Below are 243,793 nucleotides of genomic sequence, written 5' to 3' on the forward strand. Positions count from 1 at the left end.
CATTCATTATTTTTGTAATATGTAATAGTTCCTCAGCTTACGGATGTTTTCTAGTTTGCTGTTTGCCTTTTAATTTTACATGTACTTTCTGACATTTAAGTTGTACATTTGAATGTTGTCAAAGCTATTTATTATGCTAGAAAACACTTAATCCACCCCAAATTAAATGTTCATGTCATTTATATTCTAATTTATGATTTTGTTTTTTAAATTTCAATTCTTGTGGAAGTTATTTAAGTTTAAAAATGTGTCTTTATGATTTAACAACTTTTTCCCATATAATTAATTTTTCCAGCACCAATCTATTGGTTCATCTATTCACACCTCATTTGACTTTCTTCCTTGAATATATACATATTTACAACATCTTTTTTATCAAATTAACTTAATATTTCTGCCTTTCACATAACCTCCAATTACTTTCACTGGGTAGTACATTTGAATAATCAGTAAGGCAGCTTCCCTTTTGTATTCATTTTTCTTTTTTTTTCTAATCTTGGTTTCCTGATAAATTCTTGATAAAGCATAGACTTCATTTATTCACATTCCAAAAAAATTCAGGTGAGATATTGGTTGGGATTGCATTGTTTATAAACTAGTTTAATAAGAATTGGCCTCTTCCAGCTCAGTCTTTCCAACCCATTTATGTGAATCTTCACTTATAGTTAAGTCCTACAAGTTTTCTTTCAGGAATTAGAAGAAGAATCTCATCCAGTGTCTGACCACATTGCTCTAAAGCCAGATCCCTATCTTGTTACAAAAGACACCAACATGCAGAGATGGTGCATAAGGCCCAATAGTATTTATTTCCTCAAAATCAGCTCCTCTCTTCCCTTCCTCCAGAGTATATACTCTCCTCTTTTTTTGTGTTTTGTTTTGTTTTGTTTACATCAAGTTGAGTTTTTGTCACTGGCAACCATAGTCCTGATTCAAATTATTAATAGAGAAAGGTATACTCATGATTAAAATAAGCAACCAGAGGCTCAGGTAGAAGGATGACAAGTTCAAAGCCAACCTCAGCAGTTTAGTGAGACTTTCAACAACTTTATCTCAAAATAAGAAAAGATGGGATGTAGCTCAGTGGTAAAAAGTGCCCCAGGGTTCAATCCCCTGTACCAAAAGCAAGGGAAAAAAATTTGCAACGTGTGTCAAATTCATCCCTTTTCCCTCACCATTTGGACTGCCCTACTTCTGGAAGGCTGATCAGTACTTATTAGGCTATTTCCTTGCTCTCTGGATTCCTGTTGTGCCAAGTAAACAAGAGGAAGGTAAGAGGAAGCTAGAAAGAAAGGTCAAGGTATTTATTCCTCTGGTTCCCTTCCTGTAAATTTGGGCTGATGCTGAAGATTCCTCTCAATAAATCCTCCCCCATACAATCTCCTTTTGGAATGCTGAAGATTCCTCTCAATATATCCTCCCCCATACAGTCTCCTTTTGGAATGCTGAAGATTCCTCTCAATACATCCTCTCTCATACAGTCTTTTTGGAGACTGGTAGCTACAGTTCTGTATCTGACAGTGTTTTTGTTACTAACTACACTTACTGCATGAGTCCTTGTTCCCCTATTCTGCCCACCTCTTTATAAATATCTTTGATTTACCTTAGTTTGAGTGTGCCATCTATTCCAGTCAATCCATGACTGGTATTTGTCACAGGTATCAGTAGAAAATAGAAAACTCAATTTTTATAAAAGTGGCAATTTAAACAAAACAGCAAATTTTTCAGTACAATAGCAAAAAAGTATTTTTCAATTACATTTATGTATTTTTTAATCTGATAAAACTCCATTAGAGTATTTGATTAGCTGTACCACTCCAATTAAAGAATGAATGAATTATTCAATTCATGGATGAAAACAATAGGAATAGGAAGTAGAGGTGATAAGAAAAAGAAATGGTATAAAAAGAAAAATATATATCTTGGTGTGTAAAAATTATTTGCAAGAATGGGCCCCTTAAAATTGGTCAAAAAAGGGGCCCCAGATCTCTTAGAAAGAGATGCTGAATATTCAATTTTAAGGTGCATGCTGGGTCTTTCTTACTCCTTCCTTCAAATGGGGTACACAAGTTATGGGTCAGAAACGGAATTACTAAGTACAAGAAAGGGTAGATTTCATGCCGTAGTTTAAAAGCAGTGAAGAAATAAACAATTCAGCAAAAAGAAAAGCTGATTGAGTATGAGAAAAAGAAATTCATTAAGTACTTTTCAGAGATCCTTGATGGAACACTGGATAACACTCATACATGGAAGAGCTTCACTTAAACCTTAAAGGTCAAGTTAATTTGAGGAAGCTGGAGGACTTAGAAAATGCAAAGGAAAAAAGTGCCTCTAGACAATTTTTAATAATATGAATGGCAGAAATAAGAGGTAAAAGTTGGCAGCCAAAATGATTGACAGTTATCCTAATAAAAATTAATATTTAAAGTGATGTGTTCCTTAAAGATTATCAAATTCCATTTACTAATAATTGTACTATTTTCAAGGAAGCTTTAGTCTCCTAAAACTAGGGAATATACTATGGAACTGATGGCAAGTGAATATATGCCTTGCTGTGACAAAATACCTAAGAAAAACAATTTTAAGGAAAGATGTATTTTTGCACATGGTTTCAGAGATTCAGTCCACAGTTGTTGGCCCCATCTCTGTGGGCTTACAGTGAAGCAGAACATCATGGTAAAGAGAGAATGCTGGAGCAAAGCTGCTCACCTCAATGACAGGAAGCAGAGGGAGGAAGGGACTGGGGCAAAGATGTAGAACACAAGGGCACACTCCCAAGGATCCATTCTGTTCAACTATGTCCCACTCCTACAAGTTCCACCACCTCCCAGTAGTCCATTCAGCTATGGATTAATCTATTAATGAGATTAGAGCTCTTGTGATCCAATCACTTCTGAAAAGTTCCACCACTGTAGTGGAGTGGGAACCAAACTTTCAACACATGAGCCTTTGGAGGACATTTCATATCTGAACTGTAATAATTGGTTATTTCTGTAGTCCTTAACTTGCTAGAAATTAGAAAAGGGTAGAACCAGCCTGGTAGAAATTTTAAGAAACTCTTAGAGCCTAAAGAAACCTAGTCCAGAGAAAATAAAAGCCAGGTGCAGTGATGCTTGCCTGGAATGGCTTGCCAGGAGGCTGAGGCAGGAAAGATCACAAAGCCAGCCTCAGCAACTTAGTTACACACTGTCTCAAAAAGGGCTGAGGATGTGCCTTAGTGGTAAAGTAACCCTGGGTTCAATCCCCAGAACCAAAAAAAAAAAAAAAAGGTATTAAGAAAATACAAGAGGAAATTCTTCAAGTACAATTCCAGAGATTTCAAACTTAGAATCAGCAAATTCAAAGAGGTTGAGGGATCCTTAAGAGAACTTTAAATTTTTTTTTATAATTTATATATGATAAAATTCACCATTTTTATAACTTTTATTTATTTGTTTTTATGTGGTGCTGAGGATTGAACCCAGGACCTTGCATGTGGGAGGCGAGCGCTCTACTGCTGAGCCATAACCCCAGCTCCAAACTTATCATTTTAAGTGCACATTTAGATAAGTTGACAAATATTTCAGTCACAAAACCACTACCATTCAATTGTGATATAAAACATTTCTGTCATACCAGAAAATTCCATCATGTCACTTTAGAGTCTTCTCCATTCACTTCTTAACCCTGGCAACCACTGAGTACTTTGTCACTATGGATAAATGGAATAATATGTAATCACTATGTCTGATGTCTTTCACTTAGCATAATACGTTTGAGGTTCATCCATATGCTCGGTGAATGTTTCACCAGTTTAAGGCTATCATGAATAAAGCTGCTATGGATATTCAAGTGTAAGTTTTTACTGTAAATGTAGGCTTTAAATTCTCTTGAATACTTTGGAGTAAGATTACCAAGTTGTATGGTGCAATTAACTTTAACTTTTCTAAGAAACTGCCAACCTGTGTTCTGAAGAGTCTGCCATTTTGTACTCCTATCAGCAATGTATGAGAGCCCATGCTTGTCAATACCTGCTTTTGCTAGCCATTTTAATTGTTACCATTCTGGTAGATATAGTATTGTTATGGTGGTTTTAGTGTTAATTTCCCTAATGATTAACATATTAAGAGTCTTAAGCATATTTTGAATTCATGTATCTTTTTAAAAAATATTTCTATTAGTTGTTCGATGGACCTTTATTTTATTTATTCATTTACATGCAGTGCTGAGGACTGAACCCAGTGCCTCACAGGTTCTAGGCAAGTGCTCTACCACTGAGCCACAACCCCAGCCCAAATTCATGTATCTTTTGTGATGAGGTGTCTCTAAAACATTTTACCCATTTTTTGGTAGTGAGTTGTCATTTCAGCATTCTGGGTACAAGTCCTTCGTCACATTATGTTTTACAAATCTTTTTATCCCAATCCGCAGCTTGATTTTACCCTGACTTTTACACAAGAAAACAATTTTGATGAAGTCTAATTTATCATATTTTTCCTGTTATGCTTTTTGTATCATAAGAAAATATGGCTTGGGGCTGGGGTTATGGCTCAGCGGTAGAGTGCTCACCTTGCACTACAAAAAAATATTAAAAAGAAAAAAAAAGAAAAAAAAGAAAATGTGGCTTAATGGGGTGCTGTGGTGCATCCTGTAATCCCAGCCACTCAGGAGGCTGATGCAGAAGGATCAAGAGTTCAAAGCCAGTCTCAGCAAAAGTGAGGTGCTAAGCAACTCACTGAGACCCTGTCTCTAAATAAAATACAAAATAGGGTTGGGGATGTGGCTCAGTGGTTGAGTGCACCTGGGATCAATCCCCGGTACCAAAAAAAAAAAAAAAAAAAACATGGATTACAAAAATTCACAGATTTTCTCTTATGCTTTCTCTACAAGTCTTATCATTTTAACTCTTAGATTTAGTTTGTATTCCATTTTTAGAAATTTTTTCATGTAAGTCTTGAAATCAAATAGCTTAAGTTCTTCAGCTTTGTTCCTCTTGAAAACTGGCTATTTAAATTTCCACACATATTTTTGTCCATATACATTTTAGAATTAACTAAAATGTCAACCTTTGTTTAAAACCCCTCCTGAGTAGGGGATGAGGATATAGATCAGTGGTAGAGGGCCTGCCCAGCATGCCTGAGCCCCAGAGTTCAATCCCCAGTACCACCAAAACAAACAAAAATCCTTCTGGAGATTCAATTACATTGCATCATATCATCAAATATATACTGAATTTCCCAATAATATGAAATTTCTCCACATGTTTAGGTCTTCTTTTTGCTCAGCAAAAAAAGTTTTCAGTATACAGATCTTTTTTTTTAAAAGGAAGAAAGTAGAGAAGAAAGGAAGGAACACTTTTTTTTTTGAGAGAGAGAGAGAGAGAGAGAGAGAGAGAGAGAGAGAGAGAGAGAATTTTAATATTTATTTTTCATTTTTTGGCGGACACAACATCGTTGTTTGTATGTGGTGCTGAGGATTGAACCCGGGCCGCATGCATGCCAGGCGAGCATGCTACTGCTTGAGCCACATCCCCAGCCCAGTATACAGATCTTGCATATTTTTTTGTTAAATTTGTCCCAAGTATTTCATACTTTTTATGCACTTGTAAGAGGCATTGGTTTTTGTCTGTTTTGATTTTGTTTTTAAGACAGGGTCTCAATACGTTGCCCAGGCTAGCCTTGAACTCCTTGAACTCAAGTGATCTTTCTATCTCTGACCCTCAAATAGCTAGAACAGCAGACACACCCCACCACACCTGACTTGATGTATTAAGTTCTTATTTCAATTTCCAATTCTTGATAACTAGTGTATCAAATATAAATTGGAAAAGCCCTAAGTTCAATCCCTCACCCTAAATAAATAGACCCTGTATCTTGTGAACTTGTTAAACCTAATATTAGTTCCAGTAGCTTTTTTGTAACCTTTGTTTTCGTATCAGGGTAATATACTAACTTCTTTTTACCAAAATCATAACAGAAACCACTCAGATGGTGTCCTCTTCCTGTTATTCCCCAAAGGGAGAACAATGGTCAGCAGTGGCAAATAGCAGCTGGAATAAAGCAAGGGCCAGCTTCACACTCAGGAAAGGACACTTCATCTCTTTCTTGTCATTTCCCATACTCTACACATTCAAATTTCTCTAGAAACAAACTGTAGAAATGATCCCTGAAAGTATTGTCTTCTAACCACATTTTTAAAATGAGATGTCTCTCCTCTTGTATTTTCCACAGTTTACGTTAGGATTCAGTTTTAGTGTTGTACTTTCTGTGGATTTGTAACCATATATGACATTAAAATGTAAAATCTCTGTTCTGCAAAAAACACTGCCAAGAGAACAAAAAGACAAGCCACTGACTTGGAGAAAATATTTGCAAAAGACACATCTAATAAAAGGCTTGTTATTCAAAATATACAAAGAACTCTTAAAATTCAACAATAAGAAAACAACCAACCATATTAAGAAATGGCAAAAGACCTTAATAGATAGCTCACTAAAGAAGATATAAAGATGATAGGTAAGCATAGCAAAAAATGCTTCACTACATATCTGATCAGAGAAATATAAAACAAGTTACCACTACATATCTTTTGGAATGGCCAAAACCCCCAAACACTGATACAACCAAATGATGGTGAAGATGTAAAACAACAGGAATTTTCATTCATTGCTTATGGGATATAAAATGGTAGAATCAAGTTGACAGTTTGGTGGTTTCTTGCAAATGAACATACTTTTTCCATGTACTCTAAAAATCCTGCTTCTTGGTGAATACTGAGAAGCCCAAATGAGTTGAAAATGTATATTCATCCACACAAACACAGACACATGAATGTTTACAGCAGTTGTACTAGTCCATTTGTGGGGCTATAACAAAATACCACACACTGGGTAATTTATAAAGAACAAAAATGTACTTCCTCACAATTTTAAAAGCCGAGAGTCCAAGACCAAAGCATTGATGAGGGCTGCTCGATGCTTCCCTGATGGTGCTTTGTTGCTGCATGCTCCAGAGGGGAGGAGGGCTGTGTCCCCACATGGTGAAAGGCAGAAAGGTATGACAGCCAAATGCTGCATGAAACCTCTTTGTTAAGAGCCTTAATTGCATTCATGAGAGAGGAGCCCTCATTACCTTCATCACCTCTTAGAGGCTCCACCTCTTGAGGGTCATCACATTGGCCATTAAGTTTCAACATCTGAATTTTGGAAGGTACATGTTCAGATTAAAGTAGTATCATTATTCATAATTACCAAATCTTGGAAGCAACCACAATGTCCTTCAGTAGGTGAATGGATAAACCATTGTATATCCAGATAATTATTAATCAGTGTTAAAAAAATGAGTTGACCAGGAATATAGCTCAGTGGCAGAATGCACATTTAGCCTGCATAAGGGCCTTTGTTGAATGCCAACCACCAAAAAAATTAAAAATCAAAGAAGAGAAATATTAAGCCAGGAAAAACTACAGAGTGAATGCAGATGTATATTACTAAGGAAAGAAGCCAATCTGAAAGAGACTAGGTACTGGATGTTCGACCATATGACCTGGAAAAGACATAACAAAAGACAAAGTTCAGTGGTTGCCAGGGGTTAGCAGAGAGGGAGGGATAAATAGGCAGAATACAGAGGATTTTAAGGGAAATTATAACATTCCATATTTCAATTTTCAGGTGCTAATGTAAATTGTATTGTATTTAATTTCACATTCCATTTGTTCATTGGGACAAGTGTATAAGAAAGTGACTTTTATATGTGAACTTTATATGAAAAAACTGTTATAATCATTTATTAGTTCCAGTAGTTTTTTGACTCAAATTTTTCTATAGATAATCATCATCAGTGGAACAAAGATAGTTCTATTTCTTTCTTCCCAACACATATACCTGCTATTTCCTTTTTATGTCTTATTAGATTATCTAGGTCTTCCAGTACTATGCTGGAAAGCAGCAATGAGAGGGGACATTTTTGCCTTGCTCCTTCCTGATCTTGGTGGTAAAACTTCTCAACACTAAATATGATTTTAGCTATAGGAGCTTTTGTAGATATTCCGTATCAACTTATGGAAGTTCACCTCTAATCCTAGTTTACTGAGTTTTTGTTATGAATGAGTGTCAAATTAGATTTGTCAAATGCTTACTCTACATTTATTATCACATGATTTTTTTTCTTTAGCCTGTTAAATGATGGATTGATTTCCAGTATTGAACTAGCCTTGCACACCTGGAATAAAGCCTACTTGGTTGGGGTCTGTAATTCTTTTTATTCATTGTTGGAGTGTTTAATTTTATTTTTAGAGATTAGGGATTAAATCCAGGACCATTTTACCACTGTGCTATATCACCATCCCTTTTTATTATTTTGAGACAGGGTGTCCCTAAATTGCAGAGGCTGGCCTCAAGCTTTATCCTTGACTATCTTTCTTTGCTTTGAAGTCTACTCCAAGTGAAATTAATATAGCCTTACTTGCTTTCTTTTGATTAGAGTTAATATGGTGTAACTTTTTTAATTTTTTAATTTTTTTTAACTTTTTGATAGACCTTTATTTATTTATTTATATGTGGTGCTGAGAATCGAACCCAGTGCCTCACACATGCCAGGCAAGTGGTGCTACCACTGAGCCACAGCCCCAGCCCAATATGTTTTTTTTTTCTACCTGTCTCAGTCTGTTTATGTTGCTATTACAAAATATCATACATTGGATAATTTACAAAGAACACAATTTATCTCCTCACAGTTCTGGGAGCTAGGAAATCCAAGACAAAAGCACTAGTCAGTTTGGTATCTGGAGAGGACAATGGTTTCTATTTCCAAGATAGCTTCTTTTTTCATTTATTTTTTTTAAAGAGAGAGTGAGAGAGTAGAGAGAGTTTTAATATTTATTTTTTTGTTATCGGCGGATACAACGTCTTTGTATTACATGTGGTGCTGAGGATCCAACCCGGGCTGCATGCATGCCAGGTGAGCGCGCTACCGCTTGATCCACATCCCCAGCCCCAAGAGAGCTTCTTGAACACTGTCCTCACAAGGAAGAAGCGGTGAATGCTATTCCTTCCCATCCTTTTACAAGTTTACTAATTCTACTCATGAAGGCAGAGTCCTCATGATTTTAACAACCTCCTAATCCCATGTCTTAATACTATCATATCAGTAAATTTCAACATGGTGGGGGGACCATTTACTTGTAATCTATATTTGTTTTAACATAGCCATTTCTGTCTTTTAATTGGTGCATGTAGACCACTTATATTCAGTTTTTATTAATATCTATTACATGTGTCACTATTTTTATTTGTTTCTTTGTTCTTTGTTCCTATTTTTGCTTTCCATTCTTTTCCCGACCTTTGTGAACTGAGGATTTTACATGATTGTATTCTCTCTCTTAACATACCAGTTATACTTTTCTTTCCCACTTTTTTAAGTAGCTGCCCTGGAGTTGGCAATATATATTTACAACCAATACCAGGTGCCTTTCTTTCACTAGCTGTAAATGGAGTAGGTAATCCCTACTAATTTCTAATTTGTCCGGTGGCAAAAAGACTGAGGGCGTTTAACGAGATCTAGGGGGACTGGGGTTATATGGCTCAGCGGTAGAGCACCCATTCAAGGCCCTGGGTTCGATCCTCAGCACCACATATAAATAAATAGTATTTTCTAGTCCACTACCCTCCTGGGGACGTGCTGTCTGGAGCGGGACCAAGCCACTGGCCCACACCTGCTTCCAGGTTGAACTTGGTTTCTCCCTCTCGGGCGCGGCTCCTGGCAAGTCCCTTCCCTTCCAGTCCAGGCGGGGCAGGTTTCCGCCGGGCTGCCCGTGGGACACGCACCTCCTTCTCCCCCAGGCGCCATCTAGACTGGGAGGGAACCCTCGCATAGGCCGCGCGGGCCAGCCTGAACCGCAAACTCCGAGAAAAGCGGGCGAATCCGGGGGAGCTGAACTTGCAGCGCCCGCGAGGCCAAGTCCAAGTGCGCGGCCGCGCCCCCCCCCCACGGGCGACCAATCAGCGCTCGCCTCTCCGCGAGGCTGCCCCGCCCCGCCGCTCTTCTGCGACTCTCGGCGGGGCGACCGCAGCTGAAGGCTCCCTGGCACCGGCAACATGGCGCTCGGCAGGATCTCCCGCCTCTCGGTCCGGGACGTGCGCTTCCCCACGTCGCTCGGGGGCCACGGCTCAGACGCCATGGTAAGCGTGACCGACCGCCCTCAGGCGCCGCCAGGACAACACCCAGGCCCGCGACTTGCGGGCTTTACCTGGCTTCAGTACAGTGAGAACTGGAAGCGCAGGGAAGGTGGACGCTTTTTCTATCTCTGAGGAAGCAGCCAGAAACTCTCCACCTTTCCGGTTTATTTTTCCCCACTTATTTATCGTATTTTATTTGCCTGCGTTGAAATGTCTTGGTTTTACTTTTTTGATTCACGTTTTCTTGGAAAGGGGAGAGTGCTTATTATGCAATAAGTGCAGAAGAGTTTTGTAGGGTCCCCACCAAGGAAACCCGAGAAAAAAAGTGCTGACACCTTCCCTGAGGAGAACTTGATAGGATTTGAAGTGACAGAGACCAGGAAGTCTGGTGCTGGGAGTCTGGAGTGGTGATCCTGCCCCTGCCACAACTTTGCTGTGTGCCTTGGAGAAGACCCAAACTTCTCTGTGCCTTTTGGGACTATGAAACGAAGGGGTCACCATTGGAATGAGAAACTAAGCACCGAAAAAAACTCGAGTCACATAGGAGAACACTCGTGAAATTACTGTACTTAGAAACTTGGTTAGGAAGGTTTTGTCACTGTAAGGAGTTATGCAAAATATTGAAGGGCTTTTTCCCCTTAATGAGAATGTCAGAGGGACCCCTCTCCCTATCCCAGCGCCCCCACCTCCCAGCTGTCTCTAGTGGTGTTCCTAAATATAAAAGTTCTGAGCAGGATTTTGTTTTGGGGATTTTTCCTCCTTCTGCAGTGCTGGGGAATCCATCTCTGGGACTTGTGGCATACTAGGCAAGCACTCTACCTCTGAGTACATCCTCAGCCTCTGAGAACATCCTCAGCCTCTGAGAAGGGTCTTCACGGGAACTGTGCCCCACTTTGCTCCTCTGGTGAGATGGCCATACTAGAAAAAGTTGACTCCATATGTAGGGAATGTAAAGAAACTTGCCCCAAAGTGAGAAATAACCAAAATTAGGAAAATGTTTCCTTGTAGGGATGAAGAGAAAATGGGGTGAGGAAAGGTACCCAAGTACTCTTTATTCACACTGTGATGTTTTACTTTCCAAGATGGGTAGATGGCAGATTGGTGTTCTTTACATTTTTCTCTGCTCTTTACGAACCTGAAATTCTTTGTAAAAGAATTTTCTAATAGTCCTCTCAAAACATGCTAAATAATGTTATTAAAAAAAAGTATTCCTTATTCTGGCATTAGCATCTTACTGCTTTTCAAAATTCCTACAAATCCTTTCACAAATTATATTATGATAAATGACTTTTTGTAAATCCAGTTGATGATCCTCTGTGGACCTCCAAATAAATATTTGAAATTTTACTGATTTGTAAAAGTGCAAACACTTAATTGAGTGCTACTGCATTTGCCCCACTGAAGCTTGACAGCTCTGGGTAAACCACACATTCTAAGCCTAGGCTTTCTCATCTATAAAATGAGTACAGTGGTGTCTACTTCATGCATGTAAAACGAGATACCTGAAAAGAGCTGACAGAGAGAAGGTCCTCAATAAGAATTGGCTATAATTACTATTTACATAAGAAGAAACTGAAAGCAGAAAGAACTCTGACCTAGCCCTGAGCTTTGAATTTGTGAAGTGTTATGATAAACTATTTTATTATAGGAGGGTTTAAGAAATAGCATTTGTTTCTGGGACTGAGTGGTGTATGACCCCTAGGTGAGGAAAAATTATCTGATACCTGTATTGCAATTTCATAAACACATAAGCATTTCTCCTCAGGAGATAGAGTGTATGTTATGTGCTGAGTCTCAAGTGTTTAGCAGAACACGCTGCTTTGCAGTTCTCCATCGTGATTGTGATTGCTTCATTTGCCCTCTGGCCAGCTGAACTCAGCACTTCAGCTTCTTTTCAGCATTTAGCAGAGCAAAACTTCCTGATGAGAAGTCTGATATTTTTATAAAGAAGTCCTGAAACTCTCTTCAAAATCTGTTAAAGCAGAAGTTCCTGATCATTTCTTTCTGCCCTTATTGGAGCACTCAGCCTGCATGTATTTACTAATTTCTTGCTTCCCAACACTCATCAAGCACCCAGAAAGCCCCACAGCTGTGAGCTCGCATCTCAGCTCAGCTGCCCACTGGCCACCTCCTTGCAGTATTTTCCCTCTTATTTGCTCCTTATCTGTGAGCTCCCTTAATCCCTAGTCCTGTCCTCCCAGCAGTTAGAAGATGTTGCCTACTGCATCACTGAGAAGACTGAAGACAGTCATATGCTTGGCCCCATCTCTGCAAACCTGTCTCCAAACCAACCTCTTCTCCTCTTTCCCTTTATTCTTTATCATGTCCTGCTCCAAAGCTAATCCATTCTCCCTCCCTTATTTATTCTCAAGGCTCCCACTTATATACCTTTCTCCTTCAGTACTTCCTTATTTCCTTTGGTTCTCTTCCATCCCACATGGACAGAGCTTTCCCTTTAGAAGAGTCTGAATTTGATCCTCACACCTTTCTAGCTCCCTTTGGTTTCTTCCTCTCATCCTCAAACTTCCTGCTCTAGGTCTGTTGCCTTATCCTTTACATCTCCTTCCTTCTTAATCTGAAATTGACTACTCTTTCCTTCCTTCTCTTGGAATTGCCTTCAGTTTTTTTCTCCTTCCAGTGACCTTTATGCTCCATGCATTTCATACCATCTGCTGTCTCTTCCTTGTGAGTCTGTCTAGCTCCCAGCCTCAGCCTTTCTGACTACTCCTTCTTCCTGCACTGGCCCTCTTCTTCCCTCTCCAAGGCTTTCTCATCTCACTGCACACTCCCATTAAGACTCTTCTCTAGCCAGGCTTGATGGCACCCAATTGTAATCCCAGTGACTTGGGAGGCCGACGCAGGAGGATCAATTGCAAATTCAAGACCAGCTTTGGTGACTTAGTGAGACTTTGTCTCAAAATAAAAGAATAAAAGGGCTGGGTATGTAGTTCAGAGATAAAACACCCCTGGTTCAATCCCCAGTACCATAAAAAAATAAAAACAATAGAAAACAACAACAACAAAATGGGTTAATTTGTCTTGAAGCTTTACTTCTTTTTCTGCCAGTGGTCTCTGAACTTGCACTGTTATATTTATCATCCCTGCTATAAACTATTGCAGTGAAGATCAGTCCAATTTTATGTAAGAGCTTTCTGAAACCTTGGCTTGTTTAATTTTAAGCTACTTGCCAACATAACTCTGTTCAGTGAGCTGTGATTGGAAATTCTTGGGTTTAAAATTGAACTGAGACCTGGAGACATTGCACAGTGGTAGAGCATTTTGGTAGCATGTATGAAGCCCTGGGTTTGATCACCAGCACCATAAATGACAATAACGGTAATGCCAATGATAATAATATAAAATTGAGCAGATGACCTTTTTTTTTTTTTCCTTGTACCCGGCGTTGAACCCAAGGGCACACAACCAATGAGCCATGTCTCCAGCCCTTTATTTAACCTTTTTTTTTAAATTTTGAGACAGGGTCTCATTAAGTTACTCAGAGCCTTGCCAAGTTGCTGAGGCTGACCTACGATCTTTCTGCCTCAGCCTCCAGAGCCACTGGGATTATAGGCATGCATCACCACACCCAGCTGAACACCAATTTTTTTATATTGCAAATTGGCATTAAAAAAATGTGTACATCTGGGGCTAGAGGTGTAGCTCAGTGGTACAGGGTATGCTTTAGTATGCTCCAGGACCTGTATTCTATCCCCAGCACCAAAGGAAAAAAATATACATTGTATTTGTTGAACGGATGCGAACCATTCAGGACTTTCCTTTGGTCCATTCAGATCTCCTGCATTTTCTTTGGGGTTCGTCAACTCTTCCATCAGATTGGATCTCTTCTTGACATGTCCCTTATTGCATTTTCTGTTTCAGGTGTCATTGTCATGGTTATTTCTGGGTTTCTTACATTTGCATTTGGGGAGTATGGGTCACCTTTCCTGCAGCATACAGACCCTGACTACTCGTCTGCCTATGTTGTCCTGGAGACTGATGTGGGAGATGGACTCAAGGGATATGGAATTACCTTCACTCTGGAAAAGGGCACTGAAGTTGGTGAGTTGATGATTCTCTTGAGATTCTAGAATGCTTCGTTTTTCACTTAGACTCCAGTTCTGACCTATTTTTTTTTTCTGTATTTATACTTCTCAAAGAGATTAAAAACAATACTTTTATTTTGCTGGGAGAAATTAAAAGGTGCAGGGGCTGGGGATGTGGCTCAAGCGGTAGCACGCTTGCCTGGCATGCGTGCGGCCTGGGTTCAATCCTCAGCACCACATACCAACAAAGATGTTGTGTCCGCCGAGAACTAAAAAATAAATATTAAAAATTCTCTCTCTCTCTCTCTCTCTCTCTCTCTCTCTCTCTCTCTCTTCTCTCTCACTCTCTCTTTAAAAAAAAAAAGGTGCAGCATTTGGCCTCTCCTCTTACAGCCATCTATAGACTGTGGGAAAACCCTTGACTCTGGATCTGTTTCTCTGTATTGAATGGTGACTACCAGAATGCTATTCATCTGCTCTTAATTCTTGGCTTCTGTAGATCTTTGAGGACCTATACTAGGAAAATGACCAAGGGTGGTGGAGGGAGCAGATGTAAGTTCACACAGCTAGGTTTATTGTGGTGTGCACTGTGAGTCTACCTAGTTTCCAAAATATTTTACACAAAGTTGCTTTGAGGGGCCAGTTCTTTGTGGGGGCATATTGAGCCATGTTTAAGTGATTCTTCTCCCCTCCCCCATTTTCCTAAACTGAAGGCACTGAACATAATGTAACTTTTCTCAGCTGGCCAAGAACTTAGAGACAATGTTGAGCCCCCTCATTTTTTTTAGAGATGAGGAAACCGAGGCCTAGAGAGCTACTCAGCTGCTTCCTAAAGCACTTGTTCTCTAGAACATTTAAATGCAACTTTTTTGTATGCATACATGCACATGCTATAAAATTCAAGAAGTACAGAAAGGTGACCTTTGCCAGATAATTTTCAGTGGATCATTAGAGGCTGAAGCCAAATCATGATAGGGTGAAGAGTAACTATCAGGGAAAGGGGTAAAACAGGTTATCTAACTTTTGTGGCAATATGACACTTCCCTCATGATTATTTACACCATCAGCATTCTAGGTAGCTGAAGGATAAAAGTCTTGCACTACGGAAAGATTTTAATATTGTCAAGCAGATGAAGGAAGTGTGTGTGCGTGTGTGTGAATGACAAGAAGTGTACAGATTTATTGAGGAAACAGTCACAAAAGACAAAATCCAGCTGGGTGCAGTGGTACAGACCTGTGATCCCAGCTACTCAGGAGACTGAGACAAAAGATCATAAATTCAAGGGCAGCTCAGGCAACTTAGTGAGATCCTGTCTCAAAATAAAAAGAGCTGGGGATGTAGCTTACTGGTAAGAGTGCTCCGGTTTTATTCCCCAGTACTACAAAAAAAAAAAATAGAATCATAGTACAGAGTGAGGATTGTTGCAAAGTGAAGGGGTTACTTTGGGCAAGCTTCAGAGCAGAGGTGATGCTTTGAGGAAAGGCTCTGAGAATAAATAGGCACTTACTAGGCAGATGGAAGAGACCAGGCAATGATCTGCCTCCCTCCACACACACCATTAACAATTTAGTGTAAAAGTTTTCCCCAAGACAGTGACCACTGACCAGGGTGGTTTTTTGATTGTTTGGTTGGTTTTTCGTAACAGGGATTGAACCCAAGAGTGCTTAACGGAGCCATATCCCAAGCCCCTTTTATATTTTATTTTGAGACAGGTCTCACTAAGTTGCTTAGGGCCTCACTAAGTTGCTGAGGCTGGCTTTGAACTTACAATCCTCCTGCCTCAGCCTCCTGAGTTGTTAGAATTACAGGTGTGTGCCACCAAACCCAGTTCCAGGGTAGATTTATAAGCTGTATTTTAACTCCTCTGAAACTTTAATCATCGTTATCTGTACATTGAGCGCTTTATGAAGCTACTGTCATTCTTCATACTACAAACTACACAGCATGGCCCCTGAAGGTTTTGTAAAATGCACAGTAAACTTACAAAATAGGGACAGGCCCCTGGAACCATTCTCTGTTAACAGCTAAGACTTTGAGTTTTGCTACTGTGGATAGGTGTACAATGGAAGCACCGTGAGCACAGAGATAATAAGAAGCTCTTTTCGGGTGTTGCTGAGCTCAGTGTTTGTTCGCTGACATCCCCCCATACTCTCAGCCCCACCCGCTGTCCTGAGGGACATCTTGGGCAGCGGCGAGTCAACTCTCCTGTCTTTATGGCATGGCTCTTATGTGCTAATGTTGTTGGCTTCCTCCTTTTTCAGACCACAGCCGGACAGAACCCATTTTAACTTTGACCTTGCTATATATTTCACATGACTGACTGCCGTCTCATTCAAAAAGCTACATGGCCCTTGCACTAAAGATGAAAAATTCCATTAGCTCATCTCCGTTCCCCACAGCCTCTGTCAGTCAGCCTAATCATTCTTTTAGAATGGAGCAAAAAGGAAAAAGAAAAGTATTTTTCTTATTCCCATAAAGAGTGTTCATGTGTGTGAGAGGTAGGGAGGAAAGGTTGTATTATAATGTATAGAATAGATCAGTGTTGTTTTTCTTGGGTGGTTTTTAACTCATATTTTTATCAAATTTACTTAATTATTATTAATGTCTCCTGCTTTCTTTATATATATATATTTTCTTTTTAAATGACAATTTTTTTAGAGTGGTTTTAGGTTCACAGCAAAATCAAGCTGTGTGTACCCGCCCCACACACCCACAGCCTCCCTCTTATCATTGTGTGCTGCTGGAGTGATTGGTACCTTTGTTATGATTAGTGAACCCACATTGACACATGATGATCCCCAAAAGAATATAGTTTACATTGGGGTTCACACTGGGTATTGCACATTCTGTGGGTTTAGATAAGTGTGTAATGATGTGTATAATGTAATACCAAGCTATTAAAAAAATAGAAAAGGAAAGAGAGGTTAAAAAGGAGAAAATTTTTTTTAATATGTATTTTTTAGTTGTATGTGGACACAATACTTTTATTTTTTTTTTATGTGGTGCTGAGGATTGAATTAGTACCTCACGCGTGCCCTGTGAGTGCTCTACCACCGAGCCCCAGCCCAAAGCAGGAAAGTGTAAATAAACAAAAATACAGTCATGCTACCACTTGGGCTCAGACATCCATGGTCATCCACAAGCTTTGCTGAATGAACTTCCAGTGCTGGAGGTTGCCACAGAATCAAGGTCTAGGAGAAAACCATTGGGTTTAGTCAGCAAGAAGCTGCCTTTCAAAGGCCAATTTTTCCAGATGGATTTCCACCCATCCCAATAGACACACAAACTTGAATTTCTCCATGCTGAAGTCCACTACAATCCAAGTTTCTTTTTTTCCTCCTCTTGCCTTTTATTAGTGTTTTTGCCTGAGTACATCAGTATCAGTCACTACTGATGCTTCATAAAACTATAGTTTTTTTAATCCTACAAATTTTAATTTCTTTTTTGTTCATTTTCTTTTTTCTGTTATTAGATACATACACTTTTTTAAAAATTTAGTTGTTGATGGACCTCTATTTTATTTGTTTATTTTTTAATATTTATTTTTTAGTTGTAGTTGAACATAACACCTTTATTTTATTTATTTATTTTTATGTGGTGCTGAGGATCTAACCCAGGGCCTCACACGTACTAGGAAAGTGCTCTACCACTGAGCTACAACCCCAGCCCACAGATTTTAATTTCTAAGCAAGTAAATATCCATCTTCATAACCCACTGACACAAAAAGCTTCCAGACTCTTTTCTTATACTTCTTATGAAAGTCAAAAATATCCTGGAGGTCAAAAAATGAGATGCCTACTGGCAGTTATGTTCAATTGTGACTGCACCATTTCTTGTCCTGACTACCCAAGGAGCCATTTTAAGGGAATTTCAAGCATCAGTTATATAAGAGGCTGACTGTGGTGGGTTTTTGTCCACAAGTACAGAAAGTTTTTGGTGGTAATCTGTTGGACTCCCAGATAGTACCTTTGATGGTTTGTGATGGGTGGTTGTGGTCTTTTGAGATATATATATATATATATATATATATATATATATAGAGAGAGAGAGAGAGAGAGAGAGAGAGAGAGAGAGAGATTTTTTGTTTTGTTTTGGTAGTTTTTTGTTTATTTTTTGGCTTGGTTTTGTTTTGTTTCAGCTAGTATCATTAGTTGGTGTTCCTGTTTGGGATGTGTAGTGAGAGCAGTCAGAGTAGTGTAGTACTTACCGGGGTCCAGCTCCTGCTATAAGACCACCTTCATGGACTATTATCAGGTCCTGATGGACATCGAGCAGGGTGGCTTTGCCCAAATGAAACTAGTCCACCACTTCCTCACCAGGACAGAGGTGACGGTGAAAGTTCTGCCAAAGTTAGAGCAAAACATCCCATCCAAACTATATATGCTGATGGCCATGGAACGCCGAAGTGTGATCCACCTCTTTCAGATCATTGAGACCATTGAAAATATCCAGCTATGGCATACAGCTATGGCATACACCTCGTCCTGGATGTTGATGGCATGCAGGAGGAGGCCAAGAGACCATTCAGGCAGATTGTGAGTGAGATTGAGAAGGGCATTGAGCACCTAGATCTGAATGCAGAGAACATACTGGTGGGTGCCAGAGGCAACAGCAAACTCTTGAACTTCAGCCTGAGCACCAGCTTCATGACGGGGCAGAAGCTGAACAAGTTCTGGGTCACTCTCTAATACCTTGCTGCTGAAGTCATCTAGAGGAAAAAAATATGAGGGCCCCCTGGTGGACATCTGGAGCCTGGGTGTCTTTTGTACTTGATGGTGCCAGCAATGTGCCCATTTATGTATGGAGCTACTGCTAAGCAGCTGAAGGAGGTAATCATGCATGTAAGGTGCACTATTCTCCAGCATATTTCCACAGGAGCATGGAGCCTTGTCAACAAATACTGACAGTGGACTCCATGCAGAGGCCCACCGTAGAGCAAATAATGGGGCACCCATGACTGAGCCAGGGTGAAGAATATTCACCCAGTTGTTCTAGTGAGCCAATCCCCTAACACCCAGACTCTGCAATTGTAATCATCAGTTTTGACATGGATTATGACCCATAAAATACCTGAGTGTTCCTGGCAAATTGAAAATATGATGAGGTGATAGCTTCCTACCTGATACTCCAGCACCAGATAACCCAGGGCACAGGCTGCATGTTCCTGGTGAAACCTGTGCATCAACAGGATTGGGCCTTGCCTGGACCCCAGGGAACTTTTCTTCCAGTGTCTTTCCAAAGAAGAATGCCAGTCAGCCTGCCCTTCCACCTTCACCTTACCTGTGAGCAGTAGCTGCCTACGCAGGCCAAGAAGGCAGGGCAGAAGGGCAATGGGAAAGCCAGCATGCCTGCTTCCTATTTGCAAAGACCTCCACTCCCAGCACAGTCTCCCTGGGCGACCCTGTGCGCCACATGCCTAACCCCTGGATGATGCTTAGTAGGTGGGTCACAGGGAAATCCTATAACAACAAGAACTGCACCTGCACTCAGCAACTGCCTTGTGGGCCAGCATTCAGAAAAAAAAGTGGTTCTAATGTAAGAAGGGCAGAAATGGGCTAGATTCAGGAACAGAGTGGGCTCCAGTGAAAATGGAGAGCTGAGATAGACAAAGCCAACAGACAGCCAGAAGACCCTGTGCTCTGTGATCCTGACATCATGGCATGGGCATCTGTGTGGACTAAACAGTTGCAGGAGTATGGTGTGCAAACTGGCTCAGGCTTCTCTGCACAGGTTCTAGACAGGAGCACATCTGGATCCACTAGAATTCTCTTCTGCCCCAACCTAGGAGAGGCATCAGAGACTTTTTTTAGTTGTAGATGGACACAGTATCTTTATTTATTTATATGTGGTGCTGAAGATTGAACCTAGTGCCTCTCACATGTAGCTCAGTGCTCTGCCACTGAGCTACAGCCCTAGCCCCATCAGAGACTTTCCCTAGGACACTTCTTCCTGCCCTGCTCTTCTCTGTCCTTTCTCCCATACTTCTAGAACAGCAAAGATGCTTCTTGATAAATTTATGTTTCTTACAAATTATATAGTAAAATTGGCATTTCAGAGATTTTTTAAGGCAGATTAAAGAGAGGAAAAAAGGAGAGAAGCTTCAGGGCAAAGGCAGGAGCCCAGCAGGTGTCTTATGCAAGGCCTGGACCACTGTGCCTCCCCTCTCTTATTCAGTTGAGATACTTGCCTCAAGCCAGTATAGATGGGGACTGGCTCCTCTTGACCTAGTGTAGACAGAGATTCTTCCCTTGAGCTAGTATAGACTTGATACACTTTGAGCTGGTTGCTTTGGCCAGAAGGAATCCCTCTCCTGGTGTTTAGGCCCTTTCTTGAGGTGTGTGGAGAGGGCAGGTGGCAACTAGGCTGCTGTTGGCTCTTGCAGGCTGCTTCTAGCAGCACTCCTCTCCAAAGTTTGCCGTCTCCTGCGATATTGCACTGTCAGGGAGCCAGCAGTAACATCACAACCCAAATTTCTACTGAATGCAGCAAGTTTGAGTTAACTTCTTACAGTGCCTTTATGTCAAACAAGAAAAATCCACATAGATAGCTGAATATTTCAGTGTGGCCTCATCTTTTAGAACCATAAAGGATGAGCTCATCCTTAGCGTTTGTTATATGCATCTTCTGTTTTGATGCAAACCACAGGCTCCTTTAGTCAGTGAATTATAGCAACAACAAAAAACATGAGGCCAAGGTTTGAGGTAGATAATAATATACCTCACTATGAGTCACTGTCTTACTCTTCAGATTTTTTTTAAAATCCGAGAACCTCATCCATCAAGGAATGAGGAAGATTCTGTCTTCTTACAATTCTAGGGAAGGAATATCTGAACTGGAATGATTGTGGATCCCATTAACAAAAGCCCTAGAGAACCCAGAACGGCTAGTTCAGCCCTAAATGCTACATCCATTAGCAATGTGCAGTCATCTGAGAGCTGTCTCACACAGGCCAGGCACATCCTAAGAGCATGTGGTACTACTTTCAGAATGTCTTTCTCATAAGATCTGATTGATAGTAAACCCACATCCCTTCAACTATCCTATTAAATGACCTAATTTTTTTTCCATTGGAAGCAGAGCAATACCAAACTAACTGGTCAAAATGTTCTGTAATAAATTAATAGCTTTGGGGCTAAGTTAATGACTTGAGTTGATTATCTTGGTGATGTACATATAAACTACGTTTTATAGAATGAGTAGAGGATAAGAAAGGCCTTTCTTATACAATTTGTTATTTATTCATCTTTTCTTTTTTTGGTGATGCTAGTAATCAAATACAGGGCGTCACACATGCTAGGCAGGCCCTATACCACTGATCTACTTTGTATGCAACCCCTCTTCAGCTTAAATAACATAACAAAGCTATTTTCAATATTTATTTTTTAGTTTTTTAAAAGTAGACACAATATGTCTAATTTTTTTTAAGGAGAGAGAGAGAGAGAGAGAGAGAGAGAGAGAGAGAGAGAGAGAGAGAGAAAGAGAGAGAATTTTAATATTTCATTTTTAGTTTTCAGCGGACACAACATCTTTGTTTGTATGTGGTGCTGAGGATCGAACCCAGGCTGCACGCATGCCAGGCAAGCGTGCTACCGCTTGAGCCACATCCCCAGCCCTCTATTTTTATTTTTATGTGGTGCTGAGGATCAAACCCAGTGCCTCCCGTGCTAGGCGAACACTGTACCATTGAGCCACAACCCCAGCCCCACAACAAAGCTTTTTAAAGCACCAAGAGTAAATAATTGATGATACTATTGACCCAAATTAAGTTTAACCTTCAAACTGTGTATGAAAAATATAGTATATCCTAAATAAGCCAATATAAGAAATTCAGTGTTTATGTATGTATAAATATTATACTAGTTGAAAATTCATTTAATTTTTAAAAAATATTTTTAGTTGTATATGGACACAATACCTTTATTTTGTTTATTTAGTTTTTTTATGTTGTGCTGGGGATCGAACCCAGTGCCTCACACATGCCAGGCAAGTACTCTACCACTGAGCCACAACCCCAGCCCTCATTTAATTTTTAGTAGTGTATTATGCTTTTATAAATTGAAGATATTTTCAAAACTTGTCAATAATGAAGAGGCATTTTCTTTTTTTTTCTCTCTTTTATTTCTTTAAATTAGGGTGTTCTTATTCCTTAGGAACAATAAAGTACTAGGGTTTGGCTTTGAATCTGATTGAACACCTTACAAAGTGAATATGAAAATAATTTTTAGAACATCATTTAATATTACAGATCTGTGGTTTTGTTTTGCCCATGTCAATCAATCAAACATATTTACTGTATTCAGGAAATTTAACTCAATATGTAGATTCAGCTATTTTGCTTTGGGGGAATATTAGTTATGACAAGAACAGAATAAGACATGCACATTTTTGGAGCAATTTTACAAAACATTTACCTTTGGTACTTTAAATTTTTTTCATAAAATGTCTACATTAGTTTGTGGTATTTTTCTCTCAATTTATTGGATACACTAATATGGTTTAATAAACATCAATAAAAATGGAATTCTTTCAAAATAGTTGTCTTTGCCGTAAATGCCCTTGCCCACCATGTGCTTCACAAGGACCTCAAGTACATTGTCAGTGACTTCAGAGGCTTCTACTGGCAGCTCACCAGTGACGGGCACCTCAGATGGGTAAGAGACCTATTTTGTAAAAAGCTTTTATAAATAAGTTACTGTGGTCTAAGATGTCCTTTGATTGCAGCAAATGTGAAAATAGTAATGGCTGTACAATTTCTAAGTAAAGCATTTCATTCAAATAAATTAGGGCTTCAGTCATTTAGATAATCAGTATTTTGAGGCAATCAGTTCCTTTCTGTAAGGCTTAAAGCTTTTTGGCTCTTATCTACCTCATTTTCCACTCCCTAGATTGGAAACAGTGGTCTAGAGGATAAAGAGCTGAATGGGCAACCTTTCTTTGGAAGAGAGAATGTGAACAATTCTGGTATTGTGGTAGAGATTATTAAGAAGTAAAATAAGAGCAAAGTTAAAAAAAATAGGGTGTGGTGGTGCATGCCTGTAATCTAAGCCTTAGCAATTTAGTAAGGCACTAAGCAATTTAATGAAACCCTATCTCAAAAAATAAAAATGGGCTGGGCCTCAGCCCATTTTTATTTACAGACCCTGTCTGTAAATAAAATACAAAATAGGGCCAGGGATGTGGCTCAGTGGCTGAGTGCTTCTGAGTTCAATCCCCAGTACCAAAAAAAAAAAAAAAAAAGAGAGAGAGAGAGAGGAGAGAGAAAGAAATAAAGAAGACCATAGTACCTAGCCTGCTTAATACTGTTGAAGCATGAAAAAAAAAACTAAGTTTCTAGGCGAAGGTTTTTTTTTTCTATACTCTTTCGACACTTCTTATTGGTACATTATAGTTGTGATGGAATTTGTTGTTTCATATTCATTCAGGCATACGATATAACTATAATTTGGCCAATAATCATTCCCCAGCAATTCCCACCTCTTTCCCTTTCTCCCACTCCCTGGTCCCTTTCCTCTAATCCTCTCCCTTCGATTTTTATGAGATCCCACCTCTCCCCCATACCTTTTTCTTCCTTTTTCCTCTCTAACTTCCACATAGCAGAGAAAACATACAACTCTTTGCCTTCTGAGTCTGGCTTTAGAGTAAGGATTTTTAACACAGTAAGATAAAGCCAGTAATCTAGACTTTGCCCTTGTCTCCTGATGACTGGTTTGTCTTGTCCAAACTCTGCTAGTCTCCCATCCATGCACCGAGAAGGGCACAAGAGAATGCACTTTCCATATTGCCTTGGGTTTTATGTTTTACTTTCTGCAAAGCAAGTGTATCTTGCCTTGAAAGGTGTCATCTTGAAGAAGCTCCCACTGGCCAAATGTGGGACAACTGTAACATTAGAATAAATACGATAGCAATGACATTTAAACTCACTGAGTGAAATAAGAATCTATGAATCTATTCAGATAATAAGCAAAGGAAAACTTATCATTAGAGTATAAACTAACGAGTGTGAGATGAATGATAACATTAGAAACTCACCATATTTCAACCATCATAGCCACAGTTAATTGAAGCAAGAGTCACAAGTGTATGCTTAAATTTGGGGTCAATAGTAATCTTCTTATTTAGAAAAGGAAACTGGTATCTTCAGAGTAGAGAAACCAAATGAACACTATCTTACTCAAGTGGTGAAAGTTAATAACCCTAATAATAAAACAAAATGACATAATTACTTATGCAGCATTTACGCCAAAAAAAAAAAAAAGAATAAACTGAATCTAATCATGAAGTTACTACAGACTGACGCATATAGCGGGGTACTTGATAATATCAAATGGCCTCTACTCTAAAATGTCAATATCATAAAAAGAAAAAAAATTATTCCAGACAAAAAGACATTAAAGAGCCATGACAACTGAATACAATACGTGGTCCAGGATTGGATATGGATCAAGGTAAAATAAGGTACTATTGGGAAAATTGATGATATTTGATTATGGATTATGAATTATGATTATGGACTATCTTTTAAATACCAATATCCCATCAATATTTTATTTCCTGAATATGACCCTTATGCTGTGGTTATGAAGAAGAATGTCCTTGTTTTTTTGGAACTATACACCAAAGTATTTAGGAGTAAAAGAACAAGCTGTCTGAATCTTTACTCTCAAATGGTTTAGTAAAGAGAGAGATGAAAAGACAAGTTTTTATACTTTCACGAATTTTCTGTTGATTAAAAATTGTTTTCTGGGGCTGGGGATTTGGTTCAGCAGTAGAGCACTCTCCTTGCGCATGTGAGGCCCTGGGTTTGATCCTCAGCACCACAAAAAAATAAATAATAAAGGTATTATGTCCAACTACAACTAAAAAATCAATACTAAAAAAATTGTTTTCTATAAAGCATAACCTTTAAATGAATTTCCATTGCTGTCTTTTCATTCTTGAAATGTGTCCCTGGCCAAAGGACCTAAGTGTCTTTTTCATGTCTAGGAAATGCTGCTATGTTTTCCTTCCCAGATTGGTCCAGAGAAAGGGGTGGTGCACCTGGCAACAGCAGCCATTCTGAACGCGGTGTGGGACCTGTGGGCGAATCAGGAAGGAAAGGTAAGTCATCTCCGAAGCACATGTGTAGCTCTGTGGCACAAGAGGACATATGACTTTCTCTATAAGCAGCCTCAGAAGACCAAAGTCAAGTGTAACACAGGTGTCCAAAAGGAAATACTGAAATACTTGATTATTTTCTTCCCTGAGTGATATTGACAATAGTTAGGAAATTATAGGATTAGATTATAAAGGGCCAAGAAAGATGGAAAGAGACAGCAAAGGGAACAGGTTAAGAGGCAGCAGGAGATAAGGGTAGCATTAGAGGTGAGTGGGTGGTTGGGGGAAGCAAAGCTCTGATAGTGGGAGTTTGCCACAAGCACATGGGACAAAAATGGGTACTTTATGAATGTGCTTTACATATCTTTTCTTTTTTTTCTTCAAGCCTCTGTGGAAGTTACTTGTGGATATGGTAAGTAGTTTCTTTAATGTTGTAATCATTTCTTTTTTTTTCATATCACATTTTTTTATTGGTTGTTCAAAACCTTACAAAGCTCTTGACATATCATATTTCAAACATTAGTTTCAAGTGAGTTATGAACTCCCATTTTTACCCCAAATACAGATTGCAGAATCACATCAGTTACACATTCACATTGTTACATAATGCCATACTAGTAACTGTTGTATTCTGCTACCTTTCCTATCCTCTACTATCCCCCTTCCCCTCCTCTTCTCTTTCTATCCCATCTACTGTAATTCATTTCTCTCCTTGTTTTTTCTTCCAATTCCCCTCACAACCTCTTTTATGTAGTTTTTTATAACAATGAGGGTCTCCTTCCATTTCCATGCAATTCCCCTTTTCTCTCTCTTTCCCTCCCATCTCGTGTCTCTGTTTAATGTCAATTGTTGTAATCATTTCTAAATGAAATAGATTTTGTGGATTATTTGCCTTTTGATAATCAGTAAGTATGTTCAAAACTATGGATCTATAGTCTATAGGTTACTGATGATAAAGCAAAAACCAGTAAAATATAATATTCCCTTTCTGATATGTGAAGTAGCAGTTCTGCTTATGTAGGTGGGGTGGTACGTCAGGAGGCAGGGAGTTAAGGTATTCCCCTGCTGGGGACATATAACACGGGATGCAAATCCTCTCCACCTCCACTGCCTGTGAGGACTATGAGAAGAAGATCATAGAGCCTCTGCAAAGTCCCTGAGTTAAAGACCAAATGAGAAGAGCACCTCCTAAACTCCTGAAAGCCAGGTACTACTGTTAAGACATCATCTGGTCACTTTGACCCCAAAAGCAAGATCATGGCAACCTGTGCTGTGCATTTCCAGCAGGGAAGGACCTTCACACTGATTCTGAAGTTACACACTTGATGTTTTCTTTCTCCTTGACCTATTTAAAGCAGGGTGAACACCTGGCTGCTGAGAAGGAAAACTCCATGCAGGTTAAAGGGGAGTGAACCTCTGACCCAGGCAGACCTAGCTCTGTGTGTGTTTTTCACTACTAACTAGCTGAGTGACCCTGAGTGTATTAATTAGCCACTGTGAGCTGCAGCTGACTTAGTGTGATGTCTGGTGGTCCACAAATTATTATTTAGCAGGAAAATTAATGAAAAGCAAAGAACACAATGGCCTTGAAGACATTTGGGCCAGGAGACTTTGTTCCCCTCTGAAGGCAGGTGAAGAGAGGCGGCTGTCACATCCATCTGATATGGCCAAGGGTGGCATGGGTCAGCCTTTCATCCAGGGTATATTTAGTGACCACCACAACAGAAGGATCTGAGGAGTAACAGAAAGGTGCCTGAGATCCCACCTGAGAACTTTCCATTTTTTGGAACCTGTTCTCCTTTTCAATGCTACTTTTCTGTTCATAAGAGAATCTCAGGGTTGAAAGAGCTTTAGATTTTTAGCAGCTCTGGAGGATTATTATGATTACTGTATGACATTAGTGGGAACAGAGCTGCTAGTTCCTTTTCCCCTGACTGTTCGGTGGGGTAGGGAGAAGACCCAGTGTGAGGCCTAAGTTGACCTGCGGCCAGAACGCTAAGCGGGCAGAGGAAGAAAAGCTGATCTGGAGCACAGTTGGCCATTGTCCAGGAAGGTCAACGCATTCCCATTCCACACTCTCTTGCTGTCAGGGAAGGAAATTATCTCCACTTGGTAGGAGAAGAGATTGCCAAGGCTGCAGGAGCAGTGGGCCTTGGATGACCTTGGGTGACCCAGCTCTCAGAGCAGCTTTCTTTCCTCCATACCAACCTGCTCCAGGACCACCTTTATCCCCTCAGCAGAGTCAGCCTAGGGGTTGAACAGGTATATAGAGGGATGTCAGGTACCGTCTGTTTGTTTTTGTTGTGCCAAGTGTTTGTTTTGTGCCAGGGCCTCTTGCTGGGAAGCCATGTTTTTTGGAAAGAACAAGGCAGAAGCAGGGAAGGTAGGATCAGGGCATGAAGGATTGAGGGCTTTCCAGGGCAATCAGTGAGCCTTTGAAGGACTCCACATAAGGAGTGACAGGACCAACTTTACACAAATCCCAAAGGTCCCTTCCTGGAAAGGATGAGCCCGATAGATCAGAATAAGCAGCATCTTAGAAACATAATCTGCCTGTGAATTGATTGAGGCCTTCCTCTTCCTGTCCCACTGCCAGGATCCCAGGGCGTTGTTATCCTGCATTGATTTAAGGTATATCCCTGATGTCCTGACTGAGGAGGATGTCTATGGTGAGTCATGTGCGAGGAGTGGGCCTGGAAGCTTCCTGGTTTACTGAAATGTGTACGCAGCAGCCATAGGCCCTGTTGGATGGATGAAGAAGTGAGTGATGATTTTTATTTTTTGCAGAAATAGCAGAAATACTGAAGAAAGGTCAAACTGGTAAAAAAGAAAGAGGTAGGTTATAAGAAAATATTCTTCCTTGCTTGTTCTATCATTGTTCACTTTTGAATGTCCCTGTCTTCCATGGGTACACATTATCCTCAGATGCACTGTGCCAACCTGGGTGACTCGGGGGATTAAGGCATGAGGATCACAAACTCTAGGCCAGCCAGATGCACTGTGCCTAGCAACTAAGGCCCAAATCAGAATTGTGGGTCTAGGTGAAGAAGCCACATAGGTATGACCTCTGGCTGCAGGGTTCACTTCAGCCACTGCTCACAGAAAGTTTGACTTTAGGGTTCCACTGTAGGTTAGGGGGACCCTTGGGGAGTAGGGCATTCGGAGAGGGTATCTTGATCACCTGGAATTGATACCCCAATTGGCTGAACTTGTGGCAGGGTGCATGTGAAGGGCACTCAGAAGAGCTGGATTCTCTGGGCAACAGTTTAGCTGCAGACAATTTGAACCCAAAGTTCCCTGAAGGTGCAAGATGTTGACAAGTGTTGTGTTTTCTAGAAGAGCAAATGCTGATGCATGGCTTCCCTGCCTACACCCCATCATGCGCCTGGCTGGGGTACTCAGATGACACACTAAAGCAGGTGGGCTTTTTAACCTGGTTTTGCAGGCAAGCTGAAGGGGGAAAAGTAAACTGGCTTTCCATCTCCACTCACACCTCTGCAGTCATACATCACCTCTGACACCAGATGTGGACAGTTCTCTCCTTTACCAAGCAATTCTCTAATCTCGTGGGCACCATGGATGGCCTACAACTAAATTCTAACTCTGGAGTTGGCATCAGACTCCACAGGTTATTGGCTCAGGCTCACAGGACTTCCCTACTTCAGATGCCAGTCATGCAAGTCTAGGTTGTCACTTGAGTTTTTGACCAACCATCTAGAAAATGGAGGTTTCTATAGAACCCAACCAACCCACCTCCTACTCCCACTGCCTTTGAATTTTATTATTTGCTAGAATGGCTCACAGAACTTAGGGAAACATTTGCATACATTTACTGGTTTATTATAAAAGATATAATGCAGGATCAGCCAGGCAGAGGAGATATATAGAGCAGAATATGTGTCAGGGGCATCCAGACCAACCCTGAAGCTCTCTGGACCCGTTTCTTTTGGGTTCTTCTAGAGGCTTCACCTAGTAGGCATGTTGATTACATAGTTGGCTATTGGCAGTAAACTCAACCTTCATCCCTTCCCCTCTCTAGAGGTCTAGGGTGGGGGTTGGAAGTTCTAACACCTTATTAGGGCCTGGTCTTTCTGGTGATCTGCTCTGATGTTCATGTCATTAGCATACAAAAGACACTACTCAAGAGATCCCTAGTTTGGGGGAGCTGTATGCTCGAAAAATGGGGCAGGGAAGTGGAAGAGGCAGATACCAAATCACACAGGCTTCCCTGGGAGAGATTTACAATTTTATTATTAGGTTTTCCAAATCCTCAATCCAAGGCTTCCTTCAGAAAGTACTTATATATGAATGAAAGTCAAGCCATTTGCTTGCGAACCCTGGGACTCTGACATAATCATCCCAGCTCAAATTCTAGAAGGTGAGAGACTAATATTGATAATAAAGACTAATAGAACCATGTACCATTTTGCAGGTGACTTACCCATTGCTGAGCCCCAGTTTTCTCACTGTGAAACAGGGAAATAACAGCCTGTATCTCAGTGGGACAGTTTTGAAGAAAGCTGTAGGTTAACATCCGATGGCTGACGTGTGGTATACAGATAGCACATTATTTATTTATTACTCTTTTGTTTTTTAAAAGATGGACCTAATATATTTTATTTATTTATTTATTACGTAGTGCTGAGGATGGAACCAGTACCTCACAAGTGCGAGTCAAACGCTCCACTGCTGAGCTACAACCAAGCCCCTACTCTTTCTTATTACATTGTACTCACCTAGAGTCGAGAGAGAGAGAAAGAGACAGAGCCTGCTTTTGTTTGTTGCTCTTTTTATCCATTAGTTCGATGGCCATCACAGAAAATCCTGGCTAAAAAGAGGGTCATTCATACTATATTCCCCTTCCAGGATTGCTGTGACAGTTTGAAAAATAGTTCCCGTAGAGACAAGGATCACTACCACTAGAAAGAATAATGCTATGTTGGCCAAACTGCATCTCCTTTTAATTTTAACAATACATAATTGTTTTTCTGATTTATGCTATGACTGTTATGTTTATGAAACTCAGATCAGAAATGACTGAGGTACCTAATGTCAGGCAAGGGGAGCTCAGTACCTTATTCCATCCCAACTAACTTTCTGCCACTGGTCTTGGTTCTTTTTTTTAATATTTATTTTTTTAGTTGTAGTTGGACACAACACCTTTATTTCACTTGTTTATTATTGTATGTTGTGCTGGGGATCGAACCCAGGGTCTTGCACGTGCCAGGTGAGCGCTCTACTGCTGAGCCACAACCCAGCCCAGGTCCTGGTTCTTCATGGCATTTCTAGGAGCCAGTACCAACAGGTACTCCTCTTTCCCCATAGCTCTGTGCAGCAGCGCTGAAGGACGGCTAGACCAGGTAAGTTATTTGTGTGGTAGTGGACTTGACCTTCTCATCAGCAGGAAGAGACTCATTGGAGAAGAGCCAGGGACTAAACAGCACCAACAAGGCCAAAAGCAATATGGCACATAGGCACACCAAAGCTCCAATGTAGACCAGGCTCATTCTCCAAAGATAAGTCCCAGTTAGAATGTTAGAACATCACATGAATAAAATAGAACTTGGAGACTGTCCACTTTAAGCAGCTATTGAGAATAGAAATCCATTCTATTAGATGAATCACAAGACTTGATTCAGCATTTCTGGACAGCTCCCAAGGCAGTCAGCTTAACTTTACAAAGCACTTTTCCATTGCTTGAGGCCATTAAGTATTGGAAAGGTCTTGAATATTGGCAACCCTTCACTTCCAACTAACTTTCTGCCACTGTTCCTGGTTCTTCATGGAGTTTCCAGGAGCCAGGCTTCTCCTCTTCCACTGGAGTGACAACCCTCCCTTCCCCAGACTGCCTCCTGATCAGATGGAACACCTGCACTTCTCCCTCCTTCATATATGACTATGGACCCCTGAGACTCCTACGATCTCTGAATGAATTGTGGTTGTCAACAACTCCAAATCCTTACATAGAGTAGGAAGCAGAGACTGTCTTCCCTCTTGATCCAGCCACTATAAGCCCATGAGTGTAGATCAAGGTGGCACCTTTTACCTGGCTTGTGATTGATCTGGCTACCAACTCTGCAGATTCTCAAAGTGTGGTTCATGGAGCATCAGCACCTGGGAGCTTGGGAGCTTGTCAGAAATGCAGAGTCCCAGCCTCTCCCCAGTCCTGCTACATTGAAAATGCATTATAACAAGATCCCTAAGTGATTGATGTGCACACTAATGTGGATTCTTTTTAACTTCTCAGCTAAAGATAAAAAGGAGTCAGCATAAAGCAATAGAAAGAGACTTTGGCATATGATAGAACTGGAATCAAATCTTGCCTTTCCCTCCTCATTCCCTACAAACCTGTGTGATTCTGAGCAAATTGCTTACTCTTGCTCCACTGCATTTTCTCTCTGTATAAAATGGAAATAATATTAATTGATGGTTCTCAAAGTTGCCATATGTGACAAGGACCAGCATAAGGTAGACTCAGAGCAGGTGCTCAATGCAGGCTTCCTGCCCTCCTCCAGACTCAGGAGTCCAGAGCAGTGAATCTGGTGAGTCGGCCAGGCTCCAGGAAAATTTCATGGGCCACCCAACACAAGAAGCCTGACATGCAGAGGCTGTGGCCAGCAGCCCTCTCTCAAGCACCACAGATCATGTAGTCAAGCTCCAATGTGTGTAGAAATGTCTTTAGAGAGTATAGTACTGCGCTCAGGAAGAAAAGGGCAATAAGTGCCTGGGTGCATGTGAGCTGGGGATTTTTGTAGGCACTTAGGGAAGCAGAGGAAGGAGCTTGGGCAGTCCAGGCTTGGTCTGGAGCAACATCCAGCAGCCATTGCTGGCCCTGAGTGCAGCCTTGATGCCAGGATTGCACAGGAAGCAGAGGCTGATAAGCAAGAGAGCTTGCCAGTGGCCTGGCAATGTGTCCCCTCCTCCACATGACAGTGCCCACATTCCGGTCAATGACACTCTCCTGACAGCAAAGTCATAGGGAACAAATGTAGAGGCTTTTATTTCAAGAGCATAATTGAACCTCAAGACAGATTAGGGAGCTCCCTGCAAATGTCAGATGTGGTGTGAAGGAGATCTCTGCAGGGTGCCTGAGGCCACACTCTGCTGTTCCTCAGTGCTGTGGCCTAGTCCTTTTTCCCCTCTGGGGCTTAGGCCCCTGCACCAGAGGGAAGAGACTAGTCCCAAGGCCTTCCTCTCTTAAGATAAGACCCTCTGTGGGAAGGATAAGCAAATGTAGGTGCTTTATAAATCAGACTCTTGATTTGTGATTTCTCAGGGTGGTTGTCTTAGCAAACCATATCAGCCCCACTGTCCTCTTCAATTCTGACTGTGACATTTTGTAGTTCTAGGGGAAGGGTTGAGAGTGAAAGTGAGGCTGGGTAGGTCAGGAGGTGTGGTGTTGGATCAACAAGGTAGCAGGGAGGAGGGAGGTAGTAGTGGCGGTAAAGTTAGGGAGTGGAATGAGAGAGTGGGGCTGGGGCCCGGCCTTTAGCACATACACACACCCAGTTTTGTTCCTTTTTGATCTTAATTTCTTTTCATGACACAGTAAAAACTCAGTTAATTATATTAGAGATTTAACTTCTCTCTCCAGTTCCTTAACTGCAGGTAACTGAAAAACATTGCCCTGATCCTGGGTACTGAGAGATGCAGTTTACAGTTTTATTTTCAAGCTGCATGTCTAAAGTTTGACTAGAAAATACCAAGAGGTTACTGGAAAATGTGGTCTGTGGATTATTGACATAGAGAGTTATTTCTGTAGAAAATCCAGGAGATTTTGCCAAGTCAGAAGACAGATCCAAACTACCCAACCAAATGTATTTATAGGTTTAAAGTAAAGGTTGGGGCTGATCTCCAGGATGACATGCGTCGATGCCACCTCATCAGAGACATGATTGGACCAGAGAAGACTTTGGTAAATATCTTCTTACACCACTAAGAAGTGGCCACCTTGCCACTTTGTTCAGGGCCAAAACACATTTCAAGCAAGAACTCGTTTCAAGCAAGAATTAAAAACAGTGGGAATTTTAAAACTTACTGTCAGAGGAATTATGATTCTGTGGCCTTGTAGTAGGTGAACTCTTTTTTAAAAAATGGAGGCTGATACTTTTTAGTTTTTGAATTCTGCAGAACAAGCTAAATAATACCAGGGTGATAGATTGGTCATCTTGCTAATATGAATAAACTCAAGCAAATGGGTCTTCCATTGGCGCCCTGATGTGTCAGTCATTAATTCCCTACATAGCTCATCAGCTAGGCGGCTCTCAGGGAACTAGTGTGAAGAAGTATTGAAACTCTGGCAGAAATAAATGTGAGGATTGGTCATTCCTGACTGCTTATTGTTATGAAACAGTTATCATGTGTAAAATATTTTTATGAAAGGAGGTCACCATTGAATCTCTTTTTAAATTTTTTTTTTAGTTATACATGGACACAGTATCTTTATTTTGTTTATTTACTTTATATGGTGCTGAGGATCAAACCCAGTGCCTCACACATGGGAGGCAAGCGCTCTTCCGCTGAGCCACTCCCCAGCCACCTCGAATCTTTTTTTTATAAAGTTAAAAGGTTTCTTTCATACATTAAAATTGAAGTTTGGATTCCTTGAAGTGGCAGCAGAATCAGAAGTCCCATTATTTATACATGAGTTAATTTAGCTGCTTTTGTTTCATGAGGTCATCCTTGTCCAAATAATTTATGATGAAAATTGATCCTGAGTGTACTGTCTTCTGCTTCTCACCGTCTTGTGAGGGAGCTCACACACTTAGCACGTTCTATAGATAGATCTCCTTTTCTGTCTTCTCCAAGCATGGGAAGGCTGGTGGTAGTTGGGGTGGAAGGGTCTTGCTCAAGTGCTGCACACCCAGCCCCTGGCTTCCAGGCAGGGTGGCAGCACACACTACAGAGATCCAGGGCTGGGAAAGTGAGGCCTGGATCTGAATTCACCCTTGACTTACCTTACTGTTCTTGAGTAAGTTACTTCTCTGCATTTCAGTTCTCTATTTATAATAGGTTAATATGAACTGCCTTGTAGGGTTTTTATAAGGATTAAATGAAACAAAATCCATGAAGTTCCCAGGGAAGCAGGTATTTCATTAAGTAGATATTTATTAATGTGCCAGACACATGGTCGGTAGTAGTCAATAAATAACTCTTGAGCAAACTCAATATTGACTGTGCATATGATTCAGAATGATAAAATGGTTCCAACAATCTAACCAACACTGCAAAACACACCTATTTGTGGGGGTGTGGGGGCATCTCAATGTAAACTGGGCCTGAGCTTCAGGGTCTAGCAAGTACTTCTTGTGACCCAGCCCAGGGCACTTTCAGACATTCCAGGGTCTTCATGAACAATTTGCATCTCCTCAAATAAGACAGTATCTAGAGCCAGAGTTCTAATTTCAGTGGCTACTCTTTGGTTCTTTTTGTTTGGGCTGCATGTGCTTGTCCTCAAAAAAGGAAATGTCAGGTGAATCTTCCTTAGCAGTTGGTGGTACTGAGTGACAATGTCTCCTTGTTGGGAGTCACTCCTGCAGCAGAGTGAATGCCCTTTCCTTACAGAAGATGGATGCCAACCAGCGCTGGGATGTGCCTGAGGCAGTGGAGTGGATGTCGAAGCTGGCTGAGTTCAGGCCATTGTGGATTGAAGAGCCAACGTCCCCTGATGGCATCCTGGGGCACACAGCCATTTCCAGGGTGGGTAATCTGATGCTTCTGCTGCATTGGCCATTTATTTTTTTGTTTGGTTTTCCAGAAGGGTCATGGAAGATGCCAAAATTTCTTTGCATTTTCCCTTTTACATTTCCTCATGTAATATTTGAAATAATTGTAACATGTGACAAGTAAGTATGGGAGCTGCAGACTGTACTTCCATTTGTTTGAGAAACAAAGTTGCTGAAAGTTGAAAGGCTACCTGCCATCTGAAGATTAATAGATATGGTTCTCATACTTTATAAATATAGAAATATGACTGATATTTAGATATAGATGGTCATTGATTTAAAATGGCTCAACATATGATTTCCTTACTTTATGATGGTGCAAAAGTGATAGGCATTTAGTAGAAACTAGACTTCAAGTTTTGAATTTGCATCCTTTCCCAGGGTTCCAATATGCAGTACAACACTCCTGTGATGCTGAGCAGGAGCAAGCAGAATCAAGTAGCAGCTCCCACTCATCCACACGATCACTAGGGGAAATAACCAGTGCTCTGCAGTGTGCCGAGCTGCCAAGCTAGTATGTTCCATGGGTGGTGTTTGATGAGTTTTCTACTTAGTATCCTCTCCACTTACAATGGGGTTTATCATTATCCTTATTGTAAGTGAGGAGCATCCTCACTCATTCACCCAGAATGAAACAAAAAGTGTAGACTTCTCTGGATGTCTCAGAAGGAAAGGTGTGCTTTGTTAATGTCAATGTCAAGCCTCCCTGAGAAGGTTTCCTGTGTTTTCCAAGAGCCCCTGAGAGAAATCCACTCTAATTGGGAGCCAGCCCCACTCCCTTTCAGGTTCTGAAAGAACTTCATATATTAAAAGAAAAGAAAGAAACAACAACTCATACGTAAGGATATCCGAGAAGTTTTGTCTGTTTTGGAGGGCTTGCTCAGATTTATAGCATTGACCTTGGCAAGAATGCCAGTTGGTTAATTCATAAAGAGAACTAGAACTCTTAGGTTTTTCATCTTCAAACCAGCACAAACTCTGTCAGAAGCTGTATTAAGCCAGAGCTGCAGGATGAGTATGGAATACTGGCTAGGACTGGCTGTGGAATTTGTAGATGTGCTGGCTTCAGACCACAATGGCCCAGCATGGCTATCACCAAGCTGATATATTTGCTACTGGCAGCAGAGACATTGAGACTCAAGCCTTGTCTCTTCCCCTGGGAACATTTGCCTCTGACTTGTGTTTTCATCGAATAACCCTTTTCCCCTGCACCCTGTGCTATTGAGTTATTACATTCATTTGGTTTCCAGCCAAGTCTTGTCCCCTTAGGAATCATTTTCTCCCTGAGGTGACTTTGCATAACTCTGCTCTCCCCTATTAGGATTTGATCATTAAAAGTTAATTCTGAGCCAGGTGCAGTGGCGCACACATGTAATCTCAGTGGTTCGGGAGGCTGAGGCAGGAGGATCACAATTCAAAGCCATCCTCAGAAAAAGTGAGGTGCTAAGCAACTTAGTGAGACCCTCTCTCTAAATAAAATACAAAAATAGGGCTGGAGGTGTGGCTCAGTAGTCGAGTGCCCCCTGTGTTCAATCCCCAGTAACCTCTGCCCCCTGCAAAAAGCTAACTGTGATGGAGTAGTCTTAGTTCCAGGTTCTGGGAGGAACACTTCTACCTAAACTCACAGGTCTTACAAGTGTATGAAGTCAGAGGCTCAGAGACCTGTTCTTCCAGTTTTCTCACTAAATCAGCATATGATCTACTTTAGGTGGGACACTCATCAGAAACCTGTTTCAGGAATTCTCTCCTTTCCTTACTTACAGCCTCATGAAAGAGAAAAACCTGAGACATGAAGTAAAGTTGAATGGGATCCTGGGCCGAGTGCAGTAGAAAGAAGTGGGAGAAGGATGATGAGTGTGGTCTTATGTGAAAGAGGAAAAAAGAAAATCAACTCACCAGCTGGGGTGGATAGCAGAAGTGATAATGTAGGGAACACCACACTACAGGGGAGGGAATGAGAGCAAGAGTCATGGAGCAACTGGGGCCTCTTTGTTTAAAGAAAACCCAACTTTCCAAGGAATAGTTCTGAAATGGGCAGCTCTGGATGAGAGGTAATGGGACAGCAAGACTTTTCACCCGAGTCCCACTTGCCTTTGCTTCTTAGAGTTCTTTAAGGGTTGCTGCTCCCTAATGTATGCTGTACGCCTCAGCCCTCCAGCCCCCACCTCTGCCCACCTGGAGGGTCTCCTTAGAAACTCTTCTGGAATTTGATCCTCCCAGGTTTTGCCTACACAGGTGTGGGGATGTCATTTCCTCAGTAGGCATCAGAGGAAGGGGGCAAATGAGCCAGCTACAAGGGAGGGGTGGTATGGAGATACCTAAGGGAATGCAGGATGCATGCTGGGGAGGTGCTGGGAAGGCAGTAGCTGGGGCCAGAAAATGGGGTCCATTGCTCAGAGAATGCAGCCAGAGGGAGCCACTGGAGGATCACGGTGATGGCTGGAGGAAAGGGCGAGTGGACTGGTATGGCAACAGAAGTGAATTGGGGGTGGATTTGTGGAAGGCGAAGGATGGGCAGAAGGAAATAGGATGGGAACTGGGAGGCTCTTGCTACATCCAGGGGAGATGTAGAGTAGAGCAGGTTGAAGAGAGCAGACTCAGGAATTAGTGACAAGGAGGTACAAAAACTTGGTACATAGTCAGTGCCACACATAGACCATCTTAGAGTGGTAGAATGAGTAACTCAAATGGATTTCTCTCCTTACCTTTCCTTTTCTCCCTCTCTTCTAAGATAAAAGAACCAAGCAATCTTAAATTAGAAACTTCAGGAAGCATTAAATATTGTGTGAAAAGGCTCTTGAGAAACCATCTGTTGAAACTGAGACCTGCTACAATTAGGAAGCCAAGGCTTCAGGTGACTTGTGCATAACTTGGCCAAGTTCACACATCCTGCTTAAGGCAGGACAAGTGCTAGAGTAAGGGACACTGCCTTCTAAAATAAGGGCTATTTCTTCTGAGAAGTTGGCTTAATCTAGTGATTCACACATAAAGTAAAGTTGGGTGAGATCTCAGGCCAAATGCAGTAGAAAGAGCCTCCTCTGACTCTGGAATTGGCCTAAAGTTCAAACCAGCTGTATCATTCTAGTTTTGTGATTGGGGCACAGTTCTTACCTTGCACCTCTTTTTCTTCACCTGTAAAATGGGGCTACTGATGGCTCCTCTCCCGCTGGGTTGTGACTAGGAGTGATTGACATCAGTATTTTACATGGTGCCTGACAGGCAGTAAGAGCTCAGAAAGTGTGGGCTCTGGGTGTCAGTGATCAAGAGATGGGACCGGACAGGAGCCAAAGATGTCTGAGGTGGGCAACTGTAGAATCTTAGTTCAGTGCAGAGGAGCAGCTTAGGGCCTGGTGGCTGGTGAGTGAGGTAGCTTTCCAGGGCCAGGCAAGAGGATAGAGTAGCAGCATCATGTCTTGGAAGATTCCAGCAACTCACCAAGTGAAGAGTTCGCAGGTGAGCAATGGTCTCAGCCTTATCTGTGAAGTAGGATCTCAGTCATCTACATACCTGGAAAGGAGAGGATTTTGGAATTGACAGCGGCACAAGAGGGTTCTAGAATAACCACTGAAAAAAGGAGAAAGGAAGAGGTAACCTGCAGAAAGCAGAGGTTGGACCCTGTGTGTCCATGAAGAGCCACTGCTGAGTGACCAGGTCTTCTCCCAGTTCCACACCACAGCACAGGCCTTGGAGCAGGAGAGCCAGGAAGGGAACCGATAGCAACTGTGAGCAGTGCTTGCCTTTGCTCTCTGGACATGCGTTGGTCCCTCCACACACACATTCCCCTGGATATCTTCCTGCCAGTCTTTAACCTTCCCATGGTCCAACCCCAAGGATGTCTCCTTCTTCAGCTATAAATATTTTAAACACAAGGAGTTGTTTCAAATCTTATGAAAATGACACAAGACTGGCTTCTCTTGTAGGCACTGGTTCCATTAGGAATTGGCGTCGCCACTGGAGAGCAGGTGAGTGACATGTCCTTGACCACGGACTGAGGACCCCATTGTACATTAGGCTTCCATACCTGTTGCTTTGTGAGCTGGGAATTTTTGTTATTTTAAAAATCAACAGTTCCTTAGTGTCTGCAGTCAGATGTAGTCAAAAGGTTGCAGCTTTTTCTATAATTCATGGGACTCAGGACATTGATTTTTTTCCACATCAGAATGGACAAGGCAGCAATTTAAAGTTATGATCACAAGGGCAAACAATGGCTTCAAGAAAGCCAGCTTCCAAATTGAAGAAACATGATGGTATTTGCTTTCTGTGCTTATAAACTAAGCTCAAGTGCCTCCCAACACCTGCTGCAGCCAGCCCACGAGCCAAGCAGTGTGAGGAACAGATTCTCAGTTTTCCCATCAAAGGAGCAATACTGCTCTGCCATGGTTCCGTTTTGTCATTGTGCCACCTGCTCATCACTATTTCTGTACTTCATCCTGATGCTCCACTTCACTCCTACTTGCCAATCGACACAGCAGTTATTCCTTAATAAATGGCGGGCTGATGTGATCTGTACCTGACTCACACTGTCACATTCACAGATTTGTAAAGAAGTGAGCCCAAAGTCCCTGCCTGCACTGTCAGGGCCACCACATGCCAAGTGAGAATAATACAGCCCAGGCTTGCTGAAGACCTCTGATGAGTCACAGCTGGCATGGAATCACCATGTTGCCAGGCTTAGGGATCCTGAGGGCTAAGGCTGACTCTTTGTGTTATTTTTAATTATATTTCCAGTGCCACAATAGAGTGATATTTAAGCAACTCCTACAAGTGAATGCCCTGCAGTTTCTCCAGATTGATAGCTGCAGACTGGGAAGTGTCAATGAAAACCTCTCAGTATTACTGATGGCCAAAAAGTTTGGAAGTAAGGGCCCTGCAGAGGCTGCAGGCCAGACCTGTTTCTCCTGCCATCAGACCCCATGGTTCCCTTGGGGATCTTTGCAATTCACATAAGCCTGTAGTTTGCTGTGTTGGTTTCTTTCTAACTCTTCATTTAGCCCTAATCAAGGAATCTTTGATGATTTTCATCCTGGAATTTCATTCAGTATTAATGAATGGTTTAATCACCTTTGGGTATTAATAAAAACCACAGGGTTCTCTTTCATTCCTTCCTTTCTTTGTGCTACCTTTGGCATTAAATAGAAATTTCTTCTAGTTCCTGTTTGCCCCCATGCGGGTGGAGTTGGCCTCTGTGAACTGGTGCAGCACTTGATTATATTTGACTACATGTCAGTCTCTGCAAGCCTTAAAAACAAGTCAGTAATGTGCCATTAACTCACTTTGCCCCTGAGTAGTGCCCCTTGGTTCAAGCCACATTTTCTATGATTCTGCTCTCAAGACCAGAAATACTCAGAACCCGGTGCAGTGTTACAAGGGCCTAAAATGGCTTTAAGAAAGCCAGCTTCCAAAGTGAACAAACATAGTAGCATTTACTTTTTGTGTTCATAAACTGAACACAAACTATAACACAAAGGCTTTTAGTCTTGCTTGACTGTCCACATGGGGCAATAACAATGGAGACCCACCGGAGCAGAGTCATTGTTCCTTCTTGAAAGGTAAGCTCTTGGTAGCTGACTCACTTTGGTAAGTGTGTTGGGAGTGGAGTTTGAATCCAGACCTCCTCTCTCAAAACCAGCTCCATTTTCTGAAGCCAGCTTTCAGCACACATGCACTCTCCACTTCCATCCAGTCTCCTCTTCTGACCCTGGAGTCCTGTACCACCTGGCTGCAGCTTTGTGTAGTTAGTTCATCTTCTCGGCATGCCCAGGGGAACTTTATCATCTTGCCATGGTGAGTATCAAACCCCAAGCTTTGCACCTGCCAGACAAGTGCTCCACTGTAACCTCAGCCCCCAGGTGAAACTGAGATGGGATCCTTCCAGTCACTGCATCCATAAAGCTTTGCTTACTGTGCTTTTTGGTCTCCTAGAATTAAAGGTGTCTTAAAAAAGCTCAATTAACATGATGCACAGAGAGGGCATGAAAACAGGCATTGGAAAGGTAAACACCAAAATGGAGCCAGCACAGTAGTGCACACCTGTAATCCCAGCAGCTCCGGAGGCTGAGGCAGGAGGTTCAGAGTTTCAAAGCCACCCTCAGCAATGGCAAGGCACTAAGCAACTCAGTGAGACCCCGACTCATTTAAATAAAATACAAAATAGGGCTGGGGATGTGGCTCAGTGGCACCCAATCCTCAGTAACCCTCCCAGCCAAATAAAGGGATCTATCTGGGCACATAGCAGGGGTCCTTTATAATTGTAATGGTTTCTTTCTTTAATATTTAGAGTGAGTTCCAAAGGTTTTGTCACTTATATTGTTAGGCCAAATACTCAGGTGAAAATTGTTTTTTTCTTAAGAAAAAGGAACTAGGTCAAAAAAATCAGTTACTATTTATTAGCTTTTAAGTAAGTTTCCATTGGCAGATGTAACTGTGCTGTTTGTTTTAGTGGTCACATTTTGTTGACTGAGGGAGCACAAAATGCTGAGCAAAAAAAGTGGGAATTTATATACTTATATACTCATCCCCGCCCACCTGCCCAGAACCCTTCCCTAAACACTGGAGCATGTCCTCTCCACTCCAACATGGCATCACACAGAGGGCCTGTCTGTCATATAGGAATGCTCCATACATCAACCTTTATCAAGAGAGTACCAAGCTTAAAAAGGGATACTAGATATCATTCTTACCTGAATTTTCAGTGGCTCAGTGTGACTCAGGTAAGCTCTTGGTAGCTGACTTGGGACACCTCAGTATCCCTCAGTGCATTTCCCAAAGAAATAAGTAATAAAGTAATGAGTACACAGGTACTTCCTATTAATATGCCTAAACAATTTTATACTAAACCTATCTGTTCATCTGGAAGATGGAGGTTGACACCAGGTCATCCCCACTCCAATGAATAGGCTGATTCTAGCATGCAGAAAAACCACCTTCATAGGTTATGTTGCTTTTTCTGCTCTCATTTCAGTTCCTGCCCGTGGGAACAAGGGTGGTCCAGACCAACCTTGAGAAGTCCCAGGGGTCTTGAGGGATAGAAATAGTGCCACCAGTGCCTCAGTGCAGGAAGTTCCTGGTGCAATACTGGCAGTGCTGGAGGAAATGCCCGTACACCACCACACCGACAGCGCATGCCAACCCCACATGCTTTGTCCTTCTTTGCAGGGAACAACTATTCCCTGCTTATCTTTCAAGGCCCAACTGTGCTGTCTCATGTGGCTGTCTTCCTCCACAACCTGTTCTTAACACATGACACAGCACAGTCAGTGGCTTAGTGCCTGTGTCCACCAAAACCATGAGACTCATTTGCTAATTTCTTCATGCAGTCCCAGCACCAGGCTGCGCACTGCCTGCCTGCCACAGCTATTAATGATCAGGAGACTAAAGCAGCTTAGGTTACCTGTCCCCCTCCACCCCAAACATAAACACATCCCACCCTCCCACCACAAAACTAGAAAGTGGCTGACAGACTGACCCAAACCTATACTCTTCTAAACTAGTTACATAGCTGGAAAGAGACTCACTTGGTGATTTAATCTATTCATCTAACTTTGGGATATAGGCACCCAGGTGATTCCAGATACTTCATGGAATCTAAACTGATGCTTTTAGGGCATCACAGAACTTTTAGTTACCAGGAGCTTTGTGATTCACCTCAGCCCCCACATTTTACATATAAAAAGCATCCAGGGCACAGAAGGGCTTTGCATAGAAGCCTTTGAAATCAGCTAAGCCATGATGGAGTCCATTTTTTAAGGGAAGTCCCCCCTCTGCCTTAAGAAAAGCATTATATGGGGCTGGGGATTGGCTCAAGCAGTAGCGCACTTGCCTGGCATGTATGCAGCCCGGGTTCGATCCTCAGCACCACATACCAACAAAGATATTGTGTCTGCCAAGAACTAAAAACTAAATATTAAAAAATTCTCCTCTCTCACTCTCTCTTTAAAAAAAAAAAAAAAAAGAAAAGCATTATCTGATTTCGGGCATTATTGTCCCAATTTGATTCCCTCTTCTAGGATGTGTGAATATGTGGACCATCTGCATGAACATTTCAAGTATCCTGTGGTAATCAAGCAGGCTTTCTACATGCCTCCTAAGGTAAGCTGGGACTTGGGACACCTTAGATGCTGCTAGCCACTAATGTGCCCACGAACATAGGGCACAAAGCTCTAACTCCCCAGAGTTTATTTTCATATCTAGAAACAAATGGCTTTTTAAGAGATCAGAATCAAATTCCTAAGACCGGAAGGTTAGCATGGAGGTTAAATAGCTTGACAAGAATTCTTTTTTTTTTTTTTTTTTTTTTTTTTTTTTTTAATATTTGTGCATTTTTTTATTCCTTCACACATTGGGTGATGATCAATTCAGGGAAATGATCATATCTGGCACCATCAATTTACATTATTTCTTTATCTGAGTACATGCAAATTCCTCTCTTGCATTTTGAGATATACAATGTATTATTGTTAACTATATTCACACCATAGAACATCAGAATTTATTCCTACTATGAGAGGAAAAAAGGATGTGTACATATATATACACACACACACACATAGTTTATACTATATATACTATACTTTATACTATATATATTGTACACACACACACACACACACACACACACACACACACAAGGATTGAATCCAGGGGTACTTAATCACTGAGCCACATCCCCAGCCTTTTTTTTTTGTATTTTATTTAGAACAGGGCCTTTCTGAGTTGCTGAGGCTGGCTTTGAACTTGTAATCCTCCTGCCTCAGCCTCCTGAGCTGCTGGCATTGCAGATGTGCAGATGTGCACCATTGCACCTAGTTTGAGAACATTTTACTGCTTGCCCAACCTGCCCCTTTTTCCACTCCCAGCACCGTTTCCACTATTCTCCACAATCTCTGGCAATTACTATTCTACTCTGAATTTCTATGAGATCAAAAGACAAAGAATAAAACTACCAGAAGATAAAGCAATCTGCCTACTAGGTATAAACCAAATATTTATTTTTAATACATGGAAACACAATTTCATCTCACTTATTTCATAGAACAGAAAATTAATCTGCTTTAAATTATTTTTTTAAAATGATATACTCTCAGGCTTAAATTAGGTCATCCTCACGTCTTCTGATCTTTCACATTTGAGCCAGCAAATAGTTTCCATTTCTCAATGTCCACCTCAAATGCTATATTTTGTAAAGTTTACTATAACCTTTGAGTCAATCATTTTTTACACCAGAATTACAAGCAACTTATACCTCAAGCTAGTACTTTAGCCCTTTATTATGTAGTCAGATTTTTATCATAAAACATATGATTGTGTACTGCCAGCACATATATGACCTTGGGCTATTATTTATTCATTATCTGTGCTCTCAGTGCTTAACTCAGGATGGTTCTTATAATATTTGGTTATAAATGACATTCTGGATTGAATTATATTGGAATACTAGTTAGTATCATTCTGATAAGCAAAAAGCAAAATTCTGTCTTATAAACGTCCTTAGTTTGTATTACTCAGGTGTATAATCATCATTTAATTCAATAATTTCTTTACCATATGCTTGTCAGATGGCTTGTAGGTCATTGGTTAGTTCCCAAGGGGTTACAAAGCTTTGCTTTGACAATTTCCCCTGCTGCTCTCATTTTTCTCATGGAGGAGTGGACTTTTGCAGGGTTTTATTTTGCCAACCTGGAAGTGGTCTCTGTATTTCTTTCAAAAAACCTTGAAACTTTCTGCATTTCAAGGAATTTGTACATTTTGTAAAATTTGGCATAATTATATTCTTTTTTTTTTTTTTTTTTTTTCTTAATTTTTTTATTGTTGGTCTTTCAAAACATTACATCTTTCTTAATATATCATGTTTCACAATTTGATTCAGAATGGTTATGAACTTCCATGATTACCCCGTATACAGATTGCTGAATCACATCGGTTACATCCGTTACATTTCCATTGATTTACACATTGCCATTCTAGTGTCTGATGAGTTCTGCTCTCTAACCTATCATCTACTATCCCCCCACCCCTCCCCTCCCCTCCCCTCTTCTCTCTCGACCACCTCTACTGTAAAACATTTATTCCACTTGTGTACTTCTTCCTTACCCCTTACTTCCTCTTGTATGTAATTTTATAAAACCCTGAGGATCACCTTCCCTTTCCCTGCAGATTCCCTTCTCTCTCCATTTCCCTCCCCCCTCTCTTCCCTATTTAATGTTAATCTTCTTCTCCTGCTCTTCGTCCCTACTCTGTCCTTAGTTACTCCCCTTATATCAAAGAAGTCATTAGGCATTTATTTTTTAAGGATTGGCTAGCTTCACTTAGCATAATCTGCTCTAATGCCATCCATTTCCCTCCAAATTCTATGATTTTGTCGTTTCTTAATGCAGAGTAATACTCCATTGTGTATAAATGCCACATTTTTTTTATCCATTCATCTATTGAAGGGCATCTAGGTTGGTTCCACAATCTTGCTATCGTGAATTGTGCTGCTATGAACATCGATGCAGCAGTGTCCCTGTAGCATGCTCTTTTTAAGTCTTTAGGGAATAGACCGAGAAGGGGAATAGCTGGGTCAAATGGTGGTTCCATTCCCAACTTTCCAAGAAATCTCCATACTGCTTTCCAAATTGGCTGCACCATTTTGCAGTCCCACCAACAATGAACAAGTGTACCCTTTTCCCCACATCCTCTCCAGCACTTGTTGTTGTTGGACTTCATGATGGCTGCCAATCTTACTGGAGTGAGATGGTATCTTAGGGTAGTTTTGATTTGCATTTCTCTGACCGCTAGCGATGGTGAGCATTTTTTCATGTACTTGTTGATTGATTGTATGTCCTCCTCTGAGAAGTGTCTCTTCAGGTCCTTGGCCCATTTGTTGATTGGGTTATTTGTTGTCTTATTGTCTAATTTTTTGAGTTCTTTGTATACTCTGGATATTAGGGCTCTATCTGAAGTGTTTGGAGTAAAGATTTGTTCCCAGGATGTAGGCTCCCTGTTTACCTCTCTTATTGTTTCTTTTGCTGAGAAAAAACTTTTTAGTTTGAGTAAGTCCCATTTGTTGATTCTAGCTGTTAACTCTTGTGCTATGGGTGTCCTATTGAGGAATTTGGAGCCCGAACCCACAGTATGTAGATCATAGCCAACTTTTTCTTCTATCAGATGCCGTGTCTCTGATTTAATATCAAGCTCCTTGATCCATTTTGAGTTAACTTTTGTGCATGGTGATAGAAAGGGATTCAGTTTCATTTTGATGCAAATGGATTTCCAATTTTCCCAGCACCATTTGTTGAAGATGCTATCCTTCCTCCATTGCATGCTTTTAGCCCCTTTATCAAATATAAGATAGTTGTAGTTTTGTGGATTGGTTACTGTGTCCTCTATTCTGTACCATTGGTCCACCCGTCTGTTCTGGTACCAGTACCACGCTGATTTTATTACTATTGCTCTGTAGTATAATTTGAGGTCTGGTATCGCTATACCACCTGATCATGGCGGCCGGCGAGGAAGCAGCAATTCCAATGTCTCCACTTTAACGGGACCAGAACGACCCACTGCAACAGCCCCAACCTACCTACGGAGGAACTTCTAACAAAATTCCCTTAAGAGGAGAGCAGCTGAGATCTGGTAGGTTTATTGGAAGTGACAGTTTGTCCCAGAGAAGTGGATCTTGGCTGGCCACGCGGGCACAGAGGTACAGTACTGCAGCCATCAGCCGCTCCTGCAAGCGGCTCTCACAGGAAGCCTATCTCTGGCTCAGCGAGCGGCTGCCCCACCCACCTGCCTGGCTCTAGACCACACAGCCTCCACAGGCAGCTCCACGGCGGGTGCAGGTGTTTAGTCCCCAAGCCAGCACCCCCTAACGCAAGCGGCCAGCACCCGGCAGCCGGCCCGCCCCGCCGAACCGGCAGGCGCCCTTCACCATCCAGGCTCGCACCGGAGGCCCATCTCGCTCAGCGAGAGGCTGCCCCACCCACCTGCCTGGCTCTTGACCAGGCGGCCGCAGCGTCCTGGCTCCACAGGCGGCTTCACGGCGGGTGTAGGTGTTTAGACCCGCAGCCAGCACCCAGCTACTGCAAGCGGCTAGCACTCGGCGGCTGGTCGCTCTGCCCGAACCGGCAGGCTTTCTTCACCATCCGGGCTCGCAAGGGAGGCCCATCTCTCGCTCAGCGAGAGGCTGCTCCACCCACCTGCCTGGCTCTTGACCACAGGGCCGCAGCTTCCTGGCTCGCCAGGCGGCTCCACTGCGGGTGCAGGAGTTTAGTTCTGCAGCCAGCACCCGGTTCTGCAAGGGGCTGGCACCTGGAGCTGCACGGCCCAAACCGGCAGGTGCCCTTCACCATCTGGGCTATCACAGGAGGCCCATCTCTCCCTCAGCGAGCTGCTGTTCCATATGCCTGGCTCTTAACCATGCGGCCACAGTTACCCGGCTCCACAGGCGGCTCCACGGCGGGTGCAGGTGTTTAGACCCGTACCCAGCACCCGCTACAGCAAGCGGCCAGCACCCGGCGGCTGGTCGCTCTGCCCGACCCGGCAGGCATTCTTCACCATCCGGGCTCGCACCGGAGGCCCATCTCTGGCTCAGCGAGAGGCTGCCCCACTCACCTGCTTGGCTCTTGACCACGCGGCCGCAGCTTCCTGGCTCCACAGGCAGCTTCACGGCGGGTGTAGGTGTTTAGACCCGCAGCCAGCACCCAGCTACTGCAAGCGGCTAGCACTCGGCGGCTGGTCGCTCTGCCCGAACCGGCAGGCATTCTTCACCATCCGGGCTCGCACGGGGGGCCCATCTCTTGCTCAGCGAGAGGCTGCTCCACCCACCTGCCTGGCTCTTGACCACGCGGCCGCAGCTTCCTGGCTCGCCAGGCGGCTCCACTGCGGGTGCAGGAGTTTAGTTCTGCAACCAGCACCCGCTTCTGCAAGGGTCTGGCACCTGGAGCTGCACCGCCCAAACCGGCAGGTGCCCTTCACCATCTGGGCTATCACAGGAGGCCCATCTCTCCCTCAGCGAGCTGCTGTTCCATATGCCTGGCTCTTAACCACGCGGCCGCAGTTACCCGGCTCCACAGGCGGATCCACGGCGGGTGCAGGTGTTTAGACCCGTAGCCAGCACCCGCTACAGCAAGCGGCCAGCACCCGGCGACTGGTCGCTCTGCCCGACCTGGCAGGCATTCTTCACCATCCGGGCTCGCAAGGGAGGCCCATCTCTCGCTCAGCGAGAGGCTGATCCACCCACCTGCCTGGCTCTTGACCACGTGGCCGCAGCTTCCTGGCTCCTCAGGTGGCTCCACGGCGGGGGCAGGAGTTTAGTTCTGCAGCCAGCACCCGCTTCTGCAAGGGGCTGGCACCTGGAGCTGCGCGGCCCAAACCGGCAGGTGCCCTTCACCATCTGGGCTACCACAGGAGGCCCATCTCTCCCTCAGTGAGCTGCTGCTCCACACGCCTGGCTATTAACCACTCGGCCACAGTTACCCGGCTCCACAGGCGGCTCCACGGCGGGTGCAAGAGTTTAGTCCCGCAGCCAGCACCCACTTTGGCTATCGGCTGGCACCTGGAGCTGCGCGGCCCGCCCCGCCCAACGGGCAGGTGCCCTCCACCATCCGGGCTCTCACGGGAGGTCCATCTCTCGCTCTGCGAACGGCTGCCCCACCCACCCGGCTCTTAACCACGCGGCAGTATGAAAAGACAAGGAAAGAAAGGACCACAAGCAATGCAGGTCAACTCAACTTTAGAAGAGGCAATAGCTGCAACAGAGGGAATATCAGAGAAAGAGTTCAGGATATATATGCTTCAGATGATCTGGAGTCTCAAGGAAGACATGAGACAGCAAAATCAGACAATGAAAGATCACATTGACAAACAAATCCAGGAAGTAAAAGATCAATTTCACAGGGAGATAGAGGTAATAAAAAACAAACAAATTGAAATCCTAGAAATGCAGGAAGCAATAAACCAACTTAAAAACTCAATTGAGAATACTACCAGCAGAGTAGATCACTTAGAAGATAGAACATCAGACAATGAAGACAAAGTTTTTCAACTGGAAAAGAACATAGACAGCTCAGCAAGACTGCTAAGAAACCATGAGCAGAACATCCAAGAATTATGGGACAATATCAAAAGACCAAATTTAAGGGTCATTGGGATACAGGAAGGCACAGAGCTCCAAACCAAAGGAATAGATAATCTATTCAATGAAATAATACGAGAAAACTTCCCAGACTTGAGGAATGAGACAGAATCCCAAATCCTAGAAGCCTACAGGACGCCGAATGTGCAAAACCATAAGAGATCCACACCTAGACATATTATAATGAAGATGTCCAATATACAGAATAAGGAAAGAATTTTAAAAGCTACAAGAGAAAGGAAGCAGATTACATTTAGGGGTAAACCAATTAGGATAACAGCAGATCTCTCAACACAGACGCTGAAAGCTAGAAGATCCTGGAATAACATATTTCAAACACTGAAAGAAAATGGGTTCCAACCAAGAATCGTGTACCCGGCGAAATTAAGCTTCAGGATGGAAGATGAAATTAAAACCTTCCACGATAAACAAAAGTTAAAAGAATTCGCAGCTAGAAAACCTTCTCTTCAAAAAATCCTTGGCAAAACATTACAGGAAGAGGAAGTGGAAAATAATGTTGAAAACCAACATTGGGAAGTAGGACAGTAAATGGGGGAAAGTAATCAAAGAGGAAAACAAACCAGGTTTAGTATCATCAATAAACAAATATGGCTGGAAGAACAAACCATATCTCAATAATAACCCTAAATGTTAATGGCTTAAACTCACCAATTAAGAGACACAGGCTAGTTGAATGGATCACAAAACAAAACCCAACAATATGCTGCCTGCAGGAGACGCATTTGATAGGAAAAGATATACATAGACTGAAGGTGAAAGGTTGGGAAAAATCATACCACTCATATGGACTGCGGAAACAGGCAGGAGTATCCATACTCATATCTAATAAAATAGATTTCAAGCCAAAGTTAATCAAAAGGGATAAAGAGGGACACTACATACTGCTCAAGGGAACCATACACCAACAAGACATAACAATCATAAATATATATGCCCCAAATAATGGTGCAGCTATGTTCATCAAGCAAACCCTTCTCAAGTTCAAGAGTCTAATAGACCACCATACAATAATCATGGGAGACTTTAACACACCTCTCTCACCACTGGACAGATCTTCCAAACAAAAGTTAAACAAGGAAACTATAGAACTCAACAACACAATTAACAACCTAGACTTAATTGACATATATAGAATATACCATCCAACATCAAGTAGTTACACTTTTTTCTCAGCAGCACATGGATCCTTCACAAAAATAGATCATATATTATGTCACAGGGCAACTCTTAGACAATATAAAGGAGTAGAGATAATACCATGCATCTTGTCTGATCATAATGGAATGAAACTGAAAATCAATGATAAAAGAAGGAAGGAAAAATCAGGCATCACTTGGAGAATGAACAATAGGCTACTGAATGATCAATGGGTTTTAGAAGACATTAAGGAGGAAATTAAAAACTTCTTAGAGTTAAACGAAAACAAAGACACAACATATCGGAATCTATGGGACACATTGAAAGCAGTTCTAAGAGGAAAATTTATTGCTTGGAGTTCATTCCTTAAAAAAAGAAAAAACCAACAAATAAATGATCTCATACTTCATCTCAAAATCCTAGAAAAAGAAGAGCAAAACAACAGCAATAGGAGTAGAAGGCAAGAAATAATTAAAATCAGAGCTGAAATTAATGAAATCGAAACAAAAGAAACAATTGAAAAAATAGACAGAACTAAAAGTTGGTTCTTTGAAAAAATAAATAAGATCGACAGACCCTTAGCCATGCTAACGAAGAGAAGAAGAGAGAGAACCCAAATTACTAACATACGGGATGAAAAAGGCAATATCACAACAGACACTTCAGAAATACAGAAGATAATCAGAAATTATTTTGAATCCTTATACTCTAATAAAATAGAAGATAGTGAAGGTACAGATAAATTTCTTAAGTCATATCATATGCCCAGATTGAGTCAGGAGGATATAGACAACCTAAACAGACCAATAACAATAGAGGAAATAGAAGAAACCATCAAAAGACTACCAACTAAGAAAAGCCCAGGACCGGATGGGTATACAGCAGAGTTTTACAAAACCTTTAAAGAGGAACTAACACCAATACTTTTCAAGCTATTTCAGGAAATAGAAAAAGAGGGAGAACTTCCAAATACATTCTACGAGGCCAACATCACACTAATCCCTAAACCAGACAAAGACACCTCCAAGAAAGAAAACTACAGACCAATATCTCTAATGAACCTAGATGCAAAAATCCTCAATAAAATTCTGGCGAACCGGATTCAAAAACATATCAAAAAAATTATACACCATGATCAAGTAGGATTCATCCCTGGGATGCAAGGCTGGTTCAATATAAGGAAATCAATAAATGTTATTCACCACATCAATAGACTTAAAAATAAGAACCACATGATCATCTCAATAGATGCAGAAAAAGCATTCGACAAAGTACAGCATCCCTTTATGATCAAAACTCTAGAAAAATTAGGGATAACAGGATCATACCTCAACATTGTAAAAGCAATCTATGATAAGCCACAGGCCAGCATCATTCTGAATGGAGAGAAATTGAAGGCATTCCCTCTAAGATCTGGAACAAGACAGGGATGCCCTCTCTCACCACTTCTGTTCAACATAGTTCTCGAAACACTGGCCAGAGCAATTAGACAGACGAAAGAAATTAAAGGCATAAAAATAGGAAAAGAAGAACTTAAATTATCACTATTTGCTGATGACATGATTATATACCTAACAGACCCAAAAGAGTCTACAAAGAAACTATTAGAGCTAATAAATGAATTCAGCAAAGTGTCAGGGTATAAAATCAACACGCATAAATCAAACGCATTCCTGTATATCAGCGACAAATCCTCTGATACGGAAATGAGGACAACTACTCCATTCACAATATCCCCCCAAAAAATAAAATACTTGGGAATCAACCTAACAAAAGAGGTGAAAGATTTATACAATGAAAACTACAGAACCCTAAAGAAAGATATAGAAGAAGACCTTAGAAGATGGAAAAATATACCCTGTTCATGGATAGGCAGAACCAACATCATCAAAATGGCGATACTACCAAAAGTTCTCTATATGTTCAATGCAATGCCAATCAAAATCCCAACTGCATTTCTTGTAGAAATAGATAAAAGAATCATGAAATTCATATGGAATAATAAAAGACCCAGAATAGCAAAAACAATGCTAAGCAGGAAGTGTGAATCAGGTGGTATAGCGATACCAGACCTCAAATTATACTACAGAGCAATAGTAATAAAATCAGCGTGGTACTGGTACCAGAACAGACGGGTGGACCAATGGTAAAGAATTCTTTAAAAAAACAAAAATTGGTACCATCTACAAGTTTGTGACCTAAAAGTTTCTGACTACGACGGTATTACCTGGGCCATTTGTCCTGGTCAGGTTCAGATTGTGGCTTATTTTCACCAATAGGTGTTGTGCTATCAAAGGAAATTTGATTAGTTTCTGTAACTAATCCTACTGAGTACCCAATGAAGTATGCCCCCCAACCCCCAGTCTGAAAACTTTTTAAAATATTGAATTGCTTCTGACTTACTGGCACTATTAGGAACAGTAGGCATAAGTAACATACATATTTTTGTTCCTGGTGGTTATCCACACAAGTGACTCTGTCGTCTTTGCTAGGACACTGGCTACTCAACAGAAATGAAGAAGGACTCTGTAAGGAAACACCAATATCCAGATGGCGATGTCTGGAAGAAGCTCCTCGCTGCTCAAGAAAACTAAGTGTTCATTTAGCCCTAACACCGTTTTTTCTTAAGTGAAAAGACTTAAAATTTCCTGGGTAGTTTTATAAAAATAGAGAAGAAAAAAATATTATCCTACTAATCAAGACAAGTTTCACTCAAGAATTAGCCCAGTCATCATTTCAATTTGATTATTTTAACAAGCCAATATATATTCTATTTAATCCTTAAGTAGATTTAGATTTACCTAACCCAAAGCCCAGGAAGATATTCTTACCAAAATTTCCATCAAGCGCCAGTCTGCAGACATTAAATCATACTTTGAAAATAAGCAACACATTGCATAATTTGTTGGAACAATCCCTTATTTGTTCTAACACTTGTAATAAACTAGCAGAATAAAAATAGTTCTCCAGGACTCCAGGGGATCTGTTATTGCATCAAAGGAAAAACTATTAGCCCTGATGTGATCTAGCCTTTTCCTGATCAGTAAACATATTAGAGAATCCATACCACACTAACATAAATGGGGGCAAAATGGTATTTCATGAATTATTTTTGTAATACTTAAAAAAAAAAAAACCTCTGTCCTAAGTGGTGTTTATCTTTTTATTTATTTATTTTGGACAGCATGCCTTTATTTGTTATGTGATGTCAAACACTCTGCCACTGAGTTACAGCCCCAGCCCCCTAAGTGGTAATTATCTTTTAATGTAAAATGCGTCTAGGATGAGATGAATCATGAAAAAAAAGGTCAAAATATAGTTTAGTCAGAATTTCTAATATATATTCTCACCCTCTAAGCAGCATCTAAACCAGAATCCAGCACACGCTTGCTTGGCTTAGGTGCGTTTGTTTGGGTGAATCTCTTTTAGGCAGGCACTGAGCAGATAAATGACAATACAGAATGAAAAAAAAATGGACAAATGCAAACAGTTCTTTATTATAAAAACATAAAACAAATAAGCATTCATAATGCACATATATTATGATGGATAGGTTACTTCAAAATTGAAGGGAATAAATAGCTTGTACGAACAATGAAATTCACAAGTCTTAATGAAGCCAAGAGACTGAAATGCTATGTATTTTTGCTAAAAGTATATGAACTCCCACTTTCTTTGCTCAGCATTTTGTGCTCCCTCAGTCAACAAAATGTGACTGCTAAAACATTCAGCACAGTTATATCTGCCAATGGAAACATACTTGAAAGCTAATGAATAGTAACTGATTTTTTTGACCTAGTTTCTTTTTCTTTAGAAAAAAACCAATTTTCACCTGAGCATTCAGCCTACCCCTACAAGTGACAAAACCTTTCCAACTCCTTTGAAAGCACTCTAAACAGCCATTTCTATTTTAATAGTTGGATGTGGATTGTACCCCTCAATTTGAAAGTCTTCAACTTTGAAGTCATCGATTTTCTCAACCTTTCGAAGGATTTTGAGCTTTGGGAAAGGTCTTGGTTCTCGCTGAAGCTAAAAAAAAATCAGATCATTATTTTGCCATATTTGTGCAACCTGCTTTTAATTCTGCTTCCCATGGAACAAGAACACAGTATTTGGGCTGGGATTGTGGCTCAGCGGTACAGCGCTTTTCTAGCATGTGCGAGGCCCTGGGTTTGATCCTCAGCACCACATAAAATAAATAAATAAAATAAAGATATTGTGTCCAACTACAACTTAAAAAATAAATAAATACTTTAAATACTGTGTTCTTTTTTTTATCAACAAAATATTATTTTACAAGTGTCTAGTACTGTGGGTGCCCTAACCCTGGTTATACACTACTACTGCAACATGCCCAATTGTTTCTGTTGCACAGATCAAGTGTAAAGTGTATCTTGTACCAATACAAAGCACCAGGTGCCTGGTAGCCCATCAGGTGTGAGTTATGGTAATTCATGGTAATTATTAACACTATGACACAGTCTTTTATTTTACTTTTCCATCTATACCTCATAGTAACATGCAGTATAGTTTCTTGAGTTTCACTGTCCCTAACCCAAATGTCCCTGGCAGAAAGGGGAACAAAAGATGGCATCTCTTGACAAGTTACAGAAAAAGGCAAGCACAGACTCCAGTATGAGTACTTGTGGCAGTGAGGATGTGGAGGTCATGACCTTTTGTATCTGTGTCCAACACAAGTGCAGACAGCAGAGAGAAGCAGCTGAATAAACCTGTGGTCACCCTCTATTTAGGCCAAGATCCGAAAAAGCAGTAACTTACAATCTAATCTAGAATAGGATAAGAGTAAAAGTTTTGGGTTCTAAAATTATTTTTTTCTTGGGGCTCATGAAGGCACAGTCACATTTTTATTCCATTTCAAGTCATCTGTTGGTCAGTAATTGGGATTTGAACAGACTAGGCTTTTGAGAGTTCAGATCTAAGCATTATATTTAGCATAAAATAAAGAGAAAACATGCACTTCAATTCCCCTTCAAGTAAAAATGAATTGGGGAGGTTGGGATTGTGGCTCAGTGTACAACACTTGCCTAGCATGTGTGAAGCACTGGGTTCGAGTCTCAGCATTGCATATAAATAAATAAAATAAAGGTTCATCGACAACTAAAAAAATGAGTTAAGAAGGCCCCAAATTCCCTGCCAAGAGTGTGGCTCTTCCTTTCTGTTACAGGTGCTTAGTGCCTCACAGCTCCTATCAAATCAAGTATCACATCATCCCTGCCCACATAAACACTGGAGCATGTCCTCTTTACTTCAGCATGACATCACACAGAGGGCCTGTCATATAGGAATGCTCCACAAATCAACCTTTGAGTACCAAGTTTTGAAAAGTATACTAGATATAATTCTTACCTGAATTTTCAGTGGCTCAATGTGATTCAGGTAAATATGTGCATCTCCCAAAGTATGTACAAAGTCACCTGGCTAAATAAATCCCTCAGAACAATCAATGTTTTTATTTCAATTCCTTTAAACACATCACTTAAAAACACATTATAGAATATGTAGCTATCCCAAGGCTTTTGAAAAAAATAAAGAATTTAACCAGTACAGCTTTTGAGAAAAGTTAATTTAGGAAAGTTACAATATAGACAACCTGCGTGAACTTAAGTTTACATAGACAACAAAGGCAGGAAAGCCCGATGAAGGCTCACGAGGCAAGCCAGTTTATATCTGTCTTACGTATATCAGATTTTAATACTAATCAGAGACTGAATTCTCCTGCTAGTTTTTCCAAATTAAAGAATCAAAGAGCTCAGTGCAATAGGCTGGCTATAAGAGCGCTTTCCTAGGGCAGCTCACCTGCAGGCCCGTGATGTGTGCAATCATGTAGGTAAGCAGGGAATAGCTGGCGATGTAGAAGGGCATGCCCAGGCCCATGTCACCTGATCTCTGGTACAGCTGGCAGGACAGCTCCCCATTCAGCACGTAGAACTGGCAGAGGGCATGGCATGGAGGCAGTGCATCAGAGGAAGATCTGAGGAACCAGCGCAGAGGAGAACAAGGAGGGGTATATGGTTTTAAAGAGCACAGCTAAAAGCATGGTAAACCATTGGAGATCATGAAAAAAGCCATCAGTCCCCAGGGAAGTCTGCAACCCAGACCTTTTCATCATACAAAAATCAGACCATTGTCCTACCCCTTGCAGCAGTGGCCTGAAGCTGAAGATTTGTGCAGATTTATCTATGCTGAAGCAATGTTCTCCTATTCAAGCTGAAATTAAGGATCTATGCTATTTTTATGGCACCAGACTGCAAATACAGGAGGAATGAATTACTTCATTTGCAGGGACCACAGGATATTGGTGCCTTCAGCAGACCCTACTGTCTTCATTATAGATCCAAAATCCCATTCTGGGTAGACTTTATTTTTAACAATTGTGTTGTAAAATTATTAGTGAGAGTGGAGTAGTGGTGACTGGAAATGTCATCTGCTCCAAATAAAACGTTAAGATTTTATGTGTATTTTCATAGGCAATTTAAAACTCTTTTTTTGAAAAAAGTACAAGTATAAATGCACAAATTAAGATGCTCTGCTTTCAATCTGATGATCCGAGAATGAAAATGAATTGTGATTTGCTGAGGTTAACAACAAACCCCATGGTTGGGACGAGCTCCCAGGGTCCCACCTCTCCGGGTCCCACCTCCCCGTGGTGCCTCAGCAGTGTCACATGTCTTTGTTTTGTGCTGACCATACACTTAACAGAAAAGAGGATGACCAGGATGGTTTCACCTTTTGGGTTCCAGGCACACATGATGATCCTTCTGTCATCAGGGTTGGTTTTGATGGTGTCAAGCACTTTTTGCAGTTGGTCTACTCCTTGACCAGAATAATCTTTAGAATTGTTAAAGACACATACACAAATTAGTCAGAGCCTCTCATGGGATGGCCCTGCCATCATCTATTACACCCTTCACTCAATGTCCCTTCTTGACCCATGGTCACAGAACTCTGTGCAAATTTCTCATCTCTCTCTGGGTTGAGTTTGAGGTCTTAAGCTTCTAGTCCTCTGGAGTCATAGTAAAGTCTGTTTTCTATACATGAATTCCTTAAATATTTGTCCTATCACAGTGTCACCTCCTCCTCCTCCTCCCTTCCTCCACTGCTAAGTGCTATGGTTTAAACATGGTTTGAGTGTGTCACTCAAAGGTTCATGTGTTGGGCTGGGGATGTGGCTCAAGCAGTGGCGAGCTTGCTGGGCATTCACGGAGCGCTGGGTTTGATCCTCAGTACCACATAAAAAATGAAGATGTGTCCACCGAAAACTAAAATGTCACAGGGCACAGTCCCCACGATTAAATCTTGGTGGCTTATTTTATAATAGGGAGAGAAACCAAAAGGGACACGTATGTGCTCTTCTCATCTCTTGCCATGCAATTCCCAGCTACCTCAGAACTCAGACTGTATGAAGGCCATCACCAGATGTGGGTCCTTGAGCCTCCAGGACCAGGAGCTAAATAAACCTTTATAATATTATCCATTTTCGGGTGTGTTGTTCATAGTTAAAACAAAAACAAACAAACAAAACCCTCACAGACATATACACTTATCTCAGTAATCTTAGATTTTTCCAATGTTTCCCATGGACTCAGCTTCTAACCCACCAACCCTTCTTGTCACACTTTAACTGACACAACCTGGTTTATCCTTGTCCCACAGAACATATTGAGTCTGAAGTAGAATATAGCATTGCATACACATTCCAACTAAAAAGGGACTATGGATTCCTTTCCACTACCTTGACACTAACTTAGCCACATTTCTACCCCAAACTATACTCGAGACTGAGCAGCTAAACAGGTATTTCCTATAAATATAGGAAAACTCTATAATGATTACATCATCTTTCTTTTCTCTCAATCCTGTTTTCTGGAGTTTGATTCCCTGCTTTCTTTCTGAGATGGAACTGGAAGCTGAGAAGTGATTTGTTAATGGAGACAGAGAGCTTCGGACTGTCCTCTAGTTAAAATTCCAACAGATGAGAAATGTTCCAGACCAACAGTTCTGACATCTTGTGGGATAAAGGCCTCTAACTGATCAACTCTGGATTGTACTAATGTTAATTTAAGTAAGAGTATTAACAGCAGCTATCACTATGGGCGGGGACAGGGTGAAGGGTAGAGAGGAATTCTCTCTACCTTTTTTTTCCCCAATTTTCTGTGAATCTAATTATTTCAAAATGAAAACTCAGAATCAAAGATGACAAACTCCTCTGCTGACATCTAGCAGCCTGTACTCATCCAACTAAGTCAATACTTTTATTATTTGGCCCCTTAAGCAACAAGAAACACCAGGCAGGATGTAAAACCCCTAGCCAGGGGAGAAGCCTGACATCTTCAGGAAGGAGCCCTAGGTCAGCAATCACATACCAAGAAGCCACTGATCATTCACCTGCAGAAAGTCTGGCCTTGCGCATGCTAGACAAGCCCTTGTTGTAACCATTTTTAAGTATGCAATTCATCAGCATTAAGTAATTCCTATTGTTGTACAACCACACAGTATCCACTTCTAGAACATTTTCATCTTTCCAAACTAAAATTGCGTACCCAAACACTAACTTCCCATTTTCCCCACAACCCAAGCCACCATTCTACCTTCTCCCTCTTCAAATTCACCCATTCCTAGTCCTCCAGCATTTTTTTTTAATTCTTGAAACTGCCAACATCAAAAAAGGCCTTATGACTGCACATAAATGCAGACTTAGTCTTTCACTGAGGAATTAACACCAGGCCCAAATCCTTCCAGCCAGGAAATTGTTACTCCTGCATGTGTGCACACACACACACAAATACACCCTCAGGTGGTGTTTGCTTTGGCCACCCCTATCCTAAGAACAGGTGAGCTAGAAAGAAAGAGCCAAAGGCAGGAGTAGGAGGGGGGTTGGGCTCTGTGACTCAAGCAAATGGTGCCACTAACAGGACAGGAAATCCTGGAGTGAAATGTTTCATCCTTCCTCTATTCCAGCAGAGTGTGGGGGAGGGGGACCCCAATGCTATGCTGGATCACACCAACACCACCTACTGCACGCTAGAGGTTTAGTCTCTAGCTGAAGAAATAAGCTCCCACAGATGAACTTTCTTCCTACCCTATTCCCCAACATGGACAACAATCCTGCAGCTATCTGCCAACAAACGACACAGGATGGCACAGATAAGGAAAATTCCAAGAATTCATAAGAACCCCATAAATGCAAATCACCAAGAGTGTGATCTGACCTTCATGGGGCACTGTCTCTCAAAATGTCAAAGTTCTATATCAGCTCCTGGGACAGAACCCAGGACCTCACACATGCTAAGCAAGCACTCTACCACAGAGCTACACCCCGGCCCTGATGCTGACGCTGATTCATTATGCCCTAGACTTTATCCAAAACAATGGAGCAAACTCACGCTAGGAAGAACATTTGAGAAATCTGAGGAATTGCTCTGTCTCCTCACCTGAATCCATATCTTTGTATTCTGCCCCAAAATGTCTCCACTGGAAGCCATAGACTGGGCCCAGGTCCCCTTCTTGTCTGGTGGATAATCCCAGGCCATCCAAAAAGCCTCGAGATCCATTGGCATCCCAGATTTTCACTCCCTTGGAAGATAGTTCTTTCGCATTTGTGGATCCCTAAAGAGATGAGAGTATAACAGGCACACAAGTGAATTCTGAGCCATCTGGGTTAAGGCCCCCAAAGTCACCCACTGCTCAGCCTCTAGCCCATGCTGACACGCTGGAGGGCGGGCACTTGATCCTGTCCATGTGAAGCCTGAACTATCTGTAAGCAGACTGGACCCAGTCCTAACTTTTGGAGGGTGGTGATAGGGTGGTCTGACCCCTTCTTTGGATCCATCTCTCCAATCTTTTCCTATAGGGCTGGGGGTGTTGTTCAGTAGTAGACTGCCCCTGAGTTCAATTCTCGGTACTGTTTAAAAAAAAAAAAAAAGACCTGAGATTTCTGAAGATGCATTTTAGAAGTTCACTGACATTTAAAAACCAACACAGAACCCACCCCAAGAACACAGAACTGAGAAAGACTGAACTGAAGCCAAATGTCAACCCTTTCTAGGTCTGCCTGGATGGCCCAAGATCATATAAGCCACATCAAGAGCTTTATAGATGGGATCCAAATGTCTAGCTTGTCCTAGAACCAAGCCCATCTCTTCAGAGGGTTCTGGTCAGTACTAGACAGAATATCACTGGTTCTGGACCAGGACACTATACAAGGAGGAGCCTGGTGTCACTGCCACCCATCTCATGGCTCTCGAGCTCTTTTCCAAACTACCTACTACCTTTTGCTCTCTTCAGCATTCAAAACATGTTGAGTGACTAGCACATGGCAGTCTATGCTCCAGGTCCTGGGGGAACAACAGCAAAAAAGTGACTAATTCTTTGCTCTTGTGGAGCTTATTTATTTGTCTGTTATCCCCCTACCCACAATGGGGGCAGGGTGGAGAGGAAAGACTGTGGCATTACACATCAGATGTTCCCTCTCGAGAAAAATACAGGAGTCAGGGGAGAATTATAGTCTTTGACTGGGAGGCTGAGACTCACTGAGCAAAGACTTAAGGAGGTGAAGGAGTCACACTCCACGGGGGTGGAGGAGAAGGTTGTAGAGAGTGGGAAGCAAGTCCCAGAGGCCTCTGTGGGAATTTCCTAGTGTGCTCAAAGATAAGCAAGAGGGTTAGGATGGATGGTACAGAGATGCAGATTTCCCAGAGCTGGAAGGCGCTCTGATAAGGACTCTGCTTTTTACTGAGTAAAATGAGAACTACTAGGGATAATGTCTAAGGGCTGTGGGCCGAAGAGTTACATGATCGGACTCTTAAAAACCCTCTCTATGTTGAAAACAGACCGTCAACTTTCAACAGAAGCAGCTTCTTTACCTTGATAAACCACGGCAACTCCTCCAAAACACCCTTCCAGAACACACGTTTGGTTGTCAGCAGAGGAAATTCATCTGAAAAACAGTTGGCCGTACAGTTTGAACATGGGAACAGAGAACACATCTTCCAACCTTTCCTGTGGAGGAAAACTGTCCTGGGACGTAAATTCCTAGAGTGACCTTAGGAACATCCAGAAAACTGCAACTCCTGGGATCAGGGAGGAGCTCCAGGCTGCAAGGCAAGTCAGTGACACAAGTCACACAGGCACAGCCCCTCCTGAGCCCTGGCGACTACCCGACACAGCAGTTCCACACAAAGACATGGAGGATGCCCCTGTAGAAAAGGGAAAGAGCTATCACCCACTACCCAGTCCTTGTGAATCCTGTCACACAGGTGTGAAGGCAACACTCAAAATGTTTCCCAGGAAACAAGCAATTCCACCACTGTCAAGAATAAACTTAACTCAGTGCAGGGGAACAGATGTCACACGGGTGAAAACTTCAGAATAGTTTTTCAATATTTGTAAAGCAAATAAACATCAATTATTTTAGTGTACCAAAGCCAGCAACTGTTCTCAGAATGGGTGTCATGAGCAGCTTCCCGCAGCAATAATAACCTAGAACTCCAGTGAGACTCAGGTGGACGAGGAATAGAGAGATGCTTGGCCTCATCTGCTTTTCTCCACCAAAGTTGACCCCATTTAAAGCTGTCCTGGAGGAGCAGGCCAGTCCTGGACAGAGGTGGCTGCCAGGCATCCCCAGAAGGCCAGCTGCCCTAAATCAAAAAGTGAGGCTAGGCCAGGTGTGCTGGTGCAGGCCTGGAATCCCAGCTACTCAGGAGGCTGAGGCAGGAGGATCACAAGTTTGAGGCCAGCCTGGGCAATTTAGAAAGCCCCTTACTGAAATGTTATTAAAAATCGCATTTTAGGGCTGTGGTTGGGGCTCAGTGGTAGACTGCTTGCTTAGCACACATGAGGCACTGGGTTCATTCCCAGAACCTGATAAAAAATACTAAATACTAAATATTGTCCTTCTACAACTAAGAAAAAGTTTTTAAAAATAGCATTTTTAAAAAGGGGGTGTGGATGTAACTTAGTGTAACATGTGTAGGGCTCTGGGTTCCACCCCCAGTATAAAAAATAATAATAATAACTGAGGTTGGGGTTTATCTAGGGCTTTGGGGTCCAACTCCTGGGTATGCACCTTGGTTGTGCATCACTGGAAGAGTGACTTAACTTCTCTATGCTTCAACTCACCACCTATAAATTAGGGATAGAGAAAGTTCCTACATCAAGGATTGTGGGTGGGATTTAATAAGGAATGGTTAACACACTTGGGTTAGCATTAGCCACCAGCAGGACGACTCTCACGCTGTCACATGCAGGGCTAGGCTCAGGGATGAGAGTGGCTCATGAGTCCCCAGGGAGCTGACAGCCGAGTGCTCTTAACCCAGCCTCTGGCTCCTCTCTGCTTCCCTCCTCCTCAGTTCCCAGAGAAACCCACACCCTTCACATGAGTTATATCCCTGGTTCCAGGTTGGGAGTGTTTGAAGCTCCCATGTAAGACGGCTTTCCATCGGCTTGACCTGGGGAACCACCCAAGTGCCGCCACCTCATGCCACGGCCCCCTTACCTCTGAATGCTGATGATGACCCTTAGGAGCCAGAGGATGCTCGGTATCAAGACAATATCCAGGATCTGCTGACTGTTGTATTTTCTTGCTGGTAAGAGACACAACCCTTTAATAATGCACTTCCTCAGTCTCTGCCCTGGGGGGACTGGGACTGTGGGTCCCTGGGCAGTGATGCAAATTCCTGTCAAGATGGGAAAGGGGGCTGGGAGTGGGGCTTAGTGGTGAGCGCTTGCCTAGCATGTGGGTGGCCCTGGGTTCTAGGCCCAGCACTGAAAAGAGAAGAGAGCAATGGTCTGAGCACCAACGAAGAAGTGCTGCCTTGAATCCAGAACCATCCCTACAAGTCAGAGCCAAGGTGAGTGTGGAGGCCAGGCTTCCCTGTCCCCATCCCCCAGCCCCCAGCCCCAGAGCTGTGTGAGCAAATATGGACTGTCCTCAGGAAGTGGCTCCAATTCTACAGAGCACATTGTAAGCGAGCCTTCCTCCCCCAGAATTCTTTTCATCAAGTTCCCTTAAGAAGTCTTAAATAATCCCATGCAGGGTGGAGGTAGGTGTGGTAGGAAGAGGCAGGGGCAGGGTGGGTGCAGGCTCCTGCTGTGGGGAGGACTTGGGTGGGAGGCCAAGGCAGGCAGGAGATGGAAGGGTAGAGGGCAGCCCCGAGACACGGCCCAGTGTTGGAGAGATGACCAGGTAAGAATCTGGTGTGATGGACTTCTACAAGCGAAATCCCTAAAATACTGCATGGCTAGACACACACAAAGGCACCATCCCTCTCAAGAGCATTGGATATAAGTGTGTGTGTGTATGTGTGTGTGTGTGTGTGTGTGTGTGTGTGTGTGTGTGTGTACACATAGAGGCATATATTTCCTCCCAGTGTTGGGGATTGAACCCAGGGCTCCACACACCGGATTAGTGCTCTATCACTGAACCACACCTCCAACCTGAATACGGAACACTTTTAATAATTTTCTGGTGTCCCCCTTTCTGGCCCCCAAATCTCCACAGTGCAGGGTGGATTTTCAACAGAGAACTGAGTAAGCACCTGGTCTTCTGTGAAGCCTAAAGCTGGAGGCACTGACCTGACTGAATGGTGGCATCAGCCACCGTGGCCATCAGGCTGTGATGATGATCAGCGTGTCAAACATAATGGCAAAAGCAAAGTCCATTAAGAATCAAGTGAGAGGCATGTCAATCTCAGGCTCTGATGGGTCCCCAGAAAACTGAACCAACAGCTTATGTGAGATAACTAGCCAGTGCTGAAATTCATTTCAGGAACTTTTAGGTCACTGCATGGGAAGCAAGAAACACTAGGCTTGAACCATCCCATGATCATCCATTGGCTGCTCTGAGTCACCTGCAGAGATGCAGGAATCACTAACCCATATTACTTTGCCTTCCACAAAAGTCTATACTGGTGAAGAACATTTTTATTTTTCTATTTTTTGGGCACCAGAAATTGAACCAGGGGGTGCTTTACCACTGAGCCACATCCTCAGCCTTTTTTTTTCCTCCATATTTTATTTAGAGACAGGGTCTTGCTGAGTTTCTCAGGGCCTTGCTAAGTTGCTGAAGTTGGCTTTGAACTCACCATCCTCCTGCCTCGGCTTCCCAAGACACTGGGAACACAGGCGTGCACCACTGTGCCCATCCGGTGAAGAATACTTGCAGAATGCACAGTAGGTCTTTCCTGGTATTAATTTTACTATGTGCATTACGCTTAATGGAAGTAGAATTCATCGTGCCATGACTTTCCTGACAGTGGTGCTAAAGAAGAAGAAAACACCGATCAGGTCCCCCCAGCCACGTGCACTTCGGGAGAAGTTTCCTGGCACTAAGAGCAGTGGTCACAGGGGTCAGACCCCGCCTAGCTGTGCACCACCAAAGTCAGTCTGCGGCTTGCATCTCTGTGCCCTGCAGAGCTCGACACACAGCAGCTCAAGACGCACCAGCTGGTGCACAGCACCAGGGCCGAGGGTGGAGACCAGCGGCCTGGAGAAGGGAAGGCTCGTGGGAGACATGTCCACCGCCCAGGGGAGGGCTGGCCAACAGCCCGTTGGCCAGCCACACAGGCTGAGTTTCTGACAGTGAGGTTAGGGAACGGGCCAAAGAAGCTGCCAAAGGAATTGCCTCCTTGGCCATGATGTTCTAGGATGCCTGGCCTTCATCCCTAGTCTCATGACCTGAACGCCTAAGAGCCCTGTCCCTCCAGTGATAAGTGACAGAGGTGGAAGGAGCATCCTTCGCTATTCATCACAAGCCCTTTTTCAACCCCACCTGAGCTTAATGAGGTCGCCCTGGGAAAGCCACTCAGGATGGGGATGTGAATCGACAGGGGAACCTACCAAGGGATCAGAGAGCTAGAACTTCCAGCCCCACCCCCATTCGTGCCCCCTACCTCTGGGGAGGGCAGAGGGGCTGAAGATTGGGTTGATGACCAATGGCCAATGTGTAATCCGTCATGCACACATAACGAAGCCTCCACAAAAAAAACAATAGTGTTGAGGGAGCTTCTGGGTTACTGAGGGGCAGGGAAGGGCGCACCTGGAGAGGATATGGGAGCTGTGCACCCCATTTCCTGCACCCTGCACCTCTCAGTCTGGCTGACCTGAGCTGTACCCTTGTACAAAAACCAGAAATCTAGTAACCGAAGTGTTTTTCTGGTCACCTCTGATTTATAGGCGATCAGTCAGCAGCACAGGTGTTAATCTGGACATTCAGTTGGTGTCTGAAGAGAGGACAGTCTTGGGGACTGTCCTCAGTCTTGGCTCAGCCCTCAACCTGTGGTATTTGATGCTAACTGTGAACAAATTGTGTCCAAATTTAATTGAATTGCAGGACACAAAATTGACGACCATAGAGTTGGACAGTTGGTAGGTGTGAGAAAAAATAACCCACACTTGGTGTCAGAAGTATTGTGAGTGACCATAGGTAGGATAGGGGTAGATCACCAGGTTGGACAGCACAGAGTGGGGGGAAGGGAGGGGCTGGGAATGGTAAAGGTAGTAGAAGGAATCGGACGTAACTTTCCTAAGTTCATATATGAATACACGACCAGTGAAACTCCATACCACCAAGTTCAACCACAAGAATGGGCGATTATGCTCCATGTATGTATAGGTCCAAATACACTGTACTGTCATTTATAACTAAAAAGAACAAAAATATTTTTTTAAAAAAGAAGTATTGTGAGAAATTAGAGAAAAACATTGGGCTTCCTTCTTTTAAAGATCTTTCCCAACTCCAGGATGTCAAGGTCTGTGGTTCTTATTTTAATTAGACAGTTCAAACTGACTTTGGGAAATTCGGCCTTTACCCACACAGAGGGTTCCCCTCCAAGAGCTCATTATAAGATGCCTCTACACAGGTGGAGCTTGGAGACCGGCATCCATGTCTCTGAACTGTGACAGGAAGTCCCCTGTCCCCTCCCTAGGTCACACACTCACCAGTTCCAGAACTGCTTTCTTTCAAAATAAAATCTGGGCTCATGCGTGTAGAACTTCAGGAGGATCTCAAGAACTACAGAGAAAGGGAAAGCCACTCGGCTAGGAGATGAAGGGGTTCTTCTCATCCAGGGCAATTAACATGGCGTTGATTAGAATGACGACATCATAAACCCAGACAAAGATCATGCCTTGGGGGGAGAGAGAGACCCTGTCACCCCGCATTTCAGCGAAACTAGTGCGATCCTCTTTAGGGCCCTACCTGTGAGACTTTATTTCTCAGCATCCCCAACACACACCACTCCTCACCCAGGAAGGTTCTAGCAGAGCTGGAATTCATCTGCCTCTGCTACCCTGGTGCAGCCTTCCTTTCCCAAGAGGAACCAAGGAGGGAGAGAGGTGCAGCTTCCCCAGGCTCCCCTAGGGGGCAGCACCTGGGTCAGATGAAAGCTGAGGCAGAATCAGGGGGCAGGAAGGTGGTTAGGGTTCGGTCCAGGATGTCCCCAGGAAAAATCGCAGCCTTAAATAAGAGAGCTTCAGAAAACCTACTCCCCATGCACACCTTCCAGGTCTAGCTTCCTAAGTTTGGAGACAAAGTGGGTGAACAAGCCAGCCTGCCAGCCCCGCTTCAGCTCCCCCTCCCAGCTCCTGCACAGCTGCCCCAGGTGTTCAGGTGCCCCAGGGAGCCTGCCATACGCACAGGTAGGGGACAGCATGGAGAGGCCACCCTAGTGTCCTCCCCTGTGAGGAGCACTTCTGTGATTCAAGATTGGAATTGACAGAAAAGAGTCTCCGTGTAAAGATCTTTGATAAATTCCAAATGCAGGCAGCTAACAGGGACATTCACCTGTCTCAAGGGCTTTGGAGCCATTTGCTTTTATGAAACATTAAATGTAAAGAAAACAAGAGGCCACTATGGCTGAGAATAGGCCGCACACGTTAAAAGGAAGGCCTTAAACCAGGATAAATGGCTCTTTCCAGAGGCCATCGGCTAGAAAATTAAGGGATACACAGTCCTCCTTTAGCAGTTATCCCAACAAAGCTGACTCATCAGTCCTGACCATAATTCACAGAATCAAAGTGCCAGGTTTGTGTCAACTTCGTGTTTATGCTGGTGGGGCCAGGACCTCCTGAATTCAGAGAGGGGTCAGCTTCCCTGGCTCAGGGGAAGGTTGTGGTTGCATGTTGCCTAATGCAAGTTATTGAGTTGAAGTTGCATTTGTTAATTCTAAAATATGGAAGGAAGTATGGTGTTTGGTCCACTTGAGGATTCACTCAATAGAGTATCAGACTTTGTTTCTTTTTTGTGGCACTGTGGAAATGTGAATGAGAACAAGTTGGTGACATCTTTCAGGTGGAAGCATTGTCCGAGGACGCACTCATCTAGTTGGCCAAGAAGCCATTTTGTGAAGCCCCTGTTGTCTCAAGGCTTTTGACGATGAATTCATGTGTGGAGACGGTAATTCTTCATGGACCTTTGCATTTGGTGAGTCACGGAACGTATCTGAGTAGATCATCATTTACCAACATGTCCACAATAATCTCACATATTATGCATAACAGGTCATGGCTGGGTAAATATTACCATTTCCTTATTTGCTTTTAAGAAAAGTAATAATGACATTATATTTTCTCCTTTTTTTGCCTTGAAGTATGTCAGTGTCTTAACCAAGCATGATTGTTGGTAGGTAGGCTAGCAAGAACTTGAACTCAGGGATTTTACTGTCATGTAAATCTATTGTTTTTCATTGATTTCTATTAATATATCCAGGTTGGCATCCATTACCTTTTAAGCATTTCACTTTCCCAATTGTGGGCACCCTGACAGCCCTCAACCTTCTGTAAGCACAGACAACTCTATAAGGAACCTGAGGATAAATTTCCCTGTGCATGTCCCCTTGTGAAACTGCTTAAGCACCACCTGGTTTACACACAGGTGGCATTTCTAGATCAAAGTGTGCATGTTTACTTCTTTGACTAAGCACTGCCAGGTGGCTCTTCTGAATAGCTCTACCTGTGGCCAGGATTGTATTATCTAGCTTTCTAACTTTTGCATGTGGAGTAGATACATAGTGGGAGCACACTATTTTTGTTGGTATTTTTCTTGGTATCTATTCTGATGCTTTTCACTGGGGGATTTTCTCCTGTGAAAATGGGCTTCCTCTGGATGCCTCTGCCTGTTCCTCTACTTGACCTTATTTTCTTCTTCTTTTTAAAAATTTTTCAATGTGACTTTTTAATTTTAGTTTTATTAAAGACATTGTCCTTTGCTTGCATAGTCTATACCTAAACACTAATCCTTGCTCCAAGGCCCAGCTTGCTCTCAGCTGCCCCGGGAGGGGAACGGTCTTTGGTGATAGCCAAGAGACACCCCTGTAGGGGGCACAAGTGCTCTGGCCCTCTGGTGTCTTGTCAGCAGTGCTTCCCATGCTCACAGAGGGTTTCAGACATTATAAAATTGAATGAGTTCATTCAGAAATTAGAAGTTCTATTGAAAGATATTTGCATGAGCCAAATAAAACCTATTTCTAGGCATCCTGATGAAGACAAGGTTTTATCTTTATGTCTATGTTTTTTTCTATGTTTTGTTGTTGTTGTTAGAATGAAATTCATATGTTGCCAGACCATTCTAGCAGATGTGTAACTAGATGCCATTTAAATTACCCACTTTTAAATGGTAGACATTTTTTTAATGAACACTGCCCGTCTGCACCTTTTTTAAAAACAGGACTGGGCTGAGAAGCCCAAATACCAATGGTTAGCTGGAACATATTTTTCATTTGGCCTGTCAGTATTCCCTGAGGTCATCTGTGCAATCAGCTTCGTTACTCCTGCTCCCTCACTGGATTTCATAGAAACCATATGCTATGTATGAATCAGAGACACCAATCCCTGATTAGATGCTACCCTACTTTCTAGAAAAGACTGGGCACACCATGAGTTGCACAATGATGGGACCAGGGTCCAAAGGCTGCTGAGAGGGAAGGACTGGTTGTGAATGCATTTTTGAAGGCTCCAAGCTGGAACTCTAGAGGCACCAAGCAGGGCAGATGCTGGTGGGGGTATTTGGGTACTTGTTGGTGAACACATGCACACCTGAGATGGGTAGGCATGGAGGAGAAATCAGCAGCCCATAGGGCTTTTGAAAGTGATCTTATGTGAAAAGAGGCTCAGGTATGGGCACAGGAAATGACATCATTGCCTTGACAATGGATCAAACAGAACATGGAACCCTGGTATCCAGGCACCCACTTAACTGACCGAGCTCATTTGGTTGGAGAAACTGGAGTGAGAAGGATGTTCCCCTGTCCTTGCAAACAATGCCGAGCCTCAGGCTCCCAGGAATCTCAGGGGGGCCAACTAGCCCTTTTGTGGATGCACTGGATGAGGCTTCAACTTAGACGCCAGATCCTCTGGCAATTGTCGCAGAGGAGCTCAAGAGTAATAGTGAGTAGCACAGGGCAGGTGAGCCCAGCAGGCCCTCTAGTCTGATCCCTGATGAATGGCCCAGGACTCCTATTCTGACTGTGTGTGTGTGTGTGTGTGTGTGTGTGTGTGTGGTGTGTGTGTGTGTTTGTACTGATGGGAACTGTCCCATTGTGCTTTGACTCTAGTGTATTGGCACAAGTCATTTTTCTGTTTGTCACCATTTCCATTTTGAACCCACCATTCTTGGTCCCAACCCAGGGTGAAAATGATGAGAACACGGAGGAGCCCTTCAGGGTACAGAGCCTTGAACCTTACAGGCAGGACCAGCTTAGGAATGAGCTCCTGCCTGTCATTTGTGGGAGGAACCTACATTTCAGCAGCAACATGGGGTTAATCTCCTGGGATTCCATCCCCACCCAGCAGGTGCTGGATCTCTTGTTCCCAAGGTAAGCACCAGACCACCAAGCCCAAGTGTGTAGCCCCCTCATGCCTGGGTCTTGGGGCTGCCATGTACCTCTCAGGGACCCAAAGTTTTGTGATACCTAATGAGATAGAGGACCACACTCATAGTGGAATTTCAGCCCCGAATGTGACGAGTCCTGGAGGTGCCTGCCACAGCCTTGCAAGGGGAGTGAACTTTCCCTCTTAGGCAGAGAAACCATCCTGACTCCAGCTGATCCACAGAGGTCTGTGGAGCAGTCCCCACACACCTGGCACCACAGCTCAATGGTGTGCACTGAGCTCATTCCCAGGTGGACTCAGCGAGGCCAGGTGGTCTTTCTGGTGTGATATTGGCTTCTTGAAGAACGTAGATCTGTGCCAGAAGCGTCTCAAAACTCGGGCCTTGGGAAAAGCACTTTTGGGTTAATAAAGACATGTTAGTATACATAGTGGGACAGAGCGTTCTAGCTGGGACATAGCTGGACAGGGGCTTTGGACATGGCAGCTCCCATACCCAGAGAGATGTGGGAATCAGCAGTTTGGGCTCATTCACTGATGAACATGGAGAAAGCACCCACTGTGTGAAAACACGTTTCCAGTCACATTTCATAATTCAGTGAAAAATGGAGTGCAAATGACCGCCATTGTGTCCCTTTTCATGGGGGTCAGCCTAAAACCGCAGGTGCCATGAGTACATATCCTACATGTGACTGCATCCCTGACTCCATGAGGCATAACTGCACGTTGTCCTCTTCAGTGACTATGGTGGACCCCTGGACCAACTTCAACATAGAATGGGCTTGGGGTCAAGAGGGTGGGCTCCTGTTTCCAGAATAGGGACCTGCAAGGTGATTTGACTTGGGAAGGCTGAGGAAAGACTGCTCTCCCCAATTCTGTGTTCTGCCTGCAGTGTAAGGTGTGGGGCTTCAACAGTAGGAGGGGTAAGGCGGGGAGTTGTAGGTAGTCATGGTCCACTGGGGAAGCCCCTGGGACAATGGATCCCCCCACACCACACCTCCCTGTTCTCCCCCAGGGCCACAGAGATGTGGTCTGCACTCATGGGAAAAGAGAGGTCCACCGCTACTCAGGGGGACTCAGTGAGAGCTCACAGAGAATGAGGTAGCATTGCAGCCCACGCCAGGGGAGGAGGTGTCTCTTGAGCCCTGAGAAGAGTGGGCAGGAGGACAGACACTCCTGGAAGGTGCATTCCAGGTTGGAGAGCACGTAGCCAAGAGGAAGAAGAGTGTCAGGCCTGCCCAGAGGAGGGGAGAGCTGGTCATATCATGGATCTAACGCTCCTTCGTTGAAGGTTCTTTGCCTGTGGCAACCTGTCCTGTCCCTGCCTGTACAGCCACTGTGTCTGGTCTGAGGTGGACTGGTGTGTTCAGAACCAGGGACAGTTCAGAAGTGTAGGGTCAGAGGTTTTCTCTGGAGGCCATGGCGAAGGCAAGGCCAGGGTTTTGCTGACTCCACACCTGCCTCCCCACAGTGCCTCACCTTCCTTCCTGGGGACCTGGATTAACTTCTACACCGAGGCTTCCCATCAGCCTCCAGGCTCTCTGAGTCTGCAGCAGCTGCTGCCATATATGGGGCTCTTGCTGGTTGGTTTGTACCTGGAGCATCAAACATACCACCTCCTGGCCACAACTGAAGATGGCATATCAAGCCAGGCAGCGCCTGAGAGCCAGGCGGACCGGGGTGAGTACTTAAGGGTATATGAGGAGAGGTCTGACTCTTGTCCCACTGCAGGGAGTCTGTATGCCTGGTGTTGGGCTGGAAATTAGGATAAGCCTGTGTCCATTCAGGAAGTGACCCCAGTCTGCAAAGAGGTCCTGTGTGGGCTAAGGGCCTGAGTTCTTCCTGGCAGCAGGGGTATTGTCTGTCTGTGGGAAGGTCAGGGCAAGGCAGTCATGTTGGCATCTTTTCTCCTCTAGCTACAAGCTCAGTTTCTGTCACGGCTCCTCAGCCAACCCCAGAGCCAGAGCCTACTTCCAGGGAAGGGGCAGAGCCAGAGTCCAGGACATCAGGGGTCTCCACTCGGTACTCCCCACGGCCCCAGTACAACAGGCGGGTGAGAGGCAGGTGCCTCATTCACGTCTACCTGGAAAATGAAATGACAACACAGTATAGGAGCATCCTGGTGAGTCTTCGAGCAGGGGAGTCTCCTGGGAGCCCACAGTGGGGAAGACCGAGTCCACAGCAAACACCTTGGACTAGGCCTGTCTTCTTGAACTAGAGCTTCTGGAAGGTCAGGAAGGAGAGCATAAAATGAGGAAGAGGGAGGCGGGAGAGCAGCAGCATGCCAGGTCTGGGTGCGAGTGGGCCTGAGTGTTTTGGGGTGTGCAGGTCAGAAGTGCAGGAGTGAGTGCTGGGTTCAGAGGAGGTCAGAGAAATATCGAGGGTACAGGCCATCCTCTACTGATCTTGGTATTGAGGAGGAGTATATTGAACCCTGGAGGTTGAAGCAGAGGAGTTGGCAGTCATTTTCTTGTGTGTGGGAGGGGATATGTTGCTGGTTGAAGGGAAGGGAGCCATTGTAGAATGATTAGGGTGGGTAGGTGTGGGTCACAGACAACTGGGGGCCTTGGAGGGGCCCATTAGTGTCCTAGTTTGCATGTATGTGAATAGAGATTTAGCGGCTCTCTCTGCAGAATTTTCCTGGGTGTGGAGTATCCATCATGAGACTCTGGTGTCCACCTCCAGGGGAACCATGTTGAACCACGGCACCTGCTGAGTCCAAACCTCCTGACACCCCAGCAAGCACTGACACTCTCGAGCCCAGCAGCTTCCATGCCTATCATTAAAGAGTCCTAGTGTGTGTTGTGCCCTGGCTGTCAGGACCAAAACACCTAGGGTTTGTGCCTGGTCCACACAAAAATGCAACTGCATCCCAGACCAGAGCAGGGATATGGAAGTCCACTGGACCATTTCTCCCATCTTGATGGGAGTAGAGTGTGTCTGTACAAAGCCTTTTGGTCCTTATTCCCTTGTCCCTGTAGGGCATAGCAGGTTGAAGCAAACTCTTGTACCAAGATTGGACTAGAGGCTCATAGGAAGACCCCACATGATCACATGAAGGCCTCAGGTAGCAGGGTAACAAGATGGTGCCCTTGTGTTGAGAGCTCTCTTGTCTCTGATTGTCCTTGAGCACTGTCCTCTGGGTAGCTACTCCCAAATTCCCTCTCTGATGAGCTTTCTCCAACCCTGCTCAGGTGACCTGCCAGGACAGCACTCAAGTCATCATCCGCAGGGCCTTAGATGCACACTTGCTCCAGCAGGAGGATCCAGAAAACTACGAACTTCTGCAAATTGTCTCGAACCATCAGAGTAAGTGGAACCATCAGAGGGTAGGGAGCAGTGAGTCACAGTGGGCTCAGGATAACTGGGAGCCAAAACACAGTGTGCATTGACCCAATGCCCAGGAAGAGTATGGTGGGACTTGTGCACAAAACAAAGTGTAATGATGGGGCATAAATCTGCAGGTTCTTCATGTTCTCCAGGGGCTGTGGACCTGCCTATCATGTGTTCTTTCCTTGGCCTGAGGAGGCATTGCAAAGCTATTATCCACAAGGGGCCAAGAACACAGGCTTCTTTGTCTTGTGTTAAAGAAGACAGACAACCACAGGATACCTACTTTGGCAGCCTTTCCTGACCTAGACGAGTACATGAGAAAAGCAGTTCAATGAACAATCATTTCTGGCTTCCAATCTTTCTATTCCTTGCAAACTGAGTCCACTTAGGACCAGAGGCCATTTCTAGAGAGAAGTGTGTGGTAGAATAGAACCCTTCACAGCTTGTAAACCCTTCTTGGAGAGAGAGGGGGGGGAGGGAGGGAGGAAAGAAGAAGGAGGAGGAGGAGGATGAGGAGGGGAAGGAAGAGGAGGACGAGAAGGAGGACGAGGAGGAGGACGAGGAGGAGGAGAAGGAGGAATAGAAAAATGAAAATAAGTTGAAGGAAGAGACCATGAATAAGAAGGTCAAGATGACTATTAGAAGAAGCATGAGGAGAAGATGAAGAAGAACAAGAACAAGAAGGAGAAACACAAGCCAAACAAGAAGTATAACAATAAATTGATTAAAAATATGAATGAGAATTATACTCATGAGGAGGAAATGCAGAAGTGGGGAACTCAAGAGAAATATATTGCTCTGGATGGCACAGCCCTGCTGTGGACATCCTCCACCCACGCTCAACACACCTGCAAACCACACCCTCAAATTAGTGTAGCTTTGTATGAGTGGATGAATCCACTGGCAAGGTGGAGGCACCCACCATCAAGTGCTTTTCCCCAAACCCACCTGTGATCATTGCTGCAGTGGGGAGAAAACCTTGAACACATGAGTCTTTGGGGACCAATCCAGATACAAAGTCTAGCTATTTGTCTTTGGTGGGTCCAACATGAACTAAGAGGGTCTGGGGTACAAGGGGCTATTTCCTTGAAAGGTGTTCCTGTAGGGGACCTCCTGTGCATAGAGGGTCCTCAGGGAGGAATCAGTGGGGAGTCTTTGGTGGAACAGTAGCTGGATTCGGGGGCTCTCAGGTCTGTGTGTGAGACCTGAGCTGGCAGAGGTTCTCAGTTGTGGGGGATGTTGGGTAGTATATTCCTTGATTGTCACCTACCATGCCTCTGCCCCTGCCTCTCCAGAGCTGAGAATCCCTGCTGGTGGGAAAGTATATTACGACCTGGATGGAGGAGTGGATTATAACTTTATTCTTCGGGAAACAGCTGCCAGCAAGTCGTTGACGGTCAAGCCAAATGAGGTAAACAGCCACCTTCTTCAGTCTTTACTCCTGGTGCCACTCCACATCCTCCAAGGGGTCAAGAACCTCAGGTTCTGAATGGATGTTGTAGAATGCCCACAGAACCAACTGCCAGGCTGGGTGGGGTGCAGTTGCTGGGCTTTGCTGATGTTGTCATCCCCCACAGTTCTTGGAGCCTTCTGTGGCAGTGGCATCCAGGACCCCAGCAGCTGTGAGCAGCAGCTCTACAGTGGCTGCAGGATCATTGCCCCAGGCCACCCAAAGCAATGAGTGCTGCATGAGAAAAGTCACCAGTAGCAGCTCCTCACTGCTTCACTCCAGCGAGCAGGTGGAAGACAGCCACTTTGTTCACGTCCTCCTAGAGGGACAGAGCCTGAGGGAGACAAAGTGCATCCTGGTAAGCCCGACAGCAGGGCTGCCTCTGGGTGTCCACACAGCGGAAGGCAGGAGACACAGCCAACCCTGGGGCTATGGTGGGAAATAAAGAAGAGAGAGGTCTGTCTTAAGGGCTTGACCTGAGGAGGGAGAGCATCAGCATGCCCAGCTCCAGTGGTGAGTGGGCCTGTGTATTGTGGGTTTTGCATTTGCAGGCCAGAAGTGCAGACGGAAGTGCTGTGGACAGATGAAGGCAGAGATATGTCTAGGGTGTAGGCTGCAGTGCCTAGAACTTGGTATTCTAAATGAGTGAGGTTGGAGCAGAGGAGGTGGCAGTGATTTGTCACATGTGTAGGAGGAAATGTGTTCCTGGTGGCAGGGAAAAGAACCTTCTTAGCATGACTAGGTGTAGGAATTTGGGGTCGGGATCACCTGGGGGGTCATGCCAAAGCTTCGGAATGTTAGCCTTTGCATGTATGTAAATATGGAGCTAAAGGGGTTCTGGGCAGAATTTCTATGGATGTGCAGTAGACACTCTAATGCTGCAGGTGTCCAGCTGCAGAGGAGACATGTTCAGTGACTTCCAGTGCTGAGTCCAGTACATCATTACAACCAGACCCGCACCGAGCTTCCAGAGGCCAGGGCCTTTCAAAGCTCTCATGAAGCACTCAAGTGCACACTCTTGTATCTGAGTCTGTTTTGTGTAGTGGCAGTCAGGACCAAAATTTTCAGTGCATCTGCCTCTTTTTCTCCTGAATGTTTGACCACAGTCTTCTGGGTAGCTCCTCTAAAAGCCATTCTCTGATGACATTTGTCCCACCCTGATCCAGGTGACCTGTCAGGAGACGGTGACAAGCCTCATCCGCAGGGCCTTGGACCAAAATTTGTTGCAGCATGAGGATGTGGACAACTTTGAGCTGCTGAGTATGATGTCTGAGGATGAGAGTAAATAGGACAATCAGACAGTGGGGAGACATGATCCACAGTGGGCTCAGGATAACTCACAGCCAAGAGAAAGTGGGCCTTGGCCCCAAAATACCAAAGTGTGGTGGGCCTGGCAGAGACTCTCAGGGGTTGTGGGTGTTTTGTGGTATAATCCTTGAGTGCCACCTAACAATTCTCTCCACTTTGCTCTGCGGAAATCAAGGTCTCTGACCACTCACTGGTGTGTCTGTCCATGAATCCGGGAATAAAATATTTCATCGTGAGGAAACGCCCCCAGGTCAAGGGAAAGGAGGTAAACACCTACCTTATTCAAGCTGTACTTGTGCTGCCATTCCACTCCCACCTGGAAAATAAGAAGCCTGAGCACCTGGACATATGTGCTAGAAGCCCATAGAGCCAACTGACAGGCTGGGGTGTCTTTCTGTTTCTGGGTTTGCTGATGTTCCATCCCCCACAGTTCTCAGAATCAACCTGCAAGTCCTCCAGGCCGCTTTCCCACAAGCAGGTGGGAGACACCTGCTTAATTCGTGTCCACTTAGAAACACAAAGTCCAAAGATGGCCAAGACTGTTTTGGTAAGCCTGGGAGCAGGGGTGTCCCCTGGTGCTTACACCTGGGTGGGGAACAGACACTGGTCCAATACCATAGACTACTCATGCCCTCTTAAATTTGGAGCTTCTGGATGATCAGGAGGATAGAGGGGAATCAAGAAGGGAGAGGTCAGTGTGAAGGGCTGGAGCTGAGATGAGGGAGAGCAGCAGCTTGTCCACTGCCATGTCTGAGGGAGTCTGTGTGTCAGGTTGCAGCATGCAGTCCAGAAGGGCAGGGGCAGGTATGGGTGACAGATGAGAATAGGATAGGACCTAGGTTGCAGGTTCCCTTGTATGGGATGCTGACATCTATTGAGGAGGACAGCAGTGTGAGGTTCTGCATGTTCCTTGAACAAGGAGCTGAGAGAGTCTCTCTGCAGAGTCGATATGGATGTGGAGCAAGCACATTAAATGTCCAGGTAACCCAATGACCACCCTTGCCGGATGAGGTGCCCTCCTACATCCCAGCCAGCACTGAGCCTCTGGAGGCCAGGAGCTCTTTTGGCTATGTTTCAGCACTCCTGTGTGTGGTCATGTTCCTGGGTCTGTTTTTGGCCCTGGCAATCCAGACCAAAGCCTCTAGGTTTTGTGCCTAGGCCATTCCCAATGCCGCCTGCATCCTCGGGCAGACCTGGGATCTTGGAGGCTATTGTCCCATTCCTCCCAACTTGTGGGATGAGATTGCATCTGTATGCAAGTAGTTGAGTCCTTTCACTTCGAGAGGAGTGCAGCTCCACAAAGAGCAATGGCAAGCCCAGGAAGTCCTATGTACAAGGATTGGGCTAGTAGCCTATGGGAAGAGCCTACACGATGCGCAGGAGGTCACCCTCAGGTAGTAGGGTCATGGATGTTGCCCTTGTATTTAGAGTGGAGGTGCCTCCAGAATGACCCTGCCCACTGCCCTTGAGTAGTCACTTCAAGGCCCATTTCCTGAAGGCCTGTCTCCCATGCTGCTCCAGGTGACCTGCCAGGATAGGGCTCCTGTCGTCATCCGCAGCGCCCTCGACCTACACTTGCTTACTCAGGAGAAACCGGAGGATTATGAGCTGGGCCCAATCATCTCTCACCGTCAGAGTAAGTGAGACAATCAGATGGCAGAGAGTAAGGGTCAGGATGTGGACTCAGGTCAACTCTTAGCACCAAAGAGTAGTCTCTTACCCCCAAGAATACTCCAACAGGGTGTGTTGGGTTCTTGCACAAAGACAACTGCACTTCTGCTGGTGGAAGTTCTTGAGGTCTAATAGTGTACCCCAGTGGATATTGCGGCTCCCCACCAGGTGACCTGCCCAGGACATAAACAAGCATACAAAGCTGACATCATTGAGGAGTGAGGAGGAAAGCCTCTTTCCAGGAGCAGTATACTTTCATGGTCTGGGATAGGAGTGGTTTCAAAGAAACGTGGGAATGCATGGGCTAACGATGGAACTGGCATTTTGTGGACTGAAGCAGTACTATTGAAAGCCTTCTGTGTGACCAGAAATCCACTGCCTGGGCAGAGCATTGCCAGGATTCTAGCAAGCAGTAACAGGATGAAATTGGGAAGAAAACACAGCCTGGGAGACAGCCTGAATCATTTGTTTTTGCATAAATTCCATGGTCTTCCGCACCTGAGTCCACTTGCCAAGGAGTGATCACAATAGCCGGGTTGTGATCCCTAACTAAAGTCAGATGAGGGCTTCCTGAGCACGTAGCCACAGAGCTCATCTGATAATAATGCCAGTGCTTTTTTGTTGGTTGGTTGGTTGGTTTTTGTGAGCCAAACACCACAGCATCCATTATCCCAGCCTATGTACACTGAAGACCACCATCCCAATGAGTTCTAGGATCACTTGTCTCCTATCTTAACCTTCTGTTAGGTTAGTAGAGTCTATGGAAGAGGAAGTCTGTGTGGGGCCTTGGTAGCCTAAGAAATTCATAGCAGAGATCCCCACATCCAACCCAGAAGGGATGGATAACAGGCTCTAGGTTAGAGGAGGGTGACAGGAAAGAGGTGTTCAGAGGAAGGAGAAGCGGGCTGTTGTATTCCCCCACTCGGGGTCATGGCACCACTGGGCCATACACCATGTTGGAGGGAAGCAGTCCCTTTGCTGGTCTTTGGAACCATTGTTCTCAGTAGGGCAGCATTTGGAATGTGGCCTCCATTCTCAGAAGCCTGGTTCACATGGAGGCAGGCTCCACCAACACAGAAGCATGGCTCTAATGTGGTATCCGTGCTGGACAGCCTGTCCTCACTGTGGCCATACTTGAGGAAAATAACTCAGAGGAGGAATCCTAGGCCTTTTTTCTGGGTTTCATAGCTTTCTCTTTGGTTGTGCACTGAGGCTGTCCATAAAGCTCTAGTGTGTGGCAGTGGAGAGCTCCTCAGCCCTTGCCACAAAGGCATAGACTGGGAGAGAGAGAACGAGGGTGGCAGAGAGGGAGAGAGAGAAAGATGGAGAGGAGGAGGAGGGCCTCTACTTGGAGAATGAGGATTCAGTGGAGCCTACAGGAACAAGGTACTGTTGCCCAGGGCGCAACCCTGTTTAGGTCTTCCTCCAACCATGCTCAACCTTTCTTCCAGTCCCTCCCACCTCCCAGTAGTGTATTCATCTTGAATGAGAATTTCATGTTGACATCAGAGCACTCACCATCCAATGCTTCCCTCCAAACCCACCTATGAAGATGGCTCATGTGGGGACTGAATCTTCGGCACAGGAGCCTTTTGTGGGAGATTTCAGATGTAAATCTAGTGGTGTGCTTTGGCAGATGCAAGAGGACCTGAGATGTTCTGGATTCCAAAGCCTTTGGTAGGACAGACATTAGGTGTGTTGAAGTGCTCTGCCTAGTTATTCCTCAGGGAGGACTGTGGAGGCTGTCTTGTTGGTATTGGTGCTGAATTGGAGAGCTCTCAGGTGTGTGGCTCTGGCCTTTTCTGGCACAGGCTCTCAGATGTTGGGGTGTCCTAGGGAGCACCTCCTGAGTGCCACCTTCTTTTTGTACACCCCTCTCTCCCCAGAGCTGAGGATTCCAGCACAGGCCAACGTATTTTATGCCAAGAATCCTCACAAAAAATCCAACTTCGTGCTGAGGAAAAGGAGCCTCTCCCAAAAGAATGATGAATGGATCCAGCCTCAACCTCCCTCTCGTCCTGCAAAGAAGGCTCCAGCCCTCCTGAGGATGCTTGCAAAAATCTGCTGCTGTGTGCCTGGGCGGCACTGAGGCAGCCCAGGAATATTTACATTGATTACTATTTGCTTCAAAGTTTGAATCTATAGTTTGCCATTGTCTTTGACCTTGTTAGTAACACAGTTGTTACTCTATCCTGTATTTTTTGTTTCCATTAATATATTATTATTTTAAAATATATATGTTTTTGTTACCTAATCTACTCTGATGATTTGAGTATACTAAATGTAGCAGTGTTTCCTAACGGACACATCCAAACCAACAGGAAGGAATGTTTCATTCTATCAGCAAGAACTTCGGTATTTAGGAGTTTGGCAGAGGGCATTATCTGAGTCAGTTTTCCAATGGGGGCAATGAAGTATCAGCTATCATGGTACAAACACAAACAAAAACACACAAACACACACAAGAGCGCACACACTCACTGAGAGATAGATAGACAGATGGAGTTGGTCCCTGCTGAAATACTTTGGAGACGTGGTTCTGATTTCTCCTATTTTGGGGTATTTTCAATTGCCCAAGGTATCTTGCAAATGAACCCATGTCTGAGGAAGACATGCATGTGTACTTAACATGCCACTTTTCACATAGCAGGGAGGTCATGTCATGTAATATTTTTCATGCAGCTGTGTTTTGACTGTGAACCATCCCATGAGGTCAGCTGTGGAATTTTCCACTGGTAGCATCACAATGGGGATCCACTCTTTGGATTTGAGGATATTTCCGATTTTCTTGATTCAGATTGGAATGATATATATATATATATATCATATATATATATATAGTTTTTGATGAAAATTCTGCATTTGATGGTAATGAATGCCATGCATCTAGGAATCTGTAGACTGCAGACAATGAATGGATGCCTACTATTGCCTGGACTGGTCTGAAAAGTCCTGTAGCATCTGAGCATGTGTGAGGGCTGTACAGGTTTTGCAAAAAGTCCAGGTCAGATGATCCTGCACAAAGCTGAACTCCTAGTGGTCTCCACAACAGTGTAAGGGCCAAGGAAAAACACACTTCCACACAGAAGTTGGGAAGCTACCTTATGAAGGTGATCATAGGTACGGGATCCTCTTGGTAGGACCCATTTTCCATGGGGCCAGAACTGTGCTCTGAATGTGGTTGCTGAGAACTTGGAATTTTCTAACTGAAGCAGTTCGTGCAAGCTGCTTCCACTTGCAGGAACAAAGTGTGTTCTCGTTGAGCACTTTAGGCTGTCCCTGGTTGAACTAGAGTGTCAGAAGCACTTGTAATGATTGGCATTCACAGTTTTACATTGAAGCCTCTGTGCCATCTGTCAACCACTGATGGCTGCAAGTGGGGAATGGAAGCCATTTGCTGCAAGCAGTTTCAACTTGCAGGACTAACTTTGTTGTAAGTGGGCACATGGTGTTTTTCCTGTGTGAGCTAGAAGAAAGCAAAACTGCTTCTTACAGGTGACAGGCATGCTTTCACATTGAAGCTTTTGTGCCATTGATCTAAAACAGTTCACTCATATGGGCACCTGCACTTCAACTGTATGTGGTAAACAAGTGTGACAAATGGATGTCAGTGAGACTTTGGAGAACGGACCTTCTCAGCTGGTCCTCTTTCCTCCTGCAAGTTGGTGATCTCTTTCTGTCACACTTTGTGTTTCATGCCTGAACTGTGCTCTGAATGTGCTTGATGAGAACAGTTTAGAAGTGCAGAAGTGAAGCTGTTTGCAGAAGCAGCTTCAAGTAGCACAAGCTAACTTGTTCTCAGTGAGCACATGGAGATTTTTCCCTGGTTGAAGCAGTGTGAATAAGAATGGCTTCTCAGAGCTGGTAGGCATGTTTGCATTTGGCAAACATTGCCATCTATCACCAAGAGTTCCTTGCATGCAGAAACCTTCTTTTTAAGTGTTCTCAGAAAGGTCTGATGAGTGGATTTCCATGGAATTCCGTGGAATTGATCTTTTCAACAGTCCTCATTGGCTTCTCAAAATTGGTGATCCTGGGCGCAAGGACTCTCTTGCTAGCCAACATTGTATTTTGGGCCTGACCTCGGCTCTGAATGTGCTTGCTGAGAGTAGTTTGGGAGTGCAAAAGTAAAGCAGTCTCTCAGCAGCTTCAACATTCAGGAGCTCATTTTGTTCTCAGTGAGCACATTGGGGTTTGTCACTACTTAAACTAGCGTGAAGAACCACCGCTTCTCAGAAGTGGCAGTTTCCCTCTGAACTATCTGTACAGTTGGTCAATGCGAGTTCAATGCAGGCAGGCACTTGGATTTCAAGTGAATTCTGTGACAAACAATTGAGCAATGGATTTCAATCAACCTTGGGCAATTGCTCTTCCCAGTGGGCCCACAGTTCTCCTCCAGTTGCTGAACCTAGGTCCAAGGGCTCTCGTGCTAGCACTCTTTGCATATGGGCTGAAACTGTGCTCTGAGTGTGCTTCCTGAAAATATTTTGGAAGTGCAAAACAGAAGAATTTTGGCAAGCAGCTTTCATATTAGGAAATGACTTTTTTCTCTTCATGCCCATTGAGCTTTGTACCTGGCTGGAGTAGCCTTAAATCCAATGGCTTCTGAGAGCTGGCAGGCCCAGTTTCCATTGGAAGCAACTGTGCTCTTGGTCAATGGCAAGTTGGTTACTGTCAGGTACCTGCAGTTTCAATGAGTTTTTAAAAGAAGGAGACCAAGGGGATAAGATGAAACTTGTGCAATTCATTTCCTAATCAATGTTGGTGATGCTAGACCAGAGTGGACTTTTGCAATGATACTTTCTCATGTTTTTTGCAGGAAATGTGTTCTGAATGTGCATCCTGAGATGCATTTGTAGGGGGCAAACAGAAAAAGTTTGTGCACAAAGTAGATTTGTTCTCAGTGAACACGTGGCGGGTTTTCCTTGGTTGAACATGCAGGAAGCAGAACCTCTTGTCAGAGCTGATGGCACCATTTCACTTGGAACCATCTATGCACTCAATATTAAGCAGAGGTCATTGCAGACAGGCTCATGCAACTTCAAGATAGTTTTCAGAATCCGTTTGAGGAATGGATTCCAAAGAATCTTTGAGGTATTGACCCACCCATCAGTCCTATCACTTCCTCTCTGAGCAAGTGCTCCAAGGTACAAGGGCTCTCCTGCTAGCACACTTTGGATATTGAGCCTGAACTGTTCTCTGAATGTGCTCAATGAGAAGAGTGGGAAGTGCAGAAGAGAAGCAGGGTATACAAACAGCTTCAATTGCAGGATGTAAATGTGTTTCTAGAGAGCATATTGGGATTTGGGCTTGGTTGAACTAGTAGGAATTGGAATCCTTCTTAGAGCCAGCAGTTACGGGCTTTACTTAGAAGTTTCTGTGTCTTGTATAAAGCAGAGTTTGTTGCTCATGGGTACCTTCATTTCCAGTGAGTTTTCAAAAAATTTGAGAAAAATATTTCAATGAAACTCTGGGCCATTAATCTTGTCAACCGTCCAATGTTCCACGTGAATATTGGTGATGTCCCAAGGGATCTCTGGGTAGCACAATTTGCACTTTCACGTCGTCTGAACGTGCTGGCTGAGAAAAGCTTGGAAGTGCAGAACAGAAGCATTTTGGGCAGGCAGCTTCCAATTGAAGGAACGGTCTTGTTCCCTGTAAGCACATTGAGGTTTGTTTCTGGTTGAAGCTGCATGAAGTGGAACCGTTTTCAGAGCCGGCACTCTCAGTTTCTCTCTGAAGCATCTGTTCCATTGGAAATGTAGATTCCCTTCAATAGGGCCTCATCTAGAGAGCCTTCCCATGTGTCTCCCACTTGATTCAAACTTCTCCAGTGCACTTGTTGTCAAAGCAGGGACTCTAGGAGAGAGGGGCTCTACATTCTCCACACTGAAATCTCTCAGCAGGGAGGACTCCTCCATGCTTGGATGGCAGGGCTGTGATCACCTGGGAAGGTGGAAATAGGAGGCTTCCAGGGGGCTGGTGGTGTTCCTAGTCAGGATGCTGGTCACTGCAGTGCATTTAATCTATGGATCTCAAGGAGACTTATGCTGCAGATTTGTGTAATTCTGCATCTGTATGCACACAGTTCTTCATGTGGGGAAAAAGCAATGTTCTCAAAGTTTTCTTTACATTATACTCAACTGGTAATTTACAAACCCCAGTGTCCCATGTTAGCCCAGAGCCATTCCATCAGCCCAGGGCCAGTGGGTAGTCCAGTGGTCAGTACTATGCACAGCTCCCAGGTGGCTCCAGTGTGTAGCTGAATTTGACAGCCAGTGTACTGTAGGATTTGCCCTTGAGGTTAGAATTTATTGACTTCCTCTTATGTCATTTGACTAGTCAGGATGTCTCATTAACTATCTGTGAAATCTTCAAGTTAGCAATCTCTGGTCATTTCTACCCTCTGAGGCACTGGTTCAACAGTTGGTCATGGTCATGGGTAGTCCTGGGTCACAATGAGGGAGAAGAAGACAATAATGTAGAATGGTGGTGTAGAGAGTCAGGGTGGGGCCAGAGCCCACACTGTGGTTAGGGTAGGGAAGGGATCTGAAGAGACTACCTTGAAAGTGAGCTCTGGCTGCAGTTAACCAGGAATCAGGGCCTGGAACTGAAAGCCATGACAGGGCTTCTGACTAGAAAGGACACATCCTTCTGGGCTGAGTTGGAGGTCCATCCAGGCAGAGGCAAACATTGATGATGCAGGAGAGGGGGATGGTCTAGATCACAGAGCAGCTCCATCATCATATAACACAGAGTGAATTTTTTTCTTCCAGTTGTTGGTAAATGCTGATTTATTCACGTGATACATTCACATCTAACTTGTCCATTGGAAAGGCCACTCAACCACCACAGGCGATGATATCTTGCTGGATGTGTGCATTCTAAAAGGAGGTGAGGTTGGCGCCAATAGAGTGTGTGGGCACTCAGGCATTGGCAAGCTTGCTTTGGAGAGTGAATCCTCTAAATGTTATTGGGCTGGCTTTTGAGAGCTCCTGTGGTTTGGCTAGATGTAGAATTCTTTCACACAATTTAGCATGGTGTATATTTTAGAGAGCATGATCACTGAGGGGCAGCTTGCCGGTTTGAAGCCGTGAGCATTAACATCTATCAAGTTTCTCACCTGGAGTTGGCTACCTACAACTGGTGACAGTGTTTTGCTACTGCTGAGCAATACTGAACAAGTCTCTGGGCCAGTAATCCATTGCTGAACTACATCACCAACAAAAAGACACTGAGTGAAGGTGAGGACCAGAAGAGCCCGGGAACCACCAGACAGCAGCCTTGAAGTCCTGAGCTCTGGCACATCATATGCCAACTCAACTGGGTATCAACCTCTTCCTGGGCTCATTAGAACTGTGTGCTTCAACTTTCAGAAGCAAATGCAGAATGATAGAATCTTCTCTGAGGACACTTTTCTAAGTCTTGTTTGCAGCACATCTTCTAAGTCTTATTTGCAGCATGTCTTCACTGGAATGAGTAGGCATTCGGCATTCTGTTGTACTTAAAATTCATTCTACCCCTACTTGGTAGGTTGTCTGAAAGTGACTTGGCCTGAATGCATTTTACATGCCACAATATGGCTTGTCTTTTCTCCTAAACTTATCAGGGCAGTCAGAGCAGCCAAGGAGTACTATAAATTCAGGCATAAAATGGCCAGATAGACTTGGATCACTGTACATCTTTCTAGAACCTTCTTTCATGCTCTGGCTTCCCTGAGTGTGGGGACTTTGTGATCCAGATTTTTTAGCAAGTAGTTTCTTGGAAGGCGATGCTAGAAAACTCCAGGTGGGAACAGGAAGTGATTAGGAACTGGAAGACAGGGTGTACCAGCCAGTTGTTGTCACTAAGTGAGTAAACACAGTTCTGATAAGGAGTGCTGGAGGTTCATGTAAATCATGTTATTAATAGAACCCTTTATACAGGTGAGGGAGCTAGGGGTTCTCCAACCACTCCTGCCAACCATGGCAGGATTCTGCTGCTGGCCTTCACTGTAGGCAAATGGGCCATGGTGCTGGGAGCTCTAGGTCAGCTGGGGTGTGAAAAAATGGCATAGTGATGGACAATGTCATCCAGCTTTGAATCCCCAGACTGGGATCTTTAGCAGGGCAAGGTCAGAGACTGTACTCAATGCAGCATCTACTTCTCAGCATAGTGGCAGGCACACAGCAGAACTTCATCAATACCCGTGGAATGCACTGGCTCGCCCCAGCCCTGCTCCAGGCCTCTCTCAGCTGAGCTCTTCCTGCTGGTCCTGTCTGTTCTAGTATATTAAGCTCTTGCTTCTTTGTATTTCACTTTCCTGAATTATGTCCTCTTTTTCCACACTCCTGTGGTCACTCTTTCTCCACACTCCTCTGGTTCCAAATGGCTGTCTGGCGGGGCTGTGGCAGAGAGATCTCATTACTACCAGAGATGGAGTTTTTAAACCAAATAAGACACGTGCTCTGCTGCTTAGGATTGTCTTCAGCATAACGTGAGGTAGAAGGTTTGAAATTAGGATTGTCCTCCCAATCTTAAGGCATGTCATCCCTGCGTGCACACCAGGAAGTACCCTGGGAAGAAAGGCAGGTGTGGGTTTGGAATCAGAGACCAGCATGAGAAGAACACTTTCACTGCTTACTAGACAATGAGCTTGGGCTTGTTCTGTAACCTCTTGGGACCTCAGTGTTTGCATATCTGAAATGGGGATAGTTGTATGCCTGACTTTAGGAGGTGGGTAGAGAGAATCCTAGAAGTAGAGGAAGAAAACACACAGCATCTGTGAAGCACCCCGCCCCCATCTTTAGTCTTTCCATGATTTTCTAAACGTATGTTGATTGACTGTTGTTTACAACAGCCTTTAGATCTACCTGAGGTCCCATCTAATCCACACAGATGTAGAAGCTCACCTTTGCTCAGTTGCCACATTTGCAAGGACACCTTCTAATAGAATCGGATCTAGGAAGCTGGGGTCCCTTTGCAGAACATACAGGATCCACAGCAAAGTTCAAGCCCCTGAGACAGAGGGCTTCTGCTGGTGTCCTCATGTCCTCATGGGCACTGCAATGCTTTTCTCCACAGATGTTTATTGAGAGCCTGGTCCAAGCCAGGCAGGGCTTCCTGCTGAGGATGTGGCAGAGAATGAAGCACATGCCTGGCTGGCTTGTAGGGGAACATTCGGGGGCAAGACAGGCCAGTGATGGTGAAGACAAGACCAGTTAGTTGACTTGTCCGAAGGTCTTGGAGCCAAGCACTCTTCTAAGCACCTTATCATAAAAGCTTCCTCATCCCTCAATAGTTGCAAGAGGAACAGTGCTTTGGTTGTCCCCATTTTCCATAGGTGACAACTGAGGCACTGAAAGATCAGGTCACTTGGCCAAGGTCATGGAGATAGCACAGGGGGAAGTGTTGGCTGCAAACCCTCCCAGGTGGCTACTGCTTTGGGCTCTTTATCACCTGCAGCCTGCAACCTCTTGGTCATGCTGTGGCCCCTGTGACTGGTCTGTCACCAAATAGTGATTCACTGCAGGGCCTTTCCCGAGTCCTCTTCCATCTCAGAGTGCCTGTGTCTCACAGAGAGTTAACCAATTTCCTGGGCCCCACTGGAGTTCCTGGTTTTGCCAATCTGGTGCAGAGTCTGAGAATGTGTGTTTGTAACAAGGTCTCAGGTGACCCTGAAGATGATGGGTCTCAACACAGGTGACTTTCCCCCTCCCCTTGGGTCATTCGATAATGCCTGGAGACCTTTTATGTTATCACAAGTCAGGGGTGCTGGTGCAAAACTCAGGTAGAGGCCATGGGTGCTGCTGAATGTCTACACTGCACGAGGAAGACCTCTACAGACTAAGAAGGATATGGCCTGATGGGCCAAGGGCGCCAAGGTGAGAAACCCAGTGTGGAGTACAAGCACATGAACTTGGGTGTGTGAAGGTATGGCCTTGGGGCTTGTTTCAAAGGTGGCTTCTATCAGTGCAAAACTCCAGCATCTCTGAGTGGCAGCGTTTCTGACAAGCTCTGAGCGGGGATGCTGGTGCTGCTGACCAAGCCACCCCACTTTGAGTAGCCAAAGTGAAGTGGAGTTCTTAGGACACCATGAACTTCTCAGAAATGCAAAGTGGACATCTCCTGTGTTAGATCAGAAGAAAAGAAACTCTGAGTTGGAATAAACCCTTTCAACTCACCTAGTTGCAAGTTTGCCCTTAAAGCAGTGCTGAGACAGCGGGGCCAGGTGGGGGACAGAGCTCCACTTCTCTCCTAGCCGCAGGCAGAGGCCTGCTAAAAATGAGGAGGGTGCAGAGGTGGGTGAGAACTGCCTTGCTTCGGTCCCCAAGCATCCAGTCAAGTCTATTGTCACCTGGAGTGGTGGCTTCTTCTCCAGGGCCCACGCTAGCATTGGGGTTTGCATCTGCCTGACTTTCAGTTCTGTGAATGGAAGGTGGGAACTGGCTGCTTGAGACATGGTTGCTATTTTTGGAGAGGGTATGGGAGAAATGACAGGACGCCCAGCCCTCCAGAGCCCGCACCCCTGCCCCTGTGATAAATGGCAGCATTAACAAGGTTTGGTTGAGAGGGTCTCCCAGATTTGTGACTTCCCATGTCCGCCAGCAGATGTCACTATGGCTGGCAGAACAGAGGCCTTTCAAGAGTGAGCTGGGGGGAGCAGAGAGGGGAAAATATCATCAAATAGAAGGCAGAAGCCAAAAGTACCCTTGGCCTAGCGGGATATGGTCCATACTATCATTTTAGGAATGGGGGACATTCTGCAATAAACCCACTATCAGATCGTGTCATTGAGGTTTAGCTTCTGAGATTTAGGCAGAAACTCTCCAATGAAACACACAGTTCCTGGCTTCTCTTAACTGAGAAAGTCTCCAGGTTTTGGCTCCGGGCCTATATGTATCAGGAAACATTTTCTTGAAGGAAACAAACACGTTGCACTGAATAAACATATATTTGTTGTAGCTTACCCTGATACATCATATTGACGGGATTTAAAAATTGATTCATTTTACAAATTCAGCAGCTTATTCTGAAGTTCCATTGCCCTCAAAATCCCTTATGATTGGCACATTAGCCAACAAGCAGAATTCTCTGAAGCCCCAGCAAGAAAAAAATAAAGTCAAATTCCTATTTGTTGACATTTGAGGAAAACAAGGGAGAAGCAAGGGGCCCCACTCACTGGTGACAAGGTCTGGTTGAACATCTTTTATCTAATGCTTACCAAGAATGGTAGCAGAAACAGCACCGGTTCCTCAAACAGGGCAAGAGAGAGGTTGACACAGATGAAGAAGTACATGGCCATCCACATGGCCCAGTGATTATGAAAATGGTAAAGTCTGGAGAGGAAAAACAGTAAAGGTGGTTTTAACCACTGAGCAGGAGTTATATAACACTCAAACTTCTGTGCTAAGATGAACAGGGGCTGGGGCTGGGATGGCAGCTCAGTGGTATAGCAGTACCCAGCACTCACCAGGTTGTGGGTTCCATCCCCAGCACTGCCAAATAAACGGGTAAATAAACAAATAAATAAATAAGACTCATGATGGGTCACATGCCCTTTAGGTTCTCAGGAGCAGAGTGATATTACTTGAGCTCAAACTTTAAAACACTAACAGAAAACATCAAGACGATGATCATATCTCAAAGCACACTTGGTGGACAGTCTCGAGCCAGCTTAAGCACCTTCTTCACGAAGTTGTTGTGACAGTAATAAGAGAACACTCTGAACCAGAGACTGACAAGGTGAACCCTCAGTGACCTAATGCCATGTGGGCGTAGCTGAGTCCAATGTGAAAATGTGCACAGCCCGTCTCAACGTGGTATACTCAGGACAGATGTGGCTGCCATACGCCAGATCTCTGCAGGGTGGGACAGTCCCCCACTCCTGCTTGGCAGTCTGGGCATATGAGGTGTTTGTTGCTTTTGGAGACCCTGACACCGAGCGCTGATGTAAGAGAGGGTTTTTCCTTACTCTAGCCAAGGGCTTGGTCTTAGTTGAAACTTTAGGGGGAGATAGAAAAGGCTGGATTCCCAGGAAAGGAGTGAATGTGTGGGTAGCATTATGAGGTGACAGAAGGGAAAAGAGAAGCCCTCCCTTGCACTCCAGGTAACGCTGGCTAGGAAGAAAGGTGGCCATGTGCATCAAGCTTGGGCACTCCATCTCCTGGCCCTGGTGGTGTCCATTACCCCCGATCTGCTCTTAACTGACTGGTTGCTCCCTGCACGTGGGACACTGTGCTCTTAGAACTTAACCCAAACCACCAGGCTCAGGGGCTGGGCTGCAGCTCCGTGGTGGAGCGCTTGCCTAGCACAGGCCCGTCTCTGGGTCAACTCCCAGCACCGCAGAACAAAACACTCTTGGGTTTTACCCAAATTATGTGCCGTACCTAGACCCCTCTGAAAAGTTTCTGTAGAAAGAATGCCTCCAGGTTTGTCTCAACCTCTAGAACTTAAGGTGGACAAGTGGACAGCTAGATGATAAATTACCTGATAGCCTGAGGGGAAGTTTGGAATGAAACGTTTCTGTTGTACTGGGCATCAGAAACATAGGCAGCTCCAAGAGAAGGTTCTGGAAGGGAGAAAACGTCAGCACAGGAACTAAACTGCTTTTTCCTTGTGGGAATGCATCAGGCACGGAGGGGAGCCCTGCCCCTCCACCTCCAGCCCGGCTCCCTAGAGGTTGCCACCATCAGCAGGGCCATAGGTGCCTTTTCTGGTAGGTCCCCTGGGACCAAGGATCCTGCAGCAGAGCTGGCCACGTGCACACTGCATTTTCTAGAACTCAAATACAGGTTCTCATTTGAGGAAGGAAAATAAGAAAGCACTGAACAGAATATGTACATGGCTTACGTGGCATATTTACACATAAATAAAGGTTGTGTCTGTCCAAATATACATATGAGAATATGCACACAAACCCAAGTATAGAAACCCCAAATTATATTTAAGCCACTTGGTGGGTGATTGAAGGGATTTCTGAGGCGAAATCTGACAAGTGAATTATCCATGTCTTCCAAATCTACTTAAGGTAGATCTCTATACATACATGGAACTGAAAACCAGTCACAAGGCTTTCATGTAACTCATGGTGGACACATTTCAGCCAATATATTCTGGACTTTATCCTCTTGTCAGGACACAGAGTTGCATTCTTCTTAACAAGCAACTTATCATTCAGATAGTACTCATTTTTTTTTCTATTCAAACATAGTTGCATTACATATTTTTATGGGGGTGAGTACGACAGAACTCAGGGAGCTTAACCACTCAACAACATCCCCAGTCCCCCCCCCTCCCCACCTTGAGACAGGGGCTTGCTAAGTTGCTGAGGCTGGCTTTGAACTTGCAATCCTCCTACCCCAGCCTCCAGGTGCTGGGATTACAGGCGTGTGCCAATGTGCTCAGCTCAACATTCTTTTGTATATTATACACACACACACACACACACACACACACAAGAATATCACACGTGCACACATAAATTTCTTGGGGCCCTATGAGTGTTTTTGTAGGATTAAAAAAGTGCATTACTTCTTGATGAAAGAAGACATAGATATCCCACAGGCTGCCAAATGGTATGGGAAAGAAGACTTGTGCAGGTAAGCATGCGCGCGCGCCCAAACACATACACACTTGCGTGCACTTCTCCTGCTTGTCACTAAGGGTGATGTGATTTTAAACAGTGTCTAATACCGACCAGCCAAAGGGGCTTCTAGAGACTTTGTTTGTCTTTCCTTAGGACCAGGACTGCTGCCTCCCTGTGTGATGATTCACATTCTGATTCTGCATCGATGAGATAAAAACATACACACACTGACCAGCTATTTAGCCCTTTCCATAGACTTCAGAAAGAAAAATATAAGCTAATTGACTGCCTGAGCTATCCACTGTAAACAGAAGCCATCTTCCTGCCTGTTTTGAATGGGTGTGTCTTACTGGTCAGGCAAGTTAATCTTAAAAATGCATCACGTATTCATAGGGTCAAAAGATTCCCAACTGTATGCAGATGGTCAATCATAGTTCTATAAAGCTGTTAAGAATTATCCAAACAGAAAAGAAATGCTTGAATTAAAAGTTGATGCAGAACGATATTCTTAGAGATGGCTTCACTGCTGTAAGAATGGATTGCTTTTGGAGTCTCACACATTCCAGGGCAGGAGAACACTTCACCAGGGCACATTACCAAAACCTCAGATGCACTATATATGTTTTTGACACATTATACATTTTTCTTTAACATATCTAATAAAAATAATAATAGAAAAACTATTAATATCAATTATTTTTCCATCAAGCACCTTTAATATTGAGCAATAAATAGTTTCCCAGTATACTCTTAGAATTGTTTTAGGTAAAAACATCTTGTATCAATAAGAGTTGATTTGTTTCTAGCTTTTTCAGTGCATGCACATCAACTTTAAGAAAATTCTTTACCTTATATAAATGTTAAAATAGATTCTACTGTCTTTTATGCCTAAAGAAGAAAAAGAAAAAAATAAATATATATTTAAAAAAATAAAGTCCTATTAAACCTCAGAAAGATCATACTGGGGCAGCAAAAAATTCTGAATTTTTAAAAAAGTATTCACAGCAATATCTTTTTAAAGTTGCTGCTGTTCCTGGTTTGAGAAGATGGCGCAGGGTTTGGTGTAGAGTGTGTGCTCAGCGTGTACAAAGCCTGGATTTTATTGACACCCAGGAAAAGAAATTTAAATAATGAAGCTGTTAACATCCTAATTACTGGACCCTGAGACAAGAGCCCTTTGACATTCACAAGCTTGAGGTAGACCATTCACAGGCCCTCCAGAGGGAGGATGGGGAAAACCACTCCCACCAACCCTGGGAGCCAGGCCAGGGGGTTATCTCCCTGAGACATCACCCAGACACAGACCTTAATGAGACCAGCACAGGTTTCCCTCCAGTGCCCCTGGCCATGCGGACACCCCTGGTTGTCAAGATCTGCTCAGGCTCTGTAACACCAAGCCTGCTCCAGGACAGCCCACAGAAGTGCTCTCGAGGTTTTCTCTGCCTTAAGAGAAGGCACATTTTTGACATCTGTCTCCACTTGCAATCTCCTCTACTCTGCCTTCTGGGCCTACTTCCCTCCTTCCCGTTACTGTGCAACTTCTTTCTCCTGCCCATTTCACTTGGGAAATGTTGTTCTCAGCAGATGAACTGTAGTAAGCACGCTTACTTGTACTAAAGCCATTTGTGTCTTCCCAGAAAACCAATTCTTTTCATCCAACCCAAGAATGTGACCTATCTTAGACACCCCATTCCAACACTTTATACTTTTCAAGTTCATATGATGTATTAGTTGGCTTTCTGCCACTCTAAGACCTGAGGTTGCTCATTTATAAAGAGAAAAAAGTTTATTTGGCTCACAGTTTACGTATTCAGTTCACATTTGATTGACCCTGTTGCTTTAGACCTGTAGTGAGGCAGCACAGTATGGCAGGCAATGCATGGCAGAGCTACCCACTCACCTCACGGCAGCTGGGAAGTAGAAAGAGAAAGCCAGGAAGGGACCAGGGTCCCAACATGCCCTTCAGAGGCACACCCTTAATGACCTAAGATCCCCCACTGGACCCCACCTCTTAAACATTCCACTACCTCCCAAGAGAGTCACAGGCTGAGGATGGAGCCTTTAATATATGGCACTTTGGGGAACATTCTAGATCCAAATGATAGCCTTTGGGAACCACTGTCAGTATCCACCATGAAAATGGCAACCACCAAATACAGATGCTCCCCTGGAGGCACCTCCTACAGGCTGCACCAGCCCACAGAGGGCCCTGGTGGACACAGGGGTTCTCAGTCCCCATGGCAGGGGTCCACTCCCTGGGGAACTTTCAAAGACCCTGGTGCCAAGAACACCCCACACCAGCCATGTCATAACCCACAGGAGGCGGGACCTGGGATCCGGTTTTCATAGTTCAAATGTGACTTGACGGTCCAGTGACAGTGGGAAGCAGGGTCTACACTGGCCTTTCCCTGCAGCTTCCCTCCTGAGGTTGGTTCTCACTGCACCGTGAGGGATGCACCTCCCCGACTCCCTTGTCTCCTCTTCTCATAGCTGTGACGTTTCCTCTTCTCCTCGAGATTGAAAACTGGATTTTGAACAGTTGTGTTTCCTCCCTCCCCTCCTGTCCCAACTTTGAAAGCCTTAGAAGGGAGGGGAGAGCACAGAAAGGAGGCACAGATGATTCTAGACGTTCTCAGGGGAGAGCAAGGACGTTCCTTCCAAATGCCCAGCAGACACCCTCTTCAGTCTCCCCTGCCCTAGGAGTGACCACCGCCAGCCCCAGATTCCGTCAGGCAGGCAGGCGACAGGAGCCGGGAATCTGAAGCTGCTGATGGAAGTGCTTTGAAAACACACTAACATGTCTTGATGATATAGATAAGAAAATCAGCAAAACTAGCCGAATCTCAAGGTCAAGAGAAGTCCCCACACGTCTTAACTTACATTCTTCCACTCGGGTTTTTCCTCCCAATGCCAACACTCCGTCTGTCACTACAAACAGTCTTGCCCCCATCTTGCCTGACTCCACTCCTGCCATAAACTCATCCTGCACGTAGATAAACAGAGCAGGCCCCTGTTTCCCAGGGCCCCCTGTGCAAAGCTGCCAGTGACTTCTCTTCCCTTAGAGCTACTCTCCTTTGCCCAGATAACCAAGTGGGAAATCCTTGGCTTGGCCTTTAGGGGCCCCACAATCCCTTCTCTCCAACGTTCTCTCCCTGGCTTTCCCTCCAGGAACAACATTCTCTGGAAAAAACAGATGGGATTCCTTGTCCACTGCCCTCCACGGGCTCCCCCTCCACGCCTGATCTCATGCTCACGCGCTACCCTCGCACTGTCCTTCCTTGGACTCCATCTCACACTGCAGTCTCTCCAGGAGGACGAGCGATCCCACATTTCCACATGGAAAGACCACCCGGAGAAGCTGGGGCAGTGCCTGTACAGTGCGCATCCCGTACAGACAGCAGCCACAGTTGGAGGGCACCAGCCACTCTGGCAAGAAGGGTGAGTGAGTGAGTGACGCAAACAGGCATTAGGACAAACACCTGGTGTCCTTCAGTATAGCCACTTGCAAACCAACAACCCACAGGCCAAGTGCAGTCTAAAGGTATGTTTTGTTTGGCCTGTAGAATGTGTTTACAATGTTGGCTACTAATTCAATTTTTTTCAAAACTGGAACTTACACAAAAATTTGAAATTATGATTTCTATTTAAAAGATGGATAACATCTGGCAAAGTGGGGCTGTGTTATGGTTAGTTATTGCTGTTCGCCCCAATACTTCATCACCTGAACTTCATATTTTCCCGGGTTCTGCGGGTCAGCTGGGCAGTCCTTTTGGAGTCCACTTAGCTGATCCTGAAGGTCATGAGCACTGGGTGTTCTAGGAGGATCTTGCTCACATCTCTTGGCCATGTGCGTCCAGAGCATCCAGAGAGCAAGCACCAACACTCATGGGCTTCCCACACCTCTGCTTGTGGACATCTGCTAATGTCCCATTGGCTAAAGCAAGTCCCATGGCCAACTGCAGGTTCAAGGGCTGCAGAAATGGACCCTAAATGTATGGAAAGGAATGGCAAAGACACCTTGCAAAGGGGCCTGCATTCAAGGATCAAAAGACTTGGTGAGCATTTTTGCAATCTATGATCAACCCCATGACACAGCTGGAGGTAGGTGACTGTGCTTTTTTTAGGGCAAGGGACATGCCCTCCAGATCATCACAAGCCCTGTCCCCTCTGTCACTGAATCATTCCCACCTAGCTGGCTGGTTTTATGTTGCTCTTGAGGGCACTGCAGATTAAACCCACACTGCTCTCTGGTGAGCCCAGGGAGCCCTGGCCAGCCCTCTGCAGGCTTCTGGTAACTTCCATCTTCCCCTGACAAGAACTTCTCTGCAAATGGCTATAAGGTAACACCAGGGACCCAAGAGCTTGAAGCCAGAGTAATCACAGACCTGCATGAAAAAGTTGAAGAGTGAGAACATTCAAATAGAAGCACACAAAATATCAAGAGGTGACCACAGAGGACAGTTGACAAGAAATAGCATGGGGCACAGGCTCTCAGCCCTGGCTGCACCTCTGAATCCCCCAGTAGCCTTGAAGTTACTGGTGGCATGAGCCACATCCTGACCAGTAAAATCAGAATCTCAGGGGCAAAGGTGAACAAAGTACCTTCCGAAAAACTTCCCAATGAGTCTGACCAACAGTGAGGTTGGGAATCCCTAGCATTGGGATATTTCTATTTCAACTCTGAAAGTGATGGATGCTGATGCATTTTTCAGGGACTATGCAGTTTCCTGTTCTGTGACCCAAAGCTAACTTACAAAAGATTAACCCAGTAAACTAGCCACCCACCTCCCCAGATCTAGATGTTCTGCCACCTCAGAAAATATGGGGCTCTACTGAGGACTGTCTGTTGGTACCAGTTGCATTACCCTTAGTACCTGCTGCCTGGAGGAGGTCTCTTAAAGACCTGTAGTCGCAAAATCTCTGGCTTCTGTAGACATGTATTAAACAAAACGGCTCACACTGGAATCAGCCAGGACTCTGACTTATTTTCTGTTCTTCTTCTATTTGCTAAGTTGCTGAGGCTGGCTTTGAACTTGAGATCCTCCTGCCTCAGCCTCCCCAGCTACTATGATTTCAGGCCAGTGCCACCATGCCCAGCTGTATTTCTTGATCTCTCAAAGTATTAGTCATTTGCATGCGTCTCTTATTTAGACAAAGAAATATGAAACACACAGAGGGAGGGCATCAAGCATCTCTAGCTAAAATGATTTTCTCTCCACTGAAGGCTCTCATGATCACAAGGAAGCCTGGCATTTTGTAGATGCTGGGACCAAGGGCAATACTGGGAACCAAGAAACCATCTCCTCCTCCTGTCCTTTGCCTGATCACTCATTCATTCACCCACTTACTCACAGAGAGGACTTAGTAGAATCCACCTGTTGGAAGGGGCCTGACTTCTGTGGGAGAACAGCAGGCCAGATGGGAAGCCCAATGTTCCACCCCACACATAAGGGCCCTGTGGACTCTCTCCAGCAGGCTACTAGCCCACTGGGAAGCAAGGGAGCAGGAGATGCCATTCAGCCCAGAGCTGAATGGCAGGGCCAGCCCAGGAAAGATGGGAAGCGGGACTAAAACACTCTGACCTCCTACACACTTGCATGGCCTGAAGGAAATGACCAGTGTCACTGTGTGCCAGACACTGGGCTGGACCCAACCTGCGTGGTCATCCCCCAAGGTGACTGAGATTTACCAATCCCACCTTACCGAGGCTCAAGGAGGAGACCAGCCCATGATCTGGAAACTGCTCCATCAGAACAGGGGTTCTTGCCTCTCTCTCCACCCTCTGTTTCTTATCCCTCCAAAGGACTCAGCCTAAGAGCAGCTGCTTTGAAGCTCCAAGTCATCCAGAGGAGCCTGTCTGTCACAGGAAACACATAGAGCTCACTGTGGAGCTGGGTCCCACAGGCTCAGGAAAAGCCAGGGCTGCAAACCCCATCCTGCGCTGGGACCCTTGGTTGTTTTCCTTCTGGTACAGAGCGCAGTGTGCGGCTCTGGAGCCAGGCCAGCAAGACCTGGAATCAGGTCTCCAGGCAATCCAGCTCAGTCCCCGCGGATGGGAGGCCTCTCCTGTGGCACAGGCTTGACAGCTCCAAGTGACCCCCAACTCGCAGGGCTGCCCTCCAGCCCACTGTGTGCTTCTTGGCTTCGCAGCTCTCCAGAGCAGCCGGGGCTCTCAGGGCCTCAGGGCGCAGAGGACAGAGAAAGCGCCCCAAGCAGAGGGGCTCCCTGCCCCATGTCCCCACAGTGGCCTTCGTTCGCAGCAGCCGGTGCTGGCTTTTAGCCGGTTCGTTTTCTCCCGGGGGCTTTTCTCTGGGGAGGCATCTGGCGAGGGGAGGGCGACCAGACGCGCTGCGATCCAGGCCCCTCGGGCACCGGGGACTGCGTCCCTTACCTTTTGGGCGAGAGGCTAATCGCGGAGCTCCAGATGTAAGCGACTCACCCCGGTGGCTGGGCCGGTCCGGGCCATCGCGGCTGTGGCTCACCAGAAAGGGATGCTCCAGTGTCTGGGCCACGCCAGCGGACTCTGCCCCCAGCAGGCTGGCGGAAGGCCCCGGTTGCACTGGGCTGTCCAGGTGACACAGTGGATCGGCCCGGGGGCGAAGGACCTGCTCTGGCCAGAGGAGGGAGCTCCGGAGGCCCCTTCCAGGACGCGCTGGCGGGGCGGAGCGGGGTGGACCTCGTGCGGGGCTGCGGGACCGCGCGGGTGGCCTGGTCAGCAGCCCTTGGCCCAGCGCGCAGACTGTGCACCCCAGCGTGACACTGTGTGTGCCCTGCTTTGGGATCAGCGGAATAGGAAGGGAACCTTCCTCCAGAGCTTCTTTGGAGAATTAAATGATTTAATATATGCGCAGGGGCGGCGGCTGCTGGGCGCTGGTAAATATTGGTTCCCTCTTGCCCTGGTGGAGTCCCCCAGAGATGGGGTGTGGACTTTAACTCGGCCTCCTGTGGAGGATGCCCCCAGGGAAAGATATGTGGGTCCTCCTTTCTTCTCCTGGGGCTTCCCAGTACCAGCCTGACCTGGAACTCTGGGTTGCCAGAAATGCTAAATTTTCAAGAGAAAATGGAAATGTGAATTTATTTATTTATTTATTTAGTGTACTAGGGATTGACCTCAGGGGCACTCAACTGAGCCACATCCCCAGCCCTGTTTTGTATTTTATTTAGAGACAGGGTCTCACTGAGTTGCTTTGAAATTGTGATTCTCCTACCTCAACCTTTGGAGCTGCTGGGATTATAGGCATGTGCCACCAAGACCAGCGGGAATCTGAATTTTCATGATCCTGTTCCTGAGATTTTTTCTTCTAATGTTGGCTATCAATTTAAAATAATGATAAATCCTTCCATGCAACCAAGGGCCAGCAAGGGCAAGTGTTGCTGGACACCCGTACCAACCAAATCCCTGGTCAACTCCAACAGAAGGGCGAGGCCTGGAGAGGCTGTGACTGGCTCTGTCACCTGTAGGCACCTACTGTCCTTCTGGATGGTTCAGCAGGAATCTGCTAGGTCCTGATGGCTGGCAAGGTCAAGGCCAGAGAGAGAAAGATGGGCAGAATTACAGCCCCAAGAATTCTATCCCTTATCCCTGGAAGTGTATAATCTATTTCTTTTCAGACAAATGAGAAGTTTACAGATGTAATTCAGGTTCCTAATCAAGTGACTTTAAAAATAGGGAGGTCACCCTAGATGACCTGGGTTGGCCCCATGGAATCCCAAGGGCTCTTAATGTCAGCAGAGGAGGGAAGGGGAGGTGAATCTTTCCAAGCCCATCAAGGACCCTGGGCAGGTTGGAAAGCTGTTACCTCCACCTGCAGGGGCAGCCCCAGGCCTCCAGGAAGGAGCAAGGCTCAGCCTGTGCATTTATGGGCACCTGTGAGACCCCACTCAGAGGATTTGGCCTTGCCTCATGGACCTCTGGCAATACAGGCTGTGTGAGAAAGCACTTCAGACTCCTCAGTGTGTTAAGGTGGAAACCTGACAGAACGCTGGCCTGGGCCTCAGAGCTCAAATCATGCTCCAGTCACAAGGCTGGCCCGCAGAGCTAACTGTGTGGCCTCAGCTCCTTGGGGGCGGCCAAATCCCACATCTGCAGCCCCACCTTTGATTGTTCCCACCCAGGCCCCACCTCACATCCCCTCTGAGCCCTTCCTCAACTTCTCAAGGCCAGCGGATCACATCCTCTCTGGTCCTGACTCTTCATGAAGACAGCCAGGTGGCACTTTGCAGATGTAATCCCCCCCATCCCTCAGGCCACAGCATCTGTCAGAGGAAGGAGATAGGCAGGCTCTTGACTGAGAATCTGTCTGATCCTATTCCTTTCTTGGTTGGTAGGCTTCTATTTTATTGCTTGAAATTGATCTGTTTAAATTTTCTTTGTCTTCTTGATTCAATTTGGGTAGTTCATATGTCTGTAGAAAAATGTTGATGTCTTCAAGATATTCTGTTTTATTGGAGTATAAATTTTCAAAATAGGTTCTTTTTTTAAAAAAATATTTTTTAGTTGTAGTTGGACACAATACCTTTATTTACTTATTTTTATGTGGTGCTGAGGATCGAACCCAGGGCCTTACGTGCTAGGTGAGTGGTCTACCGCTGAGCCACAACCCCAGTCCCAAAATAGGTTCTTATTATATGTATTTCAGTAGTGTTTTTCATGATATTTTCTTTTCCTTCACAAATTTTAGTGATTTGAGCTCTCTCTCCCCTTTTCTTCGTTATTGTGGCTGAGGGTTAACAATTTTATTTATTTTTTCAAAGAACCAACATTTTGTTTTGTCAATTTTTTCATTTGTTTCTTTTGTTTTAATTTCATTAATTTCAGCTCTGATTTTAATTATTATTTCCTGTCTTTGACTACTTTTGGTGTTGATTTTGTTCTTTTTCTGGGGCTTTGAGATGTAATGTAAGGTCATTTATTTATTGACTTTTTATTCTTTTAATGAGTGAGCTTAATGCAATGAACTCTCCCTTTAGCACTGCCTTCATAGTGTCCCAGAGATTTTGAAAAGATTGTTCATTTCTTTGGTTTGTATCTCTGTGCCTTCGTCTATTCCAATAAATCTTAAATGTGGTCTTTTATGTTATCCCATTTTTCTTGGAAGTTCTGTTCATGGTTTCTTACCATCTTCTTTGTGCGGTTGACTTAATTTCCAGAGTATATATTTTGTCTTCATTCTTGAAGTTCTGTCTTCTAAGTGGTCTAGTCTGTGGTTGATGATACTTTCCATTGAAATTTTAATTTTGTTCATTGTTTCCTTAATTTCAGGGATTTTGGTTGTTGTTTTTTTCCACAATCTAACTCTATTGAAATGATCTTTCACTTCCTGTATTTTCTCTTTGATTTTACTCCTTGTACTACCTTTAATTCAGATCAGCTTAACTATGTACATTTTAAATTCCTTCTACTGTGTTATCTATGGATTCTATTGTTGGAACATCTTGGTTTGTTTGAGGTGCTTTGTTCCCTTGTTTTTTCATGTTGTTGTTGTGTCTTCCGATCTTGTGGTATGGATCTGAGGCAGTAGTTTCTACCCTGTAATCTTATAGTGTCCGTGAAGGCTTCTAGTACATTACCTTTAAGGGAGAGACTAATAGTAACAGCACCCAGTGCAAACAATATACACTTTTAAACAAAATAGTTCCTATTAAGGCTTCTACAGTTTTGTTGCAATAAACAGAAATAATATGTTAAATTATTGTTTACAATATAAAGAGTAAGTCTACTGAAAGGGTTTACAGTTTCTAATGATGGACAGTGAAGGAACAGAAGTAGTGTGAGATGTGATATTTATGAGGGAGAAAGAAAGAAGATAAAGGTAAAAATTTATAGTAAGAACAAGGGGGGAATTAATAGAGGTTGGCTGTTCATATGAGAGAAGTAAGAGAATCCAGGGAGACAGGTAGGTGAGAGAAAAAAATATATACAGATTTTAAAGAATAATATAAATAATCAAAAAGTAAATATATAAGAATACACAGAAAATCTGTATTATACTATTCAGCCATTCCATTTCTCAATAAATTGATGCATGAAAAATATTTAAATTCTAAGATTATAGAGATGTGAGAGAGGGGGCAAAAGAAAAAATAAAAGGAAAAGTCTCAATGGAAAATTGAATGATAGCTTCCTTTGGCTTTCAAAAAATTTCTCAGATTCCCTTCTTTGATGATAGGTGGAGTTGTCTGAAGTTTGATGGTAGGTCCGGTCCAGTTTCCTGGGACCTGTTGGGTGGTGAGCCGATAGCAAGATGCCCTCACGCCCTTTTCCAGTCTTCCCCACCATTGTAGCTGGCCTTCTTTGTCCCTGTGCACTTCAGGACTCACTAAGCTATAGACAGCCCAGTTCTCTCCAGCTGAGTTCCCCGCAGCAAACTGCCCCAAGTCTCTGGTGTTCCATGGGTTTGCTAGACCCAGACTGACCCACATAAGCCCAGCTACAATCTGATGGACTTGGGCTTCAGAGTTCCCCAGGCTCTGCCTTGCTACAGACCCTCAATCTCAATTCCTCTGTTTTAACTTGCAAGGAGAACACCAGGAATGTGCTCACACAAAGGAACAACACTACAAATAGGCAGCCAGAAGGCGGCCACTAGCACACCCAGCAGAAAGACCTCAGATGCAACCAGATTTGCAGTTCCCTGACAATATATCTCCAGGCCCTGGCTGGTGTCTCCAAACTGAAGCCCCACCGCAGTGGCAAACTTGGAGGCCCTAGATGGTGTCCCAAAATGGTGGTGGCCACGTGTAATCAAACCTGTGGGTACTTTGTCATTAGACTTCTGGGTAGTGGGCAGTGGGTGATCCACTGGCAGTCTGCGGGCAGTCTGCAGACAGGAGATCTGCAGGTGGACATCGGGCTGTGGGCAATGTGGAGGCAAGAGGTGGGCAGATAGGCAAATGGCTGATGATAGGTAAAAGTCATCTAATAATCTGTGCTCAAAAGGTGAGGGATTTGCTGGTAGATGGCAGGTGATCACAGAGGGCAAATGAGGGGTAGCCAGGGATCAGTGGGCAGTAAGGCTGCCTTTCAGAGGAACAGTATTTCCTCTGGTTGAATCCAGAGTCATGGAGTGACAAGGAATGTAGCCTCTCTCTAAGTCCACCATCTTGGATCTCCCTGATGGTGACACTTTTGAAGTATTTTTGAATACAGCTAGTAGTGTCTGCCTACCATCAGCATATCAAAAAATAACTCCTCACTAAACTCAGGCAATAATCATATTTTTTTTTACTTTGGAGTGGCAGACCTAGTACTAAGCTAGTAGCATTAATAATCAAGTAAATTCAAATAAGCAATCTACTGGAGTCTGATATAGAAACTGTGGTTTGATTTGGCAGTGACTTGTAAATGTTAAGAGAAGTAGAACTTAAATTATTCCTAAGGACAATTATCCATTTACAATAAGTGGGTTATGTTTATTTTTTAAGTTTCTTATTCTGTAAATATATGTCTAGAATTATGCTTCTTAAGCACTCAGTACCTCTTATAATGACAGTATGTGAGCAATTTATATGGCTATCTGTTCATAAGGAGAGCTAGTCCCTGGCAGGACAATCTAGCTCCCCAAAACAACTTCACACCCAAGAAGGGAGAGAATGGATTTTTGGTGGACAGTTAGCTGTGTCTGCCACAGGTTGGGACAGGAAATAACCTATCAGTTACAGTTAGCCATCTGTATGAAAATACACTAATTTTATAAACAGAGTATTTTTTTTTAAAAGTTGGCCATAAGTGAACTTCCTTATTTCAGGCTTCAGTATTTCTAAAGAAGTAAACTATGTATGATAGAAGACTTCATAGCTCAGACCTTCTTGAAGTTTGTTTTCTAAAGCAGAGTGTCTGATAAATTTAATTTTGTATTTTTAGGTGGGAAAAGGATCTAGAAAGATATTAGTTGTTCTTATTTTAACTTAATTAGAACCAATAGAAAAAATAAGCTAGTGATATCTAAATTCTAGAAAGAATCTTTGGAGATAAGGGGCAATGTCATCATTATTTTTATTAAAAGTATCAGGGAAGAGAATTCTCTATATACTATGTGTGCCTTAGATTTCAGGAATCATGAAAAAAGCAGTAAGAATATGATGTAAGATTCTAATAATGTACCACCCAAAGAAATGAAAAGTCTAAAAATGCTCCAAACATTTTATAGGTAAAGTACAAGCACTCTGGTGGGAGAGGGAGTTCAGAGTTAGACTAGGACTGTTTCTGTATTTACTCAGCACTTCTGGTAATTGAGGAAAGACATTGAGTAGTCATATCAAAGAATTTGATGGGGGTGATAGCAGGTAGAAATTAATAGTGAAGCTGACATTCCCTCTCCCCCACCATGTTACTTCACCACCTTTCCTTTCACTACTCCATTAGCTACTCCTACTGGGGCTTGCTCTGTTGTGTTTTTGATGAATGTAAATAGGAGGAGAAACTCATAATAAAGTCAAGTAGAAGAGAGGGTCATAAACATGTTAGTATATATTTTTAGATATATTTGTAGTTGTAGTTGGACACACCACCTTTATTTTATTTATTTATTTTTATGTGGTGCTGAGGATTTAACACAGCGCCTAACTCATGCTAGGCGAGCACTCTACCATTGAGCCACAACCCAGCCCCCTGTTAGTATATTCTTACAGTACAAATAGGATTTTTAGAATGACTGCTGTATAGGAGAAGGAAAAACTAATAATAAGAGAAACATCATAGATCCACAGCGTAGGATAATAGAAATAATAGACGACAGAGAATACCTTGTACTGTAATGATTAAAATCATTTAACATTTGTATCAAGAGGTTGCTCTTTAAATAAGAAAAGTTAAAACAAAGATAAGAAAATAGTTAATAAGAGAGCATTTAGCTTTAAGTTATTTCAAGTCTCTCGGTTCGAAAGAATTATCTTAAGTTTCTGAAAGACTTTTTTATATTCCCAGAGCCACACCAGTAGTAGAGACATCATGGAGATAGGTAGACATTTCAGAAAAAAGTAAAATGATTAAAGGGTAAATTTTAATAAGTGCAGACACTGAAGTTGCCTTTAATTTTTGATAAAATTCTAGAACTGTTTATTAAACAGATGTTTGTGATAGTTTTTAAGCAATTAGGAGATTATAGACGTATTTTTAAGAATTTTTTATTAGTTGTTGTTGAACCTTTATTTATTTATTCATATGTGGTGCTGAGAATTGAACCCAGGGCCTCCCACACACTTGGCAAGTGCTCTTCCATTGAGCCACAATCCCAGCCCCTATAGAATTACATTTTTTAAATAGTTACTTGTCCAGCAATGCTTTATTGACTCACTGAACCTCTATCTCTATAGAGTTGAGTAAATGCTGCCTACAAGATCATCTGTCAGTAGTACTTTCCTGTGCCATTCAGTGGTCAAACCTGAGAGATTCCCTTCTGACAATAAGATCTAGTGATTCCTTTTTTTATCTTTTGGGGAGGGTGTGCTGGCTCTCTTTTTATTTTTCCCACATCCATAATTATTCTAATGACATGATAAATTGATTTATCTTTTTTGGTGATATTAGAGCCTGGAATATTAAGAGCTTTAAGGCTCATTTTATATCTTTCCAGGTGTTTTGTTTTGCTCTTTTAGGAAGATTGAATTGGAATAATATATAAGCCTGCTTATGTATTAATAATATCTGTAAAATTGTTTTACTTTTGCTAGTATGTGAATAAAGATACCTTACTTTTCTTTCGAGGTAGGGTCAGACAGGTCTCAAACTTATGGGTTTAAGCCATCCTCTCTCTGCCTTAGCCTCTCAAAGAACTAGAACTCCAGTGTGCACCACTGTACCCAGCCCCTTAAAGTTACTTTAATTTGACTTTTCAATTGAAGCCTACTCTACATTTTTCCAAATGGTGAATTTCTTTGTCAGTAACCTTTGCCAATTTTTTTGATTGATTTTTAGAAGCTCTTAATTTATTGTGGATATTGATTCTTTCTATGTCTTTAGGTTGCACTTTCTCCATATCTGTGCTTGTCATTTCTTCATCTAATTCTTATATCTTTTTTTTATTTTTTGGCACCAGGGATTGAACTCAGGGGCACTCAACCACTAAGCCACATCCCCAGCCCTATTTTGTATTTATTTAGAGACAGGGTCTCACTGAGTTGCTTGGCGCCTCACCATTGCTGAGTCTGGCCTTGAACTCAAGATCCTCCTGTCTTAGCCTTTAGAACTACTGGGATTACAGGCATAGCTACCGTGCCGGGCTTTCCTTATATCTTTTTTTTTAAAGTATGTTAAAATAATTTTCCTCTATGATTATGGATTTTCTGTTTCAAGAATACTTTCTCTCAAAATTTTTATCTGTCTTTTTATCTATCAGATAAGATAAAAATATCTTATACATAAGAATCATTAAAAAAATTCTATTATAGGTTTGTATTTTGTTTCACAATGTTAATTATTTAGCTCTTTACTCTGGAATTTATGTATGTTATGAAGTAAGGATCCGTTTTTTTTCCCTTCAGATGATAAAGCTTTCCAGTGCTAGTTATTAAAAGCTTTTTCACACCCGTGGCATTTACATTTTTGTTTTTTAAATACCCTTGGGTCTGGTTCTAGACTTACCCCCCACACCTCGCCCTTTTCTTTTCCAGGAACTTCAATGTTTATTCCTATGCCAGTACCACATGGCTTGATGCTGAGAACTCTGACCATGATAACAGTAGCAGCAGGGAATAAAATGTATTGAGCGTTGACATGTGTCAGTCCCAGTGATAAATGCTTTGATGTAGTTTAGCTGATTATTTCTTACAAAGCTCTTATGAGTTATGTGCTTTTAATATCTTTATTTCTTCAGGTAAAAAAAGCTTCAAGAGATTTAATTTACTCAAGTTACCAGATTATTCTATAACCCATGTCGGTTGGTCTGTGTGTGTGTGTGTGTGTGTGTGTGTGTGTGTGTGCGTGCGTGTCTCTCTCTCTCTCTTTCTCGTCAGTTTTTAACAAAAGCAACTTTAAGAATACACTTTTCACTAGTGTTTGCATTCATAGTTTCCTAAGTACATATTATTATTTTCTTTCTTTTTAGATATACCTGACAGTATAATATTTTTTGACATACATACATGAAGTATAACTTATTCTAATTAGAGTTCCATTTTTGTGGTTGAACATGATGTGGAGTTATACTGATTATGTACTCATATATGAACATATGAAAGTTATGACTGATTCTTTCTACCTTCTTTCCTCTTCCCATTCCTTTCCCTTCCCTTCATTTCCCTTTGTCTAATCCAATGAACTTCTGCCCCTCACCCCCTTGTGTGTTAGTGTGTTAGTATTCATATATCAGAGAGAACATTTGGCCTTTGGATTTTTTGGAGATTGGTTCATTTCACTTAACATTGATTGTTTCCAGTTCTGTCTGTTTACTGGCAAGTACCATACTTTTATTCTTCTTTATGTCTGAGTAATATTCCATTGTGTATATATACCACATTTTTGAGCATTTTTTGGTTACACTTATTTATAGATATTTGTATGTGTACTTAAAAAAATGTTAGTTTAGAAATAATTTCAAAGTTGCAAAAGAGTTTCAAAGAACTGGATACCTTCACCCATATCTACCAGATGTTAACTTTTTGTCTATGTATTCTGTGATCCCCTACTTAGATACAGGTGTATGTATATGTGTATCCCCCTACACCATTTGAGAGTTAGTTGCAATCATACTGTCTTAATACCCTTGAATATTCAAGGTGTATTTCCTAAAAATAAGGACATTTTTCTTATATAACCACAATATACAATTATCAAATTCAGTTAAGTTTTTAGTATCGCTATAATATCATTACCTAATTTCTAGTTGTGGTTATTAAATTCTATTCTATTTTTTGTATCATGAAGTTAAGTTGAAATCATCCTGAATTATGGTGGGCCCTTGATTCACTATGACTGGCATTCTTACAAAAGGAATACACCATGTGAAGACAAAGACATCAAGGGAGAATGCCATATGACAACAGGCAGAGATTAATGTGATGCAGCTATAAACCAGGGAACACCAAGGATTTCCAGCCACAGTCAGAAGGTAGAAGGAAGCACAAAACGATTTTACCCAGAGTTTTAGAGAGAGCATGGCCCTGCTCACACCTTGAGTTTGGAGTTCTTACCTCCAGAACTATGAGAGAACACATTTCTGTTTTAAGCTTTTTTTTTAAATAGCAGCCTTAGGAAATATTATAACAGACCATAGTCACAAATTTCCAATTGTCATAATTCCTTTTATAACAAAAATTTAGAATCCAATCTAGGAGCACATGTATTTAGTTATATTTCTTTAGTCTTCTTTAACCTGAACAGTTCTTCAAATCTTTCTTTATTTCTCCAAACATTGATGTTTTTTTAAATCAGACTACTTGTTTTGTACAGTGTGTATCAAGATTTGTCTGATGTTTTCTCATGAGTAGATTAAGTTTACAAATTTGGGGCAGGAATACAGCATAAGGGGTATTGTATCCTTCCTCATATAACACATTAAGAGGCACACTATGTTAACCTGTCCAATTATTGGCAATATTAACTTGATTGCTTAGTTACAGTGATATTTGTCAGGTTTCTTCAGTGTAAATTTAGCATTTTTCTCTTTAATTAGTCAATATGTGGGTAAAGTTTTAGCCTCCTCTGATGATTCTTGCCTTAATTCACCTGAGTTAATTATTGCAATGATGGTTACAGAATAATATTTTTCTAACTCTGTATTCTTTTTCTTTGGGGCGACAGGTACCTGAGGTTGAACTCAGAGCACTCAATCACTGAGCCACATCTGTAGCCCTGTTTTGTACTTTATACAGAGACAGGGTCTTACTGAGTTCTTAGTGCCTTGAGGCTGGCTTTGAACTCTGGATCCTGAGCCACTGGGATTACAGGCATGTGCTACTGCTGCTGGCCTGTGTTCTTTTACATTTATTAGTTGGGATTCTGTAAGAGAATATTTATTTATTATCAGAAGAATTTATGGAGTTATTTTTAGTTAGCATGTTATAATTTATGTATAGTATGACTATGCATTTTGGTTCTCAAATTTATTCTAGTTTTGGATAGCAAGAGCCTCTTTAAGCTGTCTCCGGTGTACATTTGATAGACACCCAATATTTTTTGAGTAGTACTTTATTTATTTTTGGTATATGATGTCCCAGGTGCATCTCATCTTTGCCTTGCTGTAACTTTGAAATCTGCCACTTATTCAAGGAGTATTGGTTCTTTTTAGCAGGTGTGAATGGTTTTCAAATGGTTCATTTTTAAATTAATATATTATATTATGGTACACACCTATAATCCCAGTGATTTGGGAGGCTGATGGAGGAAGATCACAAGTTCAAGGCCAGCTGCAGCAATTTAGAGAGAGCCTTAGTGACTTAGTGAGACTCTATATCTCAAGTTTTTTAAAAAAGGACTAGGGATATAGCTTAGTGGTAAAGTACCCCTGGGTTCAATCGCCAGTTCTACCAATCAGTCAGTAAAACTTTAAATAATCATATTATGCAGAAATAATGATTATAATCCTATTTTATTGCCAGTATTTACCCATCTTATTTAAAAATGTTTTCAAAATAAAAAAATTGTTACACATTTTAATTAGACTATTTCTAGTATTTACTGTTCCAACTATGATGCCAGAGTTTGAGCTTTAAATATAGATATATAATATACAGAAGATTCTTCTATTTCATGAGTTTTTATTTTATTAAATGTAGCAGTAGATGTTGACTTAAATAATTTTTCTTGGCTTTTATTGAAAGAAATGCCTTTTCTTGTTTTTTAACGTGTTGATGAGCAGACTAATGATTAGTAAACCATTCTTACATTCTGAGAATAATTTTTTTCTTCTCCCAGTGGAGAAGGATAGAACAGGGATTATGAGCATTTTCCAGTGTAGTATCTACCAGCTAGGAGAAACAGTTGAGCACTTAAAGTGTAGCCAGACCAAACTAAGATGTGCTATAAGTGTAAAATACACGTGAGATTTTAAAGACTTAATATAGTAAAAAATAACGTAAAACAACTTGGTTTTAAAATGTTGATTACATTTTGTGTATATTAGGTTAAATTAGATATTTTGTTAATCTTAACCTGTTTTAACTTTTACCCTAAATGTTTCTACTAGTTTTTTGTTTTGTTTTTTTGAGGGGGTGCGGGGGAGCAGTAGTGAAGATTGAACCTTGGTCCCTTGCACATGATATTTGAGTTCTGTACCCCTGAGTTACATCCCAGCCCAGACACCAGAAAATTTAAAATTACATGTGTAACTTATGTGGCTCTCATTGTATTTCTGTTGGACAATCCTGCTCTAGAGCCATACCGCAGACACAACATCTTTGTTTGTATATGGTGCTGAGGATTGAACCTGGGCCGCACGCTTGCCAGGCGAGCACACTACCACTTGAGCCACATTCCTAGCCCTATTGAACTGATTTTTATTTGCAAATTATATAGGAATTTTTATTATAACAATAAAATTAAAAGAAAAGGTAATAAATTAGAAATATAAGTGGGAAATTCCAGTATGTTTACAAATAAAACCCCCTTTTTTGTTGTTGTTATTTTTCTCTAAATTCTAAATATTTAATTCGTTTGCTTATATTATTTTGTCTTTAGTAAAGTTACATGGCTTTGAATTTTTTATGACTACAGCTTTTGCTATAGCTCATTGATGTATAAAGTTGTTATTTTATAATTGTAGTTTTTGTTTCTTGTTTGACATAAGAGCATTGGATCATGAAAATTTTTCATCTCACTTAGGAAAGTTTGAAAAAACAGATGTACAATTTTTTTAGGACTTCTGGTCTATATTCTGTTTTTATTACTCAAAAAAAATGCTAATCAACACTATGAGGAAATTGTTTCCAGTCAGAATTAATTTCAGCATGTAGACATGAAATTTTAAACACCCATTCCTAAAACAAACAATATAAAATATGGACAATTGTATGACAAATGTTCCTACAATTCAGTTCAACAAACTTTTATATACTTGCTCTGAGCAATCAAAAACTGCTAGTAGTATTATAACAGTCTGGTAAGGGTATAAAATAGTATCAAGATTTCAAATGTTGTTAACATGTTGAATTCTAATATAGTTTTTCATAGAACTTTGTGTATTTCTAAATTGGAAACTTTCACACCTTTATGTGATAATTTGGAAAATCAAAATGTTTTTCATTTTTAATAAGACTTTTAAAATGTTGACATTCATACACATACTTATTATGTACATGTTTTTAAAAATTATTTCAGGCTTGAAATAGTACAGCACAGAAGTAAAGAATATTTCAGAAATATTAAACCAAGATTGTTTCTGGCTTTCTTTGGTCATCTTTAAGAAACTAGATACTGAGTATAAATGATCAATTATACAGCGTATGGTAAAATGCTCCCTATAAAGCATCAGCTTTTATGTGATGAAAAACTTGTTTATCTCCTTTTAATGTGACAATTTCATCAGACTAGAATAAAACCATCCATGCTGTTTCCACATTCATTTCTTGACTCTTGTATTTTGCTTCAAAAAGCAAAACAGACAAATTGATATTTTTTTGGAGATTCAAAATGTAAATGCATTTGAAATTCAAAATATAAATTGATTGAAGTCCTTCAGAGCATATATTATATATCTGTTTTTGCCTTTGTAATATAGCCCTTAGAGCTCAGCTATATATAATTTGATAAATACCAGATCCTATTTTCTAATAATTTTTTACTTTCATTTATTCAGGTGCCTTTAAGATTTCTACCTATTTCTACAATGAAATAGCAGCAATTTCTAAATAATCCGTAATGCAAAAAATAGATTTTTATCGATTGTCATTGTCAGAATGAACTGATAAACTTTGTTGTAAATTGATGCTACCATGAATTGGCATCTGTGATTTTTTTATATCCTGTTGAGGTGAGGGATATTGGATATTAGAACCAATCCCCCATAGATACCAAAGGATGACTGTATGCTGATTCCAAGTATGGGTCCTGTGAGAGACAAAATCATGGTTCCCTACGATGTCCATGGCCTGTGAATATATCAAGTTATATGAGATGGCTTGGTCTGTTTTCTGTTGCTATAACTGAATAACAGACTGTATAATTTTTAAAGAATAAAGGTTTATTCAGCTCAATCTTGAGGCTGGGAAATTCGAGGCTAAGGAGATGTCTTTTATGTGGGCCTTGCTGGTGGGACCTGAGGTCCACAGGGTGAGAGGGGTCCATACAAGAGACAGTCAGACTGGCTTTGATTACAAACCCATTCTCAAGACAACCCATTAAGCCATGAATAGATTAATTCTTTCATGAGAGAAAACCCTTCATGACCTGCTCCCCTTTTAAAGGTCCCACCTGCTCCATCTCACCTCTTTATGCCTCACAATGACAATTAAACAGCAACATGAATTTGGGGAGCAGACATTCAAACCATAGTACTTGATAAAGGGGAAATTACAGTTGCAAATGGAGTTAAGGTTACTATTAAACTGATTTTTAAAAAGGGAGCACATACTGGAGTATCCGGGTGGGCCCAATCCAGTAACAAAGGTTTTTGTTTGTTTTATGGTGCTGGGGCTTGAATCCAGGGTGTCATTCATGCAAGGAAAGTTGTTCCATCACTAAGCTACATCCCCAGCTTTAGTAACAAAGGTTTTTAAGAATGGAAGAAGGTAGAAGAGTAAAAAAATAAATAAATAAAAGTGTTGCTGCCTTAAAAGATTGAGGAAGAAATCTGTAAGTTAAGGAATGCAAGCATCACCTAGAAGCTGGAAAAGTCAAGAAAACCCATTTTGTCTTGAGAATGCGTTGAGTCTCTTTGAAATACAGCCATGCTGACACCTTTGAGTTTTAGCCCAATGAGACTGCTATCTGACTTCCAAAGTATTAAGTTTGCATTGTTTTAAGCCACCAAATTTGTGGTAATTTATTATAGCAGAAATAGAAATGGCACTGAATCTTCAATCAACTTTTAATTCTGTCACTACTTTAGTGACATACAGCTTCACTGCCCAGGCCTCAGTTTCTCCATCTGTAAAAGAGATAATAATAGCACATATATTGCAGGATGTGGTGATGCTTGCCTGTAATCTTGGTAACCTGGGAAGATTGCAAGTTTGAGGCCTGCCTCAGCACCTTAGTGAGGCCTGAAGAAATTTTAGTAAGACCCTGTCTCAAAATTTAAAATAAAAAGAGTTGGGGATGTAGCTCAGTGGTAAGGTGCCCTGGTTTCAGTCCCCTGGTGCTTCCATTGCATACACTTACATATATCTGTTGTTTAAATGGTAATATTGTGAGTGTATTCAGAAATATGAAATTAAAAGAAAAATGCTCAATACAAAAGAAATTAGACACTTAGCAAATATCTTCTGGACATTAATAATTACAAAGAATGTTTCTTAAAATGCGCATTTTTTGCCAATATAAAATTTGGAAAGATTCCATCAATATCATTTCTGTTGTTTAAGGTATGAAAATGGATCTTCTTATACTTAAAAAAGAAAACTAAGTAACTCTTATTAAGTTACTAAGTTTTATTTATACAGTGTTAATTGTATGTTATAAATATTAATGCCAGGTGAAAAAGTACTCAGACTGTGATACAATAGAAGCTTAGAAAAATCTGTTGTGTCGGCATGTGGGAGGCAGATATGTTATGAGTTCACTCACAGAGCACCATTTTATCCTGGTTTTTCCAATTCAACTAAGTCAAGCTTTCAGGTTCAATTTTGGTACAATATTGCAACCATTTTTTGCTAGAATGCCATAAAAGGTTATGTGATGGTTTTTCCCACATGGTTTTTCTACTTTAGGAAGTGTTTTCATGCCAGGCATGGTGTAATCATGCCTGTAATCCCAGTGGCTCAGAAGGCTAAGGCAGGAGGATCGAGAGATCAAAGAGAGCCTCAGCAAAATTGAGGTGCTAACCCGTCCAAAAAAAAAAAAAAAAGAAGTGTTTTTATTTCAGTTTAGAACAAGACTATGCTAGTTTAAATTGTTTTTTAATATCTTTTTTTTGGGGGGAGGGTAGATGGACACAACACAATGCCTTTATTTTTATGTGGTGCTGAGAATTGAACCTGGGTCCCGCCCATGCTAGGCGAGTGCTCTACTGCTGAGCCACAATCCCAGCCCTGCTAGGTTAAATTTTAAAATGTACTTTTGAGGTCTTTTCCAAACCTTCTCTTTTCATCTTTAAAATATGCTGTACATTTATTTGTTCGTTTGCTATCTAATTTAATAAAAGTTTTAAAAGAATATCCTTAATCCTTATCCTTTATAAAGAAATGTTTACCTTTGCAGTCTATTTTGCAACATTTAGCTATTGAGATCAGAAATTTAGTAAAAGAATTTAAAACAGGAAAAAACTAATCCTTTAACATGTTTTATATTGATATACATTTTCCACTCATAGGTCATAGAAATGTAACTTTAAACTTGTGACTGATAACTACTACATTTTTATTGTAGTTGGTTAACTTAAGTTTTTAGTTCTCCTGAAATGCTGCTGCCTTTTACTTATTACGTGCAATAATATTTTGATTGCCCAGACTTCTTAAGACCCATTTCACCATCTCAAAGTTAAAATGGGACCTGCTGTGTTCCAGCAGCAATCCAACCTTTGTCTAGAAAAGACTCACCCAGAGGGAAGTTCAGAGTGCTTTAGAAATTCAAAGTTGATTCTTAAAATCTCTGTCTTAACTGTAAAATTAAGACTATAACATGTTTTACCCTGTGAAGCAAAGGGCTGAAAAGGCCATTCTGCCACAGGAGAGCAGAATGAAGCAGATATATAGAGGGCCAGAGTGCAAGATGGATAGAGACTGAGACAAACTTGTAAGAGGGGAGCTGAGATGAGGAAAAAATGGGTATGATAGAGGGACCAGGAGAAAGAGAAGGTAACAAACTAAATTTCTAGGACTTAGATTCCTTTTTCTAGTTTTCTTTTATAATTTCAAGTTCCTTGTAACCTTTCAGTAACCTTTATAAAAATCTCCTTTTTGCTTAAGCCAGAAGTCTTAATCAAAGCAAACACTTGCTTTTCTTAGGGTATGTACTGGTTGCTTTACATATGATATCAGTTAATTCTTAGAACCTTGAAAGATAGGTATTTTTCTTCTGAATAAAAATTAGGAAACTCGGGCTTGGGAGAGATTAAGTATTTTAACCAGGGATCACAATAATATGTAATGAAATCATAATTGAAATGTAGGTCTAACTCCAAAGTCACTCTAAAAATATTTATTGGGTATTAGCTATAGAACAAACACTGGAAAGATTTTTTTAAAAAATTATTTAAAAATTGTTGCCCCAAAGCTTACAGTTCAGAGGAACATAGTGAAAAACAGGCAGTAGCAATTCAGTAAAGTGACTTGCCTTATTTAGGAATAAAATATTAGCATATTTATGAATAAAATGTGCTTTGAGAAATCAGGGAAGATTCCTTGAACATATAAGGTAAGACTTGAGAATGCTGAGTAGTCATAAGCCAAGCGTAAAGAAAGAGGTAGGTGGATGTATCAAACATTTATGAAAGCAGTATTTCTAAAATAAATTCAGTATGCCAAGAAGAGGGATGGGAAGATCCAGGAGAGGTAAATAAAGCAAATTATACAGGGCCTTCTGTTGCATGTTAAGGAGTGCAGACTTTATACTGGGAGAAAGGAAGTGGAAGTCAGGCTAATCAAGGCTCATAATCAGATTTATTTATTTATTCATTAATTCATTTATTTATAGATACATACATACATACATAAATACATACCAGGGATTGAACCCAGAGATGTTTAACCACTGAGCCACATTTCCAACCAGCATACTATTTTTATTGATTGATTGATTGATTGATTGATTGGAGATAGGGTCTCACTAAGTTACTCAGAGCCTCACTGAATTGCTAAGCTTGCTTTCAACTTGTGATCCTCCTGCCTTGGTCTCCTGAGCCACTGGGATTACAGGTGTGCACCATCACTGCATATGGTTTTTTGTTTGTTTTGTTTTGTTTTGTTTTTTGGGAACATGCAAACATACTGTATAATCAGAGAGATAAGAGAACTAACACAGAGACAGGCTAGTCAAGGAAGCTTTTGCAATAATCTAGGTAATAAATAATAGGTAATTAAGGGAAGTAGTAATTAGCTGAAGAAGTGAAAAAATTTTTATAGATTATGGGCTATTATGATCAGGTATTGGTTACTAATCATATGGAACATGGGAGAAGTAGAAGTTAAACATGACTCTCAGGCTTCTAGTGAAGTGTGGATGGGAGCACTGTGCTTACCGTTCACAGAGACATGAGTGACAAGAGGAAGGAGTAATAGATTGTGATGGGAAAGATGACAGGTCCCATTTTGGATAAGGTAAATTTGAGATTCCTGGAAGATATTCTAATAGGTGCCTATAATACAAAGCTATATCCACTAAATGAGCTTTCTGTGGAGAGTATTTTGACAAAATGAGACCTAATCTTTTATTTTATTCTATAAGTTTCAGGAAAAGAATGACTTTAGGTATCTAATACATTTTGCTATTTTAGATGATCTGAGAGATGTTTTCTATTCATTTAAAAAGTAAGGTCATGTTCTTTCCCCACACCCTCCGCCCAAAAAATTGCTACGAAAATCATTGCTTGTCTTTACTATTCTTCTGTGTAATTGTCATTATTTCTTAGACATATTTTTGGGAAAATTCCTGTTTAAAAAGTAAAACAGAGGCCACTGCAGTGGTGCACTCCTGTAATACCAGTGGCCTGGGAGATTGAGGCAGGAAGATTGAAAGTTCAAAGTTAGCCTCAGCAATTTAGCAAGCCCTAAGCAACTTAACTAGACCCTGTCTCAAAATAAAATATCTAAAGGGCCAGGGATGTGGCTTAGTGCTTAAGTACCCCTAGGTTCTATCCATGGTACCAAAAAAAAAAAAAAGGCAAAATTGATATTTTATAGATCTTTTTACCTAGAGGGTATCCATGGAATTATATTAGCTTGATTTTGAATGAGACAAAAGCTAAGAAAACTGAGTAATAAGCACTTATTAAATACCTATTATATGCCCAAACCGTAGTTTTTTGTTTAATATATTAATTACAAGACAGAACTTTCTTAATGGAATTTAAAAATTAAAAATTTTTTAATGTGTTTGGAGATTTAAAAATTTGAAGCAAATGTCAAAATTTTACTGATTTCTAACAAAACCAAAATAAACTGTTTACTTCATGAAGTAATATATCATGGTTGAGAAGGAAAGGTTTATTAATCACCTCTAAAGGACAGTGATTTTATTTATTAATTTTTTGTGGTACTGAGGATTAAAGCCAGGGGTATGCTACCCCTGAGCTACATCTTAAGCCCTTTATATTTTATTTTGATATAGAGTATCACAAAATTGCTCATGCTATGATCCTCCAACCTTGGCCTCCCAAGTAGAAAGTCACAGGCATGCACCATCATGCCTAATTTAAGAGAAACCAATTACAAATATGTAAAATTATTTCAGAGTTTTTTGTTTTTAACAATGGAAAAAATGCAATGGTTTTAAATGTAGTTTATATGTACAAGTTAAAATGAAATTCTGGTATACCAGTCTCAATTTATTTTTCACAACTTATTTTTTAATTACTTCCATTACCAGATATATTACCTTGAGTTTGATAGGCACTGTTATGGCTTCTGCTAATTTCTAAGAGAAGATTAGTGGTTTAACAAAAATACAACATCTGTAACAAAAGCTCCATGGTCTTAAAACTTATTGATTGTGGTTTCTTGCTTTGCCTCTTCAACTCATCTCCACCCATGCTTGTCATCATGTGATTCATTTTGTTTTCTTAAATCACTTGGCTATTCCTTGCTTTTGTTGCTTCATTGCTGAAAACTCCCTTTCCTTGGGTCTGCTGTATTATTGTCATACTTATAGTTGTGTACATTTGACTTATATATCAAACTTTTGGTTTTAAATCTGTTGATTAAAACATACATTGAAATTCAAGATAGTAATAAGTAAATATCCCAAGAATTTGGGGAAAAGTAAAGAGTTCCAGTCAATAACTAAATCCAATTTCTTTAGTTTAGTCTTACTTAAAGAAAAAAAACCAGAAGGGAGATACAATGTTGTTACACAAATAATTGTTTAAAGAAGAGTCCATGTAGCATCTGAGGAGCATTTAACTGACCAACAAAGGTTAAAGCAGTATCTGATACAGCAATTTGCTCCTAAAAAATCTTAACAAAAGTCACACATGGTGGCACACACCTGTAATCCCAGCTACTTGGGACGTTAAAACAGGAGGATCACAAATTGAAGGCCAGCTGCAGCAGATTAGGGAGACCCTGCCTCAAAAAAAAAAAAAGGGCTTGGAATATCCTGGGGCGGGGTGGTGGTGGTGGTGTTGGTGGAGGATATTGACAAAAGATGTGAAAATCTGAGAGGATAAAAATTCTTAAGGGATAAAATCAGCTTACTTTTTCAAGAGTTGGCAGAATTTGAGAAGGGAATGATGCCTAATAGTTCTTTATAGGTGCTTTTCTACCAACAAATTGTTTTTAACAATTGTTGAAAGTAGCTAAAAGTAATTCATTCTTACACTTGGATCTGATCTATGTTGAATTTAATTCACTTTTTAAATCTGTGGTTTAACATTGATTTGTAAGTTATTTTTATTACTATAATCCATAGCAAAAAAAAAAAAGAAAAAGAAACAATGAAGGATTCATTTTTTGACTTCAGACCCTTGTCAGACTTAAACCATGAGGTTCCAGGGATTTGGAATGAGTTGCTTATTTTTTAAGGTCAATTGTTAAAAGTGTAAAAAAAAAAAGAAAGAAAAAAGATTGCAGTGGTAGAAAATTGCCACCATTAGTGAACTCTACAAGCCTCAGTTTTTCATTGCTTACATTTTCTATTTCTTTCACTCTTGGAAAATTAAGTTATTTATTTGCTTTTACAAGACAGGAGTTCACGCCCTTTAAGCAATCTGCTGCTTCCTTCTCTTTGATTATGTTTTCTGTTTTTTTTTTTTTTTTACGATCCTGCTGTCCTTTGTGCTTTATATTAAAGGGGAAGATTTAAAAATGAAAGATAAAAGTCACTTACTTATGTTTATGACCTGTAAGGCTTCTTGATTTCACAGTCAAATGAAATAGTTCATTTCATACCTTATGAAATTAAATTTATAATTTATCTAGGATTTCTTAAAACTCTGTGGTAAATTGGAACCATCTGGGCAAAATGCCAAACTAGGACTCTGGCCCTTCCCCCAAACTGGATATAGCATATAATGAATGCCACAGTTGGTTAGATTGCTAAAGTTAGTACATTTAAGTCTTTCTTAAAGTTCAAAAATGTGTTAAATTAGCCAGCTAGGTGATGTGTGCCTGTAATCCTAGCTACTTTAGGAGGTGGACATAAGAGTATTCTAAATTCAAGGCCAGCCTAGTCCACATAGTGAGATACTGTCTAAAAAAAAATGAAAATGTAAAATGTGTTATATTACATGAGAATTTTTATTCACTGTTACTACCAGTAATGCAACATGGTTAGAGTGAAAGATGGAAGACTGTTTTCAAAGTTAATAGATTGGTGTTAGTTGTGCAGTGAAGCTGGCTCCCAATAATGTTGTTATGTTTGTAATGTTTTCTAAAGAATTAGTATTTAGTGACATCAATGAACAGAAAATGTCATACACAATTTTCTTAGAGGTTATGTTGAGTAGTGAAAAGAATGCAACTTGGAAGTTAGAAAATATAGTTCCCTGGTTGTGTTTCCTTTTAGCCTCAACTCCTGAACAAGACAGCTTCCCTGGGCTTGAGGTTCTATAATATGTAGAAATTATGCCTACTTCTCCTGGTAGTACATTAGGATTATTATGGGGTCAAATTAAATAATAAATATTTCAGAGACAGAAAACATTGTCAAAGTGGAAAATATTATTTAAAAGATACTTAACACTATACAGTGTAATAATGTTATCTGCTAATGATTAAGCCAATTGCATTAAAAACATTTCAAATTTGTCCCCAATTCACTGAATACAGTGTTATAGATTCTTATATAGTGTAGGTAATTCTGACATATACCCACCTAAGATAAAGCTGAAAAACTTTAATCTGCCTTAGGGAATTGATGTGTTAAAAACTTGCTGGAAAACTTAAGTATTTCTAGACCTTTTGGTATGCTTGGCTCTTTGCAGGGGATATAAATATTAGGTAGTTGTATAGAATTCATCAGCATCAAATTTTAATTCAGTAATTTATTTCAGTGAAAATTAAATGAATGCCAGTGTATAAAATGCAGCTTGTGTCAAGTAGAAAGAACAAAATATCTCTGAGATAGACTGTTTCCTATTACTATCTCTTCTGTTCTCATCTTTCCCTTTTTATTTGTATGTTGTACTTCAGCATTGAACTACTTAACATTCTTAAAACTCACTTCATTCTTGGGTTTGTAGTAGGCTTTTTTTTTTAGTTTAATAGGGATCTTTATTTTTGTTTGTTTTATTTATTCTAAATTTATTACATATGATAGCAGAATGTAATTTAATTCATATTATACAAATAGAGTACAATTTTTCATGTCTCTGATTTGCACAGCATGCTCGCTCTGCTTAAAAGGCTGTCTTTGCCTCCTGGTAGACTGTCTCTGCCTCCTGGTTTTCTTAATTAATATTGATTATCCTTTTTTGTCTTCCCTAACTCTGAGGCTGAGTTTTAGATTAGTAGGTGATAGGGAAAGCAGAATGGGAAAAGGAATTAGGGAAATTAGCCTGAAGTACTGGGGCTAAGGGAGTTCAGATTTTATTTTGTTGGTAGTAGAAAACCTGTGTCAAATGTGGCTGATGGCTAATGGTCAAGTAAGATGAGAGGACTGAAAGTTGGTCATTGGATTTAGCAGTGTGGAGTTATTTGGGGACCTGTTGGGAAGTTTTAATATAGTGAAAGCAGCAAACACAGTCAGAAAGAAAATTCAGATTATATTTTAAGCAAGTGTGAGAAACAGGAATGTTGGAATAAAGTTTGCTGAAAGAATGGGATATGTGGAAAGAAAAGCGGAAAACTATAGTGGGCAGGATTAAAAAATCAGAGATTCGAAAAAAAGAATACCTGACCATCTTAAATAACTAATAACAATTTTTGGTGCTGTCACTATCTTATCTTTTATTTCCTACCGAATTTTGAAACAAAAGACAAAGGTGATAGGGCAGATATTTTAGTTCAGTGATTTATTTTCTTTTGAAGGGTGACAAGATGGCTATATAAGAAATGGGAAAGGAACTGTTTTACTTCTCTGCTCCTGAGAATTTGCCCTATCAGCAAAGCCCTTTTAGTTTTACTCTTCCTTTTCTTACTCATTATCAAAGATGAAAAAGTAGTTCAGGTGTGATGAGAGAACAAGGTAAATCCTGATCTTCTGTCCAGTAAAAATAAAGTGACTTTGTGGTGGAACTGGATCAGCATTCAAACATTAATCTTCCAGATCTCTGAAGTCATCTCCATTAAAGAAAAATAATGTAATGTGGTGATTTGCTTCAGTCTGAGAAGTTTTTACTTTTTAGTGCATTTTGCTAAAACATGTGTCAACACTTGCTATTAAAGCAAGAACAATCCAGGAGACTTTATTAAAGAGTTTACACTGAATACTGATCAGTCATCCTGGTTCCTTCCAGGCTCACGAAGAAACCATGGGATGAACCAACAGCCAATTCATAACTGGTTACAAGGTTAAGGCAATTGGGTAGTACTTCATATTCTTTTAATTTTGCTCATTCAAATGCAAAGTCCCAAAATAGGCAAATCATATAATTGTGGAATATTGAGAGACCCTTGAGTCAGTCACAAATGAATAAAGTATGTAGAAATTGTGAGATAGATAGGAAATGGCTGTGTCAGTAGAAAGTGAAGTAGTTGGTTTTAAAACATCAGAAGAACAAGGACCAGAGGTGTAGTCTGGTGGCAGAGTACTTGTGTAGCTTGTAAGAGGTGCTAGCTTCGATCTCCAGCACTGCAAAAAAGAAAAGTACAAAAATAGAGATGCTATGTCCACATAATAGAAGGGAAGCAATAAACTCCTGACAATAAAACAGTGATTATAGTAGTAAGACTGCAATCATTATAATCAGATTATTCTATAGCTTCTGATTTTTATATATTCTTTCTTTGATTATGCTTATCTTTATAAGAACCCCTCTTCCCATCTAAAAGAGCCTATCTGAAGCTGAGTATAAAATTTAAACTAATCATATACATAAATGAGTACTTAAAAATGTTTCCTTTCTTCAACTTGTACAAAAGAAAAATGCCACAGAGTACTTTTAACAGATTATAGTGAAACACCTAAAATTTATTTGAAGGTGATTTATTATTAAGGGATAAATTCTGTTATACAAACTGAAGTACAGATTTATTAATATTTTTAGTTACACATGGACACAATCTATTTATTTTTATGTGGTGCTGAGGATCAAACCGAGTGCCTCACATGTACAAGGCAAATGCTCTGACACTGAGCCAACACCCCAGCCCTGAAGTACAGATTTATTTAGAAAGTAATACCCTCTGCACTTTGATGATATTAAAATCAAGGAATGAAATATTTTTCTGGATTTAAACTTTTAAGAACAAATTAAGTGGTCATGATGAATTTAATCCATCCCCAGCCTCGTTCCCCAAAAGCGTGAAACCTGGACAAAATAAATTGAAGCAGTGATTTTTTTTTTAGACAGTGGATAACAGCACTACACACAGTGGTCCCTGAAAGACTAAAAATCAGGTGCAGTTTTCAGTTACCTAACCCCCTCAGCAAAGGTAGAGAATGATGGCCTTAACAAGTTGAAGAGACAGACTTCAGAATTTATGGAAACGGAGGTAGCTGGAGTTTGCAGAGGAAAAGAAAAGTTTCAGCCGACACAATGTAGACAAATAATGTTAAAAGTGTGTGTGTGTGCATAGAAGTCTTTTTACTTTTTCTTAATGTAGGCATAGAGTGAGACTATAAAACCGCACAAAGAGTGGCCAAATTAATGTGACCTGACGTACATCGGGGGTCATAGATGAGTGGTAGGTATTTGAGCTTTTACTAACCAGAGGGGAAAAGTTCTTGTTGATCACTCAGGGCATTTAGTGAAAACTCCCAAAGAGCCTTGGGCCTTGCTGGGGGAGGGTGGGGCTAAACTAGAGTAATAATGGAATGTTGTAAATGATTTTATGCTGATATTAATTTAACAACTGGGATGAGTTTAAGAAATCCTTGGAAGTTAATGCAAGAAACAAAATCAAGAATATAAATAGTGCTATATATTAAAGATACTTAATTTATAATTGAAAACTCCAGGCCCTAATAGCTTCTCTGGTGAATTCTTTTCAACATTTAAGGAACAAGTAATACCTGTCTTAAATTCTTTAAAAATAAACACACATACAAATACACACACGTATGGGGAATTCTTCCCAACTCATTCCATGAGGCCAACATGATTAGTCTAATACCAGAAGCAACACAAAATTCACAAGAAAATTAAAAAATAATGTCTCTTGACCACAGACCCAAAAATAGTTTACAAAATATTAACTTTCAGGAATATACTAAAAGGGTGATATACTGTGACCAAATGTTCTTCATCCCAAGAATTCAAAGGTTCCAAGTTTGATTTAACATTGAAAAATCAATGTAATTCACCTTATAAGTTGAATAAAAAAGACCTATATGATTGTATAAGTACAAATAGAGAAACTGGAAGAAATTCAACATCCCCATTAATGATTTAAAACTCTCAGGCAAACAAAGAATTTCAAGGGAAATTTCCTCAGCCTGAGGACAGTCAACTACCAAAAAATCCTTCAGACAACTTAAAGGTATAGATTGAATGTTTTTCACTTAATATTAGGAGCCATCGCAAAGATGTTTTCTCTCTTCACTTCTATCAACATTGTACTGTAAAGGAGCAAGCCAGTGCAGTAAGCCAGGCAGGCAAAGGCATACATTGGAAAGGAAAATAAAACTGGTTTGTGGTCTTTCTGGATGTAGATAATTCTATGGAACCTATTTTAAAAAAACTAGTAGAACTGATAACAGAGAGGCTAGCAGGAACATAACAAGTTAATACACACATCAGTATAGAAGTATTTTTTAAAAATTATTTTATTATCATTATTATTAGATTGGGAATTAGACCCAGAGGTTTTTTTTTTTTTTTTTTTTTTTTTACCACTGAGTGACATACCCAATCCTTTATCTTAAAATTTGAGACAAAGTCTTGCTGAGGATCCCAAACTTGAGGTCCTTTTCCCTCCCTCTCCTGAGTCATTGGGATTCCAGGTGTGTGCCCAGGAAGTATCTGTCTCATGAACAATTGAAAATAGAAATAAAGCAATATAATTTATAATAGTATTTAGAAAACCAAGAAATGCTTAGAGGTTTACTTAACAAAAATTGGACAAGACCTATAACATTAAAAACTACAAAATATTTTTGAGAAAAAAACTTGAAGATCCTAAATAAATACAGTACTACACTTAGGTGTCTTTCAGTAGATGAATGGATAAAAATAATGTGGTGTATATATTCAATGGAATATTACTCAGTTTTAAAGAAGAATGAAATTATGGCATTTGTGGGTAAATGGATGGAGTTGGAGAATATCACATTAAATAAAATAAGTCAATCCCAAAAAACCAAAGGGCGAATGTTTTTTCTAATGTGTGGATCCTAATTCACAGGGGTGTGTGTGTTTGGGGGGGGGTGAAACATAGACAAGAGGATAGAGTTACCTCAGATTAGATAGAGGGAAGGGGAGAGGATGTGGGGATAAGACAAATAGTTGAATGAAACAGACTGCATGACCAATGTGAAATTATATCCCATCTGTGTATGATATATCAAAGTGTATTCTACTGTGATGTGTAACTAATTAAAACAAATTTAAAAAGTCAACCTCCCCCCCCACCTCTTGGCACTGGGGATTGAACCCAGAGATGCTTTACCACTGAGCTACATCCTCAGTCCTCATTATTTTATTTATTTATTTTTAAATTTTGAGACAGGGTCTCACTAAGTTTCTGAGGATCTCACTGAATTGCTAAGGCTGGTCTCAAACTTATGATCCTTCTGCTTTAACCTCCCAAAGCACTGGAATTCTATTGTGCACCACCATGATCGGCAAGATATCAAATTGATCTGTAGAGTTAGTCCCAGCAGCCTTTTTTTTTTTTTAAGAAATTGACACTCCGATAGTAAAATTTGTATAGTAATACATAGACTCTACTTCATGGTTTGGCAGACTACTACTTGCAAGCCAAACTGGCTCACTGTCTATTTTTTGGAAATTGTGTCATTGCAACACTGCCACACTTAATGTATTTGTGTATTGTGCATAGATGCTTTTGCAATAACGTGGCAGAGTCAAGTAGTTGTTACAGAGACCAACATGGTCTACAAAACTTAAAACACTGTCCGGCCTTTTACAGCAAAAATTTGCAGACCCCTGGCCTAGAGTATCCAAAGCAAATTTGAAAAACAAAAAAATGGGGGGCTTATTTAATTTGAAGACTTACTCTAAAGCTACAGTAATGAAAAGAGTGAAATAATTGATCATAGGCATAGAACAGGGAAACAGACCATAGAAATAGTCTTAAACAAATGTGGTAAATTGATTTTGACAAAGGTACCAAGGTAATTCAGTGGGATATAGTTAATTTTTTTCACAAATAGTAGTTAGGAACACTGGATGTCAAATTTGGAGAAATTGAAACTCATACTTGACTTTACAGAATAATCAAAAGTTAGCTTAAAATAACCTGATAGTCTTGATGTAAGAGGCTAGAATTCTAGTGAAAACATAAGAGAAAATCTTCTACTAAAGAATTCTCAGGACTTATAAACCACAAACCATAAAATTAAAAATTCTTAATTGGATTTTATCAAAATTTAAAAAACACATACAAGGGCCTGTGGCTATAGCTCAGTCGTAGAATGCTTGCCTAGCATGTGTGAGGCACTGGGTTTGATCCTCAGCACCACATAAAAGTAAATAAAATAAAGACATTCTGTCCATCTACAACTACCAAAAAAATTAAAAAAAAAAACACGTACAAGGATACCATTAGAATAATGCAAAGGCAACATATATTCTGAGAGGAAATAGAATAATATATGTATATCTGACAAAGAACATGATTCCAGAATATATAAAGACTATAGAGTGTTATAATAGCAAATATTTTTGTTTCCAGTACACAACCCAATTAAAGGACCAGTTTAAATATATATGTTACCAAAGTAGATATGGTTAGCAAAGTAGAAAATAAGCATGAAAACATGCTCAATATCAGGTGCTTAGTCATTAGGGGAAAATGAATTAAAACCATAGAGAGATCAAGAGATCTCGATTCACACTTATTAGAATAATTTAAAATTTTTGACATAAACAAGTGTTAAGAATGTGGAACAGGGGCTGGGGATGTGGCTCAAGCGGTAGCATGCTCGCCTGGCATGCATGTGGCCCGGGTTCAATCCTCAGCAACACATACAAACAAAGATGTTGTGTCTGCCGAAAAACTAAAAAATAAATATTAAAATATTCTCTCTCTCTCTCTCTCTCTCTCAAAAAAATGTGGAACAACTGGAATTCTCATTTTGTTGGTGAGAATGCAAAATGTTAAGGCCACTTTGGAAACATTTTGTCATTTCTCCTAAGATTGTACTTCCATACAGGCCAGCAGTTCCACACCTTGGTAATTACTCAGATGAAATGAAAGCTTATTATGTTCACAGAAAACCCTGCAGGCATATGCTGATAGTGGCTCTATGTGTGATTTTCAAAAACTGGAAACAACTCAAATGTCTCTCTATTGGGGAATGAATAAACAGTAGTATGTGCATACAATAGTATGTGCATACAGTAGTATGTGCATACAGTGGCATAGTACTCATTCGTAAAGGAATGAACTGTTGACATTTGCAGAAACATGCCTGCATCTCAGATACATTAAGCTAGGTGAAGGAAACCAGAATCAAAAAGCTGAATATCATATGATTCTATTTGTATGGTATCTGGAAAAGATACAGCTATAAGAACAGGAAATAGATCAGTGGTTCTCTGGGCTTGTAAGGAGAGTACAGAGGGGAATAGGAGAATCCTGGGAGGTGATGCAATTGCTCTTTATTGACATTGATGTAGCCAATGTACAATTGTATGCATCTGTCAAAACTTGCAGACCTGAGCCAGACATGGTGGCACACATCTATAATCCCAACTACTTGAGAGGTTGAGGCATGAGGATTGCAAGTTTGAGGCCAACCTGAGCAATTTAATGAGACCCTAACTCAATTTTTTTAAATGGCTGGGGGTTGTAACAGTGGGAAAACACTTGTCAAGCATGTGTGAGGCCCTGGGTTTAGTCTCCAGGACCACCACCACCACCAAAAAAAAAAAAAAAAAAAAAAGTGCATACCTGAATAACCTGTATATTAATAAGGGTGACTTTAAATTATGTAAGTTAAATCCTGGTTTTTAAATAGGATTTTTAGAAAGTGAGAAACTGATCCTTGAAGCATTGCAAATGTAAGAGATTCCTCATCATATCTTAGTAATTAATGTGCATGCTTACTTAGTTTACCATTGAAACTAACCTAAGTGAAGAAATAGTATATTTTAGAAGATAGGATGTTGTTTAACTGCTTTTTGCTGACTTTGGCAAATAAAGAGAGATTAAAGATGATGTGCCATTATTCAGTACCTGACTGTAATTTGTATCAGTGAATTGGTTAGCGTTAATATGTAGTTCATATGATTTTTATAATATCAGTTCAGCCAGATGCATTTTATGATGTCATATACCTTTTGATATCAATAGATTTCCATTGCCAGAGCTTGGAAATGTAAAACATAGCTATACAGAATATTTGGATTCTATCCAAATCCATGTAGCTATATGACAAGTTTTTGACAGAAAAAAAGAAGTATTGTTGAGGACGTAAAGCAACTGAAATTCACATTGATTACTGGTGGGATGCAAAATGGTATAGACAATATGGAAAATAGTTTAATAGCTTTTTGTGGTAAAAGTAGGCATAACTTTATATTACATGATCAAACAGTTCTATTCCTAGATATTGCTGGTGGTGGTGGTGAAGAGAATGACTCATGTTCACCCCACCCCTGAAGACTTACTGGAATGTTTATAGTAGCTTCATTTGTAATAGCCTCAGACTGGAACATCTCGAAAAACCTATCAACAAGTGAATGTGGTTATAGGCAAGTGATGGGATTCTACATAGCAATAAAAATTAACAAACTACTGATACATTGCAATGATATGGAAGTATCTCAGACAGGATTTAATGAAAAAGCTAAATACAAAATACATATGATTTTATTTAGGCAAGACCCTAGAAAAGATAAATCTATAGTTAGAAAAAACAGATCATGATTGCCTAGGGCTGAGGTTATGGATTGAAGTTAGGATTTGCGTGGAGACGGGTACAACTGAACCTTTTGGGATGATCAGAATATTCTGTATTGTGAATATAGTATATAATTTTACACATTTGCCAAAACTCATTGAACCTTATGCTTAAAATGCTTGCCTGTTATTGTATGTAAATTATATCTTCAAAGTTGATTTTTTTTATTTTTTAAAGAATTTTAGATAAAAACTTTATGACAGTGTCAGGACAGATTTCCATGATTTTTAAATAAGTTCATGTTTAAAAAAATCTTCAGAATAGCAGTAATAAATAAGATTGAGAGTTAAAACATTGTTTTCCAGCAAATATTCATACACATATCAGAATAAAATAGTTTGCCTATGATTTTAAGGTTTAAATTTTACAACTTAATATTTTATGGAGGGCTGGAGTTGTAGCGCAGTGGTAGAGCAATTGCCTTGTATGTGTGAGGCACTGGGTTCGATTCCCAGCACCATATATAAATAAGCAAATACAGTAAAAGTCCATCAACAACTAAAAAACTTAAAAAGAAAAGAATATTTTATGATTATATAAACACTTTGAGGGAAGTTTGAAATCTTTGTTGTTATGCTATTGAATCCTGATATCTGGAGCCTGGGAATGTAGCTGAAAGATAGTGTGCTTGCCTAGTACGCACAGGATTGTTCTGGATTTGACCTCAAGCACAAGGAAGGCAAGAGAAGAGCTGATATGTCCTTATGATATGTTGAAAAGAGACTTTAGGTTTATACAATATTTGAGTAACACTATCTAGGACCCAAGTGCCTTATGTCTTCCTGCCCTTCCATTCTCAATATATTGGTATGTTACCTCTGCTAGGTACTTGAGGTCTCTGGATGGCAGCCCCAGATATGGGCATTCATATTTGTGAATGTAACATCTGTGCAAGAAAAATGGAAAGTAAGGAAAACTTTCTAGAAACCTGTGTTCATGGCTCAACAAGCAAACTGTCAAGGGAACGAGACTTCCTGAGTGGCTTAAGTCAATCATTAGGGCTAGAAAGGTGTCAAGCCTCCTCTGAATGACTTGGCAAATGAAAGGAGGGTAAATAAAGTCAGGGTTCTTCTATCCGAAAACTGGGAGAATGATTGTTCAGTAACCAAATGTCTGTTGTATCAGATTACATTAAGACTGTGAAGGAGAGGCTCAGTAAATTATACAAAGAAATTATAGAAGCCATCTTGATAGTAAATGTATGTTCTCAGCTGATGAAGATGTAGTCCAATAATTATCCATATTTTTATGACCTAGTCATTATTGTATTCTTCAGTATACTGTAATCTATCCTATGTCTTCATGACATTAAGAAATGTTCCAGCTGGGTACAGTGCCACAGGCCTGGTAATCTCAGCCAAGGCAAGAGGATGCTAAAGCAAGAGTATCATAAGTTCAAGACCAACCTAGGTAACTTAGTGAGACTGTCTCAAAATAAGAAAGTACTGGAGATATAAGTCAGTGGTCAACTTTCTGGCACCAGGTTCTATCTCCGTTGGTGGGGAGGGATTGGCAGAGATTCCTGAGACTGGGAGTATGGTTCAGTGGTAGAATACTTACCTGGCCAGCTAAACTGGAGGGTCCTGAATTTGATTCTCAGCTCTTTGAAAAGAAACACTAAAGCCCCTATCAGGCTTCTAATTTCTAATCAGCTAACCTTTAAAAATCAGTTTAAATGTCACTTCATTTTGGTCTTTAAACACTGTTAGTCATTTTTATCTGGAGAGTCTGTGTCTTTATTCCCTCTATACTATTCTACTTATTAGCACTTGTTAAAAAATTACAATGTACTTCACCTGAAAATAGTTACATAATTACCTACATTTAATACATTAACATTTTTCACTATTTGTTTATGTTTATTTTAGGATAAAAATGTTATAGTTGAAGATCTTTCCCACCCAACTCATGTCATTGTCTTAAGCTTATGATTATCTTTTTCAATATGGAAATATTAACAGCTGTAATTGCTGCTTATCTCTTATATGTAGGTATCCTCCAGCATTGTGTTAATTTTTCATTTTCCTTTAAATCTGTACCTTGGGTGAGTTTTATTATGTCCAAAAGAGTTAAAGTGTGAAAATATTTTGTTTATTTTTTTCTCTAGTTCCCCACCTTTTTCTGAGCTTTATATTATCCTTCACTAAGCTTCACAGCAACCTACAATATACATCTGGAATTAAACTCATTGGTCAAAAAAAAAAAAAAACAACTTATCCCTCTCTACTTGTTTCCTTTCAGCTATGGTTTTTCTTTCCACTTGATTGAAACTACAAACTTTGAAGTCATTCATTACACATGTATAAAAACTAAGTGTCAATAAATACTATAAATACTAAGATGAATAAATGACCACTTTTTTCTTTGTGTTTTCTCTCCCCATATTCAGCTTATCATCTACACTTATTTATTCTGCATATCAACTAACTCATTTTTCCTTTCATAATTTACTGCTCCATGTTTCTTATTTTGCTTTTTTCTCATATGGGTCATTAAATGATGATGTTTCCTAATACTTTTATTTTAGTAGCAGTTGCCTTTTTTTGTGGGGGGGGTACTCGGGGGCACTCAACCGCTGAGCCACATCCCCAGCCCTGTATTTTTATTTTTATTTTTTTATTGGTTGTTCAAAACATTACAAAGATTGCAGAATCACATCGGTTACACATCCACATTTTTACATAATGCCATATTAGTAACTGTTGTATTTAGAATTTAGAGACAGGGTCTCACTGAGTTACTTAGTGCCTATTGCTGAGGCTGGCTTTTAACTCATGATCTTCTTACCTCACCCTTGTAAGCCACTGGGATTACAGATGTGCACCACTTGCCCGGCAGCAATTGCCTTTTTTTTTTTTTAAGTTGTAGGTGGACACAATATCTTTATTTCATTTTTATGTGGTGCTGAGGATTGGAAGAAGTGCCTCACATGTGATAGGCGCACACTCTACTACTGAGTTACAATGCTAGCCCCAGCAATTGCCTTTTATTGTTTAGTTTATAATTCCTTCATAGTTTTCAGTATATATTTAAATTCAGTATATACTTAAATTTCCAGACCCATCTTGTTTTGATGTGTGTATTCAATTGTCACATCTTTAGAATGTGTCCACTTAAAGTAGTGATCTGAAAACCCTTCAACTGTGAGTTTCTGAGACTGCTTATATTTTAATATTTACAGCTATATTTTGAATTAATATTACATAACTGAAGTTATGAATGTTCACTCTTTCAGAATTTACCAGGCAGTCATCATTCACCTGCTTTCTTCTGAATGTTATAGGATGGGAAAAACTACAACTAAGAATTACTGTTTTTAAAAAAGAATTACCTTTAAAGTTACTATTTGTAGTTTATTTGCTGCTCAATTTAAATTTTTATAGTTGTCATATATAGGATAATGGGACATAATTTAATACTGCTTTTTTTCTGGGTAGCAAGGCTGGGAGGATGCTTTATTTAAAGTCATATTTTCCATTGTATTTTTTTAAAGTATGATGTATATTAGCTATTTCTCAAAATACTTGCCTGTTTCCTCTGTAGATTTGATAATGGGCTGCATTAAAAGTAAAGAAAACAAAAGTCCAGCTATTAAATATAGAACTGAAAACACTCCAGAGCCTGTCAGTACAAGTGTCAGCCATTATGGAGCAGAGCACACTGCAGTGGCACCATCATCTTCAGCAAAAGGAACTTTGGTTAATTTTAGCAATCTTTCCATAACACCATTTGGAGGATCCTCAGGGGTGACTCCTTTTGGAGGAGCATCTTCCTCATTCTCAGTGGTGCCAAGTTCATATCCTACTGGTTTAACAGGTGAAATTTAAATGGATAATTATGTTGCCTGTTTGAGAACATAACCTTGGGCAGTACATACTTATGGTCTATTTGCTAAGAAAAATATCTTACTGGAGGACTTTTAAAAATTGTATATGTGAAAATTCAATATCTAACATAAAAATTAAAGTCAATATATATATATGGTTCTGGGAAATTTGGTGACAGTTTGATAGGGTTATACTTTTAATTATTTCATTAATTTACCAGTAATTATTAAGCAATTAATATGTGGCAGGCACTGGGAAAATGAAGATTAAAAACATACATTCCTCTTCCAAGAATCTTATAACTTCTCAGGATTAGAAAGTGCTAACTAGTATTAAAGTAATCCAGTAGTTACTTAATAAGTGTTAATTATTTGGCATTACAGTCACGATAATGCAGTATTTCTATCAGATATTATGATTTATAAAAGAAAAATCCTGAGGCTCAGAAAAATTTTTCCCCCAGAGATTATAAGCATAAGAGCTTGGATTCAGTGTCATACTGCAGGACTCCCATTTTTACATTATCATATCTTTTCAGAGAACAGCAAGAAGAGATAGTTGACAATCTTCCATGGATACAGAATGCCCTAAAAAAGTAGATTTTAAAAACTTGAAAAAGAGAAAATGAGCTCTTACATTACATGAGGGCTCCCGCATCAGGATGCTTTTCCCTTGAAATAACAAAGCACAGGTAGCTAAAGCAAAGAAGATGAACTTCAAGATTCATTTGTGTGGCAGTTCCATGATATCAACAGGATTTGGGTTTATTTCATCTGTTTCCTGTTTATCCTTAGGCATAAACAGCTACCAGCATCAAATGGAGTAACATATGTCCTTATTTTTTAAAAAAAATATTTATTTATTTATTTATGTATCTTTTAGTTTTAGGTGGACACATTATTTTGTTTTTATGTGGTGCTGAGGATCAAACCTGTGCCTTATGCATGCTAGGTGAGCACTCTGCCACTGAGCCACAACCCTAGCCCTAACATATGTCCTTATTAACAGCCTGTGGGGGCAAAGGAGAAATCTCTGTCACAAGCATGGATTATAAATTTGTCTCCTCAGTTTGTTCACCTCTGAACCAATAATAGTGAGGACTGCCATACACTGATTCTGTTAGACAACATTTGGAGAATATTGGACATCACCACAATCACAGTCCTAATTCCAGCATTCTGACTGCAAATATTTCAATAATCTATGGCCATGATGATATTTCTGTCATTAGTAAAAAGTTTAACTTATTTTCTGGATTATATGTTTTTGAAAGTTACTAATTCAAAATGATTAAAATAAATTTTAATACTTAAAAGACATACTTTAGTTACTTTAAATTTTTATTGATGTGCATAGTGGACATGGTGGTGCACACCTGTAATCCAAACAACTGTGTAGGCTGCGGCAGGAAGATCACAAGTTTGAGGCCAACTATGGCAATTTACAGAGACCTTTTTTCAAAATAAAAAGGGCTATGACTGGGGATGTAGCTTAGTGGTAGAACTACAATCTGGGTGCAATCTCCAGTACTGAAGAAAAAGAAAAAGTATTTATTCATATGAAATACCCCATTCAAAGATGTTCACTTATTAACTCTTGTAAAAAACAGAGTGTCTTTGCATATAGGTATAAGAGATGGGCAAGACAAACAAGGCTTCTCTCCTGATAGAGTTTACCTAATAATGTTGATTGAACAATAATTAGTGAACAAACAACTAAATAAGTTGAGATCAGTATTTCTTAATTCTATGAAGGAACTAGCAAGAATAATTGGTAATGATCCTGTAGTTGATCAGGGAAAGCCTCCTTGAGAAGAAATCATTTTAACTGATATTTGATTGATGAGAATGAACTATCTGCAGACCTCAGGAAAGAGCAGAATTTCTAGGAAGAGGGAATAACAAACACAAAGTTCAAGAGAAACAAATGGACTGGAAAGTTTTTAAGAACTGGTGGGAAGAACAATGTAGGCAGAGAGGAGAGTTGTATGATGTGATATTGATGTTAGGATACCACTATTACTTAGTACTACATAGACTCTAGTAAGGAGTTTGGATTTTTTCTGAAGCTGGGAAGAAGCTCATCAAGATTATATGTAAAGGATTTTGCATAATGGAATTCCCTTTTAAAAAAACTCATTCTTGCTGCTCTGTGGAGAAGTAGATTAATTAGCCAGTACTCATAGCCCCAGCAGTCCCAGTAAGAAATGACATGGATTGGGATTTAGGGGGCAGCAGTGGAAATGGAAAATAGATAAATGAAATATTATAGATGTAGAACTGGTAGTATTAGTAATAGAATTGGCTCAAGTTATTACCTGACTTGATTCTAGTGCTATTTGCTTAAATAGAGAGGATTTGGGTAAATACAGGTTAGAGAAGAAAAATCAAGAGCTTCATTTTGTACATGTTTTAAATGGTTATTACACATTCAGTAGTGATGTCAAAAAGCAGTTGGTACATGACTAAAACTTGGGATAGAAGCCAGATGAATGAACTTTGGTTTGCTATTATTTTATATTTAGAGACGGTAGATTTTATACTGCTTTTTACATTTTGTATTTAGAGACAGTACGTTTTATACTGCTTTCTACATTTCATATTTTTGCTTAGTCTGTAATTTTACTAACTGCCTTTCTTCCTACCATTAAAAAAAATCTATTGATGGATGGATGTAAACTAACCATTGATATTTGCCAAGTCAGCGGAATTACATTGAGTAAAATATATACATATTGAAATTAAGAATATGTTGGAACAGAGCTCAGTGATAGAGCATTTGCCTTGCTTGTGCGATGCCCTTGCTTGTGCGATGCCTTGATTGATCTCTAGCACTGAAAAAAAAAATTAAAAAAGAATAAGTTCAAATCTATAGTACAATCTAGTGACCATAGCTAATAACAATGTATTGTAGTCTTCAAATTTGCTGAGAAATTTTAAGTTTTCTCACCAAAAAAAAAGAAATATGTGAAGCAATGCATATGTGAATTAACTTGATTTAACCATTTCACAGTGTATTCATGTTTCAAAACATTGTGTCATATGTGATAAATATATACAATAAAAACGAATTATATATTATGGGAAGTTTAGCCAGAATACCTGTCTGAAATAATTTTAAGCACTGACAAGTCATGCATATTGTATACATTTGTTCTATTGTTATTTGTTTTGCTTACATATAATAGTTTGGCTGTTCAGTGCGCTCTTCTCTTAAGCATCTGCACATGTTGCTAAATATGAGTTATTTTTGGAATTTATACTTTATAATTCATATCGGCCATGCCATTAAACTTCCACGACAAACCCAACAGTTTTATTTTTAAGGTAAGTATATAGTAAGTTAATCTTACTAAAACCCTAGTGTTTAGTATTAATGATTATGGATGTAAATGTTCACCTGTTGTTTATAAGAAGTTGAGAAGATTAATGTCAGTAGTCTATAGTGCTCCAGTAGTGTTCTTCCTTCCAAAGAATTGGTTCGAAATTTGACTGTCTTTTCAAGCCAGAGGCATTGGTTCAGAATCAAATTAAATTTGTTTCCGAGTCTATAGAGTTTTAGAATATGTAAACTACAGTGATTTTGTGGAAGGTCTTAAGAGAACATCTCATTATTTAAACTCCAGCTGCTTAGAGCCCCAACTTTTAGAAGCCCCAATTGTCTAAAAATAGATTTTGAAAACTGGAGAGAAAAAATAAGATTTTTGCTGGCAATATTTTTTTATTTCTCTTTTGTTTCATTTTATCTATATAATTTACCTTGGTCTTTTTTTCCTTTGCTAGGTGGTGTTACTATATTTGTGGCCTTATATGATTATGAAGCTAGAACTACAGAAGATCTTTCATTTAAGAAGGGTGAAAGATTTCAAATAATTAACAATACGTAAGTGTTGAGTATTCTGAGAGGGAGAAATACAGACAGACACTTGTTCTTTACATTGAAACTTATAAGCTAGTTTATGATCCGGAGATAAGCATGACAGGGTATGAATCTCTGACCTCTGTGCTGGATAGATTTAGTTCCTTGAGACACGTGACATAATACTGCCTATAGAAGTTACTACTTCTACAAATTGTGCTGCTGTGGTTCAGCCATAAAGAGTAGAGATTTAAGAATGAAGAGTTGTAGCTAATCAAAAAAAAATTTTAAATGAAGAGTTACTGAGGGGGCATATGCAAATATATTACTTTAAAAATCTTTTATAAAGAAAATTCTTTGTTCCTATTTAAGTATCCAGATGATTTAAAGATCTTTTCTTTTTTCTAAAAAACAAAGCCAAAAAGTTGAATAAGGAACTTTTGTACTCCCAAATGGACCAAATTAAGTTGCTTTTTCCTTATGTAACTCTCAAGACTTTCTGTCATTTAGTGATCCACATAGAACATTTGATCCTTGTTTTGGAAAACCAGCCCATAATTTCATTAGCAAGCATAACAATCACTTATAACTTCTTGAAATATATACTTATAGTCCCTTTGATTCCAGTCATGTTTCCCTCTATCCTTGTTTCCATCTGTTACCAGTTATTGTTCCAGAATGTAAAATACGATCATGACTGTCTTGCTTTAAAGCAAGTCAAAAAAAAAAAAAAAAACCAAAAAAACATGAGTAGCCATCGTTCCCTGAGGATTTATTATGTGTTTCTTCAAATCCTTTTTAACTCTACCAATCAGCCATACTGTAGTAGGTGGAATTTTCTAAGTACACTAGAGTTTCTTGCCCTTTCCATGCCTTCACACATACTACTTTTTTCTGGAGTGACTGTTTCTCCATTCTCCTCCTTCTCTCCCTTTTTCTGTCCCTTCCTTTGTGCTGGGGATTGAACCCAGGGCCTCCTGTATATTAGACAAGTGTTCTAACATTTATGCTCTACAACCCATGTCCTGCTATATTGTTTCTATTAGGTATTCACATAGCACCTTATGCAGACTTCAGTCCCAGCTTCCAGGGAACTTTTAATTTGTCACTTAGCTTGTCATTCTTTTAGGTTAGTAGTTCTCAACCTGGGGCAAAATTACCTGGGAGATATTTGGCAATGGCTGGAAATATTTTTGGTTGTCATCAGGGTGTTGCTACTGTCATCTACAAAGTAGAGGCCAGTGATATTGGTAAACATCCTACTATGCATGCATCAAAGATTTATCAAATCCAAAATGTCAGTATTATTGAGGCTGCAAAACCCCACTCTAGACTGAGTTATTTAAATTTAAGGACTGTCTTTTTACCTTTTTTCCATACATCCTGAGTGGCATCTATCACTCAGTAGGTATTCGGTTCATATGAATCAGATTGCTTATCAGGATCAAATACAATTCTATTTGTATGTTTCAAAATCATTAACGTACTAGAAAACCAAAAACCAAATGTACGAGTTTGTAAATGTTTGAATTACCAAAGGGCTTTCCATTTCAGTTTTTGAGAGCAAAATCAATGAATATTTTTAAAATTTTGGTCTAAAAAATACATTTAATCTTTTTTTAAAAAAAATTTTTTTTTGGTCAATGGTGCCTCACACATGCTAGGCAAGCGCTCTGCCACTGAGCCACAACCCTATCCCTACACTAATTTTAAGTAGTGAATGTCATGTACATCATCCTTATTAGAGACTAATATTTGTTCTTTTCATATTACTTTTGTAACAGTCAAGGTTTTTATACCACAAACCATATAGTTCTCTGTGGTGAGCCGTTCCTGCGGACTGTGGTCGCCATTACATGATGGCGCTGGCTCCGTTGTGGTCTGTGAAGGACAACTCCATATCAAAGAGAGTTGGCGTGTTCCCAGCTCCTTATCAGAGAAAGTTGGCGTGTCATTTTCTAGCACCCTGTGAGAAGGGTACACGTGGCAGCTTTGCATTGGGGTTCGCGGTGCTTTATTAAGGCTGGGAGGGGCATCCGAAGTTTAGTAGAAGTAGAGTAGAAGAATTATTAAAAGAATATCAAGGGCCTGAATAAACTGCTGAAAGAAGATTCCTGAGTCGCGTCTTCCTTGCGGGCAAGGGGGGTCGCGACAGTTCTCATATTCTGAATTATGACTTAATTTGAGTATATTGAATTATTTTTAGATAACATTTTTCTAGAAATTGAGCTTTTTATTATTGTTTATTATTAATTGCTTTTCTATAAGGAGTGCTCAGGCCTCATAATTTTTTTTTTCTAAAATGACTAAAACAAGAACATTATAATTTTGTGTACTGTTAAAAAGAAAAGCATTCAACAACAACAAAGAACTATTGATATGTGCTAAAACATAGATTAACCTTGAAAAAAATATATGCTGAGTGAAAAGCCAGTCACAAAAGACCACATAAATCATTCCATTTATATGAAATGCCCACAATATTCATATCCATAGAGATGGACAGCAGTTAAGTGGTTGCCAATAGTGGAAGTGGTTGGAGGTGATTACTCATAAGTATTGGGGTTCTTTTTGTGGTGGTAAAAAATATTCTAAAATTTATTATAAAATGGCTATACAGCTCTATGAATATATTAAAAACCACTAAGTTTGTACCTTAAATTGGGGAGTATTATGGTAAGCAAATTATCTCAAGCTCTTAAGAAATTCAGACAAAGATGAATAATTTGAAAGTTTATTCAAAACTACTTAGTTCAGTATAGTTTATTGTCTTAGGTTGAAAAAATTATGAAGAGGAATAAAAGATACTATAATTGAATTTTTAGTGTATGGTGTTTGGGGCTTTTATTGTTGATTTATTGTAGTAGTATGTAATTATACTTTTGCTTAGTCTTAATTTCTTTAATTCATTTAACTTATTTTTAAAATGTTGTTCTTTTACAATGTTGAGTTTAATTCTTGATCAAGTGAATGCATAAGTAGAAAAATGGAAGTTATATCTCTCATTTACTTGAAATAAGAAAGTGCAATATATTATACGTTGTGGTAATTGTTGTTTTATGTGTTTCAGGGAAGGAGACTGGTGGGAAGCAAGATCAATTGCTACAGGAAAGAATGGTTACATCCCTAGCAATTATGTAGCGCCTGCAGATTCCATTCAGGCAGAAGAGTATGGCAGTACTTCATATTTTATTGATTATTTTGATTTTTAAAATGTTTTAATGCACATTCTACTTAGCCACAATTTTACACACACACAATTACATACCAGTCTTAATACAGCTAATGTATCATTAATAGATGTTACTTGAGAATTCATAATTAATGCTGTAGTATCTGCTTAGATTGGTATCCTGAGTAAATCTTAATCATATTTTTATGCCTTGTCTTTTTCCTTTAGTTTTCCACTTAGTTTTTAAAATTATCTAGTCCTTTTCATATTCTGCAGACTTTCTTCAAAATTTACCTCAGAGAGGAGATTGTTTCAGTGTTTAACTACTTGATTTAGGTATTTGCATTGTGGTTATGTAGGACAGTATCCTTGTCTTCTACAAAGCATACACTGAAGTATTTAGGGTAATGATTCAGCATTTTGGCAACATTCAGTCAGTTCAAAGGGGAAAAAAGATGTAAACACATGCACCCAACATATAAAGGAAGGTGGGAAATAAAGAATATAACAAAGTAAAATATTAACAGCTGGGGAACTTGGGAGTTCTGTGTACTATTCTTACAACTTCTAAAATGTTAGAAGTCAGTTTCAATAACATATTACTTTTTTGGTCCAACTAGTTGTTCTGGAATCTATAAATAATAACCTCTTTTTCATATTACAACAGTTAACACAGCGTCTTGCATATAGCTAGGGGTTGTCAATACTTGTTTGTTTTATTAACATTTGCTTCAATTACTATTTTTACTATAACATTTGTTACTTTTGTTCTTTTGCCTTCTTCACTGTTCTGTGAGTCTTTTCATAGCAAAGATTGTCATTTTTATTCATTAAACTTTATTAAATCAAACTCATATGAAATTAGAGTTCCTCATAATTTGAATATTATATACTTAGATCTTATCAATACAGGTGATCACATGTTATCAGAGAACAACTTCTGTTCTTCCTACCTGTATGTGTCACTGACAGAAAAGATCTGTTATTTGCTGTCTTTCTCCATTTGCTGTTTCCATGACTGCCAGGTAGAGTTCCAGTGTCATGTTGAGTAGTCAGTACATGGAAATACTATCAGATATTTTAACAGTGATATTTGTAAATTCTTCTTTAATAAATAAAAATTTATTTTTTACTATATCCTAAGCATGTTCTGTAGCTATTCTTTGTCAGCTACCCTATCCCATTTCACTCTCATTTATTTGTGAATATAATTTTTCTGACCTTCAAACCTTCCCAACTCAAAACATCATTAATTTTTTTTTCTAGATGGTATTTTGGCAAAATGGGGAGAAAAGATGCTGAAAGATTACTTTTGAATCCTGGCAATCAACGAGGTATATTCTTAGTAAGAGAAAGTGAAACCACTAAAGGTATGATTACTATTATATTAATATAAAATTTTGTTTGTCCAGTATTTTAAGAAAGAGATAATAAGCATTTATTTTCTTCCTCCCAGGTGCTTATTTCCTCTCTATTAGTGATTGGGATGAAGTAAGGGGTGACAATGTTAAACACTACAAAATTAGGAAACTTAACAATGATGGCTACTATATAACAACCAGAGCACAATTTGACACTCTTCAGAAATTGGTGAAACACTACACAGCTAAAAATTATTTCCTCATGCTCTGTTGTATGAGAACAAAATTCATGTCCTCATCTCTCTTAAGGGTTAGCATACTACTACTTTATACACAGTATGTGCCCAGTGTATGTTAGTATTATAGTTTTAAAATGAGAACAGGTAGTTCTTAGTATCTGAATTGGGTTATTGGATAGTGTGCTAAAATTAGACTGTTGTTGAAATTTTTATATCTTACAAGCATAATTTTTATAGTGGAGTTCCATTTCATAATGTACAAATACATTTTGAGGCTGGGTGCAGTGGCACATGCCTTAAATCCCAGCAGTTCCAGAGACTGAGACCACGAGGATAGTGGGTCCAAAGCCAGCCTCAGCCAAAAGCAAGGCATTAAACAACTCAGTGAGACCCTGTCTCTAAATAAAATACAAAATATGATGTGTCTCAGTGGTTGAGTGTCCCTGAGTTCATTGCCCAGTACCCCCTCCCCCAAAATATATTATAGAAAATAAATGAAAAACATAAAAGCAAATATTTTATTTATAAACACAGGTAAGTAGCTAAAGCTAAACACTTTGACACAAAAAGCTGTATCACATATCCTCTTGGATTACCTTCCCCTTCAGTGGCTGATCTCCTAAGATTTCCTAGAATATAAACCCAATAAAATATGGTCTGAAGGTATATTTTTCTTAGAAGATTAACCTGTGGCAACTATAGATATTCTTGTCTTTCAAAGATTTTGGAAATATTCAACTGTGGAGTCTTATGTCTCAGAATTTTTCATTATCAATTCATTATGTAAATGCATCTAAGTCTTTAAATTATTAGTACTGGATGAGGGAAAGTTTCCATGGTAATATCTTCTTCAATGACAGGTAACTATAAACTGAGTCTACCAAGTCAATCAGCAGTCTTGACATCAATCAAATATGTTACCAAGCAGTGCCAACACATAATTGCCCTTGCTAGAATAGAAAATTTGTGTGGTTGGTAACCATTCTTGATGAGAATGGGAGGGAACATGTCTCATTTACAATAAGAAAGACTGTATGAGAAAGATGCACAGATCAAGCCATTATAAATCTAAAGTTCCTTACATTGTGACTCTCTTATTCAAAATTCAGTTAACTAAGTGAATTTTTCCTGCTGGGAACAGTGGTGTGCATAGCTGTAATCCCCATGGCTTGGGAGGCTGAGGCAGGAGGATTGCTGGTTTAAAGCCACCCTCAGCAATTTATTACGGCCTTAAGCAATTTAGCAAGATCTTGTTTCAGAATATAAAAGGGCTAGGGATGTGACTCAGTGGTAAAGTGCTGGGTTCAATCTCCAGGAAAAAAACAACAACAAAAAAAGAAATAACAATTAATAAAAGCATTCTCTTAGGGATCAAATAAATCCCATTTATTAAATCAGAAATTTGGAGGTAGACAGACCTGGCTTTGAATCCCATCACTTATTAACTGTGGGACCTTGAGAAAGTTTCCTAAATTTTCCAAGCCTCATTTTTATGAGCAATTTATAAAGAGCCAAATTAACATAATAGCTAGAGCATAAGTATTCAGTAAACAATAACATAAAAATATATTTAACAAAATGTTTCACTTCTTATATGTGGGGTTTTTTTTTACTTCTTGTAAACAACTTCCTTTTTGTTTTTAGAGAAAAACTTATGACAGTTTTTCTATAATTTATGAGCCCTTTTTAAGCATTTATATACTCTGTAGCTTAATTTTTATACATAATTCATTTTACATTGTAGTTTTATTCATTTATCTAGAACATGCTGATGGTTTACGCCACAAGTTAACAACCGTGTGTCCAACTGTGAAACCCCAGACTCAAGGTCTAGCAAAAGATGCTTGGGAAATCCCTCGAGAATCTTTGCGACTAGAGGTTAAACTAGGACAAGGATGTTTTGGTGAAGTGTGGATGGGTAAGAAGCCTGAATTTTTGGTTTTTGTCAATTTTTAGCCACAGATTAAAGTGCCGCAATTTTATTACAAAAATATATATATAATATTAAATATGTAATATAATTGCTATTCATTGAAATTTGTTCTAAAATCCCTTAAAATATTGATTAAGATAGTAAGAGGTATTGTTTCTCTAGGAACATGGAATGGAACCACAAAAGTAGATATCAAAACACTAAAACCAGGTACAATGATGCCAGAAGCTTTTCTTCAAGAAGCTCAGATAATGAAAAAAATTAAGACACGATAGATAAACTTGTTCCACTTTATGCTGTTGTTTCTGAAGAACCAATTTACATTATCACTGAATTTATGTCAAAAGGTAAGTGTATATTAGTATCTTTTGGAATATTCATGTTGGTAACTTCTTTACAAAAGAATCATTCATTTCAGTTTTTATAAAAATGGAGTCTTATTGCATAGTACTTTCTAATTTATGATTATTTTGGAAGCATTTGAAAATAGAAATGGGACATTTTGGTTTTGTTTTTGTTGTTTGCTAGTCTGGGGATTGAACTCGGGTATGCTCTACCACTAGAGTTATATTACCAGCACCCCCCCACACACCCTTTTTTTTAAATTTTCTTTCTTTCTCTGTCTGTCTCTCTTTTTTTTTTTAATTGAGACAGGGTTTCACTAGGTTGTCCAGGCTGGCCTTGAACTTGCCATCCTCCTGTATGAGCCTCCCAAATTGCTGGGATTACAGGCATGTGCCACCATGCCCCAAAAAATGTGACACTTTGTTAATGAAATAGTGGTTAGTTCCAGTTATTCCGGAGGATTTACAAAGTTTTAAAGGATGCCTAGGCAGTTTGAATTTATTTTGAAAGTAGGTGTTTTATTTTTAAATATGTTTTTTAGTTGTAGATGGACACTCAGCACCACATAAAAATAAATGAAAGTAGATTTGACTGAAGAAAAAAACAAAATATACAACAAAATATACAAACTGAGTTAAAATGATAAAATCAGAATGATATTCAGGTAGTACTGAAGCAAAGAAAAAAGGTAAAATTAAAGGAAATTTGTTTTAATGTAAACACAGTCTGTATACTCAGGACTCCTAGAAACTTCTTTTCTCCACTACTGTCAACTGCAGTTTCTCCATCTTTCAAACACAGACCACAAGGTGAGATCTTCTGTAACAGAGCTAGTTATGGCCAAGAAAAAGAGAAAAGAAAGTTGATGTTCTTTCCTCTTCATCCCTAGGCTACTGATGCTTTAGAAGAAGGACGAGCAAATCTGCAAGTGTGCTTACTGGCTCAATTTTTACCCATTTGAATTTGATCTTTTTTTTTTTTCTTTTAAGTTGTAGATGGACACAATATTTTTATTTTATTTATGTATTTTCGTGTGGTGCTGAGGATCGAACAAAGTGCCTCACATGTGCTAGCAAGCACTTTACCACTAAGCCATAACCCCAGCCCTTGATCTATTTTTTAAGTTATTTTATTTTTTTACTCTCTTGAATCAAACTAAATTACTGCACAGGTTATGTTACCCTCTCCATAGTCTACCTTGACCAATGATATAGTTCCCTCTAGTGGTAACAAGGGCAACAACAAGATACATATTTACTATAGGAATTTTTTTTTTCTCAAAAGGGACTGAAACAAACTGACATAGCCTGTTAATTGATAGTCAGAACATACCTAAACCCAATAATTCATGGCTCTCTTTGGGAAGAGTTTCTACTGTAAACAGCTTCCAAGTATACCTTTTCAAAGAGTACTCTGGTTGAACTAGAAGACAAAGGAGAAAGGGATAAGGAAGAAATTTAAATCAAGACATTGCTAACAAAAGAAATATAATGGAAGTAAAGCTAATGGTTCATTTATCTCTGTATTACTTTACAAATTATTTAATTTTGAGAACATGTTAGAATTTGTGTTGTCAGATCACTAGTTTAGGATTATTTCTAGGTAAGAGGTTAAGAATACAAGATAACAAAAGTCCTTTCTAGTTTTGAAACTCAGAAATTCCCCATTTTGGTTTTTAGCTTAGCAGTTGGCGCCTATAATACATCCAGACTCATTGCCTTATGTGCTCCAGTGTAAACCCACTGTTTTGGACAGATAGATTGTTTTCATTCCTTGCTTCCATTACTTGGAATTTCTTTTTCCTATCTCCTGGCCATTTGTTACATTCAGTTGTAATTTCTCTTTGTCTCCTTGAGCTTGGAGCCATTCCTCTGACTTTCTGTTTCACAGCATTGTTGTTTAAGAAAACAATCCAATTTTATGTTTTATAAAATAAATCTTAGTTTGGATTTGTCTGATGGTTTCTCTTTATTAAATTGAAGCATGTGTATGTTTTTAACTAGTGATAGAGAGAGGCAACAAATAGACATTTCTTCCTGGCTTTTCACTTTGCTGTATTCATAGTATTTTGCTTTTCCATTATAATTTCTGCTAAAATTAAGAGACATTGGTCAAGCCAGCACTTCCACAGCAGCTCATTTAGTTATAACCATATCTGAATTCTTGAATCATATTGATTTAAAATGTTATATTTTTTGAGGGCTGTGGCTGTGGCTCAGTGATAGAGTGTTTGCCTGGTACATGTGAGGCTTTGGGTTCGATCCTCAGAACCACATAAAAATAAATAAAATAAAGTCCATCAACAACTGAAAAAGTATTTTTTAAAAAATATATTTTGGGATATAAAACTTAAAATCTTGATCAAAGCAGGAAAGAATGACACCAATTTGATGACATTTTCTGTAGGGAAAGGGAAAATGGTACATTTTTCCTTTTTTTCATGTGTTATAAAGAGAATAAATTTCAGTTTAGGGGTCTTTTCTAGAATCTTTGAGGTAATTATTCAGAAATTTCAAAACTACGAAAGAAACTTTTTTTAAAATAAAAAGTTGAGAAATTTTGTTAGAGTTTGGTCATTTGGGGGTAGAGGAATATTTATGTCAATCTTAATGTAAAATCTACTGATTTTCCATGGATATTTCACTGTCTCTTACAGAAAGTTTATTAGATTTCCTTAAGGAAGAAGATGGAAAATATTTGAAGCTTCCACAACTGGTCGATATGGCTGCTCAGGTATTTGCATATAGATATATCAACTTGAATTGAAAGTTAACATTTAAAATGTAGAATAATCTTACCTAAATAATATGGTTTATGTAGAAAAGTAAATGAATTTTAGAACAGAAAGGAACGTTGGAGATAATCCAGCGTGAGCTCCTAGTATTACAAATAATATAGTATCTAAAGACCAGAGGGATTTAAAATTTACAAAACTTTTTCATAGCAGAACATACTAAAACTAGCTATGGAACTCCCAGTTCAGTGCTATCCCATATATTATGACCCTTTAGAAAGTGTTTTCACAGATACAAAAATCTATTTATATTTCAACAGATAAATTTGAGAAAATTAAAATGGCTGGGCATGGTAGCTCATGTCTGTAATCCCAGTAACTCCCAAGGCTGAGGCAGGAAGATTACAAGATCCAGGCCAGCCTTAGCAATTAAGTGAACCTCTCAGCAACTTAGTGAGACCCAGTCTCAAAATGAAAAAATTAAAAGGAATCAGGGAATGTAGCTCAGTGGTAAATTGCCCTGGGTTAAATCTCCAGTACAAAAAAAAAAGCAAGAAAATTAAAATGGATGATTACTCTTCCAAAGAAAATATTAGAAATCTAAAGTGTATGCTGAATTTTTTATTTACTATGGTCCTAAATAAGAATTAAAATGGCAATATGCTGTTAAGAATGAGTCTTTTGAGCTGGGGTTATGGCTCAGCGTTAGAGTGCTCGCTTAGCACGTGCAAGGCCCTGGGTTCAATCCTCAGCACCACATAAAAATAAATAAATAAAGGTACTGTGTCCATCTACAACTTAAAAAAAAAAGTAAAAAACATCTAAATATCATGCTCCTTACCAAAAAAATATATATTAAAAAAAAAAAAAGAATGAGTCTCTTTAGGCTAGACAGAGTAGTACACACATAATCCCATTGAATCAGGAGGCCGAGGCAGGAAGATCACAAGTTTAAAGCCAACCTCAAAAGCTTAGGGAGACCCAATCTCAAAATAAAAGGGTCTAGGGATTGTAGCTCAATGGTTAATATGCACTTCTGGATTCAGTCCCTGGAACCCCCCCCCAAAAAAAATCTTTTTTAACTCTTCTGAATTTTTTGTTTTATTAAAGTGTAATGTTTCTATTCAGATATGTTATAGGTGTTCGAAGGGACTTTTATTGAACTCAGTTGACATAACTGGTAATGCAGCTTTTACTTCTCAGTGAGCTTCCACATGGCCACAGAATCTGGCAGTTTAGAGGAACTTTATACAGAGGAACTATACATATAACACTGGCATATGCCAAGCCTTGAGGTCAAAATTCTAGATACTCTGTGTTAGGGTATCTGAACCTTTTTTTTTTTTAAGTCAGGTACATGTTTTAGGTTTTAGGAGCCATATACAATCTCTGTCAGACCCCATCCTCCTCCTCCTTAAAACTCTTTAAAAATAGAAAAGCCATTTTTAGTTCTTGGGCAATATAAAAACAGTTTGCAGGCCACGTTAGGCTGCAAGTTCATTTACTGTTTTCCACCTGTGCTTACAGGACATCTTAGGCTGTGCCTGATGCGAACTTTGATAGACTTTTATCCAGAAGTTCTAAATAACCCTGTGACTTATCTTTTCTCCCAACAACTGACACAGGAAGACATTAGGACATTGAGCTGCTAATGATTACTAGATACGCTGAGTGGTACCCTCAAAAAAGGTGTTAGATTTTTGGTGGGTTTTTTGGTGGTTGTGCTGGGGATGTGTCCAATTTTTAAAAGCTGGATTTAGCCTGCTTTTTTATTATAGTGTTTTCTATTTTACCTACTAGCTCCTAAGTAATATGCCTGTTACTATCATCTTCTTTTGAGATATATGATTCTCCAGTGATCTACTAAACATTAACCAAAATTATCTTCTCCCTGGTTCCTTCTGCATCATGTTTTGTATGTATCTTTTTTTTCCTTTCCAAGATTGCTTATGGTATGGCATATATTGAAAGAATGAACTATATTAACTGAGATCTTCGAGCTGCTAATATTCTTGTAGGAGAAAATCTTCTGTGTAAAATAGCAGATTTTGGTTTAGCAAGATTAATTGAAGACAATGAATACACGGCAAGACAAGGTAAGAGTACTTTTATTTAAATGCTTGTAATCTATTGTCCTTTGTTTCTTTCTCACTTAAAACTCTTTTCAATATGCAGTTTTATAGAGTAAGAATAATTACAGGTCCTCTCAGAAGAGTCACAAAAACATTGATTTTATTCATAAAATTATATATAATGAATACTGCTGTGATTTTTTTAAGAGAGATAATTTTTTCAATATTTATTTTTCAGTTTTCAGCAGACACAACATTTTTGTTTGTATGTGGTGCTGAGGATCGAACCCAGGCCGCAAGCATGCCAGGCCAGGCGAGCATGCTACCGCTTGAGCCACATCCCCAGCCCTACTGCTGTGATTTTTTGATAGTTATTTCCTGCAAGGATTTGGCTAGGTGTTCTTTGCATTTGAAATATAATTAATAATAGCTTCTTTACATTTATTTTAGCATATCAACAAATAAAATTTTTTTAAAAATTTCTTTCTTTTCTTTAACAAACTTCATGAATTTTGAAACTCTTACCTTAGCTTAATGGTTCTCAATCAAGGGACAGTCACTCTCCAGCCCCAAGAGACATCCAACAATGTCTGTAGACATTTTTGGCTATTACAATGTGGAGGCTGCTATTGGCATCTAGTGAGTAGAGGCCAGGCCTCTAAACATCTTGTACTGTACAGGACCCCAAATAGCATCTTTTAATAAGACCTTTGTGATTGTACTAGTGAAAATTGATCTTCTGTTTGCCAAACAATCTAAAGAACTTATTTTATACTGCTATGCATACATGTATAAGTAACTTCAAGATACCTATAAACTTATTAACATTATAAGTGTATAAATTCATGTTTTTATGTACCCATAATGATTAGTATAATGCCTGTGCATAAAAGTATGCACTAAATATTGGAGTAAATTAATGTGAGCTTTTAAAAGTGATGGCACAATAAAATTTTCCAGAAATATATTATAAAATTGAAAAGAAACTATGGTTGAAAATCAGTAGCCATTAGAATCTAATAAAATATTCCTTTATCAGCACATAATTAGAAGAACTGCTGGGTGCCAGACTGAACTTAAAAGTTACAGATTTTATGATCCATATTTTTTACTTACTAGAGCCTCTACCTCAATTTTCTTGAATGATATTCTGTTCCTTCCACTAACTTCCTTTTTTAAATCAGTACTATAAGGAAGAAATGTGATTCATTTTAATATAAATTTCAAAAATTAAAGAGTTTTCCTCATGTCTCTTCTATTGTTAGAATTTGACACTGATGCTGCATATAGTAAGGATATTGACAAAGGATTAGCACTGCTTTTACTATAGTTATAAAAGTAGATTTTTAAAAAATTATTTATTTGTTTGTTTTTTTTGTTTTTGTGCTAGGGATTGAACTCATGGCTTTGTGCATGCAAGGCAAGCACTCTGCTAACTTAGCTGTATCCCCAGCCCACAAAGATAGACTTTTAATAAACAGTTAAACAAGATTGCCAATATGTTTTTAGGTGCAAAATTTCCAATCAAATGGACGGCTCCTGAAGCTGCACTGTATGGTCGATTTACAATAAAGTCTGACGAGTGGTCATTCGGAATTCTACAGACAGAATTGGTAACAAAGGGGAGAGTGCGATATCCAGGTAAGTTTGCATCTCATTTGCTCTTCATTATCCCATCAGTGACTTCTTTTTTAAACTAGAGATTGAACCTGGAAGTGCTTAACCACTGAACCACATCCACAGCCCTTTTTATTTTTTGAGATAGGATCTTGCTAAGTTGCTTAGTGCCTCAGCCTCCAAGCCTCTTGGATTATAGGCATGCACCACAACACCCAGCCCATCACGACTTTAATAGGAGTATGTTAGGAGCTAAAAAATAATAGGAGGATCTTTATTTCTCATTTTCCAAGTCCCCATCTGTTTATTTTGGCATTGGATGGAGAGCAACCATAAGAGTCACAATCCTGAGATAGGGCAGGGGAGGTGTGCCTGAGGTCCATCTTAGCTTTCTCCTTAGAATGTTTTCCACAAGTGCCTTTTATCCATACCATTATCTCAGATCAGAAGCATATCACAAATATCCTTCTGTACCCCAGGTAATTGTTCTTTTCTATTAGTGTGATTGATGTATTTTTGTATATATTTGCCCTATTTTCTTCAATAGACTTTTTTGACAATAAATGTATCTGTCATTACTAAAGGAGAAAAAATTAAAATGGCTGTCTCTTAAAAATAAGCTTTTGGGGTAAGAGGAAATTTTAGCTTATTTGAAATTCAGTGACAATTGAATGTTTGTTTATTCTGTTGCCTCTTAAACTTTTCTACTGAAATATTCTAATAGTTGAGAGTGAAAGTATATAAAATCTAATCTTCAGGAAAAATAGCTATGCTACTCCTATGGGTTTTACGTATATATCCTTCCTTTCTAATATCTTCAACTTTAGAGCTAATGCCATCAAATTTTATCTCCCACTTTTCCCCTTTTGCTATTATTTGCTGATACCATTCAAGTTCTCCTCACTTAATACTGACTCCCCATCACTCTTTCTATTAAAACTCCATTCATACTTTAATTCATGGCCATCTTAATACATATGTCAGTTGCCCTAGTCTCTTGCAGCTTAAACTCTCCTCCTTCTCCTCCTCCTCCTCCTCCTCCTCCTCCTCCTCCTCTGTAATCTTCTCACTATTCATACCTTAAAGGTTTAACATAACCAGTAACTGCTCACCTCTCAATTGAAGTTTAATATGTCTACTGTCAACTTACATCTTGCCAGCTGTCTCTACCTCAACCATAGAAATTTCTTCATAGTACCAGGATATTCAATCCATTGAGTCTACCACCAGTAGCTATCCCTTATACCCCTTAAATTTCATGGTCAAGCATTATAATCTCTGCCTTACATTTACAATTTTTTTCCTTTGCCTTTTCTCAGTATTGTTGGTAAAATCATAACACTAGATAAAATCTAGCTCTGCTTTCTCTACATGCAATATGGTTGGAGGAAAAAATACAGCATGTTAAGTAGTTTCATTTGGAATTCTTATAGATTCAAATGGAAATTTCAGTACTGTATCTATGAAATTAAAAACACATTAGATGGACATAGAAGACAAGATTAGTAGATTTGAAGGTACATTAATATAAAATATCCAAAGTAATGCATAGATAAACTGCTTGGAAAAAATAGAACAAATGAATGAAATAAAGTGGGGCATAGTGAAATTTCAGGTCTAATTTATATGTAATTGGAGTCCCAGAAGGAGATGAGAGAAAAAGTGGAAGAACAATTTTTGAAAAAATAATAGCCGAAAACTTTATAAATCTGATAGTGCAGGTGGGTGACACAACCCACAAATTTAATAAACTTAGTCATTCTTAAGCAGGATAAATTAAAATAAACTCAGTAAACTTCAAATAATTATATCATGATCCAATTTTAAAATCAAAGCCAAACAGTCATAGAGATGTGTGGTATATTATCTACACAGCAGCTAACTCTGTCAGGATATGGAAACCAGGAAAGAATGAAATGATGGCTTCAAAATATTTGAAAACTGCTGATCTAAAACACCAACAATAAAAGTATCTTTCTGATTTTATAATGCATGAAAAAATACATTCTATGACCACACAGAGGACAGGGGGCAGGGCAGAGGTAAAGGAATAACAGGTGAGTCTTCTAATTTCTTTCATTGTTTGGAAAGCATCAGAGTATTTATTTAGAATGAAGAATAATAAACCAAAGAAATGTTATCTTGACAGTGACCACTAATATAATAAGAAAAGGTAAAGGAAAAAGCTAGGAAAAGGACTAGGGTGTAATGGAGTACTATTTAGCATGCACCAGGCCTTGGGTTCAATTCCTAGCTTCAAACAAAAGCTAGAAGAAGAGGGTAAAAAGGAAATATAAAAACTGCTTGCTTGCTCAAAACATAAAGCAAGAGAGGAAAAAATAGATGGGAAAAAAGTAAATAAATAACAGAATGGTAAAATTAAAACTACCCATGTCCATAATTACATAACGTGTAAGTACACTAAACATTTTAATTAAATGACAGATAAGCCAGGATTTTAAAGGACAGAAAAAAAAATATACTGTGCAAATAAATGCTAAGCAAAAGATAGCCTGTGTAGCAGTAGACTTTAAAGCAAGAAATATTAGTAGAGATAGAAAGGGGCATTCATGATGAGAAAAGGGTCAACAGGGAAGAATAAAAATCCAAGATGAGTTTGCAGCTGACTACATAGCTACAAAATACATAATAAAAATTAATATGGTTGGGATATCCTGGTTAAATTAAATGTTCAGACAAAAATCCAAATACAATTTGTAGATTGTTTTTTTTTTTTTTTTTTTTTTGATGGTGCTTCAGATCAGCGTAGGGTCTTGTGCATGCTGAGGACTTTCTCTACCACTGAGCTACACCCCAATTCTCAGCCTGCCAGCCTTTAAAAAGAAGCAAAAGACACTATATAAGCATCATTGTCTTGGATGATTTGAAGAGGATTCACGTGTAACACAGACCGATCCACTGCAGGCTCTTCTCAAAGCAGACTGTTCATTGTAAAGTGACAGCTTGTTTGCTAGTCTTGTTGTAGGATTGTAATAAACTGTGGCAAAGGCAAACAAGTATGAAATATTTAAATTTATTGACAGAGTGCTAAATATTTCCTTTTAAATATTAACAATCTTAGAATCTTCCTATCTCCTTTTTTTACTGAGATATTGGGGAGAAAGAACTCTGTGCTATGTTCAGGGAGTTGTATTTCATTGTGAAATTCAGAAATTCCTTTACAGGAAATAATTCTCTTCCTGAAGATAGTATTTTTTTATATTTATTTTTTAGTTATAGGTGGACACAATGTCTTTATTTTATATTTATGTTGTGCTGAGGATGGAACCCCCATTCATGCTAGGTGAGCACTCTACCTCTGAGCCACAATCCCAGGCCCCTGAAGATGATAGTATTTCTACCAGAGGCCATTTCTGCCATATTGTACTTATGTAACTGTTGTCATAAAATAATTCATTAGTTGTGATTGTCAGAAAATTCTGAAGGGTAAAGTTTTGAATGAAAGAGTTTATTGATAATTTGGGCTGGGGATATAACATAATGGTAAGAGTACATGCTTAGCAGGAGCAGGGTCCAGGGTTTATTCTTTAGCACCTGACAAAAAAAGAATTATTGGTAATGGAAGGTTACTTTTGTATAGGTTCAGGCTTATTTAGATTGATTAATCTTAACAATCTGTTAAGCATAAAATTTTTTAAAAGGCATAGAAGTGGGGGAAAAGTTCACCAATTATAAGTAAGCCCTCATTGAATGTTAAGTACCTGCTCCTTTTCTCCTCCTCCCAAAGAACTTCTGCTTATATTTCTGTGTTGGGTAAAATATAGTGGATTTCAGTTATTAAAATCTGCTTACCTAGATGAAAATCACAGAAAACTTCTTTTTCAAGTGTTGGACCCCAAAGTAATAGTTATGCAGTTTCTTTTAATATTTTTTAAAGTTTTTTAAAGAATCACTTGTTCCTCATATTACAACTAAAAATAGAAATAGAGATAATAATTTAATCTCATTACATTGTTTTAAGGGAATCATAGTCTATGAAAAATCTCATTGCTAACAGTCAGTTTAATATTGCAGAAGATATGAGGAATAGCTTGCCTTGTGGACAGGCAGGAAAGAGGGGGTGATATGGGAGATAGGAGGAATGATGGGTTTGCTGATATGGTGAGACAGCCAAGCCTCTGCCAATATGGGGTGAGTTGCCAGTGGTGGAAGAGGGAAGTTTACAAAGGAGTAGAAGAAAGAAACTGTGTGTAATGACAAGAAGAAAGTCAAACAGATATATGAGATAAGGGAAACTGTTTCAGGGAGGTGACTCAATATAATTATGTAGTTAGTATATTTAGCAAAACCAGGACTGAAATTCTTGGAATTCCTACTTGAAAGTTCTTTCAGACACCATCTGGCCTCCATTCTTCAAGTGTGCCCAAGTTAGGCATTGTTAAACATTAATATCAGAAATTATCTTACTTCAAAATGGTACCCTGAATTCTCATTAACCACATGGGATTGGCTTTTGAAGAAATTAGTGTTGAAAATAAAATTTTAGGCAGAATTAAAAATTGAACATGTTTAAATATAGATTAGCATTTTCTAAGTTTCTCTGGATATACTCTGATGTCTAAATTGTATTTTTTATTAAAAGAATCTTTTACTAAATAAACTTAACATACCTTGATATACAGCTAGTGGTTAGGGGATTTATTCTGTTTTACTAGTGATGGTTAGGATCATTTTTTTAGGATTTTTTTTCTTTAACATTTGAATGTTGTGTGTTAGGTATGGTAAACCGTGAAGTGCTGGAACAGGTGGAACAAGGATATAGAATGCCCTGCCCTCAAGGCTGTCCAGAATCTCTGCATGAATTGATGAATCTTTGCTGGAAGAAGGACCCTGATGAAAGACCAACATTTGAATATATCCAGTCCTTCCTGGAAGACTACTTCACTGCTGCAGAGCCACAGTACCAGCCAGGAGAAAATTTGTAATCTGGATTGTAATCTAGGGATTATAATCCCAGTACCCTATTTTATATGCATAAGTCTGCCAAAATGTAAAGACTTGTGTAGAATTCCTCACTTTATGTACAGGAATCAAAAGAAGAAAATCTTCACTCTGCATGTTTTAATGGTAAACTGGAATTCCAGATATGGTTGCACAAAACCACTTTTTTTCCCCTGAGTGTTAAACTCTAAAGTACCAATGATAAATTTTCCAACTTATTTCAGGGTCCAAAGAAAATCTAGGGATAATATACTGAACAGTATGGGTAATAGCATGGTAAGGAAGCACAACAAGGCTACTCTTTTCTTCGCCAAACTCAGATTGTTAAAAGAGAAAATTATTTATTGTTATAGACAAAAATTGAGAGGTAAAATCTTATACCATACTAAAATCTAAAATTAAGGAATGTCGTGGGACCAAATGATTCCATTCCAGTTTTGAAGACTTTCTTGTGTTTATTATTCTCAGAGGTTTTTTTTTTTTCCTATGTGAAACAGTCGATATAAGTCTTAACATATGCCTCCTTTTGCTTGGAAATAGACCATAATTTTCAAAAGCAAAAAGGTTAACACCTAAAACTTAATTAAATGTTAGACCTCAGCAGTGGAATTTGAAAGTATTAATGCACTATGTTCATACTCAGATTCATGGAACTGGAAAGTAGAAAAAGAAATTTCTCACTTCATTTTTGAAATAATTCACATTTAGGAAAATGAAAGTAACTGTAAACTCATCTTTTGTAAAGTTACATTTTTTTTCCCAAAGGCAATATGTAATTGAAATTTTATTATCCAATCGAAGGGGAAATCTTTTAATCTTTAGCATGAAAAGTGAGACCCAGAATTTAAGCAGTCCATTTTTAAAAATAGACTTGGTACTGTAAGATTTGCTAATATGTTCTTATGGTGATGGGTGCCACAAATAGAAAATATCACTAGATCAGGGACTTGAACGCACTTTTGCTTGTATTGAATATAGACTAAGAGAGGAAAATGTATTTAAAAGAAATATGAGAAAAGAAAATGTGAAAGTTTTACAGGAAGAGGGGTGGAATGTGATATTTAATGCTGTTGTATGGAGTAGCAAAATGGCTTTGCTGGCACTCAAAGCTCCTCACTTAGCTGTTTCTGAGACTTCAAGAGTTATAAAGTATGACTGTAAAACTAATTTTCTTAACATACATATTAAGTGAGTGTTAGTTACATCCTCAAAATAATGAAGTTAAGGCTTCACACTAATTCTAGTGACATAATTTTTATGCAGAGCAATTTTAGAGTTTTCAAATTCATGTTTAAATCTCCACTTTTTAATTATACTTAATGATTATCAATTTTTCCTTTTAGAATATAGTTGATTTGGGGAGGAAAATTTATTCTGCACAATAACAATCATTAAAAGGGGACAGTTTTGCCCATTTAAAGTGCAGAAGTGAAAATACAAATAAAGCTGATTTTTTTTTAACTTGTAAAAAATTCCCAAGAATGAATTTCAATAGCAGCATTACTGGCTAAAGAGTCTAACAAAGGAAAAACTGAATCTGATAAGTAGAAGTCTAGTATCTGTATTTTGAAATACTGTACTATAGTTTCACTTTAAAACACTGTATCAGGTTCCCATATTTTCAGTTTTAACTATCATCACTTAACCTGATTTAATCATTAAATTTAAAATTCTGTGCCATGGTTTATATGTTCAAATTCAAATCATTTTAAAATGTGACAAACGAATTTCATGAAAGTTGGCAATAATTCTGGTACTAAAAATTATGGTTGTGTTTTCTTTTTACATAACCTATTTAGTATTAATCCCTGTGTCTAGAGGGCATTCCTGCGAAGAGTGCCCTCATTATTATCCTTAAAATCAACAACCTGTGACTTGTTTTTTAAAGGGCTTTATGTGAACTATGATGAAATTTTTCTAAGTATTTTAAAAAAGGGTAACAAAAATCATGTACTAATTCTGATCAGAAAAATAAGCCAGGAAGTTGATGGTATTCATTAGATTTTAACTAAATGAAATAGTTCCTAATGATAACAGTTATATAGTAAGGATAAAACACTAACTTAATGTGTATTCAGTTTAAATTGTTATGTATTTTTAAATTACCAAGAAAAACAGTTTTGTAAATTTGAAAAATTTTTTTCCAACAGCTTTCATCTTCAATGTCTTAATATAACCCTTACCAAAAAAAAAAAAAAAAAAGGAGTTGGCAAAAACAGCCTTCTAAAACAAACACTTTTTAATGAATAGTAGCCTAAAACTTAATATTTTTATAAAGTATTGTAATATTGTTTTGTGGATAAATGAAATAAAAATTCTTGTTGAATGCACCTACATATCTTTTCGATTGCTGTTCATATTTCTCATTAATTTTTTAAAAATTGATATGTTCTGAATTTATTCTTCCATTGGGGAAAAAATGTTCAACTACTTGTAATTCCTGAACAGAGTTAAATAAGTTCTTTGTTAAGTTTAGAATACTACTGAACCTATTCTATGTGGTTAGTTTTCCATGTCAGGTGAGGGACATTTTTACAAATATGTTCTTGTTTTAAAATTGTACCAGCATGGGGAACACCTGTAAATCCCACCAACCCTAGGGGGCTGAGGCAGGAGGATTGCATGTTCAAGACCAGCCTCAGCAACTTAGAGCAAAATCCCTTCTCAAAATAAAAAATAAAAAGGGCTGGGGAATGTAACTTAGTGGTAAAGCACCTCTGGATTCAATTCCCAGTTAGTGTATTACATGGAAAAATGTTAAGTAATTTGAGTGAAGCTATTCACAACTTATGTGAAGGGTACAGAATGACCACTTTTGACCAGTAAAGGTCTTAATTTTCTAAAAATGTAAAATCTGTATATTCATGTGTGTTTTGCAATTATTTTATTACAGGTTTAACAAAAATAAAATTATATAATTGTAAATGGCCAATCAAATGCATTTATGTTTTTTCAGTATTGTAATTGTGTTAATTACCATTACTATCATATCATCTAAAATTGTTATTGGCCTTTTTCCTGATTTTCAAAAAATAACATTAAATCAGCACACATGCTACCTTCAGTAAACATTCATTATTTTTGTAATATGTAATAGTTCCTCAGCTTAAGGATGTTTTCTAGTTTGCTGTTTGCCTTTTAATTTTAATGTACTTTCTGACATTTAAGTTGTACATTTGTATGTTGTCAAAGCTATTTATTATGCTAGAAAACACTTAATCCACCCCAAATTAAATGTTCATGTCATTTATATTATAATTTATGATTTTGTTTTTAAAATTTTAATTCTTGTGGAAGTTATTTAAGTTTAAAAATGTGTCTTTATGATTTAATAACTTTTCCCCATATAATTAATTTTTCAAGCACCAATCTATTGGTTCATCTATTCACACCTCATTTGAGTTCCTTCCTTGAATATATACATATTTACAACATCTGTTTTATCAAATTAACTTAATATTACTGCCATTCACATAACCTCTAATTACTTTCACTGGGTAGTACATTTGAATAATCAGTAAGGCAGCTTCCCTTTTGTATTCATTTTTCTTTTTTTTCTAATCTTGGTTTCCTGATAAATTCTTGATAAAGCATAGACTTCATTTATTCACATTCCAAAAAAATTCAGGTGAGATATTGGTTGGGATTGCATTGTTTATAAACTAGTTTAATAAGAATTGGCCTCCTCCAGCTCAGTCTTTCCAACCCATTTATGTGAATCTTCACTTATAGTTAAGTCCTACAAGTTTTCTTTCAGGAATTAGAAGAAGAATCTCATCCAGTGTCTGACCCAATTGCTCTAAAGCCAGATCCCTATCTTGTTACAAAAGAAACCAACATGCAGAGACGGTGCATAAGGCCCAATAGTATTTATTTCCTCAAAATCAGCTCCTCTCTGCCCTTCCTCCAGAGTATATACTCTCCTCTTTTTTTGTGTTTTGTTTTGTTTTGTTACATCAAGTTGAGTTTTTGTCACTGGCAACCATAGTCCTGATTCAAATTATTAGTAGAGAAAGATACTCATGATTAAAATAAGCAACCAGAGGCTCAGGTAGAAGGATGACAAGTTCAAAGCCAACCTCAGCAGTTTAGTGAGACTTTCAACAACTTTATCTCAAAATAAGAAAAGATGGGATGTAGCTCAGTGGTAAAAAGTGCCCCAGGGTTCAATCCCCTATACTAAAAGCAAGGGAAAAAAATTTGCAACGTGTGTCAAATTCATCCCTTTTCCCTCACCATTTGGACTGCCCTACTTCTGGAAGGCTGATCAGTACTTATTAGGCTATTTCCTTGCTCTCTGGATTCCTATTGTGCCAAGTCAACAAGAGGAAGGTAAGAGGAAGCTAGAAAGAAAGGTCAAGGTATTTATTCCTCTGGTTCCCTTCCTGTAAATTTGGGCTGATGCTGAAGATTCCTCTCAATACATCCTCCCCCATACAGTCTCCTTTTGGAGACTGGTAACTACAGTTCTGTATCTGACAGTGTTTTTGCTACTAACTATACTTACTGCATGAGTCCTTGTTCCCCTATTCTGCCCACCTCTTTATAAATATCTTTGATTTACCTTAGTTTGAGTGTGCCATCTATTACAGTCAATCCATGACTGGTATTTGTCACAGGTATCAGTAGAAAATAGAAAACTTAATTTTTATAAAAGTGGCAAATTAAACAAAACAGCAAATTTTTCAGTACAATAGCAAAAAAGTATTTTTCAATTACATTTATGTATTTTTTAATCTGGTAAAACTCCATTAGAGTATTTGATTAGCTGTACCACTCCAATTAAAGAATGAATGAATTATTCAATTCATGGATGAAAACAATAGGAATAGGAAGTAGAGGTGATAAGAAAAGGAAATGGTATAAAAAGAAAAAATATATGTTGGTGTGTAAAAATTATTCGCAAGAATGGGCCCCTTAAAATTGGTCAAAAAAAAGGGGGCCCAGATCTCTAAGAAAGAGATGCTGAATATTCAATTTTAAGGTGCATGCTGGGTCTTCCTTACTCCTTCCTTCAAATTGGCTACACAAGTTATGGGTCAGGAACGGAATTACTAAGTACAAGAAAGGGTAGATTTCATGCCGTAGTTTAAAAGCAGTGAAGAAATAAACAATTCAGCAAAGAGAAAAGCTGATTGAGTATGAGAAAAAGAAATTCATTAAGTACTTTTCAGAGATCCTTAATGGGACACTGGATAACACTCATACATGGAAGAGCTTCACTTAAACCTTACAGGTCAAGTTAATTTGAGGAAGCTAGAGGACTTAGAAAATGCAAAGGAAAAAAGTGCCTCTAGACAATTTTTGATAATAGGGATGGCAGAAATAAGAGGTAAAAGTTGGCAGCCAAAATGATTGACAGTGACCCTAATAAAAATTAATATTTAAAGTGATGTGTTCCTTAAAGATTATCAAATTCCATTTACTAATAATTGTACTATTTTCAAGGAAGCTTTAGTCTCCTAAAACTAGGGAATATACTATGGAACTAGATGGCAGGTGAATATATGCCTTGCTGTGACAAAATACCTAAGAAAAACAATTTTAAGGAAAGATGTATTTTTGCACATGGTTTCAGAGATTCAGTCCACAGTTGTTGGCCCCATCTCTGTGGGCTTACAGTGAAGCAGAACATCATGGTAAAGAGAGTATGCTGGAGCAAAGCTGCTCACCTCAATGACAGGAAGCAGAGGGAGGAAGGGACTGGGGCAAAGATGTAGAACACAAGGGCACACTCCCAAGGATCCATTCTGTTCAACTATGTCCCACTCCTACAGGTTCCACCACCTCCCAGTAGTCCATTCAGCTATGGATTAATCTATTGATGAGATTAGAGCTCTTGTGATCCAATCACTTCTGAAAAGTTCCACCACTGTAGTGGAGTGGGAAGCAAACTTTCAACACATGAGCCCTTGGAGAACATTTCGTATCTGAACTGTAATAATTGGTTATTTCTGTAGTTATTAACTTGCTAGAAATTAGAAAAGGGTAGAACCAGCCTGGTAGAAATTTTAAGAAACTCTTAGAGCCTAAAGAAACCTAGTCCAGAGAAAATACAAGCCAGGTGCAGTGATGCTTGCCTGGAATGGCTTGCCAGGAGGCTGAGGCAGAAAGATCAAAAAGCCAGCCTCAGCAACTTAGTTACACACTGTCTCAAAAAGGGCTGAGGATGTGCCTCAGTGGTAAAGTAACCCTGGGTTCAATCCCCAGAACCTAAAAAAAAAAAAAAAAAGGTATTAAGAAAATACAAGAGGAAATTCTTCAAGTACAATTCCAGAGATTTCAAACTTAGAATAAGCAAATTCAAAGAGGTTGAGGGATCCTTAAGAGAACTTTAAATTTTTTTTATAATTTATATATGATAAAATTCACCATTTTTATAACTTTTATTTATTTGTTTTTATATGGTGCTGAGGATTGAACCCAGGACCTTGAATGTGGGAGGCGAGCGCTCTACTGCTGAGCCATAACCCCAGCCCCAAACTTATCATTTTAAGTGCACATTTAGATAAGTTGACAAATATTTCAGTCACAAAACCACTACCATTCAATTGTGATATAAAACATTTCAGTCATAGCAGAAAATTCCATCATGTCGCTTTAGAGTCTTCTCCATTCACCTCTGAACCCTGGCAACCACTGAGTACTTTGTCACTATGGATACAAATGGAATAATATGTAATCACTATGTCTGATGTCTTTCACTTAGCATAATACTTTTGAGGTTCATCCATATGCTCAGTGAATGTTTCACCAGTTTAAGGCTATCATGAATAAAGCTGCTATGGATATTCAAGTGTAAGTTTTTACTGTAAATGTAGGCTTTAAATTCTCTTGAATACTTTGGAGTAAGATTACCAAGTTGTATGGTGCAATTAACTTTAACTTTTGTAAGAAACTGCCAACCTGTGTTCTGAAGAGTCTGCCATTTTGTACTCCTATCAGAAATGTATAAGAGCCCATGCTTGTCAATACCTGCTTTTGCTAGCCATTTTAATTGTTACCATTCTGGTAGAGATAGTATTGTTATGGTGGTTTTAGTGTGAATTTTCCTAATGATTAACATATTAAGAGTCTTAAGCATATTTTGAATTCATGTATCTTTTTAAAAAATATTTCTATTAGTTGTTGGATGGACCTTTATTTTATTTATTCATTTACATGCAGTGCTGAGAACTGAACCCAGTGCCTCACAGGTGCTAGGCAAGTGCTCTACCACTGAGCCACAACCCCAGCCCAAATTCATGTATCTTTTTTGATGGGGTGTCTCTAAAACATTTTACCCATTTTTTGGTAGTGAGTTGTCATTTCAGCATTCTGGGTACAAGTCCTTCGTCACATTATGTTTTACAAATCTTTTTATCCCAATCTGCAGCTTGATTTTACCCTGACTTTTACACAAGAAAACAATTTTGATGAAGTCTAATTTATCATATTTTTCCTGTTATGCTTTTTGTATCATAAGAAAATATGGCTTGGGGCTGGGGTTATGGCTCAGCGGCAGAGTGCTCACCTTGCACTACAAAAAAATATTAAAAAGAAAAAAAAGAAAGAAAAGAAAATGTGGCTTAATGGGGCACTGTGGTGCATTCTGTAATCCCAGCCACTCAGGAGGCTGATGCAGGAGGATCAAGAGTTCAAAGCCAGTCTCAGCAAAAGTGAGGTGCTAAGCAACTCAGTGAGACTCTGTCTCTAAATAAAATACAAAATAGGGCTGGGGATGTGGCTCAGTGGTTGAGTGCACCTGGGATCAATCCCCGGTACCAAAAAAAAAAAAAAAACAAAAAACAAAAAAAAACGTGGATTACAAAAATTCACAGATTTTCTCTTATGCTTTCTCTACAAGTCTTATCATTTTAACTCTGAGATTTAGTTTGTATTCCATTTTTAGAAATTTTTTCATGTAAGTCTTGAAATCAAATAGCTTAAGTTCTTCAGCTTTGTTCCTCTTGAAAACTGGCTATTTAAATTTCCACACATATTTTTGTCCATATACATTTTAGAATTAACTAAAATGTCAACCTTTGTTTAAAACCCCTCCTGAGTAGGGGATGAGGATATAGATCAGTGGTAGAGGGCCTGCCCAGCATGCCTGAGCCCCAGAGTTCAATCCCCAGTACCACCAAAACAAACAAAAATTTTTCTGGAGATTCAATTACATTGCATCATATCATTAAATCTATACTGAATTTTCCAATAATATGAAATTTCTCCACATGTTTAGGTCTTCTTTTTGCTCAGCAAAAAAAGTTTTCAGTATACAGATCTTTTTTTTTTTTTTTCTTAAGGAAGAAAGTAGAGAAGAGAAAAAGGAAGGAACACATTTTTTTTGAGAGAGAGAGAATTTTAATATTTATTTTTCATTTTTTGTCGGACACAACATCGTTGTTTGTATGTGGTGCTGAGGATCGAACCCGGGCCGCATGCATGCCAGGCGAGTATGCTACCGCTTGAGCCACATCCCCAGCCCAGTATACAGATCTTGCATATTTTTTTGTTAAATTTGTCCCAAGTATTTCATAGTTTTTATGCACTTGTAAGAGGCATTGGTTTTCGTCTGTTTTGATTTTGTTTTTAAGACAGGGTCTCAATACGTTGCCCAGGCTAGCCTTGAACTCCTTGAACTCAAGTGATCCTTCTATCTCCGACCCTCAAGTAGCTAGAACAGCAGACACACCCCACCACACCTGACTTGATGTATTAAGTTCTTATTTCAATTTCCAATTCTTGATAACTAGTGTATCAAATATTAATTGGAAAAGCCCTAAGTTCAATCCCTAACCCTAAATAAATAGACCCTGTATCTTGTGAACTTGTTAAACGTAATATTAGTTCTAGTAGCTTTATTTGTAATCTTTGTTTTAGTATCAGGGTAATATACTAACTTCTTTTTACTTTGTTTTTTTCTTTTTACCAAAATCATAACAGAAACCACTCAGATGGTGTCCTCTTCCTGTTATTCCCCCAAAGGGAGAACAATGGTCAGCAGTGGCAAATAGCAGCTGGAATAAAGCAAGGGCCAGCTTCACACTCAGGAAAGGACACTTCATCTCTTTCTTGTCATTTCCCATACTCTACACATTCAAATTTCTCTAGAAACAAACTGTAGAAATGATCCCTGAAAGTATTGTCTTTTAACCTCTTTTTTAAAATGAGATGTCCCTCCTCTTGTATTTTCCACAGTTTACATTAGGATTCAGTTTTAGTGTTGTACTTTCTATGGATTTGTAACCATATATGACATTAAAATGTAAAATCTCTGTTCTGCAAAAAACACTGCCAAGAAAACAAAAAGACAAGTCACTGACTTGGAGAAAATATTTGCAAAAGACACATCTAATAAAAGGCTTGTTATTCAAAATATACAAAGAACTCTTAAAATTCAACAATAAGAAAACAACCAACCATATTAAGAAATGGCAAAAGACCTTAATAGATAGCTCACTAAAGAAGATATACAGATGATAGGTAAGCATAGCAAAAAATGCTTCACTACATATCTGATCAGAGAAATATAAAACAAGTTACCACTACATATCTATTGGAATGGCCAAAACCCCAAACACTGATACAACCAAATGATGGTGAAGATGTAAAACAACAGGAATTTTCATTCATTGCTTATGGGATATAAAATGGTAGAATCAAGTTGACAGTTTGGTGGTTTCTTGCAAATGAAACATACTTTTTCCATGTACTCTAAAAATCCTGCTTCTTGGTGAATACTGAGAAGCCCATATGAGTTGAAAATGTATATTCATCCACACAAACACAGACACATGAATGTTTACAGCAGTTGTACTAGTCCATTTGTGGGGCTATAACAAAATACCACAGACTGGGTAATTTATAAAGAACAAAAATGTACTTCCTCACAGTTTTAAAAGCTGAGAGTCCAAGACCAAAGCATTTATGAGGGCTGCTCGATGCTTCCCTGATGGTGCTTTGTTGCTGCATGCTCCAGAGGGGAGGAGGGCTCTGTCCCCACATGGTGAAAGGCAGAAAGGTATGACAGGCTAATGCTGCATGAAACCTCTTTGTTAAGAGCCTTAATTGCATTCATGAGAGGAGCCCTCATTACCTTCATCACCTCTTAGAGGCTCCACCTCTTGGGGGTCATCACATTGGCCATTAAGTTTCAACATCTGAATTTTGGAAGGTACATGTTCAGATTAAAGTAGTATCATTATTCATAATTACCAAATCTTGGAAGCAACCACAATGTCCTTCAGTAGGTGAATGGATAAACCATTGTACATCCAGATAATTATTAATAGTATTAAAAAAATGAGTGGACCAGGAATATAGCTCAGTGGCAGAATGCACACTTAGCCTGCATAAGGGCCTTTGTTGAATCCCGACCACCAAAAAAATTAAAAATCAAAGAAGAGAAATATTAAGACAGGAACAAATACAGAGTGAATGCAGATGTATATTACTAAGGAAAGAAGCCAATCTGAAAGAGACTAGGTACTGGATGTTCGACCATATGACCTGGAAAAGACATAACAAAAGACAAAGTTCAGTGGTTGCCAGGGGTTAGCAGAGAGGGAGGGATAAATAGGCAGAATACAGAGGATTTTAAGGGAAATTAAAACATTCCATATTTCAATTTTCAGGTGCTAATGTAAATTGTGTTGTATTTATTTTCACATTCCATTTGTTCATTGGGACAAGTGTATAAGAAAGTGACTTTATATGTGAACTTTATATGAAAAAACTGTTATAATCATTTATTAGTTCCAGTAGTTTTTTGACTCAAATTTTTCTATAGATAATCATCATCAGTGGAACAAAGACAGTTCTATTTCTTCCTTCCCAACACATATACCTGCTATTTCCTTTTTATGTCTTATTAGATTATCTAGGTCTTCCAGTACTATGCTGGAAAGCAGCAATGAGAAGGGACATTTTTGCCTTGCTCCTTCCTGATCTTGGTGGTAAAACTTCTCAACACTAAATATGATTTTAGCTATAGGAGCTTTTGTAGATATTCCGTATCAACTTATGGAAGTTCACCTCTAATCCTAGTTTACTGAGTTTTTGTTATGAATGAGTGTCAAATTAGATTTGTCAAATGCTTATTCTACATTTATTATCACATGATTTTTTTCTTTAGCCTGTTAAATGATGGATTGATTTCCAGTATTGAACTAGCCTTGCACACCTGGAATAAAGCCTACTTGGTTGGGGTCTGTAATTCTTTTTGTTCATTGTTGGAGTGTTTAATTTTATTTTTAGGGATTAGGGATTAAATCCAGGACCATTTTACCACTGTGCTATATCCCCATCCCTTTTTATTATTTTGAGACAGGGTGTCCCTAAATTGCAGAGGCTGGCCTCAAGCTTTATCCTTGACTATCTTTCTTTGCTTTGAAGTCTACTCTAACTGAAATTAATATAGCCTTACTTGCTTTCTTTTGATTAGAGTTAATATGGTGTAACTTGTTAAATTTTTTAATGTTTTTTTTAACTTTTTGATAGACTGTTATTTATTTATTTATATGTGGTGCTGAGAATCGAACCCAGTGCCTCACACATGCCAGGCAAGTGGTGCTACCACTGAGCCACAGCCCCAGCCCAATATGTTTTTTTTTTTTTTCCTGTCTCAGTCTGTTTATGTTGCTATTACAAAATATCATACATTGGATAATTTACAAAGAACACAATTTATCTCCTCACAGTTCTGGGAGCTAGGAAATCCAAGACAAAAGCACTAGTCAGTTTGGTATCTGGAGAGGATGATGGTTTCTATTTCCAAGATAGCTTCTTTATTTATTTATTTATTTTTAAAACCTGGCCGCATGCATGCCCAGTGAGCGCGCTACAGCTTGATCCACATCCCCAGCCCCAAGAGAGCTTCTTGAACACTGCCCTCACAAGAAGCTGTGAATGCTATTCCTTCCCATCCTTTTACAAGGTTACTAATTCTACTCATGAAGGCAGAGCCCTCATGATTTTAACAACCTCCTAATCCCATGTCTTAATACTATCATATCAGTAAATTTCAACATGGTGGGGGGACACAGACCATTTACTTGTAATCTATATTTGTTTTAACATAGCCATTTCTGTCTTTTAATTGGTGCATGTAGACCACTTATATTCAGTTTTTATTAATATCTACTACATGTGTCACTATTTTTATTCCTTTCTCTGTTCTTTGTTCCTATTTTTGCTTTCCATTCTTTTCCCGCCCTTTGTGAACTGAGGATTTTACATGATTGTATTCTCTTAACATACCAGTTATACTTTTCTTCCCCACTTTTTTAAGTAGCTGCCCTGGAGTTGGCAATATATATTTACAACCAATACCAGGTGCCTTTCTTTCACTAGCTGTAAATGGAATAGGTAATCCCTACTAACTTCTAATTTGTCCGGTGGCAAAAAGACTGAGGGCGTTTAACGAGATCTAGGGGGACTGGGGTTATATGGCTCAGCGGTAGAGCACCCATTCAAGGCCCTGGGTTCGATCCTCAGCACCACATATAAATAAATAGTATTTTCTAGTCCACTACCCTTCTGGGGACGTGCTGTCTGGAGCGGGGCCGAGCCACTGGCCCACACCTGCTTCCAGGTCGCACTTGGTTTCTCCCTCTCGGACGCGGCTCCTGGCAAGTCCCTTCCCTTCCAGTCCAGGCGGGGCAGGTGTGCGCTGGGCTGCCGTGGGACACGCACCTCCTTCTCCCCCAGGGGCCATCTAGACTGGGAGGGAACCCCGGCATAGGCCGCGCAGGCCAGCCTGAACCGCAAACTCCAAGAAAAGCGGGCGAATCCGGGGGAGCTGATTGCAGCGCCCGCGAGGCCAAGTCCACGTGCGCGGCCGCACCCCCCCCACGGGTGACCAATCAGCGCTCGCCTCTCCGCGAGGCTGCCTCGCCCCGCCGCTCTTCTGCGACTCTCGGCTTCGCGACCGCAGCGGAAGGCTCCCTGGCGCCGGCAACATGGCGCGCGGCAGGATCTCCAGCCTCTCGGTCTGGGACGTGCGCTTCCCCACGTCGCTCTGGGGGCCACGGCTCAGACGCCAAGGTAAGCGTGACCGACTGCCCTCAGGCACCGCCGGGACAACACCCAGGCCCGCGAGTCGCGGGCTTTACCTGGCTTCAGTACAGTGGGAACTGGAAGCGCGGGGAAGGTGGACGCTTTTTCTATCTCTGAGGAAGCAGCCAGAAACTCTCCACCTTTCCGGATTATTTTTTTTCCCCTTTATTTATCGTATTTTATTTGCCTGCGTTTGAAATGTCTTGGTTTTACTTTTTTGATTCACGTTTTCTTGGAAAGGGGAGAGTGCTTATTATGCAATAAGTGCACAAATGATATTATGATAAATGACTTTTTGTAAATCTAGTTGATGATCCCCTGTGGACCTCCAAATAAATATTTGAAATTTTACTGATTTGTAAAAGTGCAAACACTTAATTGAGTGCTACTGCATTTGCCCCTCTGAAGCTTGACAGCTGTGGGTAAACCACACATTCTAAGCCTAGGCTTTCTCATCTATAAAATGAGTACAGTGGTGTCTACTTCATGCATGTAAAGTGAGATACCTGAAAAGAGCTGACAGAGAGAAGGTCCTCAATAAGAATTGGCTATAATTACTATTTACATAAGAGGAAACTGAAAGCAGAAAGAACTCTGTCCTAGCCCTGAGCTTTGAATTTGTGAAGTGTTATGATAAACTATTTTATTATAGGAGGGTTTAAGAAATAGCATTTGTTTCTGGGACTGAGTGGTGTATGACCCCTAGGTGAGGAATAATTATCTGATACCTGTATTGCAATTTCATAAACACATAAGCATTTCTCCTCAGGAGATAGAGTGTATGTTATGTGCTGACTCTCAAGTGTTTAGCAGAACACGCTGCTTTGCAGTTCTCCACCGTGATTGCTTCATTTGCCCTCTGGCCATGCTGAACTCAGCACTTCAGCTTCTTTTCAGCATTTAGCAGAGCAAAACATCCTGATGAGAAATCTGATATTTTTATAAAGAAGTCCTGAAACTCTCTTCAAAATCTGTTAAAGCTGAAGTTCCTGATCATTTCTTTCTGCCCTTATTGGAAACATGGAGCACTCAGCCTGCATGTATTTACTAATTTCTTGCTTCCCAACACTCATCAAGCACCCAGAAAGCCCCACAGCTGTGAGCTTGCATCTCAGCTCAGCTGCCCACTGGCCACCTCCTTGCAGTATTTTCCCTCTTATTTGCTCCTTATCTGTGAGCTCCCTTAATCCCTAGTCCTGTCCTCCCAGCAGTTAGAAGATGTTGCCTACTGCATCACTGAGAAGACTGAAGACAGTCATACGCTTGGCCCCATCTCTGCACACCTGTGTCTAAACCAACCTCTTCTCCTCTTTCCCTTTATTCTTTATCATGTCCTGCTCCAAAGCTAATCCATTCTCCTTCCCTTATTTATTCTCAAGGCTCCCACTTATATCCCTTTTTCCTTCAGTACTTCCTTATTTCCTTTGGTTCTCTTCCATCCCACATGGACAGAGCTTTCCTTTTAGAAGAGTCTGAATTTGATCCTCACACCTTTCTAGCTCCCTTTGGTTTCTTCCTCTCATCCCCAAACTTCCTGCTCTAGGTATGTTGCCTTATCCTTTACATCTCCTTCCTTCTTAATCTGAAATTGACTACTCTTTCTTTCCTTCTCTTGGAATTGCCTTCAGTTTTTTTCTCCTTCCAGTGACCTTTATGCTCCATGCATTTCATACCATCTGCTGTCTCTTCCTTGTGAATCTGTCTAGCTCCCAGCCTCAGCCTTTCTGACTACTCCTTCTTCCTGCACTGGCCCCCTTCTTCCCTCTCCAAGGCTTTCCCATCTCACTGCACACTCCCATTAAGACTCTTCTCTAGCTAGGCTTGATGGCACCCACTTGTAATCCCAGTGACTTGGGAGGCCCAGGCAGGAGGATCAATTGCAAATTCAAGACCAGCTTTGGTGACTTAGTGAGACTTTGTCTCAAAATAAAAGAATAAAAGGGCTGGGTATGTAGTTCAGAGATAAAACACCCCTGGTTCAATCCCCAGTACCATAAAAAATAAAAACAATAGAAAACAACAACAACAAAATGGGTTAATTTGTCTTGAAGCTTTACTTCTTTTTCTGCCAGTGGTCTCTGAACTTGCACTGTTAAATTTATTATCCCTGCTATAAACTATTGCAGTGAAGATCAGTCCAATTTTATGTAAGAGCTTTCTGAAACCTTGGCTTGTTCAATTTTAAGCTACTTGCCAACATAACTCTGTTCAGTGAGCTGTGATTGGAAATTCTTGGGTTTAAAATTGAACTGAGACCTGGAGACATTGCACAGTGGTAGAGCACTTTGGTAGCATGTATGAAGCCCTGGGTTTGATCACCAGCACCACAAATGAAAATAACGGTAATGTCAATGATAATAATATGAAATTGAGCAGATGACTTTTTTTTTCTTGTACCCGGCGTTGAACCCAAGGGCACACAACCATTGAGCCATGTCTCCAGCCCTTTATTTAACCTTTTTTTTTTAATTTTGAGACAGGGTCTCATTAAGTTACTCAGAGCCTTGCCAAGTTGCTGAGGCTGACCTACGATCTTTCTGCCTCAGCCTCCCGAGCCACTGGGATTACAGGCATGCATCATCACACCCAGCTGAACACCAATTTTTTATATTGCAAATTGGCATTAAAAAATGTGTACATCTGGGGCTAGAGGTGTAGCTCAGTGGTACAGGGTATGCTTTAGTATGCTCCAGGACCTGTATTCTATCCCCAGCACCAAAGGAAAAAAATATACATTGTATTTGTTGAACAGATTCGAACCATTCAGGACTTTCCTTTGGTCCATTCAGATCTCCTGCATTTTCTTTGGGGTTCGTCAACTCTTCCATCAGATTGGATCTCTTCTTGACATGTCCCTTATTGCATTTTCTGTTTCAGGTGTCATTGTCATGGTTATTTCTGGGTTTCTTACATTTGCATTTGGGGGGTATGGGTCACCTTTCCTGCAGCATACAGACCCTGACTACTTGGCTGCCTATGTTGTCCTGGAGACTGATTCGGGAGATGGACTCAAGGGATATGGAATTACCTTCACTCTGGGAAAAGGCACTGAAGTTGGTGAGTTGATGATTCTCTTGAGATTCTAGAATGCTTCGTTTTTCACTTAGACTCCAGTTCTGACCTATTTTTTTTTCTGTATTTACACTTCTTAAAGGGATTAAAAACAATACTTATTTTGCTGGGAGAAATTAAAAGGTGCAGCATTTGGCCTCTCCTCTTACAGCCATCTATAGACTGTGGAAAAACCCTTGACTCTGGATCTGTTTCTCTGTATTGAATGGTGACTACCAGAATGCTATTCATCTGCTCTTAATTTTGGCTTCTGTAGATCTTTGAGGACCTATACTAGGAAAGTGACCAAGGGTGGTGGAGGGAGCAGATGTAAGTTCACACAGCTAGGTTTATTGTGGTGTGCACTGTGAGACTACCTAGTTTTCAAAATATTTTACCCAAAGTTGCTTTGAGGGGCCAGTTCTTTGTGGGGCATATTGAGCCATGTTTAAGTGATTCTTCTCCCCTCCCCCATTTTCCTAAACTGAAGGCACTGAACATAATGTAACTTTTCTCAGCAGGCCAAGATCTTAGAGACAATGTTGAGCCCCCTCATTTTTTTTAAGAGATGAGGAAACCGAGGCCCAGAGAGCTACTCAGCTGCTTCCTAAAGCACTTGTTCTCTAGAACATTTAAATGCAACTTTTTTGTATGCATACATGCACATGCTATAAAATTCAAGAAGTACAAAAAGGTGACCTTTGCCAGATCATTTTCAGTGGATCATTAGAGGCTGAAGCCAAATCATGATAGGGTGAAGAGAAACTATCAGGGAAAGGGGTAAAACAGGTTATCTAACTTTTGTGGCAATATGACTCTTCCCTCATGATTATTTACACCATTAGCATTCTAGGTAGCTGTAGGATAAAAGTCTTGCCCTACGGAAAGATTTTAATATTGTCAAGGAGATGAAGGAAGTGTGTGTGTGTGTGTGTGTGTGTGTGTGTGTGTGTGTGTGTGTGAATGACAAGAAGTGTACAGATTTATTGAGGAAACGGTCACAAAAGACAAAATCCAGCTGGGTGCAGTGGTACAGACCTGTGATCCCATCTACTCAGGAGACTGAGACAAAAGATCATAAATTCAAGGGCAGCTCAGGCAACTTAGTGAGACCTTGTCTCAAAATAAAAAGAGCTGGGGATGTAGCTTATGGGTAAGAGTGCTCCGGTTTTATTCCCCAGTTCTACAAAAAAAAAAAAAAAATAGGATCATGGTACAGAGTGAGGATTGTTGCAAAGTGAAGGGGTTACTTTGCTCTGCTCAGGTGGCTTTGGGCAAGCTTCAGAGCAGAGGTGATGCTTTGAGGAAAGGCTCTGAGAATAAATAGGCACTTACTAGGCAGATGGAAGAGACCAGGCAATGATCTGCCTCCCTCCACACACACCATTAACAATTTAGTGTAAAAGTTTTCCCCAAGACAGTGACCACTGACCAGGGTGGTTTTTTGATTGGTTGGTTGGTTTTTCGTAACAGGGATTGAACCCAAGAGTGCTTAACTGAGCCACATCCCCAGCCCTTTTTATATTTTATTTTGAGGCTTAGGGCCTCACTAAGTTGCTGAGGCTGGCTTTGAACTTACAATCCTCCTGCCTCAGCCTCCTGAGTTGTTAGAATTACAGGTGTGTGCCACCAAACCCAGTTTCAGGGTAGATTTATAAGCTGTATTTTTACTCCTCTGAAACTTTAATCATCGCTATCTGTACATTGAGCGCTTTATGAAGCTACTGTCATTCTTCATACTACAAACTACAAAGCATGGCCCCTGAAGGTTTTGTAAAATGCACAGTAAACTTACAAAATAGGGACAGGCCCCTGGAACCATTCTCTGTTAACAGCTAAGACTTTGAGTTTTGCTACTGTGGGTAGGTGCACAATGGAAGGACCGTGAGCACAGGGATAATAAGAAGCTCTTTTCGGGTGTTGCTGAGCTCAGTGTTTGTTCCCTGACATCCCCCCATACTCTCAGCCCCACCCGCTGTCCTGAGGGACATCTTGGGCAGCGGCGAGTCAACTCTCCTGTCTTTATGGCATGGCTCTTATGTGCTAATGTTGTTGGCTTCCCCCTTTTTCAGACCACAGCCGGACAGAACCCATTTTAACTTTGACCTTGCTATATATTTCACATGACTGACTGCAGTCTCATTCGAAAAGCTACATGACCCTTGCACTAAAGATGCAAAATTCCATTAGCTCATCTCCGTTCCCCACAGCCTCTGTCAGTCAGCCTAATCATTCTTTTAGAATAGAGCAAAAAGGAAAAAATAGTATTTTTCTTGTTCCCATAAAGAGTGTTCATGTGTGTGAGAGGTAGGGAGGAAAGGTTGTATTATAATGTATAGAATAGATCAGTGTTGTTTTTCTTGGGTGGTTTTTAACTCATATTTTTATCAAATTTACTTAATTATTATTAATGTCTCCTGCTTTCTTTATATATATATATATTTTTTTTTTAAATGACAATTTTTTTAGAGTGGTCTTAGGTTCACAGCAAAATCAAGCTGTGTGTACCCGCCCCACACACCCACAGCCTCCCTCTTATCATTGTGTGCTGCTGGAGTTATTGGTACCTTTGTTATGATTAGTGAACCCACATTGACACATCATGATCCCCAAAAGAATATAGTTTACATTGGGGTTCACACTGGGTATTGCACATTCTGTGGGTTTAGATAAGTGTGTAATGATGTGTATAATGTAATACCAAGCTATTAAAAAAATAGGAAAGGAAAGAGAGGTTAAAAAGGAGGAAATTTTTTTTAATATGTATTTTTTAGTTGTATGTGGACACAATACCTTTATTTTATTTTTATGTGGTGCTGAGGATTGAACTAGTGTCTCACGCGTGCCCTGCGTGTGCTCTACCACCGAGCCCCAGCCCAAAGCAGGAAAGTGTAAATAAACAAAAATACAGTCATGCTACCACTTGGGCTCAGACATCCATGGTCATCCACAAGCTTTGCTGAGTGAACTTCCAGTGCTGGAGGTTGCCACAGAATCAAGGTCTAGGAGAAAACCCTTGGGTTTAGTCAGCAAGAAGCTGCCTTTCAAAGGCCAATTTTTCCAGATGAATTTCCACCCTTCCCATTAGACACACAAACTTGAATTTCTCCATGCTGAAGTCAGACCACTACAATCCAAGTTTCTTTTTTTCCTCCTCTTGCCTTTTATTAGTGTTTTTGCCTGAGTACATCAGTATCAGTCACTACTGATGCTTCATAAAACTATAGTTTTTTTTAATCCTACAAATTTTAATTTCTTTTTTGTTCATTTTCTTTTTTCTGTTATTAGATACATACACTTTTTAAAAAATTTAGTTGTTGATGGACCTCTATTTTATTTATTTATTTTTTAATATTTATTTTTTAGTTGTAGTTGAATATAACACCTTTATTTTATTTATTTATTTTTATGTGGTGCTGAGGATCAAACCCAGGGCCTCACACGTACTAGGCAAGTGCTCTACCACTGAGCTACAACCCCAGCCCACAGATTTTAATTTCTAAGCAAGTAAATATCCATCTTCATAACCCACAGATACAAAAAGCTTCCAGACTCTTTTCTTATACTTCTTATGAAAGTCAAAAATGTCCTGGAGGTCAAAAAGTGAGATGCCCACTGGCAGTTATGTTCAATTGTGACTGCACCATTTCTTGTCCTGACTACCCAAGGAGCCATTTTAAGGGAATTTCAAGCATCAGTTATATAAGAGGCTGACTGTGGTGGGTTTTTGTCCACAAGTACAGAAAGTTTTTGGTGGTAATCTGTTGGACTCCCAGATAGTACCTTTGATGGTTTGTGATGGGTGGTTGTGGTCTTTTGAGATATATATATAAAGAGAGAGAGAGAGAGAGAGAGAGAGAGAGAGAGAGAGAGAGAGAGAGAGAGAGAGAGAGAGATTTTTTGTTTTGGTAGTTTTTTGTTTATTTTTTGGCTTGGTTTTGTTTTGTTTCAGCTAGTATCATTAGTTGGTGTTCCTGTTTGGGATGTGTAGTGAGAGCAGTCAGAGTAGTGTAGTACTACCGGGGTCCAGCTCCTGCTATAAAACCACCTTCATAGACTATTATCAGGTCCTGATGGACATCGGGCAGGGTGGCTTTGCCCAAATGAAACTAGTCCACCAGCTCCTCACCAGGACAGAGATGACGGTGAAAGTTCTGCCAAAGTTAGAGCAAAACATCCCATCCAAACTATATATGCTGATGGCCATGGAATGCCGAAGTGTGATCCACCTCTTTCAGATCATTGAGACCATTGAAAATATCCAGCTATGGCATACAGCTATGGCATACACCTCATCCTGGATGTTGATGGCATGCAGGAGGAGGCCAAGAGACCATTCAGGCAGATTGTGAGAGATTGAGAAGGGCATTGAGCACCTAGATCTGAATGCAGAGAACATGCTGGTGGGCGCCAGAGGCAACAGCAAACTCTTGAACTTCAGCCTGAGCACCAGATTCATGATGGGGCAGAAGCTGAACAAGTTCTGGGTCACTCTCTAATACCTTGCCGCTGAAGTCATCTAGAGGGAAAAAAATATGGGGGCCCCCTGGTGGACATCTGTAGCCTGGGTGTCTTTTGTACTTGATGGTGCCAGCAATGTGCCCATTTATGTATGGAGCTACTGCTAAGCAGCTGAAGGAGGTAATCATGCATGTAAGGTGCACCATTCCCCAGCATATTTCCACAGGAGCATGGAGCCTTGTCAACAAATACTGACAGTGGACTCCATGCAGAGGCCCACCGTAGAGCAAATAATGGGGCACCAATGACTGAGCCAGGGTGAAGAATATTCATCTAGTTGTTCTAGTGAGCCAATCCCCTAACACCCAGACTCTGCAATTGTAATCATCAGTTTTGACATGGATTATGACCCATAAAATACCTGAGTGTCCCTGGAAAATTGAAAATACGATGAGGTGATAGCTTCCTACCTGATACTCCAGCACCAGATAACCCAGGGCGCAGGCTGCATGTTCCTGGTGAAGCCTGTGCATCAACAGGATTGGGCCTTGCCTGGGCCTCAGGGAACTTTTCTTCCAGTGTCTTTCCAAAGAAGAATGCCAGTCAGCCTGCCCTTCCACCTTCACCTTACCTGTGAGCAGCAGCTGCCTACGCAGGCCAAGAAGGCAGGGCAGTAGGGCAATGGGAAAGCCAGCATGCCTGCTTCCTATATGCAAAGACCTCCTCTCCCAGCACAGCCTCCCTGGGCGACCCTGTGCGCCACATGCCTAACCCCTGGGTGATACTTAGTAGGTGGGTCACAGGGCAATCTTATAACAACAAGAACTGCACCTGCACTCAGCAACTGCCTTGTGGGCCAGCATTCAGAAAAAAAGTGGTTCCAATGTAAGAAGGGCAGAAATGGGCTAGATTCAGGAACAGAGTGGGCTCCAGTGAAAATGGAGAGCTGAGATAGACAAAGCCAACAGACAGCCAGAATACCCTGTGCTCTGTGATCCTGACATCATGGCATTGGCATCTGTGTGGACTAAACAGCTGCAGGAGTGTGGTGTGCAAACTGGCTCAGGCTTCTCTGCACAGGTTCTAGACAGGAGCACATCTGGATCCACTAGAAGTCTCCTCTGCCCCCACCTGGGAGAGGCATCAGAGACTTTTTTTTTAGTTGTAGATGGACACAGTATCTTTATTTATTTATATGTGGTGCTGAAGATTGAACCTAGTGCCTCTCACATGTAGCTCAGTGCTCTACCACTGAGCTACAGCCCTAGCCCCATCAGAGACTTTCCCTAGGACACTTCTTCCTGCCCTGCTCTTCTCTGTCCTTTCTCCCATACTTCTAGAACAGCAAAGATGCTTCTTGATAAATTTATGTTTCTTAAAAATTGTATAGTAAAATTGACATTTCAGAGATTTTTTTAAGGCAGATTAAAGAGAGGTAAAAAGGAGAGAAGCTTCAGGGCAAAGGCAGGAGCCCAGCAGCTGTCCTCTGCAAGGCCTGGACCACTGTGCCTCCCCTCTCCTGTTCAGTTGAGATACTTGCCTCAAGCCAGTATAGATGGGGACTGGCTCCTCTTGACCTAGTGTAGATAGAGATTCTTCCCTTGAGCTAGTATAGACTTGATACACTTTGAGCTGGTTGCTTTGGCCAGAAGGAATCCCTCTCCTGGTGTTTAGGCCCTTTCTTGAGGTGTGTGGAGAGGGCAGATGGCAACTAGGCTGCTGTTGGCTCTTGCAGGCTGCTTCTAGCAGCACTCCTCTCCAAAGTTTGCCGTCTCCTGCGACATTGCACTGTCAGGGAGCCAGCAGCAATATCACAACCCAAATTTCTACTGAATGCAGCAAGTTTGAGTTAACTTCTTACAGTGCCTTTATGTCAAACAAGAAAAATCCACATAGATAGCTGAATATTTCAGTGTGGCCTCATCTTTTAGAACCATAAAGGATGAGCTCATCCTTAGCTTTTGTTATATGCATCTTCTGTTTTGATGCAAACCACAGGCTCCTTTAGTCAGTGAATTATAGCAACAATAAAAAACATGAGGCCAAGGTTTGAGGTAGATAATAATATACCTCACTATGAGTCACTGTCTTACTCTTCAGATTTTTTAAAAATCCGAGAACCTCATCCATCAAGGAATGAGGAAGATTCTGTCTTCTTACAATTCTAGGGAAGGAATATCTGAACTGGAATGATTGTGGATCCCATTAACAAAAGCCCTAGAGAACCCAGAACGGCTAGTTCAGCCCTAAATGCTATATCCATTAGCAATGTGCAGTCATCTGAGAGCTGTCTCACACAGGCCAGGCACATCCTAAGAGCATGTGGTACTACTTTCAGAATGTCTTTCTCATAAGATCTGATTGATAGTAAACCCACATCCCTTCAACTATCCTATTAAATGACCTAATTTTTTTTTTCCATTGGAAGCAGAGCAATACCAAACTAACTGGTCAAAATGTTCTGTAATAAATTAATAGCTTTGGGGCTATGTTGATGACTTGAGTTGATTATCTTGGTTATGTACATATAAACTATGTTTTATAGAATGAGTAGAGGATAAGAAAGGTTTTTCTTATACAATTTGTTATTTATTCATCTTTTCTTTTTTTGGTGATGCTAGTAATCAAATACAAGGCCTCACACATGCTAGGCAGGCCCTATACCACTTATCTACTTTGTATGAAACCCCTCTTCAGCTTAAATAACATAACAAAGCTTTTTTCAATATTTATTTTTTAGTTTCTTAAAAGTAGACACAATATCTCTATTTTTATTTTTTTAAAGAGAGAGAGAGAGAGAGAGAGAATTTTAATATATTTTTTTTTTTTTAGTTTTCAGCGGACACAACATCTTTGTTTGTATGTGGTGCTGAGGATCGAACCCAGGCTGCACGCATGCCAGCCGCTTGAGCCACATCCCCAGCCCTCTATTTTTATTTTTATGTGGTGCTGAGGATCAAACCCAGTGCCGCACGTGCTAGGCGAACACTGTACCATTGAGCCACAACCCCAACCCCACAACAAAGCTTTTTAAAGCACCAAGAGTAAATAATTGATGATACTATTGACCCAAATTAAGTCTAACCTTCAAACTGTGTATGAAAAATATAGTATATTCTAAATAAGCCAATATAAGAAGTTCAGTGTTTATGTATGTATAAATATTTTACTAGTTAAAAATTCATTTAATTTTTAAAAAATATTTTTAGTTGTAGATGGACACAATACCTTTATTTTGTTTATTTAGTTTTTTTTTATGTGGTGCTGGGGATCGAACCCAGTGCCTCACACATGCCAGGCAAGTACTCTACCACTGAGCCACAACCCCAGCCCTCATTTAATTTTTAGTAGTGTATTATGATTTTATAAATTGAAGATATTTTCAAAACTTGTCAATAATGAAGAGGCATTTCCTTTTTTTTCTCTCTTTTATTTCTGTAAATTAGGGTGTTCTTATTCCTTAGGAACAATAAAGTACTAGGGTTTGGTTTTGAATCTGATTGAACACCTTACAAAGTGAATAGGAAAATAATTTTTAGAACATCATTTAATATTACAGATCTGTGGGGTTTTTTTGCCCATGTCAATCAATCAAACATATTTACTGTATTCAGGAAATTTAACTCAATATGTAGATTCAGCTATTTTGCTTTGGGGGAATATTAGTTATGACAAGCACAGAATAAGACATGCACATTTTTGGAGCAATTTTACAAAACATTTACCTTTGGTACTTTAAATTTTTTTCATAAAATGTCTACATTAGTTTGTGGTATTTTCCTCTCAATTTATTGGATACACTAATATGTTTTAATAAACATCAATAAAAATGGAATTCTTTCAAAATAGTTGTCTGTGCTGTGAATGCCCTTGCCCACCATGTGCTTCACAAGTACCTCCAGGACATTGTCAGTGACTTCAGAGGCTTCTACAGGCAGCTCATCAGTGACGGGCAGCTCAGATGGGTAAGAGACCAATTTTGTAAAAAGCTTTTATAAATAAGTTACTATGGTCTAAGATGTCCTTTGATTGCAGCAAATGTGAAAATAGTAATGGCTGTACAATTTCTAAGTAAAGCATTTCATTCAAATAAATTAGGGCTTCAGTCATTTAGATAATCAGTATTTTGAGGCAATCAGTTCCTTTCTGTAAGGCTTAAAGCTTTTTGGCTCTTATCTACCTCAGTTTCCATGCCCTAGATTGGAAACAGTGGTCTAGAGGATAAAGAGCTGAATGGGCAACCTTTTTTTGGAAGAGAGAATGTGAACAGTTCTGGTATTGTGGCAGAGGTTATTAAGAAGTAAAATAAGAGCAAAGTTAAAAAAAATAGGGTGTGGTGGTGCACGCCTGTAATCTAAGCCTTAGCAATTTAGTAAGGCACTAAGCAATTTAATGAAACCCTATCTCAAAATAAAAAATAAAAATGGGCTGGGCCTCAGCCCATTTTTATTTACAGACCCTGTCTGTAAAATACAAAATAGGGCCAGGGATGTGGCTCAGTGGCTGAGTGCTTCTGAGTTCAATCCCCAGTACCAAAAAAAAAAAAAAAGAAAAGAAAAAGAGAGGAGAGAGAGAGAAATAAAGAATACCATAGTACCTAGCCTGCTTAATGCTGTTGAAGCATGAAAAACTAAGTTTCTAGAGGAAGGTTTTTTTTTGTTTTGTTTTGTTTTTGTTTTGTTTTTTTGTTTTTTTTTTTTTTTACTGTTTCGACACTTCTTATTGGTACATTATAGTTGTGATGGAATTTGTTGTTTCATATTCATTAAGGCATATGATATAACTATAATTTGGCCAGTAATCATTCCCCAGCAATTCCCACCTCTTTCCCTTTCTCCCACTTTCTGGTCCCTTTCCTCTCCCTTCGATTTTTATGAGATCCCACCTCTCCCCCATACCTTTCTCTTCCTTTTTCCTCTCTAACTTCCACATAGAAGAGAAAACATACAACTCTTTGCCTTCTGAGTCTGGCTTTAGAGTAAGGATTTTTAACACAGTAAGATAAAGCCAGTAATCTAGACTTTGCCCTTGTCTCCTGATGACTGGTTTGTCTTGTCCAAACTCTGCTAGTCTCCCATCCATGCACCAAGAAGGGCACAAGAGAATGCACTTTCCATATTGCCTTGGGTTTTATGTTTTACTTTCTGCAAAGCAAGTGTATCTTGCCTTGAAAGGTGTCATCTTGAAGAAGCTCCCACTGGCCAAATGTGGGACAACTGTAACATTAGAATAAATACTATAGCAATGTCATTTAAACTCACTGAGTGAAATAAGAATCTATGAATCTATTCAGATAATAAGCAAAGGAAAACTTATCATTAGAGTATAAACTAACGAGTGTGAGATGAATGATAACATTAGAAAATCACCATATTTCAACCATCATAGCCACAGTTAATTGAAGCAAGAGTCACAAGTGTATGCTTAAATTTGGGGTCAATAGTAATCTTCTTATTTAGAAAAGGAAACTGGTATCTTCAGAGTAGAGAAACCAAATGAACACTATCTTACTCAAGTGGTGAAAGTTAATAACCCTAATAATAAAACAAAATGACATAATTACTTATGCAGCATTTACGCCAAAAAAAAAGAGAATAAACTGAATTAATCATGAAGTTACTACAGACTGACACATATAGCGGGGTACTTGATAATATCAAATGGCCTCTACTCTAAAATGTCAATATCATCAAAAGAAAAAAAAATGTTCCAGACAAAAAGACATTAAAGAGCCATGACAACTGAATACAATACGTGGTCCAGGATTGGATATGGATCAAGGTAAAATAAGGTACTATTGGGAAAATTGATGATATTTGATTATGGATTATGAATTATGATTATGGACTATCTTTTAAATACCAATATCCCATCAATATTTTATTTCCTGAATATGACCCTTGTGCTGTGGTTATGAAGAAGAATGTCCTTGTTTTTTTGGAACTATACACCAAAGTATTTAGGAGTAAAAGAACAAGCTATCTGAAACTTTACTCTCAAATGGTTTAGTAAAGAGAGAGATGAAAAGACAAGTTTTTATACTTTCACGAATTTTCTGTTGGTTAAAAATTTCTTTTGGGGCTGGGGATTTGGTTCAGCAGTATAGCACTCTCCTTGCGCATGTGAGGCCCTGGGTTTGATCCTCAGCACCACATAAAAATAAATAATAAAGGTATTATGTCCAACTACAACTAAAAAATCAATACTAAGAAAAATTGTTTTCTATAAAGCATAACCTTTAAATGAATTTCCATTGCTGTCTTTTCATTCTTGAAATGTGTCCCTGGCCAAAGGACCTAAGTGTCTTTTTCATGTCTAGGAAATGCTGCCATGTTTTCCTTCCCAGATTGGTCCAGAGAAAGGGGTGGTGCACCTGGCAACAGCAGCCATTCTGAACGCGGTGTGGGACCTGTGGGCGAATCAGGAAGGAAAGGTAAGTCATCTCCGAAGCACATGTGTAACTCTGTGGCACAGGAGGACATGTGACTTTCTCTATAAGCAGCGTCAGAAGACCAAAGTCAAGTGCAACACAGGTGTCCAAAAGGAAATACTGAGATACTTGATTATTTTCTTCCCTGAGTGATATTGGCAATAGTTAGGAAATTATATGATTAGATTATAAAGGGCCAAGAAAGATGGAAAGGCACAGCAAAGAGAACAGGTTAAGAGGCAGCAGGAGATAAGGGTAGCATTAGAGGTGAGTCGGTGGCTGGGGGAACCGAAGCTCTGATAGTGGCAGTTTGCCACAAGCACATGGGACAAAAATGGGTACTTTATGAATGTGATTTACATATCTTTTCTTTTTTTTCTTCAAGCCTCTGTGGAAGTTACTTGTGGATATGGTAAGTAGTTTCTTTAATGTTGTAATCATTTCTAAATGAAATAGATTTTGTGGATTATTTGCCTTTTGATAATCAGTAAGTATGTTCAAAACTATGGATCTATAGTCTATAGATTACTGATGATAAAGCAAAAACCAGTAAAATATAATATTCCCTTTCTGATATGTGAAGTAGCAGTTCTGCTTATGTAGGTGGGGTGGTACGTCAGGAGGCAGGGAGTTAAGGTATTCCCCTGCTGGGGACATATAACACGGGATGCAAATCCTCTCCACCTCCACTGCCTGTGAGGACTATGAGAAGAAGATCATAGAGCCTCTGCAAAGTCCCTGAGTTAAAGACCAAATGAGAAGAGCACCTCCTAAACTCCTGAAAGCCAGGTACTACTGTTAAGACATCATCTGGTCACTTTGACCCCAAAAGCAAGATCATGGCAACCTGTGCTTTGCATTTCCAGCAGGGAAGGACCTTCACACTGATTCTGAAGTTACACACTTGGTGTTTTCTTTCTCCTTGACCTGTTTATAGCAGGGTGAACACCTGGCTGCTGAGAAGGAAAACTCCATGCAGGTTAAAGGGGAGTGAACCTCTGACCCAGGCAGACCTAGCTCTGAGTGTGTTTTTCACTACTAACTAGCTGAGTGACCCTGAGTGTATTAATTAGCCACTGTGAGCTGCAGCTGCCTTAGTGTGATGTCTGGTGGTCCACAAATTATTATTTAGCAGGAAAATTAATGAAAAGCAAAGAACACAATGGCCTTGAAGACATTTGGGCCAGGAGACTTTGTTTCCCTCTGGAGGCAGGTGAAGAGAGGCGGCTGTCACATTCGTCTGATATGGTCAAGGGTGGCATGGGGGCCCTCTTAAGGGTCAGCCTTTCATCCAGGGTGTATTTAGTGACCACCAAAACAGAAGGATCTGAGGAGTACCAGAAAAGTGCCTGAGATCCCACCTGAGAACTTTCCATTTTTTGGAACCTGTTCTCCTTTTCAATGCTACTTCTCTGTTCAAAAGAGAATCTCAGGGAAAGAGCTTTAGATTTTTAGCAGCTCTGGAGGATTATTATGATTACTGTATGACATTAGTGGGAACAGAGCTGCTAGTTCCTTTTCCCCTGACTGTTCGGTGGGGTCGGGAGAAGACCCAGTGTGAGGCCTAAGTTGACCTGCGGCCAGAACGCTGAGCCGGCAGAGGAAGAAAAGCTGATCTGGAGCACAGTTGGCCATTGTCCAGGAAGGTCTTGCTGTCAGGGAAGAAAATTATCTCCACTTGGCAGGAGAGGAGATTGCCAAGGCTGCAGGAGCAGTGGGCCTCGGATAACCTTTGGAGACCCAGCTCTCAGAGCAGCTTTCTTTCCTCCATACCAACCTGCTCCAGGACCACCTTCATCCCCTCAGCAGAGTCAGCCTAGGGGTTGAACAGGTATATAGAGGGATGTCAGGTACCGTCTGTTTGTTTATGTTGTGCCAAGTGTTTATTTTGTGCCAGGGCCTCTTGCTGGGAAGCCATGTTTTTTGGAAAGAACAAGGCAGAAGCAGGGAAGGAAGGATCAGGGCGTGAGGGATTGAGGGCTTGCCAGGGCCAGCAGTGAGCCTCTGAAGGACTCCACATAAGGAGTGACAGGACCAACTTTACACAAATCCCAAAGGTCCCTTCCTGGAAAGGATGAGCCCGATAGATCAGAATAAGCAGCATCTTAGAAACATAATCTGCCTGTGAATTGATTGAGGCCTTCCTCTTCCTGTCCCACTGCCAGGATCCCAGGGCGTTGTTATCCTGCATTGATTTAAGGTATATCACTGATGTCCTGACTGAGGAGGATGCCTATGGTGAGTCATGTGCAAGGAGTGGGCCTGGAAGCTTCCTGGTTTACTGAAATGTGTACACAGCAGCCATAGGCCCTGTTGGATGGATGAAGGAGTGAGTGATGATTTTTATTTTTTGCAGAAATACTGAAGAAAGGTCAAATTGGTAAAAAAAAAAAAGAGGTAGGTTATAAGAAAATTTCCTTCCTTGCTTGTTCTATCATTGTTCACTTTTGAGTGTCCCTGTCTTCTATGGGTACACATTATCCTCAGATGCACTGTGCCAACCTGGGTGACTCGGGGGATTAAGGCATGAGGATCACAAACTCTAGGCCAGCCAGATGCACTGTGCCTAGCAACCAAGGCCCCAATCAGAATTGTGGGTCTAGGTGAAGAAGCCACATAGGTATGACCTCTGGCTGCAGGGTTCACTTCAGCCACTGCTCACAGAAAGTTTGACTTTAGGGTTCTACTGTAGGTTAGGGGGACCCTTGGGGAGTAGGGCATTCAGAGAGGGTATTTTGATCACCTGGAATTGATACCCCAATTGGCTGAACTTGTGGCAGGGTGCATGTGAAGGGCACTCAGAAGAGCTGGACTCTCTGGGCAACAGTTTAGCTGCAGACAATTTGAACCCAAAGTTCCCTGAAGGTGCAAGATGTTGACAAGTGTTGTGTTTTCCAGAAGAGCAAATGCTGATGCATGGCTACCCTGCCTACACCACATCATGCGCTTGGCTGGGGTACTCAGATGACACACTAAAGCAGGTGGGCTTTTTAACCTGGTTTTGCAGGCAAGCTGAAGGGGGAAAAGTAAACTGGCTTTCAGTCTCCACTCGCACCTCTGCAGTCATACATCACCTCTGACACCAGATGTGGACAGTTTTCTTCTATACCAAGCAATTCTCTAATCTCGTGGGCACCATGGGTGGCCTACAACTTAATTCTAACTCTGGAGTTGGCATCAGAATCCACAGGCTATTGGCTCAGGCTCACAGGACTTCCCTACTTCAGATGCCAGTCATGCAAGTCTAGTTGTCACTTGAGCTTTTGACCAACCATCTAGAAAATGGAGGTTTCTATACAACCCAACCAACCCACCTCCTACTTCCACTGCCTTTGAATTTTATTATTTGCTAGAATGGCTCACAGAACTTAGGGAAACATTTGCGTACATTTACTGGTTTATTATAAAAGATATAATGCAGGAACAGCCAGGCAGAGGAGATATACAGAGCAGAATATGTGTCAGGGGCACCCAGACCAACTCTGAAGCTCTCTGGACCCGTTCCTTTTGGGTTCTTCTAGAGGATTCACTTAGTAGGCATGTTGATTACATAATTGGCTATTGGCAGTAAACTCAACTTTCATCCCTTCCCCTCTCTAGAGGTCTAGGGTGGGGGTTGGAAGTTCTAACACCTTATTAGGGCCTGGTCTTTCTGGTGATCAGCTCTGATGTTCATGTCATTAGCATACAAAAGACACTACTAAAGAGATCCCTTGTGTTTGGGGGAGCTGTATGCTCGAAAAATGGGGCAGGGAAGTGGAAGAGCCAGATACCAAATCACACAGGCTTCCCTGGGAGAGATTTACAATTTTATTATTAGGTTTTCCAAATCCTCAATCCAAGGCTTCCTTCAGAAAGTACTTAAATATGAATGAAAGTCAAGCCATTCACCTTGCAGACCCTGGGACTCTGACATAATCATCCTAGCTCAAATTCTAAAAGGTGAGAGACTAATATTGATAATAGAGACTAATAGAACCATGTACCATTGTGCAGGTGACTTACCTATTGCTGAGCCTCAGTTTTCTCACTGTGAAACAGGGAAATAACAGCCTGTGTCTCAGTGGGGCAGTTTTGAGGAAAGCTGTAGGTTAGCATCCAATGGCTGACGTGTGGTAAACAGATAGCACATTATTCATTTATTACTCTTTTGTTTTTTAAAAGATGGACACAATATATTTTATTTATTTATTTATTACATAGTGCTGAGGATGGAACCAGTACCTCACAAGTGTGAGTCAAACGCTCCACTGCTGAGCTACAACCAAGCCCCTACTCTTTCTTATTACATTGTACTCACCTAGAGTCGAGAGAGAGAGAAAGAGACAGAGCCTGCTTTTGTTTGTTGCTCTTTTTATCCATTAGTTCGATGGCCGTAACAGAAAATCCTGGCTAAAAAGAGGGTCATTCATACTATATTCCCCTTCCAGGATTGCTGTGACAGCTTGAGAAATAGAGACAAGGATCACTACCACTAGAAAGAATGATGCTCTGTTGGCCAAACTGCATCTCCTTTTAATTTTAACAATACATAATTGTTTTTCTGATTTATGCTATGACTGTTATGTTTATGAAACTCAGATCAGAAATGACTGAGGTGCCTAATGTCAGGTGAGGGGAGCTCAGTACCTTATTCCATCCCAACTAACTTTCTGCCACTGGTCTTGGTTCTTTTTTTTTTAATATTTATTTTTTTAGTTGTAGTTGGAAGCAACACCTTTATTTCACTTGTTTATTTTTGTATGTGGTGCTGGGGATCGAACCCAGGGTCTCACACGTGCAAGGTGAGCGCTCTACTGCTGAGCCACAACCCAGCCCAGGTCCTGGTTCTTCATGGCATTTCCAGGAGCCAGTACCAACAGGTACTCCTCTTTCCCCATAGCTCTGTGCCGCAGCGCTGAAGGACGGCTAGACCAGGTAAGTTATTTGTGTGGTAGTGGACTTGACCTTTTCATCAGCAGGAAGAGACTCATTGGAGAAGAGCCAGGGACTAAACAGCACCAACAAGGCCAAAAGCAATATGGCACATAGGCACACCAAAGCTCCAATGTAGACCAGGCTCATTCTCCAAAGATAAGTCCCGGTTAGAATGTTAGAACATCACATGAATAAAATAGAACTTGGAGACTGTCCACTATAAGCAGCTATTGAGAATAGAAATCCATTCTATTAGTTGAATCACAAGACTTGATTCAGCATTTCTGGACAGCTCCCAAGGCAGTCAGCTTAACTTTACAAAGCACTTTTCCATTGCTTGAGGCCATTAAGTATTAGAAAGGTCTTGAATATTGGCAACCCTTCACTTCCAACTAACTTTCTGCCACTGTTCCTGGTTCTTCATGGAGTTTCCAGGAGCCAGGCTTCTCCTCTTCCACTGGAGTGACAACCTCCCTTCCCCAGACTGCCTCCTGATCAGATGGAACACCTGCACTTCTCCCTCCTTCATATATGACTATGGACCCCTGAGACTCCTATGATCTTCCTCTGAATGAATTGTGGTTGTAAATAACTCCAAATCCTCACATAGAGTAGGAAGCAGAGACTGTCTTCCCTCTTGATCCAGCCACTATAAGCCCATGAGTGTAGATCAAGGTGGCACCTTTTACCTGGCTTGTGATTGATGTGGCTACCAACTCTGCAGATTCTCAAAGTGTGGTTCATGGTGCATGAGCACCTGGGAGCTTGGGAGCTTGTCAGAAATGCAGAGTCCCGGCCTCTCCCCAGTCCTGCTACATTGAAAATGCATTATAACAAGATCCCTAAGTGATTGATGTGCACACTAATATGGATTCTTTTTAACTTCTCAGCTAAAGATATAAAGGAGTCAGCATAAAGCAATAGAAAGAGACTTTAGCATATCATAGAACTGGAATCAAATCTTGCCTTTTCCCCTCATTCCCTACAAACCTGTGTGATTCTGAGCAAATTGCTTACTCTTGCTCCACTGCATTTTCTCTCTGTATAAAATGGAAATAATATTAATTGATGGTTCTCAAAGTTGCCATATGTGACAAGGACCAGCATAAGGTAGATTCAGAGCAGGTGCTCAATGCAGGCTTCCTGCCCTCCTCCAGACTCAGGAGTCCAGAGCAGTGAATCTGGTGAGTCAGCCAGGCTCCAGGAAAATTTCATGGGCCTTCCAACACAAGAAGCCTGACATGCAGAGGCTGTGGCTAGCAGCCCTCTCTCAAGCACCACAGATCATGTAGTCAAGCTCCAACGTGTGTAGAAATGTCTTTAGAGAGTATAGTACTGCGCTCAGGAAGAAAAAGGCAATAAGTGCATGGGTGCATGTGAGCTGGGGATTTTTGTAGGCACTTAGGGAAGCAGAGGAAGGAGCTTGGGCAGTCCAGGCTCGGTCTGGAGCAACATCCAGCAGCCATTGCTGGCCCTGAGTGCAGCCTTGATGCCAGGATTGCACAGGAAGCAGAGGCTGATAAGCAAGAGAGCTTGCCAGTGGCCTGGCAATATGTCCCCTCCTCCATATGATAGTGCCCACATTCCGGTCAATGACACTTTTCTGACAGCAAAGTCATAGGGAACAAATGTAGAGGCTTTTATTTCAAGAGCATAATTGAACCTCAAGACAGATTAGGGAGCTCCCTGCAAATGTCAGATGTGGTGTGAAGGAGATCTCTGCAGGGAGCCTGAGGCCACACTCTGCTGCTCCTCAGTGCTGTGGCCTAGTCCTTTTTCCCCTCTGGGGCTTAGGCCCCTGCACCAGAGGGAACAGACTAGCCCGAAGGCCTTCCTCTCTTAAGATAAGACCCTCTGTGGGAAGGGCCAAGCAAATGTAGGTGCTTTATAAATCAGACTCTTGATTTGTGATTCCTCAGGGTGGTTGTCTTAGCAAACCATATCAGCCCCACTGTCCTCTTCAATTCCGACTGTGACATTTTGTAGTTCTAGGGGAAGGGTTGAGAGTGAAAGTGAGGCTGGGTAGGTCAGGAGGTGTGGTGTTGGGTCAACAGTGTAGCAGGGAGGAGGGAGGTAGTAGTGGCGGTAAAGTTAGGGAGTGGAATGAGAGAGTAGGGCTGGGGCTGGGGCCCGGCCTTTAGCACATACACACACCCAGTTTTGTTCCTTTTTGCTCTTAATTTCTTTTCATGACACAGTAAAAACTCAGTTAATTATATTAGAGATTTAACTTCTCTCTCCAGTTCCTTAACTGCAGGTAACTGAAAATCATTGCCCTGATCCTGGGTACTGAGAGATGCAGTTTGCAGTTTTATTTTCAAGCCGCTTGTCTAAAGTTTGACTAGAAAATACCAAGAGGTTACTGGAAAATGTGGTCTGTGGATTATTGACATAGAGAGTCACTTCTGTAGAAAATCCAGGAGCTTTTGCCAAGTCAGAAGACAGATCCAAACTACCCAACCAAATGTACTTATAGGTTTAAAGTAAAGGTTGGGGCTAATCTCCAGGATGACATGCGTGGATGCCGCCTCATCAGAGACATGATTGGACCAGAGAAGACTTTGTAAATATCCTCTTACACCACTAAGAAGTGGCCACCTTGCCACTTTGTTCAGGGCCAAAACACATTTCAAGCAAGAACTCGTTTCAAGCAAGAATTAAAAACAGTGGGAATTTTAAAACTTACTGTCAGAGGAATTATGATTCTGTGGCCATGTAGTAGGTGAACTCTTTTTAAAAAATGGAGGCTGATACTTTTTCGTTTTTGAATTCTGCGGAACAAGCTAAATAATACCAGGGTGATAGATTGGTCATCTTGCTAATATGAATAAACTCAAGCAAATGGGTCTCCCATTGGCGCCCTGATGTGTCAGTCATTAATTCCCTACGTAGCTCATCAGCTAGGCGGCTCTCAGGGAACTAGTGTGAAGAAGTATTGAAACTCTGGCAGAAATAAATGTGAGGATTGGTCATTCCTGACTGCTTATTGTTATGAAACAGTTATCATGTGTAAAATATTTTCATGAAAGGAGGTCACCATTGAATCTCTTTTTAAATTTTTTTTTTTAGTTATACATGGACACAGTATCTTTATTTTGTTTATTTACTTTATATGGTGCTGAGGATCAAACTCAGTGCCTCACAAATGGGAGGCAAGCGCTCTTCCGCTGAGCCACTCCCCAGCCACCTCGAATCTTTTTTTTATAAAGTTAAAAGGCTTGTTTCATACATTAAAATTGAAGTTTGGATTCCTTGAAGTGGCAGCAGAATCAGAAGTCCCATTATTTATACATGAGTTAATTTAGCTGCTTTTGTTTCATGAGGTCAATCTCGTCCAAATAATTTATGATGAAAATTGATCCTGAGTGTACTGTCTTCTGCTTCTCTCCTTGTTGTGAGGGAGCTCACACACTTAGCATGTTCTATAGATAGATTTCCTTTTCTGTCTTCTCCAAGCATGGGAAGGCTGGTGATAGTTGGGGTGGAAGGATCTTGCTCAAGTGCTGCACACCCAGCCCCTGGCTTCCAGGCAGGGTGGCAGCACACACTACAGAGATCCAGGGCTGGGAAAGTGAGGCCTGGATCTGAATTCACCCTTGACTTACCTTACTGTTCTTGAGTAAGTTACTTCTCTGCATTTCAGTTCTCTATTTATAATAGGTTAATATGAACTGCCTTGTAGGGTTTTTATAAGGATTAAATGAAACAAAATCCATGAAGTGCCCAGGGAAGCAGGTATTTCATTAAGTATTTATTTATTAATGTGCCAGACACATGGTTGGTAGTAGTCAATAAATAACTCTTGAGCAAACTCAATATTGACTGTGCATATGATTCAGAATGATAAAATGGTTCCAACAATCTAACCAACACTGCAAAACACACCTATTTGTGGGGGTATGGGGGCATCTCAATGTAAACTGGGCCTGAGCTTCAGGGTCTAGCAAGTACTTCTTGTGACCCAGCCCAGGGCACTTTCAGACATTCCAGGGTCTTCATGAACAATTTGCATCTCCTCAAATAAGACAGTATCTAGAGCCAGAGTTCTAATTTCAGTGGCTACTCTTTGGTTCTTTTTGTTTGGGCTGCATGTGCTTATCCTCAAAAAAGGAAATGTCAGGTGAATCTTCCTCAGCAGTTGGTGGTACTGAGTGACAATGTCTCCTTGTTGGGAGTCACTCCTGCAGCAGAATGAATGCCCTTTCCTTACAGAAGATGGATGCCAACCAGCGTTGGGATGTGCCTGAGGCAGTGGAGTGGATGTCGAAGCTGGCTGAGTTCAAGCCATTGTGGATTGAAGAGCCAACGTCCCCTGATGACATCCTGGGGCACACAGCCATTTCCAGGGTGGGTAATCTGATGCTTCTGCCACATTGGCCATTTAGTTTTTTTGTTTGGTTTTCCAGAAGGGTCATGGAAGATGCCAAAATTTCTTTGCATTTTCTCTTTTACATTTCCTCATGGAATATTTGAAATAATTGTAACATGTGACAAGTAAGTATGGGAGCTGCAGACTGTACTTCCATTTGTTTGAGAAACAAAGTTGCTGAAAGTTGAAAGGCTACCTGCCATCTGAAGATTAATAGATATGGTTCTCATACTTTATAAATATAGAAATATGACTGATATTTAGATATAGATGGTCATTGATTTAAAATGGCTCAACATATGATTTCCCCACTTTATGATGGTGCAAAAGTGATAGGCATTTAGTAGAAACTAGACTTCAAGTTTTGAATTTGCATCCTTTCACAGGGTTCCAATATGCAGTACAAAACTCCTGCGATGCTGAGCAGGAGCAAGCAGAATCAAGTAGCAGCTCCCACTCATCCACACGATCACTAGGGGAAATAACCAGTGCTCTGCAGTGTGCCGAGCTGCCAAGCTAGTATGTTCCATGGGTGGTGTTTGATGAGTTTTCTACTTAGTATCCTCTCCACTTACAATGGGGTTTTTCATTATCTTTATTGTAAGTGAGGAGCATCCTCACTCATTCACCCAGAATGAAACAAAAAGTGTAGACTTCTCTGGATGTCTCAGAAGGAAAGGTGTGCTTTGTTAATGTCAATGTCAAGCCTCCCTGAGAAGGTTTCCTGTGTTTTCCAAGAGCCCCTGAGAGAAATCCACTCTAATTGGGAGCCAGCCCCACTCCCTTTCAGGTTCTGAAAGAACCTCATATATTAAAAGAAAAGAAAGAAACAACAACTCATACATAAGGATATCCGAGAAGTTTTGTCTGTTTTGGAGGGCTTGCTCAGATTTATAGCATTGACCTTTGCGAGAATGCCAGTTGGTTAATTCATAAAGAGAACTAGAACTCTTAGGTTTTTCATCCTCAAACCAGCACAAACTCTGTCAGAAGCTGTATTAAGCCGGAGCTGCAGGATGAGTATGGAATACTGGCTAGGACTGGCTGTGGAATTTGTAGATGTGCTGGCTTCAGACCACAATGGCCCAGCATGGCTATCACCAAGCTGATATACTTGCTTCTGGCAGCAGAGACATTGAGACTCAAGCCTTGTCTCTTCCCCTGGGAACATTTGCCTCTGACTTGTGTTTTCATCGAATAACCCTTTTCCCCTGCACCCTGTGCTATTGAGTTATTACATTCATTTGGTTTCCAGCTAAGTCTTGCCCCCTTCGGAATCATTTTTCTCCCTGAGGTGACTTTGCATAACTCTGCTCTCCCCTATTAGGATTTGATCATTAAAAGTTAATTCTGAGCCAGGTGCAGTGGCGCACACATGTAATCTCAGTGGTTCGGGAGGCTGAGGCAGGAGGATCACAAATTCAAAGCCATCCTCAGAAAAAGTGAGGTGCTAAGCAACTTAGTGAGACCCTCTCTCTAAATAAAATACAAAAATAGGGCTGGAGGTGTGGCTCAGTAGTCGAGTGCCCCCTGTGTTCAATCCCCAGTAACCTCTGCCCCCTGCAAAAAGCTAACTGTGATGGAGTAGTCTTAGTTCCAGGTTCTGGGAGGAACACTTCTACCTAAACTCACAGGTTTTACAAGTGTATGAAGTCAGAGGCTCAGAGACCTGTTCTTCCAGTTTTCTCACTAAATCAGCATATGATCTACTTTAGGTGGGACACTCATCAGAAACCTGTTTCAGGAATTCTCTCCTTTCCTTACTTACAGCCTCATGAAAGAGAAAAACCTGAGACATGAAGTAAAGTTGGATGGGATCCTGGGCCGAGTGCAGTAGAAAGAAGTGGGAGAAGGATGATGAGTGTGGTCTTATGTGAAAGAGGAAAAAAGAAAATCAACTCACCAGCTGGGGTGGATAGCAGAAGTGATAATGTAGGGAACACCACACTACAGGGGAGGGAATGAGAGCAAGAGTCATGGAGCAACTGGGGCCTCTTTGTTTAAAGAAAACCCAAACTTTCCAAGGAATAGTTCTGAAATGGGCAGCTCTGGATGAGAGGTCATGGGACAGCAAGACTTTTCACCTGAGTCCCACTTGCCTTTGCTTCTTAGAGTTCTTTAAGGGTTGCTGCACCCTAATGTATGCTGTACGCCCCAGCCCTCCAGCCCCCACCTCTGCCCACCTGGAGGGTCTCCTTAGAAGCTCTTCTGGAATTTGATCCTCCCAGGTTTTGCCTACACAGGTGTGGGGATGTCATTTCCTCAGTAGGCATCAGAGGAAGGGGGCAAATGAGCCAGCTACAAGGGAGGGGTGGTATGGAGATACCTAAGGGATTGCAGGATGCATGCTGGGGAGGTGCTGGGAAGGCAGTAGCTGGGGCCAGACAATGGGGTCCATTGCTCAGAGAATGCAGCCAGAGGGAGCCACTGGAGGATCACGGTGATGGCTGGAGGAAAGGGCGAGTGGACTGGTATGGCAACAGAAGTGAATTGGGGGTGGATTTGTGGAAGGCGAAGGATGGGAAAAAGGAAATAGGATGGGAACTGGGAGGCTCTTGCTACATCCAGGGGAGATGTAGAGTAGGGCAGGTTGAAGAGAGCAGACTCAGGAATTAGTGACAAGGAGGTACAAAAACTTGGTACATAGTCAGTGCCACACATAGACCGTCTTAGAGTGGTAGAATGAGTAACTCAAATGGTTTTCTCTCCTTACCTTTCCTTTTCTCCCTCTCTTCTAAGATAAAAGAACCAAGCAATCTTAAATTAGAAACTTCAGGAAGCATAAAATATTGTGTGAAAAGGCTCTTGAGAACCCATCTGTTGAAACTGAGACCTGCTACAATTAGGAAGCCAAAGCTTCAGGTGACTTGTGCATAACTTGGCCAAGTTCACACATCCTGCTTAAGGCAGGACAAGTGCTAGAGTAAGGGACACTGCCTTCTAAAATAAGGGCTATTTCTTCTGAGAAGTTGGCTTAATCTAGTGATTCACACATAAAGTAAAGTTGGGTGAGATCTCAGGCCAAATGCAGTAGAAAGAGCCTCCTCTGACTCTGGAATTGGCCTAAAGTTCAAACCAGCTGTATCATTCTAGTTTTGTGATTGGGGCACAGTTCTTACCTTGCACCTCTTTTTCTTCACCTGTAAAATGGGGCTACTGATGGCTCCTCTCCCGCTGGGTTGTGACTAGGAGTGATTGACGTCAGTATTTTACATGGTGCCTGACAGGCAGTAAGAGCTCAGAAAGTATGGACTCTGGGTGTCAGTGATCAAGAGATGGGACCGGACAGGAGCCAAAGATGTCTGAGGTGGGCATCTGAAGAATCTTAGTTCAGTGCAGAGGAGCAGCTTAGGGCCCGGTGGCTGGTGAGTGAGGTAGCTTTCCAGGGCCAGGCAAGAGGATAGAGTAGCAGCATCATGTCTTGGAAGATTCCAGCAACTCACCAAGTGAAGAGTTCGCAGGTGAGCAATGGTCTCAGCCTTATCTGTGAAGTAGGATCTCAGTCATCCACATACCTGGAAGGGAGAGGATTTTGGAATTGACAGCGGCACAAGAGGGTTCTAGAATAACCACTGAAAAAAGGAGAAAGGGAGAGGTAACCTGCAGGAAGCAGAGGTTGGACCCTGTGTGTCCATGAAGAGCCACTGCTGAGTGACCAGGTCTTCTCCCAGTTCCACACCACAGCACAGGCCTTGGAGCAGGAGAGCCAGGAAGGGAACTGATAGCAACTGTGAGCAGTGCTTGCCTTTGCTCTCTGGACATGCGTTGGTCCCTCCACACACACATTCCCCTGGATATCTTCCTGCCAGTCTTTAAACTTCCCATGGTTCAACCCCAAGGATGTCTCCTTCTTCAGCTATAAATATTTTAAACACAAGGAGTTGTTTCAAATCTTATGAAAATGACACAAGACTGGCTTCTCTTGTAGGCACTGGTTCCATTAGGAATTGGCGTCGCCACTGGAGAGCAGGTGAGTGACATGTCCTTGACCACGGACTGAGGACCCCATTGTACATTAGGCTCCCATACCTATTGCATTATGAGCTGGGAATTTTTGTTATTTTAAAAATCAACAGTTCCTTAGTGTCTGTAGTCAGATGTAGTCAAAAGGTTGCAGCTTTTTCTATAATTCATGGGACTAAGGTCATTGATTTTTTTCCACATCAGAATGGACAAGGCAGCAATTTAAAGTTATGATCACAAGGGCAAACAATGGCTTCAAGAAAGCCAGCTTCCAAATTGAAGAAACATGATGGTATTTGCTTTCTGTGCTTATAAACTAAGCTCAAGTGCCTGCCAACACCTGCTGCAGCCAGCCCACGAGCCAAGCAGTGTGAGGAACAGATTCTCAGTTCTCCCAGCAAAGGAGCAATTCTGCTCTGCCATGGTTCCGTTTTGTCATTGTGCCACCTGCTCATCGCTATTACTGTACTTCATCCTGATGCTCCACTTCACTTCTACTTGCCAATCGACACAGCAGTTATTCCTTAATAAATGGCGGGCTGATGCGATCTGTACCTGACTCACACTGTCACATTCACAGATTTGTAAAGAAGTGAGCCCAAAGTCCCTGCCTGCACTGTCAGGGCCACCACATGCCAAGTGAGAATAATACAGCCCAGGCTTGCTGAAGATCTCTGATGAGTCACAGCTGGCATGGAATCACCACGTTGCCAGGCTTAGGGATCCTGAGGGCTAAGGCTGACTCTTTGTGTTATTTTTAATTCTATTTCCTGTGCCACAATAGAGTGATATTTAAGCAACTCCTACAAGCGAATGCCCTGCAGTTTCTCCAGATTGATAGCTGCAGACTGGGAAGTGTCAATGAAAACCTCTCAGTATTACTGATGGCCAAGAAGTTTGGAAGTAAGGGCCCTGCAGAGGCTGCAGGCCAGACCTGTTTCTCCTGCCATCAGACCCCATGGTTCTCTTGGGGGTCTTTGCAATTCACATAAGCCTGTAGTTTACCTTGTTGGTTTCTTTCTAACTCTTGATTTAGCCCTAATCAAGGAATCTTTAATGATTTTCATCCTGGAATTTCATTCAGTATTAATGAATGGTTTAATCACCTTTGGGTATTAATAAAAACCACAGGGTTCTCTTTCATTCCTTCCTTTCTCTGTGCTACCTTTGGCATTAAATAGAAATTTCTTCTAGTTCCTGTTTGCCCCCATGCGGGTGGAGTTGGCCTCTGTGAACTGGTGCAGCACCTGATTATATTTGACTACATATCAGTCTCTGCAAGCCTTAAAAACAGGTCAGTAATGTGCCATTAACTCACTTTGCCCCTGAGTAGTGCCCCTTGGTTCAAGCCACATCTTCTATGATTCTGCTCTCAAGACCAGAAATACTCAGAACCTGGTGCAGTGTTACAAGGGCCTAAAATGGCTTTAAGAAAGCCAGCTTCCAAAGTGAACAAACATAGTAGCATTTACTTTTTGTGTTCATAAACTGAACACAAACTATAACACAAAGGCTTTTAGTCTTGCTTGACTTTCCACATGGGGCAATAACAATGGAGACCCACCAGTGCAGAGTCATTGTTCCTTCTTGAAAGGTAAGCTCTTGGTAGCTGACTCACTTTGCTAAGTGTGTTGGGAGTGGAGTTTGAATCCAGACCTCCTCTCTCAAAACCAGCTCCTTTTTCTGAAGCCAGCTCTCAGCACACATGCACTCTCCACTTCCATCCAGTCTCCTCTTCTGACCCTGGAGTCCTGTACCACCTGGCTGCAGCTTTGTGTAGTTAGTTCATCTTCTCGGCATGCCCAGGGGAACTTAATCATCTTGCCATGGTGAGTATCAAACCCCAAGCTTTGCACCTGCCAGACAAGTGCTCCACTGTAACCTCAGCCCCCAGGTGAAACTGGGATAGGATCCTTCCAGTAACTGCATCCATAAAGCTTTGCTTACTGTGCTTTTTGGTCTCCTAGAGTTAAAGGTGTCTTAAGAAAGCTCAATTAACATGATGCACAGAGAGGGCATGAAAACAGGCATTGGAAAGGTAAACACCAAAATGGAGCCAGCACAGTAGTGCACGCCTGTAATCCCAGCAGCTCAGGAGGCTGAGGCAGGAGGTTCAGAGTTTCAAAGCCACCCTCAGCAATGGCGAGGCACTAAGCAACTCTGTGAGACCCTGACTCATTTAAATAAAATACAAAATAGGGCTGGGGATGTGGCTCAGTGGCACCCAATCCTCAGTAACCCTCCCAGCCAAATAAAGGGATCTATCTGGGCACATAGCAGGGGTCCTTTATAATTGTAATGGTTTCTTTCTTTAATATTTAGAGTGAGTTCCAAAGGCTTTGTCACTTATATTGTTAGGCCGAATACCCAGGTGAAAATTGTTTTTTTCTTAAGAAAAAGGAACTAGGTCAAAAAAAGTCAGTTACTATTCATTAGCTTTTAAGTAAGTTTCCATTGGCAGATATAACTGTGCTGTTTGTTTTAGTGGTCACATTTTGTTGACTGAGGGAGCACAAAATGCTGAGCAAAGAAAGTGGGAATTTATATACTTATATACTCATCCCCGCCCACCTGCCCAGAACCCTTCCCTAAACACTGGAGCATATCCTCTCTACTCCAACATGGCATTACACAGAGGGCCTGTCTGTCACATAGGAATGCTCCACCATCAACCTTTATCAAGAGAGTACCAAGCTTAAAAAGGGATACTAGATATCATTCTTACCTGAATTTTCAGTGGCTCAGTGTGACTCAGGTAAGCTCTTGGTAGCTGACTTGGGACACCTCAGTATCGCTCAGTGCATTTCCCAAAGAAATAAGTAATAAAGTAATGAGTACACAGGTACTTCCTATTAATATGCCTAAACAATTTTATACTAAACCCATCTGTTCATCTGGAAGATGGAGGTTGACACCAGGTCATCCCCACTCCAATGAATAGGCTGATTCTAGCATGCAGAAAAACCACCTTCTAGGTTATGTTTCTTTTGCTGCTCTCATTTCAGTTCCTGCCCTTGGGAACAAGGGCGGTCCAGACCAACCATGAGAAGTCCCAGGGGTCTTGAGGGATAGAATGAGTGCCACCAGTGCCTCAGTGCAGGAAGTTCCTGGTGAAATACTGGCAGTGCTGGAGGGAATGTCCATACACTACCACACCGAAGTGCCCGACAACCCCACATGCTTTGTCCTTCTTTGCAGGGAACAACTATTCCCTGCTTATCTTTCAAGGCCCAACTGTGCTGTCTCATGTGGCTGTCTTCCTCCACAACCTGTTCTTAACACATGACACAGCACAGTCAGTGGCTTAGTGCTTGTGTCCACCAAAACCATGAGACTCATTTGCTAATTTCTTTATGCAGTCCCAGCACCAGGCTGCACACTGCCTGCCTGCCACAGCTATTAATGATCAGGAGACTAAAGCAGCTTAGGTTACCTATCCCCCTCCACCCCAAACTAAACACATCCCACCCTCCCACCACAAAACTAGAAAGTGCCTGACAGACTGACCCACACCTATACTCTTCTAAAGTAGTTACATAGCTGGAAAGAGACTCACTTGGTGATTTAATCTATTCATCTAACTTTGGGATATAGGCACCCAGGTGATTCCAGATACTTCATGGAATCTAAACTGATGCTTTTAGGGCATCACAGAACTTTTAGTTACCAGGGGCTTTGTGATTCACCTCAGCCCCTACATTTTACAGATAAAAGGCTGTTTTACAGATAAAAAGCATCCAGGGCACAGAAGGGCTTTGCATAGAAGCCTTTGAAATCAGCTAAGCCATGATGGAGTCCATTTTTTAAGGGCAGTCCCCCCTCTGCCTTAAGAAAAGCATTATATGGGGCTGGGGATGTGGCTCAAGCGGTAGCGCGCTTGCCTGGCATGCATGCGGCCTGGGTTCGATCCTCAGCACCACATACCAACAAAGATGTTGTGTCTGCCGAGAACTAAAAACTAAATATTAAAACATTCTTCTCTCTCTCCTTTCTCACTCTCTCTTTAAAAAAAAAAAGAAAAGAAAAGCATTATCTGATTTCTGGCATTATTGTCCCAATTTGATTCCCTCTTCTAGGATGTGTGAATATGTGGACCATCTGCATTAACATTTCAAGTATCCTGTGGTAATCAAGCAGGCTTTCTACATGCCTCCTAAGGTAAGCTGGGACTTGGTACACCTTAGATGCTGCTAGCCTCTAATGTGCCCATGAACATAGGGCACAAAGCTCTAACTCCCCAGAGTTTATTTTCATATCTAGAAACAAATGGCTCCTTAAGAGGTCAGAATCAAATTCCTAAGACCGGAAGGTCAGCATGGAGGTTAAATAGCTTGACAAGGATTCTTTAAAAAAACAAAAATTGGTACCATCTACAAGTTAGTGACCTAAAAGTTTCTGACTACGATGGTATTACCTGGGCCATTTGTCCTGGTCAGGTTCAGATTGTGGCTTATTTTCACCAATAGGGGTTGTGCTATCAAAGGAAATTTGATTAGTTTCTGTAACTAATCCTACTGAGTACCCAATAAAGTATGCCCCCCAACCCCCAGTCTGAAAACTTTTTAAAATATTGAATTGCTTCTGACTTACTGGCACTATTAGGAACAGTAGGCATAAGTAACATATATATTTTTGTTCCTGGTGGTTATCCACACAAGTGACTCTGTCGTCTTTGCTAGGACACTGGCTACTCAACAGAAATGAAGGAGGACTCTGTAAGGAAACACCAATATCCAGATGGCGATGTCTGGAAGAAGCTCCTCGCTGCTCAAGAAAACTAAGTGTTCATTTAGCCCTAACACCATTTTTTCTTAAGTGAAAAGACTTAAAATTTCCTGGGTAGTTTTATAAAAATAGAGAAGAAAAAAAATCTTATCCTACTAATCAAGACAAGTTTCACTCAAGAATTAGCCCAGTCATCATTTCAATTTGATTATTTTAACAAGCCAATATATATTCTATTTAATCCTTAAGTAGATTTAGATTTACCTAACCCAAAGCCCAGGAAGATATTCTTACCAAAATTTCCATCAAGCGCCAGTCTGCAGACATTAAATCATACTTTGAAAATAAGCAACACATTGCATAATTTGTTGGAACAATCCCTTATTTGTTCTAACACTTGTCATAAACTAGCAGAATAAAAATAGTTCTCCAGGACTCCAGGGGATCTGTTATTGCATCAAAGGAAAAACTATTAGCCCTGATGTGATCTAGCCTTTTCCTGATCAGTAAACATATTAGATAATCCATACCACACTAACATAAATGGGAGCCAAATGGTATTTCATGAATTATTTTTGTAATCCTTAAAAAAAAAAAACCTCTGTCCTAAGTGGTGTTTATCTTTTTATTTATTTATTTTGGACAGCATGCCTTTATTTGTTATGTGATGTCAAACACTCTGCCACTGAGTTACAGCCCCAGCCCCCTAAGTGGTAATTATCTTTTAATGTAAAATGCGTCTAGGATGAGATGAATCATGAAAAAAAAGGGCAAAATATAGTTTAGTCAGAATTTCTAATATATATTCTCACCCTCTAAGCAGCATCTAAACCAGAATCCAGCACATGCTTGCTTGGCTTAGGTGGGTTTGTTTGGGTGAATCTCTTTTAGGCAGGCACTGAGCAGATAAATGACAATACAGAATGAAAAAAAAAAGTGGACAAATGCAAACAGTTCTTTATTATAAAAACATAAAACAAATAAGCATTCATAATGCACATATATTATGATGGATGGGTTACTTCAAAATTGAAGGGAATAAATAGCTTGTACAAACAATGAAATTCACAAGTCTTAATGAAGCCAAGAGACTGAAATGCTATGTATTTTTGCTAAAAGTATATAAACTCCCACTTTCTTTGCTCAGCATTTTGTGCTCCCTCAGTCAACAAAATGTGACTGCTAAAACATACAGCACAGTTATATCTGCCAATGGAAACATACTTGAAAGCTAATGAATAGTAACTGATTTTTTTGACCTAGTTTCTTTTTCTTTAGAAAAAAAACAATTTTCACCTGAGCATTCAGCCTACCCCTACAAGTGACAAAACCTTTCCAACTCCTTTGAAAGCACTCTAAACAGCCATTTCTATTTTAATAGTTGGATGTGGATTGTACCCCTCAATTTGAAAGTCTTCAACTTTGAAGTCATCGATTTTCTCAACCTTTCGAAGGATTTTGAGCTTTGGGAAAGGTCTTGGTTCTCGCTGAAGCTAAAAAAAAAAGTCAGATCATTATTTTGCCATATTTGTGCAACCTGCTTTTAATTCTGCTTCCCATGGAACAAGAACACAGTATTTGGGCTGGGATTGTGGCTCAGTGGTACAGCGCTTTTCTAGCATGTGCGAGGCCCTGGGTTTGATCCTCAGCACCACATAAAATAAATAAATAAAATAAAGATATTGTGTCCAACTACAACTTAAAAAATAAATAAATACTTTAAATACTGTGTTCTTTTTTTTATCAACAAAATATTATTTTACAAGTGTCTAGTACTGTGGGTGCCCTAACCCTGGTTATACACTACTACTTCAACATGCCCAATTGTTTCTGTTGCACAGATCAAGTGTAAAGGGTATCTTGTACCAATACAAAGCACCAGGTGCCTGGTAGCCCATCAGGTGTGAGTTATGGTAATTCATGGTAATTATTAACACTATGACACAGTCTTTTATTTTACTTTTCCATCTATACCTCATAGTAACATGCAGTATAGTTTCTTGAGTTTCACTGTCCCTAACCCAAATGTCCCTGGCAGAAAGGGGAACAAAAGATGGCATCTCTTGACAAGTTACAGAAAAAGGCAAGCACAGACTCCAGTATGAGTACTTGTGGCAGTGAGGATGTAGAGGTCATGACCTTTTGTATCTGTGTCCAACACAAGTGCAGACAGCAGAGAGAAGCAGCTGAATAAACCTGTGGTCACCCTCTATTTAGGCCAAGATCCGAAAAAGCAGTAACTTACAATCTAATCTAGAATAGGATAAGAGTAAAAGTTTTGGGTTCTAAAATTATTTTTTTCTTGGGGCTCATGAAGGCACAGTCACATTTTTATTCCATTTCAAGTCATCTGTTGGTCAGTAATAGGGATTTGAACAGACTAGGCTTTTGAGAGTTCAGATCTAAGCATTATATTTAGCATAAAATAAAGAGAAAACATGCACTTCAATTCCCCTTCAAGTAAAAATGAATTGGGGAGGTTGGGATTGTGGCTCAGTGTACAACACTTGCCTAGCATGTGTGAAGCACTGGGTTCGAGTCTCAGCATTGCATATAAATAAATAAAATAAAGGTCCATCGACAACTAAAAAAATGAGTTAAGAAGGCCCCAAATTCCCTGCCCAGAGTGTGGCTCTTCCTTTCTGTTACAGGTGCTTAGTGCCTCACAGCTCCTATCACATCAAGTATCACATCATCCCTGCCCACATAAACACTGGAGCATGTCCTCTTTACTTCAGCATGACATCACACAGAGGGCCTGTCATATAGGAATGCTCCACAAATCAACCTTTGAGTACCAAGTTTTGAAAAGTATACTAGATATAATTCTTACCTGAATTTTCAGTGGTTCAATGTGATTCAGGTAAATATGTGCATCTCCCAAAGTATGTACAAAGTCACCTGGCTAAATAAATCCCTCAGAACAATCAATGATTTTATTTCAATTCCTTTAAACACATCACTTAAAAACACATTATAGAATATGTAGCTATCCCAAGGCTTTTGAAAAAAATAAAGAATTTAACCAGTACAGCTTTTGAGAAAAGTTAATTTAGGAAAGTTACAATATAGACAACCTGCGTGAACTTAAGTTTACATAGACAACAAAGGCAGGAAAGCCCGATGAAGGCTCACGAGGCAAGCCAGTTTATATCTGTCTTACGTATATCAGATTTTAATACTAATCAGAGACTGAATTCTCCTGCTAGTTTTTCCAAATTAAAGAATCAAAGAGCTCAGTGCAATAGGCTGGCTATAAGAGCGCTTTCCTAGGGCAGCTCACCTGCAGGCCCGTGATGTGTGCAATCATGTAGGTAAGCAGGGAATAGCTGGCGATGTTGAAGGGCATGCCCAGGCCCATGTCACCTGATCTCTGGTACAGCTGGCAGGACAGCTCCCCATTCACCACGTAGAACTGGCAGAGGGCATGCCATGGAGGCAGTGCCATCAGAGGAAGATCTGAGGAACCAGCGCAGAGGAGAACAAGGAGGGGTATATGGTTTTAAAGAGCACAGCTAAAAGCATGGTAAACCATTGGAGATCATGAAAAAAGCCATCAGGCCCCAGGGAAGTCTGCAACCCAGACCTTTTCATCATACAAAAATCAGACCATTGTCCTACCCCTTGCAGCAGTGGCCTGAAGCTGAAGATTTGTGCAGATTTATCTATGCTGAAGCAATGTTCTCCTATTCGAGCTGAAATTAAGGATCTATGCTATTTTTATGGCACCAGACTGCAAATACAGGAGGAATGAATTACTTCATTTGCAGGGACCACAGGATATTGGTGCCTTCAGCAGACCCTACTGTCTTCATTATAGATCCAAAATCCCATTCTGGGTAGACTTTATTTTTAACAATTGTGTTGTAAAATTATTAGTGAAAGTGGAGTAGTGGTGACCGGAAATGTCATCTGCTCCAAATAAAACGTTAAGATTTTATGTGTATTTTCATAGGCAATTTAAAACTCTTTTTTTGAAAAAAGTACAAGTATAAATGCACAAATTAAGATGCTCTGCTTTCAACCTGATGATCCGAGAATGAAAATGAATTGTGATTTGCTGAGGTTAACAACAAACCCCATGGTTGGGACGAGCTCCCAGGGTACCACCTCTCCGGGTCCCACCTCCCCGTGGTGCCTCAGCAGTGTCACATGTCTTTGTTTTGTGCTGACCATACACTTAACAGAAAAGAGGATGACCAGGATGGTTTCACCTTTTGGGTTCCAGGCACACATGATGATCCTTCTGTCATCAGGGTTGGTTTTGATGGTGTCAAGCACTTTTTGCAGTTGGTCTACTCCTTGACCAGAATAATCTATAGAATTGTTAAAGACACATACACAAATTAATCAGAGCCTCTCATGGGATGGCCCTGCCATCATCTATTACACCCTTCACTCAATGTCCCTTCTTGACCCATGGTCACAGAACTCTGTGCAAATTTCTCATCTCTCTCTGGGTTGAGTTTGAGGTCTTAAGCTTCTAGTCCTCTGGAGTCATAGTAAAGTCTGTTTTCTATGCATGAATTCCTTAAATATTTGTCCTATCACAGTGTCACCTCCTCCTCCTCCTCCTCCCTTCCTCCACTGCTAAGTGCTATGGTTTAAACATGGTTTGAGTGTGTCACTCAAAGGTTCATGTGTTGGGCTGGGGATGTGGCTCGAGCAGTGGCGAGCTTGCTGGGCATTCGCGGAGCGCTGGGTTTGATCCTCAGTACCACATAAAAAATGAAGATGTGTCCACCGAAAACTAAAATGTCACAGGGCACAGTCCCCACGATTAAATCTTGGTGGCTTATTTTATAATAGGGAGAGAAACCAAAAGGGACACGTATGTGCTCTTCTCATCTCTTGCCATGTAATTCCCAGCTACCTCAGAACTCAGACTGTACGAAGGCCATCACCAGATGTGGGTCCTTGAGCCTCCAGGACCAGGAGCTAAATAAACCTTTATAATATTATCCATTTTTGGGTGTGTTGTTCATAGTTAAAACAAAAACAAACAAACAAAACCCTCACAGACATATACACTTATCTCAGTAATCTTAGATTTTTCCAATGTTTCCCATGGACTCAGCTTCTAACCCACCAACCCTTCTTGTCACACTTTAACTGACACAACCTGGTTTATCCTTGTCCCACAGAACATATTGAGTCTGAAGTAGAATATAGCATTGCATACACATTCCAACTAAAAAAGGGACTATGGATTCCTTTCCACGACCTTGACACTAACTTAGCCACATTTCTACCCCAAACTATACTCGAGACTGAGCAGCTAAACAGGTATTTCCTATAAATATAGGAAAACTCTATAATGATTACATCATCTTTCTTTTCTCCCAATCCTGTTTTCTGGAGTTTGATTCCCTGCTTTCTTTCTGAGATGGAACTGGAAGCTGAGAAGTGATTTGTTAATGGAGACAGAGAGCTTCGGACTGTCCTCTAGTTAAAATTCCAACAGATGAGAAATGTTCCAGACCAACAGTTCTGACATCTTGTGGGATAAAGGCCTCTAACTGATCAACTCTGGATTGTACTAATGTTAATTTAAGTAAGAGTATTAACAGCAGCTATCACTATGGGCGGGGACAGGGTGAAGGGTACAGAGGAATTCTCTCTACCTTTTTTTCCCCCAATTTTCTGTGAATCTAATTATTTCAAAATGAAAACTCAGAATCAAAGATGACAAACTCCTCTGCTGACATCTAGCAGCCTGTACTCATCCAACTAAGTCAATACTTTTATGACTTGGCCCCTTAAGCAACAAGAAACACCAGGCAGGATGTAAAACCCCTAGCCAGGGGAGAAGCCTGACATCTTCAGGAAGGAGCCCTAGGTCAGCAATCACATACCAAGAAGCCACTGATAATTCACCTGCAGAAAGTCTGGCCTTGCGCATGCTAGACAAGCCCTTGTTGTAACCATTTTTAAGTATGCAATTCATCAGCATTAAGTAATTCCTATTGTTGTACAACCACACAGTATCCACTTCTAGAACATTTTCATCTTTCCAAACTAAAATTGCGTACCCAAACACTAACTTCCCATTTTCCCCACAACCCAAGCCACCATTCTACCTTCTCCCTCTTCAAATTCACCCATTCCTAGTCCTCCAGCATTTTTTTTTAATTCTTGAAACTGCCAACATCAAAAAAGGCCTTATGACTGCACATAAATGCAGACTTAGTCTTTCACTGAGGAATTAACACCAGGCCCAAATCCCTCCAGCCAGGAAATTGTTACTCCTGCATGTGTGCACACACACACACAAATACACCCTCAGGTGGTGTTTGCTTTGGCCACCCCTATCCTAAGAACAGGTGAGCTAGAAAGAAAGAGCCAAAGGCAGGAGTGGGAGGGGGGTTGGGCTCTGTGACTCAAGCAAATGGTGCCACTAACAGGACAGGAAATCCTGGAGTGAAATGTTTCATCCTTCCTCTATTCCAGCAGAGTGTGGGGGAGGGGGACCCCAATGCTATGCTGGATCACACCAACACCACCTACTGCACGCTAGAGGTTTAGTCTCTAGCTGAAGAAATAAGCTCCCACAGATGAACTTTCTTCCTACCCTATTCCCCAACATGGACAACAATCCTGCAGCTATCTGCCAACAAACGACACAGGATGGCACAGATAAGGAAAATTCCAAGAATTCATAAGAACCCCATAAATGCAAATCACCAAGAGTGTGATCTGACCTTCATGGGGCACTGTCTCTCAAAATGTCAAAGTTCTATATCAGCTCCTGGGACAGAACCCAGGACCTCACACATGCTAAGCAAGCACTCTACCACAGAGCTACACCCCGGCCCCGACGCTGATGCTGATTCATTATGCCCTAGACTTTATCCAAAACAATGGAGCAAACTCACGCTAGGAAGAACATTTGAGAAATCTGAGGAATTGCTCTGTCTCCTCACCTAAATCCATATCTTTGTATTCTGCCCCAAAATGTCTCCACTGGAAGCCATAGACTGGGCCCAGGTCCCCTTCTTGTCTGGTGGATAATCCTAGGCCATCCAAAAAGCCTCGAGATCCATTGGCATCCCAGATTTTCACTCCCTTGGAAGACAGTTCTTTCGCATTTGTGGATCCCTAAAGAGATGAGAGTATAACAGGCACACAAGTGAATTCTGAGCCATCTGGGTTGAGGCCCCCAAAGTCACCCACTGCTCAGCCTCTAGCCCATGCTGACATGCTGGAGGGCGGGCACTTGATCCTGTCCATGTGAAGCCTGAACTATCTGTAAGCAGACTGGACCCAGTCCTAACTTTTGGAGGGTGGTGATAGGGTGGTCTGACCCCTTCTTTGGATCCATCTCTCCAATCTTTTCCTATAGGGCTGGGGGTGTTGTTCAGTAGTAGACTGCCCCTGAGTTCAATTCTCGGTACTGTTTAAAAAAAAAAAAAAAAAGACCTGAGATTTCTGAAGTTGCATTTTAGAAGTTCACTGACATTTAAAAACCAACACAGAACCCACCCCAAGAACACAGAACTGAGAAAGACTGAACTGAAGCCAAATGTCAACCCTTTCTAGGTCTGCCTGGATGGCCCAAGATCATATAAGCCACATCAAGAGCTTTATAGATGGGATCCAAATGTCTAGCTTGTCCTAGAACCAAGCCCATCTCTTCAGAGGGTTCTGGTCAGTACTAGACAGAATATCACTGGTTCTGGACCAGGACACTATACAAGGAGGAGCCTGGTGTCACTGCCACCCATCTCATGGCTCTCGAGCTCTTTTCCAAACTACCTACTACCTTTTGCTCTCTTCAGCATTCAAAACATGTTGAGTGACTAGCACATGGCAGTCTATGCTCCAGGTCCTGGGGGAACAACAGCAAAAAAGTGACTAATTCTTTGCTCTTGTGGAGCTTATTTATTTGTCTGTTATCCCCCTACCCACAATGGGGGCAGGGTGGAGAGGAAAGACTGTGGCATTACACATCAGATGTTCCCTCTCGAGAAAAATACAGGAGTCAGGGGAGAATTATAGTCTTTGACTGGGAGGCTGAGACTCACTGAGCAAAGACTTAAGGAGGTGAAGGAGTCACACTCCACGGGGGTGGAGGAGAAGGTTGTAGAGAGTGGGAAGCAAGTCCCAGAGGCCTCTGTGGGAATGTCCTAGTGTGCTCAAAGATAAGCAAGAGGGTTAGGATGGATGGTACAGAGATGCAGATTTCCCAGAGCTGGAAGGCGCTCTGATAAGGACTCTGCTTTTTACTGAGTAAAATGAGAACTACTAGGGATAATGTCTAAGGGCTGTGGGCCGAAGAGTTACATGATCGGACTCTTAAAAACCCTCTCTATGTTGAAAACAGACCGTCAACTTTCAACAGAAGCAGCTTCTTTACCTTGATAAACCACGGCAACTCCTCCAAAACACCCTTCCAGAACACACGTTTGGTTGTCAGCAGAGGAAATTCATCTGAAAAACAGTTGGCCATACAGTTTGAACATGGGAACAGAGAACACATCTTCCAACCTTTCCTGTGGAGGAAAACTGTCCTGGGACGTAAATTCCTAGAGTGACCTTAGGAACATCCAGAAAACTGCAACTCCTGGGATCAGGGAGGAGCTCCAGGCTGCAAGGCAAGTCAGTGACACAAGTCACACAGGCACAGCCCCTCCTGAGCCCTGGCGACTACCCGACACAGCAGTTCCACACAAAGACATGGAGGATGCCCCTGTAGAAAAGGGAAAGAGCTATCACCCACTACCCAGTCCTTGTGAATCCTGTCACACAGGTGTGAAGGCAACACTCAAAATGTTTCCCAGGAAACAAGCAATTCCACCACTGTCAAGAATAAACTTAACTCAGTGCAGGGGAACAGATGTCACACGGGTGAAAACTTCAGAATAGTTTTTCAATATTTGTAAAGCAAATAAACATCAATTATTTTAGTGTACCAAAGCCAGCAACTGTTCTCAGAATGGGTGTCACGAGCAGCTTCCCGCAGCAATAATAACCTAGAACTCCAGTGAGACTCAGGTGGACGAGGAATAGAGAGATGCTTGGCCTCATCTGCTTTTCTCCACCAAAGTTGACCCCATTTAAAGCTGTCCTGGAGGAGCAGGCCAGTCCTGGACAGAGGTGGCTGCCAGGCATCCCCAGAAGGCCAGCTGCCCTAAATCAAAAAGTGAGGCTAGGCCAGGTGTGCTGGTGCAGGCCTGGAATCCCAGCTACTCAGGAGGCTGAGGCAGGAGGATCACAAGTTTGAGGCCAGCCTGGGCAATTTAGAAAGCCCCTTACTGAAATGTTATTAAAAATCGCATTTTAGGGCTGGGGTTGGGGCTCAGTGGTAGACTGCTTGCTTAGCACACATGAGGCACTGGGTTCATTCCCAGAACCTGATAAAAAATACTAAATACTAAATATTGTCCTTCTACAACTAAGAAAAAGTTTTTAAAAAATAGCATTTTTAAAAAGGGGGTGTGGATGTAACTTAGTGTAACATGTGTAGGGCTCTGGGTTCCACCCCCAGTATAAAAAATAATAATAATAACTGAGGTTGGGGTTTATCTAGGGCTTTGGGGTCCAACTCCTGGGTATGCACCTTGGTTGTGCATCACTGGAAGAGTGACTTAACTTCTCTATGCTTCAACTCACCACCTATAAATTAGGGATAGAGATAGCTCCTACATCAAGGATTGTGGGTGGGATTTAATAAGGAATGGTTAACACACTTGGGTTAGCATTAGCCACCAGCAGGACGACTCTCACGCTGTCACATGCAGGGCTAGGCTCAGGGATGAAAGTGGCTCATGAGTCCCCAGGGAGCTGACGGCCGAGTGCTCTTAACCCAGCCTCTGGCTCCTCTCTGCTTCCCTCCTCCTCAGTTCCCAGAGAAACCCACACCCTTCACATGAGTTATATCCCTGGTTCCAGGTTGGGAGTGTTTGAAGCTCCCACGTAAGACGGCTTTCCATCGGCTTGACCTGGGGAACCACCCAAGTGCAGCCACCTCATGCCACGGCCCCCTTACCTCTGAATGCTGATGATGACCCTTAGGAGCCAGAGGATGCTCGGTATCAAGACAATATCCAGGATCTGCTGACTGTTGTATTTTCTTGCTGGTAAGAGACACAACCCTTTAATAATGCGCTTCCTCAGTCTCTGCCCTGGGGGGACTGGGACTGTGGGTCCCTGGGCAGTGATGCAACTTCCTGTCAAGATGGGAAAGGGGGCTGGGAGTGGGGCTTAGTGGTGAGCGCTTGCCTAGCATGTGGGTGGCCCTAGGTTCTAGGCCCAGCACTGAAAAGAGAAGAGAGCAATGGTCTGAGCACCAACGAAGAAGTGCTGCCTTGAATCCGGAACCATCCCTACAAGTTTGCATCCAAAGTAATTACTGATAGGTAAAATGTTACTATTATCACTTTGTTAACTGTTTACTAAATGCCCATTAAAAATGAATAGATAAAGAAAATGTGGTATATATACACATGGAATACTAGACGGCCTTAAATAGAAGGAAATTTTGTCATTTGTGATAACATGGATGGAACTGGAGGACATTATGACAAGTGAAATAAACCAGCCACAGAAAAACAAATACTGTCTGATCTCATATGTGGAATCCATAAAAGTTAATCTCATAAGAGAGTAAAATGATGGAAAACAGGAGCTGGAGATGGGGGAAAGCATTAGTGGGGAAATGTAAAATGTTAATCCAAATGGACAAAATTTCAGTTAGGCCAAAGGAATAAATTCTATTGAACTGAAAGATGACCACAGTTTGTAATAATGTATATATAATTCAAAATGGCTAAAAGAATAGATTTTTAACATTCTCAACACACACACAAAATAATTTGGTGAGGTAATAAGTTTCAATTAGCTTGATAGACTCTTTGTATCACATATACAAAATATCACATTGTACATCCTAAATATGCACAATTATTATTTGTTAATTAAAATAAATTACCTCTTCAATGACATGTCTTTATGTTTGCCAATCTTTTTTTCTGCTCCATTTTGTTAATGCTTTCTTCTGCCTGACCTAGTTTTTGGTTGAACCCCTCGGTTGGATTTTTTAGTCCAATTGTTGGTCCCACTGCTCACTGATATTTTCTGTCTCTTTGCTGAAGTTCTCACTTTTCTTATGGGTCACACCTCTTACCTCAGGGAATACCTTTATGCCTATCTTTTTGAATCCTGGGGCAGATAAGTTATCTTTTCCTTTTCATTAGGCTTGGTTTTTGGAGATTTATTATGCTTGCTTATTTTGAATGTATTTTTCTGTTTTGTTTTTTTTAATTTCCCTTGACTTTCTCTGTTTTTCCATGCATTGGATGAAAGAACCCCCTATTCCAGTTTTATTGATTTCCTGTATGAAATATTCCTCCTCAATTAGTCTGGCCACAGATGCTAGGAGCCACTGAATGCCATGCTTGTCTATTTGACCATCTTTGTTTATACTGCCCCCTGCAAAAGTAGACAGTATCAAGTAATGCTATCACCAAGAAAGAAGAAAGATAGAAGTCAGTCCCTTTGAGGTATACTTAGGGAGAGGTTGGTTTATTAGGGGTGTGTTCTAGCTTCTTTCCTTACAAAGAAACTGAAAGCCATAGTTATTACCCACATAGTCTCCTTTACAGGAAGGTAAAGGTCTGAAGAAGTTGCCTGCATTCTTGATCCAATCTGCACACTTTGAATCTCAGGACAGAGGTACTGAATGTTTGCAAGTTTAAAAGTTACCTTTCTATTCTTTGTGTTCTTAGAGGTTTACAAAAGTAAATCTCCATCCACTCCCACAACCTGGAGATTCAGGAGCCAGTTCCACGTGTGAAAACCTGCAAAACCTGTGACGCTGGCTATGTGCAGAAACAACTTCAAAGGAGAGACTGGACATCTGGAGTTATTAATTTCTGGAGCAAGCCAGGAACAAAGTTGAGGGGTGTATCCAGTTTTCTGCTGGGCAAGGGTCTAGCAGTTTTCTGCTAGAGAGACTGTGCTCTGGAGTTGTGGCTAAAGCAAGCCAGGGAGAAAAGCACAGGAGTGCCCACTTCCACTTCCAAGCATATTGCTTCCTTCCAGTGAAGTCCTTTCCTAGGACTTCATGCCTAGGAAAGCTGTGGAAGAGGGTGCAGGGAATGTTGTCTCTTCTGACTTGGATGGCAGAGGCTTGGAACCTCTTTCCATGGACAGATTGCAATGCTGGGACTATGGCTGTAGCAATGTGGGAAGGAGCCACAGAAGTGCCCGCTCTCCTGTTCAAGCCAGGAGAAGTCTTGGACCTTCTTTGCTGAGGGAGCCTTCTGGTCTGTAGTTCCATCTGGAACAAACCAGAGAAGGAGGTACAGGAGTGCCTGTTTTGCCCTTCAAGCACAGAGAGGGTGCTAGCCTCCCTCTAATGAGGAATTGCAGAAATTTATCTCTGAAAAAAGATGGCGGAGAGGTCTAAAGAGTCCCATTCCTCCCATTCTTGCTGACAAAGACTTCCAACCCCTTCTCTCAGAGAAAATATAGAGCTGGAATTGTGGCCCAAGCAAGCCAGAGAAAAAAGAAAGCAGGTGGAATGCTTCCCATGAGCTTCAGGGAGTTCATTCGTTATTTTCTAAATAGGCTCCCAGATACTCACTTGTTGGAGGTCAGAAGTCAAGGAGCTACTGGGAAAGCTAGTGGCCAAACTGCTTCCAGAGTGTTGGAAGGTAGGCTGGCCCCAGGCCTGCAGCTGCTGCAGTTGGGATTTCCTTTCTGATAATAAACTGCTGTGCTCAGGGTGGGATTAGTGCATGAGTTTATCTCACTTCCCCTGTTTTTTGTTTGTTTGTTTGTTTGTTTGTTTTTTTTGTGTGTGTGTGTATGTGTGTACTGGGGATTTAGTCCAGGAGCACTCATCCCCACCCTACCCCTTTTTAAAAAATTTTATTTAGAGACAAGGTCTTGCTAAATTGCTTAGTGCCTTTGCAGAGGCTGGCTTTGAACTGGCTCCTGCCTAGCCTCCAGACCCGTTGAGATTACATTCTCCACCATGCCTGGATCCCTATCTGTTTTGGTATGGGTGTTTTCTCAGTTGCTGGATGAGTTGGTGTCTTTTTACTGAATTAAAGTTCTCTCTTGGAGAGAACTGATCCACGTGTTTACTCCAGGTGTCTGAGGGAGGAGGATGCTTGGGGGCCTCCTATCTCACCGTGTGGCTCATGTCACCCAAAAAAAATCAGCTTAAAAGCTCCTGCTAATTAATTGATATTCCTTCAGGGAGCTGAGAGGTGGCTAAGATTTATATCCTTTTCCATTTCTCAGTGTCTGTGTGATACCAATTGGCACCTCAGGATTTTTGTCTGTAAGTGAAACTAATAAGGGTGCCTAGCTCAGGGTGTAAAATACAGATAATGGATATGAAGTACTTAGCCCAGCATTCACATAGATGCCCAGTATTTATTTACAGATTGTCTTATCTGTTCAGGCTGCCCTAACAAACTGCAATAGACGGGGTGGTTCAAATCATCAAATCCTGTTATTCATGGTTCTGAAGGCTAAAAAGCCAGAGATCAGGGTACAGGCAGATTCAGTGCCACGTCTGGTTCATAGTAAGCCATCTTCTGTGTCCTCACATGGGGGAAGGGATGAGGAAGCTCTCTGGGTTCTCTTTTAAAGATTTTAATCCCCTACTACCTAATTACCTCTCAAAGACTCCTCTTCCTAAGACTAGCATCTCAAGGGCTAGGATTTCAACACATGCATTGGGGGAGATGCAAACATTTCAGTCCTTTGCAGGAATCATTATAATTACCCTTGCATAAATAACTGTCAGTGCTCCTGGGGTGCATGCATGTTTTTGATTTCTCTAGTACTTTGACAAGTTGAAATTAGACCAATGCTTTGTAGGTATCAATATTGTTTACTAGGTGCCTGTGATGTCAAATGTTGATAGATGTGTCTGAGAATGACAGTTGGTTTCGATTTCAGGACACCTTAGTATTTTGTCCAAGGATGCAAACTTTGGAATACATAAGACACATTCTTGGAGATCATTGACATTATCACTTCAGCAGAGTCTCCTGCTTTCTCCCTTTGTCTCGTTCCTTCCAATTGCTCCTTTATGGTCACCTTCCTCATGGAACTTTCTCTTTTTGCCAAGCCCGGATAGATAGCTTTCAGGAAATGTTACCTGTGACATTTGACTTATTTTTTCTCTAAGGCTTTACCTGTACTAATTATCTCTTTCCAAATAGATTTTAAGCTGTCTTAGGGCAAGGGATCACACCCAAACCATTCTTTATCTAGGACAGCAGTTAGCATACTGCTGGGTTTATAAGAGGCTCTGACAAAAGACTGGGTGGGTTGGTTCCCTAATGAAATCACATTGCAATTCTACATTTGTAGTTCAATTTACTTGTTTACTTGTAGTTCAGTACCCAAGTCAGTAGTTTTCTTTTTCAACTATACCACTGGCCTTTAAAACCTGACAATTATGTTTCAGAATGTCAGTTGCAGTGTGGAGTTTCTGAAACATTCCTTTAGTGGGATGAAAGAGTAAACAAAGCCAATGACTTCCTTTAATTGGAAATCTTTTGAAATTACAGTACATGAATCACCAGGTTGCCCTTAAGAAATACTGGATTTTTTTGCGGTTTAAATGCTCTAAAACCAATACTTCATTAGCCTGACTGTCACTTCCATGTGTCTGTTTACACTGAAGAGTACAATGATAACACCAGTGACCTGAAATAATTGCCATGTAAGTTTGCTTCTGATGAAAGTTCAATTTTTGCTGGGAGCCGCCTGGAGCTCAACCCACTTCACTGACAGCAGCCTACAAGTTTATTTTTCTGGCCTAGTAAAGAGGAATCGGGAGCAGTTCAGGCAGACAACACTGTGAATTCCCTCCCTTCCTTCTGACTGCTTCCCTCAGGCATGAAGCAACGGTTCTGATTTAAGGAAAAAATAAATCATGGTTTTACTTTCCTGGTAAGGCATAAGATGCTGATGAGAAACTGCTGATGGGCTGCGCTGGTCGCTGGTCATAGCTGGTCATGGCAGGTCAGGGAGCAGAACTGGGGAGACAGCCCTTCTGTGGAGAGATGCAGCAAGAGGGCAACACAGGACTTCACAAGCAGAAGAGAGCCACTGAACTAGAAATCTCTCAATAAAAAATTCAAACTCCCAAGTAATGACTATTGAACGCAAGAAACACATGGGGAACAGGGAAACGAAAAAGCATTGCAAAAATATACATATGACATGTTTTCTCTTGAGGGAGGCTTCTTCTTTCTGTTCTGAAATTCTTTGCAACTGAGTCTTTCTCATGTGTGGCTTATTTGTTTGCACCTTCAGCAGGCCAGCCCTGGGCAAAATTCCTAGAGTAGAAATCACAGCCTCCAGTGTCCTTCCCAGCTCCCTTATGTGGGTTCATGTTAGGCTTCCTCAGTGACCTCCTGCTGCTAGCTGGACACCCAAGTGCTGCTGTGTCAGTATGCTTCCAGATGTGCTAGTGCCTTTGCCCTTGGCTACCTCCTGACCCTTTCCAACCACGTCTACCCCATTCACTTTTGTTCCTTTTGAACCTATCTAAATTAGTTTAGAATTCTCCCAATTGCTACTATCAGAAAAATACATGAACTAGCTAACTCAAAAGGAGAATTCGTCATAAGGATGCAAGGCTGTTTCATGCACTTCAAGGGCTTAATGCTGCTTAGCTTCAAACACAGGCTGGAATTGCATATGATCACATCTCTTGCAGCTTTCTTTGCTGCTTTTCAGGATATTTGGTTCCTCCTCCTCCTCTTCCTCCTCTTCCTCCTTCTCCTCCTCCTCCTTCTCTTCCTCCTTCTCCTCCTCTTCTTCTTCTTTCTCTGTTTCTATGAAATATCTTCCTCTGTGGGGGTCCATGTGGCAAAGAAACAAACAGAAAGAAAAAACAAAAGCAACTAAGCATGACTGAAAGCAAAGTCCACCCAGACAGAAATCTGGGTGATATTTGTTGACTTGAAACTTCAACTTCATGAGAAAAATTGTGGCTTGGACAAGCCACCTCTGCTTCAAAAACTGTTGAAGCTGCTACCTTGTGAAAAGGTGGAAGGACCAATTGGTTACTTCAGAGTGAAAAAAAAAATACAGCAAGGTTTCTACTTTTCAACCCTGTGCTATTCTCCCCATTCATGAACTGGCTGAGTGGACTGGGGCTTCCTTCCTGTCAATATATTATGTCTCAGAAAGTACTCAATGGTTTTGTCATTTTTTAGTGCAGAGTAATACTCCATTATGTATAGATGCCACATTTTTTTTTATCCACTCGTCTATTGAAGGGCATCTGGGTTGGTTCCACAGTCTAGCTATTGTAAATTGTGCTGCTATGAATATCGTTGTAGCAGTATCCCTATAATACGCTATTTTAAGGTCTTTAGGGAATAGTCCAAGAAGGGGAATAGCTGGGTCAAATGGTGGTTCCATTCCCAGCTTTCCCAGGAATCTCCATACTGCTTTCCAAATTGGCCACACCAATTTGCAGCCCCACCAGCAATGTACAAGTGTACCCTTTTCCCCACATCCTCGCCAGCACTTGTTGTTATTTGACTTCATAATGGCTGCCAATCTTACTGGAGTGAGATGGTATCTTAGGGTGGTTTTGATTTGCATTTCTCTGACTGCTAGAGATGGTGAGCATTTTTTCATGTATTTGTTGATTATGTGTCCTCCTCTGAGAAGTGTCTGTTCAGGTCCTTGGCCCATTTGTTGATTGGGTTATTTGTTATCTTATTGTTTAATTTTTTGAGTTCTTTGTATATTCTGGATATTAGGGCTCTATCTGAAGTGTGAGGAGTAAAAAATTGTTTCCAGGATGTAGGCTCCCTATTTTCCTCTCTCATTGTTTCTCTTGCTGAGAAAAAACTTTTTAGTTTAAGTAAGTCCCATTTGTTGATTCTTGTATTTAACTCTTGTGCTATGGGTGTCCTATTAAGGAATTTGGAGCCCGACCCCACAATATGTAGATCGGAGCCAACTTTTTCTTCTATCACACACAGAATCTCTGATTTGATATCAAGCTCCTTGATCCATTTTGAGTTAACGTGAATGGCGAGAGAAGGGGATTCAGTTTCATTTTGTTGCATATGGATTTCCAGTTTTCCCAGCACCATTTGTTGAAGATGCTATCCTTCCTCCATTGCATGCTTTTAGCCCCTTTATCAAATATAAGATAGTTGATCATGGAATTTGCAGGGAAATGGATGGCATTAGAGCAGATTATGCTAAGTGAAGCTAGCCAATCCCTAAAAAACAAATGTCAAATGTCATCTTTGATATAAGGAGAGCAACTAAGAACAGAATAGGGAGGAAAAGCATGAGAAGAAGATCACCATTAAACAGGGACAAGAGGGGGGAGGGAAAGAGAGAGAGAAGGGAAATTGCATGGTAAAGGAAAGAGACCCTCATTGTTATACAAAATTACATATAAGAGGAAGTGAGGAGAAAGGGGAAAAAACAAGAGATAGAAATGAATTACAGTAGATGGGGTAGAGAGAGAAGATGGGAGTGGAAGGGAAGGGAGGAGAAGGGGGATAGTAGAAGATAGGAAAGGCAGCAGAATACAATATACACTAATATGGCAATATGTAAAAAGTGGATGTATAACCGATGTGAATCTGCAATATGTATACGGGGTAAAAATGGGAGTTCATAATCCATTTGAATCAAATGTATGAAATATGATATGTCAAGAGCTTTGTAATGTTTTGAACAACTAATTAAAAAAAGAAAATCTTACAATACAAAAAAATAAATAAAGATAATCATAGGGTTAAAAAAAAAAGGTACTCAATGGAGATCAGAGCTGGTGGAAGAGGAAACCCAGGTCATGGAAATCATAACAGGTACTAGAGAGTTAGTCTGATGACCTGGTTTTAACTTGTTCTGCACGTAAAATGGTTGATTTTAAGGAATTAATAGCCGCAAGCACATCGTAGTCCTCTCCTTGGTCAAATCTGATTACTGGTGCCTCCAGTTATATAACCCCATAAGTGTTTCTTTTCTCCATGAACTGTGTTGCTATCTATTCATAATCTCTAATTTCAAATGTGAGGTCTAAGTGAATGTTTTATTTATACTTATAAAAATATATATTTTAACTTGGCAGGGCACAGTGCACCTACAATATGTATATGTCTACTTCCCTAGGTATTAACCAAGTTTGTTATTCAAATCCATATGTTTTTCCTCTGTTGTGTGTGCTTAATTTATCAGTTTCTGACACTCTCACTATGAAATTAGCCAATTGGTTTGTCAAAACTGCTGGACTGTTCCTTCCTACTTTTTTTCTCCCACCCTCAGCCTCTCTCTTTCTCATCAATTTGTAGAGTTACATGCAAATTCTTTTATTATCATATGTGCCTGGTGAATATTTCCTTTTATTCCTGTATGATGTGTCTTTTTATCTCCATTGGTACTTTTTGCTGAAATTCTGTGTTAGCTGAGAATAACATGGCTTCATCTGGTCATTATATATTGTTGTTACTCTTAAGTATTTCTCTTGTAAATCTTTTTAGTTACTTTTGGTATTTTCATATAACTTTTTTAAATATATGTATCTTCTAAACAGTATATGCAGAATAATATCTCACTTATTTATCTATTCATAATTTCTGCTTTCAAATGTGAGCCTAATCTGATCTTATTTTTTGTCTTTGTAGCTATAGATTGACCTACTTCAAAAACTTATCTACTGTCATCTGTTTCCCATCACTTTACAGACAATAATTAATTTAATTTAGCAAATTGAGCTTGTATGTTCATCTTTTTATTAATATTTTTGTTTTTAGAAAGCATCTATAAGATAGTACTGCCTTTCTAAGGTTTCCTTTATTTTGACTTTGTCTTAAGCAGAGTTTATATGGGTTACAAACATCTATATTTACTTAAAGAATGAAGCTATTACTGTTTTCTTCTAGCATCAGTTGTTGCATATGAAAAAAAATTCTGTTCTCAGTCTAATTATGGTCTCTGCAAACACTTTGTCCTTTCTATCTTAGAACTATTTTTTTTTATTTAGTTAGTGATTTATTTATTTTTTTGTTTCAATCCAAAAGCCATTATGCTATGTTTAGGTATAGCATCCACCTAATGCTTAAAAAACAACTGGCCATACCCATTTGGAAGATTTTAAATTCCAACTCTTCAGATATTATTTTCTCTGCTGTGGCCTTTGTTATCTTCATGGGGAACTCACTTTTTGTCTTTGAAAAAACTGTTTCCCTTAATTGCTTTTTAGTGCAATGTTAATGATAGTATCTTTAGGCACTGCCTTCTGAATTAGTTCTTCAGTATGAGGTTTTGATATATTAATTTTCTCACCAGCTCAGTTAAACTAGACTTAATCCAAAATTAGTTCCTTTTTATTCAGTGAGCATATTTTTCTCTTTCAAAAATATTTAATTGCATATTTTCATACTCAATTGTTCATATTTTATTTCTGCTTTTTTATAGTATTTCCATTTTTTAAGGGAAGTCATTTCTTGTTTTATGGCATCAAGCTTAATAAAAATACTTTTACATAATCTGTGTCAGGCTTTTCCAGGAAATTAATTTCCCCTGGAATGAATGGTAAGGCAAGGATCATACCTTAAATTTCTACATTTTTTATTACGTAGCACATGTTGGGCACTTAGTAGAGATTCAGAAAAAAATATATAGTAATTTAATATGTCATTGCTCAATTTTTGTCCAGTTACAGATGTTAAATGTTCATTCAGAGTTTAGAGATTATGATGTTCAGTACTACTCTTGTGCAATGATGGGAGTACTGACACTCGGAAAAACTGGTATCACTTCTCCAAGTTAAACAAGGACTCCATGACCAAGTTATCACTGGCTCTCAGATTACACAGCATCTGCCTTGTTGCCTTTATTCTATTCTGCTTCAAAATACCCATTTTTTTTACAACCATTCATTTTATCCCTAAACTTAAGTATCTCTCGTTCATTTTTAGAATTTTTCTTTTACTTATGCTCAAATTAATCAAATTCATCATCTAGAATAAATTTATAACCTGAATTAAATCTAGATAATGTGTTTATTACCTTAAAATAAATATCTTGTTAAAATTCAGCAAGGATAATTTTAGTTATGTTTTAATTAATCCACTCAATTATTTTAATAAATGTTTAATAGTGATTAAAGAAAGAAAATAGATCTATCATAGATTTTCAAGCTGTATCCTAGTCAACCTTAAAGATGTTATTTAAACACCAAGGTTTTAAAATATTTATGCATTAAATATGCTCACTGTCTTCTGTAACAGAAAGGATGTGGATTTTACATTTGATTTCTAAGCAAATTAATGATGCAGCCAGAAAGCATAGCAGGATATAGTAGGCTATAAAAAAACCAATTTAAGTAATTTGTGCAAATACTTAAAAGTTTTATGAATTAAATTTCAAATTCCCCATGACAAGGCAACTTCCTCACAGAGCACAGCTCCAGTAATTTTGATGTACAGATAGGCAATTAAAAAAATCAAATTAAGAAATTAAGTCTCATGGGTCTAAATCAGCTGATTTTGTAATTTACTTTTTTTTTATTTAAAACCAGTTTCCTGAATTAAATATGCCAGCAGTTATAAAGCTTTTTTGCTCCCTGTCCTCCACAGCACATCTGTAATGATCCATGTTCTTCTCCTTTTAAGGAAATACAGTTGACTAGGCTAGTTGAGAATAAAAGTACTGCAGACAAACAGACCCAGGTTTTAATGCTAGAATAGCTTGTAAAAGCTATGCCAAAGTATGTAAGTGACACCACCCTTTAAGCCTTGGATTTCATATCTGTCAATCAGGCTAAGAATATATACTTGATAGTGTTATTATGAAGAGAAAAGGATATGATGTGTTGTAAAGCATTTATTTAGTACTCACCAAATGTTACTTAGCTCTTTCCAGAATTATTTCTTCTTTTAAACACACACACACGCACATGAACACACACATACCTTTTATATTTCTAAAATATTTTTACTGTTAGTAATGATTATTTACAATCTTTCATCTTATTGGCTCCTTATAAACTTATCCATAGAAGAATAATACAGTGTTTTGACCTGGCAGCTTATATACGATAGAGTTTATAGTCTTGAGTGTTTCAGTTAGATACACAGGATGAGATATAGGATATCATGAGTAATTAACTTCTCTAAGCCCCAATTTGTTCATTCTTACATGGAAAAGGATAATGGAACCATATAAGTTGCTAAGTGAATGAAATGATATAAGCAGTCATTTCAGTGTATGCAACATAGTCAATATTCAGTTAATATGACCTTCTATAATTGTGACCATTATTATAAAACGTACTTTGGAAAAATGTATAAAGATGCATTTGAGAAAAGTGTACGCTTTCCTTGGTGTTAGAGTTAATACTTTGGCAAACGTCTTTAATGCTGTGACATTCAACTGTGAAAACCAATTATTACACAATTAGAAACCTCCTCAATTAGGGAAAGACTGGGTCATGTTTTTAAAACACTCACCAATATTTTCTGCCAATCCCATCTGTGACACAAATTAGAGAGACCCCAGTTAGCAGTTGTTGAAGTTGTTTTTTTAACACTGGTATCCGTCTCCTAGGAGACAACCATCAGAGACTTGTGTTAACATCTTTCAAGTTGCATCTGGATATGACAAATATGTGATCCATTTATTGGTACATTTCATTTCTAGTCACTATGGCATTTACATTCCATTCTATCTTTAAGCCTGTTTGTAATATATAAATGCTTCTTGAGGTCTATGTCCATTTTTTAATGATATAAACACAAGGACAGAGTATGTTGGAAGGAAGTGAATAAAAAGAGGCTATTATGTCTTTGGCAATTTATATTCAGTAAATTATTTTTTGATTTAAAAAATTGATCTAAAATTTAAATTTTAGGTATAAATAAAAGTGGCTGTGGATTTAGAAAAATAAATATGTAACTACTGTGATGTAAATTTTAGGTCAAAGGAAAATGAGAAGACATAAAAGTTTTGTTATCTGTCTTTAAGGGACTGCTTTGTTTTTTTGTTATAGCTACAGCATTCATTTTGAGTGAAATAAAACTGAGATTTAAAAAGACCAAATGCTCTAAATTATCTTGTTATCTCTTAAAATATATTTATTAGTGTATTATAGTTGCAAATAATAATGGGATTCATTTGGATGTATTCATAAATGCATCTGATATAACTTTCAATTTCAATCCCTAGTGCTTGCCCTCTTCCTCTCCTCCTCCCTCCCCTGATCCCCTTGCTTGAATCCCCTTGTATTTATTTGCCATTTTATAGTTATACATAAAAGTGGGGTTCAAGGAAGATAGTATGGTGCTATGTGTTTGAAAGAAACAATACATAACCTTGGTATACAATGGAGTTTTCTCAAAAATCACTTTATTTCTCTGAATGTTTGCTTTTTAGCCTCACCCAAAGAAACAGATATTCAGGTGTCAGCTAACTTGCAAATGTCAGAGTGGAAACACAAACTTGGGTCACTTGATTGTATTTACTATTTAAAGACCTTCACAGCTACCTAAGTAAAATGGAAAACAACATATAAACTTGGCTTAGATTAGTTAAAAGTGCTCTCTGTCTTACAATCCTCAGAGCAATAACAGAATTGCTTATGTATAGTGCTAAAAGCAGGAGACAATTTTGCATGACATTAAAATGGTCTTTACAGGGCTGAAGCTTGGTGGTGGAGCACTTGGTTAGCATCTGAGTTCAGCCCCAGTACTATAAAACAGATCTTTACAAGCCTAAAATCCAATATGATGCCCTTGGCTTTAGAATTCTTCATCATGAATTCATGCTCATTACTATAATGTAATCAATATTAAAATTCTTATCATGAATAATCAATGAACTAAAGAAAAAGCTAATGGATGATATTCATAATATTTCAAACTTTTAAAAGAATAAAAAAGCTGGGTACAGTGGTGCAGGCCCATAATCCCAGTGGCTTGGGAGACTGAGGCAGGAGGATTGTAAATTCTAAGCCAACCTCAGCAACAGGGAGGTGCTAAGCAACTCAGTGAGATCCTGTCTCTAAATAGGGCTGAGGATGTGGCCCAGTGTCTGAGTGCACCTGAGTTCAATCCCTGGTAGTCCTCTACCAAAAAAAAAAAAAAAAAAAAGAATAAAAAATTAACATAAAAACAAAGCTCAATGTTCAGCAAACATTTTGCTGAATAGTATCCTGAATTTCTAAATACAATATTACTAGATTGGTCCCTTTAAACACTTTAAAACACTTGATAAACATTGAAATAGAGCTGTGCTCAGCATGGCTGTTTGGTGAATATTAAATAATAATAAAAACAATCATAGCACCACTGTGAAGTCAAAGGAATATTTCTTTTTACTAGATATTTCCCTATGTTTACAAAGTTAATAGAATTTAAATAGTATATACACTTAATATGAACCATTTAAAAATTAAGTAATGTGATTGATGTTTTGTCATCTTAATCAAAGTTAGTGCTAAATTTTCATTGGGAAATTCTACAAGCTGTTACTACAACTAATCCTTTCACTACCTAGCCAAATAATTAATACCTTTACAAGCACATCATAAAATATATATTAGTAAGTAACTCATTATATACTTAATTTAAATACTAATTACTCACAGACTTAATAAGTTCTTCATTATAATAAGAAAACTAATGTTTACTTTATTAGATATAACTTCAAAACAAAACACATTCTATGAATCTATGAACCAATTTGATGTTTAATAAAAATTCTTAGGGGGAAAATGTTGCCATTGACCAGTGTTACATGATTTAAATTAATATTGTTGTAATGGGGTGTTAAATTAGAAATGTTGCCTCATGCATCAATACATGAATTCTAGAATGGAGGGAGATTATTGCTGAATTTATAAAGAAACTATGAAAAGCCTCTCATCTGCCCAAAGTGGATAATAAGGACATAAAATGATGCAAGTTGAGAGAAGAGAATGAGGGTGATTTGGGTATCGACCTACTACTGTCAGGAGTGAAGTCCTTGAGGGAGGGTGTGGCACTCCCAAAGACAAGAAGGACCTTCAACTGGGCTGCTTGGAGGAGATTTTGAGCCCTGAACTCAGCAACGAGGGAGCACACTGAGCTCCAGCTGACTCCTAAATGGAATTGAAAGGCAGAGAGATAAGCAAGATGGTGCAGAGGAAAGAGTGAGGAGAGTTGCCTGACACTAAAATCAGCTTGTTTCCCCAGTATGTGTGGAAGCAAAATCCCTAGGAGCAGCTGCAGGCAAGCCACCAGAGAAAGCCAACTGAGGAGAAAGTTAGAACCTTATCAAATAAGGCCTCCTAGTGGTTTGCAGTTCTTGAAAGAAAATGAACTGCACATGGGTCATTAGATTCCTGCAATGGGATAGGATCCATTTACACTGATCAAGTAAAACTCATAGAGACTCCCACCAGAAAGCCAGGCAGCTCCAAGTACCAGTCTGGCCCACAGTTCAGGAAGCCAGCCAGATTATAGCCTCCCTACTTCTCCCCCACCCCTCCACCACCTCCCAACCAGAAGTCTGGCCACAGAACAGCAGAACTCCCTGCAGGATGGCTGAGGAGCTGTGAAACAAGGACTATCCTGCCCCATGCCTCCACCTAACCAACCCCAGGTTCTATCCTGCAGCAGGAAACACTATTGCAAGTGGAAACTGCAGCAATTCTGAATAAAATATAAGTTTTTTTGAAATTTATATGGAATTAGGCATTCTGATCATGGAATTGAGTTTGTGTTTTACCACTTAGTGTGAGCTTTTTAGTAATTAACAGAGAGCAGAAATGTCACAGAATAGCCTGTGCTCTAATGCAGGGGCAGGGAATGGTTTCCTATCTCGATAAATGTTAAGTCAAAGTTAAGAGGAAAAAATAAATAAATAAGTAGATGGTATCTAATTAAATACAGTGAGTATTTAATACTATTCAACATTTTAGGGGCAATTGTTATGTGTATATTTTTAAATAATAGATGCTGGTGATTTCAAGCTCCCTGAAACTCACTATTTCCTTTAAATTAAGGACAGTGAGGAAATAGAACCAACATTTTCAACCGAACTTTAAAACTCTGTACCCTTCCAAAGTTCTTGTGTGTATCTCTAGATGGAGATAAAACTAATCTGATGACAAAGAGTTGCTTGAGTAGATCCCTTTACATTTGTAAATGGTAAATCAAGCAAAACCTAAAGGAGTCAATACTATTCCTTCTCCAGTCAGTGACTTAAAACACTTCTCCTATTACAAAACTATAAGGTTTCACTTCATTTAAAGGGAGAAGGAAAGTATTCAAATTTTACATCAACTGAATTGCCTCCAGTGGTCTAGGACTGAACGCAATTCACTCAAAGCACATTGTGTGTAAGCAGAATTGCTCCAGTGCCTGCCCTGCAAACCACTTAAATTTGAAGCACTTGCTCTTTAAGTGAAAGCTGAAAGCGGACTTGAAAATAATCTTACTAATGAAGGAAATCTAGGCTCCATTCATAAGAAACAATGAAAAACTAGTTTCAGAATGTCATCCTTTTCTGCTAAAATATACAAGTCCTTTGCCCATAAGACAAGTGGTAGATTAAATTCAGACAAGAGCTAAGATCATTGGTAGGTTAGCAATAAATATATTTCACCAAGTTGGAGATTTATATTAATGAAATTTATGGTGAGGTTCTGTGGATAACTAAGACAGTTCATAGCATGGTTTATTTTTGTTTTTTTCTAAGTGTTTATTATTTGACCAATATGATGTTATATCAACTCATATAACATACTTCTCTCAGTTTCTCAAATATAAAGTAAATCATGTAAAATGAGTGTATCTCTAGGGTACACACACACACACACACACACACACACATATATACATATATACACACACACATATACAAAGATATGTGTGTATTTATATAATGTATTATTGTTATATTCGATTCTCTACCTTCATGTGTATGCACCCATCAAATGCTAACTACTTTACTTGATGACACTGATATAGTTGTTTATGTGCAATGTACTAAATGATGGCAATATAATTGGTAAAATTGGCTTTCACTTACCCGCAATACAGCTACAAAATGAAATGACACAAACATTAGTCTCAGGAATTCTGCCATGAAATTTGATTATTTGATTCCATGTTAGTGACAGATACTGTATACTCTAATGACACATTAGAAGTAAATAGCAACATTTAGAGACTGCTCTCTATTCTTCAATTTTTTTAATGTTCTATTTTTTACAAGAACTCCTGGGGGGGAGTAAAAGTACAGAAATCACCAATTTCTTGATTCCTGATTGCTTTTTATCCTTATTACTGGTTAAAGTTTTGATGTTGTGTAGAAAAAGAAAGAATGGCATAAAGAATAAAGTACCATCAAGGTGCAACTTATACCATTAGTCTAACATTCACATCAAAATTCTGATTTTTGAGCCAGAGACTATAGAACTTAGTACAAGCAAGGTTAATAGAATGGGAGCAGAAGACCACAACACTGGTGTGGCTTTCTCAGTTCCATTAGTTTGGTCCTTAAGTTCCCAAACATGGCAAGCAGTTACTGGTGATATGTTCTATGCAGGCAATATTCACCAAGAATTAAGAAAATTTCTGAATATTTACTTGATGAGTAACTACTCTTTAAATCACAATAAGGCTATGTCTTGAAGTTCTGCTCAAAGGTCCTTAAAGAAGGATCCCAAGTTGTCCAGGATCTAGAAAAAAAGAGATATCTCCCTCCCCATTCACCTCAGAGAATCTTAGCATGAAACATGAACTAATAGCTACATCGTATATTACCTGATAAAATCTGGAGGAAGAGTGTGGCAGAGGGAAGCAGCTAGCACGATAATCAGGAAGGAGAGAGAGAGAGATACAAAATATATATCCCATAGCCACACTCTCAATGAACCACTTCTACCTGCCTCCAGTTCCCATCCAGTTAATCCCATCAGGAATTAATTATCTGATTGGCTCAAGACTATAATCCAATCATTTTTTCTCAAAACCTTCTTGTGTTGTCTACAAGTGAGTTTTGGAGGGACATCATAGCTAAACCATAGCACCATGTAACATTTCTTCTTTCTTATGGAAGCAGGAGATGTTTTCTAAAGGGTTGGTTCCAGTACAGTCTATATTATATCTATCAATGATCACTTGGGTAATAAAATAAAAATGATCTCATCCTTAAAATACATACTCAATTGTATACAACTTTTTACAAATTTGTGCTTATAGTAGGTTTGGATTCTAAATATATTAAGAAAGAATATATTTCTTTGAATTATAAATGCAGTGACAGGAAGCAATAATAGGATTTAGTGTGTGAAAGATCTATTGGATTTGGCAGATACTGTAATTAAGATTTCACAGTGGCTATGTACTCTAGAAAATACTGAGATAATCAAGTCAATCTTTCCTCTTCAACTAAAAGGCAGCATGGTGCATATTAAAGAAATATAGTCACAAATATCACGTCCTCCTCTGTCCTTTTCCTATCCTCATTGTTGAAGAAAAGCAGAATCCTCCCAGCAATCAGATTGTCACTGTCAGGTATAAAGAGGAAAGCTCAGAGCTGTCTATATAAACACCTATATAGCTTTTAAAGTCCTGGAAATGGATACGGGAACAGTGGGAGCACATACAGAGAGAACCAAAGACTAGATTTTTTGGAAACTCAGATTTTACTGAGGAGAATGCATCACAGGAGAAGAAGAAGGGGCACAGAGTAGATCACATACAAAACCAGGAATGTGTTTTGCAGGGAAACCGAGATAAGATAATGTTTCAAGGAGAAGGGAGCTACCAACTTTGCAAACTACTGAAAGATGGAGGTAAATTAGGATAAGGAAGGAACCATCAGCATTGCCAACTTGGAACTGATGGTGACAGTTTTAGGGAAAGAGTGTATCCACAGCCAGACCAAAGTGCTAAGGAAAATGTAAGGTGAGGAGCGAGAAGGAGAAGCCACAGACAATATTCTCAAGAAGCTTTGCTACATAATAGCCAGAAGTAGAAAGGAGTTCAAGTGTTTTTGTTTGTTTGTTTTGCTTTGTTTTGTTTTTTAACATTTTGGCATAATCTTTGATGTGCAGAAGAATTACAAAAATCGCTCACAGATTTTCTGTATTTCTCCTCCCATAATCTCCCTATGCTAATATCTTATATAACCATAGAACATTTATCAAAAGAAAAAAATTGATTTGGGTACAAGACTACTAACTAACTTATTTAAACATAGTAATTAACTTAATTTGTAGTTTCCACTCATTTTTTTTTCTTTTTCTATTCCAGGAATGGACTTAGGATCCCACATTTTATTTAGTTGTCATGAATCCTAATCTCCTCAAGTCTGTGACAGTTCTTCAGTCTTTCCTTGCCTTTCATAACTTTCACACTTTTAAAAATACAAAAGAGTTATTTGGTGGAGTATCTCTCAGGTTTGGTTTGTCTGATGATTTTTCTTGATTATACACAGGATATGTATTAACAAAAAGGGTACTGTAAAGATGATCTGCCCTTCTCAGTGCTTCCTGTCAGGGGTCCATGATTAATGATGTTGACCATGATTGCTGTCATGATTCTCCACTGTAAAGTTATTATGGCTTCTATTGTAATTAATGTATGCTTTGAAGTCGAAACTTTGAGACCATGTGAAAATAACTGTTTCTCCTTATACTTTTGGCCATAAATTTTAGCTTCCTTGGTGAACCTTGACTGGGAAAAAATATTCATCTAGTATTCTACTGCTCATTTTCATTTCCCTCATTCGTTCATTCCACTTTTATTATTGACAATTCTTCCATAAAGAAAAGGTGTCACTTCTCCCTCATTTTTTTTTAGTTAAATTATTTTTTCAATTTTTCACTTACTTATTTTTATCAGAATAAATTTTGGGTTTCTCTTGTACTCTTTTGTTTATAATCTATAGTATCATCGCTTATTCTCTTGCATAGTGTGTTTTAAGTTTGGCATTGGAAGCTCTTTCAGTTGCCTCCTCTGACCTTACAATTTTTCATTTATTTTTTCTGTGCATGTATATGGGTACATTTTCTTACTTTTCAGCACCGTACAGTTCTCAACATATAATTCTCCTAACTCAACCCTGGAATCAATCTATTCTCTAAGGGGTCCCCTTTCTTTTAGTTGAAAAACAGTATTTAGGAACTTATATCTGGCCTTAGCTATGCCCATTACTATTGCAGTATAGTTGCTTCTAGCCACAAGAGGGGCTTTTCTGATGAAAAATAAGAATTCATGTATGTTAGTGGTAATGATTTAAAAGCAGGCAAAATTTTTATACATAAATAGTAATTTTTTTAAAACAAAGTGCTAGAGAAAGAGGTGGTGGTGGACTCTAGTACACAAGTAGAAGTGTCAACCTTTGATAAAAACTGGAACACAATTCACTGTAAGAAAAAATAAAGATCCTAGTCCGTATGAAAATAGACTTTGATTTTGGTAGAAAATTACTAAGTTCCTATTTGTTTTGTTTGTGTTATTAATGAAGCATGTTAGCTGAGATCACTAGTTAAGAGTGAAGGGAAGGAGAGGGATGGAAGTTTGAGGAGAGAGAAGGTTTTAGAGAGATGAAACTAATATAATAGAGAATGAATTGTATCGTGAATTGTCATTTGGGGATTTTGAGTCATCAATATGAATTATGACAGTGTAGTTTTCTGGAACAGTCATGGAATAGGCAGATAAGTTTGACTAATCAAGAACTTAGATTTTAGCTGGTAACTATATTTGAGAAGGAAGATAAAGGTATTTCTAAGTCAATATTCCAAGATCATAATATTGTAATGGTTTTGATTCATGTAATTTAGCAGACTAACGGCAGAAATGTTGTTAATACTGTTTAGTGTCAAGAAAATAACTGGGTTTTGTTTATAGTAATGGATTCATTTCTATAATATAATTGAGTACAGTGAAACTAAGACTAGAAAATTGAGAAGAGTAGATCATTTGTAAGGGGTTCTTTCATTTTCCTTTAAATTGAGTCAATACCAGCAGTGTTGCCATATTCTCTGGTTTTCCATCTCTTGACTTTGTCAGTTGACCTCCTATCTCATGTAAGTGGTGACCTCTAACATTCACCTTTCTTTTCTACCAATCCCAATAGCCATTTTTCAAGTGGAAACACAATCATTTCCTCAGTCTTTGAAGCAAGCAAAAGACACAAAATTCCTGCTTTCCAAATCACAGACATCTCCTCTTGTCCAGGAAACAGTGATCTAAAGCTTTGGAGATCATGGTGAACTTTCACAAGGTCACTAGAATAACAAATGTGAGACTTACTGATGGCATCATTGCCAATCTTTCATCTGTAAATATTTCCTCTATCCCAGTAAAGGTCAGATAAATGGAGCCAGAAAAGTAAAAATAAAACCTATTCTGTAGAAGACTCCATTAATTTATTTGAAAACAAATTGATGACGGGATGTGGTTTAATTTTTCACTGGTCAGAGTCATTACTTTGTGAGACATGTTTGGTCACCTTTGATGTGTCAGCTAAATGGCTGTTTCTAAAATTACCATGACCATTATTCATGAGAGTGTTAGTAATTACTCAGTGGTTAATGAAGTTGGTTTCCAGTTGATTATCATTAGAAACTGAGCGTGACCCATTACACAACAGCATATTGAACAGAAGCCTCAGATTTATCTACCCTCTGTTCACTGGACGTGGGTCTAACCTGAAAACGCTATTATCAGCTCTGAAAAGAGAATGCTCCCTTCCAGAAACACTCCTTGACATGCAGAAACTCTAACTTTATTTACCTCCTGGTGAAAACCCTAATATGATTCTCAACTTCTTTCTGTGCTTTAACCAAATAATATTCATACCTTAGGGTATTTATTAGTTTCATATCTGCCTCTCTCAACTATACAGCAAAGCCCACGAGGGTGAAGACTGCCTTGGATTCCTAGAGTTTGGCAAATGTTTGACACACATCACACATTTAAATCAGAGCAAGTAAGGCAAGCACTGCTCTGGTATTCAAAGTTTAGCCAAGTTGGAGCCATCTTCAATTCATGTCCTTTTTGATCTATGTTGGTTGCCAACTTAGACCACTTCTTTCAATACACAAGTCTATGGAGATTCATAAAATTTTAGATGTGGAAGAGACATTGAAACCTATGTAATCTGGCATTTTGTTTTCTATAAAGGAATTAAAAAATGATCCAAAAAGGCTAAATGAATTTGCCAATATCCACAGCTAGTGTAGCCAAGATAGTGAAGTTACTGAGTTAAATATGTAAGTAGAAAAAATTTCTTGATGCCTGTTGTCAAAGAGGAGCAAAGAAGCCCAGATAATCAGAGTATCAGGGTTGAACCATAAGCTTATAGAAAAAGAAAGAAAATGCATCACTCATTTCCTAGTCTAGAGAGCAGAGCCTATACATCGTGCTGGTTAAATGAAGGCATAAGAGTTAGCCCCCAATCATATTTATCTGACTAATAATCATATTAATTTATAAGAAATGCTACTCTGATACCATTATCTGAATTCTTTTATTGTTTTGTTGTCATTACTCCAAGCTGCTCAAATAAAGACTGGACTTTAGAGGGTAAACAGGATTAAGAAAAAAATTAAATTGTTTTTCTGCTCTTCATTGAAAGAAAAAATAAAAATGCCCTCTTTAATTTTTTAAGGAAACATAAATGTCTATTATATGCAGAACTTAGCCCCCCCCACACACACATTTTGTGCTCAATAATGTTTAATAATAAGTAGAGGAGAATTTTTGAAATTCAAAGCTCTTTGAAAAATGTTTTTAATTTCAGCAATAAATCGTTGGTGGGCAGAGACTCAAAAAATTTCATATATGTTGTTAGAATTTTGACCAAAGATAATGAAGACAGAATAGTATTTATTGATCATATACTTCCTGCCAAACACATAGCCATTTTATATATTTTTTTCTGGCTTGATCTTTGCAAAACCCAATGAGGTATATGATATTGGACCATTAACCCCATTTCATAGGTGTATTTACATCAGAGAAATAAATTGACCAATGTCATGTGCAGGACTTAATTCAATTCCTAGTCTGTCCAACTCTAAAGCTTTGTATGCATACTACAGAAAGAATTTGTTTCTAAATATTGTTTACTTGTGAGAGGTGTGGGGAAATGAGTATATCTTGACAGACACTTCCTAAAATATTATTCCATTAAATTAAAATGAGTCCATCTTCTCTTTATCATATACTCATAACACTGAATGCTATAAGTCTAGTGTGATGTCTTACAACAGAAAAATGGGAAGAAAAGAGTTCTCCTTTACACCAGTGACAAAATTATACTGCCATAAATCAAGTGCATCCCCCAGAGGTAGTTGGTCTTAGTGTATAGTTATAGACAGAAATAATACCTCAACTTTAATTAATGCAAAACTGAGATGATTATCTTTGCTAAACTGTCTTTCAAAAGTAATTGGTCCATTCCAAATAACTCTTATCAATTGAGCGGACTCAATCTCTTTCCCAGGGAGATAGATGTTTCACAGCTACCTGATCCTGGCAAGCACTCAGAGAATCAATGCTGCTCTAAATCTGACATTTGTAGAAACTCTCCTGCAGCATTTCTACTGCCAATGTGGGGGACTGTTCTCCCAGAGTGAAGTGCTTTTAAGCCAAAACCATTTCTACTGGGTTCTCTGCTGTAAATTTAGAGCTGCAATCAAATATGTATCTGAAAGCCTAAACTGAGCTGAACTTTATCCTGGAGAAGGACCCTAAGCTGCCTGTAAATGACTTGGTTAAATGTCTCAGCTGAGAGGAGGAAGAGGCCTGCCTGCCACTGGAATCCAGAAGCTTCTACTAGTCTTCTTTTGTTTTCTGACTCTAAATATTATTTATACAACCCAGACATTGTAAGAAAAATGCAAGTTTATTTTTATCCATAACTGATGCAAGCTTTCCTCCTGAGCCCCAGAACATAGTCCACCTGTTTCCACAGTAAGGTAAAATTGTTAATTTAAAATTGTCAATAAATGGTATCTTCTTTTGGTTAAAAGCAATTTAGATTCCGTCAAACTTTTGCCAATTCAAAGCTTGAGTTAGTGTCAGCCCTATTTCCCTTTGTCTTTTTTTCCTGTCCTCAAGCAGGCTTTTAAGCATCAGGGAGGCAAAATAAAAGGGGGTCAGGTATGCTGTTGGCAGCGGGGACTATGATTTCGTACTGGTCCTTGTGCTGGTCTCACTTCCAAGGTGATGCTGAGGTCTTTCTCTGCATTCTGCCAGCATCTGTTCAATCTTGGCCTGATAGAACTCAAAGCCTTCAAGGACATCGGCCATTGGCCATCACTTCTTGTTGCCTGCACTGCACGTGCCCCTGAGCCTGGCTTCCATGAGTGCCATATACAGACACAGTGAATCCTCCAGTGACACCTCTCAGATTCTTTCTAGACCCATATGGGGCTACATAGGAACTTCCATATCACTCAATCCCATTCACAGTCTTTTGGTGTAGAACTATGCCAGGTGGAATGGTAGTGAATCCCTAGATGCCGAGCACAGAACATGACAAAAGTCCCCTGTCACTTAGTTTTCCTTTGGGTCTATGAAATACTTATCTCCTCTAGGACTTTGGACATGACTGGCAGCCTCTCTCTGCTATGTCTTACAATCTCTAGTGCTGAATAAGTGGACTTTAATCCCTCTAAGTTTCTCTGTGACAAGACTTAATGATGTTCTTTCTACCTTTGCCATATAGTAAAACTCTATGATATATTTGACAAGCACTGGCTTTTAATATGGAGACAAACAACTAGAACAATTTGGAAAATCATGTCTTCTTTGTGTAAATCAAGTAGTTTAAAACGATGTATTTCTGTGATCCAAAGGTTCCTCTTTCATATGTACAAATCTTACAACTGACTTCTTGTTTCTCTTTGCATTTCTGCTTCAAGTTCCCTAATTTTCCAAAAGGTAAATAAAAGATATTGACTAATTAGGAGGAAATAAAGTTCAAAACAACAACAACAAAAAAAACCCTCAAATATATATGGAGGCATTACAAAATTATGATATTTACATTATCAAGACATCTAGTTTGATTTCCAAAGTATACAGACCAACGTGTTCTCACTAAAGAACAAAAATTACCCTCTATTTAGCTCCTGTCAAAATCAGGCAGAGAAAGGACTCTTTTTTAAGTCAAGCAAATGTCTGTGTCACCATAGCCTTGATACTGTGTCTGATGTGTTAAGTCAAAAGCAAGTTGAATCACACTCAGTTTGACCTTTACTAAGTTTTTCAAATGGAATCCTTGGCTTTTATCAATAGAAAAGTCATCTAAAAACTACTTCCAGTTTTGCCTCAATTATTTTTTCTATTCTACTATTCAATTTGTTATGTAAAAATGTAGACTCTGCTAATAGGAAACATCTGTATGTTTCAAGAAATTGGCTTGTGTTTAGCTTACTTCCATCTCACACTGTTATTATTCTATATGCTACTTAATTTTTCTTCCTAATACCATATGTATCCTGATTTGCAGAAAACTTAAAGACCAATGGGATTCCTAATCATTTACACCTTTCTTTGGAAAACCTATTAATGTTACTCCATGCATGTCTCTCAGCCACTGCAAACTCTTAAGGTATACGTAGGGTATAATTAATGTAAAATTAAACTCCTTGAATTTGCTATTATATATTTTACAGATTAAAAACTGAAATTCATGATATTTTAGTTTTGTAGGGTCCTATATCTGGTAATTGGCAAGGCTGGAGTAAGAATCTAGCTTTCAGGCTACATCAAGTGTTCCTTCAGCTCGACCAAAAATGATTTCATTTTAAAGTAAATTAAATCTCAATGTAATCAATCAAAATTTAGCTGTCTAAATTTTAATTTAAAACTTTGGGCAAAGAATTACAGATTAAGCATTTTATATGTTGTAAACCTGTAGAAGGCAATGCTTTAGTACTAATAAATACTTGAAAAAAAGATCTCATCTCTGCTGCTTCAGACATTAATACCACTCACATATCACTGTACATGAGGTGCAGAAGATTCCCATATAACATTAACAGTGGCAAATAACTCGATGACTTTTCTTGTATTATTAATCATTGTTTCTAGTAACTAATGGTGAGAACATCTCATTGTGAGGAAATACCTCCACTCCTTGTTTAATCAAATAGCACATAGTAGAAATATAACTTAATGTTTAAAATTTTTATATTCAGGGCTCAAAGAATTATAGATATTTCTAAAGGTGGCTTTTCTTTCCCTAGGAAAAAATTCTGAGTTATGGATTTCTTTGAACCCCAAGCTAAAAAGGCACACTTCTTCTCTTTCAAGTTAATCTAACTTTTCTGACTGTGTTTAAGGAAGAAGGCTCCCTTCTGGTTCAAGTGATTCTGCTGATTAAGAAAAACAAAACAAAGCCTCTAAGCTACTATAACTGAGTTTTTAACAAATTAGTACTCTTTCTTTAAACAATTCAGACTCTGATAGAAAAAGAAGGCAGAATTAAACAGCATTATCAATGATTTTTTTTTCCCCAATCTTGGAAGGTTTTGCAGTCTTCTGTGTAATCTGTTTCTACTGTTTACTTTGCTTCTCCTCTGAGATAATCCTGCTTTATTTTGGATCAGACATGAAGCATACTTATGATGCCTGACTGCTGCTTTAAGAAAACTAGAAGCTTCCTACATTATTCTTTTGTGTGTGATTCATCTAAAGAAGAGTCTTCCTTATTAGAAAGTCTTCCCCCTCCTTATTAACTTTGACTTAGTACTATTAGACTTCTAAAGTAACTCATTCTAATGAAAAATGAAGGTGCTATGATTTAATATTATCCAAAAAATGTGATTTTAAATATTAAAAATTTTCCTATCCTTTGCATGTAAGATAGTAACCCATGTTATAGAATGCATTGCTTTTTAGATCAAACAAAAGAGACAGTGTATTATGCTTTGTGCCTCAAAATCCATTAACTCTTTTCTCCCAGGAGAACATAGTCTGAATCTGAACCTTTCTTTCTACAGTTTATGGTAGTCGTAGGGATTGTTTGGTGGGGGCAGAGACGGGAGGGAATAACAGGTGATAAAGCTATTTAAAGAAGGCCAGATATAATGCTTTTGTTTCCTTGTATTAGGTTTAAGTCCTGATATATGTTTAGTGCCCATGGTTCCCATGCAGGTATTAAGGATATTACGGGCAGAAAATAAATAATCAAGACATAATGGGAGAACTTTGGTTGAATAGAATGATACATGCTGAGGCTTCCAGCAACATTTGTAGGTTCCAGGTTAGTCATCCCACCTCCAACCTCATTTTTCTACTTCATGTTTTCTTTCATTTGTCTCCTCTTCCCTGTAAAAGGGCTACCTTTGACTTTCTAAGTCTCTATCCCTGTCCATCTAGAGAAGATTTACTTTGATTGCAATTCATGGTGATAAGTTAATTCTCCCAGATATTTGCATGCCTTTAAGATCTATTTGCAGAATGATAAATTTGATCTGTCTTTCAAGATGCCTTAAGAGTTTATAAACAGGGAGAAGGAACCTTCTCTTTGCCTCAGAAATTATTCTAGACTTAAGAATGACTGACCAAGAGCATGGGTCTGTTAATCTTTTAAGATACTAACAAGAAACTGGCTCAAAATATTCCCTAGCTTAGGGAGTATTTACTGGGTTAATAAGAATTTATTGGACTTATTTGAATCTTGAAGTATCAGGATGAGGTGAAGGATGTTTGAATGTAGCAATGGCCAATAAAACTTCATTCTCTGCCACCACAGAGCAGAGAATGAAGCCTCTGAAGGAAATTATAACCACACATATAATGGATGAAATGAAAGAGGAAGCATGTGATTTGAGAATGTATATCAGAGCTGCTAACATAGTTTCAAGTGGTATTAAAAATTGTCCCAATGAAGTTGAAGATATGAGACTCAGATGTCTTAGATCAATATATATATCCCTTGGTACACAACAGTCATTTGCCATCTCTTAGTCAAATTTCTACCACTGTGAGAGACATGATATTAATCAACTTAAAAAGAGAAAAGGTTTACTTGGACTCACAGTTTTAAAGGTTTTAGTCCATGGTTTCTTTACTCCATTGCTTTGGGCCTGTGGTATCACAGTACATCATGGTAAGAGTACATGGCAGAAGAAGCATTTTCGTCTCATGGCAAGTAGGAAGCAGAGAGAGGGAGAGAGAAAGAGGGGCAGGGGGAAGGGAGGAAGAGGAAGAAAGAAAGAGAAAGAAAGGTTCCAGGGTCCAATATTCCTTTATTGGCGTATCCCCAATGACCTAACTCCTCTAATTAGGTTCTAATCCAAAAGGTTCTAACAACTCCCAACAGCATCACAGGCTAAGGGCCAATTCTTCAACACATGGACTTTTGGGGGACACTTAATATCCAGATTGTCTCAACTACCATCTCCTCAACCTCGTGACTCAGCTGTGATAGTCCTTAGGACTATTAACCTAGATCCTAACTTTCTTTTCATTCTGGGCACAGAAGATAGAAATGCTATGCCCCCTCAAAGGTAGGTGGGATAATGTGATTGTCTTTGACCATAAAAATGTGAAGGGAAATTACATATACCAGCTTAACACAGAAGCTTTCATAATTGCCAAGTGTTTTATCAAATTCTTTCTTTCTTCAATCACGTTACATGGAGCAAGTGCCAAGACATAATCGATCCTGGGTTCCAATATCAGGACAATGGCAATATGGAACAAAGTCTCAGCTAGCCTTTGTTAGACATAGACCATGGGTGTAAAATCAAACTTTTTTATTTATTTTAAGCCATTGAGATAATTGAATTTTGCATAACCTATCCCATTCTGTTATATCTGATCACATTTCAGTTTGTACTAATCTCACATCCTTCAGTACAACATTATCATCCATTCAAACTTTTAGTTGAAAAAAATGAGAGTGGTGGCTGTATGTGGTATTACAAATATGACCATATATTAATGTTATACTATTTATTGGCAAAGAAGTACAGCATTATAATTAAAAACATGCATTCTGCCAACGTGAGTGTGAATCCTGGATCTTGTACTTGTTAGTGTGTGGCATTGGTAAACTTACTTAACTTGTATGTTTCTCAGTTTCTTGATCTTTAAAATATATATAATTATGAGGCTATCCTGAGCATATAAGGGTTAAATGGTAGCAATATCTGGTACATAGTAAGCATGATATAAGTATTAACAGTTATTGTCGTAATATTATATTCTGTATGAAAGTGTTCCACTTTCTTAGTTTGGTAAAATGTAGTGATTTTTTGTTACCAATTACTTTCTCAGATGTAAAATTGAAATAATTTATTTTGATTATTATCCTTTAAGTCAAAAACTGAAAAATGAAAGAGATCGAGTGTATAATGTAGTGCCACGATCACTTGACACTTTCACATCCTGATTGTGTCTTCTCTGCTTCTTGGAAGATGCTTTAGTAGTCAGCAGATGATTAAGGCATCAGATTTCTGGCCAAGTCCAGCAATCTTCTAGACCCAGAGACGATAGGAAAGGAAGAATTTCTGAGCAGGTCACCTAGAAGAAAAGGCCAAGTTCTCAGCAGTGCCCTCATCTGCCCAGATGTGAGTCTTGGTCTTGCTTCGGGGCACACGGCAGCAGTGATGCAAACAGAATGATTATGGGGCAGAGGCAGGGGGTCAGGAAACCTGGCACAGGAGAAATGATGCCACATCAGGAGACCTTAGGATCCCAGATGCCTTCATTACAAAAAGTCATTTTTGATCCAAATCTGTTAACTGAAATAATCAGTTTTAACAGATTTCCTTCAAGCAGTTTAGCCAACATATCTATACAGAGTATATAAATATCCCACAGCCATTCATCATCTCTTTCCAATGACATTTGCAATCTCATGTTTTACACAGCCAGCTATTATGTTAAACCTGGCCAATTTTGCATTTAGGCTGCTTTGTGAAGTGTCATAGCATTTGATGGAATGGCAAGATTGTAAATTGCAATCTGGTCTATGGGAAAAAGTATTTTAAAAACATTAAATTCGTTTTAGTTGTTCTCTCTCTCTCTCTCTCTCCCTCTCTCTCTCTCTCTCTCTCTCTCTCTCTCTCTCTCTCTCTCTCTCTCTCTCTCTCTTCCTCTCCCTCTCCCTCTCCCTCTCCCTCTCCCTCTCCCTCTTCCTCTCCCTCTCCCTCTCCCTTTCCCTCTCCCCCTCCCTTTTTATATATTAAAACTTAATGAAGGAAAGATCATTTAGGTGTAATGTTTTCTATTTTTCTTTATCTTAAACAGTTGGGGCAGGTTAGGGCAGGTGGGAAGCAATTTTTAGTGTAATTCTATTGTGTCATTTTAATGGTAAATGTATCCTAAGAGAAGACAAGCTTTATACTATTTTCTGCTGAAATAGCCCATGTTTAAATAAAATATACAGGATAGCTCTTTTGCACTTGTGGGCTATTAAGAGCAGGGAGATCCATCCGGCTGTCAGCTCTCTGGATGGCAGTCAACAAATGCATGGCCATGAAATCTCCACATAAGTCAGAGCAGGGAGTCCTGTGCCTTACATTCAGTGAACTGACTTCAATCTGGGCAGATCTCATATTTTATATCTGTGCTGTTTTACCGTCTGCCATTGTGGAGAAATTTACCATTAAGATTTAAGACCCAGAGATCTGGAGCCTTAGGGCGTTTTCTGAAAGCTCAGTTCTTAGTCATGTAAATGTGTGGTGACTTTTCAAGTTACTTCTGAGTCACAATCAACATAAGTCCCTTCACATTTCAGCAGTTGAAATGTGGAATAGATGTTGGACATGCTACGTCATCAGAAAGAGAAATTTACCACTGTAGAAAGAGTACAAAGACTTTCTTTCCACCGACACTAGTGGCATTAAGACACCATCTCATTCAAATAAAATAAAGTGTAAATTCCTTAATATTTTCTGACCCTCTTAGATCAACTGCTGGCCTGGAAGAGCTAAGGCACAGACATGAAACTGAATTTTCCCCCTATGGTTTAATTTATATTAGGTAGAAGAAAATAAATGGATAGTGTCAAATATTGAAATCCCTATTTGACTGGGTCAGAAGTTCTCATCCTCTTTGTTCTCAAAACCTCTTAACTTCTTAGAAATTACTGAAGAGGTCAAAGAGCTTTGGTTTATTTGGGTTATGCCTATTGATTACCATATTAAAAATTAAAACTAAAAATGTTTAAAATTTCTATTTATCACTTCACCTAAGAACAGAAACATACCCATTACAGGTTACTATAGGCAACATGTTTGTATGGAAAAATGACTATTTTTCTAAAACAAAAAACATTCATGAAAAGAAGAGCATTTGTGTTACCTTTTTTGAATCTCTTTACTATCTGGTTTAATAGAAAATAGCTCATTTTATTATCTGCTTCTGCATTCACTCTATTGCAATATCATGCATCATAGAGTTTCTGGAAAATTCTTCTTTATACTCAGGAGGAAACAAAAAAAGGCAAATGATATCTTAGTATTATTATGAAAATAGTTCTACATAAAGAGACTTGGGCTTACACTTTGTGCCTTCTGCACTAGACTGTATAAATTTCTAAAATTTTTATTTAATTTGCTTCAATTGTTTAGCTGACACTTCTTTCTCTCCTTCTTCCTTCCCCTTCTTCATATATTAAGGTTTAATCAGAAAAAGATTATTATGATGTACAGTTTTGTTATTCCTCATCTCTAATGACTAAGAAATTACTCCACAAGCTGGGACAGGTGTGAGAGATAAATTTTGACATTATTATAAAAATAGTTTTGCATAAAAGACCTTGGCTCACACTCTGAGTCCATGAACAACTTGTGAGCGTTAGTAGTATTTTGATTAATTATGAAATCATATCTAGAATAATAGTAGTGCTAACAAGTCCTCTGAAACATTTTACTTCAATTCATTTTTTTTAATCAATATGGATTTAAATGTTCTTTGGTACCCTTAGTTTACTTTTGTTTCTCTGAACTTTTCTCATATTCTTTTTTCTCTAGTTCCTTTGGCCTTTTCCAGGATAACTCTGAGATTTCTTGGTGTTCATGAGATTTTTCCCAACTAAATGAAAGGAAGGTTGGTGTGTTTATAATTGACCAAATAATTGCAAAACAGTAAAACATGAATCTTTTTAGGCAACAGTTCTGCACTTTAAATATATGTAAAGAAAATAGGACTCAAGTACTTTCAAGCAAATATTTCATTCACATATTTTCCTCCTCAATGTTCTCAGACTGAGTTTTATTGTTTAACAAATGACAGAAACTTCTCACACTTCACCAACCAAATCCCCTAGTCTATGTAAAAGCTTCTACATTTCCCACTGTTTCAACTGTTGTCTCAAGGGTTGAGGGTGAGCAGAGGAATGTCATTGAACTCAAGCAGAGTCTCACAGGGCAATGCAGGTTACATAAGCAAGGTTCTGACCCTCAGCTTCACATGTTCATAAACTTTTTTTTTTTGCAGACTGAATTAACTAGAATCATTGAAATTTTTCATACTAACCACCCCAAAGAGATTGGAAATAAACCTGAATGTCAATGCGTTACATTTTATTGAGTAATATGACCTCCAAAGTGACTTTAATCATTGTTAACTGTTGAGGACATTTGCTCACCTCAATACAATTCATATGAGAATCCAAAATACAAATCAAAGGAAGTCACAAGATAGCCTAAATGAATTTTTTATCAGATTTATATAACTTGATATGTCTTTGGCCTTTCTAAAAATATATTATATGTCCAAATATCAACAAGACCAAACTTGACATAGATAGTACTAGAGCCTTCATGGCTTCCAGTTTCCATTCACTTCCACCTCTATTCTGTGTGAAACCACTAGAGTTCCCTGACTTTATAGTGCTGATTTATAATTCTCTTAAAGATGCCACTGCAGTTTTACAGTTTATTACACACTGAGACCCTGTGATTTGCCTAGTATAGGCTCTTGGAGGTAGACCAAGAAAGAAGTAAGAGGTGAGTGAGATAAGACATAGGGTTTCTATAGGAAAGTATCAGAAATTTGACTCCAAAGTATAAACATTTCTGTTCCCATGGAGAAAAATTTGGGAAATGTCTTTAACATGTTTCAGCCAAACTTGAATAGATTAATTTCACTGAGAGCCTCTTTCTCATGATCCTCCTGATAAATAGGAATCACTAAATTCAGTAATAAATATATTTGCTATGCTAAGCAGTAGGGCTTATGACCTTATAAAAACATAGGTAACAGAAAACTTAGTAGCTACCTCTGAATTGTACTCTTTTAAAGAAAATAACCATCTCTAAAATGAGGATACTTACCAAGGCTTATTCATACAAAATTGAAACTTACACCCATCAGCAATTAGTATTACCCTGTGTGTATCCAGGCATTTTTAAACTAAATTATAGATATGCAACCCAGTTGATGTGTTATCACCCTGCAAAGCGTTTTCTTACATTTCATTCAGTTCCACCCTGTGCCAATCACCAAGACTGATAGAGACTTAGCTCTCCTTGCTTGCAGAGAACTTTGCCTAGGCCCCTCCATGTAACTCTCCATTCTCTGTAGTAATTTTTTATTTTGTTTACTTCTGCCTCTGTCTCTTTAATAACCCTGTGGATCCAAGCAATACTGTATTTTATCTTGTGTTCTATAGTGAAGGACATATAGCAAGGGGCTCAGAAAACGTTGAATACATGAACCAGTGAACAAATTGCTCCAAAGATCCTCTTTTTGACTCCAAGAGAAACCTTTTCCTCCTGTTGACACAGTTTCCTCTGATACTTTTTAATACAATTGATTAGCTATCATGATTGTATACTAAAATATTTACCTCTTTAGGATATTAGTTGGCATTAAACAATAAAACATTTTGATAGTCATACTGAATTAAATTATGTTTTTGTCAGACTTTTTAGGCAGGACTTAAAAATTTTAATATGTTAATTTACATTGTGAACTAGGATGAACTCCTAGGGTGACAAAATTGAATATGAAGAAAGACATTATTTAGCCTTTCACCAACCCCCCAAAGTAAAGATCTTCCAAGAAATATATGTCCTCTAATGTTCAAAAAGGAAGGAGGTGGGGGGACGGAAACAGGGAATAGGAGAGAAAAGGAGTGAAGGACAGAGGGAGAGAGGGGAGAGTGTCCATGAATAAGTTTCTAAAACGTATATCCCACAAGTCATCAATTTCAAACGTGCTTTGACAAACTCATATTCTTTTGGCTTCATTGTGAGCCACACTTATTCATACTGTGTTCAAACTCTTTAGTATTTTTAAGTCACTGATGTTTTCACATATTCTCCACCCCTCTGTGCTTCACTTGGGACTCAGATTTCATTCTCATACCTGTAACTCTTGACAATACATTTAATTCCTGTACCTGCTGGTTCTGTTATCAGACCTTTGTTGTAAAACTCAGTCCTGGATGAAACCCATGATGCACTTCCATGCACCTACCCTCCCAGACCTTCCCATCCCCAGCTGACCACTATGGAGGAAGTAGGGCATGAAAGCAGGGGAGCTCTCTAAATTCACCATCACCAATGATTGGGCCTTCAATGCTGTCAAACAGTCCTACTGTACATTCTCATCATTTCCCTTTCCATTCACTTCAGTAAATGTTTAAAAAAAAATTCCCATTTTCAACCTCAAATCTCCCATGACTCTGTTAACAGCATTTATCAAAATTTTAAATTTATATATTTATATTTAGCAGCTCTTCATCTCCCCAACAGAAACATGAGCTCCATCAGGGTAGGGACCATATCTATTTTCATACCGTATGCCTGGAACTTAGCTTTTGCAACAATAATGCAGCAAAACCATGAATTGTAGTGATGTACAACAACAGGCATTTCCTCTTCTCATGACTTGAAGCTGACCCAAACAGCTCTGCTGATCTCAGGGGTCACTTACTGGTTTGTGGGTACTGGTGATTTAGACCAGGGCTTAGAGTACGTGTGAGGCTATGTAAGACATATATGGTCTATATCACACAGTCTTCTTTTTATAAATGACCCTTTAAAAATGTGAAAGCCATTCTTAAATAGTGAGCCATACCCAAACAATCCCCAGGCTGGATTTGATCTGTGGGCCATAGTTTACTATTCCCTGATCTAGACTGTGTTGAACTGGCACCTCTGCCTCAAGCAGTGGGTCTAATTCAACTTGACTGCTGTGGGGCGGTGTGTGTGTCGGGGGGAGGTAGGGCTCTCAGATCTGCCTTATGGAAATGTATCCTGGGGTCCAGGGCATCCTCATCTTACGACTATATTAAAAGCAGAAAAGAGTAGGTAAGAACATATGATGCTCTAAAGGTCTAGGATTGGAATTGGATCACAGACACTTCAGCCCACATTGTTAGCCAAAGCAAATCAATTGAATCCAAAGTCTGTATGGGTGGTTCGCTTTGTCTTTAGCAGAAAACACAGAAAAACAGAAAGCAAAAAGATGAATAAAGAACATGGTAATGAATTGGAATCAATCATTCATTCTACCACATCATTGTATATTAAGAATTAGAAGAGTAATTCACATATAATAGGTCCCTGAGTAGTTAACAAATGAAGAAAGTAGTTCTACAATAACTACAAAATTAACAATGGGCATGATATAGAGAATGTGTACTCAGTTCCAGAAGCCAGGCTAAATATTTACATATATTATCTTTTTCTGATTCTTACAGTAGCCCCTTAGGATAGTTCATATTATTCCCACTTACAACTGAGAAAATTGAGTCTCATAGAGGTTAAGTAACTTGCCTGGGGTCAATTATTATTAAGTTGGACCTCTATCAATTTTCAAAATCTGTGTTCAGATTATTCTAGTCCCTGATATACTGAATTTTTCAGTGTCATTACATGTCAGTTTCATTATTT

At 40.2% G+C, this 243,793-nt stretch overlaps 4 protein-coding genes, 2 long non-coding RNA genes and 3 pseudogenes across 7 annotated transcripts; 5 read left to right on the top strand and 4 right to left on the bottom strand.

The window, feature by feature from the left end:
- Positions 1-5,954: 5,954 nt before the first annotated feature.
- LOC144372313 (small nucleolar RNA U3) lies at positions 5,955-6,157 on the bottom strand (annotated as a pseudogene).
- Positions 6,158-9,756: 3,599 nt separating this feature from the next.
- Positions 9,757-54,540, top strand: LOC144372307 (mitochondrial enolase superfamily member 1-like). The gene is given in 16 exon segments (XM_078035690.1): positions 9,757-10,153; positions 14,101-14,209; positions 22,731-22,846; positions 25,206-25,292; positions 25,675-25,701; positions 27,886-27,958; positions 28,077-28,124; positions 28,626-28,708; positions 30,615-30,649; positions 33,117-33,204; positions 34,854-34,988; positions 38,935-38,976; positions 39,743-39,872; positions 40,164-40,263; positions 43,021-43,102; positions 52,775-54,540. Coding segments are annotated over 16 exon segments (1,341 nt in total). The 5' UTR covers positions 9,757-10,069; the 3' UTR covers positions 52,877-54,540.
- LOC144372309 (thymidylate synthase-like) lies at positions 53,437-61,331 on the bottom strand. Its single transcript, XM_078035691.1, has 7 exons — positions 61,166-61,331; positions 59,735-59,909; positions 57,030-57,131; positions 56,968-56,971; positions 56,100-56,274; positions 55,650-55,721; positions 53,437-54,311 (listed from the first exon to the last, which is right to left on the bottom strand). The coding sequence occupies exons 1-7, from the start codon at positions 61,286-61,288 to the stop codon at positions 54,174-54,176; spliced, it is 789 nt and encodes a 262-aa protein (XP_077891817.1). The 5' UTR covers positions 61,289-61,331; the 3' UTR covers positions 53,437-54,173.
- A 1,372-nt stretch (positions 61,332-62,703) lies between these two features.
- Positions 62,704-70,234, top strand: LOC144372303 (uncharacterized). Its single transcript, XR_013432325.1, has 4 exons — positions 62,704-62,887; positions 63,058-63,151; positions 67,591-67,722; positions 69,924-70,234. It is a non-coding gene; the product is annotated as an uncharacterized LOC144372303 (long non-coding RNA).
- Positions 70,235-72,687: 2,453 nt separating this feature from the next.
- LOC144372304 (uncharacterized) lies at positions 72,688-80,135 on the top strand. The gene is made up of 4 exons (XR_013432326.1): positions 72,688-73,433; positions 74,753-74,868; positions 75,035-77,851; positions 79,773-80,135. It is a non-coding gene; the product is annotated as an uncharacterized LOC144372304 (long non-coding RNA).
- Positions 80,136-131,436: 51,301 nt separating this feature from the next.
- Positions 131,437-155,002, top strand: LOC144372305 (tyrosine-protein kinase Yes-like). Its single transcript, XM_078035687.1, is given in 12 exon segments — positions 131,437-131,705; positions 135,499-135,598; positions 138,645-138,743; positions 140,013-140,116; positions 140,203-140,361; positions 142,112-142,264; positions 142,442-142,551; positions 142,554-142,630; positions 145,285-145,357; positions 147,301-147,454; positions 148,940-149,071; positions 153,785-155,002. Coding segments are annotated over 12 exon segments (1,635 nt in total). The 5' UTR covers positions 131,437-131,440; the 3' UTR covers positions 153,994-155,002.
- Positions 155,003-162,939: 7,937 nt separating this feature from the next.
- Positions 162,940-163,143, bottom strand: LOC144372312 (small nucleolar RNA U3; annotated as a pseudogene).
- A 3,721-nt stretch (positions 163,144-166,864) lies between these two features.
- Positions 166,865-200,690, top strand: LOC144372308 (mitochondrial enolase superfamily member 1-like; annotated as a pseudogene). The gene is made up of 16 exons (XR_013432327.1): positions 166,865-167,038; positions 169,999-170,107; positions 178,412-178,527; positions 180,909-180,995; positions 181,378-181,404; positions 183,158-183,230; positions 183,349-183,393; positions 183,894-183,973; positions 185,875-185,909; positions 188,386-188,472; positions 190,100-190,256; positions 194,207-194,247; positions 195,014-195,144; positions 195,436-195,535; positions 198,318-198,399; positions 198,921-200,690. The product of XR_013432327.1 is annotated as a mitochondrial enolase superfamily member 1-like (transcript).
- LOC144372311 (thymidylate synthase-like) lies at positions 200,073-232,235 on the bottom strand. Its single transcript, XM_078035694.1, has 8 exons — positions 232,121-232,235; positions 208,955-208,975; positions 207,323-207,396; positions 205,890-206,064; positions 203,181-203,282; positions 202,250-202,425; positions 201,800-201,871; positions 200,073-200,459 (listed from the first exon to the last, which is right to left on the bottom strand). The coding sequence occupies exons 1-8, from the start codon at positions 232,233-232,235 to the stop codon at positions 200,322-200,324; spliced, it is 873 nt and encodes a 290-aa protein (XP_077891820.1). The 3' UTR covers positions 200,073-200,321.
- Positions 232,236-243,793: the final 11,558 nt, after the last annotated feature.

The sequence above is a fragment of the Ictidomys tridecemlineatus genome (assembly GCF_052094955.1).
Source record: "Ictidomys tridecemlineatus isolate mIctTri1 chromosome 12 unlocalized genomic scaffold, mIctTri1.hap1 SUPER_12_unloc_3, whole genome shotgun sequence".
Taxonomy (NCBI): Eukaryota; Metazoa; Chordata; class Mammalia; order Rodentia; family Sciuridae; genus Ictidomys; species Ictidomys tridecemlineatus.

Coding starts and splice junctions, on each gene's coding strand:
- LOC144372311 (XM_078035694.1), bottom strand. CDS start 232,235: ATGGCCGATGTCCTTGAAGGCTTTGAGTTCTATCAGGCCAAGATTGAA. Junction 208,976..232,120: donor TGAGACCAGCACAAGGACCA/GTACGAAATCAT, acceptor CTGGCTCCTAAG/GGTCATCATCAGCATTCAGA. Junction 200,460..201,799: donor TTGAACCACTGAAAATTCAG/GTAAGAATTATA, acceptor TTTTTTTTTTAG/CTTCAGCGAGAACCAAGACC.
- LOC144372309 (XM_078035691.1), bottom strand. CDS start 61,288: ATGTGTTCTCTGTTCCCATGTTCAAACTGTACGGCCAACTGTTTTTCA. Junction 55,722..56,099: donor CACACATCACGGGCCTGCAG/GTGAGCTGCCCT, acceptor GGATTTATTTAG/CCAGGTGACTTTGTACATAC. Junction 54,312..55,649: donor TTGAGCCACTGAAAATTCAG/GTAAGAATTATA, acceptor ATTTTTTTTTAG/CTTCAGCGAGAACCAAGACC.